This window comes from Pinus tabuliformis, chromosome 4_2 (genome assembly GCF_031772625.1).
Source record: "Pinus tabuliformis cultivar Carrire ecotype Pingquan chromosome 4_2, CPIR1, whole genome shotgun sequence".
Taxonomy (NCBI): Eukaryota; Viridiplantae; Streptophyta; class Pinopsida; order Pinales; family Pinaceae; genus Pinus; species Pinus tabuliformis.
Window position 1 is genome coordinate 1,041,534,590 of NC_142304.1, and position 288,358 is coordinate 1,041,822,947.

Sequence of the window (288,358 nt, forward strand, 5' to 3'; positions counted from 1 at the left end):
TTGATCCTCGAAAATGTGGAAGGTATTGGAAATTCTAGGTATGATGTGCTTGGGAGAATATGTGACAATGATTACATGAGCGTCTAGCTTGATTTGGGTGAGTAGGTATAGGAATATGGACCAATAAGAGAAAGGCAACTCTAATACTGATTAATTCCTAGCATTGATTGATCAGGTTGTCGGGTCTATCGCATACGACGTATGTGTGGATGGGTTTTAGCAATATTGCCCAAGGCCATTTTGCCATTCTTTTAGGAACTGACCGAGTGTGGGAGGTAGGATGGTGATGGGTGCATGGATGACCCAAACACAACACTTTTTCCTCAAACATAGAAAATATGGTTTTGGATCCATCATCCATCATTGGCGCAGGGGGAAGTGATGGATCCACTGTATTGGCTTGAGCGAGTGCAACCGATGCATCTCAATAATAAGGGAATTTGAGGCAGTGATGAGTGTAATTCTCACACTTTGCATATATAGAACATACATGGTTGGTGCACAATTCCTTTTGCATGTTGTTGTGTCCTTCTATACAACAAGTGGAGGTGGGGTCAATGACAATTTCGGGGCATGCATAAGAAATTTTACCTCCTCTAACTCAAGGAACATGTTGGTAGGGTGCTTGACTACTTCACACAAATAACAGGGTGGAGTTACCCTAGATGAGAAAGATTTTGAGGCCTCCACCTTCTTTCCTTTTTGCTCATCCCTCTCAGTAGAACCTACTGGTGTCGATGTGGGTGTAGCTCATTTTTGGGTGGTTTCCTGAGGAGGTATTATAGGAATGATAACCATTCATGTAATACCTAAGTTTGCTGACATGGACCGAGGATCTAGATACAAGACATGAATCATGAAATCCATATTTGGCAATGTGACTGTTGCCATGACTTGGTGTGCGACAAAACCAGGTGGGGGATATAGGAATTATGTTTGGGTGATGGCATAAGGTAGGAATGTAGAATCAATAGTTGCAGCACTAGGGGTGTCTGGAACTGGTTCCTGGTTTTGAGGGGTGTTTGATGAACTCATCATGCACACAAGGGATGTTGTGGCTACAAGGGAAGCCTCCAACAAAGGTGGGTCTCCAGGGTATGTACCAAGGAGTGTCGATGTCTTGAATATCCCTAGTCCTTGTTTAGTAAAGTTTGTGATCAACTTTGGGGAAGATCCTATGAAAGGTAGCACACCATCAGAGGTGTTGGATTTATTTTTCTTGTAGTACATGAGTTGTTCAATTGTAATTATTTTCCCATCACGAGGGAACATAATAATCCTAAACACTAAATATGCAATTACAGTCATTGCATACATGTAGCTGCAGCCAAGAAGGATATTGTAATCCAACTGGGAATTTAGGACTTCTATGTCTATGAGCATGGTTTTACCGGTGAGCTATACTGGAACATCCTAGAATAGGCCAACGAGAGTAGATGGGTGCTCACCGTATGATCTAAGAGTGACGTCTGAAGGTTTGAGCTAAGGAGATCATAGTATTTCCTAAACTGTTTTGGACATAATACATGTGGATGATCCCTCATAAACCATACAACAATGGATATTAATGTTCTTAATTGTGACCAAAATTTGAAAGGTGACTATCGATGGAAGACATGGGGCAATGTTATCCAAGTCAAAATCCATCAAATGAGAATTGGTAGGGTCGATTATGCCTAACATGGAAAGTAGGGCTTTCCATTGGGTTGGGAATGTTTATAAAACTTCTAATGCTGACATAGGGTATGGAGACTGAACTAAGTCATCGACTATGTTGTAACTTTGAATTATGCCCTGATTGATGTAAAACTCCTTTGACCATATGTGGGATGGTTTCTCTAAGGAGTCGAGAGATCATCAAAGGTGTTATAGGTGTTGTAGTGGTCATGGTGGATGGATTGGTTTGTGGTGGAGTTTTGTAATCTTAGTTTCACATTTGCAGGAGAACTTCTTCCCATGCCATGTAAATGTTGCGATTTAAGGTGTTTTTGGAACTTCCTCCAAGAGGATTCTAATATTCATGCTGGGAGGGTTCATGCTAGGTATTTACCACTACTTGATGGGGGAAAGGATTTTTCATTACTGCAGGTTGTTGGTTCCCCCCCCCCCCCCCCCCTATGCCCTGGTATCTTTCATCCTCTTCAACTCAGGTAGTTGAGGGAAATGGTGGGTATAATGGCCATATTCCATGCAAATAGCACAAGCATGGTTAGTCCATAGACTAGTGTTCTTGTTTTGTTGTTGTGGATTTTTATTAGTCTAACCCTAGTTTTGATTCTGGTTGGGGTTGTTCCTAGCCTGTGCTCCTGAAGGATGTTGCTGATTGTTTCCCCCTTGTCCAAGTTTCCCTTTTTATTTGTTCTTTCCTTTTTTATTAGTCGCATTAGGTGGGCTTTCCATGTTCAGATGTTCAAATGATTGTTGTTGTTAAGGGACATATGGTTGTACAAAATTCACCCTAGCGTTAGGCTGAGCTGGTGGGTTATGTTATTGGGGTGTTGGAAAGGGAAAATAGGGATTCCCTTGACCTTGGGTAACATATATGCTCTGGTTAGTGAAAACCACTTCCTCAGACCTAAGAGGGTACTAAAATCTTTGTGTGGGAGGGTACTGACCACCCTGCATTGAAGGTTATTGGCCACCCTGCATGGGAGGGTATTGGTTGATGTGCATAGTAATATTCTGGATAGGTGCAGGTTGAATAGGGTAATGTCCCGTGTTGGATGTTGGTTACATGATAGGTGTGGTAACATTTTGTTGGTAAGATGTTTGGCCAATGTACACATTTCTAGTTTGCTGGTAAGTGTTTCTTGGTTGATTTTGAGCTATGGTTCTGATTAACCCATTTTTAGCATTTGATGATCCTGGTACCTTTGGTCTAAAAGATGGGAGACGAGGAGCATCTGGGAGGACATGTTAAAGGTATCCTAACTGCATGTATATGAGCTCAAATTGTTGAGCTTTGCAGATAGCATCTTTGTCATTTTTAGGCCATGTGGAGGGTACATCTTTTGACATTTATGAGGTGAGAGATCTAAAAAATAAGTTGAGGAGGAGTCTTGCTTCTATATGAGCCTTTTATAAGCTATGACATTTCTGGCATTCATGGGTGTCGTCTGAAATATGCATGGTCGACATTTGCTTGAAATGGGTTAGATTATCCAATCCTAAATATTGGCAGATTGAGAGTTGGAAAAATGTAAGAAAAGTGATGGAAATACTGTTAAAGGTTGCATGGGAGCCCAAGGTCTTTCCTATGTACCATTTCATTGTTGGCCCTATGAGGGTGCATTGAAACAGTCATAGGTGAATAGAGTCATTAGTGATGTTGTTGGATAAGTACCAAAGGTGAAAAATCATAACATGGTTTCCTGGGTCTTCCCCTTATTTCCCTCTGAATTTTGGAATATCTGAAGGTAACTTTGTAGGCATGGGTATCCAATTATAACCATTTGAAATGGGGTCGTTGGTTAGATCGCTTATATTTGGAAGATTCAAGGAAGCTAGAAATGAGATTTGGTTCTTGTTTTCCATCACGAAACGACTTTGAACAAAAACAAGTAAAGGAGTTCCCTGTGGGAATGTGTGAGAGGGGTTGCTCTGATGGGGACTGCATGGACTCTTTGGAGGGGTGCTGCGTGGGCTCCCCAAAGGGGTAGTGTGTGGAGTCCCTTGAGGGGTGGTGAAAGGAGTAATTTGAGGGGGAGAGGTCCCAATCAAAGTTGCACCAGTAAAGGATGATCCTATAATGGTGGTGGCATGATATCGTTTATGCCTAGATGGTGAGAGACATGCACACCTCCCAATAATGGGGGGAGGTTTTGAAAGTGCCTAGAGAAACGAGGAACCATGGGGTCCCATAAGATGTCAAGTGTGTGTCACTTTTGGTTATTATGGAAGGGGATATGTATCAAAAAAAAATCACATGCATAAAACAAAGCAAAAAATAAGTGGTTACTTTTCCTTTATGCTATGGTATGTGATAAATCAAACAAGAAAAATGTTTTTTTGTTTGTTTTTTTGTATGATAAAAATCCTATGAAGACCTAGTCGTCCTTACCACTGTCAAAGTAACGGGGTATTGCGGTGATATCTTTTATGACGAGCAATGGGGCTACGCCCTGAAAGAATTGGAAACGCTTCTAATAACCAAAATAATCAACCAAGGTAATGAATGAGACTTTAGTGCTTCCCGCACCTCCACCTATAGGGAAAGGATGCCCTAATTTTTGCCACTATGATAAATTCATCCCACGTGAGCAATCAATTCTTTAGCTTCTTGCTAATCGATTACTAGTATCAAGCACTATACAGGTTAGTTAGCCCTGGATAGTACCACACACACTGGACCTAAGTTGAACCCCCTCTGAATCAGGTCTCTGATGTGCTCGGGTAGTCTTTTCCATGGGAGGATGAAGGATTTAAAGCACCCTAAAAGTCAACTTCTATGTTTCAAAAAATATAGAGTGGCCATGGAGGCTTATGGGATGCATACCCCCAATGGTCTTAACATGAAAAATAAGTTATTTTATGGCCACTGTGGGGAAATTTAGTTGGTTCAAGTTATGGTTGTTATTAGGAGTCTTGTTTCACTTATGGTGTGAGAATGTAAGCAAAAATAAACTAAGTACAACAACTCTAGAAACTGGACACCCTTTGTACAAAGCTTATAACAACTTAGTGTGTGATATGTGATGTGTGTGCAAGTGGAAAAGTGAACATACAAAGTGTGAGGAGGTGTGGATATTCGATGATATTTTACAATATCCTCTAATTAGACTAAGTTTTGGTTGTTCCTTGCATGAAAAGAAATAATATGTGGATAGTAGGCCACTTTCTCCTTTCCTACTATACTATGTGTGTCTAAAGGGAGATGGAAAACTCAAGTGATTTAAGAAAGCTTTCATATGCAAGCCCAAGTTCATCTAAAAGAAGCGAGGGAAGCATGGGCTACTTACTTTATTTAGTAACACTTGGTCCTAGTCCCAAAAACTAATGAAATAAAAATGATTTGGTTAATAAACAAGATATGTGGATAATCGAACACTTACTCCTTTAGTAATTAAGCTATGTGACTTGTGAAAAATAGAAAAATAAATTGAAAAATATGTGTGGAATGTGGCCACTTACTTTTCCCCTTAATTAATCTATGTGATAAATGCAAATTAAAAGAAAATATTATGTGATTACTCCTCTAATAATGATTGGTAAAGGAACTAAGAAATTTTAACTAATTGTAAAAAAATATGGAGAGGTGAAGGAAATTCACCAAGGTTGCCAATCACCCTGGAAAGAATAATTACAATGGTTTTTATGCTCTTTGTAAACTGCGCAGGTTTTCTTGTATACTAGCATGCAGACCACACATCTGTGTGTGATAAAATCTGTGCAACCAACGAAAAAAATTGAATAGTCAAGTTACTCAGCCGAAAACAGGTCCAAGAGGTCCTGCAAAAATACCAGAGAGGTGATATAAGCATAATGGAATGAAAATAAAAAGAGAAGGTCCTGCAAAAACAAACCTTAGATCAAAGAAAGGCAACTAATGGAGTCACCATCTTGTGGTAGTGTTTTTGTTTCTATAGAGTACCAAATACACCTTCCTTGGAGTTGGTTGTTCCCTACAATGAAAACACAAGCAATTTTTTATTGTTAGTGGACAAACATGGGTAAATAAAGTACTTCAAGTAGTGAAAACAATGCATACATCAACACAAACTAAAAATTAAGAAATAAACAGGCAGGTCTATCAAGATCAGGCTTGTAAAGTTTTGTAGATGTTCTATGCTAAGAGCAATTTCACTTTTCTCACAGCAATCATACAAGTAGTTAAGCAAAATGCAGATAGAACATATAAGCAGATCTAGAAGACAAATCAGAAACAGGAAAAATGTGTGTGTTCGTTTCGGCGGTCAACAGGATGCTTTAACCAGCAAAGTCTCCATTGGTCAGCCAGCCCAGATGTGTCACAAGATCCCTCCAACTAGTAGATGAGTCAACCCAAGTCAATTCTACAAAAGTCAACGCAGCAGCAAAACGGTCAACCCTTTGACCTCGATTTTTGTGCCAGATAGTACGGCCTTCAAAAATCGAACTTTCCACCAATTTTCAGCTTGATTGGACCAAGCGTTGACCAAAGTCAACGCTGGTCAAACTTTCTGCGAAACCCTAGCAGCAGAAACCCTAGCAGCAGAAAATCCGTACGGTCTGTCCTCTTCGTCCTTCCCACGTGTGGCTGAAATTCGTCCTCCAGGTAGCGTACTCTCTAAGATGAGAGAGGAAGATGTGAGTTGAGTTGTCTTGAAATTCTCTCCAACTTTTCCTGTATATATATCCATCAATGAGGGTGTGTGACACATCTGTTGGGCATGTGAGCCTACATTACAAAACTGGCTGACCTTGCACATATAATTTATTAAGAATAATAAATTCACAATATAAGTTCTGCTCATCGGATTAAGACTATTTTTATATGGATTTTACACCTCTCAGTAAGAGGAATCCAACAAAAATATTAGCCTCTTAATCTGAGCATCAGAACATGGAGTTTGGACCTAGTTGTCCAAATTTAACACTCCCTCTCAACTAGGGAGAACTCCATTTATTAGTGCAATCAACATCGTGAGTCATCCCGCCGAAACTTGCTTTGCTGGCTTCTTTATTTCAGAACAGAAGTGGGTCAGTCACAAAGACATCATTCCCCGACTGACATAGTCAGTCCAGAGGTCCCAGACCTCACAAATCTTGATCCCAGATCAAGTGGTTTGACCATGCCATCCTAGATAGAGAGTACGGCAATCTCTGATGCGTCCATCAGTCTTTGCTAGTAGTCTCTAACTTTTCCACACCTCATTGGCCAAATGAGAGGTACTTCCCATGAGCCTTGAACTCAATGGGTAGGATGCATACGGGGCACAGATAAATGAGTGGCGAACCAGCTCAATAATCACAAGGGTGGGGCAAAAGCATTATGAGTGCTTATAGCTCCGAGAAGCTATCCCCAAAGCCCCCCAGAGCTCCCAGAGCTCATCGTCCAACAGGACCCACATCATAGGGTCTTTCCACGACACCAAGACTCTCACGGAAGGTTAGGAACTTGACCTTCCCCAGGGGCTTAGTGAGAATATCCGCGACCTGCTCATCAGTTCCTATATGATCGAGCCTTACGGCGCCTCGCTGTACCATATCCCGGATAAAGTGGTACCTGATCTCAATATGCTTGGATCGGTCATGGAACACAGGATTCTCAGTCATACGAATCCCACTCTGATTATCACAGAGTATCACAGTGGTATCTTGCACATGTTGGAACAACTCACTAAAGAGCTTCCTCAACCAAACTGCTTCACAACAGGCCATACTAGCAGCAATGTATTCGGCCTCAGCGGTGCTCAAAGCCACCGACTTCTGCTTCCTGCTCATCCATGAGATCGAAGCAGAACCAAGATTGAAACAACATCCAGATGTGCTCTTACGATCCACCACACTGCCAGCCCAATCGGCATCAGTATATCCACGGAGTATCACACTCCCGGCAGTGTATCTCAGCCCATGGTTTATCGTGTCCCGAAGATATCTCAAAAGATTCTTGGCACCAACCCAGTGAAAATGATGAGGCTCAACCATTTGTTGACTCAAAGTATTCACTGCAAAACATATGTCCGGACGGGTGTTCACTAAGAACATCAAAACTCCTATGAGTTGACGATACTCAGTAGGATTGGCCAAGATAGGCCCAGCAGCGCTGCCACTCAACTTCTTAAAGTTGAGTTCCATTGGTGTCGACACGGACTTACAGTCCACCATCCCAAATCTTTCCAGAAGCTTCACAATATATTTTCCTTGAGAAAGGAAAATCTCTCCAGGTCTCTGCCAGACCTCCAGGCCTAGGAAATAGTGCATCAGTCCTAGGTCTTTCATCTCGAATTCAGCAGCAAGCTCCCTCTTACATTGATGAATGAGAGGGTCATCACCTGTCAGGAAAAGGTCGTCCACATACAGCACTAGAATGAGAGGCTTTCCTTCCACAACCTTAAAGTAAAGGTTTGGATCAACATTGCTTCGAGTGAAGCCCAGCTTCATCAAGTAACTATCCATCCTCTCATACCAAGCTCTGGGTGCTTGCTTTAACCCATAGAGGGCTTTCTTCAACTTGCAGACATAAGTGTCTCGATCTTGAACTTCAAATCCCAGAGGTTGTTCTACATACACCTCTTCATTTATTGCACCATGCAGAAAAGCGGTCTTGACATCCATCTGATGAAGTCTCCATCCTTGCGTAGCAACAAGGGCTATGATGGATCGGAGGGTGGTATATCGTGCCACAGGTGCAAATATATTGTCATAGTCAATTCCTTCCTTTTGAGAGAAGCCACGGGCAACAAATCTTGCCTTAAACTTTTCAGCACTCCCATCAGGTCCATGTTTAATCTTGTAGAGCCATTTAGAGGTGACAACAGATTTGTCCTTTGGTCTCGGGACCACATCCCAGACATCATTCTTCATAATAGCCTCATATTCTTCATGCATAGCATCCTTCCAGACTTGATGCTTGATGGCTTCCTCAAAAGATCTAGGTTCAGATTGTATAATAGAACTCATGGCAGCTAGATACCCTTGGTATCTACACGGCTTCTTGCTTTCTCGGAATGTCCCCCTTGGGGCAGCATAACCCTTAGCATCTTCGAGGGTGTCCCTGAGCCATGATGGCCTCTTTCCTAGAGAAGGGGAAGGATCAATAGGGTCCATAGGCCCTTCAACATCAGGCATAGTCTCATCCTGGGGTTCTTCCAGATTTCCAGGTCTTTCTTCATGATTTTCTTCAGATCTAGGAAGATCTACTACTTTCTTCAGGGAAGCATCTTCGTCAAAAGTGACATCATGGCTTATCTCTACTTCCCTTTGACCAGGTACATAGACTCTATATGCCTTGGAAGTCTCACTGTAGCCCACAAACATTCCTTTCTTTCCAGTAGCATCCAGCTTACTTCTCTTTTCTTTCGGCACATGAAAATAGACAGGACATCCAAAAATTCTAAAATGTGAGACATTAGGTTTCTTACCAGAGAAAACCTCTTCGGGAGTTTTGGAGTCTAAAGCGGAGTGAGGGCATCGGTTTTGAATGTACACAGCAGTATATGCAGCTTCTCCCCACAGAAACTTTGGTAGACCCTGGTCACATAGCATGGCACGGGCAGCTTCCACAATAGTCCTATTCTTGCGTTCAGCAACACCATTCTGCTCGGGAGTATATGCAGTGGTAGACTCCCTCTTAATGCCAGCTTCTCTGCAAAAGTCTTTGAACTCATTTGACTCATATTCAGTGCCATTGTCAGTCCTCAAAATTTTGATCTTCTTTCCGGTCATATTTTCCACCAAGGCTTTGAAGGTACGGAACCACATGAAAGCCTCATCCTTCTTCTTCAAGAAGTATATCCAGGTTTTGCGAGAGAAGTCATCAGTAAATGTCATATAGTAAGAATATCCCCCCAGGGATGTTACAGGCAACATACCGGAAAGATCAGAATGGACCAGTTGCAATATCTCAGATGTCTTTGTGACACTTGAGGGGAAAGGTCCCCTTGTATGTTTTCCTTCAGCACAGCCCTTACATACACCTTCATGATTATTTCCAAAATCAAGCATCCCTGTCACCACCTTCCTTGCTTCGGGGAGAGCCTTGTAATGAAGGTGTCCAAATCTTCGGTGCCATAGTTCGGTTTGACGGATAGTATCACAAGTCATAGCTCCCAACGGACTCCCTCCAACATGGTAGAGTGTACCAACTCTAAAACCAATTGAGATGGCTTCCTTGAAGCTCTTCTTCCACATGAGTACCTTTCCATCAGAGAAAGTTACATTGAATCCTTTGTCTTCCATGGCAGATACAGACACAAGGTTCTTCTTCAATTTGGGTACATAGAGTACATCTTGTAGACGGAGGACTTGTCCTTGAGACAAGTGGAGGGTCACAGTCCCGGTCCCTTTCACAGGATAAGAGGCATTATCCCCAAGGATAATTTCTAGATTAGTATCCCTTTCAACCATGTCAGAAAGTGCTTCCTTGAATCCGGTGATGTGTCTTGAGGCACCACTATCGATTAGCCAGACATCCATAGTGTCAGGCGGAGATGCAGCTGAGAGAGCAGATATTAGAATATACTCATTTCTTTTATCAACAACATTAGACTCCTCATACCTGGTATTTCTGGTCCTTTTAGAAGGTGGATTGTTTCCTTTGGATTTGTCATTTCTTCGATTCCCATTCCTTCGGTTGTTGTTGTTGTCGTCACTATCGGGAGAATTCTTCTTGAAGGGGCATTCTCTAGCATAGTGTCCAGTCCTATGGCAGGTGAAACATTTACCCTTCTTCTCTTGAGTCTTAGTCCTTCCTTTGTCCTTAGAACCACCAGAGTTCTTCTTTCGGGAATGAGCAACATAGGCAGCATTTCTTTCATTATCAAATTCCTTCATCCTTGTTTCTTCTTGCATACATCTAGACAGAAGCTCATCAAAGTTAGGGATGGTATTATTGTTGAGAATGGTAGTTGTGAATACTTGCCATTCATATGAAAGTCCTCCAAGTGCGGTGAGAACCATCTCACGATCAGCTATTGTCTCCCCAATAGCTAGCAGATTGTTCCTGGTTTCGGTCAACTTCATAAAGAAAGTTTGAATAGACTCGTCTCGGCCCTTCTTCATATTCTTCAACTTGTTCTTGAGGAATAGTACTTGGTTCACATTGTTTACTCGGAACATAAGTATCAGCTTGTCATACATCTCCTTGGATGTGCCTAGTTCAGATATGTAGGCAACCAGACTCTTATTTATGGATTCCCTGATCAGCAGCTTTGCTCTGATTTCTCCCTTCTTATACTTGGATCTAACAGCAGCAGAGGCATTTGATGGGGGTTCTTGAATCTTCCCTGTCACATGATCTAGGAGATCATGATCTTCCAATTTGAGATCTAATAACATCTTCCAGGCATGGAAGTCATCACTTCCAGTCAGCTTGTCATTCTCCCTGAATTCAAGCTTAGTGGAATCCATTTCCTTCGATGATGATTGCTATAGATAGAGTTTGTCTTCACCTCAGCTCTGATACCATGTAAAGTTTTGTAGATGTTCTATGCTAAGAGCAATTTCACTTTTCTCACAGCAATCATACAAGTAGTTAAGCAAAATGCAGATAGAACATATAAGCAGATCTTACAGAAGACAAATCAGAAACAAGAAAAATGTGTGTGTTCGTTTCAGCGGTCAACAGGTTGCTTCAACCAGCAAAGTCTCCTTTGGTCAGCCAGCCCAGATGTGTCACAAGATCCCTCCAACTAGTAGATGAGTCAACCCAAGTCAATTCTACAAAAGTCAACGCTGTCCTGAAAAGTCAACGCAGGGGCAGCAAGCTAAAAGTCAACGCAGCAGCAAAACGGTCAACCCTTTGACCTCGATTTTTGTGCCAGATAGTACGGCCTTCAAAAATCGAACTTTCCACCAATTTTCAGCTTGATTGGACCAAGCGTTGACCAAAGTCAACGCTGGTCAAACTTTCTGCGAAACCCTAGCAGCAGAAACCCTAGCAGCAGAAAATCCGTACGGTCTGTCCTCTTCGTCCTTCCCACGTGTGGCTGAAATTCGTCCTCCAGGTAGCGTACTCTCTAAGATGAGAGAGGAAGATGTGAGTTGAGTTGTCTTGAAATTCTCTCCAACTTTTCCTGTATATATATCCATCAATGAGGGTGTGTGACACATCTGTTGGGCATGTGAGCCTACATTACAAAACTGGCTGACCTTGCACATATAATTTATTAAGAATAATAAATTCACAATATAAGTTCTGCTCATCGGATTAAGACTATTTTTATATGGATTTTACACCTCTCAGTAAGAGGAATCCAACAAAAATATTAGCCTCTTAATCTGAGCATCAGAACATGGAGTTTGGACCTAGTTGTCCAAATTTAACAAGGCTCAAAGAGCATGATGCAGATATCTGAAATGAAAGAACTCATTCTTGGCTTTAGCTGAGCATGCATTCAAGACAAACCATCATATCTTCCTTGAAGACACAAAGGTCATTTCCAATGAAAAACATCATTTTAAACGTAAAGTGCGGGAGGCACTTGAAATCATCAAGCACCCACACAACCTCAATAGGGATGGAGGCTTGGAAGTTAGCAGAAATTGGATTTCCTTTCTCCCCCATAATGAATAAAATGCTCTCCCTTTCACATCACCCTTAACATTCTTCATCATTCCCGTGCTCCGATCCCTACCCCTCCCAATTCTCCTATATCACATTCCCCCTCTCCTCCTAAAATTTCCCTATCACCCTCTCATGCTCCTCCCCCTGTGAATTTTAACCCTCCCCCCTTTTGAACCCCTCCCTTATTTGACCCAATCCTTGGTTAACCCATCTCCACCCCTCTCCCACCCCTAAAAATAATATTAAGTATTATTAAGTAATACTGCGTATATAATCTAGTAACATGATTTGATATTAAGTATAGTTAAGATTCATATTAAAATATATTAACAATAAACTAATAACATAGGCTTAAAAAAATCAAAAATCAAAATATTAGTAAAGTAATATATTAATACTTTTCTCCAATAAATAAAAAGCAATAGAAATTATAATTTAATTAAAATGTAATTTATTAAAGAATCAAGAAAAAACTTATTACAAAAATTTGAAATCATAAATGTAGTAATGAAATTAATAATATCAAGATTTATATTAATTGAGTATAATATAACTCATATTAAAATATATTAGCAATAATTAAAGAATTAATCCATAAAAATCATTATTAAAATAAAATAGACTATCATAGAAAGATTTATAAATAAATAATTTATTAATTAAATAACAAGATAATAAAAATGAATTGAAATAAAAATTTGTTTAAATAATAAGTGATCATTCATCTGAGCTGGTCAGCTCCCCAACTTCACAACATACCTGATCATATTTATAGCTCCCATTTCTCTTCTTTATAGAATCAGTGCTGAGGATGAGTCTTGTTCTAGACTCTAAACGTAGGCAACATGAAAATGAAGACTGTGGAACACCCAAATCCAGAATCTCAAAAGCCACACCATAGAAATCTACAAACCATTACATGAATAATGCTCCATGGAGCAAACATATCAACAAAGTTATGGAAAAGGGGTTCCCTTCATTCATTGTTGAATGTAGAATAGATACAATATATGAATCAAAGACACTTGGAGAGAATTGTTTGAGAAATGGTGCTAAAAAATCCTTAACAAGGGATTTCCTTTCCTTAATTTATTTGCAAGATTCCTCTCTCTCTCTCAAAGAAGTATTAAGAATCTCTTAATAATGAAATCCTCTTCTCAATGAAATCCTTGATTGCTTAGGGAGCAATTTTGGTAGCATAACAATGATTTTCTTCTTCTTCTCATTGGCTCTCCTAGAACTTGTATTTATAGAGTTTCTTGGACACTCCTCCTCCCCTTGGCTCATCAATGTGGTGTTTCACCTCATAAATGAGATGAGAGCTACCAATTCCTTTCCTTTAAGGCTTCTTGGGGCTCAAGGCTTGAATTTGTCAACCCATCATGTCAAGATTTGGAGTGTTGCTCAAGCAAGTTCGTGGCCTGAGGTAGTGTTTGTATGTTTCCGCGATTGCGTGACTATTGAAGAAAAAATCATGCAACCTCTAATTTCTAGTAATGGTGCATCCACGTGGTCTAATTGTTTTAATTGAACCTTAAGAAAGATTTTGATTTTTGGTCCCCATGGTGTTAACAGCTGAAAATGTCACCTTTGTATGTAATGATCACTGAATTTGAGTGTCTCTTAATGCGTACAAACGAGTGTACAATTTCCATATGATAATAATATCTGACTAAATGTTTGAAAACCCTATAATGGTGAGAGCACAACCTGCATTCAAATCATTTGATCAAATAGATTTGGACCATTAAATCTCGAACAAATGTTTCACGCAATAAAAAATGAAAGTTAAACTCAACTTAGAGTTGTGTCCACTCATCAGACACATGAAAATAGAAAGTGAACACAACTCACATTGATTGTGACCACTAATCACACATATGCTTCGATTGATATTATTATAAATATCAAACTAAAGAAAAGCAAGAAGAAACCTAAAGTATCAAATGGAATAAGATAAAAATAACTAAATCAGTAATTAAAGGTGTTTCAAGAATGAAATAATTGTTCATAAGCGAGGAGACTGCTAAATAATTCTGTATGTATGTCAGATAATCATAAAATAAATGAATATTGAATATCACTTCGAACTTTAGCAAAAAGTAGTGATCTCTCTTCACAACCAAGAAGAGTTTTTTTTGCAGAGTCGTTAAAGCTAATAGCACTAATACTATATCACTTTTTCATTAAGCAAGAATTCAACATTGAGGATAGAACGAGATATCACAAATTCATTAGTATTTTATATCATAGTTCCAGGTTCATAAATACTACATAGAATATGATATCTATGCGTATTAGTAAAATACTAAATAGATTTTAGGTTCAACAATAGTATTTTATATCATAGTTCCAGGTTCATAAATACTACATAGAATATGATATCTATGCGTATTAGTAAAATACTAAATAGATTTTAGGTTCAACAAATTCTAATTTATAATTTGTTGTTACGTATATCAAATTGAAAAATGAACAAATGTCAAAATCAAAGAAAAAAAAGTTTTATGGCAATGTTCAAAGTACTTTTTTTTGTTGTACTTGTTCTCTTAGATCTGTATCTTTAATTGTTACATGTTTTCTTTAAATTTAAAAAGTATGGTTTTTAATTACATTATATAAAAATTTGCTAAAACGAGAGAATTGTATAATGTAATAATGAAATGACGAATAAGATACCAAAATAAAGAAATAATAAATAGAACACACCAAAACCTTTTAGCTATGTTATCATTGTCTTTAACTGTGTCTCTTCTAGTTTTTTCCATCTTCCCTATTTCAAATATATGAATTAGATCAATACATAGAAATACAAGAAATAAAAATAAAAGGAAAATATATATGGTGCTTAATTTTGGAATCATTCCCCCCCTTGAATGGAGAAAAGTACAAAATGCTTAAGGAAATGCACAAAGATAATACCTAAAACTAATGAGTTTGAAACCATTTGCTTTTCTATCAGCACCCTTTGTATGTTTTTTATTCAAATCCATCGTAAATAGAAAAATTATGATATAGCTTTATACATTGAATACATATGCATATAATATTTCCCGTATGAATTTGGAAAAGTACATAAAAACAAAATAAACAATTATATGGCACTCTCTCATCGATGCTCTCTTTAATCTAAGTTAAGTTAAAGCTTAAAAATTAATGATATTTAAAACGAGATACATAAGTTATGTGTATAGACTCGTTTTGAATGTACAATAATAAATTGGATCATCATCACCTCAATATGCATGCGAAATATGTGTTCAAAATCATATTGAATGTATTATTATGAACTATATCATCATCACTACAATATGCATATGAAATATTGATATTAAATTGTTTAAAACAAAGAAGGATTAACATTAATTTTTTTTGTCAATATCAAATTTGGCGCATACTTGTGAACAAACAAAAAAACATCAGATTATGAACCGGTATCAAATAAGAATATCGTCAACAATATGACAAAATACATAAGCAAACAAGTACACATCACAACAAGCACACTTATAGAGGTAGATATCACACCAAAGACAACGAACCAAATATAAAATACACAAGAAACAAAGGCATGGAATTTGTTTTGTCCAAGTTTAGCTAGCTAGATATCAAATTTATTTTATTTTCAAAAATTAATTTCAATCCAATTCTTTTGAATAGGAAAAAAAAAGGTTCAGTCTATACCAATATCAATTGAAGATAGTAGTGACAATACATGAAGTATTTTCCATGGCGATGTGTTACATTACACAGAGAAATTTTTGGGACAAAGCAAATAAGGCAATACCAATACTCTGTACAAATTTCATAGGTAATAACACTCAAATGACATTAACATTTCTTGTTCCTACAAAACTTATCAAACATCATGAGAAAAAAATTATTGCAGATGTTGCAATTTCTATTACAAAGCTCGAAATAGTTCTAAACCACAAGTATGAGAGTGGTGACTGTGAAAAAACAATCTCACCAACTAATTATAGCATTGTAGAAAATATTCTCCCTATTTACACAAAGCACCATTTTTCTTCAAATATGATGATTGCACAATCAACACTATTGTTATTGTTAGGCCAGGGTAACTCCAACAATTGAACGAGAGAAAACACTGATTAATTTATTCATTAGCTAGTACTTTATTTATACAAATACAAAACGGATCAGTTCATCTTCTAGATGACTGTCCGGCTTCACCTCATCCGTTTCGGATTAGGTGTCAACATTCCCCCCTTAATCTGAAGGGATGTTGGTGAGTCCAAGCATCATTCTGAATCTTTCAAGCTTTTCTCTTCCAAGCGCTTTGGTGAAGATGTCTGCAATTTGCTCGTTTGTGGAACAATGACGGAGATGGATTGTTTTGGCCTCAACATGATGTCGGATCAGATGATATTTAGTATTGATGTGCTTAGTACGATCATGGAACTTTGGGTTCTTGGCCAACTTTATTGCAGATGTGTTATCAATCATGAGTGGAGTTGATTGTATTTGTTTTACCTGCAAATCTTCAAGAATTTTCCTGAGCCACACAATTTCTTTCGTTGCTTCAGCTGCTGCCACGTATTCTGCTTCTGTTGTGGAATCTGCTGGTACTGATTGTTTGCGTGATCTCCAGGAGACAGCTCCTGATCCAAGACTCATAGCATATCCTGAAGTAGATACCCCAGTTTCTTTGTCTCCATCGAAGTCTGAATCAGAGTATCCAATCAAGTTGAAGTCGTCCACCTGTGTATACTTGATTCCAAGGTCTTGAGTTCCCTTCAAGTACCTTAGAACTCTTTTTGCAGCAGACCAATGTCCTTCACAAGGCTTTTGCATAAACCCTGAGAGAATTCCAACAGCAAATGAAATGTCTGGTCTGGTAGTAGTGAGGTAGATGAGACTTCCTACAAGCTGTCTATACTTTGTTGCATCCTCAAATTCTTTTCCTTCAATAGATGTGAGCTTCAAGTTTTGTTCCATTGGAGTAGAAAGGGGATTGCACTCTGTCATGCCAAATCTGTTTAACAAATCTCCAATGTATTTCTTTTGAGAAAGAAATATGGACTTTGGATGTTGGGTTACTTCAATGCCAAGATAGTAATGAACATAGCCCAAATCAGTCATTTCAATTTTTTTTCCTAATTCTTTCTTTATGGATGCAATATAGCTTTCATTGTTCCCTGTCATTAAAAGATCATCTACATATACCACAAGATATACAACTGTTTTGCCAACTTTCTTGACAAATAAAGTTGCATCATAAATGTTTGAAGTTGAGTTTCAGAAGATGCTCAGTTAGTTTTTCATACTAGGCTCGTGGTGCTTGTTTGAGGCCATAAAAGGACTTCACAAGTTTGCATACTTTGTGTTCATGTCCTTTCACAGCAAATCCTTCAGGCTGGGACATAAAAACATTCTCTTTTAGATCTCCATTCAAGAATGCAGTTTTTACATCCATTTGATGGACTTTACAACCGTTCTGAGCAGCTAGTGCAAAGAGTGTCCGGATGGTGGCCCATTTTGCTGTGGGAGCAAAAGTTTCCTCATAATCGACCCCTTCCTTCTGTGCAAAACCTTTTGCCACAAGCCTAGCTTTGTGCTTGTCAAGTGAGCCATCAGCTTTGTACTTGTTCTTGTAGACCCACTTGCAGCCAATTGGTTTGGTTCCAAATGGAGGATCAACCAGCTTCTAAGTGCCATTCTTTATGAGGGCATCATACTCCTTCTGCATCGCTTCTTTCCATTCATCATGAGAAGCAGCTTCTTTGAAGGAAGTTGGTTCAAAATCTGTAGACAAGTTCAATTCACAATCATAAGTAACATCCATATCAATAGGTGAATTAGAGTTATCTACATCACCTCCATCTTGTCGGTTTGAATTTCTGGTCCCTGTTTTTCCAATTTCATCGGGATGAACACTTTCAAGTGTCTTTGTCAGCCACTTTGGGGGACCTTTCTGAGATGGTCCAGGCTGTTCTGTTGATGGAGTTGGGTCTGAATCAAGATTGAGTCTCCCAATTCTATCAATTACATCACTTAAAGCATCATCCGTTGTTGGAGTGTCATGCAGGGGAGATTGTTCTTCAGAAGAAGATTCCACATGTTGATCTAGTATAGGAATCACCCCTTCAAGATGTGGAATCTGATTATCAAACTCTTGAAATGATTTTGGTTTTGTGAATCTATCCAAGCGATCAAGTTGCTGCTCAACAACACTGTCAGATTTGGATGATTCAAGAAAAATGACATCTCTAGATAAAACAAACTTTTTATTTACTTCATCATAAAGGCGGTATGCTTTAGATGTGTTTGAATACCCCAGGAAGATACACTTACGACTTCTAGCACCAAGTTTGTTTCTATGTACCTTTGGTATTAAAGCATAACAGGTGGAACCAAATATCCTGAGATGTTTTACCGAAGGAACATGTCCATACCACAATTCATAAGGAGTCTTGTTTCTTATAGCACTAGATGGACATCTATTCTTTATATATGCAGCACATAGAACAGCATCAGCCCAAAACATTGTCTTTACATTTTTGAAGAAAAGCATGGATCGTACCATATTCAAAATTGTTCTGTTCATTCTTTCAGCTACACCATTCTGTTGAGGATTATAAGGCACAGTTGTTTGATGTTTAATCCCATGTTGGCGAAGATAGTGTTCAAATTCATTTGATGTATATTCTTTTCCATTATCAGCGCGAATAGACCCAATATGAGATTGTGCATCATTTTCAATCCATTTATGAAAATTCTTGAATGTTTGAAAAGCATCAGATTTGTTCTTCAAAAAATAAACCCAACACATTCTGGTGTAATCATCAATAAATGTCATGATATATTTATTTCCATTTGCAGAAGGAACAGGCATTGGACCACATAAATCTGAATGAATAAGTTCAAGCTTCCTATGTGCTCTTGAATGTGAATCATGAAAAGACTGTTTGCTATGCTTTCCTAGAATGCAAGCATCACATTGTTTATGTTTTCTAGGAATTGTAGGCAAACCAACAACACCATTTTTCTTCAACAAGCAGAGACTATCATAGTTTAAATGTCCAAATCTAGCATGCCATAATAAACTTGATGGAAGTGCATCTTCTTCATGATGAGAAATATATGAGAAATGTTGTGCATGAGCAGAGGTTCCTTGCAGTTTAAGGAGTCTTTCTTCTTCTATACCCCTCATGACAAGTGAGTGGTCAGATGCCTTTCTTACCTCAAGCTTGCCATCAAACATGTGAATGGAGTGACCTTGCTGGCGGATGTGGACCAGGGACAGCAAGTTTCTCTTCAGCTGTGGGAGATATAGAACATGATCCAGAAGAAAGTCTGGAAGACCAGGCAGTTTAAGCCTGATTGTGCCAAGCCCTGATGGCTTGATTTTTGACTGATCTGCAAAGTATACTGCTCCATCAACATTGTCAGTGAAATCCTCAAAGAATTCTTTCCTATGAGTCATATGACAGGTTGCTCCTGAATCAAGCAACCAGTCATTTTTTGAAGAAGCAAGTGAAGCATTAAACAGATCTTCATTTACTCCAATGTTACATTGTGCCTCAATATAGTGAGCGGATTCAGATGCTTTACCTTTGTCTGTGTCATCAGTTTTACCTTTCTGCTGATTTCTTCTCTGCTCAACTTTGTCCCATGGTAGCTTGCATGTAGAAGCATCATGTGATCCATTTCGTTTGCAGCGAATGCAATGCAGATCTGCCTTTTCTGCTTGAGGATGTCTGCCCCCCTGCCTCTGAAGTATCTTCCTCTTCCTCTTCGTCCACCTCTTCCTCTTGTAGAATCTCAAGCAGGCTGCTTTTCTTTATGAGCAAGACAAACAGTCTCTTCAGAAGATTCAGGGACTGTTTTCTTTCCAAAGGCTTTCTCTCTTTCAACAAACTTTTTCACAAGAGTGTCAAAGGTTATATCTTTAAGATTTCCATTTGCTTGTAAAGACTCAAGATAGTTAGAGTAGGTAGGATAGAGTGCTTTGAGAAAGGCAATAAGAGAGATATCCAGCTCAACCTTAGTGGATTTAATATCATGCACTATAGACTTTATTTCAGAAGCAAGAGTAAGAGGATCATTATTTTTCAGTTCAAGGGTGAAGAGTTTAATCATGAGCTGAACAACTTCAAGTGCAGAATGTGTATCATAGAGTTCTTTCAGCTTTTGTAAAGCTTCAAAGGCAGTGGAATAGGATGAAATATGACGACTTACTTCCTCATTTACAGATGCTGCGATCAATGCAAAGGCTTTGCTGTTCTTGTTTTTCCAAATGGCGAGTTCTTTGTCTGATGTGGGCTGCACAGGGTCTCTGTCTTCTTCTCCGACACACACACCTTTCCACAGCTCATTGTAGATGAGGGTGTGTTTCACCATCCGAGACCATTCAGGATAGTTCTCCTTGCCAGTGAGAACTATTCCAACCATTGAAATGATTGAATGCATTCTGTAAAAAAAAATTTATCTCTGCCAAAAACACTTCTGTTGAGAGAAAAAAAAAATCCTTATATGATTGCCTTATGCAATTTTATTTTTCTTCTAACATTCCAACAATATATATATATATCACTGCTCACATATCATTGTTCAACAAAACAAGGGCGCTCAATACACTGTTCACTGCTCACATATATCACTGTTTAAAAATCAAAGGGCGCTCAAATAGTGTTCACTGCTCAAATACTGCTCACATATATCACTATATCACTGTTTAAAAAAAATTAGGGCGCTCACTGCTTTTCCATATATCAATATATATATCACTGTTTAATAAAAAATGAGGGCGCTCACTGCTTACATATATCAAACAAAAATGGCGCTCATATATATATATCACTGCTCAAAAGAAGAGGGCGCTCAGCATATACCAAAAAAGGGCGCACATATATATCACAGTTTTTGATGTTAAAAAACTATTCAACGCATAACTCCTCATTACTCTACGCAACAACTTCAATGGTTACAGCAATATATACGCACCAACATTCAATATATATGCCTTATTGATCTCACTTCTTAACAAAGAATGAGGGCGCTCACTGCCTTTTTTTTTTTTTTTATATATATATCAATATATATCACAGCCAGCATTCAACACGCAGCCAGCATTCAATATACCATGTATATACGCAGCCAACATTCAATATATACGCAGCCATGTATATACGCAGCCAACATTCAATATATACGCCTTATTGATCTCGTGTCTCTTCATAAGATCGCAGCCACCAATATATATTGAGTAAAAAGAAACACAGCCGCATTTACCATTACAGAAAACGCAGTTACAGAAAACGTGCCACCATTAATAATGTATATTCAGTAAAAATTGAACGCAGCCACTATTATATGAGACACAGTCTTCATACCATAATGAAATCAGTCTTCTTCAAGAAAAAAAAACGCAGTTACCATTACTTGCAGTAAGTATGGGCCGAGGGTGGACTGATACAGGCAGCGGAGCACCTAATATCAGAAATTCGTATGGAGCTCTATGTCACACAGACTTCGTCGACCTCCGCACAAACAGAATCTCGCTCAACGCAAATTCTCCAACGTCAATACAGAGTCCTCATGCAAGGAAACTGAAGCTCAGAGTGCTCAGGACAGAGGCAGCAGAGCCTGACATACAACAGCGCATTCCACGCTCAGGCCAGGGGCGCTCATGACAAAGGGCGCAGTTATGGACAGAGGCGCAGAGACAGGTATGTCAGAGGCAACGCAGAGAGCAGATGTGGCCAGCAGGAGTTACAGCTAATTTTGGGGACTGGGACCTGTGCTCTGATACCATGTCAGGCCAGGGTAACTCCAGCAATTGAACGAGAGAAAACACTGATTAATTTATTCATTAGCTAGTACTTTATTTATACAAATACAAAACGGATCAGTTCATCTTCTAGATGACTGTCCGGCTTCACCTCATCCGTTTCGGATTAGGTGTCAACAGTTATTTTAGAAACATAGGCCCAAATGCAACATGCACTAGAAATCAAAGATGACAATGTTGATAAGAACAGAGAAATGGTAACGTAGAAAACATATTTCCACTCACGTTGCTAAAAATATAGTTTTTTATAAGAACACCTAGAGTAGGGATAGGAGCTTCGGCAAGCATAGAACTAGTAGTAAAGCTAGGTGCAAGCATAACCTACACAAAGTTAAAAATTCTCTCGCATTGATTCATTCCAAGTGCTATAAAGGGTTTAAGGATTTAATGGTTACAAAAATTGGGTTTGAAAAGAGCTATGCTAGAATCACTTTTACGAACCAGGATGCATAATTATATGATTGAGAATCAATGGAGTGGAAATGCAATATACTTTTTCTTGACGAGTTTTAAAGTAAAAAATAAAGTAGGGGATAAAACTATATTTTGGAACCTGTTGAAGGCTCGGAATTCTCTACCTACAACATTATAAGGGAGACCACCTAGTCCGGACCTTAAAGCATCTCCTTTTCCATTTAGAATGATGGTTCAAACTGGTTAAATTAGGTCCAATTACTTTCTCTCTATCTCTAACGACTTAAAATATGAATTTTATCTACCAATAGAGAAGAGACATCAAATCAACCCTCTTGCCGATTAAGCAAGAAAGTGATCCTTAAGCTGATCTAGGGCTCAACCAAGCCACAACTAAAGTTTGCCTCTTTGGGAAGAGGACTTCTAGAAATATATAATTAAATCTAAATGAAAAATTATCCTAAAATGCAAGCAAAAGGAAAAGTATCCTAATCTTATCTCAATTAGGTAGATATAGATCTAACCCAACCGAGAGCAAAATATTTAAATGATTGAGATTTAAATATGTCTGGCTTATAATGAATATCAAGCTAACGAAGTAGTTCAATTAACTGACATTATGAATGTCAAAACACATTCTGTTCAGAGATTTATTAACATAAATAATTAATCAACAACATTTAGGAAGTAGTTCACAAAATGATGATGATTATTAAATCAATAACTTGAATGATTAAAAAATAATATAAGGAAATAATTCACAAAATATTATTATTTGTTAAATCAGATTAAAGACTGATTTATGAGTAAATAGTTACTCAGAAATCAGAGTTCAACCCATAAGAGTAGAGATAAATAATAACATATTATTGAGGCAAATTACTCACATTGACAATAGTGCACAAATATGAATAAAATGACACATTTCTACCATCATAAAATGAAACCAGTATTTAAAACAAAAGTATTATAAATACCAATTTATTGAATCTGTTTCTTTGGCTTTGGTCTCTAACAGTCCTTTACAATGCTTTGAACTTCTGTTGTTAAAACAAAAGTTGCAATAATGCAAGCACTGCCCTTCATACATAATTCAGAATGCAAAAGAAAATCCTCAACAATCCGCTAGATCTGATATTTTCTCTCCTCTCACCTGCAACTCTAAATCCTCATTACAATAGTGCTTTTAAGAATTCCAAAATTGCAGAGAAGAGAAACCCTTAATACATTCTACAATCTATTATTTATAATTTTACAAAAAGAATTCCGAATAGGAAAGTTGTTGAAGAGTAGTTCTTCTCAATCAATTTTCATTGGCCTAAATTTCTATTCTTCTATTACGGGAGAATTCTCATTGATTGAAATATTCTTCTCCTTGTCTCTTCAAACTATTTTGCTGCAACAAACCAGTAAAAATTTAATTAAAATGCAAATTAAAATCAAAATACCAAAATTGGAATATAAAACATATCTAATCAAAACTTAATTACATAAATAAATAAAAAGAAATCTGAGCTTTCTATAGATGCTTGTGAATATATAATTGGTCAAGGAGAACATACACAAATATATTTACATTCAGTAGAAGCCGTGAGCAAATGAAAATGCAGAAAATTAAACTCAGAAAATTATTTTTGTTTAGAAATTCAGAGCTTGATCTTCTCCTGAATTTTAGGCCCATTAAATGATTAAATCTAGTTATGAAACCACTTCAGAAATATTTTCCATGGTTTTATCTATCCAACGAGCCGTCTTGGACCTCATTTAGCAAACTAAAACTCAACGTATGAGCTTCTAAAGTTGAGGAGTCAAAACAACCAGAATTCTGAAACATCTATTGCGGTCTAAAAATCAGAGATATATATATATATATATTTTAATTAAAATTAAATCCTAAATTAAATTATAATTATTTTTTAATTAATGTTAATTTAATTGTAACTATGTTATTAAACTTAATTAATTACAAAATTAATTATAAACCTAATTTATTAGATATCATTTTTTTTTTTTTATCAAGTATGTGTGTTATCTCCTTTTATAATAAAAATATAATACAATATATTTTAATAAATCATAACCAAACCATATCAATGATTATTTGAAAATGGAGGAGGGAAGTGAGTGACATGAGATGGAGGAACAAGGAGGTGGAGTGGAGGGTGAGGTGGAGAGATAAGGAGATCGGGTGAGATAAGGGTGACATAGGCGTGGGAGTTATAAGGAGGCAGTTGACCTAAATTTTAGGTTAAGTCAAATAGGTGTCATATAGAACATCAAATCGGCCATCACAAATTCCAAATTTTAAAGTGAGCGCATTTGCGATATGTGATATTAGAGTTTTTATGTCGGAAGTTTAAAATTGGGGTTTTAAAATCGGGGATTTCAAATCGGGTTTTTAAAATCAGAGGTTTTATTTTGGAAGGGAGGAGGTGAAGTGAAGTGGGGCCCATGTGGAATTAAAAATTCTTACAACTACTTTGCAATTTTGAGATTTCAAGTTTGGCAATTTGTTTTAAAATAAAAAATTGGAATAAATTACCGAGATCCCGAAAACACGTTTTTACGTTGTTTTACAATTTGGCTCGGTCATTTTGTAGGACCGTTAGTGAAAATGAAAAAAATAATAAAAATTAACTAGGGATTAATATTTAAATGAATTACTATTTTAATTACAAAAAATAAAATATTATACATGTTGTACATTTTTCAACCCAAGTAATAAAATATCAAACTTCAAAGGAGTTCCATTTGCAAACCAGTTAACCAAATGAGGCGAAACAAGTATCGATAGAAAGATTGGTAAAAGGTCAATTGAATGAAACAATGAAAATAGAAATCCCGCGAAATGCAAAATTGGCAAAATTGTGGGACGATTAAGTAAATGAGAATCATAAAGGTGTTCTAGCCAAAAACTAATGGAATTGGTCCCCATTATTTGAAGTATATAAGTAAAAAGTGGGGGGTGTTGGGTTTTACCTACAACAAAACCATATCATTATATTTCTAGGACATTTTGACCTTTAGAATCAACTACTTCTTGCTCTCCTTGCACTCCTCGCTCTAGAAACTAGCATGTAGAAAACGTTCCCCAATACAACTCACTGACATGGCATCACATGTATAGTTTATTATCCACATTCTGAGCTTCAAACCTCACTACTATAGTGATGTAAGATATATTTTATGAACACTTTAATCACTCACATATTATCCACATTTTTAGCCTAAGATTTCATTGCTACAAAGCTATAACATACATTGTTTGAACACTTTAAGCACTTGCATATAGAAGCAAGGAGATAACACACATACTTGATAAAAATGTTACATTTTTTGTGCATGCATTCGAAAAGAGATTATCTGCCAACACCTTACTCTTGTACTTGACACACAACTCCTAGAGCCTTCTATAACATTCTTGCTTCGGGACACACCACGAAGGAATTGTTTAATACACCACCACATAGCGTCAAGAAGAAATCCCTCACATCATGCAACTAGCAAAACTACCATTGTACAACTTGGAGAAGAAGTCATTTCCGTGAAGCAAATAGTAGAACAATGCATTATGAACAAATATTTTTGTAATGAGCCCCCCAAAAAGTAATCAAACATGCATTGGAAACGTGGTTGCTAAAAGGTGCATGAAAAACACTTAAACAATGCACATGCTGATAGAAGAAATAGAACCAATAGTTACAATTGTCACATTACTTTTAACAATCACAATTATACTTTCTTTATTCCTTCCTTACATTATGTGTTGATTTAATCTCAATTTTCCTTGATTATTATTCAAATATTAGTAAGGTGGATAAGTTGTATTTCAAACAAAACATACAACATTGTCTATCGATTTAATTCAAAAACCATTGAAAAATACTTGCTCAAATTTTTAACCAATGTGCATACAAAAAAGAAATAAAACAACTAACATATATGAAACAAACACCATTAATCATAATTGGATAAAATAAAATTACACTATGATCATGAATAATATTCTCCTCGAACAAAAGCTTTATCCATGTCCCCACAAACAAATTTTCAAAACTCTCATTTAATTTAAAAACTACATTACATACTCTCAAAAATAGTAATTACTTGTGACATCTATTTTTATTCTTTGAGTATTGTCTAGCAACTTTGGTTATCAACACCAGAGCCTTCTCTAGCATGAATGTTTTTATTCTTAAGCCTTTGGAATATCGAAAATGCTTTATGTTAGTCTACCTCTACATCCTCTTTGATTAATGACTGCAAAGGTTGAACTGATTTGGTACCCAGTATCACTGTAGGAAGAATAAAGTATTGAGTAAAATACATATTAAGCTTAATAAATTTGTCCCATTCGGTTGGGATGACCACAATTATTTTTATTTTTATTTTTTAAATAAGTTACGCTAAGCTTAGAATGAAGTTGATAAGGACCAGTTGGAAATTGTTGAATAATTTTATCTAAAAGAGACAATACATTGAAATCCCTAAAAAGAGAACTTACCAGTAATTGCCTAGAAACTGCTTCTTGATTACTAGTTAAAGCATAATATTGACATTCTTGAGCCTCTTTGACCATAGACAGAAATTATTCATTTAGTACAAGCCAACCTGAATCAGTCCAAAATGATGGCATGTCAAACCTTTGAATATATCCCCATTCTAATTTGAATTATGTTATGATTCTATTGGCTTTAAGGATTTCAGCATTCATTTCGTCCATCACCTTCTTCCTTTCTTTAAATGATAAAACTAATAAAATCGAATAAACTCTACTAGGAAATTCAAACAATTTCATAGCTTCCTCATCAACTAAATTTAAAAACTAATAATTTGCTCAACCTCCTTTAGTCTCACATCCATTGCAAAAAATCATGTTCCTTGTGTCTATTTGAGCATTAACAATCACAATTGTTTCATGGTCAAGTAGAATATTCACATAAGCTCCAATCCTATTGATTCCTTCATTGCTGATTTCCAAAACTTTATTATTTGCATTAGTAGGATTCACTCTTCCTAATACAGTATTTTGTATATATGTTTGTAGTGACTAAAGTTCTTTTTCATGTTCTCGTAATAACAACTATGCTCCTTCAATGGTCTCATATTTATGTTTATTTTCATTCACACAACTCTCCACAACTTGTTCCTTTTCCTTTTCCTGTTCCTGATTTTTAATTTGTTTTTCCAACTCAACAAACTTTATTTGAAATAACTTAATTTTATCTACATCAATATTACTTTATGTTCCTTGTTGAAGAACAAGATCAACATTCACTTTATACTCATCTATTTTACTCAGATGCCTTTTTTCCTTTTGCTCATTTGTTTTAGCAACATACTTCTCTAAGTATTTAAGTTGTGCTTCTTTTATATTCAAGATTCTTTCCAATCCTTGCACTTTCTTTTCTTCATGTTCATTGCATTGATGTGTTCCAACTAAATATGACAACTCTTAGCCAAGAGGCTTCAAAGTTTCTTTCTTAATTATGATTTCCTTGTCCTTTGATTCCAATAATTGTTTCGTAACACTACCATCCTTAGAAAATCCTATTAAACTGACCATCTTATTTCCCAAATATTTAATATTATTTTACTTTATTTTCACAACCATCTTAGCATTATTCAACTATACCTCAATCCTGCTTAACAAAGTTTGCAGGGTTTTGTTACTTGCAGAAGTCTCTATTAGCCCTTTAGCAACCACTTCTCTTATTTTCTTATGCCATTCCACCATATTTGTATCAAGCACTTGACCTAAATCAACATCAATTGAAGTAGTTCTAGAGCCAATAAGCTTTATTCTAGATTTGATCTCTGGATGATTAATATTTAAATTAAAGGTGTTCTCATCAAATTAGTAGATGATAGGAACCTAAGATCTGCACTAGAAATGGTTGCTTCACTTGTCAATCCATCTATAACCTCTATTATCGTTCCATAAATATCACTTCTTTATCCATTTCCCTTGTAAAATTTTGAGTATTTACATTTGTCACAATGATCACAGTTTGACCTACAATCTCTTTAGGATATATTCTCTTCAACAAATCTTGTACCTACCCCAATAATTATTCAACAATCTATTGGAACATAATATCTTCATAATCTCCTTATTTTCTCTTGAATATGAGACCCTGTTCATCTAGCTTTGTATCACCAACCCTTATTTTTTAGTGGTAGTTTCTAATGATTGCAATCTACAAACAAAGCACCTTCTATAACATCTCACACCCATCTAATAGCTGAATTTGTTAATTCTATGTTTTTTTCGTAAAATTTTCTTTAACTAGATCAATTTCCATCTCTAACCTCCCATCTATAATGTCTTCGAATATAGGCCATGTATCAATATTCACCAACTTTTCAACTTCAAGCTCGGATATATGAATATAAATAGATAAACCTGCCTTTTTTGGTAAATTAGAAATAACATGTAGTGGATCATAATTCCAAGCACAAGCCTTTTCCAAACCATATGAAATCAACTCATTTTCAAGGATCTCCAAAGAAAACCTATTCCTAATCAGAAAAGATAAATTTCAAATAACATTGCAATCATTGACATTATGCTTTTATACACAAAGTGAATATCATCAACATATAACCTTTGTGTAGCTACTTCTAAAGCAAAAAGTTGTGAAGTAAAATTTTTTTGGTAAACAGTATGTTGGGCCTTCAAATCCATAAATTCATATGATAGTATACTTCTCAAAAACATTCCAGTCCCCTATACTAGTTTCTTTTGTTCACTATAAAATCTTTCTGAAATCATTTGTTATTCTTTTGAGGGCTTATGAAGAAATTTTGCTTGAATGTGAAATATGAAACAATCTACAAATTTGATTTAACCACAATGTATCCCTTCTAGGTATAATATGCCATTCTACTTGTCTAGCTCCTACACTCTTTCATGATCATCTTTAATGCCTCAGAATAGTCCTTTACTGACGAATTATTTTGAATAACAAAATAGGACTAGATGCATGAGATATGTGACGTGTCTGAATAACTGCAAATATGCCATAACACTCATGTGAAAATGCATACTATGAGCTAGATAACCTGGAAAAGTAATTCTAATTTAATTGTGGTTTGTCATTATTTCCGTTAAACACATAACTATAGCTTCATTCATATCCAAGTCATTGTCATATCCTAAAATAACACTCAACAAAGATACCATTACATTAAATTGTGGCTTTAATATCTTACAAGCTATTGGTAATTCATTTTTCACTTCACTAGGGCTTTGTTGTAGCGGCTACAACCACCCTCCAAAATTTTGCCTAAGCCTTGTTTTGGAGCCTCCCTTCCAACCTTCACAGCAGCTTGCCTTGCTTCGTCAAGTTCACAAGCTTCACTGTTTTTCTTGCACAAAGGTAACCTGTTGATCACAACTTGATGTATTCCTCTCACAGGCTGTTCAACTGGACTTGGTCCAACTGTAGGCTAAGCAACTTCCCCAAGAAAATTGCGCATTTTTGGAGGGAAACCAACCTTCCCTCCAAAAATTGCGCAATCCTGTCTAGTATCCTATTGGGCTCCAAGATTGCACATTTCTATGAGTCAACACTCACAGTAGGAATTGTGCAATTTTCCCCAGCAGGGCTGCTCATCCCATAATTTGTGAAAATTTGGGCAGTAGTCAGCTGCTCTATCTAGAAATTGTGCAAATCTCATGGGCAGTCAGCCTAGCTCCCAACCAGAAATGCACATTTCCTTCAAGCAGTCGAAAAACCTCTTGCATGTGCAACTGAGTTGACTGGTTCCCTCCAGGATTGAGCAAAACAGACTTGCATGCATGGGATGCTTCTCCCAAGGCAACATGAAAAGGCATCCCTTGTTTTAGGGATCTATGTTTAGTAGTTGGAGGTTACATGCAAAGATCATTTCAGAAACCTCCCACCAAGTGTTGCTTTCCCTAGATTTGTGGCATGTGCATCCCAACCTCGATGTTATCAAAACTCATAAACCGGACGCGGCAGAGCTCCTTCGTCACATCAACCTTGTAGCTCTGACATCCCACATCACATCTAGGTGCAGTCGGTACACTCAGTTCAGTTGTTTTGGGGTAAGCCCGCTTCCCATGCCTTGTGTTGCATTTCTGTCACTTTTTGTGTTTTCACTTGTATGAGTACTGTTTGCTTGATTTCATTGAACGATTGCTGTCATTTACATTTATATTAGCTTGTCCTACCACCATTTTAGTTTTGGTCAACATTTCACTGTTGTCGCATGCATGAAATTGTTTTTTGCGAACAGTCGCCGATTCAGAAACTCGCCTCACCCACATGCATGTTGTTCCATTTTCTTCATCTGTCATTCACCATTTGCATGCATGATCATTCACTTATGCTTACACTCAGTATCAACATGCATTCACACTCACATTCACTTTCAGTTGCCCATCGGCGAGTTTGGCCAACCTCGACCTGGACTCTGCCTCACCAAGAGCCTCACCAAAACAACATTGCGCAATCCTGAGAGGGAAGGCTTTCTCTTCATCTCCAGAAATGCGCATTTCTGCCCAGTAGCTATTCCCTATGCTTGCTTTGCGCAATCCCGAGGGAAAATGACTGCTGGCCAAGAAAATTGCACAATGTAATCACTGAGGCTGTAGCCATTTCCAGCTAAGATTCCGCACTGCATAATTCTAGTAGTCAGTAGCCAGACTCGATTGTGCATTGCATAATTCTAGTAGTCAGTCAGTCTCTTAGTAGCCTAGATTGTGCCTTGTGCAGTCTTGGTAGTTGGTCTCCCGAACTCCTGGCCGAAATTGCACAACCTTCATGATTAGTCACATAGGTATGTTGCAAGTCAGTTCTCAAGTTCATTTTTGTTTTCGACTAACATATTTCTTGCCATGAGTGTTTCCATGTCTCCAGGTATTGCAGGTGTTCATATGACTCTCAGAAATGTAGGTACAATGGTTTCTAAGGGAGCAGAGTCTAAGACACCGTTCAGAGCACACCTAGAGATGTAGTCGATAAAATGTCTATGAGCTTGCCTACTCATGAAGATATCAAGTTGTTCGTAGACAAGAACATCAAGATATCGCAGCAAGAAGTATCATGAACAACAATTGAAGGAAGCATACCAAATGTAACGAATACAATGAATTTAGTGAACACAACGAATGAAGCAGATGCAATGAATGCAAGAGGAAGGTTGTTGACAACACAGAGGCGGAACAAAGTTGCAAGATCAAGCAGATCCACTGATAATGAAAGCAACTTTGGAGACTCAGGCTCTGAGGTGACGACACAACATGAAGATCACATGAAGATAGAGAATGGAATGGAGAAGGAGTTGCATGTGTTGAAGCAGCGAATCAGGAAGAACATGAAGCTGCACAAATAGACGAATGAGTCACAGCAGGAACCAGAACAACAGTGGGTGCAACGTGCACTCACAGATGAAACTGAGCCCATACAAGTTAATGATCCATCCCAACGACTAACATGGAGTAGACATGGTGAGCAGTGTTGTTGATCGCATGCAAGGGATTCAACAACATGCGGGTCATTGTACGCATGCATATAATCCAAACCATTCAACACACTCACCAACGCGAAGAAAAGAAGCAAGTCCAACTGGAGCTGAACATGTACTTCGGAAAGTTCATGCGCATGACCACCAACAAACACTTGAAGATCAACATGGACACTATGCATCAGTGTGTTGCCAGTTTAGCTGCACCCAAGAAGACCATGCGCATGTTAACAGACGAGTTGGATGAAGGGGCCAAACCAATGAACCGGTTGCAATGGAGGCAAGAATTTGCTTCAACAAGATGTCACCATGAGCTGCATGCACACCATCACGGATGACCAAGCTTGGCATCACCTCACCACGTTCACCATCACAAGCATGTTAAAGAGTTGGTCTCATCATAACAGATCGAGTGTTAGTGATGTCTTGCAAGGCTTGCTCAAGCCATGTTGTCTCACATGAGTACATGTGCATTGTAATGTTGAGTCATGTCAAGTGTAAGTCAAGTGTCAATAGTTGGGTGTAACAGTCATAGAGTAGGTGAAAAGTCATGAGGGTAGTTGAACTATCACAAAGGGGAATGTCAAGGGTCACCCTACCCTTTGCTATAAATAGTCTCTCATAACTCATTGTAGAGGCTTTTGGTCAGCCAAGATTAATATAAGACTATTCTTGGAAAGAGCTTGGATAGTATTGTAACGCACCTTGGCTTCTCCACTGCACGGAGCTAGTACATCTCTTTGGAGGAGCAAGCGGATGTGGTTGTAACATTTCACTGTTGGGGCTAGCAGGTTTACATGGATGTATTGTATGATTGTAACTTACAATTCTTTATATAATAAGAGGCAACACGTTTTCAAATATGTATTGTATTTGTTGTAAGACTGATATTTAACACTTGTAATGCATGTTGCTTTAACTTGTTTCCTACATCTGAACTTATTCATTTTTTGTAATGCATAATCTATTTATGGGAATGTGTTGTATATGATGTTAATGTTGTCCCTTCCATGTCGATTTCTCTGCTGGACATTAGACAAACCTTTCACATGAACCTTGCTGTAACAATCGTTGACTCGTTCAGAGTGATCTGTGAGTGTTGTACGTGTTATCTTACCTTGTATGTTGTGACTACCGCATCTGAGTGGACTTTTCCACCGGAAGTTGTGTATGTCCTGTGTGTTGTGTGTTCCTAGCTGAGTTGGTACTAATCCCTTTAAACCTGGAACTCACTTTCACCCTCATCTCACCCCCATGTGTTAGAACCTCTCATACACCTCCCTTGACTCACTGCAGCAGTCACACCCTTGCTACTGACAGAGTTATCTTACTTTCCTCTATGCGACATCGCAGTTAAGGCATTGATTTATGACCCACTACTAGGACTCCTACACCAAACGGCCTAAGGTCTAGTTGGGACTTCTTACCGGGTAGATCTCATTACATGTTGGCGAGTCCAACATCGTCAACATTTTAGCGCTAGAAGGAGGGCCAAACGACAAGATGAGTCCTCACATCTGTTTGGAATCTCTTCACATCTATCATGAATAACTACTGAATTGCTCTTCTAGAATGCATGTCTTATGGAAATGATTTCATCATTCTAAAAAGGATCTCGGATAACTTGTCTCATAAAAAATTTGATGGTGGAGGCTACGTAGCCTTGGTAAGGCACACGGTCGACGTTGTAGGCTCATGTGAAAGACATGGATTCATTGAGGAATAAATGAGCTGTGCTCTATTCATTTCCATGCTTTGAGGGCACCCAATGCACTGGTTTGCCATGCTACCTGAAAAATATATTCATTCTCTTGCTCATCTGGTCACATAGATAAAATGTGATTTCAATCACTATGACCGTAAAGCAGTCAACAAAGAAATTCTAAAATTACAAAAAGCACCTGATGAATCCACTAAACACTTACACACACTTTTGTAATCTTGCATATCGATTCCTAAAAGATGATATTGATTGGGGATTTCTTGATGGAATATTTGAGTATCTTCTTCACATATCTGAACCTCGCTCAGCACACTTTGGTGATGGCGCTGCACAATCACAAGCAGGCATAGTTGTTGTCACAAGTGACTGTCCACCTTCACCTCATAAAATAGCTCCACCACTGTGGAATGATGTGGGAGATCATGCACATGCCTTTGTTGAATTGTCACACTCTCCCACCCCACTTGCTCTTGAGATTTGCATAGATTTGGCTAGCAAACCTGTTGGTTGTCACGTGGACTCTTTCCCTCGACCTCCGTCATTACGTTCTGTTGATCCTTCGGATTGTACTGTCTTGTGTTCTCCCATTCCGGACTCCTCACCTGTTGTGAATGAGGATTAAGTTGTCGACGGAGTTGGTGTTATGCAGCCAACTTGTGCCATCATTCATGATGAGTGTGTGTGGGAATATAAAGAAGAACCCTGGGTGAAGGATGACTCCCTTCTAGCTGCACTTCATCCGCTTCATCCAAACATCCCTAGTGATTCTGCCACTCCTGATTTCCCCTATGAAAACTCATTTCCGAATGCTTCTACTTTTGATCATTCACAGGACACGTTGGATGTCAGTTTGCCATTACAGTGTAGAGAGGAAACATCTTCCTCGAAAAATCCATTCAATCTGTCATTTATCTTTCTTGAAAATACAGAGGGTGAACATATTTTCTTCTCATATACCACTCTGCTCGATTCATCAAATCATGAGGATGACGATGAACATCTCAAACTTTCTGATCTTGGTTGTCGTGATCTATTCACTTCCTCATCCGATCACGATGTTGATTAAATCATTGTTAATCTATGCAAGACAGTGGTCTACAATGATCTATTTGTCAACAAAGTCAAAACCCCTAGACTATCAAGGCACTTCAGCCTGAGCTAATGGTTATGTTAGGCCCTCATTGTCCTGATTGGTTTCACTTCTAGTCAGGAAATTGGTGAAACACTCAAGGCTCCTCATCACTCTATGCTTTGCATAGAAGATCAACCAAACAACTAGATTTGTCTTCCTCCACTTGGACTACACGATCCCATCGCTCATGCATTGGAGGAATCTTACACAACAAGCACACATGCACAACACAAGTGGTCTACCTTTCTCATGTTTGCTTGCATGTCATAGTCAAGAGAATGCATACACTCAACATCTGCACACGGTGTAGCACAACATCATGGAAACACCACAGAATGCATGTCATGCACTTTCACTCATCTTTGTTATGTGGTCACTTATAAGCTTGGAGTGTGTTTTCCTTCACTATTATATCTTTCTTGTTTGATGGTTTGCACAATTGTCTTGTTTGGGAACCATGCCTTCACCAATATGGGTCTACCAATGCACCGATGGCTGCATTGGAAGTATCGCTTCACGTGATCAGGCCCATGCATTGTTAGCTTAGGAGTAGGAGTAGTGTTTTCGTGCAAGCTTGTTTGCTTACTTGCTTTGTTTTTTTGTTTGTCTGCTTGCTTGTTTGCTTACTTGCTTTGCTTTCACTTTTTCTCTGCTTTGCTATTTGTTTGTTCGCTTGTTTCGTTTCATAGGATAGTTCCACATGAAATCGTGTATGACTCTTGAAGCAAGATGGGTAAAGTACAAGAGGCCTTGTGCTGCTATCACTACTTGATTATCTGTCATCTTGCCTCTGTATGAAGAACTTGTTACTTTCAGTCCATGATACGTCGATGGAAATATGTACTTTTCAAAGTGAACCTTGGTGAAAACACAATGCTTGCATGCTAACTAGTGTCACCTACTCTAGTCGGTTGTTTTTCGGTTAACTCTTGTCAGCTCAGTCAAGTAGAGGAAGGTGAGGGGGAAAAACTTAACAAGCACGTCAAAGGTATAATAAACTACTTCTCTATAGGAACAACCTCTTTTGCTCTCAATAAGTTCGGATCCCTCTTCCTCCTATGAAAAGAATAAGTGCTATGCACAATTTTAAAAATTAAAAATGAAAGTGAAAAAATTCAAAATTTAAAATGAGTAAGATGAAAGGAGATAAAGGCTTCCTGCACAGGGAGGTGATGCAAGTAACTTCGCTGAGGTACTGACCAGGTTCACTGGCAGTGGAGCCATGCTTGTGTTCCTATGTGACTCCATCGGGGTACTGTCCAGGCCTACTGGCAGCGGAGCAACACCAGAGATGAAACCAAGACTCTGACAACTATACTGCTTGTGCATTAATATGCCCCTCAACCCCAATTGAAACAAATGTGTTGCCTCAGCTTGGAATGTGTTTCAATCAACCAAGAGCTTGGAAGATGCTACATTTTACAATCAAGCTAGTGTGAAACTAAGAGGACATGAGAACTAAACAATACTTCCGGAGATGTTAGGCTTGCTTTTCATGAAAAAGGTCCATTCAGAGAGCTGGAGTTATAACAGTGTGTCGCCAAGTGTTGTAGCGACTACAACCACCCTCCAAAATTTTGCCTAAGCCTCATTTTGGAGCCTCCCTTCCAACCTTCACAACAACTTGCGTTACTTCGTCAAGTTCACAAGCTTCAGTGTTTTGCTTGCACAAAGGCAGTTTGTTGATCACAACTTGATGTATTCCTCTCATAGGCTATTCACCCCGACTTGGTCTAGCTGCAAGCTAAGAAGCTTCCCCAAGAAAATTACGCATTTCTAGAGGGAAACCAACCTTCCCTCCAGAAATTGCACAATCTTCTCTGGCCCTCTATTGGGATCCAAGATTATGTAATTCTGCCAGTTAACACTCCCAACAGGAATTAAGAAATTTTCCCCAACAGGGCTGCTCAGCCCAAAATTTTCACAATTCTGGACAACAGTCAGCTGTTCTGCCGAGAAATTGTGCAAATCTCCTGGGTAGTCAGCCAAACTCCCAATGAGAAATGCGCATTTCCTTCAAGTAGTCGAACAACCTCTTGCATGTGCAACTGAGTTGATTGGTTCCCTCCGGGACCAAGCAAAATGGACTTGCATGCACAGGATGCTTCTCCCAAGGTAGCATGCAAAGGCATCCCTTGTTTCAAGGATCTATGTTTAGCAGTTGGAGGTTACATGCAAATATCATTTCATAAACCTCCCACAAATTGTCGCTTTCCCTAGATTTGTGGCATGCACATCACAACCTTGATGTTATCAACACTCATCAACCAGATGCTGCAAATCTCATTCCTCACATCAACCTTGTAGCTCTGACATCCCACATCACATCTAGGTGTAGTCGATACACTCAACTCAACTGTTTTGGGGTAAGTCTACTTCCCATGCCTCATGTTGCATTTTTGTCTCTTTTTGTGTTTTCGCTTGTATGAGTATTGTTTGATTGAATTCTTTGAACACTTGCTATCTTTAAATTTATATTAGCTTTTCCTAGCACCGTTTCAGTTTTCATTGATATCTCACTACTGTCGCATGCATGAAACTGTTTTTTGCGAACAGTGGTCGATTCCGTGACTCACCTCACCCACATGCATGTTTTTCCATTTTCTGAATCTATCATTCACCATTTTCATGCATGATCATTCACTTATGCTTACACTCAGTATCAACATGCATTCATACTCACATTCACTTTCAATTGCCTGTCGGCGAGTCTGGCCAACCTCGACCTGGACTCTGCCTCACCAAAACAACATTGTGCAATCCTGAGAGGGAAGGCTCTGCCTTCCTCTCCAGAAATGTGCATTTCTTCCTAGCAGTTGTTCCCCAGGCTTGATTTGCACAATCCTGAGTGACAATGACTGTTGGCCAAGAAAATTGCACAATGCAGTCACTGAGCCTGGGACCATTGCCAGTTGAGATTGTGCATTACACAATTCCAGCAGTCAACAACCACACTAGCCTATGCATTGCACAGTTCCAATAGTCAATCAGTCTCCCAGTAGCCTAGATTGTGCCTTGTGCAGTCTTGGCAGTTGGTCTCTCGACCTTCCGCCAAAATTGTGTAACCTTCATGATCAATCACACAGGTATGTTGCAAGTCAGTTCTCAAGTGCATTTTGGTTTTCGACTGACAGATTTCTTACCATGAGTGTTTCCATGTCTCCAGGTATTTTAGGTGTTCATCTGCCTCTCAGGAGTGTAGGTACAATGGTTTCTAACAGAGCGGAGTCGAAGACACCATTCAGAGCACACCTGGAGATGCAGTTGATCAAATGTCTATGAGCTTGCATACTCGCGAAGATATCAAGTTATTCGTAGACAAGAACATCAAGATATCACATCAAGAAGCATCATGAACAACAATTGAAGGCAACATACTGAATGCAATGAATACAGTGAATGCAGTGGATGCAATGAATGTAAGAGGAAGGTTGTTGACAACACAAAGGCAAAACAAAGTTGCAAGATCAAGAAGATCCACTGATAATGAAAGCAACTTTGAAGACTCAAGCTATGAGGTGATGATGCAAAATGAAGATCATGCGAAGACAAAGAATGGAACAGAGAAGGAATTTCATGTGCTGAAGTAGCAACTCAAGAAGAACATGAAGTTGCATAGGCAAATGAATGAGTTGTAGCAAGAATCAGAACAACAATGGGTGCAACATGCACTCACGGATGGAATTGTGCCCGTATAAGTTAATGATCCATCCTAGCAGTTGACAGAGAGTAGACATGGTGAGAAGTGTTGTTGATTGCATGCAAGGGATTCAACAACATGCAGGTCATTGTGCACACGCATACAATCCAAACCTTTCAACACACTCCCCAAGGCGAAGACTAGAAGCAAGTACAACTGGAGCTGAACATTTACTTCAACAAGTTGATGTGCATGACCACCAACACACACTTGAAGATCAATGCGGACACTATGCATCAATGTGTTAGCGATTTAGCCACACCCAAAAAGACCATGTGCATGTTAGCAGATAAGTTGGATGAAAGCGCCGAACCAAGGCACCAGTTGCAACGGAGGCAAGAGTTCGCTTTAGTAAGATGTCACCATGAGGTGCATGCACACCATCACAAACAATCAAGCTTGGCATCAGCTCACCACCTTCACCATCATAAGCATGTAAAAGAGTTGGTCTCATCACATCAGATCGAGTTTTAGTGATGTCTTGCAAGGCTTTCTCAAGCCATGTTGTATCACATCAGTACATGTGCATTGTAATGTTGAGTCATGTCAAGTGTCAACAGTTGGATGTAACAGTCATAGAATAGGTGAAGATTCATGAGGGTAGTTGAACTGTCACAAATGGGAATGTCAAGGGTCACCCCACCCTTTTCTATAAATAGTCCCTCGTAACTCATTGTAGAGGCTTTTGGTCAGCCAAGCTTCTGATAAGCCTATTCTTGGAAAGATCCTGGACAATATTGTAATGTGCCTTGGCTTCTCCACTACACGAAGCTAGTACATCTCTTTGGAGGAGCAGGCGGATGTGGCTATAACGTTTCACTGTTGGGGCTAGCAGGCTTACATGGATGTATTGTATGATTGGAACTTACAATTCTTTATATAATAAGAGCCAAACCATTTTCACACATGTATTGTATCTATTGTAAGACAGATCTTTGACACTTGTAATGCATGTTGCTTTAACCTGTGTTCTACATCTGAACTGATTCATTTGTTGTAATGCATAATCTATTTATGGGAATGTGTTGTAAATGATTTTAATGTTGTCCCATTCGTGTCGACTGCTGTAGGGCTGTAACAAGGGTCTCTTTCACCTCTAGTTATGCTACATTAATAAGTCAATCCGGGAACGCTTTGTTATTGCAAAGAGTAGCTCAATCCGAGGCTATTCGTCAGAGTAATGCTTCGTAGTATAGTGTCTAGCAAATACAAGAGTGAATGGATGCTAAGCTATAACTAATTTGCTTTTAAAAGAAAGGAATCACACCAGGCAATTTATCAGTCAAGGGTGCGGAAGCGATAACCCATCCCTTTAGAAACTGATGGAAGGAAAAATAGAGTATGGACCAAAGATCTGGGAGCTAAGCAGTGACTTGCTGACTCACTACAGCTTTCGACCTCCTCTCACGCCAAAACAGTAAATGCAGGAAAATGGAACAGCAAACGGAAAATGGAACAACAGTAAATGGAACGGCAATAAATGGAACAACAACTCAGTAAACTAGATCTCGCGAGTTAGAACCACACTCTCATTCCACAATCAAATAACAATCGTCAAAAGAAATTCCAATGAACCTTACTTTATGAGGAGATATTCACAAATGAATTATGGAACAACATTTATCATATATACACAACACACTTATTATAGCAATCTGATGTTTCAAAAGAACATGATTTCTGCTTCCAAATGGAATAATATTACTTTCGGGTTCCCACGAATAAGAGTTCAAATGAATCCAATAGCAATATTTAATATGAAAGCTCTGTAACAGAAACAATTGGCTTAAATAGTGAACATGCAATCAACTCTGAAGAGATTCATTTACACGATACAGAGTTACTTACATAAATCTCCTGAATGAAACCATTAATGAAGTAGTCAGAACAGAGCATGGAACAACATATGACAAACACGTCAGATTACCAAATTATACAGACAATCCACACAGAAACCAAATTATAATGATACAAAAGCAAGTGTCCTTCGGAGCCGGGCCCTTAGCTTCCAAGGATACACTGCCTTAGATTACTCCAGTCGCAGAGATGAAATAAAGCACCAAGTCTTTCGTATTAATGCATCAACAAAAGTACAACAAAACAAGTCTTAACGAGACTCGATGATCAAAGTTCAAACTGAGACTTAAATTTACATATATGAAAAAAGGTCCCCGAGCTTAACACTGCTGCCCCTTTTTATAAGAGAATTGGCGGAGGTATCTGTTGTGCTCTACAACAACCCCCCATTTCATATCATTTTTACTTATAAACATTAACGTATGAAATGGGTCCCTTTAAAATTTGATTTGGTATCAATGCTATTATAATCCAAACAAGTCCAAAAAAATGAATAAATGCACTTTATAAAACTTTCTGGGCAAACCCTTAAAAGAAATCATGTAATGATTTGTCATTGCGATAAAGCGATCGCAAGATCGCATATCGCAATGACACATGAATTATAAATTAAGCACCCCAAAGTTTTCCGCCGATGCGCATTCGGCGATCGGCGATATTCCATGTACATGTTATAATACCCCATGCCAATAGTCCCGACGCGATACACATTCGGCGAATTCGGCGATCGGCGACACGCTACAACAGTTGTGATGTTCCCAAAGACTTGTACCGATGCGATGCGCAATCGGGTATCGCGGCAATCTCATCCAAATCTTATTGCGCTCAAAGCTTTTCGCCGATGCGATATTGCATTCGGTGATCGGTGATATCCAATACACGCCATTAAAGCACACTAATTACATCCCCGATTGCGATCCGATAAAGCGCGAGTTTCAACGAAGAGCCGTTAAGTGATGTGATGGCGCAATTCATTTGTAATAAAAGCTTGATCTCTCACGCAATCCTTCATCTATGCTCAAACCGCCAAAACGTCCATTGCATGCTTAAGTGAATCGTTCACCCGAGTAACGATATAATGGGCATTTAAGGAATGACGGAGTGAAAACGGCTAATTAATAAGATCATGTCCTAAAATCTTTTCACGGATTGTATACGCGCCCATTTCAAAAGCTAAATCCTTCAGTTACGCATCTATTCATATATGCTGTATCACTTAAGAGTTTTTTCATCGCTATCTCTGTGTATTACGCCCAATTGCCTCCTTGTGCAGAATTCATTCACAGAAGCTAGACCTGAGAAGATGGGAAAGAAGTCCAAGAAGACTGCAGGTGCTTCCGCAACACCAACTGCAGGACAAGCGGCCGCAAATAAGAAGAAGGGACTAATATCCGATACCACATGCACGGGGCTCACCAGAGTGACTTGGCAGGGCACTTATAACCTAATTGAAGCTGAGCAACCAGAAAGGATAGTGACAGAAGCTAGTGTGGACTTACTCAAGAAGTCTGATGCAACTCTCAAAGATTTGGCCGACTCTTTCCTTCACAGGATAGCGGCCAGAGATCAAATTCTTCCTTATACAGACGTTGTGCGATGGGCGATTGAAGAAATCCCCATTTTGGACAGAACTTTTAATACCAGAGATGGGAGGATTTTCGGATCATTCAAGCCAGATGACCTAAGGCAAATGTATCATTTGCCCGAGCCAGAGAAAATATATAACAAGGCCTTCCTGGAGAAGTTTGCAAGCGAGAATGAGATCGAATCTGAACCTATCAAGGATTGGAGGCAAAATCCCAACAAACACAAGCACGAATCCTCCGGTAGGTACTTGGTCGATTCTTTAGCTTCTCCTTATTGTTATGCGGGGATTATGATGTGTAGGCTGTGGGGATTGCATGATTCTGCCAATTTTACCATTGAAATGGTTCCTTTAATGGAGGCAGCAGTAAATAGTTGGATTATGGATTGGGCTACTATTCTTTTCGATAAATTAGCAGTAGCTGTTCGTGATTTTAGGTCTCAGACTGTTGTTTCAGAAAGGAAAATGCCCCCGTTCTACTATAGTGCATATATCTTAGACACTCTTTGTTTCAATTCCGAATTTCCTGTTCTCGGGTGGAGGTGGACTGCACAGGACCCTTCACCCATTCATATATATCATCAAAAATTGTGGAAGTCTTCTTATAAAGACCACCTGTATCAAATCTGTAATGGTTTCATGGTGCCCATTTACTATTCCATTTTTGATAAACCCATTTCAAAAATTTCCTATCAAGCTTCCTTTGATTTACCAGCAGTAGCAAGTTGGTTTGGAGAAGAAAATTTCACCTATATCAGAGTTTTCGGCAGCAAAGCCGACCCACATGTTCTTCCTCTTTATGTTCCAGATAAGCTGCTAGCAAGGGAGATTGCATATCAGATCATGGCTGAGAGTACTACACAGACTCTCAAAATAGAAAAGAAGAAAGGATGGCCATCTTTTCCCTTCAGATGTGGCGTTTATACTCTGCATGATCTTAAACATGCAGAAAAGGAAGCCACGAAGCTTCAGTCTTTAACGCTGGCCACGATCCCAAACAGACCATACGACCCAAAAAAGACTGCTTACAATGCATTAGAACAGGCCAAATTAACGAGGTTTGAGCATCAGAAAGATATGTTTGATGACCTGTTCGTTGCCTCCGAAACAATAGGTCATGTTAAAGAACTCGCTAGGATGCGATATAATGATGAGGGATTAACTGAGTTCAATAAACTCAGAGAACAGAGGTTGCAAACTCTGCCTCTGCATTTACTGGCAACATCCCCAGCAACATCATCAAGCCGACCTGTTCAAGAACAGGAGGAGCAGCAGAAGAAGCAACAGGAGGAGCAGCAGAGAAAAGAACAGGCGGAAAGGCTAAAGAAAGAACAAGCCGAGAAACAACATAGAACACAAATGGAACAAGAAGAAAGAAGGAAGAAAGAACTGGCAAATAGGCAGAAAAGGGAGCAAGAAGAACAACAAAAGAAGGATCAGGAAGAAAAACAGAGGAGAGAAAAAGAGGAGCAGCAGAGGAAAGAGCAGGAGAAAGAGCAGCAGAAGCAAACCACCAATGTAGACACTACTATAGACCCCAATTTATTACAAGAATGGTAGCAATTTCACTCCATCATCAGTGGATTGGAATGTTCAAAAGATGGGGATAATTCTAAGACAAACGATACGCAGGATGTTACCTCTCCTCAGGTTCTAAGTGGAACCAACGGCCCACCAAGTTCTAAAGAAGTTGAAGTTATTCCAAAAGACCCCTCTGACCAAATTATTCTACAGATAAAAGATATTCCGCCATTGGATGTTTTCTATAGCCCAAGACACAGGGCAGTTGTAAAGCGGTCAAGGAAGAGACGAAGGATTGATCAACCTTCTATCTTCCCCGAACAAACGGTCACGGGTAATGTAGTATGGAAGGAGGAATTGGATCCCTCCGATGACTTAACAAAGCTATCACAGTATGCAGGCGCTTATTCGGCGGCAACAATTGACAAAGCATCGGAGGTGAGCCTTCTATTGAAGAATAAGGACCAAGAAATCTTTGCGTTACAGGCAGAATTGGTTGAAACAAGGCAAAAGGCAGCACAAGCCGAAGAACAGTTGCTGGCGCAACAGCAAGAGAACAATCAGTTGACTCAGCAATTGCAAGCAGAAAGGCAAAGGATCGATCAGGGTGCGATCCAGAAACAAAAAGAATTGTCGGAGGCGTTGGAAAATTTGAGAGTGGCGAATGAGCAAATGATAAAGACCAAAGATGAGAAGATTGCTCAAATGTCATCGTAGCTGGAAAAGATGAAGGGTGCATCGTAGGTAAAGGAGTTTAAATTAGAGGCATTATTGATAAACAGTGCATTGATATCTCATGTCAGAATCTTATGTCAACAGATCACTCAAGCTGAGTCCCTATGTGAGCTAACTACAATAGTAAATCAGCAGGTAGAAAAGGCCAGAACTGAACTAGATCAAGCGGACGAAGCCATTGCTGCATATCTTGACTGGCAAGATACTGATTTGGGAAAAGCAGCAAAATTGCCCAGGATTAATGAAACACAGAAAGATATTCTTTTCACAGAATGGCACACTCAAGTGATGAAAGCAGAAAGGGCGGCTTCAAGATGTAAAACAACCGCCAACAATCTAGTGGATCTAGTCAATAACACTCTTTACCTGGCCAATATGATTTTTCAATGTACACCGGGAAAGATAACAACTCCAAATGCATTAGAGCAAACATGCTACCCTGAATTAGAAGAAAAAGGAAGATTAATCGCTGGAGTTAAAAGCTTATCCTTAGATGCATATTGGCTCTTTTTAATCAAGCCACATACACAGAGATCTGCCCTAAAGTGCCTTATAGACGCAATCGGGTGTATAATTCCCGATATCCAAGATGCCACCTACGCTGCACAGCTCAGTTCGCGCCTCAACAAACCTCCGGAAGTTGAGCCAATGCTTGCAATTAATCAACTCAGATTCAAAGGAAAGCAGCCGACTTAATGAGTCACCCTCCCGCTTGCCAGATCGCCAGCCAAAACAGGATCAAGAGTTATTGATACCAGCTTAGTAGGATTTCTGTTTAAGTAGATATTTAAATTAGATTAGTATTTATAGACCCTTTCATTGTTTTGGAAAGGGTCGTAAAATTTTGTAATAGACTTAATAGGCTGAAGTTTGCACTACTGTGCTTCAGTCGCTATTCTTTTATGAAATTGGACCAGTTGTTCTGAATTCGACATTAATTTTTTTTTATGCAATTGCGCACTATTGCCTTTGTTGAGGACGATTTCTGTGTTGAAGGAAGAACTGCTAATAGCGATTGATATTTGGGAATGTGCTGCAGCTCATATGGTACTTTTATCTACGTCTGAAGTCATTCTTTTTATATGAATTGTTATGCTATATATTCTTGCTATTATTGAATACATGCATGCGCTATAACAACAAATCTCTATCTCAGCCCACTATTGGATGTTTTGTGATTTGCATTTCTTTTAATCATGTATGTAACAATGATATAAATGATAAAGTGTAGTAATTTCGCTGTTATCGCTTTGTGTAACTATTTATGCACAGCAATCTTGAACAATTTAATATCTATGTTTGAAGACAGAGCCATCTATATGCCTGTCTAAAAGCTCAGATCATCAAACGCTACACTTTAGAGATCGATAAAACCCCGGGGTAGATTATAGTTATTATATTCCTGCCGATAGTTGTAGTTATTCGCTTATCACTAGCATAATCTATAAGTCGCTCATCCATCCCATTTTATCCATTTTTTGGGAAACTGGTCCCATTATCCCCAGTCGGAGCCACTATTCCAAACGGAAAAGGAGCTGTACTAAGGTCCGGACCGGGTGGTTTCCCCTATGTTGTTGCAGTGATTTTCGAGGCATCAACATAATTGGCGCTAGAAGGAGGGCATCAACTGTGAATGGCACATAAGTCCAAACCTATAAGCCATTCAAAGAGAAATTCTCCCTCCGAATCCCCTCGACCTTCTCATTTGCACACTGGTTCGCCGGTATCCAAACAAGGAGAAGGGGAATCAACTACCACTGCTCAAACCCATCATACCACAGAACAATTAAGTCTTGAATCACCTGAAGTCCAGTCTCTAATCCATAAACTTCAGAGCTTCTCGATTTCACCACAGAAATCTGAGGTATCAGAAAGCAGTGCGACTTCGCAGTTCAATCTCACTCATCCTCTCACCAGACTTCAGAGCGAAAAACTCGGTATTGAACCCACTGAGTTTCCTTTACCCAAAAGGAAAAAGGCGAAGAAAATTACTGAAGGATCTGATAGTGAAGAGCTCTCATCCACGTCCTCCATTGCATTTTCCCCTCTGCGAGGTCAACCATCCACTCCCCCATTACAAATTGTCGTTCATCAGGGATTAGAAGCCTCAATATCCCAGCCTGTTCACTCCTCATCTTTGATCCCTTCCCATACATCTGGAATCCCAACAGTAGTGTCAACCACTGTCGCTATCACAATGGCAGACCCATGGACTAGGCCAGGTGCAGTCAACATGCCTGCACCATTGCATGATCTACCAGATGCTCCCGAAAAATGGCTGCCTAAATTTAATCCAAATGACGGGACCCAGGCTGAAGAACATATCAACAATTTATGTTAGCAGTTAACTTAAAAGGAGTGACAGAACAAGATGTCGCTGTTCCCCTACACCTTACAAGGATCAGCAGGATCCTGGTATTTTTCCTTACCCTCTGGTTCAATTACCAGTTGGAACACATGCCAAGAGCAGTTTCTTACCAAATATGGAGATGATAGGTCCTTAGCTACTTTAATAAACGACCTCTCCAATCTGAGAATAGAGCACAGGGAACCAATAAAGGAGTTTAATGTCAGATTTAATAAACTCTTGAATAAAATCCCTACCGCTTCTAAACCAAGTGAACAAATTCGAAGCGAATGGTATATTACTGCCCTACCTGCCAACATAGCTATTTTTGTAGACAGGGCTGGGAAACCTACCTTAGCTGAAAACATGAGAGAAGCACTTGCTGTTGAAAAGCGCATCAATGCTCTAGAAAAGAAAGCTGCTTTGGAAGATAGAAAAGCTAAAAAAGTCTCATTTAAAGAGGATTCCAAGAAGAAAACCCCAAAAGACCCGTACGACATGGAAGGTTTACAAAAGGTCCTTAAAACGTTGTCTAACGAAATTGTCGAAATAAAGAAGCAGGTGGCCGAAACCTCAAACAAAAGACCATTTAGGACTTTTAAGAAAACTGAAACAAAGCCGCCCAATGTTATATCTAACGCAGATTCAGAGCAAGAAGAAGAGGAAGAGGAAACAACCTCACAAACCGATGACGAAGAAGAAGTAGCTGAATGCCACGGAATGTGGGATTTTATACTCCCAAACTCTGATACCGAGAATGAAGAAGAAGCCTTTCTAGTTACTACAAGAAGTAAAAGTACTTCTGAACCTGCTCAGGCAACTTCAAAGAAGAGGAGCGCAGGTGCTACCATGACAAAAGACAAAGTTCCCGCAAAGAAGTCGCCTGTAGTTATTCCGCAAAACCAACCTTCAACTTCTTATTCTCCTTCTCCATCCAAAACATTAGTGGTATCCGATTCAATGGAATATAACATTGTTGATGACATGAAGAAAACTAAGGCAAATATAACTATGTTTGAGCTTAGTAAATTAAAGCATGAACAAAAATTACTTCTTAAAGAATTGAATGATGTTCCCTCTACTCCCCTTCCCAGTGCAAGAGCTGCCAACGATTCAGGCCAGCCTCCTGCAGGTATGGTTGAAGCTACCGATTCAGTTCTAATTGGAGATAGATCGAATTCTCACACTCCACCCTTCTTGCTGACCTATGAGATTTATAACAGAAACCTGCACAACTGTTTAATTGATTCAGGGGCATCATCTAATATAATGCCAGCTTCAGTTTGCTCTAAACTGAATATTGAACCCCAGAAGTCTGCTATTCATATTGTACAGTTGGACAGGACCAAAGTACAGGTTGTGGGAGAAATTAATTCTGTAACCATCAGGTTGTCTGCCGATCCCAAGATTGTACAGAGGATAGATATCCTAATTGCTGATATACCTGAGTTTTATGGTTTAATTTTGAGCAGAGATTGGTCCGAAAAACTGCACGGGTACATTTCCACAGATTGGTCACATATGTGGCTTCCCTACAAGGGAAAGCCAAATCAAATAAGGATCGATTGAGAGAAGCATATGACCCACACAGTTACTGAATTTGAGCAAGAAAACCAACCTGTCGCATTAACAACAACATTTTGGGGAACTATTCGTCAGAATCATTCTTTGGCAACTTTGTTGCCCAACCATCTCCTTTTTCAGTCAATCATTTTACATCTCAGATTGAAAATTTTTCACAAACTGATAAGTCCAGATGTTTTAATGATGCTGAGAAAAATGTAAATATTTTTGTTAATACTCCTTTATTTTGGTGTTTATATTTTGATGGCTCTAAGTCCAGCGAGGGCTCAGGAGCAGGTTGCATTTTGGTTAGTCCGCAAGGAGAAAAGACAATGCTGTCTTGTAGGTTAGAATTTGAATGCACTAACAACACAGCCGAATATGAAGCTTTAGTTCAGGGATTATATAAAGAAATCGGCCTTGAAGTGCAATATCTAAAAGTATTCGGCGATTCAGAAATAATTGTCAAACAGGTGAGGAATGCAATTCATTGTCTTTCAAGTCACCTCAAGCATTATCAATCGCTAGTACAGGATCTTACCTCACACTTTTCGGCATTTAACATTTCCTCCATTCCTAGGTCACAAAATTCGGCAGCCGACCTACTAGCCAATGTAGCTTCTAAGCTTCTACCTTCTGAAGACTACAGCCTTGATAGATTTTCTGTAGAATTACTTTTTAGGCCTTCAATTCCTGACAATGTCACTAATTGGAGAGTATTTAACCATGACGAAGATATCTTGCAGTTTCTAACTTCCGAAAAGTCCTATGACAATCAAGTTATTGAGGAAAATGATCATGATCTACAGATGAAAGAAACACCTCAAGAAAATTCAATTCCTAAACCAGTGGTAAAGCTCGAAGATCTTTATGATATAAAAGACAGGTTTAAACCTGTAATTAATGCAAAGCTTCAAAGTTCTACCCTTAGGTTTGAATTGATAAATCTAGGCACTGACGATGCTCCTCAAAACATCAACTTAGGATTAGGACTTTCCCAGGAAGAAAAGGAAGCATTTATTAAATTGTTAAGAAAAAACAAACAGGTCTTTGCTTGGAAGTATGATGATTTAAAGACGTATGATACATCTATTATCCAGCATACCATTCCCATGCTTCCTGATCAGAAACCGATTCAGCAAAAGTTAAGAAAAATACATCCAAATTTGGAGAGCCAGATAAAGTCGGAGCTTAACAAGCTCTTGAAAGCCAAGATTATTTTTCCGGTCCGACATTCAAACTGGGTCTCTAATATGGTGCCAGTCAGAAAGAAAAATGGCGACATTCGAATCTGTATTGATTTCAGGAACCTGAATAAAGCAAGCTTGAAAGATAATTTCCCATTACCTACTATGGAGCAAATCCTCCAATCAGTAGCAGGCTCTGAATTGATGTCCTTTCTTGATGGATTCTCAGGATATAACCAAGTTCTGGTTCATCCTGATGACCAACTTAAAACCACATTCAGAACAAAATGGGGAACATATGCATATCAGAAAATGCCTTTTGGACTCATAAATGCAGGAGCGACATTCCAGAGGGCCATGGATATAGCCTTTAAAGGGTTGATTAATCGATCAGTAGTCGTCTATCTAGACGATATTACTGTATATTCTAAGAAGAGATATAATCATTTGCATGACTTAAATCAAATCTTTCAGCGATGCAAAAGATATGGTATTTCTCTAAACCCAAAGAAGTCTTTCTTTGCTCTTGATCAAGGAAAACTCTTAGGCTTTATAGTATCCAAAGATGGCATTTATATTGATCTTGATCGGATCAAGGAAATTTCTGAAATCCCTTTCCCACACAATAAAAAGTCGATGCAGTCATTTTTGGGCCAGATTAATTTTGTTAAACGATTTGTTCCAGATTTTTCTCAAATTGTATTACCACTTCAAACAATGATCAAGAAGAATTCAGTCTTCAAGTGGGGATCAGAAGAAAAGCAAGCTTTTGATGTTATCAAGCAATCAATAATCAATGCCCCAGCCTTGAATACTCCAAATTTTTCTAATCATTTTACATTGTATACCATTACGTCCGATGTATCTTATGCTGCAGTTCTCACGCAGCCAAATGCTCACAATTTAGAAGCACCCATATCATTCTTCAGTTCAAATCTTTAGGGTGCCGAATTAAACTATTCCGATATAGAAAAACAAGCCTTTGCTATATTTAAAGCGGTCAAACATTATAGACCCTTTCTTTTAAAAACCCATACAAAAATAATAGTTCCTTTCCCGACAGTTAGGCAACTACTAATCCAAAAGGAGCTGGGTGAAAAAAGGGAAAATTGGGTCACAGCGCTTCAAGAGTATGACCTAGAAATTAAGCCAACAAAGATTGTTAGGGGCCAAGGTTTTTGCAGGATATTGGCAGGAGCATCCAACATTCTAGAATCAAGCGATACAGATCAAACTCAAGGAATTAATCAGATAAGTGTTACTGATTCTGGATCTCAATATGCAGATTTAATCTTTTATCTAAAGAATGGTTATGTACCTCCGAATTTGTCTTACAAAAACAAAAGGGCCATTAGATTAAAAGCGAAAAATTTTACAATCATTGATGACGTGATTTTTAGACAGAATTACGATTCTATCTTGTTAAGATGCCTTGAAAAACCTGAAGCCCAAAAGGTTTTGCAGGAGCTACATGACGGACCAGCAGGAGGACATTTCGGAGCTGACACAACAACTCACAAAATTATTCGTGCTGGTTACTATTGGCCTACTTTGTTTAAAGATGCTTACGAGTACGTAAGGAAATGTCTAAATTGTCAAACTGCTAGCGGAAGACAACGTAAATCAGTTTTCCCCTTGCAACCAATCAACATTGAACAACCATTTGAGTAATGGGGATTGGATATTATTGGGGAGATTACTCCAGCATCTTCCAAACAGCATAAGTATATCCTTACTGCTACCGATTACTTCACAAAGTGGGTTGAGGTAATCCCTTTAAAGACAGCAAACTCTGAAGCAATCATTGAATTCATAGATCAATTCATCATTACCAGGTTTGGTGTCCCAAATGCTCTTGTTTTTGATAATGCATCTTACTTTTCAGGCAACACTATGTTTGATTTCGCTATTAAAAGAGGATTTAAGTTAAAATATTCTGCTAATTATTATCCCCAAGGAAATGGTTTAGCAGAATCTACTAATAAGAATCTGATTAAAATCATTAAGCGAACTATCGAACAAAATCAGAGGAATTGGCACAAATCCTTAGTGTTCGCATTATGGGCTGATAGGATAACACATAAAGCTTCTATTGGAACTTCTCCATTTAATCTTGTCTATGGAAAAGAAGCAATCTTACCCACAAATCTTATTCTTCCTTCTTTAGCCCTAGTGCAGTTCATTGAGGAAACTCCTTCCTCTTCTATTCAGTTTAGACATGACCAGATCCTAAAATTTAAAGAGGAAAGAGAAAAAGCCAAGGTTACTCATGCCAAACATCAGCAAGCCATCAAAGCAGCTTTTGATTCAACTTCATCCGGTTCAAAACAGTTCCAAGTCGGTGATTTAGTTCTGAAATGGGACAAAGCCCATGAGGACAAGGGTAAACACTCCAAGTTCTAGAAGTTGTGGCTTGGACCATTTCAGATCTGTGAGAAGATAGGCCATTCAACCTTTATATTGCAAGATTTAGCAGGTTTGAGAGATTCTTTCCCTGTTAATGGCCTTGTCTTGAAGAAATTCTTTCACTGAGGAGGTAACCCCTTCTCCTTTCACTTCAGTAGGATTTTAATAGTTTGTAGGATTTTAGGAAATAAGGTTGTGAGATGTCTCCCATTGACCTTTTGCTGTATTTAAAAAGTTGTCCCATAGAATGAATATGAACATTTGCTTTTAAAAAGATAGAATTTTTAACCAAAAAGGATAATTTCTAGGAAATTAGATGTCTTTGTATTCTGAAATCACAATTCAAATTTTTTGTCAACTCCTCTCAAATCATAGAAATATTGTAAACCATTTTCTGTTTTTCAAATTGGTCTCTAAAGGTTATCCATACTAAGATAGGAATCAATCCAATCTCAGCATCTTCAACTCTTACTCTGTCATCCATTACTCTTAAGAAGAAAATTGTTCACCCCATTCACTAAAGTTTATGATTTTTCAGAGTGTAATTCTAAAATATAAGATATTTAAGATAAGAGGTCTTATTACAAGCCTGCTTACCACGTTCATAGAGAAACAGTTTATCTGACATTACCAATACTGCAAACCAAAACAGGGTAATGGCTTGAAATTTCAAGACAAGGGGTCTCATCACGAGCCAGCTTGTTCAGTTAAACTACTATCAGTGAGTGGCATTGTCAAACAGCTGGCCACCAAACCAGGACAATGGCTTTTTATCTTATTAATGACAAAGAAGAAAAAAGGAAATGAAATACAAAATATGTAAAAAATATTTTGAATTCATTCTGTTAATCACACTCTTAATTGGATGGGACAATGGACAATCACATGGTTAAAAGGTATCCCTGTCGAAACTATAGATGTTTGCTGGCAGCAGAGGCTCTACCTATGACAGATGAGTTTACTATAAAAGGCTGATTTGGAAAGGTATTCTATTTTATCATTACAAACCAATAAAGACCTATTTCAAAGCTTAGAATGTTTTTATTTTCATAGAAAAGAGGGAGTCAACAAAATAGTTTCATTTTTCTCAGAATATATTGAAATCTAGTTATATTAGAAATTTCCCCATTGATTGAAACTCTATTTTTTGAAAAAGCTTAAGTGTTTCTATTTTTGAAAGAGATAACTGGTTCTTCCAGCGAATCGCCAATTGTTGTGCTCTACAACAACCCCCCATTTCATATCATTTTTACTTATAAACATTAACGTATGAAATGGGTCCCTTTAAAATTTGATTTGGTATCAATGCTATTATAATCCAAACAAGTCCAAAAAAATGAATAAATGCACTTTATAAAACTTTCTGGGCAAACCCTTAAAAGAAATCATGTAATGATTTGTCATTGCAATAAAGCGTCGCAAGATCGCATATCGCAATGACACATGAATTATAAATTAAGCACCCCAAAGTTTTCCGCCAATGCGCATTCGGCGCATTCGGCGATCGGCGATATTCCATGTACATGTTATAATACCCCATGCCAATAGTCCCGATGCAATACACATTCGGAGAATTCGGCGATTGGTGACACGCTACAACAGTTGTGATGTTCCAAAAGACTTGTCCCGATGCGATGCGCAATCGGGAATCGGGTATCGCGGCAATCTCATCCAAATCTTATTGCGCTCAAAGCTTTTCGCCGATGCGATATCGCATTCGGTGATCGGTGATATCCAATACACGCCATTAAAGCGCACTAATTACATCCCCGATTGCGATTCGATAAAGCGCGAGTTTCAACGAAGAGTCGTTAAGTGATGTGATGGCGCAATTCATTTGTAATAAAAGCTTGATCTCTCACGCAATCCTTCATCTATGCTCAAACCGCCAAAACGTCCATTGCATGCTTAAGTGAATCGTTCACCCGAGTAACGATATAATGGGCATTTAAGGAATGACGGAGTAAAAACGGCTAATTAATAAGATCATGTCCTAAAATATTTTCACGGATTGTATACGCGCCCATTTCAAAAGCTAAATCCTTCAGTTACGCATCTATTCATATATGCTGTATCACTTAAGAGTTTTTTCATCGCTATCTCTGTGTATTACGCCCAATTGCCTCCTTGTGCAGAATTCATTCACAGAAGCTAGACCTGAGAAGATGGGAAAGAAGTCCAAGAAGACTGCAGGTGCTTCCGCAACACCAACTGCAGGACAAGCGGCCGCAAATAAGAAGAAGGGACTAATATCCGATACCACATGCACGGGGCTCACCAGAGTGAGTTGGCAGGGCACTCCTAACCTAATTGAAGCTGAGCAACCAGAAAAGATAGTGACAGAAGCTAGTGTGGACTTACTCAAGAAGTCTGATGCAACTCTCAAAGATTTGGCCGACTCTTTCCTTCACAGGATAGCGGCCAGAGATCAAATTCTTCCTTATACAGACGTTGTGCGATGGGCGATTGAAGAAATCCCCATTTTGGACAGAACTTTTAATACCAGAGATGGGAGGATTTTCGGATCATTCAAGCCAGATGACCTAAGGCAAATGTATCATTTGCCCGAGCCAGAGAAAATATATAACAAGGCCTTCCTGGAGAAGTTTGCAAGCGAGAATGAGATCGAATCTGAACCTATCAAGGATTGGAGGAAAAATCCCAACAAACACAAGCACGAATCCTCCGGTAGGTACTCGGTCGATTCTTTAGCTTCTCCTTATTGTTATGCGGGGATTATGATGTGTAGGCTGTGGGGATTGCATGATTCTGCCAATTTTACCATTGAAATGGTTCCTTTAATGGAGGCAGCAGTAAATAGTTGGATTATGGATTGGGCTACTATTCTTTCCGATAAATTAGCAGTAGCTGTTCGTGATTTTAGGTCTCAGACTGTTGTTTCAGAAAGGAAAATGCCCCCGTTCTACTATAATGCATATATCTTAGACACTCTTTGTTTCAATTCCGAATTTCCTGTTCTCGGGTGGAGGTGGACTGCACAGGACCCTTCACCCATTCATATATATCATCAAAAATTGTGGAAGTCTTCTTATAAAGACCACCTGTATCAAATCTGTAATGGTTTCATGGTGCCCATTTACTATTCCATTTTTGATAAACCCATTTCAAAAATTTCCTATCAAGCTTCCTTTGATTTACTAGCAGTAGCAAGTTGGTTTGGAGAAGAAAATTTCACCTATATCAGAGTTTTCGGCAGCAAAGCCGACCCACATGTTCTTCCTCTTTATGTTCTAGATAAGCTGCTAGCAAGGGAGATTGTATATCAGATCATGGCTGAGAGTACTACACAGACTCTCAAAATAGAAAAGAAGAAAGGATGGCCATCTTTTCCCTTCAGATGTGGCATTTATACTCTGCATGATCTTAAACATGCAGAAAAGGAAGCCACGAAGCTTCAGTCTTTAACGCTGGCCACGATCCCAAACAGACCATACGACCCAAAAAAGACTGCTTACAATGCATTAGAACAGGCCAAATTAACGAGGTTTGAGCATCAGAAAGATATGTTTGATGACCTGTTCGTTGCCTCCGAAACAATAGGTCATGTTAAAGAACTCGCTAGGATGCGATATAATGATGAGGGATTAACTGAGTTCAATAAACTCAGAGAACAGAGGTTGCAAACTCTGCCTCTGCATTTACTGGCAACATCCCCAGCAACATCATCAAGCCGACCTGTTCAAGAACAGGAGGAGCAGCAGAAGAAGCAACAGGAGGAGCAGCAGAAGAAGCAACAGGAGGAGCAGCAGAGAAAAGAACAGGCGGAAAGGCTAAAGAAAGAACAAGCCGAGAAACAACATAGAACACAAATGGAACAAGAAGAAAGAAGGAAGAAAGAACTGGCAGATAGGCAGAAAAGGGAGCAAGAAGAACAACAAAAGAAGGAACAGGAAGAAAAACAGAGGAGAGAAAAAGAGGAGCAGCAGAGGAAAGAGCAGGAGAAAGAGCAGCAGAAGCAAACCACCAATGTAGACACTACTATAGACCCCAATTTATTACAAGAATGGCAGCAATTTCACTCCATCATCAGTGGATTGGAATGTTCAAAAGATGGGGATAATTCTAAGACAAACGATACGCAGGATGTTACCTCTCCTCAGGTTCTAAGTGGAACCAGCGGCCCACCAAGTTCTAAAGAAGTTGAAGTTATTCCAAAAGACCCCTCTGACCAAATTATTCTACAGATAGAAGATATTCCGCCATTGGATGTTTTCTACAGCCCAAGACACAGGGCAGTTGTAAAGCGGTCAAGGAAGAGACGAAGGATTGATCAACCTTCTATCTTCCCTGAACAAACGGTCATGGGTAATGTAGTATGGAAGGAGGAATTGGATCCCTCCAATGACTTAACAAAGCTATCACAGTATGCAGGAGCTTATTCGGCGGCAACAATTGACAAAGCATCGGAGGTGAGCCTTCTATTGAAGAATAAGGACCAAGAAATCTTTGCGTTACAGGCAGAATTGGTTGAAACAAGGCAAAAGGCAGCACAAGCCGAAGAACAGTTGCTGGCGCAACAGCAAGAGAACAATCAGTTGACTCAGCAATTGCAAGCAGAAAGGCAAAGGATCGATCAGGGTGCGATCCAGAAACAAAAAGAATTGTCGGAGGCGTTGGAAAATTTGAGAGTGGCGAATGAGCAAATGATAAAGACCAAAGATGAGCAGATTGCTCAAATGTCATCGCAGCTGGAAAAGATGAAGGGTGCATCGCAGGTAAAGGAGTTTAAATCAGAGGCATTATTGATAAACAGTGCATTGATATCTCAGGTCAGACTCTTATGTCAACAGATCACTCAAGCTGAGTCCCTATGTGAGCTAACTACAGCAGTAAATCAGCAGGTAGAAAAGGCCAGAACTGAACTAGATCAAGCGGACGAAGCCATTACTGCATATCTTGACTGGCAAGATACTGATTTGGGAAAAGCAGCAAAATTGCCCAGGATTAATGAAACACAGAAAGATATTCTTTTCACAGAATGGCACACTCAAGTGATGAAAGCAGAAAGGGCGGCTTCAAGATGTAAAACAACCGCCAGCAATCTAGTGGATCTAGTCAATAACACTCTTTACCTGGCCAATATGATTTCTCAATGTACACCGGGAAAGATAACAACTCCAAATGCATTAGAGCAAACATGCTACCCTGAATTAGAAGAAAAAGGAAGATTAATCGCTGGAGTTAAAAGCTTATCCTTAGATGCATATTGGCTCTTTTTAATCAAGCCACATACACAGAGATCTGCCCTAAAGTGCCTTACAGACGCAATCAGGTGTATAATTCCCGATATCCAAGATGCCACCTACGCTGCACAGCTCAGTTCGCGCCTCAACAAACCTCCGGAAGTTGAGCCAATGCTTGCAATTAATCAACTCAGATTCAAAGGAAAGCAGCCGACTTAATGAGTCACCCTCCCGCTTGCCAGATCGCCAGCCAAAACAGGATCAAGAGTTATTGATACCAGCTTAGTAGGATTTCTGTTTAAGTAGATATTTAAATTAGATTAGTATTTATATACCCTTTCATTGTTTTGGAAAGGGTCGTAAAATTTTGTAACAGACTTAATAGGCTGAAGTTTGCACTACTGTGCTTCAGTCGCTATTCTTTTATGAAATTGGACCAGTTGTTCTGAATTCGACATTAATTTTTTTTTATGCAATTGCGCACTATTGCCTTTGTTGAGGACGATTTCTGTGTTGAAGGAAGAACTTCTAATAGTGATTGATATTTGGGAATGTGCTGCAGCTCATATGGTACTTTTATCTACGTCTGAAGTCATTCTTTTTATATGAATTGTTATGCTATATATTCTTGCTATTATTGAATACATGCATGCGCTATAACAACAAATCTCTATCTCAGCCCACTATTGGATGTTTTGTGATTTGCATTTCTTTTAATCATGTATGTAACAATGATATAAATGATAAAGTGCAGTAATTTCGCTGTTATTGCTTTGTGTAACTATTTATGCACAACAATCTTGAACAATTTAATATCTATGTTTGAAGACAGAGCCATCTATATGCCTGTCTAAAAGCTCAGATCATCAAACGCTACACTTTAGAGATCGATAAAACCCCGGGGTAGATTATAGTTATTATATTCCTGCCGATAGTTGTAGTTATTCGCTTATCACTAGCATAATCTATAAGTCGCTCATCCATCCCATTTTATCCATTTTTTGGGAAACTGGTCCCATTATCCCCAGTCGGAGCCACTATTCCAAATGGAAAAGGAGCTGTACTAAGGTCCGGACCGGGTGGTTTCCCCTATGTTGTTGCAGTGATTTTCGAGGCATCAATAGTATCTAGATAGAAAAAATAAGCAAGACAACGATCCCTCAGGATCAAAGATCCTGAGGGATTCGCCAAGCCGTTACTCGATTTTCCTTTCCCTGCTTCGCCGAATCGATGATTCTTCTTTCTTTTCCGGGTCGTTCTGCTTCGATCCGCTTGATCTTGTTCACATCTGGTTTCCTCCCAAAGGGACAGTAGTTACTCTTCCTTTGTCTTTTCCTCTTAAGCAGTAATCCTTCGTTTCCACCCTTTCCTGCATAGAAAAATAGCAATTATCAATGATTAAGCTTTTCATACTAATTCTCACATATTCTACTAAAAATGCTTTATCTCTTTAAATTCATTATGCCGAAAGGGTTACAATTGCTACCGAAAAGTCACTAAATTTTTGGTCAAAAACATACCTTTCCAGAGCTCCACACACCCCCCTGCTTACCCTGTTTCATGCCCTCATGAAAACATTATAGTTGATATGCAGAGCAGTAAGAGAGTAGGCCGGAGAGGGAATCTCGTGTGGAGACCTACAACCGTGATGAGCAACCAAATCATCAAAAAACTGATTTGTTTGACCTTCAGGCATTTCATACAAGGCCTGGTATCCGGGTGCAGGGTGCCAAATGATTGGACTACGAAATCGATACCCTAACCAGGATGGCCCTGCTTGCAAAATTCGCTCGCCATAAAGGTTCAAACGGCTGGCTGCCAGCTCAAAATTTTCATATCTGAATGGTTCCCTGAGCTGGATGTTTGGGTTCGAAATCTGATATCGGAATTTTGCAGCATCGGTAGCAAGGTCTTTAATAGTCAGAAAATATTCCAAATTTTGTCTGATTAAATCCTCATGCATGGGTCCTAATGTCTCCATAACACCCGGGGTTCTCATAAGGTTCCTATGTGCTCTCCATAACCACACTGGGTCTCTAGGCTCGGCTCTCACCCACAAGTCTAGGCTATTTTCCTGTCTCTGGAAAGAGGTATAAGCCCTGAGCCATTTTAGCTGATTAACCCCAAAGGAAACAAAGGCTTGCAATTGTATGTCCCCAACGAAAGGGCCAGGATTTAAATCAGTTTCCTGGTCTAGCACGAGGTTATGCAAGTAAAATTCACATAATAATCTTTGGACCTTACTTCCATAATGCTTGCAACAATCTATGAAATCATTAAGGGTATTGATTTGTATAGGGGCACCTGCCCTGACAACTTTTATCTTTAATCGTAAATATCGTTCAAGCAAAAATAAAGCATAGTTTTTAGCAGGGGCCCTACAGGCTAGAACGTCATTATACAAGGAACACACAGTGTCCATCTGTCTAACAACAATATCTAATCGACGAGTTACCTTTGCAACCTTTTCCTGCTCTTTTTGCCAGCCTTCGAAGGCTTGGCTCTCGGACTGACTAATATTCCGAAGTTGCTGCTGCAACTCTTCATATCTCTCCCGGGGGACTGTTTGTTCCTTCAATCTTTCAGTTTCCTGTTGAGCTTCCTTCATCATTTTATGCAAGGTCCTTGTTTTTGGATCCTTTTTCCATAAGGCCGTAGAGGCCGGGAGTTTTACCTGAACCTTTTTGTTATGCTGCTTAGAGTTCCGAACCCGGATCACCCCTGAGGGCGGTGCCTCTGTTTGGATTTCCTTATTCTCCTTTTCTTTCTTGACATGAAAAAAAGGCTGCTATGGTTCCTCTGCTAATGGAACGACAGTCTATTCTTTGGTAGCAATTGGAACAGCAGTTTGTTCCTCATTATCAATTGGAACAACAGTCTGTCCCTCAGTGGCCATTGGAACAACAATTTGTTCCTCAACATCATTTGGAACAGCTGCAGGTCTTCTAATCGGGTTTCGACCAACAGTGCGAGTGTAAGTCCCTCGGCTTCTTGTTCGACGGGATTCTGCTGTAGCGGTCCTCTTCCTCTTCTGTGTGGTCCTTTGTATCCTCAGACTCGCTTTCAGAATGCGAATTTTCTATCGGAGTCGGGCTATAGTGCTCAGTAGCCTCTGCTGTTTAGTCTTCAATTTCCTGATTTCCCTTGTCTCGGCAGAGGGTTTGGGCCTGGCCCTTAAATCTGCCCCTATGTCCAGCATTTCTTCTGGTGCTTCGGGAACAGATTGTTCCCGACTGGTATCCCTTATTTCTTCCTCATGAACGGGTGGATTTTCTTCTCCTTGGTTCTCTGCATGTGAATTCTCGGGTATCTCTTCCTCTGGCGGTCCATCGGGAGGACCTGCTGGGCTGGAGGGTTGGCCATATTCCCCCAAGCTGGCCAGGATTGCGGCCAATTCTTCTTCGCCCACAGGGTCTCGCAGCGGACTGCTTTCTGGCTGTCTTACTTCCTCCTCCCGATTGTCTTGTTCAGTGACTGCCTTGGGGTGTTCAGCTTCAGAGTGCATTTCTCCTTCCTTTCCTTCTTCTCCGGCTTGTTCAGCCTCGCCCCCAGATTGTCCAGCATTTTCATCAGAAGGTATTTCTTCTGGTTCTGGAGGTTCGTCTGTAATCTCAATTGGTTGGCTGGTGTTCCGAATCTTTTCCAGCCTCCGTCGTATTCGAGCTAGGCGAACTGATTTCCTTGGTTTTTATGGCTGTTCAGGTGTGCAGGCAACAAGTTTTTCTACTATCACTTCTCTACGTTTTTCTGGTCGCCCAGGTGTATTTGAAGAATGCTTCCATTTCGAAGCGACACGTTTTCCAGCTACCACTTCTCTACGTTTCTCTGATTGTTCTGGCGTGCTGGAGGAGGTTTCAGGTTTTGGAGGTGGTGCAACCAATCCCCCTTTAATCACTGCAATGAGCTCCTCCCAGCTGCTCTGCTGTTGAGTGAGACTATGGCTCACTATCAATCGAATCAATCCATGGTGGCTAACAACTGCGTCTTCGTGCTGGGCCATTTTCAGGCTTCGGGCCACATCATGCAATAGCGAATTTAAAAGTGCAGGCATATTTACAGAACATTTTTCTTTTAAAACAGCTAACAGTTTAAGATGGCGAGGTCTTACCACGTCCTTCCTTCCTTCGCAAGTAATGTAGCTCTGTACTATCTTTGCTAGTTCGGTCCAGGGTTCTCCCAACGTAGCTGGCAGAACTCCCTTCCCTTTCACTGTCAGGCTTTGGCCTTCGTCCTGAAAAATCTCTATAATCTTCTGCAGTCTTTCTTTCTTCAGCGTCCAAACAGGTCCGGTGGCTGGTAGGCCTGAAACTTCTGCAATTACATCGTCAGTGACCAGTATCCGTCTTTCTCTTACTGTGGAGTAGTCTTCCTGCAAGTTTTGCAGAAATTCCAACGCCACTGTCTCGTTTGGTTCTTGTAAGCGATTGAAATAATTCAGCCATCCAGCCTTTTCCAGGATCTCCCGAGCAGCAGCAGAGGCTGTCAATTCCTGGGGCTCGCTTCGGACTGCCTTACCTCCCATGGTTCTACTAAAAAAATTTAATGGAACAACAACTGTCTGAGCTGTTTTGGGATGCAGAGAAGATGATCGTCGCGAAAAAACAGAGCATGCAGCAAAAATGGATTGCGGATGGCAACTTTGCGTAAAATAGAACTATCATACCGTTAAACCATGCCATTCCTTCGTACACTATCTACCCCGAATGGTGTGGTGACACGTACCCCGTGGAGTAATGAGATTACCTTCCCCCCCACGATGTGATAGGCTGCCCCAGCCGTCAAATAGAGGAGCAGCAGCCATCGTGTTACCAGTCATTAAGAACAGCATATAAAATTACGCCATGTTTTGGATAGACAACTAAATACCGAAATCGAGGCAAAAAGGTGGATCGCGTTTTACATAAGAGCTTTCGTAATATGATGCGAGGTCGGGGGATGGGACGTCTGTCACTCGTACGAAGTCCCGAGGGGTCATTGTCAGTTCCTTTGCCATGATTGGTAGTAATGAGTATTCATGCGATATGTTAATCAGGGAATAAAATATGAATTATTCATAAGATAGAAGAAATAAAGAGGTATTAATATTATCCCTGTTGGTGTAACCATTTATGACTTCGATACCATTAACAGAGCTCTGCTGCCAACAGGTGTCCATAACCTTGGCAGAGTTGTTTATTTCGCCCCCGGAACCATGATCCTGTATGTGTATAAAAATATTTTGTCAAAATACAGGCCATTATGCTGGCTTGGTAACCAGGTAACCATAATGCCATTCACCAGGAAGGCGCGAAACGTGGGCAGGCCGGCTCGTGATGAGACCCCCTGTTCCAAGGTCTGCTTAGTTAATATACCTTTGGACCATATCCCTGGTATGGTGGCCATGCTGGGAATGCCACTTCGCTTCCAACCTGATGATCATGGTAGGCTGGCTCTTGCTGAGACCCCCTATCCTGCATTTGACAATAAATCACATTCATCATCATTTTTTCTTTTTTTTTTCTTTTGTTTTTCCAGTACTTTTTCTTATATATTTACACATAAGGGTGGTTCAACACTCCTTAAGAGTGGGAATGGCGGAAGAAGTCTTATCATCCCAACAGGAAAATATAAATCCTCTGTTCTTATTCTTATGTAATAATCAGAAAAAAATTTCTTTAAAGGAAATCGCCATGATAAAGATAACCAACCCGGGCAATGGAACTAGGTCAATGACAACGGGGATGAGAAGTAAATATGTCCCCCCTCTTGTCCTCTTATCAATACTAGGCTCTATAAAGATAGCGATTTTATGATATCCTGACTTCGGTGTGTTGTAATTGATGTTCATTGCATAAGTGTATAGCTGAATCTTAGAGACTGGAAAGATGATGGGTGAGAAAGCATCCTCAATATGAATCATCACTGAGACAAAGATATGACTATGGTGTTCCTTTTGAAAGAGAAGAATCCATGCAAGCAAATAGTTGGGATGCCGTTCTCCTAAGATCATGAGTGCTTGTCTAAAAAAAAAAAAATTGTCAACTGCTGTTCCTTTTCAACTTGCAAATGCTATCCCTTTTTGAAAAGGAACAACAAAAACCACACTGTTGTTCCTTTGAAAAGGAACAGCAAAACTCAAAACGCGCAAAAACCACACTGCTGTTCCTTTGAAAAGGAACAACAAAACTCAAAACGCTGTTCCTTTAAAAAGGAACAGCAAAAACTCAAAACAGCAAACCCAAAATGTTGTTCCTTTTGAAAAAGGAACAGCAAAAACATGAAGTGCTGTTCCTTTTGAAAAAAGGAACGGCAAAAACACGAAGTGCTGTTCCTTTTGAAAAAGGAACAGCAAAAACACAAAGTGTTGTTCCTTTTGAAAAAGGAACAGCAAAAACACGACAATGCTAAAAACACGAAAACAAGCAACTGTTGTTCCTTTTTGAAAAGGAACAGCAAAAATTCACACCTGCTGTTCTTTTTGGAAAAAAGGAACAGCAAAGACACAAAAACAAACCACTGCTGTTCCTTCCGGAAAAGGAACAGCAAAAACACACTAACTGTAAAAAGCAATCTTAAGAAAGAGAGATCAAAGAAATATTAAAAAACGTATATACAAGAACTTATGTACAAGTCAAAAGAATGAGTTCCTCACTGAATTGTAGGTGAGGAAGATTTTACTTCCTCTCCTAAAATTTTCATGTCAGTATCTTGACGTAGCTGATCACAGAAGGATTCCCGAGTGAGTGGCCTGCGATAGAGACGAACTCGATGGCCATTTACCTTGAATGCATATCCAGAACCATCGATTGTAATGAGAGTAAGGGTCCCATTATCATGTACTTTCTGAATTTCATATGGCCCCAGCCATCGAGTCTGCAGTTTCCCTGGGAAATCCTGAAACCGAGAGTCATATAACAAAGCCCAGTCCCCTTCGTGAAAGACTTTGTTCTTGATAAGTGCATCATGCCATTTAGCTCGCTGCTGTTGAATATGTGCTGTATTCTGTAATGCGGAGAGCCTTATTTCGTCCAATTCATTAATCTGCTGTAGTCGATTGATTTGTGCCTCACTTAAATCTAGGCCAACTTCCTGTGCAGTTCGTAGGGTTTGGATTTTGAATTTTATGGGGAAAATAGGTTGTTTCCAAAACACTAATTGATAGGGCGAATAACCAGTGGTACTTCTCCAGGTGGTTGTATAGGCCCAGAGTGCTTCAGGTAGTCGGGCGGCCCAATCACGCCTATGTGAAGCAATGGTTTTTGTTAAAATTGATTCTATTACCTTATTGCTGCTCTCTACTTGCCCATTCGTCTGCGGGTGATATGGGATAGTAATTTTGTGCTGGACGTGATAGTTGTTAAGTGTTGCAGCTAATCTGTTTCCGGCAAATTGAGGTCCTCCATCTGTAATTATTTCTCTCGGAAGGCCATATCGTACAAACAAATGGAATAGGAACTGAATTACCGAATCTTCTGTAGCTCTAGGTAACGCTTCTGCTTCAACCCATTTAGTAACATATTCTGTGGCTACCAAGATATATGTTCTCTGGTTTGATGATGGGTTGATGGGTCCAACGAAGTCAAGAGCCCAGCGTTCGAATGGTTCAATAACCAATTGTGGCCTCAGAGGCATCTCGTCGGCTTGACCAGGTCGACCTGCTCGCTGGCAACTGTCACAGGCTTGAACGAATTTCTTCGCATCCTTAAAAATTGTAGGCCAGTAGTATCCTGTCTGCAGTACTTTATGTGCTGTTCTTTTTTCTGCAAAGTGTCCTCTGCAAGGTCCGTCATGACAGGCTTTTAAGATGTCAAAAATTTCATCTTCTCGAATACATCTCCTGATTTGCATGTCTGCCCCTGTGTGGAACAGATAGCCCCCAATCCACGAAAATCGAGTGCTCTTCTGAACAATCTGCTTACGTTCATTAGGGGTTAAGTGCTTTGGTAGTTTACCTGCTGCAAGGTAATTGGCAACATCAGCATACCAGGGTGTTTGGGCAGCAACAGCAAACAGGTGTTCGTCCGGAAATTGGTCTTCTACTGCTGCTGCTTCAATTGGTTTTGGTATCCGTGAGAGAAAATCAGCTACAGGGTTCTCCTTGCCGGGTCTATCTTTGATTGTGATATCAAATTCCTGCAATAAGATCAACCATCTTGTTACTCTGGCATTTGTAACAGGCTTATTTGCTAAATATTTAATAGCAGAATGATCTGTATATAAAACAACGGGATAACCTGTGATATAATGTCTAAATTTATTGACAGCATGTATTACAACAAGGAATTCCTTTTCGGTGACAGTGTAATTTAATTCAGCAGGGGTTAAATTTTTTCTAATGTAATAAATAGCATAAGGTTTTTTATCCTCCTCCTGTCCAAGGACTGCACCGATTTCTGTGTCTGAGGCATCCGATGAAATTTGGAATGGTAAATTCCAGTTTGGTCCTCGAAAGACTGGAGATGTTGATACGAGTTTCTTTAAATCCTGGAAAGCGCGGTCACATTTTTCTATCCACATGAAATCAACATTACCTATTAGTGCATATAAAGGTGCAGCAATGTGTGAATAATGTTCTATAAATCGTCTGTAATACCCAGAAAATCCAAGAAAGCTGCGTACCTCTGTCTGAGTAGTGGGGGTGGGAATAAGCAAAAGAATATGAATTTTAGCCGGATCTACCTGAATGCCGGTTGCTGAGACGTAGTGCCCTAGAATAAGCCCTTCTGTCATCATCATATAACACTTTTCGTGGCTTAAGCAAAGCCTGGTAGCAATGCAGCGCTGTAGGACTTTTTCTAGAGTGTCTAGAGCTGGATCAAAATCATCTCCATACGGTGTAAAGTCATCCATATAGACTTCAAGCCCATCATTTATTAAGTCTGCAAAGATGCTAAGAATGGCCCTTTGGAATGTGGTAGGGGCATTACATAGGCCAAAGGGTAGAACTCTATAAGCATACGTTCCCCAAGGACAAGTAAAGGTAGTTTTATCCTGGTCTTCAGGGGTAACCTGAATCTGATTGTATCCACTGAAGCCATCTAGGAAATAAAAGAATTTCTTTCCTGCTAATGTGTCCAGTACTTGGTCTATGAATGGGAGGGGAAAATGGTCTTTTTGTGTGGCTTTGTTTAGCTCCCTATAATCCACACAAATCCTCCATTTCCCATTCTTCTTGGGCACAACCACAAGTGGAGAGACCCACTTACTATCAGAAATAGGATAAATAAAATTAACATCTAAAAGCTTCTGAAGTTCTGCTTTCACAACATCTTTTAGATGGGGGTTGAGTCTTCTTTGCGGTTGACGGATAGGTCTTGCATCTTTTTCTATGTAAATATGGTGGGTGCACAATTGGGGATCGATCCCTTTCATATCAGGATAGTCCCATGCAAATGCTTCTTGATATTTTCGTAACAAATGGATGAGTTTGATTTCTTGTTCTGGTGTAAGGTTGGCATTAATGTTTAGTGTTTTTCCCGGTTCAATTTCCACTACTTTACTATTAGCAACAGAAGTCACAGGTATCGTTTGGTCATGTGTATCTTTTAAGGGGTCTTCTTCCAGTTCATTCTCGAATGCAGCTTCTATCATAAAACACTGTGCATGAGGTCTAGATTCCGTTTGACTAACAAAGTTATTGATGGCATCATCTTCTGTTATATCTTTAAAGTCTAGAGCCTTCTGTATAGTCAATGGTGATCTGATATTGTCAGTAAGGTATGATACCGGGTGCTGGTTGGTTTTTATTGCTGTAAGACTTGGCTGTGCTGGAGGATATAGGACTAGATTTTTGATATTTGGTCCTCTGGTTATTGTCATATTCCCCTGCCGACAACCAATGTATGCATCGGCAGTGGCCAGCCAGGGTCTACCTAAAATTAGAGGGTGTCCATCCAGTCGGGTTTTTGGATTAATTACCAGGAAGTCAGTCGGGTATTCCCAAGAATCTACAGAGACCATGACATCGTATAGAGTTCCTTCTGGTCGTACTACAGATCGGTCAGCCAATTCTAACAAAGTAGAAGTGGGTTCTACCGATGTAATCCCAAGCTTTTGGCACGTAGAAGTCGTCAAAATATTAATTGCAGCTCCTAAATCAACTAAAGCATTAGTCAGAGTCTGTCCATAGATTTGAACAGTTACTATTGGGTTTCCCGGGTCTTCATATTTAATGGGTATTCCTGATAACAAGTCAGATAAAGTACCGACTACTTGGACTCTTGGGTTAGTGGTTGGATTCCTCCTTGATTTCTTTATGCACAATTCTTTTATAGTTTTTGCGTATATAGGGATGTCTTGAATGGCTTGGAGGAATGGAATTCTTATGTACAGATTTTGTAACTCCCCCAGAATGTCGAAGTCTGGTTGCTGTACAGGTCGTGGTAAGACTAATCGTTCTGGGAAGGGAGGAGCGGGTTCATTTATTTGATGAGGAGTCTGCTCCTTATTTACGCTCTCTTGTTGTAACGGTTGTTCTATTGGTAACTGATCTTCAATGTGCATTGTTTTATCTCCCTCTGTTTCTATTATTCGTCCAGATCTTAACTGAAGATCATTGCACTCCCTCAGTTCAGGTTCAATTTCTATTGATTCTATGATTTGGAGAGACTGGACCGGCCTATTATTGGGATTAGGATTAGGTTGGGCTGGGAGTTGCGGTCTCAGATTAGACTGGGGATTTTGTTGCAAAGCTGGCAGAGTCGGTTGAGGGAGTGGAATAGTTCCTGTTGGCTGATATGTCGATCTTGGCCAATTTGTCTGCCAGGGTGGACTTTGTGAAGTAGGGGGGGTCCATTGCGGAGGGTATGAGTTATTTTGCCAATATGGTGGAGTGTAAGGAAAATTTGGCCAACCAAATTGGCTTAGCTGATTCATCCATGGATTTGGAGAAGGAAATGGTTGTGATGACCAGTTCGGAAATGGGGGTTGAGATTGATTTTGCCACATACTATATTGTGGAGGCTGAAAAGAAGAAGTCGGGTCTGAAAACATACCTGATTGTCTTGGTTGCCATTGGCGACGCTGGTTAACGAAGTATGCTGGTTCTGGTTCTTCTTCTGCTTCCTTATATACTGCTTTCAACCCAGGAAGTGAGGGGCAACTTTCAGTAAGGTGATCTTTTGCACAGATGGCACATGTTTGAACTGTATCCAGCGGACATTCCTTGTGGCTATGCTTCTTTCTACATCGGGGGCAGAAGATCGCCAAATTCTGTTCTGCCTCAATCTGCTTCTGTTTAGCCTGCACAATATCAAGTTGTGTAGTTAATGTCCCCAGAATATCAGTTTTAAAGTTTTCTAATAAATTGCCAAGTTCTACACGTGTTACTCCTTCTGTTGGTGCTTTGTTGTCTCTGACAAACCGATCATATTCTGCTGGTTTTATCCTTGTGCTGCCTCTTGAACTTCTGATACATAGATCAATGATGTCAGCAAAATTTTCTTGATAAATATCCCCTTTTCCCATGATATTTAATGTTTCGATCCACTGCTCTTTCATGCCTCTGATTAATGCAGTTTTTAACACATTATCAGGTAGTGGTAATGATGCATAAGGCGACCTTTGTAAATTATACTGAAAACGTTCTACATATTCTTCTAATGTTTCGTTCGGTCTAGCTATCATTTGGAATATTTCATCTTTCAATTCTCTAGACCTACAGTAGTCTTGATATTTCTTTAGAAAAGATTCCTTCATCTGCTCCCAGTTATTTATAACCCCACCACCTAAACCCATAAACCATCTTAAGGCTGCTCCTTTCAAAGTAGAGGGGAACAACTTTAATTTCTGGGGGTCAGTGGTGTAATCATATCCCCTGCATAAGACATCAAATTCGAATAAGAATGCGTCCGGGTCTTCTGATGTCAGTCCATGAAATGTAGGAATGTGTTGAAGGGGAATTGCTTTCATAGGAGCATTTGCTGCGGAATCCACTATAGGATATTGTAATGTAGAAGTTTGAGTATTGGGCTGATTCTGCGCCATCGGATCGAATATGTGCCAATAACCTTCAGGGATTTCTAAAAGGGTATTCTTAGGCTGAGAAGGTACGGTTTTGGTTGTCTTAATAGCACTTCCTTTGTCCGGAATAATAGAAGCTCCTGCTACTTGAGGAGATTGAATCCCTTCAATGATTTTTACAACGCTCCCTTTATCTGGACTTTCTAATGGATGGATTATCCTAGGAGATCTTGGTTCTTCAACTTCTCCTGTTTCCCCTTCTCCTTCACAAAGATTGCTTAGATTCCCTTCCTGCAGTCGTTCTGGAATAGAATTTTCAATTTCTTGAAAGTCCTGTTCATCAGTCTGACTATGCACCTCAGCGAAGGCTACAGATGGTGACCCTGTGGCCTGAAGGGAACCAGTAGGCTGCTTGGAGTTGGTTTTTCTGAAACCTACTGATGGCTGAGATTCAGTTTTCTTATAGATTTCGTCTATGAAGGTCGTTCGGCCAAGGGTTACCGGCCCTTTGGCTTTTTCGGGTTTGAATGGAGGTTTGATAATTTTTTCTGGCTTTTTCTGCTTAGTCATTCATTCTATAAACTACCAAATTCTATTCAACCCACAATTCTGCCAGGAAAGCGGATGGTGGAGCAGGGCTTTTACATGCTCCGTACGCAGGTTCTTACCTTCCGTTTTTAAAATCCAACTCTCCCCTAGCAGATTCGTACACTACTCTGTAAAAGACAAATGGCTGTACTCTTTCCCCGGCAACGGTGCCAAAATGTAGGGCTGTAACAAGGGTCTCTTTCACCTCTAGTTATGCTACATTAATAAGTCAATCCGGGAACGCTTTGTTATTGCAAAGAGTAGCTCAATCCGAGGCTATTCGTCAGAGTAATGCTTCGTAGTACAGTGTCTAGCAAATACAAGAGTGAATGGATGCTAAGCTATAACTAATTTGCTTTTAAAAGAAAGGAATCACACCAGGCAATTTATCAGTCAAGGGTGCGGAAGAGATAACCCATCCCTTTAGAAACTGATGGAAGGAAAAATAGAGTATGGACCAAAGATCTGGGAGCTAAGCAGCGACTTGCTGACTCACTACAGCTTTCGACCTCCTCTCACGCCAAAACAGTAAAATGGAACAACAGAAAGTAAAATGGAACAGCAAACGGAAAATGGAACAACAATAAATGGAACAACAACTCAGTAAACTAGATCTCGCGAGTTAGAACCGCACTCTCATTCCACAATCAAATAATAATCGTCAAAAGCAATTCCAATGAACCTTACTTTATGAGGAGATATTCACAAATGAATTATGGAACAACATTTATCATATATACACAACACACTTATTATAGCAATCTAATGTTTCAAAAGAACATGATTTCTGCTTCCAAATGGAATAATATTACTTTCGGGTTCCCACGAATAAGAGTTCAAATGAATCCAATAACAATATTTAATATGAAAGCTCTGTAACAGAAACAATTGGCTTAAATAGTGAACATGCAATCACTCTGAAGAGATTCATTTACACGATACGGAGTTACTTACATAAATCTCCTGAATGAAACCATTAATGAAGTAGTCAGAACAGAGCATGGAACAACATATGACAAACTCGTCAGATTACCAAATTATACAGACAATCCAAACAGAAACCAAATTATAATGATACAAAAGCAAGTGTCCTTCGGAGCCGGGCCCTTAGCTTCCAAGGATACACTGCCTTAGATTACTCCAGTTGCAAAGATGAAATAAAGCACCAAGTCTTTCGTATTAATGCATCAACAAAAGTACAACAAAACAAGTCTTAACGAGACTCGATGATCAAAGTTCAAACTGAGACTTAAATTTACATATATGAAAAAAGGTCCCTGAGCTTAACACTGTTGCCCCTTTTTATAAGAGAATTGGCGGAGGTATCTAGATAGCAAAAATAAGCAAGATAGCGATCCCTCAGGATCAAAGATCCTGAGGGATTCGCCAAGCCGTTACTCCTTGATTTTCCTTTCCCTGCTTCGCCGAATCGATGATTCTTCTTTCTTTTCCAGGTCGTTCTGCTTCGATCCGCTTGATCTTGTTCGCATCTGGTTTCCTCCCAAAGGGACAACAATTACTCTTCCTTTGTCTTTTCCTCTTAAGCAGTAATCCTTCGTTTCCACCCTTTCCTGCATAGAAAAATAGCAATTATCAATGATTAAGCTTTTCATACTAATTCTCACATATTCTACTAAAAATGCTTTATCTCTTTAAATTCATTATGCCGAAAGGGTTACAATTGCTACCGGAAAGTCACTAAATTGTTGGTCAAAAACATACCTTTCCAGAGCTCCACAACTGCTTTGCTGGACATCAGACAGAACTTTCACATGAACCTTGCTATAACAACCATTGCACTCATTCATACTGATCTGTGAGTGTTGTACTGTTATCTTACCTTATATGTTGTGACTACCGCATCCGAGTGGACTGCTCTATCGGAAACTGTGTATGTCTTGTGTGTTATGTGTTCCTATCCAAGTTGGGACTGATCCCTTTCAATTTGGAACTCACCTTCACCCTCATCTCACCCCCATGTGTTAGAACCTCTCATACACCTCCCTTGACTCGCTCCAGCAGGCACACTCTTGCTACTGACAGAGTTATCTTACTTTCCTCTGTGCGACATCGCGGTCAAGGCATTGCTTTACGACCCACTTCTGGGAATCCTACACCAAATGGTTTGAGGTCTAGTTGGGACTTCGTATTGGGGAGATCCCCTTACATGTTGGTGGGTCTAGCACCGTTAATATTTTGGCACTAGAAGGTGGGCTAGATGACAAGCTGAGTTCTCACATTTGTTTTAAATCTCTTCACATCTATCATGACTAACTACCGAGTTGCTCTTCTAGAATGCATGTCTTATGGAAACAATTTCATCATTCCGAAAAGGCTCTCAAATAACTCGTCTCATAAAAAATCTGATGGTGGAGGTTACATAGCCTTGGTAAGGCACGCGGTCACCGTTGTAGGCTCATGTGAAAGACATGGATTCTTTGAGGAATACATGAGCTGCACACTATTCATCTCCACGCTTCGAGGGCACCCAATGCATTGGTGTGCAACGTTGCCTAAAAAATCTATTCATTCTCTTTCTCATCTAGTTATAGAGATAGACCATTCTTTCAATCACTATGACCATAAAGCACTCAACAAAGAAATTTTGAAATTACGAAAAGAACCCGATGAATGCATTGAATAGTTTCACACACGCTTTTGTATTCTTGCATACCGATTCCTGTAAGATGATATTTATTTGGAATTTCTTGTCGGAAGATTTGAGTATCTTCTTCACATATCTGAACCCCACTCAGCACACTTCGGTGATGGAGCTTCGCAATCACAAGTAGGTACAGTTGCTTTCACAAGTGACTGTCTGCCTTCACTTCATCAAACAGCTCCACCACCACAAAGTTATGTGGGAGATCATGCACATGCTTATGTTGAACTGTCACACTCTCCCACCCCACATGCTCTTGAGATTTGTGCAGATTTGGCTAGCAAGCCTGTTGGTTCTCATGTGGACTCTTTCCCTCGACCTCTATCATCGCATTCTGTTGATCCTCCGAATTGTACTATCTTGTGTTCTCCCATTTTGAACTCCTCACCTATTGTGAATGAAGACCAAGTTGTAGATGGAGTTGGTGTTATGCAACCAATCTGCGCCATCATTCATGATGAGTGTGTGTGGGAATCTAAAGAATAACCCTCGGTGAAGGATGAATCCCTTCAAGCCGCACCTCATCCAATTCATCCTGACATCCCTTATGATTCTGTCGCTCCTGATTTTCCCTGTGAAAACTCATTTCCAGATGCTTCTACTTCCAATCATTCACAAGACAAGTTGGATGTCAGTCTGTCATTACAGTGTAGATAGGACACTTCTTCCTCAGAAAATCCATTCAATCTCTCATTTATCTTTCTTGAAAACATAGAGGGTGAAAATATTTGCTTCTCATCTACCCCTCTACTCGATTCATCAAATCATGAGGATGCCGATGAACATCTCAAATTTTTTGATCTTGGTTATCATGATCTATTCACTTCCTCATCCGATCACGATGTTGATTCAACCATTGTTAATCTATCCAAGACACTAGTATACAATGATATATCTGTCAACGAAGTCGAAACCCCAAAGACTATCGAGGCTCTTCAACCCGAGTTGATGGTTATGTTAGGCCTTCGCTGTCCTGAGGTTGGTTTCACTTCTAGTCAGGAAATTGTTGAAACACTCAAGGCTCCTCATCACTCTTTTCTTTTCATAGAATATCAACCAAACACCCAAATTTTACTTCCTCCTCTTGGACTACACGATACCATCGCTCATGCATTAGAGGAATATTACATAGCAAGCACACATGTACAACACAAGTGGTCTACCTTTCTCACGTTTACTTGCATGTCACAGTCAAGAGAATGCATACACTCAACATCTGCACACGGTGTAGCACAACATCATGGCAACACCACAGAATGCATGTCATGCACTTTCACTCATCTTTTTTCTGTGGTCACTTATAAGCTCGGAGTGTGTCTGCCTTCACTGTTATATATTTCTTGTTTGCTGGTTCGCACAACTATCTTGTTCGCGAACCATGCATTCACCAACCTGGGTCTACCAATGTGCCGGTGGCTGCATTGGAAGTATCACTTGACATGATCAGGCCCATGCACTGTTAATGTTTTCTTTTGAATTGTTTGTTTGCATGCTTGTTTGCTTACTTTGTTTGTTTGTTTGTTTGTTTGTTTTCTTGTTTGTTTGCTTACTTGCTTTGCTTATGCTTTTTCTCTGCTTTGTTGTTTTTTAGTTCACTTGTTTCGTTTCATAGGATAGTTTTGCATGAAACCGTGTATGACACTTGAAGCAAGCTAGGTAAAGAACAAGAGGCCTTGTGCTACTATCACTACTTGATTATTCGTCATCCTGCCTTTGTATGAAGAACTTGTTACTTTCAGTCCATGATACGTCGATGGAAAATACTGTTCGAAGTGAACCTTGGTGAAAACACAATGCTTGCGCGCTAACTAGTGTCACCTACTCTAGTCGGTTGTTTTTTGATTAACTCTTGTCAACTTAGTCAAGTAGAGTAAAGCGAGGGGGGGAAACTTAACAAGCACGTCAAAGGTATAATAAACCACTTCTCTACAGGAACAACCTCTTTTTCTCTTAATAAGTCAAGATCCCTCTTCCACCTATGAAATGAATAAGTGTTATGCACAGTTTAAAAATGAAAAATGAAAGTGAAAAAATTCAAAATGAAAAATGAGTAAGGTGAAAGAATAGAAAGGCTTCCTACGCAGGGAGGTGATGCAAGTAACCCTGCCAGGGTACTAACTAAGCTTGCTAGTAGTAGTGCAATGCTTGTGTTCCTATGTGATTCTGTCGAGGTATTGTTTAGGCTTGCTGGCAGTGGAGCAACACCAAAGATGAAACCAAGACTCTGACGACTATACTGCTTGTGCATCAATATACTCCTCAGCCCCAATCGAAACAACTGTTTTTGCTTGGCTTGGAATGTGTGTCATTCGACCAAGATCTTGGAAGATTCTACATCTTACAGTCAAGCTAGTGTGAAACCAAGAGGAACTGAGAACTGAACAATACTTTCAGAGGTGTTAGACTTGCTTTTCACGAACAAGGTCGATTCAGAGAGCTGGATTTCTACTAGTGTGTCACCAAGTGTTGTAGCGGCTACAACCACGCTCCAAAATTTTTCCTAAGCCTCATTTTGGAGCCCCCCTTCCAACCTTCACATCAGCTTGCCTTGCTTCGTCAAGTTCACAAGATTCCGTGTTTTGCTTGCACAAAGGAAACCTGTTGATCACAACTTGATGTATTCCTCTCACAGGCTGTTCACCCGGACTTGTTCCAGTTGCAGGCTGAGCAACTTCCCCAAGAAAATTGCGCATTTCTAGAGGGAAACTAGCCTTCCCTCTAGAAATTGCGCAATCCTGTCTGGCAGTCTGCTGGGATCCAATATTGCACAATTTTGCTAGTCAACACTCTAAGCAGGAATTGCACAATTTTCCCCTGCAGGGCTGCTCAGCCCAAAACTTACAAAAATCTGGGCAGCAGTCAATTGCTTTGCCCAAAAATTACGCTAATCTCCTGGGCAGTCAACCCAGATCCCAACTAGAAATGTGAATTTCCTTCAGGCAGTCAAACAGCCTCTTGCATGTGCAGTTGAGTTGACCGATTCCCTCGGGGACCGAGAAAAACAGACTTGCATGGATGGGTTACTTCTCTCAAGGCAACATGCAAAGGCATCCCTTGTTTTAGGGATATATGTTTAGCAGTTGGAGGTTACATGCAAAGATCATTTCATAAACCTCCCACTAAGTGTCGCTTTCGCTAGAATTGTGGCATGCGTGTCACAACCTCGATGTTATAAAAACTCATCAACCAGACATCGTAAAGCTTATTCCTCACATCAACCTTGTAGCTCTGACATCCCACATCACATCAACCTTGCAGCTTTGACATCCCACATCACATCTAGGTGCAGTCGGTACACTTAGCTTAGCTGTTTTCGGGTAAGCCCACTTTCCATGCTTGTGTTGCATTTCTATTGCTTTTTGTGTTTTCACTTGTATGAGTACTATTTTCTTGCTTTTTTGAACACTTGCTATCATTTACATGTATGTTAGCTTTTTCTAGCACCGTTTCAGTTTTCGTCAACATCTCACTGCTGTCACATGCATGAAACTTTTTTTCATGAATAGTTGCCGATTTAGCGACTTGCCTCACCCACATGCATGTTGTTCCATTTTCTGAATCTATCATTCACCATTTGCATGCATGATCATTCACTTATGCTTACACTCAGTATTATCATGCATTCACACTAACATTCACTTTCAGTTGCCTGTCGGCGAGTCATGCCAACCTCGACTCGGACTCTGCCTCACCAAGACAACATTACACAATCTTGAGAGGGAAGGCTCTTCCTTCCTCTCTAAAAATGCGAATTTCCATCCAACAGTTGTTCCCTAGGCCTGCTTTATGCAATCCTGAGGGACAATAACTATTGGCCAAGAAAATTGCGTAATGCAGTCACTGAGCCTGCAGCCATTGCCAGTTGAGATTGCGCATTGCACAATTCGAGCAGTCTACAGCCAAACTAGACTATGCATTGCACAGTTCTAGCAGTCAGTCAATCTCCCAAAAACCCAGATTGTGCCTTGTGCAGTCTTGGAAATCAGTCTCCCGACCTCCCGGCCGAAATTGCGCAGCCTTCATGATCAGTCACACACGTATGTTGCAAGTCAATTCTCAAGTTCATTTTGGTTTTTGACTGACAGATTGCCTGCCATGAGTGTTTCCATGTCTCTAGGTATTGCAGGTACAATGGTTTCTAAGAGAGTGGAGTTGAAGACACTGTTCAGAGCACACATGGAGACGCAATTGATCAAATGTCTATGAGCTTGCCTACTCATGAAGATATCAAGTTGTTTGTAGACAAGAACATCAAGATATCACAGCAAGCAACATCATGAACAACAAATGAAGGCAACATACCCAACACAACGAATGCAATGAACACAGCGAATGTAGCGGATGCAATGAATGCAAGAGGAATGTTGTTAACAACACATAGGTGGAACAAAGTTGCAAGATAAAGCAGATCCAATGATAATGAAAGCAACTTTGGAGACTCAGGCTATGAGGTGACGATGCGACATGAAGATCGTGCGAAGAAAGAGAATGGAATAGAGAAGGAATTACATGTGATGAAGCAGCAACTTAAGAATAACATGAAGCTGCACAGATAGACGAATGAGTTGCAGCATTAACCAGAACAACAGTGGGCACAACATGCAATCACAAATGAAACTGCACCTGTACAAGTTAATGATCCATACCAGCAGCTGACATGGAGTAGACATCATGAGCACTGTTGTTTGATCACATGCAAGGGATTCAGTAGAATGCAGGTCATTGTGCGACTATGCTCACATACAATCCAACCCATTCAACACACTCACAAAGGCGAAGACAAGAAGCAAGTCCAACTAGAGCTGAAAACGTACTTTGACAAGTTGATGTGCATGACCCTCAACACACACTTGAAGATCAACACAGACACTATGCATCATTGTGTTGTCGGTTTAGTAGCACCCAAGAAGACCATGCGCATGTTAGCAGATGAGTTTGATAAAGGGGCCGAACCAATGCATTGGTTGCAACAGAGGCAAGAGTTCACTTCCAAAAGATGTCACCATGAGGTGCATGCACACCATCATGGACAACCAAGCTTGGCATCAACTCACCACCTTCACCATCACAAGCATGTCAAAGAGTTGGTCTCATCATGGCAGATCGAGTGTTAGTGATGTCTTGCAAGGATTTCTCAAGCCATCTTGTCTCACATGAGTACATGTGCATTGTAATGTTGAGTTGTGTCAAGTGTAAGTCAAGTGTCAATATTTGGATGTAATAGTCATAGAGTAGGTGAAGAGTCATGAGGGTAGTTGAACTATCACAAAGGGAAATGTCAGGCTTCACCCCACCCTTGGAACTCACCTTCACCCTCATCTCACCCCCATGTGTTAGAACCTCTCATACACTTCCCTTGACTCACTGCAGCAGTCACACCCTTGCTACTGACATATTTATCTTACTTGCCTCTTGCGACATCACAGTCAAGGCATTGCTTTACGACCCACTGTTGGGACTACTACATCAAACAGTCTGAGGTCTAGTTGGGACTTCTTACCGGGGAGATCCCCTTATATGTTGGCGGGTCCAGCACCTTCAACAAGTTTTCAATTAGACTTTGTAAAAATCTCATTTTTTCATCTTTAACCCAACTTATAAATTTCTCATTCAACTTTTTATCACTAACATTCCTTCCTTTCACAGGTAACCCCAAGATTTTTGAAATTCGACACTTCTAAGGAATTATGCCCATATGTAGATTGAACAATAGTTCAAGTTGACGGTTCATAATGACTATCTAAAAGAACATTCAAATCAATGTCATAATGAACACCCAACAATGCAACTCTAAGTAAACTAATCTTTAACAAATAACTTTCTGAGTTATCTCATTGGCCATTCATCTCTAATGATCTCTAAGGACATGCATGTTAATATTTCGTATGTTGGTGTCACAAATTTGTTCAGATATTCCGACACATAGAAAATAGTTACATATAACTTGGTATAGTGTAGAGTTAGGTAAAGTGTGTTTCTTTACTATGTACTTTTGTAACTTACAATCTGACGGCCATGGTATGTTCTAGACATGAAGTGATCCAACGGTTCATTCTCTCCTCGGTATTACCAACACTTGATCCGTGGCTTAACACCCGATTGGTCCATGATCTCTATTTAAAGAGCATGGAGGGTCATTTGTAGGGTGACCATTCATGAGAGAAGCTTATGTAAATTTTCATTCTTTTATTAATAAAATGCCTGAAGTTGCCACATTCACTGAGGCCGTGGACTGTTTCCCTCTTTGATGGTTTTAACCATGTCAAGAATATTGGTGTATTAATCTGTGATCTATTTGTGAGTGGTGTCCTCGGGCGTTCTATATGAGGAACTTACCCTGTAAATTCCTACAAGATTTTCCCTAGCGTATTAATGAAAAATGCATTCTCATTTTCAACAATCATTCCAAACCCATAATCTTTACATCCTACTATTAGTGTAGTGGGAAGTTTAACTATATCTTACATACTAGAATGGTAGTATTCTATGTTCACCCTGAGCTCAAACCAGGGATCAGAACCTCATTCTTTTAACATTATCACTCCAATAACTAGTGCATAGTGTAGGGAAACCAAAATTGATAAATTAATAACCTCATTTATGGTGAATTCTTGTTGTTTAATGTTCACATCATGCTACATTTACACTCCAATACACGTTTTGGTATTGAACTAATATCCTCGTGTCACTCACTATACCAATTTCCATATTTTATTACACTAACATCCCTTCAAATCTAATGGCCAAAACTTCTTTGATCCAATGGGCTCACGCTACCAAAGCCACTTGGCACTGGGATAATTTGATTCCGTGAACTAACATAGATTAGCCAAATCAATGAATAACAATACATTGAATCATGAACTAGAAAAAGTATTAATTCCTCAAGGCACCTGATCTATTATATGGCCCCCATGATATCGCTTATGTGGCCATGTCTAATTTTATATTATACTCTAAAGGAACCCCAAAATAACCACCAGGCAAGAATCCTGATACCATTTTCGAAAAAACAAAAAATGAAATTTGTATTTTCAACCATCATATAATAACCCTTTCCCAGTGTTATATTCTCACTCATACATGATTTTCTTGGCTCTAGAGAAAACTTGGTCACCAAAAAGATCATTGAAAGTTTCACACAAAGATGAAACCACAAATGCAAACACCTTCTCTCCCCCTATTCTTGTGTGACATCATAAGGAGAGAGGCCTCACACTAAATAAGAGTCGTTGATGACAATGGAAAGATCGGAACCATCGAACCCACCGACAATTGCTATATCTATTACATTGCATACATCACATATTATGTGATTTATTGTGTTTATAACATATGAACTATTTTAAACATAAATTGCGTTAATAACATGCCTCCCTAAAATTAAAACAATTTTTGTGAAATTAGAATATTTGAGTAAAATCAAAATGATTTCATCACATTAATAATATATTTGGAGGAAATTAAAACAATTTGATTTAATTTGACATATTAGGTGCATTAAACTTTTGTATAATGTTATTACCTTTAAAAAAATAATAAAATTGGTATAATGTTTTTATTGTTAGTCCTTTCGTGCAGGGACTATAACATTCACTTCACGGTCAAAGTGTGTTGACTTTGCATTATATTGTTGTGTTTTACAATGTTAACAAAAGTTTCAAGAAAATTCTTAATATTTATATTTTCTCATAACCAAAGTTTCATGAAAATGTTGAATATTTCTATTTTGAATAGATTCAAAAATAATTTTCTAATTTCCTGAAAATCTTATTTCTAATTTTCAATTGGCTTAGAGAGATCTGATGGGACATAATACCCTTGGTAGAGGGCATTTTATTTTTGGTATTTTTTAGTGCCTCACAATTCATTTAAAAAAAAAAAAACAAAAAAAACAAATTTTGTGAGTGGATCGATGAGTAATCTGACACTGACATGTTATGCCTGAAACTATTGATGTTGTGCCCAATGTTGCAAGTCCTTCACGTGGGCAAGGGGAAGGGGATATTGATAAATTGTATGCAAAAGATTATATTGGATTTTGAGAGAAAAGGCTAGTCGATTGCAATTATTTGTTTTTTTTTTATTATCTAAAATATATTCGGTATAAATCAAGATAACAAAGTAGTAAATAAAAAATAAATTGTGAGTTTTTAATGCATTCATGTTGCATACTTTTGCATTGCATCTATTGCCATGGTTGTGCAGAGAGCTATTTTTGTGAAGGAGTTGTTTGTATGGGATGTTGTGTGTAGAGAGCTCTCTATGCGGAGGAGCTCATTGTATGGAATGTTGTGTGTGGAAAGCTATTTATGCAAATGAGTTGTTTGTATGGGATGTTATATTGTCTCCTAATAAGCCATCATCCCACATAAATCTTGAATGCATTCAATAATTTTTTAATCCCTAATCTTATCCATGCTTTAATTCCTATTCTCACCAATACATCTGCACTTCAAACTTTTGCACAACCATAGCAAATTCCTAACCACCACCTCATAGCAAGAACAAAAATAGAAAAATAATTTTTTTAACAAAAATGTTCACTCTTTCACATAACGAAAACACACAAATTACTATTAAACAAAAGTGTTCACACTTTCGCATAATAAAAACACAAATATTACTATTAAACAAAAATGTTCACACTTCCCACAACAAAAACACAAATGTTATTATTAAACAAAAATGTTTACACTTCTGCACAAAATGCCCTATTCATATAAACCATAAGTTAAACAAATAAACTAGACAAATATATGAATTTATTTTAACTTACCTAACATAATGTGCATTGGATGCAATAATTTAGAGATTCACGTTGATTTTTGGTAGGTAGTATTACACAAAGCAACCTGGTAAAAGGGTAAAAGGATTAAAGCTTCAGGACAACAACCATTAAATAACCATATTAAGTAGAATTAGACGGGATGCAATTAACCTTTTTTTTAAATTTTATGTTTTACTAATATATCATGGTAACAACCATTAAATGCTATATCTTCTATTGTAAACAATTTCATGTTTATGTGCATTTGTTTTATAATTCAGCAAGGACCTTTGCACAACGAAAACACATATATTAGTATTAAACAAAAATGTTCACACTTTCGCACAACGAAAACATAAATATTATGATTAAACAAAAATGTTTACACTTCCGCACAACGAAAACACAAATATTACTATTAAACAAAAATGTTCACACTTCTGCATAACGAAAACATAAATATTACTATTAAACAAAAAATGTTCACATTTCCGCACAATGCAAACACAAATATTACCATTAAACAAAAGTGTTCACACTTCCACACAACAAAAACATAAATATTACTATTAAAAAAAAATTTCACACTTCAACACACCGAAAACACAAATATTAATATTAAACAAAAATGTTCACAATTTCGTACAACGAAAACACAAATATTACCATTAAACAAAAATGTTCACACTTCCACACAAAATGTCCTATTCATATAAACCATAAGTTAAACAAATAAAGTAGACAAATATATGAGTTTCTTTAACTTACCTAACATAACGTGCATTGGATGCAATAATTTACAGAATCACATGGATTTTTGGTAGGTTGTATTACACAAAACAATGTGTGTACAGCTGTAAGCAAGATGCAATTAACGCTATTTTTTATTTTATTTTATGTTTTAACAATGTACCATGGCAATAACAATTAAATGTTATATCTTCTATCATAAGAAATTTCATGCTTATGTGCATTTCTTTTATGATTCTACAAGGACCTTCGCACAATGAACTTCTGCACAATGAAAACACAAATACTATTATTCAACAGAAATGTTCACATTTCTACACAACGAAAACACAAATATTATTATTAAACAAAAATGTTCACACTCCCACACCAGGAAAACAGAAATATTATTATTAAACAAAAATGTTCACACTCCACCACAGAAACACAAATATTGCTATTGAACAAAAAGGTTCACACTTACACAAATATTACTATTAAACAAAAATGTTCACTCTTCTGCACAAAATGTCATATTCATATAAAACTAAGTTCAACAAATAAAGTAGACAAATATATTAATTTCTCTTAACTTACCCTACATAATGTGCATTGGATGCAATAATTTAGAGAACCACATGGATTTTTGGTAGGTAGTATTACATAAAACAATGTGCGTAAAAGGGTAAAAGTTTTAGGACAACAACCATTAAATATCTAGATTAACTAGATTAAACGAGACGCAATTAACCTTGTTTTTATTTTATTTTATGTTTCTCAAATATATCATGGCAACAACCATTAAATGCTATGTATTATATTGTAAACAATTTCATGTTTATTTTCATTTGTTTTATTATTTGCAGGGACCTTCGTACAATGAACTTCCACACAATGAAAACACAAATACTATTATTAAACAAAAATGTTCACACTTCCACACATTGAAAACAAAAATAGTACTAATAAACAAAAATGTTGACACTTCCGCATGACGCAAACACAAATATTACTATTAAACAAAATTGTTCGCACTTCAACACAATGAAACCAAAAATATAACTATTAAACAAAATTTTTCACACTTTTGCACAACAAAAACACAAATATTACTATTAAACAAAAATATTCACACTTTCGCACAACAAAAGCACAAATATTACTATAAAACACTTGGATGTTCAAGAACTTGGATGAAGCAATAACTATATGAATTAACAAGGTAGTGCACAACATTGATCGCAAAAGATGGATTGACATAGTAGTTCTTCGCCATGGCTATGGTACTTCTAACTAACCGCTAATATGAAAGTACATAACTCACACATTGAACAAGTCATTGGAAACATGGTTGTGAGGAGGAAGCATGTGCGATGGTGGTTGTGCAGAGGAAATGTGAACGAAGGTGGTTGTGCAGAGGAAGTGCGTGCGAAGGAAGTTGTGTGGAAGGAACATGCATGGAGGAAGCATGTTGGAAGACAGAAATATAGAATTTTGATTTCATTAATTAGTGATAGCAAAAGGTAGAGACTATGTTGCACTGCAACTATTATTCCTGTATTTAAAATAATAAAACCTCTATATAATTCTATGTTCTCTATTTTAAACATAATAGACATGTAATCCTAAAGACGACCAAGCACTTTTGGGAGAAATTGGCCTTCGAAATCTACGACCTCGATCAATATTTGAAATCAACGGTGGATGTTGAATTGTTAGAATAGATAAATGAATAGCACAAGCGGGGGGGGGGGGGGGGGGGGTTGTCCCTTGTGACGTCAGCTAGACGAGGAGGGGGGAACTGCACTATGTTGCTCTAGACTACTAGTTATATTTATCTTATTTGTAAAGCTAGAAATGTGAAATTGGGTTTTATTGATGATTTCTAAATGTTGAGCACAATCACCCATGACACTATGGAAAAGACATGGCACTGGCGCATAGAAGCGCAAGGGAAAGAAAAAATCTCACTGTTAAAGTAATTGAAATCAAAATTGACCTCTTCAAATGAAATTGCACTATTATTCTTAACATTTTGTCCTACCAACAAAAGAAGAATCAGGTATGATGAAAGCAGATACATTCTAAGATGGGGATATTAGCTGAAGGGAGCCTTCACCACAATCGAGGCCTACAAAATCATTTGCAATAATTCCGATCCCCAAGATCCAATCTGGAGCAAAATATGGAGTTTTGGCTCCTGGCCCAAAATCTCCCATTTTCTCTGGTTGGTAGGACATCAGAGAATTATAACGTGGGACAAGCTCAGGAGCAGAAACTTTCACGACCCCTCCATTTGTTTCAATTGCAACGCCCACGAGGAAACTCTCCAACATCTACTGGACTCATGTCCCTTGGCCAATCAGATATGGGAAAAGGCAAGCTTCAGATGTCAAAGAAGATGCAGACTCGAGAATGAAATCACTAACTCAATACGTCAGTGGCAACGGGACCCTTACAAGAGTGAAATCCTCAATCATCTATGGAAACTAGTTCCCGGGCTAGTCCTATGGAGCATATGGAAGGAACGAAATAAGCGCATATTCAAAAATCAGCGCTCTTCGATAGACAATATTTGGAACCTGCTCTGTAGAAATCTTCAAGAGACTCTTATGCTAAGATCTTGGAAGGAGGAGGACTGGCCTACTCTAGATAATGAGAAAGCCATTCTGGAAAACTGGCAAATACATCTTACTCAAGGATCTCACAAGCAAGACCATTCTGAAAGCAACACTAAAAAAAAAGTCACATGGACTCCCCCACCAAAGCATACGTTCAAACTCAACTTTGATGGCGCCTCCAAAGGGAATCCCGGACTTGCAGGCTTTGGAGGAATAATAAGGAATCATGAAGGTGAACCCCTGATGCTGTATTACGGAAACATTGGATGGGACACCAATAACTCAGCTGAGTTAGAGGGACTATGGCAGGGACTCCTTCTTGCTTGGGGTCATAACTTTTATCCTCTGGAGGTGGAAGGAGACTCTCAGATCCTCATAAATATGGCTAAAAATCTCCTAAATGGATCTCACACCAGGAAAATAGCCACCAGCTAGAGGCTCGAAGCAAGACTGGAGGCCATAGAACTTGAGCTCCATAGAAATAGAGCTATCACCTTCACTCACATAAAAAGGGAAGGTAACATGGTTGTCGACTTCATGGCCAATGTGGGGGTGGAGAATGACAACTCTCTAATCACAGGGCAATTGAATACTATTTTAACCCATGACAAAGCTCAAGAATGCTTACATCTGGTCCAAAAAGATGCAGCTCCCCCGGATGCGGGTGTTAGTTAGGATGGGACGGGAGTGTGCGGCAGGCCACATGCCGGCCATATGCCATCACGTGGCAGACGTCGGAGGCAAGGCTGGCACAGGCGTTGCAAGCGGCTGGTATAAGGCTATGCAGCAGAGCATAGTAAATGCCCTGCACGGCTATTCGGCTCAAGTGGAGGTTGCAGTTATGGCGGGCGCGCTCCAAGGTAAGGTAGCTGAGGCTATAAACCATGTCGCGGCGTCTGGTCAGGGAATGTTGGTGGTTCTTCCTTCTGGCAGGTCTCTGCAATTCCGGTTGCCCTGCCTCTCCGTCTCCGCCGGGATCTCCTCGCTGTCTATTTGGGTTATTCCGCAATCGGTTCCTCGAGCTGGCTGTTTGGATTATTCCGTGGTCTGTTTGAATTTCCTCTCCTCGACCCCTGTAAGGATGGTGAGACCTCGACAACGTCTGCTTAGCCGTCGAGGCACTTCCAGAGGAGGAACCTCTCGCAGTCACGATGCAGATAATTCTGTCCACTGCTGTCATTGCCATAACATACGCTCCACTGGAGCTAATCCCCTTCATTCCAGTCAATTCATGGACGCTGGTGCATCGAGCTCGGCTTCCTTGCCTGCCTTCGGCTCTGCTATTTTCAATTTTAGCAGTTCCATGAACAGCCCCCAGATTAGTGCGCATGTTTCGGTCCTGTTCATTGAAAATTCCCAGGAAGACAATGACTCCCTGGATGAACATGGGCAGGGGAAAGCTGACAGCAAGATGCAAGAAGCAAAGGTTCCTGAAACTGGCCCGGAGAAGGAAGTAAAGGATCCTGCCTCAGACCTGGAAAATGTCTCGAAAAGCAGGCTAGATCAGAGGGAGAGGACCAGCGAAGCAGAAGACACTGCCCCCACTGCTGCTGAAAGGGAGGCTTACGGTTGGTGCCGGGTAGAGGAGGTGCAAATGGACGAATAGCGATGCCCGAGCTCAAGGTTCACATGGCTCTTCTGTCTGGTCTTCTGGTCTCTAATGCTGTCTGTTTTAGCTTAGTTTTGGCATCAATGCTTTGTGTTTGTGTCCTAGAAACTTCGTTAATGGGCTGGTTACTGTTAGTCTCCCCTGCGTGGGATAATTCAGTTTTCTGGTTGGCGCCCCTGCGTGGGCTAGCTCTTTTGGATGGTTTAGCTTCTCTGTTTGGCGCCCCTGCATGGGCTAGCTTTTTGATTGGCCTCAACTGCTCCTGGATGATATTCCCAGAGCCTGGTTCTCTCTGTTTTGTCATGATGTAAATTTTGCCTACTGTACATAATATATTAGCATAGTTTTTACCGAGAAAAAAAAAAAAAAACATTTTGTCCTACCAAAAAACTAATAAAATGACAATCTACTCTAATTTCTTTGAACACAATGAACTCTGCAATTAAGTTTTTTTTTTAACACAATAAAATATTCTGATTCCTAATTTGTCTTGTCCAACAACCAAATTATTGCTAATTACTTTACAATCATTACGTAAAATGATAACAATTACCACCACCATCAAGTGGAAGTAGATGAAATCGAAAGCAAAAATATTTACCAAAAATAAGAAAATAAAAGTAATAAAAAGTAAAAATAATGTAACCATTTTGTTTAGGATCTTATATATAGGCGCTAATAAATATCGAAATTAAATTGCCCTCCACCAAGGGAATTATGTCACATCAAGACTCACTCAACCAATGGAAAAATATAAATGAGATTTTCAAAAATTAGAAAAACATTTTTTGATTTATTAAAAAATCAAAATATTCAACATTTTCTAAAAGAATTAGTTAAAGTTACAAACATCAACAAACTAATACACTGTCAATGGAATTTGATCACAGGGTTATTGGTATAGTCCCTAGTTGAGGTAGGGACTAATAAATGATCACAGAGTGATTGGTATAGTCCCTAGTTGAGGTAGGGACTAATAAATGTGTCTCTAGAAAAAATTACATTTGAAAAATTATTATTAATTCTGAAATACTAATAACACAATTACATTTTATTAATTAATTCAAAATACCACATTTGAAAAGTGTAACCACATATAATATTAAAAATTATTAATTCTAAAATATTATTTTTTAACAACACAATTACATTTTATTAACTCAGTTAACATAATTTTATCAGAATAAATATTGTTATAAATTTTGCAAAATAGACCACACCTTATCCATGAATCCATAAATTTAGTAACTCTAAAGTATTATGTTTTAACATCACAATTATATTTTATTAACTCAGATAACAAAATTTTGTTATCATTTTTGGGATTCAACTGCGTTAAGTAAGTCATTCAAACGTATGACCATTTCCATGAGAGGTAGTCATAACTGACTAATTTCTCATGATTTTTGAATAGTTCACTTAGCACTCATTGCATCGGGTGATGCTCACAGGGGTGAAGAAGTGGGATTGAAACTAGTGAAATGTGGAGAACGAATCACATAGCATCAATCATCACTTCCGGGGCTTTTGTTAGATTAAATATTGATATAAATTTTGTGAAATAGATCATGCCTTATCCATGATTCCATAAATTATTAATTCTAAACTATTCATTTTTGACAACACAACTATATTTTCTTAACTCAGTTTTGTTAGATTAAATATTGATATAACTTTTGCGAAATAGACCATGCCTTATCCATGAATCCATAAATCTCCTCGAACGATAATCCTGCCTCGGTCAATTCTCTACACTAGGATTCACAATAAGTCTGGAAGAAGAAATAGTATAGTCAACCCCACTAGATGCTAGGTTTGCCCTACCATCAATAAGAAATTTCCCATTGTCCGACATCGAAAACACACCATGCACATTGCAAACGGAGAAGCGCGACCACCAAGTAGGCGAATAAGAAATTCCCATATTTTGATTCTCCATTAGTCCACTGCTTAGTTAGTTTTTTCCCTCAATTTTCTCTGTATACCCATTTTTTTGTAAGTAATCCTAGAAAATATATGGACTAACAAATCACATGAAGAATTTCTTTCTTCTCTATGGGTAGTGCTATTGAGTATATGAAATATAAGAGAATTTATCTCTCGATTGAGAGCATTGATGCCTCCATTTAGGTCCACTGGATAATGAAATGTTTGAATGTAAAATTTTCAACATTTTACATTTATAGGTATAGATGGACTAGTGAGGTTTGACCTGATATATGGAAATGGAGCTAGAGGAGTTGTAGTTCCTCATCATGTTGCGGATTCTATCGAGGGCCTTCAAAATCCCTATTTCATGAAATAGCTCGGGGCTATCGTGATAACCCTAATGCTCAAGATCAAATATATAAAAGCATTAAAATTATTGGGATAAAATAAGGAAAATTTTAGTTAGAGCCTTTTCTCTTTTAAATAGGATATATTTCACATGTGTTGAGAAGCATAGCAAGAAAGGTTTAATTTGACTTAGTCTTGGTAAAATTGAGTAAATTCAAAATTTCCACATCAACATAAAACTTGGAGGCAGTTAATTGAGGTGACATGGCTCTTGTCACTCAGTTAGCTCAGTAAATTCGAGTTAGTGGTCCTAGAATTTAGTTTGCAAGAGTTAATTACTAATTTGTAGCAATCCAGTTCAATTATTTCTAGTTGTACTCAATTAAACTAGTTCTAATAGTTAATAGAACTAGTTGGAGGTCATTTGTGCAGTGGGAAAATAGTATAACTTAGAGATCATCTACTTAATTGATCAATAAACCAAAAATATCTCATGCATTCAAGGAATTCAAATTTCTTAGTTGCGGTGGAGATTCCAAGGTAGTGTAACATCAATTGTAGACTAGTATTGAGTGTACAGGTGTTGCATGCAATCAATGATCAATCCTTAGGAATTTCACAATCAATTTGGTGGAAATTCCTAAATAATAGGGGCCAGTTTCCTCAGGATTTGTGGAAGGAAATAGGAGCTCAGGTGGAGGCAAAAAATTGACTAAGTTTGGGCTAGAGCTTTTCATTGAGTAGAGAGAACAATTACCCACTTGTATTTTGAGCTTAGAGCGAGCAAATAATTGTAATACATTCTCTATTCATCTGATTAATGCATGCAAACTTAAGGGGTTTTTACCAATTAGTTTCCCCTAGATAAATATTTGTACTTGTATATGTGATTGATGCATGTTTGCAAATGTTGTTCTAAATTGCGAATTAATTTCGACTTAGCAGTAGAGTAGCATTGTGTCTCTTGATTTAGATCAAATTTCTTGAGCAATTGAAATTTGATCATTATATTTCTACATGGTATCAGAGTAGGATTCACATTAGAACAAGAATTTCAAAGTTTTTTCTCAGGAGGTTAGAATTTGAAGCTTCAATGTAGTGAGATTTCTTTAGAGTTGGGAGAATGGCCTTCAATGGACTGATATTAGAGTATGTCATTGAAGGCAACTGGAATTTCATTGTCTGGAAGGATTGCATGGAGGTAGTGCTTGATGACAATGGATTGTTGGAATATGTCAAGGCAGAAATTCAAAAACCAGCATCAACTTCTACCCAGAACCTAGCCCAATGGAAGAAAGATGTATCTAAGGCGAGGAGAATAGTCCTAGAGTGTTAGGTCCCTATACTACTAGTGTAACCCCTTATTGTTATTATTGCAAACCCCTTATTGTATTATTGTTCCCATATAGTCCCCATTTTGTTATTATTATGCCCCATAGAAGCCCACTATTGTTATTGTTGTGCCCCTACAATATTATTGTTTTGTAGGCTCTAAATGCATTGGGAACCCTTAGACTCCTATATATAGAAAGGAGGTCTTCTCATTTGTATCTTCCAAGAATTGTTCATTTGTATAATTTAAAGGAGGTTTCCCCCTCGAAGAGGCTTATTCTGAAGTCGTTGATATATCTTTTCTTCTATTTTGTGAGTTGGTTGCATAACATTTGGTATCATAGCTTTGGATTCTAGGGTTTCGCTGCTCCCCAAAGATAATCGAGGTAGTTTCAATATAAATTTTTCTCTACAAAGTTTCAAATGCTAAAAAAACCGCATTTGAGACAAAATTGTTATGAACTTTGGGTCCAAATTTCAGATCTTGTGTCTCTATATTTTCGGAGATATGCTCTGAGGAATTTAGGGTTTTTGCAAAGCTGCAGAATTCCATCACAAACAGGTCATCGTCGAATTTACGCTATATGTTTTTTTCTACGAAGGTTCCGAATCTAAAATTAAAACCCACTTGAGCCGAAATCTTGATGAAGCTCTGACCCAAATTTTAGATCTTGTTTCACTATATTTTCAGAGATATTGTCTAAGACAGTTAGGGTTTTTGCAGGATCCTGAATTACATCCTAAATAAGTGACCTAGGGAAAATAGTCATAACTTTCTCTATGAGTATTACATTGAAATTTAATAAAAAGTTACAGAAAGAAAACAACTTGTAGTTTTATGTGTATCGGATTCAGGTCCTAAGGTCGAAACAACGACACGTGGTACTTCGTACAAGTTCACTCTACTGAACAAGTCTATAATCAGGTCATTGTGGGTGATTTAGCATAAATCTTCCTTAGAGAATCCAAGTTTTGTCAGACTTGCGGGGTTGGAAAGTGGACTCAGAGGGCTACCGTAGGACGCAATTTCAGACCTTATACATATGAAATGAAAGAGATACAATAGATTCAATATTGAGCTCATAGAAAGTGAAAAAAGAAATGTAGTTTTTTAAAAGTTTTGCATAAGTTTGGTTGAAAAATTAGTTTGAAGGAATTCAAAGGGCGTGGAAGCTAAGATGGATGGTATAGAAGAAAAACTGAAAGGCAACATGGAAGATTTGAAATCAGATTTGACAAAGTTGCTACAAGAAATGCTTAGTAATGGCGAAAGGGTAGTAAAGGAAACCATGATGAGAACAAAAGAAATCTTAATCATGATTTCATAGACTCTAACATTGGATTGAAGACCTTACATGTTCCAAAGATCGATATGAGGAAGTTTTATGGCAAGGATCCCATAACATGGATACTATAAATAGAGCAATATTTCGATCTCCATAATGTGAAAAACACACTGAAGGTACACATTGCAACTTTATATTTGGAACCAAATGAGTTTGTATGGTATTGATGGCTTGTCTCTCGTAAACAATTTGTCACTTGGGAAATTTTTATAGAAGAAATGATAGCACATTATGAGGATACAAAAAGAAACACCTTTTTTAGCCAATTGATAAATCTCAAACAAAAGGGTTCAATGATGGAGCTGTTGGCTTAGTGGGGCCTGACCCAGGTTCAGAGTTAAGTTAGCCAAACAAATCCTGGTACTACTGACCCTTTCGGCAACAGTGCGTGGAGTGTGGACTGAGGTCTCACCCAAAGTAGTATGGGAGGGTGCTAGAGCTAGATTTCCGCACCCTGGAGATGTCTAATGAGTTCAAGTGTTCCACAGTTTGACCCTGCATGCAGGTTGCTTCGCGCATTTTCGCGTACCTTGCAGTTTGATATACTGCCTTTGCACAATCCTACCCAAGGGTTGAATGCCGCACTTCTGCGTTATTACCCAAGACCTTACTAGTATTCTAATGTTAGTTGATTATCTTAGTCTACTTGTGTGATTTAAGTTATACTTAACAATATAAATCATTCATACAGGTGCACGCAGTAAATAAACAATATATTTGTGAATCATAACAAACATGCATTAATCCCAAGAATAGATACACATAATTATGACGAAACTTCTCTTTATTAATTCCTTCCTTGGTTACAGACTCGACTCGCCCTGCGCACTCAGCTACAGGGGTCTGCGCACTCAGCTGCAGACTACTAGGCCTCTGCGCACCCAACTACAGAGCCTTCTCCTACCCTACGACCCAAAGACACTCTTTACACTTCGACTCAATCACTTATACTTTCCTTTCTTCCTATTATCTATCTCCTTTTACACTTAGAGCCTCGATGGGTAGGTCTATCCAACTGACATTACATTACAAAACTAGGGCAGACAACCCTGTGACTCTATTATACTTTCGCACCCAACGCCCACAATTCATGGAGCTTTATAACAAGATTAGGTCAAAACTTGGGCTTTGAGCCCCAAAACATGCCTTGGGGGGATTCCATGCCCAACAAGTCCCCAACACAAACATCGTGACTCACCCTCGAGTCACTTTATCAGCGCAACGATCTTTGCGCGGAGTCCCTCTAACTGTTCTCCAACTACACGGAGGTCAGAAACGCACTGAGCTGCTGCTTGCTGGATCTGTTGCATACGTTATTCTGAGACCTCTCTGTCAGGAGAGCTTCTCTGCATCAATCTGTGCATCCCCTGTATGTGTGCGAGCTTGCCTTCGATGTCTGGCATGATGGTGAAGGCCTCATTGATCCAAGGTTGGATGCATGCTTTTATGACGGCTTTTGTTGGCTTGTTGGGGCCTGACCCAGGTTCACAAGTGATTTAGCCAAACAAATCCCAAAACTACCAGCCCTTTCGACAACAGTCTGCGGTGCGCAGAATGAGGTCTCACTCGAGGTAGTATGGGAGGGTGTTGGAACTAGGTTTCCGCACCCTAGGGATTTCTTGATGAAGTTTAGGAAATTCACGAACCAAACATGCGCACTTGGGCTGCTCCATGTAGCTGTATGCCCTTCGTAACTTGTGCAACTACTTCCATGCAGCTCTGTAAAGAGAACAAAGCGGTGCTATCTAGATCCTTTATCCTTACTGTGCTATTATTATAGATCTTACTTAATTGTGTGGGCCCAATATTCTCATTAATCATTAAACATTCATAACAAGTGTGTTCAATCATAGAACTGTAAAGAGAGGCATAAATATAACAGAAGCAGAGACACATAGATCTACAAGCAGATGCATAATATTTCAGAAGCAACTTATCTCTTATTAATTCTCTATCCAATTACAACCCCAACACTGCCCTGCGCACTCAGCTGCAGAGCCTCTCCCTACTACTACAACCGAAGACTCGTACTTATAGAGTCAGAGCTAAATCATCATCCAAGAGAACATGTTATTTCTCCCAGACTAAGACTGACTTTACACTTAGAGCCTCGCTCTATTTATACAATCCCATGGTCTGCGGACCATGGGTAGGTTGACATACCATACATTAAATTACATTATTTTAGGGTAGACAACCCTAGACTCTCATGCTCTGCGGCCGCATTTCGCAGGGTCTTTACATTGCACTTGACTAAAATTCAAGCTTCAAGCCCTAAAAACCCACTATGGGGGGATCCACTACCCAACAGGCCCCCAACACAATCATCGTGACTCGTCCTCGAGTCACTCGGCTGGTGTGGTGATCTTTGTACAAAGTCCATCCAACTGTGCCTGTGCTGCGTGAAGGTTCACAATGCATCATGCTATCATCATCTGGATCTGCTCCATTTCTGCTTCTGAATCATCTATGTCTGACTTAATTCTCTACTTTGATGCCGGCTTCTAGTACCTGTGTTTATAGTCCTGCACCTTCGTCTAGCTTGTCGGGTCACGAAGACTGTGCTTTGGTCGGTTAGTCAGATAGTCAGCCCACCTGTGTAGGGCTTCAGACGACTGCCATTTACTCTTCTTGGGAAGGGTTCTCCATTAAGTTTGACAAGTTGGACCGCGCCTCCATCTATAACGTCTTTTACCACATATGGTCCTAACCAATGCATTCTGAATTTCCCCGAGCATTTTTTGAACTTGCTATCATATAGCAACACTAAATCATTTACCTTGAATGTGCACATCTTGATATGGCGATCGTGCCTATCTTTCTCGCGCTGTTTCTATACTTGCTGATGGAATCTCGCTAGAAACCATTCTTCCTCGAGTTCTTCTAATTGCGCAAGTCTCTCTTCCAAGGCTTCGCGGTCTGACATGCCTGTAATTGTTTCTATCCACAAACTGGGTACAATGTATTCCATTAGCATGACTGCTTCCGTGCCATAGACTAACCTGAAAGGTGTCTGACCCATCAATTTCTTGCACGTGGTTTTGTATGCCCATAATATGGCAGGTATGCACAGGTCCCAGTTGTTTCACTACGTGTTACATACTTTGGTCAGCGCAGTCTCTAGAATTTTGTTGAATGCTTCCACTGTCCCATTAGCTTGCGGATGGTATAGTGTACTTTGTTGATGATACACCTAGAATTCCTCGGTGAGTGTGCTGATGGTTTCATTCAGGAAGTGCATCCCGCGGTCACTCATTAAAATTTTTGGGCAACCAAATCGTGTCAACATGTTGTCGAACAAAAATTTTGTAGCTGTAGTAGCCATGCAGTCCTTAACCAGCTGTGCTTCCACCCATCGAGTCAGGTATTCTATCGCGGTGATGATGTAGCGCACACCCGTCTTCCCTTGAGGTTTGATTGGTCCCACAAAGTTGATTGCCCATTTTTCGAATGGATGTAGCGCCATCTATGGATTGAGTGGTATCTCATCCCTTTGTGATGGTTTCCTGGTCCTTTGACATATGTCACAGGCCCAGTAGTGTGCTTTCGAATCTTGATGTAGGGTTGGCCACCATAGCCCAGCGTAAAGAATCTTCTGTGTCATTGCGTGTCCTACATAGTGTCCTCCTGCAACCCCTCCATGTGCTTCCGCGAGGATCTATCCTCGTTCAAATTCAGGTACATATCTTTACAATATCTCATCGTTTCCCATTTTGTAGAGGTGTCCCGTGATGACAGAAAATTCCACTGCGCACACCACTAATTCCTTCTTCTACTGAACTGAATATTCCTTTGGCATAGTCCCTGTGGTTAAAAAATGGATTATATCTTCGAAGTGGCCATCCGCGATGCGCACTGCAAAGAGCTGTGCATCAGGTAGTCCTTCTTCCAAATTTGTTGGCTCCTCGCCTGTCTCAATTCGTGATAAGTGATCTGGTCCTGCATTTAGGCGTCCTGACTTTACGATGACCTCAAAGTCATATTCTTGAAACAGTAACAACCATCTTCATATCCCCCTATTGATGCCCCGAAAATCGTTGTATCAACATTGGGGGATGACCACTCGGCCCGGACCTTAATACAGCTCCTTTTCCGTTTGGGATGGTGGCTCTGACTGGATATAATGGGACCAATTTCCCAATAATGAATAAAAGGGGATGGATGAGTGATTGGTTTCTAATAAATGATAATGAATAGATGACTTAATCTATCAGCAAAAATATAAATGACTATTCTACCCCAGGAGGCTTCTATTCTCTTAAGTGCAACTCTTGATGATCTCTGTTCATTGATAGGCATATAGATGACTCTACACAATAAACATAGACAATCATTTACTTAATGATTACTTTGTTCAAGTAGTTGAACAAAGTGATTAACACAACATTGTTACACTTATCCTTTTATATTACTGATACATGTATGACAAAAGAAAAGCATGCTGTAAACATCCAATAGTGGAAATTGTAAAGAATGCTGTTAAAAACACACGCATATATCCAATAATAGCAAGAGCGATCAAACAACAATTCACATAAACAGAATGAACTCAGACATAGATAATAGTACCATATGAGCTGCAAATAACTCCCAATATCAATTGCTATTTGAATTCCTTCTTCCGACGCAGAAATACTTTTAAACAAAGGCAGTAGTGCACATTCACATAAAAGCTTCATTATCAAAATTGGAATAATTGGCCCAGTCTTTATAAAAGAATATGTCTGAAGTACAATAGTGCAACTTCAGGTTTAAGTCATATACAAAAACTTACGACCCTTTCCAATGTATTGAAAGGGTCTATAAATACTTGACTAAAACTAACTATGAAATTAAAATCCTACTTAATTGGTACAACTTGATTCGGAATATCTTCCTCACGACAATCTGGCAGTCGGCAACATGATTCATCACTTAGGCTGTTTGCCTTTAGACCTGAGCTGGCATATTGTAAGCATTGGTTCCACTTCTGGTGGTCGGTTGAGACGAGAATTGAGTTGGGCAACATAGGTGTTATAGAAATTTTTGTGCCTTATAATTCTAAGCATGAAATGTCCATAAACCAAGGGATCCTAAGTCCCTAAAAGTGTTGTTCCTGCCCCTAAAGGAACAAGGTCAACCAATTACAGCTTCTCCCAGAAGTTCTCCACCAGAAACTACTCAGAATCAGTCAAATCAGGATCATTTCAGCTGCTCCACTAGCTACCTGCGTTGCATAGCACCCCAGTACACTAGCTAGGTGCGTTGCAACGCACCTAAATGCACTACCAGGGTGCGCTGAGCGGGAAATGACAAATGGCAGTGTCATTCCGCGAGGTGGACAGGCAATGGAAGCTTCCAAAATCTTCCCCAACGACACTTGCCTCACTGAGTTCGACCAAGGATGAGTAAGAGGCTCTCAGTCTCCAAGTGGAAGCAAGAACTGACAGAGAGAAGCCACAAGTCAAATCATAAGCTGACTCATCCTCTTTGCATACATCTATATATGGATCCCTCATCCCAGAGATCCAGAGGCTGGAATTTTGTACTTTGCAGAGAATTGCTGTTGGTTTTGAGATTGAGATTAGTGCATTGGATGATTTATGCTTTGTTGGAGGTGAAGAAGGGATTCCTTTGCTGGGAGGTAGATGCTGGATCGGGACTCACTTGGTTGTATCTCCTCCTGGATCTTCTTGTTATATCAATAAAACTATTTGAGTTTCTCCTACATGCTTGTGTATCAATGATGTTTTGTTATATTTGCATGTTTAGCTTAAATATGATCCTAAGCTATTTATGAATGTAATTCTATGTCTTTGTGTAGTTTTCCTTTTCTGTGATCTTGCAGGAACTTGGTGAAGCTGGGCAAGTAAGGGAGCAGGTAGCTGGAAGCTGTCAAAGAGAAGAGAGATTGGATCAAAGGACTAGCGAAAGACACAGGTCGGTTCATCCTATTCCTCTTCGTTTACAATTCATAAAGAAGAATACGAAAGCAGTTTTCCTTGTTTGTTGCTAAGGCACTATCACACCTTAGTGGGATAGGGGCGTTTTGAGTAGACACTTTTCCCAACAAAAAAATGGCAACTCCGCTGGGGATCGTGTCTAGTTAGTTTATTTGTGTTTCTCTTGTTGTTTGTTTCATAAACACAGAAGTAGCAATCGAACTGCATTTGCCATTATCAAATGCAAAGTAGACACCTGCTACTTCAATCCACTCACTGGATTTTTTTATGATTTGAACAGCTGATTCACAAATGATCTGATGACCCTTTGTGATAGCTCTTAGTCCTCATTTAAATCATCCCTCTGATTGTACCTTACTGATTGCTTTTACTCGGCCAAAATCCATAGATTAAACTGCAAACCGTGACCCAAAACCCGGATAGAAGTCTCGTTTCTGCCCCAGCGCAGGCTCTGTGAAGAGGTTCTGCATTTCAACACAGGTCCCGAGAGGGCTACCTACGCTGCAATTCAGTTTCTCTGTGCAACAGGTGCGCTGATCAGCCTTTGCCCTGTGCAGCTGAGGTTCTTTGCTTCATTTTGTCCAGTTTTATCTCTGATTTTTGCAGCCTGTTATCAGTGTGTGTACCTGTCTGAAAACCCCTTTTCTTTGCCTTAATTCCGCCTCCTTTGTACAAAAAGACTATAGATGTTCTTTGTGTGTTTGTTACATCATTTACAGTTTTCCATTGAAAAGTAGAATAGTCATACTGTCGTCCTTGGATTTAGATCTGTCGCAAGTGTCGATTTTGATCTTAGGAGAAAGGTTGTTTGCTGTTGACAGTTGATTATACCTTTTACTTTTACCTTTGGTTTGAATTTGTCACTTTCTAGTGTCGAAACAAGTGTTTATTTCAAAATCATAGAGTGTCGTAATCTTCTCTACCTTTTTGATTTCGAAAAGAAGCTTGTTTATGTTTTTCACTTGAAAGCAAATTCAAGTTTGTACATCAACTTTCTTTTTAGGCATCAATATTAAGAAAGTGAAAACAAATACATGCATATGTGCATTTGCATATTGATAGTTTGTATGGCTTGATTTAGGAAAAGTGCATTTATAGTGTGCTCTTTGCTCTTTGAGAAAAGATTGTGTCTTTCTTTTCCCCTTGTAGCTAGGATTTTCATTGTTGAAAAGAGATAAAAGATTGCTTATCATCTTTAGATTGCATTTAGGAATTACATCTACATCTCATGGTGATCCAAAAAGGAAAACTTCTAAGAAAGATCAACTTAAAATAAATTGAATGAATCTAACAACGCTTTGGAACTTAACGCACAACATAGAGGTCTAGGCTAGAGACGTGTTCCGGCGTCGTAAAACCTGGTAACTGTTGTCCTAACTGATGGTTGGGTGATTCCTCCACTGTGAGACGATAAGTGCCAGTACGGATTGTGCTCCCACGTACCATCGAGTATATATTGGGAGACCCCTATAGGCTTAAAACCTTTTATCCATAGGAAGCCGTGTCGGCCGCCCTACTGATCGCAATGCACCGAACACAGCATTCAGGAAGATTGACTGCCGTACCGTAAAACGTATTCTGCAGTTTTGTGATTGGTTTGGCACACCCTCTACCTAGATCTCCAGAGCAGTCCCTTTCGTTCCTTTTCAGACTCCTTAACGGAAAAGGTCCATCTGAGCACTTGTCACTTCAGGCTCATTAAAAATCAAAGGAGACTAGAGTCATCTTTTGTTTTTTCTCGACTCTTTAAAATTGAAAAAAAAAGTTGTGTCCAAGCGTCGTAAAATTTATTTTAAACGGAATATTTATACCCTTTTCCTACGTTGATCTTAGGTTGAGAAAATGGAGTCTACCAATCAAGGAATTCCCCTTGGTGGAAATCCTAGTCCCTTCTCCTCTTGGGGAGATGTTGGTGCACCCCATATGGCCACATTGTCGCTTCCAGGACTGACAATTGGCTTGCCAGTCTGGCTCTTCTCAACCAATGTCGTTCAGAACACCACTATTCCTGAACAATCGAATCAACAGTTAGACCAGTCCAGAGTTACCCACCAACCTTCTACTTCCTCTAATTCTTCCTCTCCTCCTTCCTCTTCGCTTGATGGGGCTGGCAAAGCCAAAAGTCAAGTTCCTAAGGAGAAGAAGGAAAAGAAGAAGAAATAGAAAAAGAAGAAGGAGCCAAAAGCGAATGGGGGCAAACGAGTGTCATCTAACGAAAATCCACACATTGCACTGACCAGGCCTAAATCGCCATGTGTCATTTGCAAGGGAGACCACTTTCACAGAGATTGTCCTTGCATCCCTCGGATACTAAGGGACTGGTCTCCCCGTTTGCACAATCCGGTGTCATCAACCTCTGATGGCCATGTTGAAAGCACACCGTCAACTAGCGAAAGTGAAGCCCCAGGACAAAAAGGGAGAGCTAGATCTCCCTGTAAACTGTGCGAAGGCGATCACGCCATCCACCGTTGTCCCTTCTTAGACGAAGCTAAAAGAGTTTTGGATGATCGTCCGGTTTCACCGTTACGACTTCCTCCTGGATATAAAAAACTCTTGCCGAGTCCTTCGTTAGTTGAGAATCCAGCTGGCCCGCTCAAGTGGTCAGCTGAAGCGCCTGTCATTGAAGATGGACCAGCTGAATCCATACCCGACAAAAGTCAAAAGGTCGAGGCGACAGTCGACCCGGTCTTGCCTTCAGAGGTTTTATCTTCGAATGACACAGTCACTGGAGAGAACAAGGATGACACCGTCCAAATTCTCTTCATCAACACAGACTCCGACGAACACGGGGGCAACCTACCCATTCCTTTACCGCAGGAAGGAAGTTCGTCAGAGCCGTACCCGGCCGTCTACTCGGTCCCACCTCCAAGAAACCTAGTTGTCTCCTTCGACTGGAATCAACTAGGCAGACCCCGTTTACTAACAAGCATACCATTCAGAATTATCGTCCAAATATATAGAATGGTCATGGCTGGTACCATCATAGATGAGGGGGCTTCTGTGAGTATCCTTTCCTCTACTGCTTGGAAAGCGCTTGGTTCGCCATCGCTTTTGCCTGAGATGAGAAATATGACAGGCTTTGATAAAGGAACCAGTCGACCTTTAGGGATCCTCCCCAATGTGCCCATAACATTGAAAGGGAAGACAGTTCAAATGAACGTAATGGTCGTTCAAGGACCCTTGGATTATAACCTACTCCTTGGACGAGACTATATTTATTGCATGGGAGCCATCATCTCCTCACTCTTTAGGGTAATGTGTTTTCCGCACGAAGGAAGAGTGGTCAAGCTCGTGGACCAGCTTTCATTTCCCGGATCACGCATCGCAAATAGTCATATACCATCCCTAAATGGTCTCTTCACGCAAGAAATGTCTCAACCCACGGTCCGTCCTCCCGATGAGCGCGAGTAATTCAGAGGGATATGACTGGAACCCAGGGGGCATGCGTCCTGGTCTGCTTCGGCAGGAAAACTTCGGGTATAGGGTAGGTTTCCGCGGGAGAAAATGACTAGTCTGTACCCCGTCCGTAAGTGGAAGAGGGGTTATTCTAGAATAAGATTCTCTTGTCAAAGTTATGTGTGTGGCGCTCGTTGTCACTCACCTTTGTTTATCTCGGTAGACATCGCCGAGGAAGTGTTTCGTTTGTAACGCGAATGAGACAATCTTTGGTAACCTGAAAGAGGTAGGCCTTTCCTGATAGAACAAATGTTTTGTCTGCAAATTGAGGGGTAACCTTGAAATCGTATTTTATACCTGGGGGCATGCAAACCTTTTGGAGTGCAAGCAAGGGGCGGCTATTTATTTTTTAAATTTTTAGGTCCTCCCTTTAAACCCGTAGGCTAACCCTTTAAACTCATAGGATTAGTCGTTTCCTAACTTGCATAAAGAAAGGACGTGGGGCAAAAATCTAAATGTTGCCGTTTTATATGAGACATTCTTATCATATGACTGGATTATCGAGCAGTTTTAGCACATAGTTCATGCTCGTTAAAAAATAAACATAAGACCGAGCAAGTGTTTCAATCCGCGTTTAAGCTCGTTAAAAAATGAACTATCAACTGGTAAATAACCACCGTGAATGTAACATTATCAGCCATTAAAACCTTGGTCGTGTTTGCACCGTCACCTCCACTTTTCCATTGGCCGATCATTCACCTCCATTTGATTGTTTACCCATTTTGAGGAACAGCTGCGAAGAGTGATTTCACTAGCCATCCTTGTGACACTGCCGTGATTGGAAAATTCCAACCCTTACCTGGAATTAGCTGCTATCCATTTTATCACTCGTTCCTCAAAAGACGAGTCTTCTTTAAGCTGTTTTCATCTGACTTGTAAAATATGAAAAGATTGTCGAGTTTTGGCCTTCCAGCTCGTTAAAGCGACCAGAAGTGCTATCCCTCCTCTAGATTTTAATCTTTTTGGACCTGAAGGATTATTGCACAAAAAGATCGAGCGCTTGTTTTGTTCGGCTCGTTAAAACTATCGAAAATTCATCCCTTCTGTATTGTTTTATACTTTTTCGGACTTAAGGGATTAGATGACGAAAAAGGAATTCCGGAGTTAACTTTACGTACCTTTTCAGACTCTCTAAAAATGAAAAGGACCGAGTTATCTTTGTCGTTAAACTCGTTAAAAACATTAATAGCGACAAACTTGTCTTTAGACGAGAATGAGTTTCACTATCGCTAGGCTCGTTAAAACATAGCGATGGGTTTGCCCAAAGGGAAAATTATAGAACAAGCATATGTTATCCTCCTCAAGCTTGAAAAAAATAAAGAGGTACTGGTCAGCAATGACTGGGGAAAAATTGGGAAGAAACTCAAAGAATCTTTATTGGTAGCAAGTCGCTCTTGAACATGAAACTTCCACTCCGTGCCTGAGTCGGGTTGGGTTGTTTCATTCACCGGTCACATCACCATGGTCACGCCATACCATCCACATTTGGGGTAAATGCTACCAATCCATCACATATGTGTCGCCGACATGTTCAAGAGAAGTCATCCAGAGAAGTCACCCTGTGTTCCATCCACTACCATACATTATACTTCATTCCTTCATGACCGCCATCCTGAACCATATATCATCAGATTGTTTTCACCTCCATCAAAATCATTTGCTTCGTTCCGTGCCATTGATGTGGGATTCATCAAGGCCCTCCTTTGACGGATCGCTTCTTGTCGACATCAGCTCATTATCCGAAAAGTTGATCTAGGAACACCCCATTCAGTACTTTGAAGCTTGCATGCCTCAATGGCAAGTTTCTCACTTCCGGCGACAGGTATACATCAATGACCTTCGACCGAAAGATTTTGCGTGGTGTTCGACGCCAAGTCCTTTATTAACACCACGTGAATTGTACTGAAGTACCTTGAGGGTCATCATCCTTATCGGTGATTCCTCTCGCGCTTGTTAACAGTTTACATCATTGACTGGTAATCAAGCGATGTCTTTCCATGTTCGACTTCAAAGCATTTCTCACATGGATCGACTTGTACTTCGAGTGAAGATCGGACGAGATTGAAGACCCCGGATCTAGTTTCATCCATCCGGGCTGCGATATATATTCAGGAAAAATAAAAACATTGACATGTAAAGCATTGCAGCACAGATAATCATCCTACCAAAAGGATGATGACTTCATCAGAATCATCAGTCTACCATCAGACGATTGTCTGTCCTATGTACATAAAAATGAATTTATAAAGCTGAGCATGGGAATGCCCGACTCAGCTAGATCATGAAAGCAGTATGAAAATAATGTATTGTATTGTATCTTATTACAGGTCTCTTCCCAGCATTGAAAGAACTTCGGATCCTCCTAATAAAGCATTTCACCCGATAAACGGCCTCATACTTTAGGGGGCAACTGTTATAAACATTTTTGTGCCTTACAGTTCTAAGCATGAAATGTCCATAAACCAAGGGATCCTAAGTCCCTAAAAGTGTTGTTCCTTCCCCTAAAGGAACAAGGTCAACCAATTACAGCTTCTCCCAGAAGTTCTCCACCAGAAACTACTCAGAATCAGTCAAATCAAGATCATTTCAGCTGCTCCACTAGCTACCTGCGTTGCATAGCACCCCAGTACACTAGCTAGGGGCGTTGCAACACACCTAAATGCAATACCAGGGTGCGCTGAGCGGGAAATGACAAATGGCAGTGTCATTCCGCGAGGTGGACAGACAATGGAAGCTTCCAGAATCTTCCCCAATGACACTTGCCTCACTGAGTTCGACCAAGGATGAGTAAGAGGCTCTCAGTCTCCAATTGGAAGCAAGAACTGACAGAGAGAAGCCACAAGTCAAATCATAAGCTGACTCATCCTCTTTGCATACATCTATATATGGATCCCTCATCCCAGAGATCCAGAGGCTGGAATTTTGTACTTTGCAGAGAATTGCTGTTGGTTTTGAGATTGAGATTAGTGCATTGGGTGATTTATGCTTTGTTGGAGGTGAAGAAGGGATTCCTTTGCTGGGAGGTAGATGCTGGATCGGGACTCACTTGGTTGTATCTCCTCCTAGATCTTCTTGTTATGTCAATAAAACTATTTGAGTTTCTCCTACATGCTTGTGTATCAATGATGTTTTGTTATATTTGCATGTTTAGCTTAAATATAATCCTAAGCTATTTATGAATGTAATTCTATGTCTTTGTGTAGTTTTCCTATTCTGTGATCTTGCAGGAACTTGGTGAAGCTGGGAAAGTAAGGGAGCAGGTAGCTAGAAGCTGTCAAAGAGAAGAGAGATTGGATCAAAGGACTAGCGAAAGACACAGGTCGGTTCATCCTATTCCTCTTCGTTTACAATTCATAAAGAAGAATACGAAAGCAGTTTTCCTTGTTTGTTGCTAAGGCACTATCACACCTTAGTGGGATAGGGGCATTCTGAGTAGACACTTTTCCCAACAACAATAGGTGGCATTTTGTATATCGGGAATGATACACCCGATTGCATCTGTGAGGCACTTGAGGGCGGTTCTTTGGCTGTATGGTTTGACTAGGAACAACCAATAGGTGTCCCATGTCAAACTGTTAATTCCTGCGATTAATCTCCCATTTTTCTTCAGCTCTTGATAACATGACTGCTCCAATGTTTTAGCCGATAGCAATTTACCTGGGGTACATTGAGAGATCATGTTAGATAAGTAGAGAGTATCATTAATCAATCAACCAAATTACTTGTGGTTAACTTGCATCTGGAAACTGCTCTCTCTACTTTCATTAACTGGGACTGCCATTCCATAAATAGGATCTCTTTATGTGATTCTAGGATTTTTGGCAAATTAGCTGCCTGTCCCTCATCGGTGTCTTGCCACTCAAGAAAATTGGTCAGGGTCTCATCGGCCTGCTCCAAGTATATTCTAGTATCAACCGATTGATCACTTATTGATGTTGTTAAGTCACATAAAGGTTCTGCTTGGGCGATTTGTTGACATAACAGCCTTATTTGTGTCACCAATGCTTTGTTAATCTGTAATGCTTCGGCTCTGAATTCAGCTGGCTGTGGAAGATTCTTGGTCTTCTCTATTTGGGTTGATAATTGAGCAAGTTGCTCATCTTTAGATTTCCCCATATGTTCATGCATCGCTTTCAATTTTCCAACGCTTCTGACAGCTCCTTCTGCTTTTGAACGGCGCTTGAATCAATTCTTTGTTTTTCCTCCTGCAATTGTTTATTCAGTTGATTGTTTATTTGTAGCTGTGTGTACAATTGCTGCTCCAGTTGTTCTGCCTTTTGCTGTGCCTCCGATAACTGTACTTGTAGTGAGGCGATTGATTGGTATTTTTCTCTTAACATATTAGTCACTTCTGATGCCTTGTCCATGGTGGCTACCGAATAGGCTCCAACATATTGGGACAATTTAGTAAGGTCATCAGAAGGATCAAATTCCTCTTTCCAGACCACATTAGCTGTCACTGTTTGTTCCGGGAATAGGGAAGGTTGATCAGTCCTTCTCCTTTTCCACAGTTGTTTTATTACAGCCCTGTGTTTTGGGCTGTAAAAGAAATCCAATGGAGGTATCTCCTCCACTTGCAAAACAATCTGATCGGAAGGATCCTTAGGAATTATCTCTATTTCTGTAGAACTGGGTAGGCCGCTGGTTCCACTTGGAACCTGTTTAGATGTTGTCTCCTGTGTGTTAGCCGCTTTTGATGTTTTGGCTTCCTTTGAGCTCTCAAGATTTCTTATAATTGAGTCGAATTGCTGCCATTCCTGGAGCAATTTCGGGTCAATCTGGGCATCTACATTCACCTCTGTGCTGCTCTGCTCCTGCTCTTTTCTCTGGGTTTCCTCTTGCTCTCTTCTCTGCACTTCTTCCTGCTCTTTTCCCTGCACTTCCTCCTGCTCTTTTGTTTGGATTTCTCCAACAATTTTTGATGTAGTAGGAGGTTCCTTAGTGAGTCGCTGCTCAGGCTCGCTTGATTCTGTCATTGGGGTCGTTGCTAACAGATCTAGAGGCAGAGTTTGCAACCTCTGTTCTCTAAGTCTATTAAATTCAACTAACCCGTCATCCTGATATTTCATTCTGGCTAGTGATTTAACCTGAAATAGTGACTCGGCTGAGGAGAACAGGTCATCAAACATATCATCTTTATGGTCAAATTTAGTCAGCTTTGCCTGTTCAAGTGCATTATAGGCAACTTTGTTTGGATCAAATCGCCTATTAGGAAGAGTAGCAAGATTTGGTGCCTTAATCTTATCTGCTTCTTTCTCTGCATGTTTGAAGTCATGCAGAGCGTAGACACCGCACCTCAGAGGAAAAGGAGGCCAAACCTGCTTCTTTTTGTTCCTTAGAGTCTATGTAACTCCTTCGGATGTAATCTGATAGGCTACCTCTTGGGCTAACAGTTTATCGGGTATGTACAAAGGGAGGACATGAGGCTTGGCCTGGCTGCCGAAAACTCTTACATAGGTGAATTTTTCTTCTCTGAACCATCTCCTTACGGATGTCAAGTCAACCTTCGCTTGGTAGGAAATCTTAGGAGCAGGTTTATCAAAAATGGAATAGTGAATGGGTAACATAAAACCATTGCAAACTAGATATAAATGGTGCTTATAGTGGGATTTCCATAACTTCTGGTGGTATATATGAATGGGCATGGGGTCTTGTGGAGTCCATCTCCATCCAAGCATAGGAAATTCAGAATTAAAACACAGGGTGTCCAAGATATAGACAGTATAGTAGAATGGGGGAATGAACCTTTCAGTAATGCGGGATTTGTTTCTAAATTCAAGGACTGCGGTTGCTAGCTTATCAGACAGTATAGTTCCCCAATCCATTATTTCACTATTACATGCTGCCTCCATCAAAGGAACCATCTCTATAGTGAAGTTTGCGGAATTATGTAACCCCCACAATCTACACATCATTATCCTGGCATAACAATAAGGAGAACACAAAGAATCGACAGAGTACTTACCCGAAGACTCATGCTTGTGTTTTGCTGGGTTTTGCCTCCAATCCCGAATGGGTTCTGATTCAATATCGTTCTCATTTCTGAATTTCTCCAAGAATGCCTTGTTGTACTTCTTCTCCGGTACAGGCAAATGGTACATTTGCCTCAAATCATCAGGTTGAAATGAACCGAAGACTCTCCCGTCCATGGTGCAAAATGTCCTGTTTGTGATTGGGATTTCTTCAATTGCCCACTTCACCACATCTGTATATGGGAGAATTTGCTCTCGGGCTGCTATCTAATGAAGGAAAGAGTCGGCTAAATCCTTTAGAGTAGCATCAGACTTCCGAGTTGTGTCTGCTGTGGCTTGCATTGTTGTTACCTCAGGCTCTTTGGCCTCAATCAGATTGTAGGTGCTTAGCCAAGTAGTTTTTCCGAGTCCTATACATGTAGTGTCGGATATCAGTCCCTTTCTGTTTGATCCTCGATCGGTAGTGGGTTGCCCTGTAGCTGCCGAAGCGGAAGCTGTTGCAGTTTTCTTAGATTTCTTCCCCATTTGGCTTGAACTTGCTGCTTCGGAAGAGCTCTGCACAGGAGTGAAAATGAATGTAATGCGAAGAATTGATAGCGCAAACCAAAAAAGAATGAGATATATTAATCAATGAATAATGGAGGATTTAAACTAAGGTGGCGACGAATGCAATCTCTGAAGATATTTTAGACTTACTGTTTCATTAAATGGCCGTTTAAACCTGTCAATCCTTTAAATGCTCATTATGTCGTTTATTGGCTGAATGATTCATTTAAACGTGGCTTTGATGTTTTGGCGGTTGGGCACAAGTTAATTTCTATCGGGAAAAGAAAGGCCTTTAATACCAAATAGCCATAAAATATCCCGGCTTTACCAATCTTTTTTGAAACCTGCACTTTTAGCTTTATCGCAATCAGCGATCGGGGAAAAGCTTAAGTTGTTATATTGGTTCCTTTCGGAATCCCTGATTGCCGATAGCGATATCGCCAATTCGCATAGGGAGTTTTGGGCGAGGGCTTTAGATGCATGCATGGTATATCCCCGATCGCCGATAGCGATATCACATTGGAGTGAAGAGGGGCCCTTTGCTATGATTGCTTACCTTCCTGATATCCGATAGCCTTTTGTGCATTGTCGCATTGGGGAAAATCAATGGGTCTTTTTAAGTCATGCCTCGTCATTGCGATATGTGATCTTGCGATCGCTTTATCGCAATGATTACAAAGATTATTCATTTTTATTATAAGACTGATTAATTGGTTTATCAAAAAGGTTTTATAATGTTTTATTTCGTTTCGGACCTTTTTGAATAACGATAAGTTGATACCAATTTAAATGAAAAAGGGACCCATTTCATATTATAGTTTTGAAAATCAAATTTGTATGAAATGGGGGGTTGTTGTAGAGCACAACAATTGGCAATTCACTGGGAGAAACAGTTATCTCTGAAAAGTACTGAAATACTTAAACTTTCTTTTAAATAGGAATCCCATCAAAGAGGAAAATTCTAATATAACTAGGTATATATGCATTCCAAAATAAAGTAAAAACTATCTTTGCTAATTTCTTCTCTTGTTAAAATTAGATACATTCTAAGTTTTAAATTGGCCTCTATTGGTTGATAATGATAAAACAGAAAACCTTTCCAAATCAGCTTTTAGAATTGACTCCTTTGTCATAGGTAGAGCCTCTGCTACCAGCAAACGTTCATAGTTTCAATAGGGATACCTTTTAACCACATTATTGTCCATTATCCCATCCACTTCAGAGTATGATTAACAGAATTAATTCAAAACATGCTTTCATATTTTGTATCTCTTTTTACTTTTTTGTTATCTTGTAAGATAAAATGCCATTGTCCTGGTTTGATGGCCAGCTGAGTGACAATGCCATTCATTGGTAGTAATTTAATCGAACAAGCTGGCTCGTGATGAGACCCCTTGTCTTATGATTCTAAGCCATTACCCTGTTTTGGTATGCAGTGTTGGTAATGTTGGTTAAACTATTTCCCGATGATCATGGTAAGCAGGCTTGTAATAAGACCCCTTATCTTTTATATCAAATATTTTAGAATTACACTCTGAGTAATTACAAACTTCGATGAATGGGATGGACAATTTTCTCCTTAAGAGAGAATGGATGACAAGGTAAGAGTTGAAGATGCTGAAATTGGATTAGTTTTTGTTTTGATATTGATAACCTTTCTTTGTGACCAATTTGAAAACATAAAATGATTTACAATACTTCTAAACCTTGAGAAGAGTTCACAAAAATTGAAATGTGATTTCAGAATGCAATTATACCTAGTTTCCTAGAAATTGTCCCTTTTGTCTAAGGCTTCTATTATTTTAAAAGTAAATATCAACACTACTTCTTTGAGCAACTTTTAAATACAACAAAGGTCAATGGAAGATACCTTACAACTTTATTTCCTAATGGTCCTACAAACTACAAATTCAACTAAACTAAAAAAGGAGAAGGGGTTACCTCCTCAATTGAAGAATTTCTTTAAGATGAGGCCATTAACAGGGAGATAATCTCTCAAACCTAATAAATGTTGTAATATGAAGGTCGAATGGCCTATCTTCTCGCAGATCTGAAATGGCCCAAGCCACATTTTCTGGAACTTGGTGTGTTTTCCTTTATCCTCATGGGCTTTGTCTCATTTCAGAACTAAATCACCAACTTGCAACTGTTTTGAACTGGATGAAGTTGAATCAAAGGATGACTTGATAATTTTCTGATGTTTTGCATGAGTAAATTTGGTTTTTTCTCTTTCCTCTTCTAATTTTAAGATTTGATCATGTCTAAGTTGAATAGAAGAAGAAGGGCTTTCTTCAATAAACTGAACTAGGGCTAGAGAAGGAAGGACAAGATTTGTTGGTAGCACTGCTTCTTTCCCATATACAAGATTGAATGGAGAAGAACCTATGGAAGCCTTCTGTGTTATCCTATCAGCCCATATTGCAAATATTAAAGATTTATGCCAGTTTTTATGATTCTGTTCGATAGTTCGCTAAATAATTTTAATTAGATTTTTATTGGTAGATTCTGCTAAACCATTACCCTGGGGATAGTAATTAGCAAAATATTTCAATTTAAATCCTCTTTTAATAGCGAAATAAAACATAGCATTGCCAGAGAAGTAAGATGCATTATAAAAAACAAGAGCATTTGGGACACCAAACCTGGTAATGATGAATTGATCTATGAATTCTATAATTTCCTCAGAATTTGTTGTCTTTAAAGGAACTGCTTCAACCCACTTAGTAAAATAATCAGTGGCAGTAAGGATATACTTATGCTGTTTGGAAGAATGTGGAGTGATTTCTCCATTGATGTCCAATCCCCATTGCTCAAATGGTTGTTCAATGTTGACTGGTTGCAAAGGGAAAGCTAGATTTCTTTGTCTTCCACTAGAAGTTTGACAACTTCGGCATTTCCTTACATATTCATGATCATCTCTAAACAGGGTGGGCCAATAGTATCCAGCATGAATTATTTTGTGGGCTGTTGTGTCAGCTCCAAAATGTCCTCTTGCTGGTCCATCATGTAATTCCTGCAAAACCTTTTGTGCTTCAAGTTTTTCTAGGCATTTTAATAAGATTGAATCATAATTTTGCCTAAAAAGTACATCATCAATAATTGTGAAATTTCTTGCTTTCAATCTAATGGCCCTTTTTCTTTTATAAGAAATTGTTAGGAGGTGCATATCCATTTTTCAAATAAAAGATCAAGTCTGCATATTATGATTCAGAATTAGCAATACTTATCTGGTTGATTTCTTCGATATGTTCTGTATCACCTGGTTGTTGAATGTTGGATGCTCCCGCCAATAACCTGCAAAAACCTTGGCCTCTAACAATCGTTGTTGGCTTGATTTCCAAGTCATATTCTTGAAGTGCTGTAACCCAGTTTGCCCTTTTTTTACCTAATTCCTTTTGGATTAATAATTGCCTTACTGCAGGAAAATGAACTATGACTTTTGTATGGGCTTTTAAAAGGAAGGGTCTGTAATGTTGACAGCTTTATATACAGCAAAGGCTTGTTTTTCTACTTCGGAGTAATTCAGTTCAACACCCTGCAAGTTTGAACTATAAAATGAAATGGGTGCTTCCAAGTTGTGATCATTAATCTGAGTGAGTACTGCTGCATAAGACAAATCAGATGCGATAGTATACAATGTAAAATGATTAGAAAAATTAGGAGTATTTAAAGCGGGGGCATTGATTATTGATTGTTTGATTAAATCAAACGCTTCCTTTTCTGCTGATCCCCATCTAAACACTGAATTTTTCTTAATCATAGTTTGTAGTGGCAAAATGATGTGAGAAAAGTCTGGAACAAATCTTTTGACAAAATTGATTTGGCCTAGAAATCACTGCATGGATTTTTTATTATGAGGAAAAGGGATTTCAGAGATCTCTTTAATCCTATCTGGATCAATATAAATGCCATCTTTGGAAACAATAAAGCCTAAGAGCTTTCCTTGATTAAGAGCGAAGAAGGATTTTTTTGGATTGAGTGAAATACCGTACCTTTTGCAGCGTTCAAAGATTTGGTTTAAATCATGCAAATGATTGGATCTCTTTTTAGAAAATACAGTAATATCGTCTAAGTAGACAACTACTGTTTTATTGATCAATCCTTTGAAAGCTATATCCATCACTCTTTGGAATGTGGCTCCTGCATTAATCAGTCCAAAAGGCATTTTCTGATAAGCATAAGTTCCCCACTTTGTTCTGAATGTGGTTTTAAGTCTGTCATCAGGATGGACCAAAACTTGGTTGTATCCTGAAAAACCATCTAAAAAGGACATCAATTCAGAGCCTGCTACTGAATGGAGTATCTGCTCCATAGTAGGTAATGGGAAATTATCTTTTAGGCTTGCCTTATTCAGATTTCTGAAATCTATACAAATCCTGATATCGCCATTTTTCTTCCTAATAGGCACCATATTGGAGACCCAGTTTGAGTGCCGAACAGGAAAAATAATCTTAGCCTTTAAGAGTTTATTGAGTTCTAATTTTATTTGACTCTCTAGGTTCGGATGTATTTTCCTGAGCTTTTGTTGAACTGGTTTTTGTTCTGCAAGCATTGGAATGGTATGCTGGATGATAGATGTATCATATGTCTTTAAATCATCATACTTCCAAGTGAAGACATGTTTATTTTTTCTTAACAGTCTAATGAATGTCGTTTTTTCTTCCAGAGAAAGTCCTAATCCTAGATTAATGTTTTGAGGATTTTGTTCAGTGCCAAGATTAATCAACTCAAACCTCAAGGTGGAACTTTGGAGCTTTGTATTGGTCACAGGTTTAAACCTGTCTTTAATATCATAAAGATCCTCCAGCTTCACCACAGGCTTCGGTATTGAGTTTTCCTCATGCTTTTCTCTCATCTGAAGATCATGATCGCTTTCCTCTATGATCTGATCATCATAGGACTTTTCGGAAGTCAAAAATTGTAAAATGTCTTCATTGTGATTGAATACTCTCCAATTAGTGACATTGTCAGGAATTGACGACCTAAAAAGCAATTCTACTGAAAATCTATCCGAGTTATAATCTTGGGAAGGTAGGAGTTTGGAAGCAACATTGGCTAGCAAGTCAGCTGCTGAATTTTGAGACCTAGGGATGGAAGAAATATTGAATGCTGAAAAGTGCGAGGTGAGTTCTTGCACCAGCGATTGATAATGCTTGAGGTGATTTGAAAGACAATGAATCGTATTTCTCACCTGTTTGATAATAATTTCAGAATCGCCGAACACTTTCAAATATTGAACCTTAAGGCCAATCGCTTTGTACAGTCCTTGGACTAAGGCTTCATACTCGACTGTGTTGTTTGTGCATTCAAACTCCAACCTACAGGATAACATTGTTTTTTCTCCTTGCGGGCTAACCAAGATACATCCTGCTCCCGAGCCTTCGTTAGATTTAGAGCCATCAAAATATAAATACCAAAATAAAGAATTATCAACAATTTTATTTACAGTTTTCTCAGTATCATTAAAACATCTTGACCTATCTGTTTGTGAATAATTTTCAATCTGAGATGTAAAATTGTTTACGGAGAAAGGATATGGTTGGGCTGTGAAGCTGCCAAAGAATGATTCCGACGAATAATTCCCTAAGATATTGTTATTAAATGCTATGGGTTGATTTTCCTGTTCGAACTCTGTGACAGTGTGGGTCATGTGCTTTTCCCGATTGATTTTTATTTGATTTGGCTTTCCCTTGTAGGGTAGCCACATGTGGGACTAATCGGTAGAAATATACCCATGGAGCTTCTCGGACCAATCCCTACTTAAGATTAAACCATAAAATTCAGGTATATCGGCGATTAGGATATCAATTCTTTGAACTACTCGTGGATCGGTCGATAACCTAATAGTTACAGAGTTAATTTCCCCTACAACCTGTACCTTGGTTCTATCTAACTGTACAATGTGAATTGTAGATTTCTGGGGCTCAATGTTCAGTTTGGAACAAACCGAAGCTGGCATTATATTTGAGGATGCCCCTGAGTCAATCAAACAATTGTGCAGATTACGATTATAAATCTCATAGGTTAATAGGAAAGGAGGAGTATGGGAATTGGATCCATCTCCAATCAGAATCGTATCAGTAGCTTCAATCCTGCTAGAAGATGGTTGTCCTGAATCATTTGCAGCTTTAGCACTAGGAAGAGGTGAAGAAGGAACAACATTCAATTCTTTGAGAAGCAATTTCTGCTAATGTTTTAGTTTACTAAGTTCAAACATAGTAATGTTTGCCTTAGTTTTCTTCATATCATAAACGATATTGTAATCCATTGAATCGGATACTACCAACGTTTTAGATGTTGAAGGTATATTTGAGGTTGAAGGTTGATTTTGAGGAACCGATGCAACTGGTTTCCTTGTGGATACCTTTTCCTTTGTTGTTGTAGCACCTGTACTTCTTTTCTTTGAAGTTTCCTGGACGGGTTCAGGGGCACCTTTACTCCTAGTGGTGACAGGAAAGGATTCTTGTTCATTTTCTGTATCGGAGTTAGGCAATATAAAATCCCACATTCCATGGCATTCAACAAATTCCTCTTCTTCATTAGTTGGTGAGATTGTTTCCTCTTCTTCTTCTTCCTCAGGATCTGAATCTGCATTAGATATAACATTTGGTGGTTTTGATTCAGTTTTCTTAAAATTTCTAAAGGGCCTTTTAGTTGAGGTTTCTGCTACTTGTTGTTTGATTTCAACCATTTCATTTGACAAAGTCTTAAGGACCTTTTGCAGACCTTCCATATCATAGGGATCTTTAGGGGTTTTCTTCTTTGAATCATCTTTAAAATAAACTTTTTTGGCTTTTCTATATTCAAGAGAAGCTTTCTTCTCTAGAGCATTAATAAATTTCTCCACAACAAGTGCTTCTTTCATGTTTTTAGCTAAAGTTGGTTTTCCGGCCCTATCTACAAAAATAGCTATATTGGCAGGTAAGGCAGTTATATACCACTCGCTTCTGATTTGCTCACTTGGTTTGGAGGCCGTTGGGATTATATTCAAGAGTTTATTGAATCACGCATTGAATTCTTTAATCGGTTCCCTATGCTGTATTCTAAGATTGGAAAGATCATTTATTAATGTGGCCAAAGATCTATCATCACCATACTTAGTGAGAAATTGCTCTTGGCAAATGGCCCAATTGGTAATGGATCCAGAGGGCAAGGAAAAATACCAGGATCCTACTAATCCTTGTAAAGTGTAAGGGAAAAGTCTAATGATAACATCTTCCTTTGTCACTCCTTTCAAGTTAACTGATAGCATGAAGTTATTAATATGTTCCTCAGCCTGTATCCCATCATCTGGGTTAAACTTGGGTAACCATTTTTCAGGAGCATCAGGTAATGCATGTAATGGTGTAGGCATATTGACCGCACCAGGTCTATTCCATGGATTTGCCATTAAAACACCAGTAGGGGACGAGAAGGCTGATGAAACTATAGATGTTTGGGAAGGACTTGATATCGAAAACTAAGCAAGTTGGGATGTTGAAGTTCCTAATCCCTGATGACAACAATATGTAACGAGGGGGTGGATGGTTGACTTCGCACAGGGGAAGATGAGATGGAGGATGTGGATGAAAGCACCTCACTGTCAGATCCTTCAATGTTCTTCTTTGCCCTTTTCCTTTTAGGTAAGGGGAGCTCAGTAGGTTCAATACCGAGCTTTTCGCTCTGAAGTTTAGTGAGGGGATGAGGTAGATTGAATTGCGAAGTCTCATTGCTTTGAGATACTTCAGATTTCTGTGGTGTTATCGAGAAGCCTTGAAGTTTATGGAGGAGTAACTAAATTTCAGGGGATTCAGGACTTAATTGTTCTGGAGTGTTATGGATTTGAGCAATGGTAGTTTATCCCTCTCCTTCTTGCTTGGATACTGGAGAACCATCATGCAATTGGGAAGTACGAGGTGAGGTGGAGGGAGATTTACTCTCAGAATGGTCTGTAGATTTGGATTTGCTCGCCATTCATAGTTAGGCCCTCCTTCTAGCGCCAAAAATGTTGATGCCCCGAAAATCGTTGTATCAACATTGGGGGATGACCACCCGGTCCGGACCTTAATACAGCTCCTTTTCCATTTGGGATGGTGGCTCTGACTGGATATAATGGGACCAGTTTCCCAATAATGAATAAAAGGGGATGGATGAGTGATTGGTTTCTAATAAATGATAATGAATAGATGAATTAATCTATTGGCAAAAATATAAATGACAATTCTACCCCGGGAGGCTTCTATTCTCTTAAGTGCAACTCTTGATGATCTCTGTTCATTGATAGGCATATAGATGACTCTACACAATAAACATAGACATTCATTTACTTAATGATTACTTTGTTCAAGTAGTTGAACAAAGTGATTAACACAACATTGTTACACTTATCCTTTTATATTACCGATACATGTATGACAAAAGAAAAGCATGCTGTAAACATCCAATAGTGGAAATTGTAAAGAATGTTGTTAAAAACACACGCATATATCCGATAATAGCAAGAGCGATCAAACAAAAATTCACATAAACAGAATGAACTCAGACATAGATAATAGTACCATATGAGCTGCAAATCACTCCCAATATCAATCGCTATTTGAATTCCTTCTTTCGACGCAGAAATACTTTTAAACAAAGACAATAGTGCACATTCACATAAAAGCTTCGTTATCAAAATTGGAATAATTGGCTCAGTCTTTATAAAAGAATATGCTTGAAGTACAGTAGTGCAACTTCAGGTTTAAGTCATATACAAAAACTTACGACCCTTTCCAATGCATTGAAAGGGTCTATAAATACTTGACTAAAACTAACTATGAAATTAAAATCCTACTTAATTGGCACAACTTGATTCAGAATATCTTCCTCACGGAAATCTGGCAGTCGGCAGCATGATTCATCACTTAGGCTATTTGCCTTTAGACCTGAGCTGGCATATTGCAAGCATTGGTTCCACTTCTGGTGGTCGGTTGAGATGAGAATTGAGTTGGGCAGCATAGGTGGCATCTTGTATATCGGGAATGATACACCCAGTTGCATCTGTGAGGCACTTGAGGGCGGCTCTCTGGCTGTATGGTTTGACTAGGAACAACTAATAGGTGTCCCATGTCAAACTGTTAATTCCTGTGATTAATCTCCCATTTTTCTCCAGCTCTTGATAACATGACTGCTCCAATGTTTTAGCCGATAGCAATTTACCTAGGGTACATTGAGAGATCATGTTAGATAAGTAGAGAGTATCATTAATCAATTCAACCAAATTACTTGTGGTTAACTTCTATCTGAAAACTGCTCTATCTGCTTTCATTAATTGGGACTACCATTCCATAAATAGGATCTCTTTATGTGATTCTAGGATTTTTGGCAAATTAGCTGCTTGTCCCTCATCGATGTCTTGCCACTCAAGAAAATTGGTCAAGGTCTCATCGGCCTGCTCTAATTCTGTTCTAGCATCAGCCGATTTATCACTTATTGATGCTGTTAAGTCACATAAAGGTTCTTCTTGGGCGATTTGTTGACATAACAACCTTATTTGTGTCACCAATGCTTTGTTAATCTGTAATGCTTCGGCTCTAAATTCAGCTAGCTGTGGAAGGTACTTGGTCTTCTCTATTTGGGCTGATAATTGAGCAATTTGCTCATCTTTAGATTTCCCCATCTGTTCATGCATCGCTTTCAATTTTGCTAACGCTTCTGACAACTCCTTCTGCTTTTGAACGGCGCTTGAATGAATTCTTTGTTTTTCTTCCTGCAATTGTTTATTAAGTTGATTGTTTATTTGTTGTTTTGTGTACAATTGCTGCTCCAGCTGTTCTGCCTTCTGCTGTGCCTCCGATAACTGTACTTGTAGCGAGGTGATTGATTGGTCTTTTTCTCTTAACAGATTAGTCACTTTTGATGCCTTGTCCATGGTGGCTGCCGAATAGGCTCCAGCATATTGGGACAATTTAGTAAGGTCATCAGAAGGATCAAATTCCTCTTTCCAGACCACATTGGCTGTCACTGTTTGTTCTGGGAATAGGGAAGGTTGATCAGTCCTTCTCCTTTTCCGCTGTCGTTTTGTTACAACCCTGTGTTTTGGGATGTAAAAGACATCCAATGGAGGTATCTCCTCCACTTGCAAAACAATCTGATCGGAAGGATCCTTAGGAATTATCTCTATTCCTGTAGAACTGGGTAGGCCGCTGGTTCCACTTGGAACCTGTTTAGATGTTGTCTCCTGTGTGTCAGCCGCTTTTGATGTTTTGGCTTCCTTTGAGCTCTCAAGATTGCTTATAATTGAGTCGAATTGCTGCCATTCCTGGAGCAATTTTGGGTCAATCTGGGCATCTACATTCACCTCTGTGCTGCTCTGCTCCTGCTATTTTCTCTGGGTTTCCTCTTGCTCTCTTCTCTGCACTTCTTCCTGCTCTTTTCCCTGCACTTCCTCCTGCTCTTTTGTTTGGATTTCTCCAACAAATTTTGATGTAGCAGGAGGTTCCTTAGTGAGTCACTACTCAGGCTCGCTTGATTCTGTCATTGGGGTCGTTGCTAACAGATCTAGAGGCAAAGTTTGCAACCTCTATTCTCTAAGTCTGTTAAATTAAACTAACCCGTTATCCTGATATGTCATTCTGGCTAGTGATTTAACCTGAAATAGTGACTCAGTTGAGGAGAACAGGTCATCAAACATATCATCTTTATGGTCAAATTTAGTCAGCTTTGCTTGTTCAAGTGCATTATAGGCAACTTTGTTTGGATCAAATCTCCTATTAGGAAGAGTAGCGAGATTTAGTGCCTTAATCTTATCTGCTTCTTTCTCTGCATGTTTGAAGTCATGCAGAGCGTAGACACTGCATCTCAGAGGAAAAGGAGGCCAAACCTGCTTCTTTTTGTTCCTTAGAGTATGTGTAACTCCTTCGGATGTAATCTGATAGGCTACCTCCCGGGCTAACAGTTTATCGGGTATGTACAAAGGGAGGACATGAGGCTTGGCCTGGCTGCCGAAAACTCTTACATAGGTGAATTTTTCTTCTCCGAACCATCTCCCTACGGATGTCAAGTCAACCTCCGCTTGGTAGGAAATCTTAGGAGCAGGTTTATCAAAAATGGAATAGTGAATGGGTAACATAAAACCATTGCAAACTTGATATAAATGGTGCTTATAGTGGGCTTTCCATAACTTCTGGTGGTATATATGAATGGGCATGGGGTCTTGTGGAGTCCATCTCCATCCAAGCACAGGAAATTCAGAATTAAAACACAGGGTGTCCAAGATATAGGCACTATAGTAGAATGGGGGAATGACCCTTTCAGTAATGTGGGATTTGTTTCTAAATTCAAGGACTGCGGTTGCTAGCTTATCAGACAATATAGTTCCCCAATCCATTATTTCACTATTACATGCTGCCTCCATCAAAGGAACCATCTCTATAGTGAAGTTTTGTGGAACTATGTAACCCCCACAATCTACACATCATTATCCCGGCATAACAATAAGGAGCACACAAAGAATCGACAGAGTACTTACCCGAAGACTCATGCTCGTGTTTTGCTGGGTTTTGCCTCCAATCCCGAATGGGTTCTGATTCAATATCGTTCTCATTTCTGAATTTCTCCAAGAAAGCCTTGTTGTACTTCTTCTCCTGTACAGGCAAATGGTACATTTGCCTCAAATCATTAGGTTGAAATGAACTGAAGACTCTCTTGTCCATGGTGCAAAATGTCCTGTTTGTGATTGGGATTTCTTCAATTGCCCACTTCACCACATCTGTATATGGGAGAATTTTCTCTCGGGCTGCTATCCGATGAAGGAAAGAGTCGGCTAAATCCTTTAGAGTAGCATCAGACTTCCGAGTTGTGTCTACTATGGCTTGCACTGTTGTTACCTCAGGCTCTTTGGCCTCAATCAGATTGTAGGTGCTTAGCCAAGTAGTTTTGCTGAGTCCTAGACATGTAGTGTCGGATATCAGTCCCTTTCTGTTTATTCCTGGATCGGCAGTGGGTTGCCCTGTAGCTGCCAAAGCGGAAGATGTTGCAGTTTTCTTAGATTTCTTCCCCATTTGGCTTGAATTTGCTGCTTCAGAAGAGCTTTGCACAGGAGTGCAAATGAATGTAATGCAGAAAATTGATAGCGCAAACCAAAAAAGAACGAGATATATTAATCAATGAATAATGGAGGATTTAAACTAAGGTGGCCACGAATGTAATCTCTGAAGATATTTTAGACTTACTATTTCATTAAATGGTCGTTTAAACCTGTCAATCCTTTAAATGCTCATTATGTCGTTTATTGGCCGAATGATTCATGTAAGCGTGGCTTTGATGTTTTGGCGGTTGGGCGCAAGTGAATCGCTATCGGGAAAAGAAAGGCCTTTAATACCAAATAACCATAAAATATCCCGGCTTTACCAATCTTTTTTGAAATCCGCACTTTTAGCTTTATCACAATCGGTGATCGGGGAAAAGCTTAAGTTGTTATATTGGTTCCTTTTGGAATCCCGATTTCCAATAGCGATATCGCCAATTCGCATTGGGAGTTTTGGGCAAGGGCTTTAGATGCATGCATGGTATATCCCCGATCGCCGATAGCGATATCGCATCGGAGCGAAGAGGGGCCCTTTTCTATGATTGCTTACCTTCCCGATATCCGATAGCCTTTTGTGGATTGTCACGTCGGGGAAAATCAATGGGTCTTTTTAAGTCATGCCTCCCTTGTCATTGTGATATGCGATCTTGCGGTCGCTTTATCGAAATGATTAAAAAGATTATTCATTTTTATTATAAGACCAATTAATTGGTTTATCAAAATGGTTTTATAATGTTTTATTTCGTTTCGGACCTTTTTGAATAATGATAAGTTGATACCAATTTAAATGAAAAAGGGACCCATTTCATATTATAGTTTTGAAAATCAAATTTGTATGAAATGGGGGGTTGTTGTAGAGCACAACACCCCCCAACACAGGTTTGTTCACCAGGTATCTCAATGCAGAATGATCGGTATACATATTGAACTGCTCGCCAAGTAAATAGTGTCGGTATTTCTGGAGTACATATACCAATTCCAAACCCTCGCGCTCAGTAGTAGAGTGGTTCTTTTCAACTTTGGATAGCCGCCGACTCACGAACGTGATCAGGTGATCCACACCTTCCATGCCTTCCTACGTAAGTACAGCTCCTAGCGAAATACACGACGCATCAACATGTACATGAAATTCTATGTCCCACTTTGGGAAGACCAGGATGGGAGCAGATGCCATCTTCTCCTTGAGAACATCCAAACTTTTCCTACACTCATCATTCCAACAATATGTAGTGTCCTTTTTCAAAAGTTTTTCCATTGCCACTGTTATTTGTGCATAGCTCTTGATAACCTTTCTATAGTAACCACTGTGCCCCAACGTAGAGCGTAGTTGTTTGACACTTCGTGGTGCTTCCAGATTGAGAATAACATCAATCTTTGCAGGATTCACCATCAGGCCTTGTTTGTAGACCACATGGCTGAGCAAGTTTCCAAAGGGGACAAGGAAGGTGCACTTTTTAAGATTCAACGCAATCTGGTGTCGTTGGAAAGTATCCAACATCAACCGTAAGCTTGCTATATGGTGTTTAACTAACCCAAATACAGTCCAATCATCTAGATAGACCTCCAAGAACTTGTGGATGTATTCTTTGAATGCGGCCACCACTACGTGAGAAAATATCGCTGGTGCGTTCTTCAGTCCAAAGGGCATAATGGTGTATTGAAAACAACCCCATTCAGTTGTATTTCTCCTATCTTCTGGAGCGATCTTGATCTGATGGTACCCTGAGAAGTCATTTGTGAATGAGTAAGCTTCCCGACTGCCAAAATTCTCCAATACTTCATCTGTAAATGGTGTCGGGAATGGATCATTAACGTAGGCGTCGTTAAGATTCCTGAGGTCCACATATATTCTAATTTTACCCTTCTGTTTTTTCTCCTGTAATGCCATGGGACTCACCCAATCGGATTCTTCCACTGGTTCAATAATTCCGGCTACAAGCATTTTTTCTAATTCGTCGTGGACATTTTCTTTATACTTTGGATTCAAACGGTAAGGTCGCTATTTAACTGGCTTCACATCCGGTTTTAAAGTGATCTCCATCATCCCTAAGTCGCCAATGATCCCCTTTAGGTCTATGATTTTGGTTGGGAACAAATCTTGATATTTGCGGAGTAACTCGGAAACCTTATCTACCGTATCATCGTCCCAATAGTCCCCCATTGTCACGTTCTTCGGCTCCACATCTGTGCTAATGTTTACCTACTTTCTTTTTAGTGATGCAGTGATGTCAAGATCCTCAATTGATGGTCCTCGAACTTCACGACTCCCTTCAGTTTCTGGAATATTAATATTTCGAGGGTCGTCATCATCCTCCTCTACTTGCACATTATAACATTCTAGGGCATTGCTTAACTAGGTTGCCCATTCTGGTTGAACTACTCGCCTTGGTTATTGTGGTATTTTGAAGATGGCGGCTTTTACGGCTTGTAGTGCATCATCAACAGTATCCGACCATTGGTCTTCCAATGTGAATGTTAACAAAAATCCCTCTCGCAAGGCATCCCATTCGCCCGTACCATGTCGGAGTTCCGTCTCAGTATACCAATTCATGGTTATGACATCCAAGGTATGGTAAAATAAGTGTACCCATTCAGGATGAGGTTCTTCCCCATAGGCCTTGGTCCATTTCGCGAGGTGTGTGCATGGGTCATCCCGTCGATCATATTTATCTTCTATCCGTAGTTGCGACTTCCCAAATCGTAGGCGCATCATCCTTCTACATCCGCGTCAGTTTTCAAAATCTCCTTGGTGTGTTCCCCACCAGCACGCAGGTGTCAAACGCAGCGCCCACTTCAACGCATCGAACCGCTGTTGTTTCAGTACTGCGCTTTCAAACTTGCTCAAGAATTCGTCCACTGTTGTCAATCCATCATATGTTGGAAGATCTCAAGCCTGGGTTGTTACGCAACGCAGTGATCTAATCATCATGTTGCAATTCAGTGTTGTCACTTCATTCAACCGATTGTGCCAGTGTTCATATTCTTCATCTGAATCCGAGGTGTAGGAACTTTCTCGCTCCCACAAGATCCTTCCATCTACAGCCATATTCACCCAATCCTGATCTCGCACAGTTATCTTGTAGATACAATCCAGCTCATCGCCGCGCAAAGGTTCAGTGTAGCACGCTCCTTTGGCTGGATCTAGTGGAACTAATAGGCGTAGGGACTTTTTCTTGAATATCATCTTCTGCTTCTTCAAGTTGATGTCTCCATTCATATCGGTGGCCCAGTCTATTCCTAGCAACACATGATAGGGATTGCTGTCATCGACAATCTCTATTACTTCAAAGTATGTTTGTGTGCTCAAGCCTTTGATATCAATTGTTACTCCTTTCAACCTCCCCATGGGAAAAATCTTCTGTTGGTTCACCATTCTTAATTGAATAGGGGACCACTACAATGCGGGTCGGCCCATACATTCCCATGTCTATTTCGGTAATACATTCTTGTCTAAACCCAGGTCTAGGATTATCTGATCCATTTCGTACTTGCCAATCTGCTCTGTCAATCTCATTTCCCTCCCAGTGCGAAATGCATGCTTTCCCAGTTTCATGACTACGCGCGGTTCCCTTGACCCTGTGCACCTAGTAATCAACTCTTGTAATCCCTTGACTACCTTATTATCGTACAACAGTTTCATGCACGTCTCCAAAAAGGTAGTAAGCATAGAAGGATCCATCCCTGGCTCTGGTTGATCCTTACTACCTGAAGTGGAGGCCTCTACGAAGCTCTTCTTAGCTTCCATGAACGTCTCCTTTGCGCATCCCAAGTCAGACTTAGGTTCCTTTGTAGGAGCCCTACGAACCCATGTATCTTCCTGGGGCTGCTTTCCCTTATCCGCCCCTGTGGTCGCACTGTTTTTGAGCACTATGTTCACATTTGGGTCTTCTTCACGCGGTTCAAATCTCATCATTTGGATATTTTGAGTCGGAGGAGGTTGGAGTACCCCTTTCTCATGCATCTGTGCGATCAACGTAGGACAATCTACCATTTCATGATCAAACTGAGCATAGTATGAACAGGATACTCTTGTCGGGTTGGTACAATCATGGGCGTAGTGCCTTGGTCCTTCGCAATTGTAACAAATTAACTGTCCACGACCCCTTCCTGGCCCCATTACTCTTCGTCCTCGGCCTCGCCCCTGAAATCCAGCACGTGCCATCCCTGCAACTGTGTCGAGGCCTCATGTTTTTATTTGCATTCTATCGGGTCTAATCCATCATTAAATCATAGCTGCGACAAGTATGCTCGTCATGGCCCACAGACCTGCAGAAATTACAAAACAACTACTAGGCAATCTGTGTATACTTTTGCAACAAATGAAAATTATCTGTCGTGTGTTTTCCTCCTATCTGACAGATCGTACACCATAGTGTGGGTGTCACACTCAACCCTGCCTATGCCTCCGGTCTCAATGGAATTGGCCCCCCTCATGCCAAGTAGTTCACTAATACTGAACAGTGGTCCTTGTCATGGCCCTGTCCCTTGCATTTTATGCACCACACTTCCTTGTGTGCCTCTAGCCATGGTGCCCTATCCTGCTTCAAGCTCTAAATTTCCAAGCAGAGATTATGTAGTTGCGTGTGGATTTGTTGAATTCCTAGCCCCAGATCCTGTATTGGTGTCTCATGCAACCTCATCGCCATTTCCAACGCTTCAGCTTGGGTTGAAAGCTTCTGTTGTGACAGCGCCGTCCTCAGGTGTGGTGTCAAAGATGCCACAAACCATGCGTGGTGCTGTGCATCCATGAGCGTCATATTAGCCTCATGGATCGTACTCTTCAGCCACTGATCCAAATCCCAGGGGGTCTCGCCTGGAAGCATCACGATCTTTTTAAACCCGATGATTGACTATGTCTTTGATTTCAGCCAGCTAAATTCTCTGTTCAGCGCATTCTGGATCTCTGCTATCCCTGCATTTGGGTGGTCATTAGATTGCTTGATATACCATGTCAACGCGCGATCTTGCATCGTGCTCACCAATGTAGCCTTATTAATGTTGTCTTCTATGACCCCTTGTGCTTCCCACACTTCTCTTACCATGAACTAGAACTAGTCTGGATCCTCATTCCCTACTCCTATGAATACAGGTAGCTTGATTGCGCTCACCATGCTGAATTGCGGGGCTGGTGGAGGTGGAGTGGGTGGAGATGGAGGTGAAGGAGGTGAAGCTGGTTGTGGCGTGGGTGGAGGTGGTAACTACAAAATGCGTTGCCTTATCAAACTGACCACACTTCTTAGAGAGACTCGAATGAGCTCTTCCTTGCTCTCTTGCGAAGGTGAAATTAAGGGACTGTTTCCTACTTCCCCGCTACCTTTGTAGATCTTTCCACTCCGCATTGTTCTAAACATTAATGTTTTCGCATAACCCGCTTTTCACATAATAGCATCTTAATCCAGGTATTCAAAGATTTAATGTACTTACCTCGCCAACCCTTGAGAAAATGTTATTTTTCTTTGCTATACCTCACGGTCATGTCTATCACAAACTCAATGATAAATCCCCCTATTATCCGATCGAGCCAATGGTCCATAGCTCGTGTGATCTTATTGTCTGATGCCTCTAGTCTGTGCACTAATTCCGGAGTCCACACTATCAGTTGGTCGAGCTTATACCTTCCTTGGCTATCTGCTAACCTCATAATCCACTCATACACTTCAGAAGGAAAGGATGCGAAGAAGATCTTGTGGATTTCCGTATACATGTAGCGATCCAACCACCTTTTCTCGGACACCTGCGGAGTTCTGTTTTCCTGTGTCACGAACTCGTGAATCTTCTTGTCTAACCACTCTTCAATTTCCTTCTTTGTTGGGTTCCAATGGCACGACATCAGACATCCCTTAGGGAGATCCTAGTCCCAGCAACAGAACCATTTGTTGGGTTGTTGGGGCCTGCCCTAGGCTCATAAGTGATTTAGCCAAACAAATCCCAAAAGTACCAACCCTTTCAACAATAGTCCGCGGTGCGCAAAATGAGGTCTCACCCGAGGTAGTATGAGAGGGTGCTGGAACCAGGTTTCTGCACCCTACGGATGTCTTGATGAAGTCTAGGAAATTCGTGAACCAAACCTGTGCACTTGCATTGCTTCGTGCAACCGTCTGCCCTTCGCAACTTGTGCAACTGCTTCCGCGCAGCTCTGTAAAGAGCATGAAGTGGTGCTGTCTATATCCTTTATCCTTACTGTGCTATTATTATAGATCTTACTTAATTGTGTGGGCCCAATATTCTCATTAATCATTTAACATTCATAACAAGTGTGCGCAATCATAGAACTGTAAAGAGATTCATAAATATAACAGAAACATAAACACACAATATGTCAGAATCAACTTATCTTTTATTAATCCTTTGTTCAAGTACAATCCCAACTCCGCCCTGTGCACTCAGCTACAAGGGTCCGCGCACATAGTTGCAAACTCTATCAGGCCTCTGTGCACATAACTACAGAACCTGTTCCTACTACTACAAACAAAGACTCAGACTCCTGCTCCTTCAGTGCTTTAGCTTGCTGCATCTGTATAACCCTCTAGGTGAGGACCACCGTTTGTGCAGTTCCTCGGACATTGTCATACTGCTGTTGGAGTTCTCGCGCCTCTATCTCTAAGCGCTGGATGTTGGGGTCCTCCTGTAGAGTTGTGAGGACCTCAAGTGATTCTTCCAACATGCTGGTGCAGTCTCGCACTGCACCTCCAATTTCCTCCAATCCCATTGTGATAGCGCTAGCGTGCTATTCTCTAACTTCTGTGGGAGTGGATAGTTGCACCTTTAACCACAGCTCAACGATCTGAAGATTCAGCTCCAGCTAAACCTTTGTCATTTCCTCCCTAGCCTCACGAACCCCTACTACTAACCTATGGATCCGTGCTTCCACTGGTATATCTACTAGGATGGCCAGCTCCAGGACGCTTCGGCAAGCGTCGTCTATCACCTGCACTAGTTGTTGATTTTGCAACACCAATTCGTCACACTGCAAGCTTAGTTGTTCCATATTTATCTTCTGCTCACTGAGGACTTGGAGCGCGCAGCTCTCCCTAGCTCACAACTCTATAGTTATCCCATCCTGCAACACATATAATGTCTCGCACAGAAGGGCAGCTAGATTAACACTGAGACCTTTCAGTGTGCTAACTGAAGGCTTGTCGGCCTCATTTGATGTCACTAGTGCCCCTTTCGGTAACACTATTGTGTTCGTCATCTGCACACGCAACATCTTCTCTTCTGTCGTGGATCCGACTATGAGGTTGGTCGTAAGGGTACCAACCTGAGGGGGGTGCCTGTAATTCCTGCAACTGCACTTTGAGGCCCCCCAACACAATCTAGTTCTCCTGCATGAAATCTTGGAGAGCCTCATTGGTGACATCGTGCACCGTCTTGCCGATGTCATGTAGATCAAACTCGGTTAGGATGATCGGGTTAATGGACAATTTCAAGGCCTTGAACTTCTTCTGCGACCTTGCCCACTATGCTGGGTGTTGGCGCTTCATCTCTGTTGACGCGGTTCATGGTTCCTCTCCTCCTTCTTCTGTTCCTGTTGCCTCTGCTGCTTGCCCCTGTGAAGGCGTTGTTTGGCCCTCGCTCGCCTTCGTGGCTGTTTCCAGTGTTGTTGCTGCTGCTGCAGCTTTTTCCTGCTCAGCTGCTTTCTGTGCTGCGTCCTGCATGGCACGCACTTCTACTGTTTTTGTTTCCTTCCTTTGTTTTTTGGCCAACTGAGCGATGCACAGCTTGGCCTCATCTTTCTTCTTTTGTGCTGCTAAATTCTCGATTTCTGCAATGTTTGGGGCGTGCCATTCTGGAAAACATGCCTCCAAGACATTGAAAATGGCATCGTCGCTGGCTATAAAGGGTAGCTTTGTCCACTTCTTCATCGGGTCCTTGCGCGACCTGATATGTATGTTATGCATGTTTGCCTTAAATTCTGCAAAACTCCACAGACTGTTGTAAACCATGGGTGACAACTGCAGCTTATGGTTGATCCACATTCAGGTGTTCATCCTCATGAGCACCTGGAAGATCTTGTTGTCGCATATCCTTTTAGCATCCTTCGTGGCCCAGAATGTTCGCCCTTTGGCGAAATTAAGGGGTTTTAAATTTTTAGTGGGCAAATATTTTGTATCATAGTACATTTTTACAAATCACCTCAAATAGCCCACCTTATTTTAAGGGAGAGGGTAAAAAAGGTAAATTTAGCCCTTGAAATTAGGAGTTACAACCTTCCATTCGCCCATTTTCAAGAATAGGTTTTATTTAAGTGAATCCATTCGCCCAGTTTCAAGAATAGGTTTTATTTAAGTGATTCCTATGGGCCAAAGGCCCAAATACCATATTTATAAAAGAGGTATGGTAAATTAATAAAAATATAAATAAATGAGAGGTATGGTAAATAAATAAAACATTTTTTATATTTACTCCATAAGTCACCTTATATACATGCAAGGGTGTAAATAAATAAAAATATAAGTAAAGTGGAGGTATGGTAAATAAATAAAACTTCTTTTTATACTTACTCAAAAGGTATGGTAAATAAATAAAAATATAAATAAACTAGAGGCATGGTAAATAAATAAAATCTCTTTTTTATATTTAGTCCATAACCCTCGTTCTATTTATGAAGGCTCAAGAAAGAGGTTTTATTTAAGTGAATCCTATGGGCCAAATACCATATTTGTAAAAGAGGTATGGTAAATTAATAAAAATATAAATAAACGAGAGGTATGGTAAACAAATAAAACATTTTTTTATATTTACTCCATAAGTCACCTTATATTTACGAAAACTCAAAAAATGCATTATATTTAGGTGAAAACTATGGGAAAAATACCATGGGACAAATACCATGGACTAGATTGTTATTAATACCATGCAAAAAAACATTACTAACCCTAATATTAGTATTAATAAAAATAAAAATGGCACATGGTATTGACCCATGGTATTCACCAAAATGGCACATGGTATTGACCCATGGTATTCACCTGGAATGTAGCCTATTTAAATGGGGGAATTAAACCAGCATAGATCCATCTTTACTCTAGATCTACTAACCCCCGAGAGGTATCAAATATCGTGATATGAAAACTAGCATAGAGTGAAAAAATATTTGATCCGATCAAGAGTAAAAATGGATGTTGTAATTTAATGTATGTTAAACATTTTAGCTTGGTCAAAATAAAAAATAAAATAAAAATCAACTATTAATTTTATTAATTTTTATAAATTAAAAATAGTAATTTTTAAGCTCCAGGTTTATGATAACCCATGGTATTGACCCATGGTAATACCATGGTATTCATGTGAGCATAAACTATTTAAAGGGGAAATTCTATCATCTTAGATCCATCCATCTTAAGGTGAATGGTTAAAGCATAGACATTGAACAAGTATATTTCTATATTTCTGTTTTAAACTGAAACAACTCCAGGGCTAAAAGGAATGGATTGATTGCACTAGTCATCCTTCTATAACTTTCCAACATATGTGAGTAAACAGATTGTAATTTGGGTAATTTTTCTAATTGCAAACAGGAACATACTTGTGTATTGGCAAGGTGGTTGCGAGGTCCCTAGATGTGATGAATTTGAATTTTTCTTGGTTTTATATATAGTATTAGGTTTTCTGTCATGCTTTCTGTGAATGGCACGGGTGAATTTTATCCTACACCCACTAGGTTATCGATATGTAATTTCGGTAATTTTGATTTCAAAAGATATTTTAAAGAAATGAAATGATTTCATTTGTGTATTCAATAAACACAAGATTTTATAATTGAGTAAAATATTTGCCATGCCTGGTGAGAGATTCGCCAAAAAATTATATATACATATCATATTTTTTTTTTAACACGGTCGGATACTTTTCTATTATAAAAACTGCTAGGAGCGAGTCCTGTTACAAAGAGTGAAAGAGGAAGAAGAAGAGAAGTCAAAAATGGGTGTGCAAACCCTGACTTCTTGGGAGTAAACTTGAAGAGGATAGATTGAAATAAAAAGCGTCTGTATTGCCTTACAAAGAGACCTGCGAGTAAGCAAAATTTACTAGACATTTTACTGATTACATAAATTGATTGACAGAGTCTTCGATCTGAGGTTCCTTCTTGATGCTTGCTCTGGTTGAAGCCTCAGCTTGCATGCTCTGAGTGATATTTTTGATGTGGGATATGGCCTCTTCCATGTGATTACATTTTTCTTTTAGGCTCTAGATCTCGGCTCTTTGTTTTTCCAGTTTCTTTCTCTTGGATCTACTATTTGCCTGAAAATCTTCTTTGAGTTCATTGAAATTTTTAATGAACCTGGCTATCATGAAGCAATGCTGTTTGCAGAGCGTGTAGGTGTTGTTGCCAAGTACTCTATCCAGCGGGTTCTCATGTTGGTCTCTGCCTTCCTGATTCATGTTCTGCATTCTGATGTCTGGAATCTCTGCCATGGCTAGGGAGCTAAAAGAGAAGAGGATACTGGCCGGAAGGGCAAGGGAGAAGGGATAAGAAGGGACAAAAGGTGGGGAAGGGAAGTGGTTAACGCCGAGGGAGGTGACCGCGAGATCTAAGCAAGTAGAATGAACAGGGATGATTGGGCAGCCGTGGAGGAGAAGAGCAACAGCGACAAATAAACCTGAAGATAACAAAATTTATACCTGAATACTTTATAGGGGAAGCGCGCTTCTATGATGCTCAGGGAACTGCCTCGCTTGTTGCAGAGCTTCTGGAACCGATTGAATGAAGAAAGGTCTCTGATCTCCAGGAGGAAGACAAGCAAAATACTGAGGCGCACAAGATTGAGAGGGTTGGGGGGGTATATATCAGAGCGGAGGTGGGAGGGAGCGATGGGAGTGATGTGAAGATGTGGATTTGCACTGGATGAAGATCAGGGGAAGGATTTTTGTCGCAGTTTATAAATATCTTGAATTGACTGATGTCAGGAGGCCGCTTAGTTAAATCACAGGAATAGTGAGAGATACGGGTCCTGTTTGCATACCAGTGCCTTCGGGTGAGGCTCGATGCAAGAGGAGGAGCTTGGTTCGAGGCGGGATGGATTACTTGTAGCATAATTGAGTGTGGCCTGGGATCACGAGAAGGATTGCAGAGAATGATTGCGTCAGGATTCAAAGAGGAGCTGATTAGACTTGTCTGAGGAGTTGACTGACCTCTGGATTGATTACGGGATTGCTTTGCCATAGATGAGCTCGTTCTCCTTGACTTGACCGATCTGCCTGGATGTTGCCATGGAGGCGAAATGATCTGCTTCCTTATTATTGTCTCTCAGAACATGTTTGAATAATGTATCCCCCAGTTCCTGGAGATTGTCTAAAATTCTGATTTTTACGTTGTTAAGAACCTCTTTTTTGAACTGTGTCCCCGACACCATGGCTGCGATAACAATGGCCGAATCTCCAACTATTATAGGATTCCTGAGTTTTAACCTGTTCAAAATGGAGGTGCCTAAATAGAGACTGTATGCTTCTGCCAAATTGTTGGACATTTGGCCCAATCCCCATTCATAGCTCACTAAGGTTTTCCCTTGGCTATCCTTTATGATACCCCCGGCTCCTGCTTTCCCTGGGTTGTTCTTGGAGGCACCATCGAAGAACAAAGTGTGGCGTTTTTGGTCAAGGATCCACTGACTTACTTCTTCCTTTGTGCCCCTGATCTTCCATTGAGTTCTTCTCATGCTGCCTTTGGGATAATCCGAGCATACTTTGCTGAATTTGATATGGAATTTGCTGAGCCATTCCTCCTCTTATTTGTGCCAGTTGGTTCGCTCTGGGGGAGCTTCTAAATTTGCGCTTACTGTTTCAGAGATGAGGGCAATTGTTTTGGCCAAAATTGGGGCAGGATTGGGCTTTTTGTCGTTGAAGATACAGTTATTCCTGGCAAGCCATATTTGCCAGTAGAGAGTGGCTGGGATGCATTTCCAGACTCGGGTTATGATGCCTTTGCCTTTCTTGGAGAAGGGGTAAAGTCTTGCCCATTTTTTTTGCAGGGATGGAAGCTGATTATTTGTTTCTTTGATTTCCAAAGGGTTGGCCATCTGTTTCCAGCAGCTTTGAGCAAGAGGGCATTGGAAGAACAAGTGGTGACTACTTTCCTCCTCAGTTCGACAGAAACAACAAATTGAAGGCCCTACGATGCCTCTTTTCCTTAAGTTTTCAGCTGTGAGCACTTTACCTTTGAGGAGAGTCCAGTTGAAATGTTTGACCTTGGGAATGCATTCTGTTTTCCAAACCGTTGTGGAAAGATTCCAGTTCTCTATTGGGTTGAGAGTCTGAAGGAATTTGTATCCATCTCTGACCGTGAATTTACCTCCACTTGGTTCCCATATATACCTGTCTACAACCCCTAAATTGGTAGGAGCGGCACCTGAGAGAGAGGCCTTGAGGTTGAGCCACAAATCTTCAATATCTATGGGAGGCTTTATGTCCTTCCAGCCCTGCCAAACATTGTGCTCCCAGGTAGAGATATCGTACAAGGTGTGTAAGTTTTTTGTTTCCATCCAAATCTGCAAGGGCCTGAGATTTTGGTTGAGGTTTCTCAGTTTTGTGCCCATGATTTTATCCTTCCATATATTAATTTCCTTGCCACTGCCAGGAACTTTGGATATGTTGTCCCTAAACTGAGGGAGGACCTTTTTAATGAGCTTCCAGACTGAGGTGCAAGGCCGCTTAGCAATTGTTTCTGAGAGAAGATTTGAGTTTGTTCCATTGAGGTATTTCTTTGAAAGAACATCCACCCACCAGGCGCCTTTGTCAGTGAGTAATCTCCAGATCAGTTTGAGTCCCATGGCGCGGTTGGAGAGGCTTGGAATTTTTATGGCTAGGCCTTCCTTTTCATAAGGAAGAATGACTTGCTCCCATTTGACTAAACTGAATTTTTTTGAGTCTTGCCTCCCCCCTTGCCACAGGAAACTTCTCATGAGCAATTCCATATGCTTGTGAATGCTGGCTAGAGCCAAGGTGACCGCATATTGATAGATGGGGAGGGCCGAAAGGATTGCCTTTATTAAGGTTGATCTACCCGCTAGGTTGAGCCAAGAAACTCCCCAGCTCAGAAGTAAGCCTCTCATTTTTTCAATATGACTGGTCCAGATCTCTGCCTTGATTGTTGCTTTGGCTAAAGGAAAGCCAAGGTATGAAAAATAGCTCCAATTCCCTTGAATTGGAATGTCCAGGATATTGGATATTCTTTTCTTGATTTGGTCAGGGACATTCCAAGTGTAAATCTTGCATTTTTTGTTGTTCAATAATCCTCCTGAGGCATCTAGGAAGGCGTTCAAGACTTTCTTAAATCTTTTGGCCATTATGCTTGAGGCACCCCTGATGAGGAGGGTGTCATCCACAAAGAGAGAGTGATTGATCTCTTTAGTCCCTCTTTCTATGCCAATTCCAGTGATCAGTTTTTGTTTGCGGAGTTTTTCCAGTTGAGCGCTCAAAGTTTCTGCCATGATGATGTACAAGAACAGGGAGAGAGGGCAGCCTTGCCTCAGCCCCTGGGTGCTTCTGAAAGATCTGCTCGGGTGGCCATTAATCAGTGGGGCAGTCCATGGGTTGGAAATGCAACCAAAAATGATATTTATGAAATTGTTTGAGATCCCAAATTTTTTGAGGACAGCTGATAGGAAATGATGGTCGACTCTATCGAAGGCATTTGCCATGTCTAGTTTAATTATCATGCCTCTTTCCTCTCTGCTCATACTGCTGTGAATTTCCTCTTGGATGAGGATGACATTATCAGTGATCTGCCTGTGAGGGACAAAACCTCCTTGATTCTCAGAGATAAGATGGGGGAGAAGCTTTTTAAGTCTGTTGGCTAGGATTTTGGTTACAATCTTGTAAGAGACATTGCAAAGGGAAATTGGTCTAAAGCGATCAAAGGAACAGGGATTAGGGTCCTTGGGGATAAGAGCAAGGTGGGAGGATTTAGTGTTGTCTCCTTACAAAATCTTTCTTAATGGTATTCCAATGATTTCAAAAAAAGGCCACCGTGAAGCCATCTGGCCCCGGGGCTTTATCCTGTTGCATGCTGAATGCTGCGAGTCTGATTTCTTCCTCTGTGATCTCCTGATCCAGCTCTTGGTTTTGAAGGTCGGAGATTTTGTTCTCTACCGCACTGAGAAAGTCTGAGCTGTCCGACTGCTGAGGGGCTGCTGTTAGAAGGGAGTTGAAGTGGTTGAAAGCTGCCTCTTTGATTTCTTCTTGCTCATTGATCTCTCTCCCATCGACCACTATTTTGTCTATCTGATTTCTTGCACGCCTGAGCTTTATACTATTATGGAAGAAGGATGTATTTTTGTCTCCAGCATTTAGCCATAAGCATCTTGATTTCTGCCTGTGGTCTTCTTCCTCAAGTCTGTTTTTCCTGTATAATTCTCTGTACATTGCGTTTTCATGGTTTATGTCTTCAGCTGTAGGCTGACTGTTTTCTTTTTCTTTGTTCCATTGTTCCATCTGCTCTTGGAGATCCGCCTTTTTCTTCTTCTCCATTGCAGCATTTTCCTTGGCCCACTTTTTAATGACGGTTCTCAGGTTTTTTAGTTTGGTTTCCCGGACATAGCTTGGGGATCCCACTACTTCCTTTGCCCATTGAGCTTGAATGAGAGAACTGATTTTTTCATTCTGGTCCCACGATTTGTTGTATTTGAATGGGAGAGGTCCCGGATTTCTCCCTTTTTCCATATACAACACCACAGGTTTGTGGTCAGAGGCCGAAGCCTGAAGTATTTTGCTTTTGATGAGAGCGTGGCTTGCTGCTATTCCTTCCTGTATTAGAAATCTGTCGAGCCTTTCTTTTATGTTGTGACTGCCTGTTCTTTTATTACTCCATGTATATTTCCCGTTGCAGAGAGGGATGTCGATGAGGTTGTGAGTCTGGATTATGACTTCCAGTGCTTCTCTTGAAGGGTCCGAATGAAAATTTCCTCCAAACTTTTCATCCGTGTTTCTTATGAGGTTTAAATCTCCTCCCAGGATTATGTTCCTATCCGGAGAGGCTAGTAGTTCAGAGGATAAAGAGTCCCAACAAGATGCTTTGTCCCGGTAGTGATTAGGTGCATAGATGTTGTAAATGCTGAAGACTTCTTGTGAGACTTTGTTTCTAAGATCGGATTTGATCCACCAGTTACAAGACTGAAAGTTGGTGGGAGTCCATTTATTTTTGTTCCAGAGTGTTCCTATGTCTCCTAAGGCACCTTCTGAGCCTGAAGAGAAACCTTCAAAATTTTTGATTCTTTTTATTTGGTTTTGGAATTCTTGGTCTGATAACTTGGTCTCTTGGATGAGGAAAATTTCTGGCTGCTCCTGGCTTATTAGATCGTGGACTGCGTTTATATTTGGGGAGGAGCCCATCCCCCTACAATTCCAAGAGACCAGATTCATCATTTCCCAGACTTTGGATGAGTCCCAATCCGCTCCTTTGATTTTTCTCCACTTCCTTTTTGCTTATCTAGGTAGGAATCCATTGGTTGCTGTGCTCCAGTTGCCATATCTTTCACTGCTGCCTCATCTCTGAGCTCTTTATTTGATTTTCTGCCTACTTTTCTTGGCGGGTCTGATGGAATATTGGCTTCTTTCAGTTTGTTTCTGGTGAGAATTCTCTCTATAGTTGGGGGGGGGGAGGGAGGAGGGATTGAGGGCGAGGAGATTACAGCGAGAGTGGTTCGGGGGGATGGAGGGGGGGAGGGGAGGTTTTCGACATCCAGAGATTCGAAAGGATTGGAAGAGGATGGGAAGGATGGAGTGGAGCTGGGAGGAGGGGGAGGAGGAGGAGGGAGGGTTCCTGAGGGGGGCTTTGAGGATGTCCCTTGGTTGACTGAGGGTTTTTTCCTCTTGACTTGTTCCCAGTGGCCTTCTGATTGCTATTCATTTTCAGTGGATTCATTTATTTTTAGCTTGCTACATCTATTTGCAAAATGTCCATATTCGTGACATACCTTGCATTTGAAGGGGAGTTGTTCGCAGTCAAGTTGTTGGATGTGCGTCCATTGATCGACTTTAATCTTGATGGCTTCCGGCAGGCCTTTCCCGAGGTCTACTTCAACGCAAATCCTAGCGCATGCATGCATGTTCTCCCTTGGCTCAGATCTGTCAATGAATTTACCTACTGCATTCCCTATTGCCTTGACTGATTCGTCCCCCCAGCAGTGGAGCGGAAGATGTGGGAGGCGGACCCAGACCGGGACTGCGTTTGGGATGTCCATTTCCGGATCAAAGTCTGGGGTCCATCTGTTTAAGTAGAGGCCTCTTGAGTCCATGAAGTAAGGCCAATTTCTGAATATGAGGTTCCTATCTTCCTTGGATTCGAATATGAAGGTGTAATAGCCCCTTCCGCAGAATCTGATAGCTATTTTTCCTTGGATCATGGCGTTCCAGTTGCGCTCCACCCATTTCTGCACTGTTCTTGGAGATGGCCATAAACCTGTGAACTGTCCAACCAGGCCTCTTTTAGCGAGTGTTATTGCCGATTTTCGTGGAAGGAATGGAGGGAGAGAGACCTCAGGTATTTCATTGAGATGCTTGATGAACTTCGATTCAGAGGGTTGCGGTCTTGAGGCAGCTCTCTCAGGAAGCAAAGAGGCGAAAAGAACTTCATAGTTTTCAGGGTCCGGAGGGGTGGGGGTGGCATTCCCAGCCATTTAGAACTGCGAAGCCAGGATGGAAGAAACAAAGGCGCAGGGGCCCCAGAGCAGCACCAGCAGGAGGCCCGTGTCAGGAGCAAGCAGATGGGAGGGCAGGGGCTGTTGGCAGCCCTGCAAGCCAGGCCTGGGGGGCAGAACCAGGCGAGGGCGGGAGGAAGTTTTAATCGCGCGCGCATGGTCTCTTCAGCCGAGTAAAACTGATATATACATATCATATTATTGATAAAATCGCCTTCCATTTTTCCTATATACCATGGAGATTCTCCCATTTATTATACATGTAAATTTAGGTGGGGTTCTTAAAATTTTCCCTGTGGCCCAGAGCAAAGCATACTTTGTGGCCTTTGGTAAATCTTTGTCAATTATGGGGCATTGACTATCCTCCGGTAATTCCCCAGCTACGAGCACTATGGACAACAACAGCCATGCATAGTGGAACATTTTGCCCTGTTCCTCGACTTCATGGCAATTCTCTAAAAATTCCGCGTAGAGGAATTCAGACTAGTTAAACTGGACCCACTCCACGCATTGCTCAGCCGATGTGACCACCGACGCAGGTACCTCATTGGCACAACACTTGCACATAACTTTGCCTGTGAGAATTTGGGTTGCCATGCACACTGCTTTATCCTTGATGCTAGAGATGGCGTAGCCCCTCTTCTTCTTTTCCAGCTTGTACTTATTCTTCATGGCCTTCGTGATGGCCAAATCACTACCTTTCCCTTTCGATATGGCCGCGGGGTCCTCTCCTTTGTATGGAACTTGGGAGACGTGATGAATTAAGTCTGTTGTGATGGGGATGGGCTCCTCCAGCCATAAACACCCATCATGCACTAGGCAGAGCAACTGCCTGATGACGAAAATGGTTATTGGGGCACCGTGGAAATGTGGTACCCAAAGTAGGTTTAGCAGCCCGACCTTTTCCACTATGCGCAACCACTTCCATGGTTCTAATCCTGTCACCACCCCTGTGGTGTTCTTCTTCATGAGGTTTCTGATCTCCAGGTGAGAGAAATTATCGTGGTCAACGAGGTCCCAATCTTCGAATTTCATGCTCGGCACGCGGCCCAGGTGCATGCCTTCAAACATGATGCCATCTAGGAGAAGCGGGGTCTAGAGTGAGCTCTTGGTTTCGTCTAGGTCCTTGGGCACTTTCGCCTTCCCTTTGCATGGGGGGACATAGGTGGGTAATTTTGTCACATAGTGCGTAGGTTGAGTATCCACCTTGATGGCTTCATCTTCTTCTTTTGCGATGATAAGCTCCTGCAAATCTTCTTCTTCTTCTTCTGTTTCTATAGTGAGAGCTTTCCCCTTCTCCTCCATTGACAGTTTTCTGTGCAGCGGGTTCCATAGGGACACACGTACGAGAGCCATTGCTTGTTCGTCCTTCTTGGGTCTTGGCATGCACGATGATTTCAGGATTTCTGCCACAGTCGCAACACCTTCTGGAACATCCCCCACAGTTAGGGCCCGCGCGACCTCCTCGATGGTCACTTCTGTTGTCTCCGTGTCATCCTTAGTTGTTGCCATTGTATCTATGCTGCAATCTATCACTCGCGAATTCAGGGGCTCAATCAATGCTCGGATCACAACGTTCAAGGCTCTGCTCAATTGCTCAATTCGAAAATGAAAAAGTGTTGTTTGTTGGGTATCCCTTTGTATTTTATAGCATTTTTTGAATTTGAATTCGACCGTTCCCCCCATTTCGGTTCATTAATTCTTTCTTGGCGATAGATTTTCCCAAATCTTGCCCATAAGTCGCATCTTAAATGCCTGTCGCCTGCTCCATTTGGCCTCAAATCGAGCATCCCATCATGAATAGTGACTTCAACGGTCACTTTCTGGCCAACCCACGTGGAAACACAGCCCGACGGACCTTATGACTTTTTGTTTCTGTGCGCAGCTCCAACCTCGCACAGCTTCTGGGCAGAGTAGTTTATAGTCTTGCGCTTCCTTTCAACTACTTGGAGCGCTAAGGCTGTCCTTCCCTCGACTAGTTAAGTGGTTGCACCACCCGTGTGGAGTTCCATCCTGTCCTCCGTCATGGTTCCTGGAGAATCCCCACCTTTTATTGTTACAATCGGCATCGCGCACTTCACCATTTGCAACGTGCTACCCTGGTCACTATGCTTAGCAATATGCGGTCCAAGCCAAGGCATCAGACTAATCAATTCACGGTGATAGTTCTCAAACTTGTCAGCATGATCGTATGCACCTTGCCTTACCATCCTAGTTTTTTTGGTGAGAAAATCTTCCTTTATCTTGTCCTCTAGCTTCTTGACTTCCACATCCACCAGAGCACTTTTCTTTCTTAACTGTACCCTTTCTTCTTCAAGTTCTTGGAGTCTAAGGTTTCCCTGTTGGATTTCGGCTTCCAAGGTTCCGCGAACCATCATCTCTACTAGTGTTGGATTAGGCTTTTCAAGTACGAGAGGGCTTACAATGGTCGTCTCATATTCTAGCCTTGGCAGTGCCTGCGTGGTCATGTTCTTGCACATGGTCCTATACACCCATAGAACCATTGGTACGCATAGGTCCCAGTCAGTTCATTTCGCATTGTGAACTCTATTCAGTACTTCACACACTTTGTCAAAGCTTTCCACGTAGATAACCTTCTTTGCACTTGGTCATATCATACCCCCTGGTCCCAAATGGAGGGGTTTTTCATGCCATTTTCTCACTCGCTCCTACTTGCCGATTGTATCTCCTATCGTGTGGATGGTGTGCCTTTGTGCAGGTTGTGCACCATAGGCATGTATCCATTTGGAAAGGTGGGCACGTGGGATGTTTTTTCCAGCATACTTGGCTTTTATCCACATCTGAGGCTTCCCAAATAATAGGCGCATCATCCTTCTACATTCATGCTAGTCCTCAAAATTCTGCTGGTGCGTACCCCACCACCTTGTGGGCGTAACGCACAGTGCCCATTTCAAAGCACCGAACCATTGTTGTTTTGGCACTTCTCTTTCAATTTTTTTCAGTAAATCATCCACCTTTGTCAACCTATCATACATAGGCATATCTCTTACCTCTGTTGCCACGTAGCACAGTGACCTTACCATCATGTTGCAGTTGAGCGTGGTTACCTCGTGTAACTGGTTCTGCCATCGTTCTATTTCCTCATCCGAATCTGAGGTGCAAGAGCTTTTGCGCTCCCACGAGAGTCTACCATCCATTGTTAGATTTACCCAGTCTTGCTCCTGCGCAGTTATCTTGTAGATATAGTCTAGATCATCATCGTTATTGTAGTCACGCACTAGCTCTATCTAGCATGATCCTTCTGCAGGGTCTAAAGGTACCACTACATGCAGTGAATTTTTCTCAAAAATCATCTTGCACTTATTTAGATTTATCACTCCATTCATGTTAGTGGCCCAATCTATTCGCAGTAGCGTGGGATAGGGATTTATGTCATTAACAATCTCTATTACTTTGAAATCTGCAAGCACGCTCACACCTTCGATATCTACCGTTATTCCCTACAATCTTCCCATAGGTAGGATATTTTGCTAGTTCGCCATTCGCAATTGAATAGGAGACCATTGTAGTGTAGGCTTGCCCATGCGCTCCCATGTTTGTTTTGGCAAGACGTTCGCACCCGATCCTAGATCCAAAATTACTTGATCCATTTCATATTCCCCAAGCTGCGCGGTCAATCTCATCTCTCTTCCTGTTGGCGTTGTGTGCTTCCCGAGCTTCCAGACTACACGCAGTTCCCCTGGTGTGGTTCTAGCACATCTAGTGATGAGTTCTTACAGTCCCTTCATAGCTTTTCTGTCGCGCAACAACTTTATGCATGTCTCCAAAAATGTAGTGAGCATTGATGGGTCCATTTTCGGTACTAGTTTGTCTTTACTTCCCAAAGTGGAGGCCTCCGCAAAGCTCTTCTTAGCTTCCATGAATGTCTCCTTAGCGTGTTCTAAATCAAATTCTGGTTCCTTTGTTGGAGCCTTACAAACCTAGGCACTCTCTTCAGGTTGCTTTCCTTTGTCATCTCCTGTTGTTATACCACTTCGGAGCATGATATATACATTCGGGTCTTCCTCGCGCAGATCAGATCTCATCATTTGCAGGTTCTGATTCGGGGGAGGTTGGAGTGCTCCTTTACCGCACAACCTTGCTATCAACATGGGATAGTCCTCCATCTCATGATAAAACTGGGTATAATATAAGCATGATGGTTTCATCGGATTTGTACAATCGCAGGCATATTAGTTGTCTCCGACCTCTTCTTGGTCCCATTCCACCTCGACCTCATCCACGCCCCTGAAATCCAGTGCGCACCATCCTTGCATTTGGATCGAGGGCCCGTGTTTCAGTTTGAACTCTGTAGGTAGGAGTCTGATCCATCATCAGTCCATAAATTCTATAGGTGCACTCATCGTGGCAACTGTAGAAATTACAAAACAATTGCTAGGAATTCTACGTATACTTCTGTAATATATGGAGGTTATCTGTAGCATGCTTCCCTCCTATCTGACAAATCACACACCATAATGTAGGCGCTGCGCTCGGTTTTTCTTGTGCCTTTGGTCTCAATGGCATTAGTCCTCCTCCCTCCTGGTAGTTCGCGAAGACTGGACAATGGTCCTTGTCATGTCCTTGGCCTTTGCACTTTATTCACCATACCTCCTCACATGATTTTGGGTGAGTTGTCCTATCCTGTTTCAAAATATGCATCTCAAGGCACAATTTTTTCAACTGCGCATGGATCTATTGAATTCCCAGGTTAGGATCTTATATCGGGGTCTTGTGCGGTCTCATTGCGATTTCTAAGGCCTCGGCCTGAGTGGTTAGCTTCTGTTGTGACAACGCATTCCTTAGATGCGGCGTTAGCAATGCAACAAACCATGCATGGTGTTTCCCATCTGTCAAGTTCATATTGGCTTCACGAATTGTACACTTCAGTCTCTGATCCAGCTCCTAGGGGGTCTCGCCTGGAAGCATTGTGATTTCCTTAAATCCAATGATCGACTGTGTCTCTGATTTTGGCCTGCTAAATTCCTTGTTTAGCGTAGCTTGGATATCCGCGATTCCTATGTTCGGATTGTCATTGGAATGCTTAATGTACCAAGTCAGTGTGTGATCCTACAGAGCACTAAACAGAGTTGCCTTCTTTATATTTTCATCCATGACTCCCTACGCTTCCCATACAACCCTTACCACGAACCAAAACTGGTCTGGATCTTCATTCCCTACTCCTTTGAACACTGACAATTTTATCGTGCTTGCCATATTGAACTGTGGTGGTGGTGGAGGTGGTGTGGGCAAAGACGGGGGTGAATATGGTGAAATTGGTAGTGGTGTAGGTGGAAGTGGTATGCACAGAATTCGTTGCTTTATCAAACTGATCGCACTTCTTGGTGAAACCTTCGTGAGCTCTTCCTCGCTTTCTCGTGGAGGTGAAATCAAGGGGCTAGTTTCTAGTTCTACGCTACCTTCGTTTTTGTAGATCCTCCCACTTTGCGTAGCCCCAAACATCAATTTATTTGCATAGCCCACTTTTCACACAGTAGAATTTTAATCAAAGTTTTCAAAGATTTAAAGTACTTACCTCGCAGTCCTTTGAGGAAACGTCGTTCCACCTTGCTATAGCTGACTGAAGTATCTACCGTGAACTCAGTGATAAATCCTCCTATAATTTGATCGAGCCAGTGATCCACAGTGCGCGCAAGCTTATCTTCCGATGCTTCCAGTCTATGCACCAACTCTAGAGTCCACACAATAGGTTTGTCGAGCCTACACCTTCCTTGACTGTCTGCTAGCTTCGTGATCCACTCGTACAATTCAGAGGGGAAGGATGCAAAAAAAAATTCATGGATTTTCGTATATACGTAGCAATCTAACCACTCTTCTTTTGATAATCGCGGATTGTTGTTTTCCTGCGTCGTGAACTCGTGAATCTTTCTGTGCAACCACTCTTCAATTCCTTTCTTTGTTGGATTCCAATGATACGACATTAGACACCTCTATGCAGATCCCAGTCCCGGCAATGGAACCATTTGTTGGCTTAGTGGGGCCTGACCCAGGTTTAGAGTTAAGTTAGCCAAACAAATCCTGGTACTACTGGCCCTTTCGGCAATAGTCTACGGAGCACAGACTGAGGTCTCACTCGAAGTAGTATGGGAGGGTGCTAGAACTAGGTTTCCGCACCCTAGAGATGTCTGATGAGTTCAAGTGCTCCGTGGTTTGACCCTATGCGTAGTTTGCTTCGTGCACTTTTTCGTACCTCGCAGTCTGATATACTGCTTTCATGCAGCCCTACCCAAGGGCTGAATGCCGCGCTTCTGCGTTATTACCCAAGACCTTACTAGTATTCCAATGTTAGTTGATTATCTTAGCCTACTTGCGTGCTTTAAGTTATACTTAACAATATAAATCATTCATATAGGTGCACACAGTAAATAAACAATATATTTCCAAATCATAACAAACATGCATTAATCCCAAGAACAGATACACAGAATTATGATGAAACTTCTCTTTATTAATTCCTTCCTTGGTTACATATTCAACTCGCCCTGCGTACTCAGCTACAAGGGTCCCCGCACTCAACTAAAAAGCCTTCTCCTACTCTACAACCCAAAGACACTCTTTACACTTCGACTCAATCACTTAAACTTTGCTTGCTTCCTATTATCTATCCCCTTTTACACTTAGAGCCTCGCTCTATTTATACAATCTCATGGTCCACGGACCATGGATAGGTCTATCCAGCCGACATTACATTACAAAAATAGGGCGAACAACCCTGTGACTCTATTATACTTTCATGCCCTGTGCCCACAATTCACAAAGCTTTACAACAAGATTAGGTCAAAACTTGGGCTTTGAGCCTTAAAACATGCCTTGGGGGGATTCCATTCCCAACAGGAACACATTGAGGACTTCCAAAAATTGAATATAAGGCTAAAAGATATTCCAGAGGAGCATAGGATTGATGTGTTCATAGGGACTTTAAAGGATAACATCCAACATGAGGTTTTCCTTTGGGAACCTGATTCATTTGAGAAGGCATTCAGGTTGGAAAGAAAAATGGAAAGAAAAATTATGGCAACAAGGAAGCCTACCACTCACAACTATAAAGATGGAAGTGTTGTACTCCTAGCCTTTCACCACCTACAACGTTGACACCTCAACAATTGGAAGAAGAAAGAGCAAAAGGGATTTGTTACAATTGTCATAGAAAATACACTAAAGGTCATCAGTTTGTTGAGAAGAAATTAATTTACATAGATGGGAAAGAAGAAAAGGAACAAGAAACGTCAAAAGAAGAGGATATACACCAGGAAACAATCCCAGAGAAAGAAGAAATGAATTTGACCATATCTTTCAATGAATTGACATGAATTACCACTCCTCAAACTCTCAAGATAGAAGAGCATATCAAGAAGAAAAATGTAATAGTGTTGATTGATTCGGGTATTACCCATAATGTTATTCATAATAAGATAGCCAAGGAATTCAATTGCTTCCTATATCCAGCACTAGGGTGTCAAGTAATGGCTGCAAATGGAGGAAACATAAATTGCTATGGAAAGTGCCATAATATCAAGCTATCCATGGGAGAATATGCCTTGAATAGTCCAATGCTTTCCATTCCAATGGGTGGTGTAGATGTTGTACTAGGAGTCCAATGGCTACAATCTTTGTGTATGATAGCTTTTAATTTTCAAGAACTTTTCTTGATTTTTTTTTGGGAAGGAAAGGAAGTTGAATTAAGGGGTATCAAATGGAAATTGGGAAAGATAATCATCTCTAATAGCACGACAAAACTTCTAAAGAAAGAACAACTAGGCGTAATTGTAAAATTATGTTCACTAGAGGTTCCCACATCAAAATCATCTATTTATCCATATCTCCAAAACATTTTGGACAATCATTCAAAGGTATTTGAGACTTCCAAAGGCCTCCCACCTATTCATGATCATGATCATGCTATTCATTTGATTCTAGGAAGTGTTCCCCCAAACATCAGGCCTTACAGATATCCATATGCCCAAAAGAGTGAAATTAAATGTATGGTTGCAAAAATTCTAGAGGTTGGTATAACTCAACCTAGTCAAAGTTCTTTCTCTGCTCCAGTGGTATTGGTACACAAGAAGGATATCTCATGGAGCATGTGTCCAAATTATAGGGAGATCAACAAGCTTAGTATTAAATATAAATTTCCCATTCATGTCACTGATTAAGTATTTGATGAGTTACATGGAGCAATTTACTTCACCAAGTTGGATCTTCATTAAGGATATAATCAAATCAGAAAGAAGACTAAAGACATTCCAAAAAAAACATTTAGAACCCATGAGGGTCATTATGAATTTTTGGTCATGCCTTTTGGCCTTACCAATTCACCTTCTACATTTCAAGGTTTGATGAATTCCATTTTCAAACCCTTAGAAAATTTGTGTTAGTATTTTTTAATGATATACTAATCTATAACAAGTCTTGGAAGGATCATGTTCAACATGTTGAAAGGGTGCTCAAACTATTGGAGGAGAAACAATTATATGTAAAAAGATCCAAATGTTCCTTTGGGGTACAAGAGGTGGAATATTTGGGTACTCAGTGAGCTCATAGCTCATCTTATCATCCTTAATCTGATGGGAAAACTTATATATTGAACAAATGTTTGGAAGGATATCTTCGTTTCTCTGGATCTGACAAACAGACACAATGGGTCAAGTGGTTGCTTCCGGATGAATGGTATAACACTTCCTTCCATACTGTAGAAAAAATGACTCCATTTATGGTACTTTATGGATATCATCCATCATCCATAACACCATATTTAAACGAAAATTATAAGGTTCAAGTAGTGGAAGATCACATCGAGCATCAATAACAAGTTCTCAAACTCTTAAAGGATAACCTCACTTTGGCACATAATAGAATGAAACAATAGGCAGATCCACATCGCAGCCAAAGAAGTTTGGATGTAGGTGACTAGGTATTTCTACAACTACAATCATACAAACAAATGTCCCTCAATTAAGCTAAGAAGGATAATAAATAATCACCAAAGTATTATGGTCCATACAAGGTGTTACAAAAGATTATTACTGTGGCATACAAATTGGAGCTTCCCGCATCTTCCTGAGTGCACCCAGTTTTCCATGTTTCATGCTTAAAGAAGGTTATAGGTGAGAAGATCCTAGTTCAAACAATATTGCCAGAACTTGACGAGGAAGGAAAAATCATATTGAAACCAAAAGCAGTAAAAAACACAAGAAATCAATAGCTACTGAATCTATTAACTTCAGAGTATCTCATAAAGTGGAAGAACTTACCCGTTGAAGATTCCACATTGGAGGATGAGAATTTTATATAGAAGCATCCAGAACTACTCAAGCGTTCAGGACAACACTTTTTTAAGGAGAGAAGCATGTTATGTCCCTATACTACTAGTGTCATTATTGTTATTAGTGCAACCCCCATATTGTATTATTGTGCCCATATAGTCCCCATGTTGTTATTATTATGCCCCATAGAAGCCCACTATTGTTATTGTTGTACCCCTACAATATTATTGTTATGTAGGCTCTAATTGTATTGGGACCCCTTAGACTCCTATATATAGAAAGGAGGTATTCTCATTTGTATCATCCAAGAATTGTTCATTTGTGTAATGTAAAGGAGGTCCCCCCCTCGAAGAGGCTTATTTTGAAGTCGTTGATCTATATTTTAATTTATTTTGTGAGATGGTTGCATAACATAGAGGGAGTGACCAAATTGTTATCTAAAATCTTCATGGCAAAGAAACTACTTTCGCAATGTGGAAGACACTGACTAAGTTATTTGAGAATAGTAGTGACCATAGAAAAATGACCGTCAAAGACAAACTTCCAAACATTAAGATGTAAGAGAATGATACCATTATGCATTAACTCACTAGATTTACACAAGTTCGAGATGAGCTTGGAGGGGTTGGCATGACTTTTGTAGAAGATGACATGGTGAGCTTAGGCCTTCCAAAATGTTGGCATAGCTACCAAGACTTAGTGAACGAGAGGGACAATTTATCGAATTTCAAATGCTTATGTTCTAATTTGGTACAACAAGAAATCAGGAAAAATACTAGAGATGGAAGTTCATCTAAGGGACAAGATGCATAAAATTTTGGATTGGATCGAAAGGGAAAGAATGGAAAAGGGAAGAAATATCAAACCAAACCAGAATCTAGCCAAGGGGGAAAGTATAAAGACTTGTCCAAAATAAAATGCTTCAATTTCCATGAATTCGGGCACTATGATATAAAGTATCCACACAACAAATCTATAAAGAATAACTCAAGAGGAGCAATGGGTGAAGCATTAGCTTCATATTTCGAGTTAGACTTCACCCTGATCACATGCATGCCTAACACTTTGATGGTGAGTGTGTGGTACTTGGATTCAGGTGCCTTGTTCCACATGACAAGGTGTAGTGATTTTTTCAGTGATTTGGAGGAGAAAGATGTCTAGATGCATATTTAGCTTGCAGACGACAGAAGGTACAAAGCTACCAATATTGGTACAGTAACCTTTAAGAGGGAGTCAATATCCCCTCCTTACCTCAAATATTTCATGTTTGTACCAGGCTTGAAAAAGAACCTCATCTCTATAGAAATTTTGGAAGACCATGGCTATGTTGTGATATTCAGTAAAGGGAAATCATTTTTGAGACACATACTTATTAAGAAAGTGAAGAAGATTGGGGTTTGTGTGAAGAAACAATATAAACTTGATGTGGAAGATTGTGTTGCATTAAGATGTTAGGGAGAGAAAGTGCAGAGTCACAATGTCGGTGAACTCTGGCACAAGAGATTGGGCCATTTTCACCATGGTGCTCTTCAAAATTATGCAATAAATAACCACTGGCCTCCCTAAAGGATCACTTGAGCAACAAGATGTCTGCAAGGGTTGTAACTGGGGGAAGCATGTAAAATCCACATTCCATGGTAGAGACAACAAAGAAAATGCAGCCTTGGAGAGATTCCACTATGATTTTTGTGGACCCTTCTCGACGACATCCACTAGTAGACATAAGTACTATGTATTTTTATTGATGATTTCTCAAGAAAGTGTTGGATCTTCTTCATGCAGAAGATGAATGAGACATTCTCAAAAATTTTAGAATTCAAGACATTAGTTGAGAAAGAGACTGGAAATAAGTTAAAGGCTCTCAGGATCGACACTAGAGGTGAGTATGTTTCGAATGAATTCAAGGAATCTTGTGCAAATGAAGGAATTCAAAGAGAACTGAGCTGAGAGGAAGAACCAGAGCATTATGGGAGCTGCAAGGGCTATGCTACATAACCAAGGCCTACAACTACATTTGTGGGTAGTGGAATGTAACACAACAATTTACTTGTAGAACCGAAGTCCTCATCAGATTATTGGTATGATTAAACCAAAGGAAGCTTTGTCGAGGAGAAAGTCAGATGTGTCTCATTTCAGAATTTTTGGAGCCTCTGTTTACTGCCATGTCTTTAAATATTTGAGGAAGAAACTTGAGCTGACAATAGAGTTGGGATTTTTTATGCGTTACACCAAAACTCCACACAACTACCAGGTGTACAAACCTCCCCTCAGAATGAAATTTGTGTGAAGGGATGTAAATTTTGATGAAGAGAAAGCAATGATATGGTCTCTTGAGAGGGAGCTTCAAATCCTAGCAAAAGAGGATATTTTAGCTCAAAAGGAGGAGCCTCAGGAAGTTGTGGAGCAACCACAAATGTAGGACGAGAGAGGAGGCAGAGTGGAGACATCCACTCAAGAATAAACATTTAGTAAAGGTAGAAAAATAACAAAGGAAGTTTATAAATTGGTGCAATATGTGAGGGAGAATGTGGGAACTCCTTAAAATTTGCGTAGGAAAAGGAAGTCACCTAGGAGGTACACTGGCTACATGGCTCTAATGACTGAGCCTGTAGAGACTAAGCCATCCTCTTTTGAGGAAGCAGTTGAGAAATCAGTCTGAGTTGATGTAATGGTGGAATAATATGAATCCATCATGAAGAACAATGTTTGGGAAGTGGTCCCAAGACCAGTAGATAAATAAGTTGTGGGTTCTAGAAGGATCTTCAATGTTAAGCATGTTACATATGGAAGCATAGAGAAGTATAAGGATAGATTTGTGGCCAAAGGATTCTCTCAAGTTGAGGGAATTGACTATGAGGAAACCTTTTCTCCCATAGCAAGCTATTCATTCATTATATCTATTATTGTACTGGCTGCAGAAATGGTGTGGAAGATCTACTAGATGGATGTAAAAACAATATTTCTCAATGATGTTATTGAGGAGGAAGTGTACATAGAGAAACCATAAGATTTTGAGACATTTGATTGGGAGTCTCATGTGTGCAGACTCAAGCGAGCATTGTACGCTCTCAAACAAGCACCCTGAGCTTAGTATACTTGGATTAATAGTTATCTCACTCGATTAGGCTTCACCAAAAGTGAATCATATGCGAACCTCTATTTTGGTAGAAGGTAAATTTCTTGTCATTGTTTTATATGTTTATGATTTGATATTGATAGGTGATGAGCAGTTGATTCGACTGAAAGAGTACATTAGGTGGAATTTTCAGTGTTGGGTCCGCAACGATTTCCCGCTACAATAGGAAGTAGAGGTCTGTGGCACTCAAATAAAAAAAAGATGAATACATGACTACAAGTCAAGCAACATGTGAGGCAATCTGGATGAGAAATATAATTGTGAGACTGTTTGGTTAGGAGATGGATCAAAATGTTATCTATTGTGATAATAAGAGTTGCATTAATCTCTCTAAGAATCTAGTATTTCATTATTGATCCAACCATATAGATATCTGGTAACATCATTTACGGGACTGTGTGTAGAGGAGGATAATGTTGGTACAATACATTCCAACAGAGGAAGAAGATGTTGGCATCTTAACAAAGGCTTTTTCAAGAGGGAATTTCAAATTACACAGATGCATGATAGGGGTGGTTGAAAATCCCTTTCTTGCTAAGAGGGAGTGTTGAGAAGTGTAGCAAGAAAGACTCATTTTGACTTAGCCTTGTCAAATTCAGTAAATTTGAAATTTACACTTCAACAGACAACTTGGAGCTAGTTAACTAAGGTGACATGGATCTTGTCACTCAGTTACCCCAGTAAATTCAAGTTAGTGGGCTTGGATTTTAGTTTGCATGTTCTGATTGCTAATTTGTAGCAATATAGTTCAGTTATTTCTAGTTGTACTGAGTTAAACTAGTTCTAATAGTTAATAGAACTAGTTAGAGGTTAGTTGTGTAGTGGGATAGTAGTCTAATTCAAAGCACATCCAATTAACTGATCAATCAACCAAAAAAAGTTTATGCATGCAAGGAATTCAAATTTCTCAACTATGGTGGAGATTCCAAGGAAGTGTAACATCAGTTGTAAACTAGTCTTGAGTGTACAAGTGTTGCATGCAATCAGTGATCAATCCTTGGGAATTGTGTAATAAATTTGGAGGAAATTCCTAAAGAATAGGGACCAATTTCCTCAATATTTTCATAAGTAAATATGAGCTCAGGTGGAGGTAGAATTTGATTAAGTCTGGGTCTGATCTTTTCATTGAGCGAGAGAATAATTATCCACTTGTAGGTTGAGCTTAGAGCGAGAAAGAAATTATAATACATTCCCTATTCACCTGATTAATGAAAGAAAGTTTAAGGGGTTTTTACCATTTGGTATCCCCTAGATAGATATGTGTACTTTTGTATGTGATTGATAAATGTTTGTGAATGTTGTTTTAAATTGTGAATTAATTTCCATAGAGAAATATAGTAGAATTGTGTCTCTTGATTTAAATTAAATGTCTTAAGCAGTTGAAATCCGATCACCATATTTCTAAAACATGAATACCATGGGTTGTCAAAACCTGGAGTCCTAAAACCGCTTTTAATTTGTTCGAGTCAAAATGTTTATAGAACATGACATGACATTACAAAATCTCTTTCATACCAAGCTGGAGAGTGCCTCTAGGTACAATAAGAATTGCAAATAATCAAATATTGTTATTCGAATAGTGTAAATTTGAGCCTTGTTGTTAAAGCATCTTTTCTATTGAGAGGCCACAGGTTCAATTCTATAGATACTCTCGAGGTCAAGCTCCATGGTTGAGCTGACAGGAATTAATCCCTTGAGGTGTATATGCCTATTGCAAATAGTTCGTGAACATTTGTGAACCACATTAGAAAAAGAAAGAAAGAAACAAAATCATATAAAATTGAATATATCTAAACGACAATATGACCCTTATGGTTAGAGTTCACCATCAGCATGACAATATTTACACCAGTAGACGTACCTATTTAAACTTATGGATGTGGGCTTAAGAAATTTTGATATTTTTTTAAAAATGAATTGAAAAAAAATTGATTTCAATAGAATATTCTTCATCTTTAACACTATCAAACGGATGATATGAAAAGTAATTGAAAAAGTTTTCCATTTCAAACTGAAAAAAAACATATTAAACTAAAAAAATAATTCACTTAGCCAGTTGTTAAGGTGACTGGAGGGACATTTCGTTTCGTTTCAATCAATTTAGTGCTTTTATTGTTGAATCTATGAGACGATTCTTTGCAATCCCTTAATTGTCTTTCCTTTGCTAAATGAAAGAGTAACTTCATTGGTTCGAGTCGGTGTGATTCGAATCACGTGGAAAATATTGAATTTTACAGATCACTATTGCTGGACTTTTATAAATGAATTATTACACCTTATCTATGTTTCAATAATATGTCCAAGCTTGAAATGGATCTACCATCATATTTAAATATCTAATAAATTAAAGTTAACATGGATTCCCATTTAAATTAATTGTTATACTTGATCATCGTTTTAGTAGCGATTCAAAGATTAAGATTAATTTATCGTAGAACATCTCTTAACTCATGAGTTAATAGTGATAATAATCAAGATAATGTGTAAGATTTGGAATTCCAAGCCATTATTTTTGTAGAAAGGCTACAAAGTTTACATATCAAATTCACTTTCATTGCGAGCATTTTTAGTTCAAATTTCACTATCCAAGGTTTGAAGTTTGGAAGTAGGATACAATTATAATTATTTTAGTTCAATTTAATATTCACTTTTTTGAGTTTGTTTTTTTTTGTAAATTTCGATGATTGATTTCTATTGATAACAAAAAAGGGTACATTGCTAAATTTCATGCCCACTACACACCTGAAGGATCATGGTTAGTGCCCAGGATAACCAAAACACAACTGTTCAAAATACTACTGAGAGTAGACATAGGCAAAGGATTACATATGTAAATACCCTAGATTGGCTGAAGTAAACAAAGTACTATAATTGACATAATAAAAAGAACAGTCAAGAACTATTGACATTACTAACAATATAAAAGTAAAGTGGTTACGAATGAAACGAGTAGCTTCCAACATCAGGTAGTGTTCAGAGGTGGAATATTGATGACTATAGCTCCATCCTGATGGTCATTGTAGTCTGTCTTCGAGTCCAAGACCATGAATTGTTCCACTTGATTTAATCTGACCATTATATCATCCAAATCATACGTGATGTCTCTCAGTGTTCACTTGATGTCCTCCTATCCCGCAAAGAGCTTATAGTTGTCAACTTGTTTGTAATGAATTACTATGCTAAGTAGCGTTTCCATCTAACGGTGTAATGCTATAGAGTGGAGGAAATGCATTCTTCTCTTCTTGAAATTCCCTGGATCAGGAACCCATTTGAGGCTCCTACCATTAATTTCTGAGTCAGAATAATGTTTTCGATCTCCAAATTAATTTTATTCCAAATGCAAAATGTCCTTTCTAACCTCCAGGGGAATTGAGTCAAATTATTTTTTCACTGAGTCTCAACTAAATAGTCGTCGATGTCTGGAAGAGGATACCTGTGGAGCACCACCCTTGCAGATAGTGAGCCATTGTCGAGGAGGCATTTCCACATAAAACATCAAACAAAACACAATACAACGACTCGAGATAACCTACAACCAAGTTTTGACTAACCACGGGATAGGAAGACCCTTGGATAATAGAAACTAACAAGTTAAGAGAGACAACCAGTTTAAGTGACGACCCCAACAAAACATAAAGAATCCACTTCCAAATACTGATATGATGAATAACTGGTTGCAATGGAAAATTACTTGATAACCGCTACCAACTAGGACCACATTCTATTAATGTTGTATAGAAACCCATAATTCTTGAGGACCAGAAAGTATTGAGGTTTGAGATGTTTGAAAAAACAAAGAACAAGTGGAGGCTTAGTTGCTTTCAAAAATAGATGTAAAAAGTGTCTCAGTACCAAACTCAGCGTACAAACACTAGGTGGTACCAAACTCCACATACCAAATTCTTGTCGGGTCGAGGGTCTGTGATGTCACCAAAGGAAGTATAACAATCAGTTCAAAGGAGGGACCCAACCCTAAGTTATGTAAAAATAATACTAAGAACATTGAAACCCCATGTAAAACAAAAGACAACCTAGAACAAAACATAAAGCTCAACGCCAAAAGGCTATGGGACACAGAACTACCGAAGTCTTTAACAAGCCAAAACACCACCCTACTAGTTTGACCTAGGGAGTTAACATTGTAAACAAACCTCTCATGACTGTGACACAGTCAATTGGTGACCACCAACAAGAGAAAAACTGTTGGAACTGAAGAGAGTCAACCACATAATTACAACCTTTCTACCACCTTGAAACAATGGTGGAGCTTACATAGATAGCTTTACAACGTGATGTATATGATACTAGGAATGGACCACACCCTCTGAAATTCCCATGGCGAAAGCCAAGTATATTGCATACACCATGTCTCAGCCATGTCAAGGCACTGCCTGAGAGTGAGGTCATTAATGATCTTTCTCTTGTTGTAACAACAATTCCTTCCCACATTCAATCCACCATAAGGGGGATGATCCATTCTTGAGGAGAAAAAGTGAAATGAGCTAACAAGACCATTGGCATAAACAAAACCTTGTTCATCACCAAACAATCTCTTTTCATGGCAATAATTACTCCTGTTGGAAACCTCCCTTCGAAAGGACCTAGTATACCTCTTTCTGGAGCCAATATTTCGTTGCCATGACATCACTCCCATCGGGGACCCTAGGTTTAGCTAGGTATTTATCCTATTCCACCCAATTCTTTACTTCCTGTGGACCTTCCCTACATGTCAATTTCAACCAAGCCATGTCTAAGGCAATGTGTCTGTATGAGCTTCCCGAGTTAGCCAAATAATCTGCCACCTTATTACCTTCTCGCTGCTTGTGCATGGAGATCACATAATTGAAATTAGTCAACAGGTCTTTGATATTACTCACCACATCCTGTAGATGCCAACTATGAATTAGTTTTTCTCACAGATGACCTAGTAGCTAATGTAATGAATCACTACCTGAGAGTCCCCATGGATCTAAATCAACCTAAACCCTTCCCTTAAAACTATTTGAAGCCATTTCTCCAAATCACTAAATTATGCAAGGTTGTTTATGGTCATCTAGTAGGAAAAAGCACAGGCATGGATGGGATCCGAATTCTCATCCTTGAAAAGCCCTCCAAATCATCTCCTGAGTTGCCCTTTGAGGCACCATCAAAACTAAATTCGATGAAAGATTTTGGAGTATGGGAGAAGGAAATTTTAGAAGAGATTCCTCTACTATGTATCATGGAAGGCTTAGAGATGACTGTGTTAGAATGTATATTGAATCCCTTAAGGATAAGGGCCTCGTAATCATCAACTTACTCTTCTCTAGAGTTAGGAGGGAACACCAACATTGTTTCTCTGATATTTTTAAATGTGATTTCCTATAAAATTGACATGGACCTATGTTTTCCTTCAAATATTATTAAATTTCTATCCTTCCAAAAATTCCATAGAGAAAAACCTAGAGCTCAATGCCATAGTCTTATTATCAATGGATGTTTAAATTTTTTCCTGAACCAGTCATCTATCCATGTCTCGATATTTGGTGAACTAGGAAAAGAACATCTGAATTAGTAGATGATCTACTGATTACACATCTTGTGAACATAACATGCACATCGATGGGCCCTCAAAACTATATCAGCCTCAGTTAAGAATCAATGTAAAAAAATATAATACCAAGGTCATGGGACACATATTACAAGCTGAATGGTGGGAAAAAACATCCTAGTGGGTGCCATTTTAGTTATTATGGCAAAGGCTTTGGAAAGGCATGAGGCATTAATTGGTATTTTATTTATGAAAATAAAGGAAATTAAGAGAAAAGGAAGGTGGAAGGTCATAGTTTGCATGTGAGGAGGAAAATGAAGGAAAATAGTGGAAAATAAAAGAAAATAGAGGCCTCAATAATAAAAAGGCTTCTGAGAATTAGTTAAGGGACCTTTTCTCAGTTCAGTTCTTAGAGCACTTCAACATTGGATCAAGGAAAGTGCTATGAAACTAGCTCAAGAAAAGATAGAAAAGATAGATCAACGCCTTAGAATTCAGCCTCTTCGAGGGGGAAACCTCCTTTACATTACATAAATGAACAATTCTTGGATGATTCAAATGAAAAAACCTCCTTTCTATATATAGGAGTCTAAGGAGTCACAATATAATCCAGCCGACCTAATGTTAATAATATAAAGCCACAAAAATAACAATAGAGGGATTCTATGGGGCACAATAATAACAATATGGGGGCAATAGGGGCACAACAATATTAATAAGGGGTATAACTACAATAGTAATGGGGTAATCACTAGTATTATAGGGACCCAACATGCCCCTTTCCTTCAAAAGAGTGTTGTCCTCAACGCTTGAGTAGTTCTGGATACTTCTGCATAAAATTCTCATCCTCCCATGTGGAATCTTCAGCGGATAAGTTCTTCCACTTGATAAGATACTCTGAAATTGATCGATTTCGTAGCTGTCGAGTTCTTGTTTCTGTGACTGCTTCCAGTTCCAATATAATTTTTCCTTCCTCGTCAAGTTTTGGCAATATTGTTTGAACTGGGAGCTTGTCACCTCTAACCTTATTTAAACATGAAACATGGAAAACTGGGTGCAATCGAGAAGCTGCAGGAAGCTCCAATTTGTATGCCATAGTACCAATCTTTTGCACCACCTTGTATGGACCATAATACTTTGGTGATAATTTATTATCCTTCTTAGCTTGCTTGAGGGACATTTGCTTATATGGTTGTAGCCGTAGGAATACCCATTCACCTACATCAAAAATTCTTTCACTGCGATGTTGATTTGCCTGTTGTTTCATTATATTCTGTTCCAACACGAGGTTATCCTTTAAGAGTTGGAGGACTTGTTGATGTTCGATGTGATGTTCCACTGCCTGAACCTTAGAATTTTCTCTTAAATATGATGTGAGGGATGGTGGTTCATACCCATAAAGTGCCATAAATGGGGTCATTTTTGTTTTTGTATGGAAGGAAGTGTTATACCACCATTCAGCCAGAGGCAACTATTTGACCCATTGTGTCTGTTTATCAGATACAAAGCAATGAAGATATCCTTCCAAACATTTGTTTACTATCTCAGTTTTCCTATCAGATTGAGGATGATAAGATGAGCTATGAGCTAACTGAGTACCAAGACAAGAAAATAATTCTGTCCAAAAATTTCCAGTGAAAATGGGATCTCTGTCACTTACAATAATCTTTGGGTTTCCATGTAGCTTTTGAATTGTTTCCATAAATGCAGTAGAAACTGTACTGGCTTTAAATGGATGTGATAATGCACAAAAGTGTGCATACTTGGTAAGTCTGTCAACTACCACCATGATGACACTCTTTCCCTCAGACTTGGGTAAACCTGTGATAAAATCCATTGAAACCTCCTCCCAACGTTGGCTTGGAATGGATAAAGGGTGTAATAGATCCGGTGTCTTAATTGTTTCAACTTTATTTTGTTGGCAAACCAAACATTCCGCCACAAACTTTTGAATATCTGATTTAAGGCCATCCCAAAAAAATTCCTTCTTAACCCTGTGGTAAGTTTTTAAAAATCCTGAGTCCCCTCCTAAGGGAGAAGTGTGCAATTCCATATGAATATTTTGTTTTAGCTGGGAATTCTTCAGAGGTATAAGCGATCTTTGTACCATAACGAATCATTTTTCCAGCTAAATGTATCAGACGTACTGGAATCTTGTTGTAACTTTCGAATAAGTGCTCACACTTCTTCATCATTCTTCCATTCCTCCCTTGCTTCGTTTATCCAATCTGGTTGGATAATAGAAATGGCGCACAAAAATGCTTCCACATCCTCATCATTTCTTGAGAGTGCATCTGCCACCACATTTTGCTTCCCTTTTTTGTAGATGATTTCAAAGTCATAACCCAACATCTTTGTGACCCACTTTTGTTGCTCTTCAGAGGATAATCTTTGTTCTAAAAAGTATTTAATGCTATCATGATCCGTTTTTACCTTGAAGTGTCTTCCCATTAGGTAGGGTCACCATTTCTTAAGTGCATGGAGTATTGCCAACATTTCCTTCTCATAAATAACTTTTCTTAAAAACTTTCCCTTGATTGGACGAATTTCAAAAGCAATGGGTCTTTCATCTTGCATTAGGAAAGCACCAATTCCAGTTCCCGAAGCATCACATTCCACAAAAAATCTTTTTGTGAAGTCCGGTGTAGCTAAGACCGTGCTTGGCACATTGCCTCTTTAACATGTTCAAAGGCCTTTGTTGCTTCCAGAGTCCAAGAAAATGCATCTTTCTTCAATAATGTTGTTAGAGGTGCTACTATTCTCCCATAATTCTTAAAAAACTTGCGATAATACCTTGTCAACCCAAGAAATCCTCGCAGATGCTTTATGGATGTGGGGATTTTTGTTGGAAATAATACTGAGAGGGGGGTGAATCAGTATTATCAAGCAATTTACCAAATCTTCCTTATTTGATCTTTTGAATTATTCTTGCATATCAGTACCATAAATAATGAGCATGAATAAAGAAAATAGACAGTCACACCAAAGAACACAAGATGTAAGGTGGAAACCCAATGCGGGAGAAAACCACCTGCTGCAATATGTCTCTATCTTCTTTCAAGAAATTCTTTTTACAATGATTTTGTACTGGTGCAGTCCTTTACCAGCATGCAGGCTGCAACCTGCAGAGAGCTACAACTCTCTCTCGTTTTCCAGTCTCTCCTGGAAGGGAGCTACAACCCCCTACTTCTTTTCATGAAGAATCAAATGATCAACAAGTATACAACAGATACAGTCCACTACAGATATCAGATCAGTAATTACAGAAATAACCCAGAACACCTTATGAACAGAAATATACAGTCAACAGATCATCTTAAGACAGGGACGCATATTTTCTTTCTGTGACCTGCGACTGGACGCAGTCTACCTTCCACTGTTCTGCGTGCCGACGCACTGTTCCTCTATGCTTTGCTGCGACCGGTGCACCCAGAAACACTATTGCGCCGCGTCTTTTTCTTCAGAGACGCACCCAATAACACAGTCGCGCCGCGTCCTTTGCCTCAGAGACGCACCCAATATCACAGTCGCGCCGCGTCCTTTGCCTCAGAGACGCACCTGAGCCTTTACTGTACTGCGTCCTGGCGCACTTTCCCTTCACTGAAACTGCGTCCCTTCAGATATAAAAGATATGAGGACTTCAGAACCAACCCAAACACTCAGATCCACAGATCTGATCATGCGCCATAGAGATCACAGTCCATTAGAAGATTCGCCTTCATAGATCTGGACTAGATCTCACCAAAAGATATTCAACCAAGATGATGCCTAATCCAAATGAATTCCTTTGCTTTATATAGGCAAGCTTCTCCCCAAAACATGGAACAATACCACGAGCCGACACCATAGAAACACAAAACCGTCGGCTAGATACCACACAAGAAACCCCCACGTGCTTTTCTCTGCCTTGAAATGTGTGCACTGGGCGGACGCACCTCCTGAACGGCTGGCCTGCGTCCCTGGACGCGGGTTCTGTATGGTATACCTGCGGGGACGCACTTGCTGAACATATTTCCTGCGTCCTTCTTGATTTATCACCTGAATGGGTTTGCCATCAAGGACAACACCTGAATCATAATGCCAACAATCTCCCCCTTTGGACTTGATGGCAACCACATAATCTTCAGCTTCATTCTCCCCCTTTGACATCAAGGGCAAAGGGTATGCTCCCCCTATGCTCATGCATCTCCAGATCTGTAACCAGAAATCCATCATGAAGGAGATAGAGACATATTGCAGCTATTTCCAAGATCTCCTTCTCCATAATGCCAACAATGCATTATGTGCTCCCCCTGAGCCTATACCACCAATAGGAAGATGATCAACAGTAAGATGATGCATCAACAACCCCCAGCTTTTGCCTGAGGTATTCAAAAGTGTCCCTGGGCAACGGTTTGGTGAAAATATCAGCAACTTGTTCCTTAGAAGGAACATACTCCAACTTGACCTTCTGTTCAAGTACTTGTTCCCGGAGAAAATGGTACTTGATTGGTATGTGCTTGGTTTTTGAATGCATAACCGGATTCTTTGAGATGCTGATTGCACTTGTGTTGTCACATAAGATAGGAATAGGAGGTGTACAAGTGATTTGATAATCCTGCAAAGTCTGCATCATCCAAAGAAGTTGGGTGCAACAAGATGCAGCAGCAACATATTCCGCTTCAGCTGTAGACAAGGCAATTGAACTCTGTTTCTTGCTGAACCAAGATACCAGTCTGGAGCCCATAAAGAATGCACCGCCACTTGTGCTTTTCCTGTCATCCACGCTTCCGGCCCAATCTGCATCTGTATAAGCATGAAGAGTGAGATCTGTATCTCTAGGATACCATAAGCCATAATTTTGAGTCCCTTGAAGATATTTGAAAATTCTCTTCACTGCTTGAAGATGAGTCTCCTTTGGATTTGCCTGAAATCTTCCAACTATTCCAACTGCATGCATGATGTCTGGTCGGGTACCTGTCAAATATAGTAAACTTCCAATCATAGATCTGTAGGTTGGTTGATGTACTGCTGCAGATTCATCATTTGCACTGAGACTACATCCTGTGACCATGGGTGTACATACTGGTTTTGCATCTTCCATGCCATATTTCTTCAAAATCTGCTTGAGATACTTGGTTTGAGATAAAAAAATTCCTCCTTCCTTCTGTTGGATTTGCAAACCAAGGAAATATGTCAGTTCTCCTAGCAAGGACATTTCAAATTCTTTCTGCATGACTGAGGCAAAGCTTTGACTCATAGCTTCTTCATTGCTGCCAAAAATAATGTCATCTACATACACAACAAGTATTAGCAATTTGTCATTTTCAACTTTTATATACAGATTGCTATCTGCTGAACCTTTTAAGAAACCTTGTTGATGAAGATATTTGTCCAACCGGTAGTACCAAGCCCTTGGAGCTTGTTTGAGACCATAGAGAGCCTTTTTCAATCGGCATACAAGATTTGGATCATTTCCAAGAATGAACCCATCTGGCTGTTCAATGTACACTTCTTCTTCCAAGTCTCCATTCAAAAAGGCTGATTTCACATCCATTTGAAATACTTTGAAGTTTTGAAAACTTGAGAGAGCAAGGAACATTCGGATGGCCTCAAGTCTTGCAACAGGAGCAAAAGTTTCTTCAAAGTCTATTCCTTCTTGCTGCGCATACCCTTTACAAACGAGTCTGGCTTTGTTTCTAATTACTTCTCCATTTTCATTCAATTTATTTTTGAAGACCCATTTTGTTCCAATAACATTCTTATCTTTTGGTCTAGGAACCAGCTCCCAAGTGTTGTTCTTTTCGATTTGCTCAAGTTCTTCATCCATTGCTTTCACCCAACATTCATCTTTGCATGCCTCTTTCACATTTTGTGGTTCGGTGGAGGAAAGTAATGCCAAATAGCTTGAAGCTTCTGCAACTGTTCTTCTAGTTTGTATACCTGCTTCTTTTTGTCCCATGATCTGAGATTCTGGATGGTTCTTCTGAACATATCTGGATGGAGTCTTTTCTTCTATTCTTGTCCGTTCTTCTGCTTCTTCGTGAGGTTCTTCTTGAGATTCTTCTTGAGGTTCTTCTTCTTCATCATTCTGTCTTTGAGGGTAGCTCTCATCTTCTTCGATGTCTTCACGATGTATTTGCCTAGGAATATATCCCTTTTCATCAACCACTACATCAATGCTGTCAACAATTCTGCCAAGTCTTTTATTGTAGCATTTGTATGCTTTGCTATGTGGAGAATAGCCAAGAAGAATGCCTTCATCTGCTCTAGGATCAAGTTTGCCAAGCTGCTCCTCAGTATTCTTGATATAGCATTTGCTCCCAAAGATTTTGAAGTGCTTTACCGAAGGAGTTTTACCACTCCAGAGCTCATGAGGGGTTTGAGTGCTGTTCACCCGGACATTTGTCTTGTTGAGAATAATAACCGCAGTATGTGCAGCCTCACCCCAGAAGGTTGCGGGGGTTCCTGATTCATCAAGCATAGCACGAGCCATTTGTTGGATTGTTCTGTTCATTCTTTCAACAACTCCATTTTGCTGAGGTGTTCTAGCTGTAGAGAATTCTCTCCTTATCCCATGTTCATCACAGAAATCGAAAAATTCATTTGAAGTAAATTCCCCACCTCTGTCAGATCTGAGGCACTTAATTTTGTGACCTGATTCATTTTCAGCCAAGGCTTTGAAGGTTTTGAATTTTTCGAATGCTTCATCTTTGTGCTTCATAAGTCCTAACCAAACAAACCTGGAGAAATCGTCAATAAATAATATCAAGTATTCCTCTCCTCTAGGTGTTCTTTTTCTGAATGGTCCACATACATCTGTATGTACTAGCTCAAGAGGCATGCTGGCTGATCCTTCTTTCTCTGGAAAGTTAGTTCTGGTTTGTTTTCCAAACTGACATGATCTGCATATGGTGTTGTCAGGAATTTTGATATCTGGAAGATCGCGAACTGCCTGATATTTGCAAGCTTTCCTTATTTGTGAGAAGCTTAGATGTCCCAACCTTCGATGCCATAACCAGTGCTCTTCATTCTTGCTTAGATAGCATTGTTGTTGTCCTTCATCAAATATGTATAGATTATTTGGAGTTCTCTTTCCTTTGAGAACTGTTTTACCTGTATCAAGATCACGAACAAGGCATCCATTTGATCTGAATATAACCTCGGTTCTTTGATCACACATCTGGCTGACACTTAGTAGATTATGCTTCAATCCATCAACAAACAAAACATTTCCAGCCTTAACATCTTCTTTTAAAGGAGCAATACCTTTTCCTTTTATAGTTGCAGGAGTATCATTTCCAAAAGAGACTTTCTTTCCCTTTTCTAAATTAGAATAAGACTCAAGTTTTTCTTTATCACCTGTCATATGCTTCGAACATCCACTGTCAATGTACCATAGATTTTCTTGTCCTTCTGCATAAAATGCTATCCCACATCTTTCTGTTTGAGGTTCCTTTATTCTCCATGTTTTGGCGCCTGAGGCTTGTTCCTTTTTCTGCTCTTGTACCTTTCTTTCCGGAAACCTGCTTCTGCATTCAAAGTCTTTATGTCCAAAATTATTGCAAATAGAACATTCAACTTCATTTTCAAGAGCTGAAAAGTTGTTATAGGTCCTTTTTGTAATCCCTGTCATACTTCTTTGTTTTTGAGCTTCCCTAGTCATGATTGTTTTATACGCAACACATTGAGCTGCTTTGTGACCAAAGTTATGGCAAGAAAAGCATTGTCCATTGAAGAAGCTTCTGCGATTATTGGATCTACCAGCCAACTGATTGTAATTTCTATTTTCATCTATTCTTGAACCAAATTGAGAAGATTTTACCTGTGGCTGGTTGTGGCTTTTGTTCACCCTTAAGCTGGATTGCCCCTGATAGTTTCTGTTTGACATTTGTCCCTGCTTTACCTGATGATCTTCCTTGTGTTCTTGCTCATTTCTTCTTGCTGCATCAAGATAACTTTTTGAAGTGGATGCTTGAGAAGTTTCTCCATTATAGCCCAAACCTGTCTTATTTAGTGGAGACCGCTGCACACTGATAATCTCATCCAAAGTTTCAGATCCTTTGACAAACTTGAGATTAATAGTTTTTGTTTTCTCAATTTCTTTTCTAAGACCAACAATTTCACCTTCTAATTTTTCAAGATGTTTTTCCTTTTCATCAATTTGGAATTGTAGAGTATCAATAATCATGTTCTTTTCTTCTATGCATCTCTTGAGTCTAGTAATTTCATCATAAAGGTTATCCACATCTACAGCATCCTCATAATCATCATCTTCAAATGCCATTAACAACCTATATTTATTACCTTGTTCATCTTCATCACTGTTTGATAAGCCATCACTATCTTCATGGGTGTAGTAGCTTTTCTTATTTGTGCTTTGTTTCTTGTTCCATCTAACTGGTTCCTTTCCTTTATCCTTATAAGAGCATTTTGCAGCATAATGACCTACTCTTCCACAAGCAAAGCATTTGAAAGGTAGCTTACCTCTGAACCTTCCAGAACCCCTTTGAAGATTTCTGACAAAATTTGATTCTTCTTCCTCTTCTTCTGGATCATGGCTTGCTTCATAGTAATCTTCTTTGCCTGATGCTTTAAAAGCAGCCTCCCTTCTGTCTGATGGTCCTCCCTTTCTCATTTCATAAGCAGTTAGAATTCCATGTAGCTGAGACATAGTGAGAACTTTGAGATTTTCCTTTTCTTCTATTGCAGATACTTTAGATTCAAACTTGGGGGATAATGATCTTAGAATCTTTTGAACTACTATAGTCTCTTTTATTTCTTCACCCAAATTTTTCATACAATTAACAATCTCATCTACCCGAAGAAAATAATTAGCCACACTTTCATCATTATACATCTTGAGAGTCTCATATTGAATCCTGAGAGTTTGAAGTTTAGCTTGTTTTACCTGTTCATCTCCTTCATAGCTAGTGATCATTTTGTCCCATATCTCTTTTGCTGATTTGAAGTGCATGACCTTCATGAATTCTGTTTGGGATATACTTCCTAATAGAGTACTGACTGCTTTTGCATTTGTTTCATATTCTTTTTCTCAGCTGGATCTGTAGGAGTAGCTGAAGGAAAAGCATAGCCTGTTTCTACAATGTTCCAAACTTCAGTACCAAGAGATTGAAGATATGCAGTAACTCTTACCTTCCAATAATTGAAGTTTGTCCCATCAAAAACTGGTGGCCTGATTGATGCTTCTCTCTCGTAGTTGCTCATGATGAACGATCTACCTTCAAGCGATCAAGCTTTTCTGAAGGACCTGCTCTGATACCAATTGTTGGAAATAATACTGAGAGGGGGGTGAATCAGTATTATCAAGCAATTTACCAAATCTTCCTTATTTGATCTTTTGAATTATTCTTGCATATCAGTACCATAAATAATGAGCATGAATAAAGAAAATAGACAGTCACACCAAAGAACACAAGATGTAAGGTGGAAACCCAATGCGGGAGAAAACCACCTGCTGCAATATGTCTCTATCTTCTTTCAAGAAATTCTTTTTACAATGATTTTGTACTGGTGCAGTCCTTTACCAGCACGCAGGCTGCAACCTGCAGAGAGCTACAACTCTCTCTCGTTTTCCAGTCTCTCCTGGAAGGGAGCTACAACCCCCTACTTCTTTTCATGAAGAATCAAATGATCAACAAGTATACAACAGATACAGTCCACTACAGATATCAGATCAGTAATTACAGAAATAACCCAGAACACCTTATGAACAGAAATATACAGTCAACAGATCATCTTAAGACAGGGACGCATATTTTCTTTCTGTGACCTGCGACTGGACGCAGTCTACCTTCCACTGTTCTGCGTGCCGACGCACTGTTCCTCTATGCTTTGCTGCGACCGGTGCACCCAGAAACACTATTGCGCCGCGTCTTTTTCTTCAGAGACGCACCCAATAACACAGTCGCGCCGCGTCCTTTGCCTCAGAGACGCACCCAATATCACAGTCGCGCCGCGTCCTTTGCCTCAGAGACGCACCTGAGCCTTTACTGTACTGCGTCCCGGCGCACTTTCCCTTCACTGAAACTGCGTCCCTTCAGATATAAAAGATATGAGGACTTCAGAACCAACCCAAACACTCAGATCCACAGATCTGATCATGCGCCATAGAGATCACAGTCCATTAGAAGATTCGCCTTCATAGATCTGGACTAGATCTCACCAAAAGATCTTCAACCAAGATGATACCTAATCCAAATGAATTCCTCTGCTTTATATAGGCAAGCTTCTCCCCAAAACATGGAACAATACCACGAGCCGACATCATAGAAACACAAAACCGTCGGCTAGATACCACACAAGAAACCCCCATGTGCTTTTCTCTGCCTTGAAATGTGTGCACTGGGCGGACGCACCTCCTGAACGGCTGGCCTGCGTCCCTGGACGCGGGTTCTGTATGGTATACCTGCGGGGACGCACTTGCTGAACATATTTCCTGCATCCTTCTTGATTTATCACCTGAATGGGTTTGCCATCAAGGACAGCCCCTGAATCATAATGCCAACAATTTTCCATTCCTTAATGGCTTTAATTTTGCTAGGGTCTACCTTAACTCCTTCATGAGATACAATATGACCCAAATATTCCACCTCCTGAACTCCAAAGAAACATTTGGATCTTTTTGCATATAATTGTTTCTCCTCCAATAGTTGTAGCACCCTGTCAACATGTTCAACATGATCCTTCCAAGACTTGCTGTAGATTAGTATATCATCAAAAAATACTAACACAAATTTTCTAAGGAATGGTTTGAAAATGGAATTCATCAAACCTTGAAATGTAGAAGGTGCATTGGTAAGGCCAAAAGGCATGACCAAAAATTCATAATGACCCTCATGAGTTCTAAATGTTGTTTTCGGAATGTCTTCAGTCTTCATTCTGATTTGATGATATCCTGAACGAAGATCCAACTTGGTGAAGTAAATTGATCCATGCAATTCATCCAGTAATTCATCAATGACAGGAATGGGAAACTTATCTTTAATAGTGAGCTTGTTGAGCTCCCTATAATCCGGACACATGCGCCATGATCCATCCTTCTTGTGCACCAATACTACTGGAGTAGAGAAAGAACTTTGACTAGGTTGAATTATACCAGCCTCTAGCATTTCTGCAACCATACGTTCAATTTCACTCTTTTGGGCATATGGATATCTGTACGGCCTGATGTTTGGAGGAACACTTCCTGGAATCAGATGAATAGCATGATCATGATCACAATAGGTGGGAGACCTTTGGGAGTCTCAAATACCTTGGAATGATTGTCCAAGACTTTTTGGAGATCTGGAGAAATAGATGATTTCGATGTGGAAACATCTAGCGAACATAATTGTGCAATTACACCTCTTTGTTCCTTTTTAAGAAGCTTTGTCATACCATTAGAGCTGATTATCTTTCCTGGTTTCCCTGCAATACCCCTTAATTCAACTTCCTTTCCTTCCGCAGAAAATTTCATGAAAAGTTCTTGAAAATTAAAAGCTATTGTACCCAAGGATTGTAGCCATTGGACTCCTAGTACAACATCAGCACCTCCCATTGGAATGGAAAGCATTGGGCTAGTCAATACATATTCTCCCATGGATAGCTTGATATTATGGCACTTTCCAGAGCAATTTATTGTTCCTCCATTTGCAACCATCACTTGACACTCTGGTGCTGGATATAGGAAGCAATTCAATTCTTTTGCTACCTTACAATGAATAAAATTGTGGGTGCTTCCTGAATCAATCAACACTATTACCTTTTTCTTCTTGATTTGTCCTTCTATCTTGATGGTTTGAGGAGTGGTAATTCCAGCCAATGCATTACAAGATATGGTCGGATTTATTTGTTCTTCATCTAGGCTTTGTTCCTGGAGTATATCCTCTTCTTTTGACCTTTCTTGCTCCTTTTCTTCTTCCTCTTCACAATCTATGTAGAATAATTTCTTCTCAGCACACTTATGACCTTTAGTGTATTTGCTATCACAACTGTAACAAAGCCCTTTTGCTCTTTTTTCTTCCAATTGTTGTGGTGTCAACCTTATAGGTTGTGGAAGACTAGGGCAACAACACTTCCGTCTTTATAGTTGTGAGTGGTATGCTTCCTGGTTGCCATAATTTTGCTTTCCATTTTTCTTGCTAACCTGAATGCCTTCTCTAATGAATCAGGTTCCCAAAGGCGAACATCATGTTGGATATTATCCTTTAAAGACCCTATGAACACATCAATCCTATGCTCCTCTGGAATATTTTTTACCCTTATGTTCAATTTTTGGAACTCCTCAATGTGCTCCATTATTGAACCCTTTTGTTTGAGACTTATCAATTGGCTAAAAAAAGTGTTGCTTTTTGTATCCTCATAATGTGCTATCAATTCTTCCGTAAAAATTGCCCAAGTGATAAATTGTTTACGAGAGCAAAGCCATTGATACCATACAAACTGATTTGGTTCCAAATATAAAGTTGCCATACGTACCTTTTGTGTGTTTTGCACATTATTGAGATCGAAGAATTGCTCCATCTGTAATATCCATGTGGCGGGATCCTTGCCATCAAACTTCCTCATATCGATTTTTGGAATATGGTGAGTCTTCGATCCAACATTAGTGTCTATGGAATCATGATTAACATTTCTTTTGTTCTCATCATGAGTTTCCTTTACTACCTTTTCACCATTAGTAAGTATTTCTTGTAGAAAATTTGTCAAATATGTCTTCAAATCTGCCATGCCTGTATTCAAATTTGTGTTCAAATCTATCTTCAAATTGTCCATATTAGCTTCCATGCCATTCATCTTAGCTTCCACGCCATTTATCTTAGCTTCTGTTAACTTTTGTGAGCGTGACATTTGTTGCACTTGTTCTTGTAATTTTGATATATCATGTAGCATTTCTTCCTCTTCTTCATGAGTCATGCTAGAGCTTTCAGGTTCCTTACTAGGTGTTTGCATTTTCTTTCCTCGGGGCATCAGTTACCGATAATAATGCTCTACTATGCCCTTTGAATTCCTTCAAAATAAATTTTCAAACAAATCTTAAGCAATAATTAAAAAAAATCTACACACCTTTTTTCACTTTGTAGGAGTTTGATATTGCCTCTGATGTATCTCTGTACTTTCCAATCATCTAGTTCTGAATTTGTGATTGTAGTAGCTCTCTGTGTCCTCTTTCCAATGCCACAAGTTTGACCCAAATTGGATTCTCCAAGGAAGAGTTATGTGAAATCTCCCACAGTGACTTGATTATAGACTAGTTCAGTAGAGCGAACTTGTACGATGTGCCACGAGTCACTGTTTTGACCTTTGGATCTGAAAAATGCATACAAGAAACTACAGTTCGTCCTCTTTCTGTAACTTCTTACGAAATTTCAATCCGATCCCCAGAGAGAAAGTTATGATGATTTTCCCCAGGTCACCTGTTTGGAATGTAATTCAGGAGTCTGCAAAAAGACCAACTTCCTCAGATCATATCTCCGCAAATATAGCGCGAAAAGCTCTGAAATTTGGACCCGAGGTTCAGAGTGATTTCTTCTCAAATGGGTTTTTTTGCAACTTCTGAAACGTTGCAGAAAAAAAGTTATAGCGAAAATGCCACGATGACCTGTTTGGAGCAGCGAAACCCTAGAATCCAAAGCTCTGATACCAAATGTTATGAAACCAGCTCAAGAAAAGATAGAAAAGATAGATCAACACCTTAGAATTCAGCCTCTTCGAGGGGGAAACCTCCTTTACATTACATAAATGAACAATTCTTGGATGATTCAAATGACAAAACCTCCTTTCTATATATAGGAGTCTAAGGAGTCACAATATAATCCAGCCGACCTAACAATAATAATATAAAGCCACAAAAATAACAATAGAGGGATTCTATGGGGCACAATAATAACAATAGAGGGATTCTATGGGGCACAATAATAACAATATGGGGGCAATAGGGGCACAACAATATTAATAAGGGGTATAACTGCAATAGTAATGGGGTAATCACTAGTATTATAGGGACCCAACAGAAAGCAAAGAAGGCAAGAGGAAGAAAAGATCAAGCAAGGAAGAGCAGGATAAAGTAGCTACACCATGATTATTTGTAGGTATCGATTTGCATGTGTGATTTCCTTGCTAGATTTGGCATGCATGGTTATGCATGTGCGTTCTTTCTTCTCTTGTTTTCATGGGCATGGGTTTTTCTAGGTGTGGCAATGTTTTTTAGCCTAGCCTTAACATTTCTGGATAGCCATGGTGTGGTGGGTTCTTTTGTATGTGGTTGAGTTGGATTACCGGATGGACTCGAATCTGAGTGGGGTGGTCCCAGGGTTATTCACAAGGCCTAGGAATCTCGTGATGGGATACATGGTAAAGCTTAAATGGTAACACCTCTATTGAGCCTAGGAATCCCTTGACCAGTGAATGGAGGGATGCATGGTAAAGCTCAGTGGTGAGTACCCTCGATTGGGCCTACGAATCATGGGATGGAATACATGGTAAAGCCTATAGGGTGGAGACCTTGTAGGCCTAGGAATCCTTTGGCTAATTATGGCGGGATACATGGTAAAGCCGAGAGGTTGGGATATTAGACAAATTCGTCACGATGTAGCTGGAGAGATCCAGTGGCATCCATGTTTTTTTGGCCTAGTGATCTGGTGAGCATTGCAGTGAAGCCTAGTATTGTATGTTTATTATTTATGGCTTGGTGATCCAATTCAGATTGTGGTAAATATTGGTTCTATTGTTTAGGGTGAGGTGGTGTAGCCTCGGGAATCCCTGGTTGATTTTGGTTATAACTCCCACATTCATGTTTGGAATATGGCACAAGGGTGATTGGCTGAACGAAACATTTTGTTCGATCAATCTATGGTCACGTGGTACTTGGAAGTCCTAAAAATGGTTGGCCTAATCATTCATTAATAATAACTATTTATCCTTCTATTTTATGAGAAAATTTACTGGTTCATATGAGGCATTTATGGTTGATGTATCCTTGTTATTTATCTTGATTATATGCTGGTTATGAGCATGTTTTATGACAATGATGATGTATGGCTCTCATCATGTTTTGATTTGTAAATGAATGTACAATGAATATATGATCTAATAGATGATAATGTAACTAATGTGATAAGGCGTCAATGCTTTCTTATGAATCTCAGATAAGTATGAGACCCCTATGCTTAAATTTGTTATTATGACCTGTAGATTACATGTTCATGATGTTTTCGATGAAATTTCTGTCATGGTTAAGTTTTTTAGGTCAATTCCTTGATCAATTTTTGTGCTAGAGGTGTTGTATTGGTGTCATTTATTTTCCTGGAAAATCTCATCAAGTTCTGTGCAGTGGTTTGGAGACTAACCCTGAAAAAGTGGCTTAAATTTCACAATCTCTGACACAAATATGGTTGAAAAAGATTGTAGTCTCTCCCTTGTAGGCGTTATAGTAGTGACTAGAGGGTCCTGTTCGCATGCATAAACATGTCATGGGAGCTACTAGGGGTTTAATTCATTCAAAGGCTATGCTAACTCAGGGGTTGGGAACCTGGTGTGGTAGATTAGCTCCTAGGGGTCTTGTAGCACCTAAGGGAGGTCTGGAAGGTGTTGTTTTGTCAGTTCCACTTCTTTAACTACAATTTGGGAGTTGAATCATCTCATAGTAACTCTTCGTCACATGTTTACCCCGATGGACTAGTTAGCTTGGGTAAATGTGGGAGGATGGTGTTACAGAGTGGTATCAGAGCATGGTTCAACGCTTGGACTGGATGGGACGAATGTATTTGTCATGCATACATGTCAATTGCATATGTGTTCTTTATGTTGTGTACTATGTGCTTGTTGTGTATGCATGGTGGTAGTCATTGTTGTTGTTGTGTCGCCATATGAAAGTTGATGATATTGTTGTTGGGATGTTTTTTTCATGAATGCATGTCAACTGTATATGCATTTTTTATGCATGTCACTGTCTATATGTTGTTATGCAAGCATTATCATGGTTATAGTTATGCATGTATAGTAGGTCAAACATGCATTGTGAGGTAATTATAGGTATTTTAGGTCATCATAATTCTCTTGGTATGTTATGATGGTAATGTGTTGGCTGAGATAGAGCACGAGATGCAGATCATCAAAGTGAAGTTGTGACACTATAATTCATGGTAAGAGAAGATTGTCATATAGATTTTCATGTTGGGCATGCAGGTATGTGGTTAATGGTTGTTATAAGAATTAGGGTTACTTATATACTTGTCATTCTATTGTTTTTGTAGTTACATGCATGGTAGATGCTAGTTGATTAGTGTAGTCATATGCACATGTGTTGGATAATCATTGTTATGAAACCAACTCACAAAAAGTTAGAAAAGATAGATCAACACCTTAGAATTCAGCCTCTTCGAGGGGGAAACCTCCTTTACATTACACAAATGAATGATTCCTTGATGATTCAAATGAAAAAACCTCCTCTCTATATATAGGAGTCTAAGGAGTCACAATATAACCCAACCGACCTAACAATAATAATATAAAGGCACAAAAATAACAATAGAGGGATTCTATGGGGCACAGTAATAACAATATGGGGACAATAGGGGCACAACAATATTAATAAGGGATACAACTACAATAGTAATGGGGTAATCACTAGTATTATAGGGACCTAACATGCCCCTCTCCTTCAAAAAAGTGTTGTCCTCAATGCTTGAGTAGTTTTGGATGCTTTTGTATAAAATTCTCATCCTCCCATGTGGAATCTTCAGTGGATAAGTTCTTCCACTTGATGAGATACTCTGAAATTGATCGATTTCGTAGCTGTCGAGTTCTTGTTTCTGTGACTGCTTCTAGTTCCAATATAATTTTTCCTTCCTCGTCAAGTTCTGGCAATATTGTTTGAACTGGGAGCTTGTCGCCTATAACCTTCTTTAAACATGAAACATGGAAAACTGGGTGCAATCGAGAAGCTGCAGGAAGCTCCAATTTGTATGCCATAGTACCAATCTTTTGCAACACCTTGTACGGACCATAATACTTTGGTGATAATTTATTATCCTTCTTAGCTTGCTTGAGGGACATTTCTTTATATGGTTGTAGCCGTAGGAATACCCAATCACCTACATCAAAACTTCTTTCACTGCGATGTTGATCTGCCTGTTGTTTCATTCTATTTTGTGCCAACACGAGGTTATCCTTTAAGAGTTGGAGGACTTGTTGTTGATGTTCGATGTGATGTTCCACTGCTTGAACCTTAGAATTTTCTCTTAAATATGATGTGATGGATGGTGGCTGATATCCATAAAGTGCCATAAATGGGGTCATTTTTGTTGTTGTATGGAAGGAAGTGTTATACCACCATTCAGCCAGAGGCAACCATTTGACCCATTGTGTCTGTTTATCAGATACAAAGCAACGAAGATATCCTTCCAAACATTTGTTTACTATCTCAGTTTGCCCATCAGATTGAGGATGATAAGATGAGCTATGAGCTAACTGAGTACCAAGACAAGAAAATAATTTTGTCCAAAAATTTCCAGTGAAAATGGGATCTCTGTCACTTACAATAATCTTTGGGTTTCCATGTAGCTTTTGAATTGTTTCCATAAATGCAGTAGAAACTGTACTGGCTTTAAATGGATGTGATAATGCACAAAAGTGTGCATACTTGGTAAGTCTGTCAACTACCACCATGATGACACTCTTTCCCTCAGACTTGGGTAAACCTGTGATAAAATCCATTGAAACCTCCTCCCAACGTTGGCTTGGAATGGATAAAGGTTGTAATAGACCCGGGGTCTTAATTGTTTCAACTTTATTTTGTTGGCAAACCAAACATTCCGCCACAAACTTTTGAATATCTGATTTAAGGCCATCCCAAAAAATTCCTTCTTAACCCTGTGGTAAGTTTTTAAAAATCCTGAGTGCCCTCCTAAGGGAGAAGTGTGCAATTCCATAAGAATCTTTTGTTTTAGTTGGGAATTCTTACAGAGGTATAAGCGATCTTTGTACCATAACGAATCATTTTTCCAGCTAAATGTATCAAATGTACTGGAATCTTGTTGTAACTTTTGAATAAGTGCCCACACTTCTTCGTCATTCTTCCATTCCTCCCTTGCTTCATTTATCCAATCTGGTTGGATAATAGAAATGGCGCACAACAATGCTTCCACATCCTCATCCTTTCTTGAGAGTGCATCTGCCACCACATTTTGCTTCCCTTTTTTGTAGATGATTTCAAAGTCATAACCCAACATCTTTGTGACCCACTTTTGTTGCTCTTCAGAGGATAATCTTTGTTCTAAAAAGTATTTAAGGCTATCATGATCCGTTTTTACCTTGAAGTGTCTTCCCATTAGGTAGGGTCGCCATTTCTTAAGTGCATGGAGTATTGCCAACATTTCCTTCTCATAAATAGCTTTGTGTAAAAACTTTCCCTTGATTGGACGACTTTCAAAAGCAATGGGTCTTTCATCTTGCATTAAAACAACACCAATTCCATTTCCTGAAGCATCACATTCCACAATAAAGGTTTTTGTGAAGTCCGGTGTAGCTAAGACCGGTGCTTGGCACATTGCCTCTTTAAGATGTTCGAAGGCCTTTGTTGCTTCTGGAGTCCATGAAAATGCATCTTTCTTCAATAATGTTGTTAGAGGTGCTGCTATTCTCCCATAATTCTTAACAAACTTGCGATAATACCCTGTCAACCCGAGAAATCCTCGCAGATGCTTTATGGATGTGGGGATTTTCCATTCCTTAATGGCTTTAATTTTGCTAGGGTCTACCTTAACTCCTTCATGAGATACAATATGACCCAGATATTCCACCTCTTGTACTCCAAAGAAACATTTGGATCTTTTTGCATATAATTGTTTCTCCTCCAATAGTTGTAGCACCCTGTCAACATGTTCAACATGATCCTTCCAAGACTTGCTGTAGATTAGTATATCATCAAAAAATACTAACACAAATTTTCTAAGGAATGGTTTGAAAATGGAATTCATCAAACCTTGAAATGTTGAAGGTGCATTGGTAAGGCCAAAAGGCATGACCAAAAATTCATAATGACCCTCATGAGTTCTAAATGTTGTTTTCGGAATGTCTTCAGTCTTCATTCTGATTTGATGATATCCTGAACGAAGATCCAACTTGGTGAAGTAAATTGATCCATGCAATTCATCCAGTAATTCATCAATGACAGGAATGGGAAACTTATCTTTAATAGTGAGCTTGTTGAGCTCCCTATAATCCGGACACATGCGCCATGATCCATCCTTCTTGTGCACCAATACTACTGGAGCAGAGAAAGAACTTTGACTAGGTTGAATTATACCAGCCTCTAGCATTTCTGCAACCATACGTTCAATTTCACTCTTTTGGGCATAGGGATATCTGTACGGCCTGATGTTTGGAGGAACACTTCCTGGAATCAGATGAATAGCATGATCATGATCACGAATAGGTGGGAGACCTTTGGGAGTCTCAAATACCTTGGAATGATTGTCCAAGACTTTTTGGAGATCTGGAGAAATAGATGATTTCGATGTGGAAACATCTAGCGAACATAATTGTGCAATTACACCTCTTTGTTCCTTTTTTAGAAGCTTTGTCATACCATTAGAGCTGATTATCTTTCCCGGTTTCCCTGCAATACCCCTTAATTCAACTTCCTTTCCTTCCGCAGAAAATTTCATGAAAAGTTCTTGAAAATTAAAAGCTATTGTACCCAAGGATTGTAGCCATTGGACTCCTAGTACAACATCAGCACCTCCCATTGGAATGGAAAGCATTGGGCTAGTCAATACATATTCTCCCATGGATAGCTTGATATTATGGCACTTTCCAGAGCAATTTATTGTTCCTCCATTTGCAACCATCACTTGACACTCTGGTGCTGGATATAGGAAGCAATTCAATTCTTTTGCTACCTTACAATGAATAAAATTGTGGGTACTTCCTGAATCAATCAACACTATTACCTTTTTCTTCTTGATTTGTCCTTCTATCTTGATGGTTTGAGGAGTGGTAATTCCAGCCAATGCATTACAAGATATGGTCGGATTCATTTCTTCTTTATCTAGGCTTTGTTCCTGGAGTATATCCTCTTCTTTCTCCTTTTCTTCTTCTTCTTCACAATCTATGTAGAATAATTTCTTCTCAGCACACTTATGACCTTTAGTGTATTTGCTATCACAATTGTAACAAAGCCCTTTTGCTCTTTTTTCTTCCAATTGTTGTGGTGTCAACCTTATAGGTTGTGGAAGACTAGGGGAAACAACACTTCCATCTTTATAGTTGTGAGTGGTATGCTTCCTGGTTGCCATAATTTTGCTTTCCATTTTTCTTGCTAACCTGAATGCCTTCTCTAATGAATCAGGTTCCCAAAGGCGAACATCATGTTGGATATTATCCTTTAAAGTCCCTATGAACACATCAATCCTATGCTCCTCTGGAATATTTTTTACCCTTATGTTCAATTTTTGGAACTCCTCAATGTGCTCCATTATTGAACCCTTTTGTTTGAGACTTATCAATTGGCTAAAAAAAGTGTTGCTTTTTGTATCCTCATAATGTGCTGTCAATTCTTCCGTAAAAATTGCCCAAGTGATAATTTGTTTACGAGAGAAAAGCCATTGATACCATACAAACTGATTTGGTTCCAAATATAAAGTTGCAATACGTACCTTTTGTGTGTTTTGCACATTATTGAGATCGAAAAATTGCTCCATCTGTAATATCCATGTTGCAGGATCCTTGCCATCAAAATTCCTCATATCGATTTTTGGAATATGGTGGGTCTTCAATCCAACATTAGAGTCTATGAAATCATGATTAACATTTCTTTTGTTCGCATCATGAGTTTCCTTTACTACCCTTTCACCATTAGTAAGTATTTCTTGTAGAAAATTTGTCAAATCTGCCATGCCTGTCTTCAAATTTGTGTTCAAATCTATCTTCAAGTTATCCATCTTAGCTTCCATGTCATTCATCTTAGCTTCCACGCCATTTATCTTAGCTTCTGTTAGCTTTTGTGAGAGTGACATTTGTTGCACTTGGTCATGTAATTTTGATATATCATGTAGCATTTCTTCCTCTTCTTCATGAGTCATGCTAGAGCTTTCAGGTTGCTTACTAGGTGTTTGCATTTTCTTTACTTGGGGCATCAGTTACCGATAATAATGCTCTACTATGCCCTTTGAATTCCTTCAAAATAAATTTTCAAACCAAGCTTAAGCAAGAATTTAAAAAAATCTACACACCTTTTTTCACTTTGTAGGAGCTCAATATTGCCTCTGATATATCTCTGTAATTTCGGATCATCCAGTTTTGAAATTGCGACCTGCAGTAGCCCTCTGTGTCCTCTTTCCAATGCCACTAGTTTGATCCAAATTGGATTCTCCAAGGAAGAGTTATGCCAAATCTCCCACAGTGACCTGATTATAGACTAGTTCAGTAGAGCAAACTTGTACGACATGCCACGTGTCCTTGTTTCGACCTTTGGCTCTAAAAAATATATACAAGAAACTACAGTCTATCCTCTTTCTGTACCTTCTTATGAAATTTCAATCCGATGCTTAAAGAGAAAGTTATGACGATTTTCCCCAGGTCACCTGTTTGGAATGTAATTCAGGAGTCTGCAAAAAGACCAACTTCCTCAGATCATATCTTCGCAAATATAGTGAAAAAAGCTCTGAAATCTGGAATCAAGGTTCAGTGCGATTTCATCTCAAATGGGTTTTTTTTTCTTCACTTTTGAAACATCGCAGAAAAAATTTATAGTGAAAATGCCACGATGGCCTATTTGGAGCAGTGAAACCCTAGAATCCAAAAGCTTTGATACCAAATGTTATGAAACCAGCTCACAAAAAGTTAGAAAAGATAGATCAATGCCTTAGAATTCAACCTCTTCGAGGGGGCAACCTCCTTTACATTACACAATGAATGATTCCTTGATGATTCAAATGAAAAAACCTCTTTTCTATATATAGGAGTCTAAGGAGTCACAATATAACCGAGTCGACCTAACAATAATAATATAAAGGCACAAAAATAACAATAAAGGGATTCTATGGGGCACAGTAATAACAATATGGGGACAATAGGGGCACAACAATATTAATAAGGGATACAAATACAATAGTAATGGGGTAATCACTAGTATTATAGGGACCTTACAATCAGGCATGGTAGTAACTTATTGTTGTTTTATGTTAGTTAACTTGATGATTATGTTATATGTTGTCGATGAGTATGCTATATGTTAAATTGTTATTATATGTTAGTTAACTTGATGATTATGGTTATTTCATTTAAGATCTTTATGTTATATATATCATGATAATTTGGATTGGCCTATGTAGATGGTTAGAGCTATGACATTCAAGTATGAGTCAACCTATTTGTGATATTTTGTTGTACTAATCTAGACTGACTGTGAATATTTGATTGTTATGCATGAATGAAAATTGATTATGAGTTTATGATGTGAACATGTTATCTAGTTACTATTGTGGATATCATGAACTTATTCATGTTTGAGTTGATATGTTGTGAATTTATATTGTGCTAATGTATATTGATTGTGTAAACAAGATAACATCTCCTGAGATACATTAAGGTATGAGTTTCTTATTTTTCTACTTGGTGCTTTAATGTTTGATTATGTTGTTTATCTATTGTTTGAATGTTTCATTAATTGCATGATATGAGTATGTGTCTATAAGATTGCATGAAGAGATGATCTTATTTTAGATAGTTGTACTAACACATATGTGTTGAGACAACTGATATGTACTTGAGTGTACATAGGTGATAGTTGTAGCATTATGTATTATGACTGATGAATGTGAGTTGATTATTGATTATGACATGGTTGTTAAACTTGGTAAATGTTGATTTTATATTAATAGATATGTTATCTTGATATTTGGAACATGTGATTGACATGTGTGAGTAGTTGTAGGGCAACATGCTTGGCATAGAATGACAAGGTAACAATTGATTTTTTTATATAACCAACAACTGGGTGATGTGATAGAACATACTAAGACTTGATTGCAACGAGGTAAAAAGGTAAAATAAGGGAATTTGGTGAGGATTCCTTTGGCTATGTTTGGAAACCACAATTCAAAATGAATGAATGCTTTGAATACAGGAAGCATTCTTAACCTAGATTTTGTTTGACATTATGTGGATATATGATAAATTCCTAAACATGTGTTTAAAATATATATTAGCTAGTTTATAGTTATAGTTGGATTCGTCGAGAGAATTGTAATCCCTTGAGGAATGATATGTGTAGGTGTACAATATGGCAATGTTCTTGGCACTACGAGGTAAGATAACTACTATATTATTATGTTCACTTATGCACTGACAATTATGTGTTTATGGCAATATGATGCAGGGGATTGCATGGCAAAAACACTGCCATGAAATCCTGAAAAAAGGCTCAAGTTGAGATTTCCCTTGGAAGCATTGGGAGCAAGGATAATTTTAGGGGCGAATGTTCGCCCTTTGGCGAAATTAAGGAGTTTTAAATTTTTAGTGGGCGAATACTTTGTATCATAGTACATTTTTACAAATCACCTCAAATAGCCCACCTTATTTTAAGGGAGAGGGTAAAAAAAATAAATTTAGCCCTTGAAATTAGGACTTACAACCTTCCATTCACCCATTTTCAAGAATAGGTTTTATTTAAGTGAATCCATTCGCCCATTTTCAATAATAGGTTTTATTTAAGTGAATCCTATGGGCCAAATACCATATTTATAAAAGAGGTATGGTAAATTAATAAAAATAAATGAGAGGTATGGTAAATAAATAAAACATTTTTTATATTTACTCCATAAGTCACCTTATATACATGTAAGGGTGTAAACAAATAAAAATATAAGTAAAGTGGAGGTATGGTAAATAAATAAAACGTCTTTTTATACTTACTCAAAAGGTATGGTAAATAAATAAAAATATAAATAAACTAGATGTATCGTAAATAAATAAAACCTCTTTTTATATTTAGTCCATAACCCTCGTTCTATTTATGAAGGCTCAAGAAAGAGGTTTTATTTAAGAGAATCCTATGGGCCAAATACCATATTTGTAAAAGAGGTATGGTAAATTAATAAAAAATATAAATAAATGAGAGGTATGGTAAACAAATAAAACATTTTTTTATATTTACTCCATAAGTCACCTTATATTTACGAACACTCAAAATGAAACCTATGGCCAAAATACTATGGGACAAATACCATGGACTAGATTGTTATTAATACCATGCAAAAAACCATTATTAACCCTAATATTAGAATTAATAAAAATAAAAATGGCACATGGTATTGACCCATGGTATTCACCTGGAATGTAGCCTATTTAAATGGGGGAATTAAACCAGCATGTAGCCTATGCTAAGATTCACTAGGACTTTACAAAGTTTTATTATTTAGTGAAAGACTCGCCAAGATCTTACAAGATTTTATAATTGAGTAAAATATTCGCCATGCCTAGTGAGAGATTCGCCAAAAAATGATATATACATATTATATTATTGATAAAATCGCCTTCCATTTTTCCTATATACCATGGAGATTCGCCCATTTATTATATTTATAAATTTAGGGGGGGTTCTTAAAATTTTCCCTGATTGGGAGCCATGGGGATTGAGTCATGGTGTTTTTTTCTAGTCTTGTGTTGTGGTATTTTGTGATTTATTTCACTTGATTGCAAATTTGTTTATGTCTGGTGTATAGCCATAGCACTTTGTTTGTGATGTCATATTGCTATCAGTTTTCAAGGTTTTCTCTTGTTTTCTTCTTGGTCTTGCATTTTATGCTTTGAGAGTCTTAGAAATTGGCTGGAAAAGAGGAAAGTTAATGGAGCTCAAGAAGAGTTGAATGAAACCCAACAGGTAATCAAAGACTCAGATTAAGCTCGACGCATGAGTAAAGGGTAGCCAAAGGCAAGAATATGATAGCCGGTTGAGTTGGTTATAGTATGTGTGGAATATGGTCACTTACTTTCCCCCTTAATTAAGCTATGTGAGAAATACAAACTAAAATCAAAGATTATGTAATTAATCTACTAATAATGATTAGTAAAGAAACTAAGGAATTTGAATTAACTGGAAAAAAATATGGAGAGGTGAAGGAAATTCACAGAAGGTTGCCAATCACCCTGAAAAGAAGAATTACAATGGTTTTTGTGCTCTTTGAAAACCACGGGGGTTTTCCTATATACAGGTGCACAGACAATGCTTCTGTGTGCGGAACAAGCCACGTGACCGATAGAAAAAATTGAACAGTCAAGTTTCTCAGTTGAAAGCAGGTCCAAGAGGTCCTACATAAATTACTGAGAGGTGATAGAAGCACCATGGAATGAAAATGTAGAGAGAAGGTCCTACAAAAACAACCCTTAGATCAAATAAAGGAAACTAGTGGAGTCACCATCTTGTGGTAGTGTTTTTGTTGCTATAGAGTACCAAATACACCTTCCTTGGAGTTGGTCATTTCCTACAAGGAAATCACAAGCACCTCATCATTTTTAGTGGACAAACATGGGTAAATAAGGCATTGTAAGTAGTAAAAACAATGTATACATCAACACAAAATAAAATAAGAAATAAACACATGAATAATGCTTAATGGAGCAAACATATCAACAAATTTATGGAAAGAGGTTCCCTTTATTGACTGCTGAATGTAGAAGAAATAAAATGGATTAATCAAAGACACTTGGAGAAAATTGTTTGAGCAATGGTGCTAAAAAATACTTAACAACAAAGTTCCTTTCCTCAATCTCTTTGCAAGCTTTCTCTCTCTCTCTCTCTCTGAAAGAAGTATGAAGACTCTTTCAATGAGGAAATCCTCTTCCCAATGAAATGATTGATTTCTAAGGGAGCAATTTTGGTAGCATAACAATTCTTTTCTTCTTCTTCTTCTTCTTATCTCTCCTAGAAATTGTATTTATAGAGTTTCTTGGACACACCTCCCCTTGGCTCATTAATGTGGTTGTTCACCTCATAAATGATATGAGAGCTACCAATTCCTTGCCTTTAAGGTTTCTTGGGGTTTTAGGCTTGAATTTGTCATCCCATCATGTCAAGGTTTGAAGTGTTGCTCAAACAAGTTTGCGGTCCGAGGTAGTGTCTGGATGTTTCCACGACAGTGCGACTATCGAAGAAACAATTGTGCAACCACTAATTTCTGGTAATAGTGCACCCCCATGGTCCAAATTTTTAACCCGAACCTTAAGAAAGGTTTTTATTTTTGGTCTCCAAGGTGTTTCCAGCTGAAAATTTCACCCTTGTATGTGTTGATCACTTACTTTGAGTGTCTATTAATGCATACAAATGAGTGTATAATTTCCATATGATAACAGTATCTGACTAAATGTTTTAAACCCCTGTAATGGTGAGAGCACGATGTGGATTTAGATCATCTGATCAAATATATTTGGACCATTAAATCTCGAACAAATGTCATGTAATAAAAAATGAAAATTAAACTTGACTCAGAGTTGTGTCCACTCCTCAAACACATGAAAATAGAAAGTGAACACAACTCACAATTTTTCCCACTAATCGCACATATGCTTCAATCAATATTATTATAACTATCAAACTAATGCAAAGCAAGAAGAAACCTAAAGGATAAAATGGAATAATATAAATATGACTAAATCACTAATTAAAAGTTTTCAAGAATGAAAGAATTGTCCATAAGCGAGAAGACTGGTCAATAATTTCATATTTATGTTGGAGAATATTAAAATAAATGAATATTGAATATCACTTCGAATTTGAGCAAAAAGCAGTGATCTTTCTTCACATCCAAGAAGAGTTTTTTGCAGAGTCATTAAAGCTAATAACATTAAGACCATATCAAATTTTAATTAAGAAAGAATTCAATATTGAGGACAGAATGAGATATTGCAAATTCATTAGTATTCTATATCGTAGTTTCAAGTTCATAAATACTACATAGAATTTGATTTCTATGAATATTAGTAAAATACCAAATAGATTTTAGGTTCGGAAAATTCTAATTTATAGTTTGTTGTTACATATATCAAATTGAAAAATGAACAAATGTCAAAATCAAAGAAAAAAATGTTTTATGGAAATGTTCAAAGTACCTTTTTTCTTGTAGTTGTTGTCCCGGATCTATATCTAGTTGTTACACGTTTTTTGAAATTTAAAAAGCCTGGTTTTTAATTGCAGTATATAAAAAATATAGCAAAAAAGAGAGAATTGTATAATGTAATAATGAAATGACGAATAAGATACTAGAACAAAGAAATAATGAAATAATAAATAGAACAGAACCAAACCTTTTAGCTAAGTTATCATTGTCTTTAACTGTGTCTCTTCTAGTTTGTCCATTTTCCCTATTCCAAAGATATGAATTATATCAAATACATAGATTTTTTTTTTTTTTTTTAATTAGGAAATATATAGAAATCATATATATGTCACTTAATTTTGGAATCATTCCCCGCCCCTCGAATGAAAAATAAGTAAAAAATACTTACAAAAATGCTTTCTAAAACTAATGAGTTTGAAACCATTTGCTTTTCTATTAGCACCTTTTGTATGTTTTTTATTCAAATCCATCTTAAATAGAAAAATGATGATATAGCTTTATACATTGAATACATATGCATATTAGATTTCCCGTATGCTTTTGGAAAAATACATAAAAACAAAATAAACAATTGTATGACACTCTCTCATCGATTCTCTCTTTAATCCAAGTTAAAGCTTTAAAAATAATGATATTTAAAACGAGATACATAAGTTATGTGTATAGACTCATATTGAATGTAAAATAATAAACTGGATCATCATCACCTCAATATGTATACGAAATATGTGCACAAAATATTATGAACTATATCATCATCACCGCAATATGCATATGAAATATTGATATGACATTGTTTAAAACAAAGAAGGGATCAATGTTAATTTTTTTGTCCATTAAAAATTTGTCACATAATTTCAATGAAATACTCATGAACAAACAAAAAAAATGTCAGATTATGGACTGGTATCAAATAAGCATATCATCAATGATACACCAAAATACATAAGCAAACAAGTACACATGACAACAAACACATTTACTGATCCAGGTGGATGTTGGTGGCCACCCACCAACCCATTTGGACCCCCACAACTGTCTCTTTCAGTCTTTTCAGTTTCCTAAATTGTAGCACAACTTACTATTTTTAGCAGTTTTTCGGGTCCTGAACTTCCGGAGCCGTTTTGAGGCCCTAAACGACGTTTTTTTGGGAATCTGGGGGCAACATGGGTCTATAGACTGATGTTGCCCTTCCCAAAGTGGTAGTTCTCGGATAGATCTTTCTAACGAGCTATCGTACGCGTCAAACAGAGATCGTATGCCAAAGTTACGACCCCGGGAAATTGATGTACCAATTTACCCAAACGGGGCCCACAATTTGGCGTTTCATTTTCTAGGGTTAGGTTTCGGGATGTGAAGGGTTTTCCATTGTTTCTCAACAATAAATAGGCCTTCGAGCCTCATTGTAACACAGTTCGGAACAGTTCAGAGGCATGTAGCCACACATCTCTTCTCAGAGATAGCTACCATCGCCCTAGCTGGTTTATTTCCATTTCTGGTTGTATTCAGTATTTTCCATTAATGAAATGAATCATTATTTCCGCTGCATCTATGTGTTTATGGCTATTGCATCTCTGTATTTATGGTTATCTCTATAATCTATTGCGTTCCTGTTTAAATCCGGATCAGTGGTATCAGAGCGGTCTGCTTTTTCTCTGTTTTTCTTTGCATGTCCCCAACGAGGTCGGGATATAAGGAGTTAGGGCTTGAACTGGTCGAACCTTTGCAAGACCAGCCTCGCAAATCCCGACGGCCTCCCATGGCGGATGAGAAGAAAGACGAGGGAGCAGGAGATCCTATCAAAATCTTGCTCGAAGAAGCACTCGAGCGGCAAAGGAACGCGATGATGGATAGCTTTGCACAGATCCTTCAGCGCCTACCCAGAAGCGACGCATCGGCTTCCAGCAGCAACTCTGGAAACGCCACGCCCTTCAAGGTACAAGTCAATTTTGAAATCCCCATCTTCGAGGGTCAAATAGACGCAGATGCCGTAGATAAATGGTTAAATCTGCTAGATGGGTATTTTTCTGTTCATGAATTTTCAAGTCGGGAAAAGATTGTTTTCGCTCTTCTCAAAGCAGCCCCCCACGTCAAGGACTGGTGGGAAACCTACTGCGAGCAAAAGGATGAAAGTACAGGCTCACTATTTTCAGCCGCACCCACTTGGAATGACTTCCGTGATGCCATCAAAGAGCAGTACTACCCTGTCGGAAGCTATGAGGACAAATACATCAAATGGACCACACTGCGGCAGGGACGAGACCAAGATGTGCCGGAGTTCACTAACATTTTTCATACCCTTCGCACACAGTTGGGTATCAAAGATTCTGAGCTGCATCTGGTACTCAAATACCGTGGCTGCCTGCACAGATACATCCAGGAAGAGATGGTGTTCTTGAACATCTCCTCACTCGGCACAGCATACCGATACGCTGTCAAAATTGAGCAGAAGTTCAAACAGAAGAAGCGAGACTTTGGATCTGCAAATTCGAAGCCCAAAGGACAAAGCCAAGGCGGGGTGACCCAAGACAACCCGTCGAAGCCGCAAGAAAAGAACAACACCATGAAGCCGAAGAAGGACACAGGAAAGTGGTGTGAGTTCCACAAGAGTCCCACTCATAACACAAGTGAGTGTCGGACCAAGCAGTCGCTGGTGGCTGAGTTGAAGGCTTCCGAATCAGATGCATGTTCCAACCCTGAGCCAGAACTCGACAAGGGGACTGGCAAAGGGAAGCAGATCATTGATGCGGATCCCAGCGCCACTGTTGCCACCGCCAAGATCCAGAAAGATGAGCCCGAAAATCCAGAGGAAGGGGAGCGTCTTTTCCACTCACAGATGTGGGTGAAGGGTTCGCCGCTGCAATTCATTGTCGACAGCGGCAGCCAAAAGAACCTCATTTCAGCAGAGGTCGTGAAGCGGTTGGGCCTACCGACTACACCTCACCCACAGCCGTACAGTATCGGGTGGCTTCACGAAGGACGAGATCTGAAAGTTCGCCAGCAGTGCCGCCTTCCCTACAGCATCAAACCCTTCACAGACGAGGTACTGTGTGATGTTACACCTCTGGATGTTTGTGATGTATTATTAGGCCAGCCATACTTGTGGAGGCGACATGCTGTGTATGAGTCAAGGCCTCGCGCTGTCATTATTTCTTTGGGTGATTCATTATACAGGATACCAGAGGTAGCTCCACCTACTGCCACATCTTTGATCACTGCTAAGAAAGGCAGCAAGCTCATATCACAGACCAGGAAATTCATCTGTCTAGTTCACTCCCAAAATAAGGGGAAGATCGTTGCTACATCCATGACCCCTGCAAAGGGTTCCTACACGCAGCAGCAGCAGCAAAGGGATACGGTCATGACAAAACACAGGAACAACTTCTCCTCACCCACATGGGTACCACACAAGTTTCAGGTGGGCAACAAAGTCTGGTTGCATCGACAGAAAGAACGCCTTACCAGAACCCATCAGAAGCTCAGATCACTCCAACATGGTCCTTACAGCAGTACCAAGGCGATGGGGAACAATGCTTTGGAGCACAGCATTCCTCCATTCCTTCGCTTGCACCGACTATTCAATGTGGACCATCATCGACCATGCTTCCCACCATCACTGGACACATCAGAGATTGCAGGACAAGTTCAGCAGATGGAGGAACTCAACGCAATGGGGACCATTGCTTCCTAAGGGGGGAGGAATGATCCAGGTGGATGTTGGTGGCCACCCAGCAACCCATTTGGACCCCCACAACTGTCTCTTTCAGTCTTTTCAGTTTCCTAAATTGTAGCACAACTTACTATTTTTAGCAGTTTTTCGGGTCCTGAACTTCCGGAGCCGTTTTGAGGCCATAAACGACGTTTTTTTGGGAATCTGGGGGCAACATGGGTCTATAAACCGATGTTGCCCTTCCCAAAGTGGTAGTTCTCGGATAGATCTTTCTAACGAGCTATCGTACGCATCAAACGGAGATCGTATGCCAAAGTTACGACCCCGGGAAATTGATGTACCAATTTACCCAAACGGGGCCCACAATTTGGCGTTTCATTTTCTAGGGTTAGGTTTCGGGATGTGAAGGGTTTTCCATTGTTTCTCAACAATAAATAGGCCTTCGAGCCTCATTGTAACACAGTTCGGAACAGTTCAGAGGCATGTAGCCACACATCTCTTCTCAGAGATAGCTACCATCGCCCTAGCTGGTTTATTTCCATTTCTGGTTGTATTCAGTATTTTCCATTAATGAAATGAATCATTATTTCCGCTGCATCTATGTGTTTATGGCTATTGCATCTCTGTATTTATGGTTATCTCTATAATCTATTGCGTTCCTGTTTAAATCCGGATCATTTACAAAGGTAGATATCGCACTAGAGATAATAAACCAAATAGAAAACACACAAGAAACAGAGGCATGGAACTAGTTCTGTCCAAGTTTAGCTAGATAGATATCAAATTTCTTTTCTTTTAAAAAATCAATTTCAATCCAATGCTTCTAAATAAGAAAAAAATGGTCCAGTCTATACCAATATCAATTGAAGATAACAATAACAATATAACAAGAATAATTTTCCATGGTGATGTGTTAGGTTACACATATAACTTTTTAGGATAAAGAAAATAATGCAATGCCAATGCTCTGTGTAGATTTCATAGATAATAACACTCAAATGACATTACATTACTTGTGCCTACGAAACTTATCAAACAACATGAGAAAAAATTGATTGCAGATGTTGCAATTTTTATTACAAAGCTCGAAATAGTTCCAATCCAAAAGTATGAGAGTGGTGATTGTGAAAAAACAATCTCACCAACTAATTATAGCATTGTAGAAAATATTCTTCATATTTACACAAAGCACCAATTTTATGCAAATACGATGATTGCAAATATATCACTTAATCCAAATCGGTTTTCAGTTGGATCAATTAGCACTATTGTTATTTCAGAAACATAGGCCCGAATGCAACATGCACTAGAAATCAAAGATGACAATGTTGATAAGAACAGGGAAATGGTAACGTGTAAAACATATTTCCACTTACATTGCTAAAAATATAGTTTAAAAACAAGAACACCTAGAGCAAGTATAGGAGCTCGGGAAAGCACAGAACCAGTAGCAAAGCTAGGTGCAAGCATAACCTACACAAATTTACAAATTATCTCTCAGATATTCATTCCATGTGCTATAAAGGGTTTAATGATTTATTGGTTACATAAATCTAGTTTGAAAAGAGCTATGCTAGAATCACCTTTACCAACCAAGGTGCATAACTATATGAAATTTACAATGAAACCTTGACTATGATGGGAATCAATGGAGTGGAAATGAAAGATACGTTTTCTCGATGAGTTTTAAAATAAAAAATAATATAGGGGATAAAACTATATTTTGGAACCATATCATTAAATTTCTAGGTCATTTTGACCTTTAGACTCAACTACTTCTTGCTCTCCTTGCACTCCTCTCTAGAAACTAGCATGTAGAAAAAGTTCTCCAATACAACTCACTGACATGGCATCACATGTATAGTTTATTATCCACATTCTAAGCTTCAAACCTCACTGCTATAGGGATGTAACATATATTTTATGAACTTTTTAATCACTCACATATTATCCACATTTTTAGCCTAAGACTTCACTGCTACAAAGCTATAACATATATTGTGCACGAACACTTTAAGAACTGACATATAGAAGCAAGGAGACAACACACATACTTGATAAAAATGTTACATTTTTTGCGCATGCGTTCGAAAAGAGCTTATCTGCCAACACATTACTCTTGCACTTGGTACATAACTACTAGAACCTTCTACACCATTCTTGCTCTGGGACACACCGCGAAGGAATTTTGTAATACACCACCACATAGCTTCAAGAAGAAATCCATCGCGTCATGCAACTAGAAAAACTACCACCATACAACCTGGAGAAGAAATCATTAATTTGAAGAAAATAGTAGAATGAGGCATTATGAACAAAATATTTTTGTAACAAGCCCCCTAAAAAGTAATCAAACATGCGTTGGCAACGTGGTTGCTAAAAGGTTTATGAAAAACACTTGGCCAATGCACATGTTGATAGAACAAATAGAACCAATAGTTACAATTGTCACATTACTTTTTAACAATCACAATTATACTTTCTTTATTCCATCCTTTCATTATGTGTTGATTTATTCTCAATCTTTCTTTATTCTTATTCAAATATTAGTAATGTGGATAAGTCGCATTTCAAACAAAACATACAAAAAAATCATACAACATTGTCTATCGATTTAATTCATAAACCATTGAAAAATCCTTGCTCAAATTTTCAACCAATGTGCATACGAAAAGGAAATAAAACAAATAACATATATGAAACACACATCATTAATCATAATTGCATAAATTAAAATTACATAGTGATCATGAACACGATTCTCCTCAAACAAAATCTTTATCCACGTCCCCATAAACAAATTTCCAAAAACTCTCATTTAATTTAAAAACTACATTACATACTCTCAAAAATACTAATTACTTGTGACATATATTTTTATTCTTTGAGTATTGTTTAACAAGTTTAGTTTTTCCTCTTACTAAAGTATCAACACCAAAGCCTTCTCTATCATGAATGATTTTTTTCTTAAGCCTTTGGAATAACACAAATGCTTTATGTTAGTCTACCTCTACATCCTCTTTGATTACTGACTGCAAAGGTTGAACTAATTTGGTACCCTATATCACTGGAGGAAGAATAACACGTTGAGTAAAATATATATTGAGCTTCATAAATTTGTCCCATTTAGTTGGGGGTGACCACTGTTGTTTCTTGTTTTTCAAATAAGTGACGCTAAGATTATATTGAAGTTGATAAGGAGTATTTGGAAACTGTTGAATAATTTGATCTAAAAGAGATAATACATTGAAATCCGTAAAAAGAGAATTTATCAGTAATTTCCTAGAAACTGCTTCTTGACTACTAGTTAGAATATTGACTTTCTTGAGCCTCTTTGACCATAGACTGCAATTATTCAATTAGTATAAGCCAACCTAAATCAGTCCAACATGATGGCATGTCGAAACTTTGAATATATCCCCATTCTACTTTGGATTATGTTATGATTCTATTAGCTTTAAGGATTTCAACATTCATTTCATCCATCTCCTTCTTCCTTTCTTTAACTGATAAAACTAATAGAATAGAATCAACTCTACTAGGAAATTCAAACAATCTAATAGCTTCCTCATCAACTAAATTTAAACAACTACTAATCTTCTCAACCTCCTTTAGGCTCACATCCATTGCACGAATCATGTTCCTCATGTCTATTTGAGCATTAGTAATCACAATTGTTTCATAGTCAAGTAGAATATTCACATAAGGTCTAATCCTTTTGATTCTTTCATTGATCATTTCCCAGATTTTATTCTTTGCATTAGTAGGATTCACTCTTCCTAATATAGTATTTTGTATATGTGTTTGCAGTGTCTACAATTTTTTTCAAGTTCTTGTAACATTGACTATGCTCCTTCAATGGTATCATATTTATGTTTAATTTCATTCACGCAACTCTCCACAACTTGTTCCTTTTCTCGTTCCCAATTTTTAATTTGTTCTTCCAACTCAACAACCTTTATTTGAAATAAATTAATTTTATCTACATCAATATTACTTTATATCCCTTATGGAGGAACACGATCAACATTTTCTTTATACTCATCTATTTTACTCTGATGTTTTTTTTTTCCCTTTTTCTCAAATTATTTATTCTTTTTAGCAACTTACTTCTCTAAATATTTAAGTTGTGCTTCTTTTATATTCAAGATTATTTCCAATCCTTGCACTTTCTTTTCTTCATCTTCGTTGCATTTATGTGTTCCAACTAAACACGACAACTCTTAGTCAGGAGGCTTCAAAGTTTCTTTCTTGTTTCTTATTTCCTTGTCCTTTGATTCCAATAATTGTTTCATAATGCTACCATCCTTAGGAAAGCCTAATAAACTGATTATCTTATTTCCCAAATCTTTAATCTTATTTTAATTTCTTTTCACATCCACCTTAACACTATTCAACTGTACTTCAATCCCGCTTAACAAAGTTTGTAGGCTTTTGTTACTAGCATAAGTCTCTATTAGCCTTTTAGCAACCACTTCTCTTATTTTCTTATGCCATTCCACCATATTTGTATCAAGCACTTGACCTAAATCAACATCAATTGAAGTAGCTATAGAACCAATAAGCTTTATTCTAGACTTGATCTCTCGATGATTAATAGTTAAATTAAAGGTGTTTTGATCAAAATTAGTAGACGATAGGAACCTAGGACCTGCACTAGAAATGGATGCTTCACTTGTTGATCCTTCTATAACCTCTATTATCATTCCAAAAATCATCACTTATTTATCCATTTCCCTTGTAAACGTTTCACTATTTACATTCGTCACAATGAGCATAGTTGGATCTACAATCTCTTTAGGCTATATTCTCTTCAACAAATCTTGTACCTGTCCTGATAATTCTTCACGAGTCTATTGGAAAATAGTATCTTCATCATCTCCTCGTTTTCTCTTAACTATGTCACCCTGTTCATCAAGATTTGTATCATTGACCCTTATTTTTTAGTGGTAATTGTTAATAATTGCAATCTACAAACAAAGCATCTTCTACAACATCTGGCACCTGTCCAATAGCTAAATTTGTTAATTCTATGCTTTTTCATAAAATTTTCTTTAACTGGATCAATTTACATCTCTAACCTCCCATCTATAATGTGTTAGAATATAGGCCATGTATCAATATTCACCAACTTTTCAACTTCAGGGTCGAGTATATGGATATAGGTAGATAAACTTGCCTTTTTTGGTAAATTAGAGATAACATGCAGTGGATCATAATTCCAAGCACAAGCCTTTTCCAAACAATACGAAATGAAATCATTTTCAAGGATCTCCAAAGAAAACCTATCCCTAATCAGAAAAGATAAATTTCAAACAACATTGCAATCATTGACATTTTTCTTTTATACACAAAGTGAATATCATCAACATATAACCTTTGTGTAGCTACTTCTAAAGAAAAAATTTGTGAAGTAACAAATTTTGGTAAACAATATGTTGGGCCTTCAAATCCATAAATTAATATGATAGGATACTTCTAAAAAATATGCCAGTCCCCTATACTAGTTTCTTTTGTTCACTATAAAATCTTTCTGAAATCATTTGTCATTCTTTTGAGGGATTATCAAGCAATTTTGCTTGATGTGAAATATGAATCAATCTACAAATTTGACTTAACCACAATGTATCCCTTCTAGTTACAATACACCAGTATACTTGTCTACCTCCTACACTCTTCCATGAGCATCTTTAATGCTTGATAATAGTCCTTTACTAACAAAATATTTTGAATAACAAAATAGGACTAGATGCATGAGATATGTGACGTGTCTACCGAACTACAAATATGCCATAACGTTTATGTGAAAATGTATACTATGAGCTAGATAACCTAGAAAATTAATTCTAATTTCATTGGGGTTTGTCATTATTTCCCTTAAGCACATAAGGATAGCTTCATCCATAACCAAGTCATTGTGATATCCTAAAATAACACTCAACAAAGAGACCATTACTTAAATTGTGGCTTTAATACCTTACTAGCCATTGGTAATTCAATTTTCACTTCACTAGGGTTTTCAACTAGACTTTGTCAAAAGATCATTGTTTCATCTTTAACCCAAGTTATAAATTCCTCATTCAATTTTTTATCACTAATATTCTTTCCTTTCATAGGTAATCTCAACATTTTCGAAGGTCATATGTAGAATGAACAATAGTTCATTGTTGATAGTTGATAATGACTGGTTAAAAGAACAGTCAAATCAAAGTCACAATGAACACCCAACAATGCAACTCTAAGTAAATCAATATTTAGCAAATAACTTTCTGAGTTATATAATTGGCCATTCATCTCTAATTAATCTCTAAGGACATGCATGTCAATGTGTTGTATATTGGTGTCACAAATTTTCCCTACTGTATTAATGAAAATGCATTCTCATCTTCAACAACCATTCCAAATCCATAATCTTTACGTCCTACTATTAATATAATGTGGTAAAGATTTGGAAAGTTTATCTATGTAGGATTTGGAAAGTTTACCTATATCCTGCATACTAGAATGGTAAGATTCTATGCTCACTCTAAATTCTAAATTCAAACCAAGGATCATAACCTAATTCCTCTGACAATATCACTCCAATAACTATTGCATAGTGTAGGGAAACCAAAATTGATAAATTAATAACCTCATTTATGGTGAATAATTATGGTTTAAAGTTCACATCACGCTACATTTACATTGCACTACACGTTTTGGTATTGAATTAATGTCCTTGTGCACCTTATCTACTATATGACCCCCATGGTATCGCTTATGTGGCTATGTCTAATTGTATATTGGACTCTAAAGGAACCCCACAATAACCACCATGCAAGAAGCCCGATGCCATTTTCGAAAAACAAAAAATGAAATTTATATTTATGACCATCGTATAATAGCCCTTTCCCAATATTTTATTCTCACTCAAACACATGGTTCGCTCATCTTTGATTTTCTTGGCTCTAGAGAAAACTTGGTCACCAAAAGCATAGAAAGTTTCACTAAAAGAAAAAACCACAATAACACACACCCTCTCTCCCTCTGTGCTTATGTGACGTCACAAGGAGAGGGGCCTCACACTCAATAAGAGTCGTTGATTACAATGGAAAGATCGAAACCATCGAACCCATCGACAATTGCTATCTCTATTACATTGCATACACACATATTATGTGATTTATTGTGTTTATAACATGCGAACTAATTTAAACATATATTGCGTTAACTTCCCTAAAATTAAAACAATTTTAGTGAAATTGGAATATTTGAGTAAAATCAAAATGGTTTCATCACATTAATAATATATTTCGGAAATTAAAACAATTTGGTTTAATTTGACATATTAGGTGAATTAAACTTTGGTATAAGGTTATTATTTAAAAAATAATAATAAAATTGGTATAATGTTTTTATTGTTAGTCTGTTCATGTAGCGACTATAACATTATTTTTGCACTCAAAGTGTGTTGACTTTGCATTATATTGTTTTGTTTTACAATTTTAACAAGAGTTTCATGAAAATGCTTAACATTTATATTTTATCGTACCAAAGTTTCATGAAAATGTTGAATATTTCTATTTTCAGTAAATTCAAAATTAATTTTATAATTTCTTGAAAATTTTATTTTTAATTTTCAATTGGCTTAGAGATCTCTGGTGGGACATAATACCCCTGGTAGAGGGCATTTTATTTTTGGTATTTGTCGGTGCTTGATAATTCATTTAAAAAAAAAAAAAAACTAATTTTGTGAGTTGACATTTTGTTGGTGAGTGCTCTAACACTAACATTGTTGATGCTCTGCCCAATGTTGCAAGTCCTTTACATGGTCGGGTGGGGGAATTAATAAATTATGTGCAAAAGTTATATTGCATTTGTAGAGAAAAGGCTAACCGATTGCAATTTATTTGAATTTTTTTAATCTGAAATGTGTTCACTATAAATCAAGATAAGGGAGCAGTAAATAAAAAAGCAATTGTGGAGTTTTAATGCATTCATGTTGTGTAATTTTGCACTACATCTATTCCCATGGTTGTGCAGAGAGCTATTTGTGCGAAGGTGTTGTTTTTATGGGATGTAGGTGTTTTTATGGGATGTTTTGTGTGGAGAGCTCTTTGTGCGGAGGAGATCATTGTATGGGATGTTGTGTGCGGAGAGCTATTTGTGTGGAGGAGTTGTTTGTATGGGATGTTGTATTGTCTCGTGACAGTTAGAGAGTATATACAATAAGAATAGCTTGGTTGCCGAAATATGTAAAGATTATGTAATTGTCCTGAAATAGAATCAAATTTGAGACAACGTTAGATCATAAGATCATATAAAGTAAGATTCAACTATCTAGTTAATATGACGCAATTAATGTAGCCAACAAAGAATTATTAAGAGCACATGTTTCCTCCTAAGAGGTCACAGGTTCAAAACTAGAGGGGGGTAGAGTATGTATGCATTCGTAGACTTAGCAGTCAAATCCTTGCACGGAGGTGGGTCCCTTATCCCACAAACAAGGGGGTCTCATACACCAATTTGGTGTCTAGGTTCGTTGTGACCTTAAAAATGGATATTATTATTATTATTTTTAAAATAATTAAATTATTGAAAATGGTTTTTTTTTAAATCATTTTTCCTAATAAGCCATTGTCCCACATAAATCTTAACAACATTCAATAAATTTTTAATGCCTATTCTTACCCATGCTTTAATGCTTATTCTAACTCGTGCTTATGCACTTCACACTTCTGCACAACCATAGTAAATTCTCAACCACCACTTCATAGCAAGAACAAAAACATAAATATCACTGTTAAACAAAAATGTTCACACTTTCGCATAACGAAAACACAATATTACTATTAAGCAAAAATGTTCACTTCCCACAACAAAAGCAAAAATATTATTATTAAACAAAAATATTCACACTTTTGCACAAAATTCCCTATTCATATAAACATTAAGTTAAACAAATAAACTAGAAAAATATATGAATGTCTTTTACTTACCTAACATATTGTGCATTGGATGCAATAATTTAGAGAATAACATGGACTTTTTGGTAGGTAGTATTACACAAAGCAAGCTGCATAAAAGGATTACGGTTTCAGGAAAACAACCATTAAATAGCCATATATTAATTAGAATAAAATTGGATGCAATTAACGTTGTTTTTATTTTTATTTTATGTTTTACCAATATATCATGATAATAACCATTAAAAGCTATATCTTCTATCGTAAACAATTTCATGCTTATGTGCATTTGTTTTATAATTCTACAAAGATCTTTGCATAACAAAAAAACAAATATTAGTATTAAACAAAAATGTTGATGCTTCCACACAATGAAGACTTAGATATTATTATTAACCAAAAATGTTTACACTTCCGCATATCGAAAAAGAAAATATTATTATTAAACAAAATATTCACATTTCCACACAACGAAAACACAAATATTACCATCAAACAAAAATGTTCACTCTCCCACACAACAAAATTGTTAAATAAAAATGTTCACTCTTCTGCACAACGAAAACATAAATATTTTTATTAAACAAAAAAGTTCATACTTTCATACAATGAAAACACAAATATTAATATTAAACAAAAATTTTCACACTTCTACACAAATGTCTTATTCAATAAAACCATAAGTTCAACAAATAAAGTAGACAAATATATGAGTTTATTTTAACTTACCTAACATAATGTTCATTAGATGCAATGATTTATAGAATCACATGGATTTTTGGTAGGTAGTATTACACAAAACAATATGTGTAAAAGGGTAAACAAGATGCAATTAACCTTATTTTTTTTAATTTTATGTTTTACCAATGTATTATGGAAACAACCATTAAATGTTATATCTTATATCATAAGTAATTTCATGCTTATGTGCATTTGTTTTATGATTCTACAAGGACCTCTGCACAATGAACTTCCACACAATGAAAACACAAATATTATTATTAAACAAAAATGTTCACACTTCTACACAACGAAAACACAAATATTATTATTAAAAAAAAGTTCACACTCCAGCACCAGAAAACACAAATATTGCTATTAAACAAAAATGTTCACACTTACACAAATATTGCTATTAAACAAAAATGTTCACACTTCTGCACAAAATGTCCTATTCATATAAACCATATGTTCAAAAAATAAAGTAGACAAATATATGAATTTGTTTTAACTTACCTTACATAATGTGCATTGGATGCAATAATTTAGAGAATCACATGGATTTTTGGTAGGTAGTATTACACAAAACAATGTGCGTAAAAGGGTAAAAGTTATAGTACAACAACCATTAAATATCTAGATTAACTAGAATCAAACGAGATGCAATTAAACTTGTTTTTTTTTTTTGAATTTTATTTTATGTTTTACCAATGTATCATAGAAACAACATTTAAATGCTATATCTTCTATTTTAAACAATTTCATGCTTATGTGCATTTGTTTTATGATTCTGCAAGGACCTCCACACAACGAAAATGAATTATTAAACAAAGAAGTTCATACTTTCACATAATGAAAACAAAAATATTACTATTAAACAAAACAACCATTAAATATCTAGATTAACTAGAATCAAACGAGAAGCAATTAAACTTGTTTTTTATTTTATTTTATTTTATGTTTTACCAATGTATCATAGAAATAATATTTAAATGCTATATCTTCTATTTTAAACAATTTCATGCTTATGTGCTTTTGTTTTATGATTCTGCAAGGACCTTCACACAACGAAAAAAAATTATTAAACAAAAAAGTTCATACTTCCACATAATGAAAACACAAATATTACTATTAAACAAAAATGTTCACACTTTCGCACAAAGAAAACAAAAATATTACTATTAAACAAAAATCTTCACACTTCCGCACAACGAAAACAGAGATATTATTATAAAACACTTGGATGTTCAAGAACTTGGATGAAGCAATAACTGCAGGAATTAACACAGCAGTGCACAACATTGCTCACAAAATATGGATTTGCATAGTAGTTCTTCGCCATGGCTATGACACTTCAAAATTACTACTAATATGAAAGTACATAACTCACAGATTGAACAAGTCATTGGTGGAAACATGGCTATGAGGAGGAATCATGTATGGAGGTGGTTGTGCAAAGGAAGTGTGTGCGAAGGAAGTTGTGCGGAAGGAACATGTGTGAAGACATAAATGTAGAATTTTGATTTCATTAATTAGTGATAACAGTAGGCAGAGACTATGTTTCGTGCAACTATTATTCTTGTATTTAGAATAATAAAACCTCTATGTACATTTATGTTCTCCATTTTAAACATAATAGACATGTAATCCTAGAGACAACCAAGTGCTTTCGGGAGAAATTGGCCCTTGAAATCTACAACCTCCATCAATATTTGAAATCAATAGTGGATGTTGAATCATTAGAATAGATAAATGAATGGCGCGAGGCGGGGTGTCTATTGTGATGTAAACTAGACGGGGGGTATCTGCACTATGCTGCTTTGGACTACTAGTTATATTTATCTTATTTGCAAATCTTGAAATGTGAAATTGGATTTTATTGATGATTTCTAAATGTTGAGCACATTGAGCCATGACACTATGGAAAAATACATGGAACTGGTGGAAAAAAACATGAGGGAAACAAAAAATTGCACCGTTAAAGTAATTGAAGTCAAAATCGACCTCTTCAAATGAAATTGCACTATTATGCTTAACATTTTTCCTTACCAAAAAAATTGATAAAAAAACAATCCACTCTAATTTATTTGAACACAATGAACTCCGCAATGAAGTTTTTCTTGAACACAATAAAAAATTGTGATTGTGTGTTCTTAATTTGTCTTGTCCAACAAACAAATTGTTACTAATTACTTCACAATCATTACATAGAATGATAACAATTACCACCATCAAAAAGTGGAAGTAGATGAAACCTAAAGCAAAAATATTTACCAAAAATAAGAAAATAAGTTTAATAAAAGTAAAAGTAATGTAACCATTTTGTTTAGGATCTGATATTCAGGCGCTGACAAATACCAAAATTAAATCTCCCTCCACCAGGGGAACTATGTCACATTGAGGCTTACTCAACCAACGGAAAAAATATAAATGAGATTTTCAAAAATTAGAAAAACATTTTTTGACTTATTAAAAAATCGAAATATTCAACATTTTCTAAAAAATTTGGTTAAAGTTACAAAAACTCGGCAAACTAATACACTATCAATGGACTTTGATCACAAGGTGATTGGTATAGTCCCTGGTTGAGGTAGGCACTAATAAATGTGTATCTAAAAAAATGACATTTGAAAAATTATTATTAATTTTGAAATACTGAGAACACAATTACATTTTATTAACTCAGTTAACAGAATTTTGTGAGATTAAATATTGATAACTTTTGCAAAATAAACCACACCTTATCCATGAATCCATAAGTTTACTAATTCTAAAGTATTATGTTTTAAAAACATAATTATATTGTATTAACTCAGTTAACACAATTTTTTCAGATTAAATATTGATATAACTTTTGTGAAATATACCACGCCCTATCCATGAATCCATAAGTTTATTAATTCTAAACTATTAATTTTTGACAACACAATTACATTTTATTAACTCAGTTTTGTTAGATTAAATATTGATATAACTTTTGTGAAATAGACCATGCCTTATCCATGAATCCATAAATATCATTGAACAATAATCTCGCCTCGGTCAATTCTTTGCACTAGGATTCACAATAAGTTTGGAAGAAGAAATAATAAAGTCAACCCCACCAGATGTTAGGTTTGTCCTGCAACTGATAAGAAACTTCCCATTGTCTGACATTGAAAACACACCATGCACATTGCAGAAGGAGAAGCGTGACCACTAGTAGGCGAATAAGAAATTCACTCATTTTGATTCTCCATTAGACCACTGCCTAGTTAGTTTTTTCCCTCATTTTTCTCTGTATACCCAATTTTTTGTAAGTAATCCTAGGAAATATATGGACTAACAAATCACATGAAGACTTACTATTTCCTTCCATATGGGTAATGCTATTGACTATATTAAATCTAAGATAATTTATCTCTCGATTGAGAACATTGATGCCTCCTTTTAGGTCCACTAGACAGTGAAATGGTTGAACATAAAATTTTCAACATTTTACATTTATAGGTATAGATGTACTGGTGAGGTTCGACCTAATATCTAGACATGGAGCTAGAGGAGCTATAATTCCTGGTCATGTTGCAGTTCTATCAAGGGCCTTCAAAATCCTTCACTATTGCATGAAACAACTCAGGTCTATCACACTAATCCTAATGCTTAGGATCAAATATATAAAAACATTTTAAATAGACTATATTTCACATGTGTTGAGAAGTGTAGCAAGAAAGGCTCAATTTGACTTAGCCTTGGTCAAATTGAGTAAATTCAAAATTTCCACAACAGTAAACAACTTGAATACAGTTAAATAAGGTGACAAGGTTCTTATCACTAAGTTAGCTCATAAATTTGAGTTAGTGGGCTTGGAGTTCAATTTGCAAGTGTTAAGAGCTAATTTGTAGAAATCCAGTTCAATTATTTCTAGTTGTACTCAGTTAAACTAGTTCTAATAGTTAATAGAACTGGTTGTAGGTCAGTTGTGCAGTGGGATAGTAGTCTAACTCATCGATCATCCAATTAACTGATAAATCAACAAAAAATAGTTCATGCATGAAAGGAATTCGAATTTCTCAGCTGTGGTGGATATTCCAAGGTCGTATAATATCAGTTGTAGACTAGTCTTGAGTGTACAAGCGTTGCATGCAATTAGTGATCAATCCTTAGGAATTGCACAATCAATTTGGAGGAAATTCCTAAAGAATAGGGACCAATTTCCTCAAGATTTGTGCAAGGAAATAGGAGCTCAGGTGTAGGAAGAAATTGACTAAGTCTGGGTTAGAGCTTTTCATTAAGCAGAGAGAACAATTACTCACTTGTAGGTTGATCTCAAAGCGAGCAATAATTGTAATACATTCTCTATTCATAATATTAATGTAAGCAGCTTTAAGGGGTTTTTATAGTTAGTTAGTTTCCCCTAAATAAATTTGTGTACTTGTATATGTGATTGATGCATGTTTGCGAATGTTGTTCTAAATTATGAATTAATTTGCACAGAGCAATAGAGTAGAATTGTGTCCCTTGATTTAGATTAATTCTCTTGAAAAATTGCAATTCGATCACCATATTTCTACATGGTATCAGAGCAGGATTCACATTAGAAAAAGAATTATGAAGTTTTTTCTCAGGAGGTTCAAATTTGCAACTTCAGTGTAGCAGGATTTCTTCAGAGTTCGGAGAATGGCCTTCAGTGGAATGAGATTAAAGTATGTCATGGAAGGCAACTCGAATTTCATTACCTAGAAGGATCACATGGAGCCAATGCTTGATGACAATGGATTGCTGGAATATTTCAAGACACACATTCCAAAACCAGGATCAACTAATGCCTAGAACCTAGCCCAATGGAAGAAAAATGTAGCCAAGGCGAGGAGAGTAATCCTGGAGGGAGTGAGAGAATAAATTATCTCTAATCTCTGTGGAAAATAAAATCCTTTCGCAATGTGGAAGGTACTAACTAATCTATTTGAGAATAATAGTGACCATAGAAAATTGGCCCTCATAGAAAAAATTCAAAACATTAATATGTAAAAGAATGATACTATTCTGCAATATCTCACCATATTTACACAAGTTTGAGATGAGCTTGGAGGGGTTGGTGTGAATGTTGTAGAAGATGACATGGTGAGCTTCGCTCTTCTAGGCCTTCCAAAATGTTGGCATAGCTACCAAGACTTGGTGAACGAGATGGATAAATTATCGAATTGGGAACACTTATGTTCTGATTTGGTACAACAATAAATCAGGCAAAATACTAGAGCTGGAAGTTCATCCAAGGGAGAGGATGAATAAAAGTTTGCATTGGTTGGAAAGGGAAAGAAGGGAAAAGACAAGAAATATCAAACCAAATGAGAATCATGCCAAGGGGTCAAGTAGAAATACTTGTCAAAAATAAAATGCTTCAATTTCCATGAATTAGAGTACTATGCTATAAAGAGTCCACACAAAAATTCTAGCAAGAAGAACTCATGAAGAGAAACATGTTAGGCATTGGCTTCATAGTTTGAATTAGACTTGACCCTGATCACATGCATGGATAACACTCCGATGGGGAGTGTTTGGTACTTGGATACAGGTGCCTTGTTCTACCTGATAGGGTGTAGAGATTTTTTCAGTGACCTAGAGGAGAAATATGTCCATATGCATATTGAGCTTGGGGACAATGGAAGGTACAGTGTTACTAGGATTGGTACAGTAACCTTTAAGAGGGAGTTTGGATCCCCTCTTCACCTAAAAGATGTCATTTTTGTACCAGGACTGAAGAAGAACCTCATCTTTGTAGCAATTTTGGAAGACCATGGCTATGATGTGATATTCAGTAAAGGGAAAGTCTTTTTGAGACACATAGCTTCTAGGAAGGTGAAGCAGATTGGGGTTCATGTGAAGAACCTATATAAACTTGATGTGGAGGATTGTGTTGCATTAAGAATTTAGGGAGAGAAAGTGCAGAGTCGCGATGTTGGTGAACTCCGGCACACGAGATTGGGCCATTTGAACCATGGCACTCTTAAAATTATGCAACAAATAACCACTAGCCTCCATAAAGGATCACTTGAGTCTCAAGATGTCTGTAAGGGTTGTACCTTGAGGAAGAATGTAAAATCCAAATTCCATGATGATCCGGATTTAAACAGGAACGCAACAAATTACAGAGATAACCATATACACAAAGATGCAGCGGAAATAATACTTCATTTCATTAATGGAAAATACTGAAATATGCTTACAGACAGAAATGGAAATAAACTAGCTAGGGCGATGGTAGCTTATCTCTGAGAAGAGATGTGATGGCTACATGCCTCTGAACTGTGTTACAATGAGGCTCGAAGGCCTATTTATTGTTGAGAAACAATGGAAAAACCCTTAACATTCCAAAACCTAACCCTAGGAGATGAAACGCCAAACTGTGGGCCCCGTTTGGGGGTAAGTTGGTACATCAACTTCCCGGGGTCGTAACTTTGGCATATGATCTCTGTTTGACGCGTACAATAGCTCATTAGAAAGATCTATCCGAGCACTATCATTGTTGGAACGGGCAACACCAGTCCATTCCATGGACTGGTGTTGCCCCCGGATTCCCCAAAAAACGTCGTTTAGGGCCTCAAAACGGCTCCGGAAGTTCAGGACCCGAAAAACTGCTAAAAATAGTAAGTTGTGCTACAATTAAGGAAACTGAAAATGCTGAGAAAGACAATGGTGGGGGTCCAGGTGGACTTGGCAGGTGGCCACCAATATCCACCTGGATCATTCCTCCCCCCTTAGGAAGCAATGGTCCCCATTGCGTTGAGCTCCTCCATGAGATGAGGAAACTTCTGCTGAACTTGTTCCCTGGTGAGCCACTTGCCCTGCTGAAGGAGTTGGCCCGCTTTGACAACTCGATACAGTTGGATATTCTGTTGGCGAGTGTTCTTGATCTGTGTGTCCATGATCCGATCAGTTGCAGCTTGTTCCATGCAATCTGGATTTAATTCTGTGGGTTTGAGCTGTTCTGCAATGTCGGATGTGTCTAGCAATGGTGGAAAGTATGGCCGAAGGCGGTCCACATTGAATACTGGGTGCAGGCCAAGGAATGGGGGAATGCTGAGCTCAAATGCATTGTCTCCCATAGCCTTAGTAATGGTGTAAGGACCATATCGGAGTGGTCTCAATTTCCGATAGGCTCCAGTAAGGCGTTCCTTTTGCAAATGCAACCAGACTTTGTCGCCCACCTGAAACTTGTGTGGCACCCGATGTTGATCATGTCGCTGCTTGTACTTGGCATTTGATTTCTCAAGAATGTCATGGACCTGCTGGCGAATATGTTGGATGCGCTCAATGAAGCTGGTGGCCTTATCTGTTTCGGACTGGACATGAGCTGAATTCATGTGAGTAGCTGCAAGTGGCATGGCCACATCAATGGGGCATAGTGGCTGGAATCCCAAACCCACCTGAAAAGGGCTATGGCCAGTGGAGCTGTGAAGAGCTCGGTTGTAGCTGTGCTGAACGTAGGGGAGGCTCTCGTCCCATGTGCGTGGATGCTTTGAGTTATACATGCGCAGAATGTGCACAATCATCCTATTGACAACCTCTGTCTGGCCATCAGTTTGAGGATGGAAGGCTGTGGACTTCGTGAGTTTGGTGTCCAGCATTGACCAGAGACTGGACCAAAAGGTGCTGAGAAACCGACTGTCCCGATCTGAGATGATAGACTGTGGGATCCCAAAGTGCACCCACACTCGTTCAAAGAAGAGTTTAGCAGTGGCTTCTGCTGTGATATTCTTCTTGCAGGCCATCATAATGGCCATCTTTGAGAACCTGTCGACGACCACAAAAACACAGTCATTTCCATGCTTAGTGGAAGGAAGGCCTGACATGTAATCCATGGAGATGGATTCCCAAGGTCGACTAGGGGTAGGCAACGGGGTATAGAGGCCTTGCTTCTTAATGGTCGGTTTGGCAATGGCACAGGCAGTACATGATCGGATGTACTTCCCAACATCCTGTCGAAGATTCGGCCAATAGAAATAGTTTTGCAGTACTGCCACTGTTTTCTCGACCCCGAAATGCCCAGCAGCCCGACTGTAGTGTGCTTCCCAAATCATCTTGGCACGCTCGCTTGAAGGAACACAAAGGTGACCGAGGTGGCATAATAGGGCATCCTGGAGGTGAAAATCTGCAACCTGCCGACCCTCCAAGAGTGTCTGGTATGTGTGGCCGAATTCTGGGTCGCTTTTGTAGAGAAGTGGCCAATCAGAAGTCTCGTGCCCGCAAGAGTTGAGCACGGTGGTTAGCGCCATGATCGGTGGTCGACTGAGGCAATCTGCAACATTATTGGTGCTGCCCTTTTTATACTTGATATTCAAGTGAAACTGTTGCAGGTATGTAGACCACTTCTGATGGCGATCATTCTGCAATTTCCCTTGGGTCTGTATGAACTGCAGAGGTCGGTGGTCTGTGTGGATGACCGTTTCCTTCCCCAAAATGTAATGCTTCCATTGTCGGCAGGCCTGTACAATGGAATACATCTCTTTATCATAAGTGGGGTACTTCCGGACTGTGTCTGAAAGTGTTTCACTGTGATATGCCACTGGATGTCCATGTTGAGTAAGGACTGCCCCAATAGCATAGTCAGAGGCATCTGTCTCGACCTCAAATGGTTGTTGTAAATCTGGTAACGCGAGCACTGGTGCCGTGCAGAGGCGATCCTTCAACTCCCTGAATGCCTTCTGTTGAGATTCAGACCAAAAGAATTTTGCTTTCGCCCCGCCCTTGGTGACTTGACTCAAGGGCCAAGAAATATGAGAAAATCCCAACACAAACCTGCGGTAGAAGTTGGCAAGACCTAGAAAGCTGCGGAGCTCTGTTAGAGTGGTTGGAGAGGGCCAATCCCGAATGACTTGGACCTTGGCTGGATCGACATGCACCCCCTGTTCATCAATGATGTATCCCAGATACTGAACCTCGGTCATGCCAAAAGTGCATTTCTCCAAATTGGCACATAGCTTGTGTTGCCGCAGTGTTTGGAGAACCTGTCGGATGTGGTGGAGGTGCTCTTCCCAACTCTGGCTGAAGATCAGAATGTCATCCAAGTATACTACTACAAAGGAGTTGGTGAATGGCCGCAAGATGTCATCCATTAGCCTCATAAAGGTTGCAGGAGCATTCGTCAATCCGAAAGGCATGACCAACCATTCGAAGAGGCCCTCCTTGGATTTGAAGGCAGTCTTCCACACATCTGAGGGTTCAATTGGTACCTGGTGATATCCTGACTTCAGATCGATCTTGCTGAAATATTTCGCCCCCTTTAGTTGGTCTAGGAGGTCATCAATCCGCGGGATCGGGTACCTATTACGGACAGTGATCTTGTTCAGCGCCCGATAGTCAATACAGAGTCTCCACGTCCCATCCTTCTTCTGTACCAACACTATCGGGCTCCCACAGGGCGAAGAACTCGGACGGATGTGACCTTTCTGCAGGAGCTCCTGAATCTGCCTCTTGATTTCATTGTTCTCCAGAACGGAGCGCCGATAAATTGGTCCATTGGGTAGCGGCGCACCTGGGGTCAGATCGATGGAGTGCTTGACTTGACAGTGCAGAGGAACCCCTGCCGGGGAGGTGAAGATGTCTTCGTACTCCTCCACAATCTTGTCCATCTGTAGCTGCCGTGCAGAGGGACCCCGTTTGGAGGCCGCGGCCACTGTCTTCTTCTTCCCTTGAGGGCGTATCATCAGGAAAACAAATTTCCTGGTTTTGGAAATGATCTTACTGCATTGTTTTGCAGTAATCAAAGAGATGGCGGCAGGTGGTGCTACCTCTGGTATCCTGAACAACTTATTTCCCAATGTAATAATAACAGCACGGGGCCTTGATTCATACACAGCATGTCGCTTCCACAAGTATGGTTGTCCTAGTAATACATCACAAACTTCAAGGGGAGCAATGTCACACAATACCTCATCCGTGAAGGGCTTGATGTTGTATGGAAGGCGACACTGCTGGCTCACGCGAAGATCTCGCCCTTGGTGAAGCCACCCAATGGTGTATGGTTGTGGATGTGCTGTGGTCGGTAAGCCCAACCGCTTCACGACCTCTGCCGAAATGAGGTTCTTTTGACTCCCGCTATCAACAATGAACTGTATCGGGGAGCCCTTTACCCACATCTGGGAGTGGAAGAGACGCTCCTCCTCCTCTGGATCTTCGGGTTCATTTTTCTGGATCTTTGCGGTAGCAACAGTGGCGCTGGGATCCGCATCAATGATCTGCTTCCCTTTTTCATACCCCTTATCGGGTTCTGACTCAGAGTCGGAACATGCATCTGATTCTGAAACCTTTAGCTCAGCCACCAGTGACTGCTTGGCCCGACACTCACTTGTGTTGTGAGTGGAGCTCTTATGGAACTCGCACCATTTTCCAGTGTCCTTTCTCGGCTTCGCGGCGTTGCTCTTTGCTTGCAGCTTCGGCTGGTTGTCTTGGGCTGTCCCGCCTTGGCTTTGTCCTTTGTTCTGTGGTTTAGGGGCACCTTTCCCCTGCTTTGGATTCGCAGATCCAAAGTCTCGCTTCTTTTGTTTAAACTTCTGCTCGACCTTGACGGCATACCGGTATGCTGCGCCGAGCGAGGGGATGTTTAGGAACTGTATTTCTTCCTGGATGTACTTGTGCAGGCAGCCACGGTATTTGAGTATCAAATGTTGCTCCGAATCCTTGATACCCAACTTTGTGCGAAGGGTATGGAAAAGATTGGTGAACTCCGGCACGTCTTGGTCCCTTCCCTGCCGCAGCGTGGTCCACTTTATGTATTCATCCTCATAGCTTCCGACAGGGTAGTACTGCTCCTTGATGGCATCCCGGAACGAATCCCAGGTGGGTGCGGCTGAAAATAGTGAGCCAGTACTTTCATCCTTCTGCTCGCAGTAGGTTTCCCACCAGTCCTTGACGTGGGGGGCTGCTTTGAGAAGAGCAAAAACAATCTTTTCCCGACTCGAAAATTCATGAACAGAAAAATAACCCTCTAGCAGATTTAACCATTTATCTACGGCATCGGCGTCTATCTGACCCTCGAATATGGGGATTTCAAAATTAACTTGTACCTTAAAGGGTGTGGCGTTTCCAGAGGAGCTGCTGGAAGCCGATGCGCCGCTTCTGGGTAGCCGCTGAAGGATCTGTGCAAAGTTGTCCATCATCGCGTTCCGTTGTCGCTCGAGCGCTTCTTCGAGCAAGATTTTGATGGGATCTCCTGCCCCCTCGTCTTTCTTCTCGTCCGCCATGGGAGGCCGTCGGGATTTGCGAGGCTGGTCTTGCAAAGGTTCAACCAGTTCAAGCCCTAACTCCTTATATCCCGACCTTGTTGGGGACATGCAAAGAAAAACAGAGAAAAAGCAGACCGCTCTGATACCACTGATCCGGATTTAAACAGGAACGCAACAAATTACAGAGATAACCATATACACAAAGATGCAGCGGAAATAATACTTCATTTCATTAATGGAAAATACTGAAATATGCTTACAGACAGAAATGGAAATAAACTAGCTAGGGCGATGGTAGCTTATCTCTGAGAAGAGATGTGATGGCTACATGCCTCTGAACTGTGTTACAATGAGGCTCGAAGGCCTATTTATTGTTGAGAAACAATGGAAAAACCCTTAACATTCCAAAACCTAACCCTAGGAGATGAAACGCCAAACTGTGGGCCCCGTTTGGGGGTAAGTTGGTACATCAACTTCCCGGGGTCGTAACTTTGGCATATGATCTCCGTTTGACGCGTACAATAGCTCATTAGAAAGATCTATCCGAGCACTATCATTGTTGGAACGGGCAACACCAGTCCATACCATGGACTCGTGTTGCCCTCGGATTCCCCAAAAAACGTCGTTTAGGGCCTCAAAACGGCTCCGGAAGTTCAGGACCCGAAAAACTGCTAAAAATAGTAAGTTGTGCTACAATTAAGGAAACTGAAAATGCTGAGAAAGACAATGGTGGGGGTCCAGGTGGACTTGGCAGGCGGCCACCAATATCCACCTGGATCACATGATAGATACAACCAAGCAAATACAGTCTTGGAGAGATTCCACTCTGATATTTGTGGACCCTTCTCAACAAGCTCCATTGCCAAACATAAGTACTATGTTATTTTTATTGATTATTTCTGAAGAATGTGTTGGATTTTTTTCATGCGGAAGAAGGATGAGACATTCTCAAAATTTGTAGAATTCAAGGCATTAGTTGAGAAAGAGACCGAAAAGAAGGTGAAGGCTCTCAGGAGCGACATTGGAGGTGAGTATGTTTCGAATGACTTCAAGGAATTTTGTGCCAAAGAAGGAATTCAAAGAGAAGTGGCAATTCCCCAGAAGCCACAATCGAATGGAGTAGCTGAGAGGAAGAACCATAAAGTTGTGGGAGTTGCGAGAGCTATGATACATGACCAAGTCTTGCCACTGCATTTGTGGGTAGAGGCACGTAACACAACAATTTGATTTCATAACCAAATTTCTCATTGGATTCTTGGTATGATTACATCAGGGGAAGCTTTGTTGAGGAGAAAGTTGAATGTGTCTCATTTTAGAATTTTTAGAGCCTTTGTTTACTTCCATGTATCCAGAGACTCGAGGAAGAAAATTGAGGCAACAACAGAGTTGGGAGTTTTTGTGGGTTGCATTAAAACTCCACATAACTATCGGGTGTACTTACCTTCCCTCAAAATAACAGTTGTGTGAAGGGATGCAAAGTTTGATGAAGAGAAAGAAATGAGATGATCTCTTGAGAGGGAACTTCAAATCCCACTAGAAGAGGAGCTTTTAGCTCCAAAAGAGGAGCTTCAAGAAGTTGTGGAGTAGCCACAAATGGAGGAGCAAAGAGGAGGTAGAGTGGAGACATCCACTCAAGAAGAACCATCTAGTGAATGTAGAAAAAGAACCAAGGAAGTGGATAGATTGGTGCAGTATGTGAGGGATAATGTGGGAGCTCCTTCAAATTTTCACAGTAAAAGGAGGTCACCTAAGAGGTACATTGGCTACATGGCTCTAATGATTGAGCCTGTAGAGATTAAGCCATCCTCTTTTGAGGAAGGAGTTGAGAAACTAGTTTGGGTTGATGTAATGGTGGAAGAATACGAATCCATTATGAAGAATAATGTTGGGGAAGTGGTCCCAAGACCAACAGATAAATCAAGTGTCAGTTCGAGAAGGATCTTCAAGGTTAAGCATGCAACATATGGAAGCATAGAGAAGTATAACTCTAGATTTATGGCCAAAGGATTCTCTCAAGTTGAGGGAATTAAATATGAGGAAACCTTTGCTCTCGTAGCAAGGTATTCATCCATTAGATCAATTCTTGCACTGGTTGCTCAAATGGGGTGGAAGATCCACTAGATGGATGTAAAAATAGCATTTCTCAATGGTTTTATTGAGGAGGAAGTGTAAATTGAGAAACCATAAGTTTTTGAGACATTTTATCGAGAGTCTCATGTGTGCAAACTCAAGCAAGCATTGTATGGTCTCAAATAGGTAGCATGAGCTTGGTACACTTAGATTGATAGTTATCTCGCTGGATTGGGCTTCATCAAAAGTGAATCGAATGTGAACCTTTATCATATTTTGGTATAAGGTAAATTGCTTATCATTGTTTATATGCTGATGATCTAATATTAACAAATGATGAGCAGTTGATAAACTCTTGAAAGGAGGACCTTGCAAGGGAATTTGATATGAAAGACATGGGTCTCATGCACTACGTCCTTGGGCTGGAAGTATGGCAAGATGATGGGGAATTTTTTGTGTCTTAAGACAAGTATGCCACTGATATACTACAAATATTTCACATGGAGATTTGTAAGCCCATCGAGACACATTTAGTGACCAACTGGTGGAAGGAGATTGCCACTTCAAGTGAAGAGGTTGATGCTACCATTTCACTGCATCTAGTGGGTCACTGATGTATCTTGTGAACACATGACCAAATATGTTATATGCAGTCAACCAACTGAGGTAGTGTAACATCAATTGTAAACTAGTATTCAGTGTATAAGTGTTGCATGCAATCAATGATCAATCCTTGGGAATTATGCGATCAATTTGGAGGAAATTCTAAAGAATAGGGGCCAATTTCCTCAAGATTTGCACAAGGAAATATGAGCTAAAGTGGAGGTTAGATCTTTTTATTAAGTAGAGAGAAAAATTATTCACTTGCAGGTTGAGCTTAGAGCGAGAAAGCAATTATAATACATTATCTATTCATTTGATTATTGCAAGCAAGCTTAAGGGGTTTTTAACATTTGGTTTCCCTTAGATAAATATTTGTACTTGTGTATGTGATTGATGCATGTTTGTGAATGTGTTTTAAATTTTGAATTAATTTCCAAGGAGCAGTAGAGTAGAATTTTGTCTCTTGATTTAGATTAAATTTCTCAAGCAGTTGCAATTCGATCACCATATTTCTACAACATGAATTCCATGGTTTTTTAAAACCCGAAGTCCTAAAATTGCTTTTAATTTGACCGAGTCAATTTTTTTTACAAAACATGACATGCCATTACAAAATCTCTTCCATACCGAGCTAGAGAGCACCTCTCGGCACAATAACAAATGCAATTAATTAAATATTGTTAATAGAATGGTGTAAATTTGAGCCTTGTTGTTAAAGCACCTTTTATATTCAGAGGCCGTGGGTTCAATTCTATCGATACTCTTGAGGTCAGCCTCCATCGTTGAGCTTACGGGAATTGATCCCTTGAGTTGTATCTACCTATTATAATTATTTTGTGAACGCTTGTAAACTACTATAGAAAAAAGAAAGAAAGAAAGAAAGAAAATGATCGAGATTTAAACAAGAACGCAACAAATTACAGAGATAACCATAAATATAGAGATACAATAGAAATAATACTTCATTTCATTAATGTAAAATATTGAATTATGCTTACAAACAGAAATGGAAATAAACTAGCTCGGGCGATGGTAGCTTATCTTTGAGGAGAGATGTGGTGGCTACATGCCTCTGAACTGTCTTACAATGAGGCTCGAAGGTTTATTTATTATTGAGAAACAATGAAAAACCCTAAACTTCCAAAGCCCTAACCCTAGGAGATGAACCGCCAAACTATGGGCCTCGTTTTGGATAAATTGGTACATCAACTTCCCAGGGTCGTAACTTTGGCATACGATCTTTGTTTGACGTGCACAATACCTTGTTAGAAAGATCTACCCAAGGAATACAACTTTGGGAAGAGAAACATCAGTTCATGGACCCATGTTGTTCCCACGTTTCCAAAAAAACGTCGTTTAGGGCCTCAAAATGACATCGGAAGTTCAGGACCCAAAAAATTGCCAAAAATAGTAAATTGTGCTACAAATAAGGAAACTGAAAAAATGAAAGAAACAATGGCGGGGTTCCAAGTGGAATTGTTGGGTGGCCATCAATATCCTCCTAGATCATTCCTTCCCCCTTAGGAAGCAATGGTCCCCATTGCATTGAGTCCCTCCATGAGATGAGGAAACTTTTGCTGAACTTGGTCCCTGGTGAGCCACTTGCCCTAGTGAAGGAGTTGGCCTGCTTTGACAACTTGATATTGTTGGATCTTCTACTGGCGATTGTTCTTGATCTGCAAGTCCATGATCTGATCAGTTGTAGCTTGTTCCATGCAATCTGGATTTAACTCTATTGGTGTGATTTGTTCTGCAATTTTGGATGTGTCTAGTAACGGTAGAAAGTATCGCTGAAGGCAGTTTACATTGAACACTAGGTGTAGGCCAAGGAATGGGGGAATGATGAGCTCAAATGCATTGTCTCCCACAACCTTGGTAATGGCGTAAGGACCATATCTGAGTGGTTTTAATTTCTGATAGGCTCCGGTAAGGTGTTCCTTTTGCAACGTAAGGACCATATCTGAGTGGTTTTAATTTCTGATAGGCTCCGGTAAGGTGTTCCTTTTGCAAATGCAACCAGACTTTGTCCCCACCTAAAACTTGTGTGGCACCTGATGTTGATCATGTCGCTACTTGTACTTGGCATTTGATTTCTCCAGAATGTCATGGACCTTCTCGTGGATATGTTGGATGTGCTCAATGAAGTTGTTTGCCTTATTTGTTTCAGACTGGACATGAGTCGAATCTGCCTGAGTAGTTGCAAATGGCATGGCCACATCAATGGGACATGGTCGTTAGAATCCCAAGCCCACCTGAAAAGGGTTGTGGCTAGTCGAGCTGTGGAGAGCCCGATTATAGCTATGATGAACATAGGGGAGGCTCTCATCCCATGTGCATGGATGCTTTGAGTTGTACATGCGCAGAATGTGTACAATCATCCTGTTGACAACCTATGTCTGGCCATCAGTTTGGGGATGGAAGGTTGTGGACTTAGTGAGTTTGGTGTCCAACATCGACCAAAGACTGGACCAAAATGTACTGAGGAACCTGTTGTCATGATCTGAGATGATAGACTGTGGGATCCCAAAGTGTACCCACACTCGTTCAAAGAAGAGTTTAGGAATGGCTTCTGCTGTGATATTCTTCTTGTAGGCCACCATAATGGCCATCTTTGAGAACTTGTCAACGAACACAAAAACACAGTCATTTCCATGCTTAGCAGAGGGAAGGCCCGACATGTAATCCATGGAGCTGGATTCCCAAGGTCAACTAGGGGTAGGAAGTGGAGTATAGAGGCCTTGCTTCTTGATGGTTGATTTGGAAATGGCGTAGGTAGTGTAGGATTTGATGTACTTTCCGACATCCTATCGAAGATTCGGCCAATAGAAATACTTCTACAGTACTTCCACCATTTTCTCGACCCCGAAATTCCCAACAGCCTGACTATAGTGTGCTTCCCAAATCATCTTGGCACGCTCGCTTGAAGGAACACAAAGGTGACCCAGGTGGCATAATAGGGCATCCTGGAGGTGAAAATTGGTAACATGCTGACCCTCCAAGAGTGTTTGGTATGGGTGGCTGAATTTTGGGTCGCTTTTGTAGAAAAGTAGCCAATTCGAAGTCCCGTGCCCACAAGAGTTGAGCACGGTGGTTAACACCATGATCGGTGGTTGATTGAGGCAATCTGCAACATTATTGGTGTTGCCCTTCTTATACTTGATATTCAAATGGAATTGTTGCAGGTATGTGGACCAATTTTGATGGCGATCATCCTGTAGCTTCCCTTGCGTCTGTATGAACTGCAGGGGTTGGTGGTATGTGTGGACGACCGTTTCCTTCCCCAAAATGTAATTCTTCCATTGTCGGCAAGCCTACACAATGGAATGCATCTCTTTGTCATAGGTGGGATACTTCTAAACTGTGTTTGAAAGTGTCTCACTGTGATATGCCACTAGATGCCTGTGTTGAGTAAGGACTACCCAATAACATAGTCAGAGGCATCTGTCTTGATCTCAAATGGTTGTTGCAAGTCTGGTAATGCGAGCATTGGTGCCGAGCAGAGGTGATGTTTTAATGCTGTGAATGCCTTCTATTGAGATTCAAATCAAAATAATTTTGCTTTCTCTCCTCCCTTGGTGACTTGACTCAAGGGCCAAGTGATATGAGAAAATCCCAACACGAACCTGCGGTAGAAGTTGGCAAGACCCAGAAAGTTGTGAAGCTCTGTCAGAGTGGTTGGAGATGGCCAATCCTAAATGATCCGGATTTAAATAGGAATGCAATGAATTACAGAGTTAACCATAAACACAGAGATGCAACAGAAATAATACTTCATTTCATTAATGTAAAATGCTGAAATATGCTTACAAATAGAAATGGAAATAAACCAGCTAAGGTGATGGTAGCTTATCTCCGAGAAGAGATGTGGTAGCTACACGCCTCTGAACTGTGTTACAATGAGGCTCGAAGGCCTATTTATCGTTGAGAAACAATGGAAAACCCTTAACATCCCAAAACCTAAACCTAGAAGATGAAACGCCAAATTGTGGGCCCTGTTATGGGTATGTTGGTACATCAACTTCCCAAGGTCATATCTTTGGCACCTGATCTTTGTTTGATGCGTACAATAACTCGTTAGAAAGATCTATCCGAGCACTACAACTTTGGGAAGAGCAACATCGGTCCATGGACCCATTTTGCTCCCAAATTTCCCAAGAAACGTCGTTTAGGGCCTCAAAACGGCACTGGAAGTTTCAGACTCGAAAAACTGCTGAAAATAGTAAATTGTGCTACAATTAAGGAAACTGAAAAACTGAAAGAGACAGTTGTGGGGGTCCAAGTGGGATAGGTGGGTGGCCACCAACATCCACCTGGATCACCAAATGACTTGGATCTTGGCTGGATCCACATGCACCCCCTGTTCATCAATAATGTATCCTAGATACTGAGCTTGGGTCATGCCAAAAGTGCATTTCTCCAAATTGGCACATAACTTGTGTTGTCGTAGTGTTTAGAGAACCTATCAGATGTGGTGGAGGTGCTCTTCCCAACTCTAGTTGAAGATTAGGATGTCATCCAAGTATACCACTACAAATGAGTTGGTGAATGACTGCAAGAAGTCATCCATTAGCCTCATGAAGGTTGCAGGAGCATTCGTCAACCTGAAAGGCATAACCAACCATTCGAAAAGGCCCTCCTTAGCTTTGAAGGCAGTATTCCACTGGTACCTGGTGATATCCTGACTTCAAATAAATCTTGCTGAAATAGTTTTCCCCCTTCAGTTGGTCTAAAAGGTCATCAATCCGTGGGATCAGGTACCTATTCCAGACAATGATATTGTTCAGCACTTGATAGTAAATATAGAGTCTCCAAGTCCCATCCTTCTTCTATACCAACACGATCGGGCTCCCACAGGGTGATGAACTCGGTCGGATGTGACCTTTTTGCAACAGCTCCTAAATCTACCTCTTGATTTCATCGTTCTCCAGAATGGAGCACCAATAAATTGGTCCATTGGGCATTGGTGCACCTGGGGTCAGATCGATGGAGTGCTTGACTTGACAGTGCAAAGGAACCCCTCCAAGGGAGGTGAAGATGTCCTCATACTCCTCCACGACCTTGTCCATCTGTAGTTGTCGTGTGGAGGGGCCCTGTCTGGAGGTCGTGGCCACTGTCTTCTTCTTTCATTGAGGGCATATCATGAGGAAATTTTTTTTCCCGATTTTGGAAATGAGCTTACTACATTGTTTTGCAGTAACCAAAGAGATGGCGGTAGGTGATGGTACCTCCGATATCCTGTACAACTTATTTCCCAAAGTATCAAGAACAACACGAGGCCTTGACTCATATATAGCATGTCACTTCCACAAGTATGGTTGGCCTAATAATACATCACAAACATCAAGGGGAGAAACATAACACAATACCTCATCCGTTAAGGGCTTGATGTTGTATGGAAGGCGACACTATTGGCTGATGTGAAGATCCCGTCCTTGGTGAAGCCACCAATGGTGTATGGTTGTGGACGTGTTGTGGTCAGTAAGCCTAGCCACTTCATGACCTCTGCCGAAATAAGGTTCTTTTGCCTCCTGCTGTCAATAATGAACTATAGCAGGGAGCCCTTTACCCAGATCTGGGAGTGGAAAAGGCGCTCCTCCTCCTTCGAATCTTCGAGTTCCTTTCTCTGGATCTTCATGGTGGTAATGGTGGCGTTAGGCTCGGAATCTATAATCTGCTTCCCTTTGTCATTCCCCTTATCGGGTTCTATCTTAGAGTCTGAATATGCATCTGATTCTGAATACTTTAGCTCGGCCACTAGTGACAGCTTGGCCTGGCACTCACTTGTGTTGTGAGTGGAGCTCTTATGGAACTCACACCACTTTCCCATGTCCTTCTTCGGCTTCGCGGTGTTGTTCTCTGCTTGCGGCTTTTGCGGGTTATCCTGGGACACCCCACCTTGTCTTTGTCCTTTGTTCAGAAGTTTGGGGGCGCCTTTCCCTTGCTTTGGATTTGCAGATCCAAAGTCTCGCTTCTTCTATTTAGACTTCTGCTTGATCTTGATAGTGTATCAGTACACCGTGTCGAGCGAGGAGATGTCTAGTAACTCCATCCCGTCCTGGATGTACCTGTGTAGGTAGCCAAAATATTTGATTACCAAATGCAGCTCAAAATCCTTGATACCCAAATTTGTGCGAAGGGTATGAAAAATATTGGTAAAATTTGGCACGTCCTTGCCCCTTCCCTTTTGCGGCGTGGTCCACTTTATGTATTTATCCTCATAGCTTTAAGAGGGTAGTATTGCTCCTTTATGGCATTCTGAAATGTTCCAAGTGGGTGCGGCTGAAAAAAGTGAGGCCGTACTTTCATCCTTCTACCCACAGTAGGTTTCCCACCAGTCCTTAACATGGGGGGCGGCTTTGAGAAGAGTGAAAGTAATCTTTTCTCGGCCGAAAAATCATAAACAGAAAAATACCCTTCTATCATATTTAACCATTTATCTACAACATTTGCATCTATATTACCCTAAAATATGGGAATGTGAAAGTTAACTTGTACCTTAAAGGGTGTGGTGCTTCGAGAGTAGTTGCTCGAAGTAGATGTGTCGCCCCTGGGTAGCTGCTGAAGTATTTGGGCATAGTTGTCCATCATCACATTCCTTTGTCGCTCATGTTAGATCCTATAGTGATAGGATTCATAATTTTGAATTAACTATGGTTAACCCTTGTAATATTGTACATACCTTTTCTTTCTGCAAATTTTTTTCATATTAAAATTAAAAAATGTAAAGAGGGTATGTCCTAAAAGAAATATCAAAGGACAAAAAGAATAAGAAAAGATCAAAAAAGTGAAAAAATATGAACCCCAAACAAAAACATATCATGAAAGTGTGCAATTCCAAGTGCCACTACTCTTTACTTTACTGTTGAAAATAAAGGTTGTGTGTAGCTTGTCATACATGCCACAACCTATGATAGTCAAACTATTCAATCCTGACTACTTCATGCTTTGAATTTTATGTTTATAGATAGAGAATAAAGATCTAGCCAAACAGTTTAATCTTGGCAGATCAGTAGATAGGTAGAGAAATAAAAGGAGATCATCAATTTAATCTAAGCCCTTAGAAGATATAAGGTTAGAAGTAGATAGTTTACTTTTCAAAAGAAAAAGGAAAGAAAGGGTCTGCTAGCTTAAATGCACCCAAAAAAGTGAGGAAAAATGTTAGGGTAAGTAAAAGGGTAAGTAGAAGAAAGGTTGCAGAAATACAAGATATTTGAGGCATAAGTACATTTTTCATGCTTAATCATGTGTTTCAGTGTGTAGGAGCAGTTATGAAAGAAAAAGGATGCTCATAAGTTCATTTGGTTAAATTCCCCCCATTCCATTTTACCCATCACTACATACTTACTAATTTCCCCCTTTACCCCTTCATTTCTTATGCAAGCTCCTTTTCCTTCATTTTGACTCCTACACCTTGGTTCCACACAATTCCCTAGCAAAATACCCTCAAAACTCATTCCCCTACCCAAGAACCCTTTTTCCCTAGTGTGAATTCCTTTTCCATGCCAAAAAAAATCACTTTCCCTTGATTAATTTTCCTAAAAACCCACTGAAACCTCTTATCCTAACTATTATGCCCCTCCCCCACATTACTTTGTTAACTCTGCTACAATATCACGTTCTCGATAAAACCTTGGCCACACTTCATAAACTCGCATTACATTTTAACCCCACAATTATCCATCAATTAATTATACTTGAGTGAAATTAACCCTTGGGCCCCGCTAATATGTGCCGCACAAATCCACCATGCAATGGCCATTGGATCTTGCACCCCCAAATCCTATGGGCCTTGCCCATATTGCTCCCTTTTATCTCCTAACCTTTACTGGCCCGAGAGCATGCGATATGGGTGGTATTACTCAGGCCCCCTTAGATTACGTGGCGACATTGTGTTAAGTCGCGTGCTCTCAGGAAAATACCACCCATCACTCAAAATCGGTGCGATGGCTCCCTAAACCACCTCCTCGCCAAAAGAAAAAATCATTAGTTTTCACTAAACTGTTGGTTTTAACCCTGTACATAAATTACCTGCATACGAATTCTAAAACACAGAAAATAAACAATGTGAGAGCATAACACATAAAACACATATACACAGAGATTTTCCCCTGGATCCAAAAACCAGGAGTACTAGCTTGATTTTTCATTATGTTACTTTCAATGTTACAATATATATTTATACATGCTGAAGCATCCAATACCATGGACTGAAAACAATCGCGTCCAAAAAACATGTGTGAAAATCATGCAAAAAACCATAGGTGGGTCTGCCCAGCCTAACATAGGTTCCAAAACCAAAATTTTCCGAGGCATTTCCCCGGACCCCATAAAGTGGGGTTACGGGTATGCCTCAAACCCCATGCGACCCCCCCTCTAACCCCTTGATTAACTACGTGGGCTAGTCATGGAAAGAATATAACACAACCCAACATTCTCCCACTCGTTGTTTTCTTTCCACAGGGGGCCACAAGAGAGCTTAGTCATTTGTTCAGCCCTAAAATGCCCATTGTCTCTCTACACCAATAGAACTTCTCAGAGCTCACAGATTTTGTCAATGCATCTGCAGTATTCTTCAAAGTGTCCAACAACACCTTTTTGTCTTCTATCATATCCCTCACAAAGTGATACAGAACATCAATGTGCTTTGTCTTTGAATGATATGCGGGGTTCTTTGCCAAGAAATTTGCACTTTGGTTGTCACAATATATCCTTATAGCTTCTTATACTAACCCCATACTTGAACACAATCTCTGCAACTAAACTGCTTCCTTGCTTGCTTGAGTGGCTGCCATGTATTCTGCCTCTGTAGTTGATAGTGCCACTACAGATTGTTTCTTACTCATTCAACTGACTGCACCTCCAAATAGGTTAAACACATACCCACTTATAGATCTTCTCTAATCCAGATCTCCAGCCCAGTCTGCATCAACAAATCCATGAATATACAACACTCTGTCTAATCCTGGTCTTCCTTAGTAGCACAAACCATAATCACTAGTGCCATGCAAATACCTAAAAACCTGCTTCATTGCTGTCCAATGCTCCTTCCTTGGTTTTGACATAAACCTGCTCAATACTCCCATTGCATGTGCAATGTCTGGTCAAGTAGAGACCATTTCATACGTCAGGCTACCGACTACACTTGCATATGGAACACGGGACATGTCCTCTTCCTCTTCTTGTGTCTTGGGACACTATTCAACAGATAACCTCACACCTACAGGAATAGGAACCTTCACTGATTTACTATCCTGCATATTAAACCTCTGCAGTATTGTCTCGACATACTTCCTCTGGTTTAACCAGAGCTTCCTATTTTCTCGATCGCTTTTAATTTCCATGCCCAAAATATAGTTTGTAGCACCAATATCTTTCATGTCAAATTTGGAGGATAATTGGGTCTTCAAATCTTGGATAATTTCTTTGTCATTTCCAACCAGCAACATATCATCCACATAAAAGACCAGATATATAACACGGTCACCAATTAATTTAAAATACACACAGTGATCTGCTTTGCTTCTGGTGAAGCCAAGTCCCCGTATAAATGTATCAAATTTATGATACCACATCCTTGGTGACTGTTTTAACCCATACAGAGACTTATTTAACTTGCATACCAATTCTTTCTTACCCTTCATCGCAAAGCCTTCAGGTTGCTTCATGTAGATCTCCTCTCCCAGATCCCCGTGAAGAAATGATGCCTTCACATCCATTTGTTCTACCTCAAAATCAAAAGCAGCAACAATTGATAAAAGTAACCTAATAGAAGTTACCTTGGCAACAGGAGAAAAAATGTCACCAAAATCAATTCCCAACACCTGGGAATAACCTTTTGCTACCAACCGAGCTTTATATTTCTCCACCTTTCCTTCTGCATTTGTCTTCTTCTTGAACACCCATTTGCTGCCAATGGGTTTCCTTCCAGCCAGCAACTCCACCAGATCCCAAGCGTCATTTTTGTGCAAAGATGCCATTTCATCAACCATGGCCTCTTTCCAGAGTTTACCATCCTTTGAATCTACTACTTCCTTCACAGTTCTGGGATCATCGTCAGTAATAGATAAAGAAAAATTTGAACAGAAAGCAAATGGACTATACCTTTCTGGCTACCTTCTTTCTCGCACTGATCTTCTCACACTCGAAGTTTGAGGCTCTTCATCTTCTGATTCCTCCTCTGCTGTAGAGTCTGATTCTTCCTCCTTTAGCTCAAACTCTATCTTCTCAGGTTCCTTTGGTTGGACTTCATGTTTAATAACATCTTTCACCTCTTTGAACACCACATCTCGGTTGTACACAACCTTCTATGTGACTGGGTTCCAAATCTTATAACCCTTTAAACCATCCTTATACCCAATAAAGATGCACTTTTCAGATTTACTATCCAACTTGGTTCATTTCTCCTTTGGAACATGTACATATGCATCACATCCAAATACCCTCAGATGTGAAAGAGAGCGTTTCTTTCCAGTCCATACCTCTTGTGGAGTCTTATCCTCCAACGCTGATGAAGGTGACCTGTTGACCAAGTAACATGCAGTATCCACCGCCTCTGACCAAAATTCTTGTCCTAACCCGACACCACTGAGCATGCTTCTTGCCCTTTCCATCAATGTCTTGTTCATTCTTTCTACAACTCCATTTTGCTAAGGTATATATGGAGTAGTCTTCTGTCGTGCGATACCACACTTCTTACAAAATTCTTCAAATTCCTTGCTGTAAAACTCTCCACCATTATCTATCCTCAGCACCTTTATCTTCTTCTCTGTCTGATTTTCCACGAGAGCCTTAATTTTTTTAAACCTGTCAAAGACTTCATATTTCTTCTTAAGGAAATATATCCATGTATTCCTTGAGAAGTCATCTATAAATGATACATAGTACATAGACTTACCCAGTGATGGAACCTTCACAGGTCCACACACATCACTATGTACAAGCTCTAATATTTGTTTCGCCCTCTTATCACCAGAGGGGAAACTCACCTGATTCTGCTTCCCATATACACAATTTTCACAAAAATCAAAATCCAGAGAGCTATTACTCATACCTTATACCATACCTTTACCATGAAGTATTCGGAGGCATTTCTCTCCAATATGTCAAAGCCTTTGATGCCATAGCATGGTCTTCTCTCCGGAGACCACTAGATTTTCTGCTCCACTTTTGGGAACCACAAAACTATTGCACCCATCAACAACCGTGCTACCTTGCATCTTGTACAGAGTTCCAATCTGAACTCCCCGCATCAATACCAATGCTTCCCGAACCATCTTGTAGGTATCCTTCTCGAACACTGTTTTTACACCCGCATCATCTAGCTTGCTTACAGAAATTAGATTTTTGGCCAATGCAGGAATAGGTAGAACACCCGGAAGTGTTCTAATTCTTCCACTTTGCAACTTCAACTTTACCTTTCCGCGACCAATGATTTTATCCTTCTTGTCATCCCAAAGAAGACATCACCACCATTATATTTCTAATACTCGCAGAACCACTCTCTATGGGGAGTGAAGTGAAAGGATGCACCTGAGTTAATCAACCATGCCTCATGATCTACATGTGTACTTGAAGAAGACAAGTACAAATCCCCACCTTCATCTGAGGTGGTTTTCGACTCTACAGAAGGAGCCTCATCTGATACCTTTCCTTTTTCAGGAGCTTTAGATTTACAGTCCTTTTTGAAGTGGCCTTCCTTTCCGCATTTCTAGCACACCACCTTTACAGGTTTTCCTGTAGATTTAGATCTCCCACTCGATGACTTATTTTTGTTTTTGTTCTGGGATCGTCCTCGTATAGACAAGGCATCACCATTCTGGCTCTCCATATTTTTCCATCTCATCTCCTACGTTAGCAAGGCTGAGAATATTTCATCAAACTACAAGGCAGTTGCATTGCTACTTATTGCAATAACCATACTATCCCACGAATCTGGTAGAGAAAAAAACAAAATGATGCACTTATCTTCATCTAAAATTTTAATATCAACAGATGCTAACTGACTTACCACAGTATTAAATGCATTCATATGCTTTGTCACCGAGTCTCCATCTTTCATCCTCAGGTTATACATCTTTTTCCACAGGAACAATTTATTCACCAGAGACTTAGATTGGTACAAAGTCTCTAACTTGTCCCACAAAGCTTTCACCGTAGCTTCCCCTGATACATTCAACAATATTGAATCTGAGATAGACAATCGTATTGTGCTCTTTGCCTTTTGATCCAACATCTTCCATTCTTCATCGGACACTCATGTTGGTTTAGTACCCGGATCTACCGTGATCCATTGATCTTTATCCACCAATAGATCCTCCATCTTGAGTTTCCACAACTCAAAACTCTGACCATTAAATTTCTCGATCTCTATCTTTCCACTGCTCGCCATCTTCTTTCAACACCAAAATCAATCTCGTAAATCTTCCACTAAATAGGGTCTACCACAGGCCCGAGCGAAACCCCTCAGCAACAAAGGCGTCTCCTTGAAGCCAAAAACAACTTCGATACCAAATGTTGGTTTTAACCCTATACAGAAATTACCTGCATACGAATTCTAAAACACAAAAAATAAACAATGCGAGAGAATAACACATAAAACACATATACACAGAGATTTTCCCCTGGATCCCAAAACCAGGACTACCGGCATGATTTTTCATTATGTTCCTTTCAATGTTACAATACATATTTATACATGTTGAAGCATCAAATACCATGGACTGAAAACCATGACATCCAATACCATGGACCGAAAACCATCGCGTCCAAAAAACATGTGTGAAAATCATGCACAAAACCATAGGTGGGTCTGCCCAACTTAACATAGGTTCCAAAACCAAAATTTTTTGGGGCGCTGCCCCGGACCCCATAAAGTGGGGTTACGGGAACGCCTCAAACCCCATGTGACCTCCCCTTTAACCCCCCTGTTAACTATGTGGGCTAGTCGTGGAAAGAATATAACATAGCCCAACATAAACGAATTTCCGTGCCAAGTTTTAACTGATGCCCGTTAAAAGGCCGCAGAGCCCCATTTTCACCCTTTTCGCTCGTTTAGTATGCGAAAACATCTTAAGATTTCCTACGCCCCCTGAGCTTTTGCAACTAGTTTTGACCATCAATTTCCTCCTGAACATGCTTTTGAAGCCCAATTCATCCCTCCAGTGTGCGACTGAAGCCACAAAACCCTTTGTAGTGCCATCAAAACCAATTTGCAGTATGAACCTCAAACTCTAGGTGTTTGACAACAAACTACAGACAACCCTCTCAAATTCAAAAGTATACAGTAAATTAAAACATTAAAGAAATTAAATTTAATAAATTTCTCTTGAATTGAGAATATTTCCCCTCAAATACCGAAACCCCTATCCTGCAAAATTCCCATTACCCTGTCCCTATACCATAGTTGTCAAGACTTCATTTCTAAAGATGTATAAGCCCAATTTCCACATTTTATCACAAATATGGATGCCTATACCTCTCTGGATGTCAGACCTATATCAACCCCTCACCTGGACATTAACCATTTAGCCCTGGCAGACAGGGATTTCCAAATTAAAGACACTGCTACTCCAGGCCACCTTCTGAGAATCCACTGTTGGAGTAAGGATGGGTTCCTAAACCATGCTGATGACATCAACCTTTGGGAATCCAATTTGCCCAAGTATACATTCCCAAAAGTTCACCCATTCCCAGAAATTGTACATTTTTGTCATGCCTATTATATTCCAAGCCAAAGAGCTATTATGGCACCAAACCATGAGCTATTATTCACCATTACTACTGAATCTATCAACCAGATGCTGCAAATCCAACCTAGTCCTAATCTGACCCCTTTGTCCATTGGAAACCTGTTGGACCTGTACATCACACTGGACCCAGTCAAAATCAAACTGATTTTCTAGAATTTCATTATTGAGGAACTCCATACTCCTACAGACATTCCACCCTATGCTGCCACTACTTTTTCAGAGACTGGCAGGTGTATAATCACCATGCTCTCATGTATCCTAGGATACACATCAGATGAGCATGTGGATGAGGTCATTATCGCCTTCCTGTCCATTTTCACTCCAGGCAAGCCTCCAGCTATCATGTATGATTATGCTCAGTTCATTGCAGACAGAATGCATGAACAATTCACTAGACTGCCCACTAAAAGAGTTTTCAAATACTCTTTAGTGTTGTTTCATATGTTCTTGTATTACCAGACAGATAAGTTCCCTTTGAGCATCCAAAAGCTAGACACCAAGGGAAAGGAGAGATCAGTCATCTACTGGACACCCTTGGTCCACAAGTTTTCCAAAACATTCACCTACAAAGACTTCATAGACTCCTTTGTGTACCCAGTCATGAACATGCTGAATTCTAAGGCTTAGCCTAGAATCAGCCCAGAGATCAAGAGAGTACTGCAATTGGCCAAGAACAACAAGGTGGGAGATTGGTACTTGTACCAAAATCACACTGAGATCAGAATTTATGGTTGTGAGCTAGCCCCCTATAAATTTCCCAAATACCTCCCCATGAGGATATTTTCTCTAGAATACTTCAGACAAATCATTAGCTCCGATGAGGTCCATTTCCTAGCTTATAGGAAGAAAACGCAATTCAAAGTAAAAACCCAAATGGGCCCATTTATTTTCACAATAGAGAGACTGGACTAGAGGCTGACAAGTTACTTCAATTAATGAAATTGAGAAACAATTTCATCTGGCACAATGACCCTCATGGGGTCATAAACAAGCTCAGACTCAAGGTCAAGTTGGGAGAATACATCCACCACCCAAGGCCTGACATTGAACAGTTTTCCAACTAGGATGAATGGGTGGAGAACACAACAATTGATATGGACAACACTGTTGTGGATGTAGAGAACACACTCATTGATTTGGAAAGACAATTTGATCACAACTCTTTCCTGCAGGTTTGAGAACAAGAGGAGCCAATTAACATTCCTCTTGTCATACATACCCCAACCAATGAAGAGAAGAATCCTAAGAGGAACAGGGAGGAGGCATCTATCTCTGCCATGGAGACTACTGAAGAGCTGTTTGAGCTAAGCAAGAGGCCCAAGTTGAATCTTGTGTTTGAACAGGAGGAAAACATTGCATCAGAGGAAATAATTGACACTGAGGCAATGGGGCAAATAAGTAAGGAGCAGTTGCATCAGAGGAAACACAATAGCCATCAAAATCCAACACAAAAATGATAGATAGACAATCGAGTATGGACATCTCTTCCTATTCCAGGCCAACTGACAATGAAAAGGATAACAAAGACAAATTTAAAGAGATAAAGACGAGGAATGAAAAATTGAAGGCATAAACATATGCAAGTACCTCAAGCTTACACCACCAAACCTGACTAGACTGATGTCAACCTTTGACATCAAAGAAGGAAAAATGCAGGTCTCATTTTTGCAACCCACTATACAGCAACCAAAGACCTCAACAGATTACATGAAAACTAATTTTGAGGTCTTGGCCAGGGGTGTTCATCCCATTGATCAGATATAGTTTCACAAGAAAGCTGGAGAAATGATCTACTCCACCCTCACAGCGAAGGCCATGGTTGCTTACAAGCTGTAGGATTCCTTGGACAATGTGACAGCTCAATACAAATTGGAGAGGGCCTCTTCATAGGCTAAAGACACTTGGATAAAGTCCTTGGAGGACTTGGTTATTGAACTGGGCCATGACCCAAGTGATATTAAGGCCATAGAGAAACCAATAAAAAAGAATAATGAGGACATAGTAGCCCTCAAGAAACAACTCAAGTTGCCTCATTTGTAGCACCCATAGACAAAAGAAGTGCTGGAAAGACAAACCAATCATGAGGAAATGATGGACTTAGTGTTGCAATTGAATGACCAGTTAAAGGAGATTGAGAAGGAGTTGGATAGATTGATTCAACTCAAGCAAGGCAGTATTGATAATGCTCCTGCAACTTTGATTCCAACAGTGACGATAGTTGTACCTTCTACTTTGGCAGCATCATTAGCTCCCACTGCTCCAATGGCCACTGCACTACCAACATCTGCACTGACTACATCAGCAACAAGATCAAAAACAACAACAACAACAACAACCTCCACCAGTGATGAAGCAAACAGGTTAGTTAAAGAAATGGAAGAAATGTCCATTCAAACCACTGAGATGAACATTCTGAAGGAGAAAGTCACCAGCCTGGAGACAGATTATAGACTTGCCCAGATCATGCATAAAGAAGAACAATAAAAGGCTACAAGGATGAATGAAAGAATAAAAATCCTAGAGAAAGAACTGACACTCAATGAACCTATAGGTAAGTCTAAGGAGAAATTGTGGGCCAATATCATTGAATCTTTCAATCATATTTGTCCATCCATTTAGGTCATTTTTGAATAGATTGATTTAATAAAGCAGGCTACATAAGCCATTGAAAGGGTTAAAACAAAACTTGGAGATATGCTAGAGGAAGCAACAAGAATCATTCACTTCCTCAACTCCAAGAATAAGTATGAGTTGCAAGAACTCGAGATGCCTGATAGGACAAGTAAAATTTTGGAAGTCAGAAAAGTCCTCACTAAGAGAAATTTGATGTTGAATTTAGAAGATAAGTGTCAAAACATGCAACTAGTCGTTGATATGTTCATGGCTAAGTTCGAACTTTTGAAGGAAAAGGGATCCTTAGTAATAAATGATAAGTTAATGACACATGAGGATTATAATAAGAATATCAAGGAAGTGGCCAGAGAACAGGTAATCACTTCATCCATGAAGGGCTTGCCAACAGGAAAAGTGTTGTATCAAACTTTTGAAAACTTGTTTTACCTCCAGCATGAGGTAAAATACTTGTTTATTAATAAGCCTACTTTTGTCAAATATACAAAGGCAGATGAAATATACAGAAAAATGCTCAATATCCAATTACCAGATGAGGAAAGATGGGAAAAACTGAATGATTTACTATAGTAAATACCCAATAAAATATAAATGTATAGTAAAAAGTAAAACAACATAGTAAAAAGATATTGACAGGCCAACAAGGTTAAAGTGTATCAGATGAAAGAGTATCAAATGAAAGATTAAAGTAAAACAAAACATTTAGCGTGTAGAGCAAACAACCAAGCAACATAAAGGGCAAAAGATCAAAGAACAAAGCCAACATAACCTAAATAACAAGGACAACAAGCAGCAGTTCAATAGCTGTCTCTATCTTCTTGCATGAAGATATTTCTTTTTCCTAGATTAGCTCTCAATGTAGTTTGAGATATTTTGTAATTCCTTTTGTATAAATACTTCATAATTCGAAGTATTAGGGTGGATTATTTTACATTTGTAGAGTTATTTTGATCTGAAAACCTAAGGGTGATTGTACCATTTTCAAGTCAACGGACTGGAGCAATTAATAAAAACATTTCACTACAGGATTCATGAGATGAGCTATTTGTAGTGAAGTATCTTCTTTGTTTGATCTTGTTGCCTCGTTATGTGTTCCATAATCTTAAATGTGTTATAAATTTGGATGAAGTAACTAGAGATATCACTTAGAAATTGTTTAAGTACACTTTGTTTTTCACACTTAGTCATTTACATTTTTTCCTATGATAGCTAGATTTGAGAACCCTTAATTGCTCTCCCATCTCGGTTGACTTCATTCATTCCTTCTAGAGTCTGTCCTAGGGAACCCTTAATTTCTCTCTAGATCTGATTTGAAACCATTTCACTATTTAGCCTTTGAGATCTGCAGTAGCTCATCTATCTTGCCCTATAGAAATTGTTTTTAGAACTAAATCCAGTCTTTTTTGTCTGACATTCAACCCAACAGCCCAATGGTTAAAGTAAACCTCTGTTCATATAAGTAAAGTGATCCCACCACAAAAAATTTCACACCAAAACCCAAGTGCAAACAATAACTAACCTAAAATCATCTTAACTAAAACAAAGTTAAATTATAAAGAGAGAGCCCTCTTTGAGCATCAGGAAGGCTAGGTCCTGATCTCCAAAAGTGGTTTGTCATTACCTTTGACTTTTCTTTCTTCATTAACTTCAAAAGAAATATCAGAGTGATAATAGATCGAGGGCCTCTTTGAGAAAGATTTTGATAGGATCTCATGCCCCCTTGTCTTTCTTTTTATCCACCATGGGAGGTCGTCAAGATTTGTGAGGCTCGTCTTGCAAAGGTTTGACCAGTTCAACCCCTAACTCCTTATATCCCGACCTCGTTTTGGACATGCAAAGAAAAACAAAGAAAGAGAAAATCACTCTGATACCACTGATCCAGATTTAAACAGGAATGCAACAAATTATAGAGATAACCATAAATACAAAGATACAACATAAATAATACTTCATTTCATTAATGTAAAATACTGAACTATGCTTACAAACAGAAATGGAAATAAACTAGCTCGAGTGATGGTAGCTTATCTTTGAGGAGAGATATGGTGGCTACATGCCTTTGAATTGTCCTACAATGAGGCTCGAAGGCCTGTTTATTTTTGAGAAACAATGGAAAACCCTAAACATCCAAAACCCTAACCCTAGGAGATGAAGCGCCAAACTATGGGCCCCGTTTTGGATAAATTGGTACATCAACTTCCTGGGGTCATAACTTTGGCATACGATCTCCATTTGACATGCACAATACCTCGTTAGAAAGATCTATCCAAGGATTACAACTTTGGGAATAGAAATGTCAATCCATAGACCCATGTTGCTCCTAGTTTTCCCAAAAGATGTCGTTTAGGGCCTCAAAAAGGCTCTGGAAGTTCATGACCCAAAAAATTGCAAAAAATAGTAAATTGTGCTACAAATAAGGAAACTAAAAAGCTAAAAGAAACAATGGTGGGGGTCCAAGCGGAATTGGCGGGTGGCAACCAATATCCCCCTGGATCAGAAAATAGTATTAAATTGAATATATATAAACACCTTATAAGAACCATATGACAACATGACCTTATGGTGAGAGTTCACCCACAACATGACAATATTTATGTTGATAGATGAATTTGTTTCAACTTATAGATGTGGGCTTAAGGAATTTTGATTTTAAAAAAATATTAATGGACAAGATTTGATTTCAATATAATATTCTTCATCTTATACAATATTAAATGGATGATATGAAAAGTAATTGAACACGTTTTCTGTTTGAAATTAAAAAAAACATAGTAAATTTAAAAATAATTTACTTAGCCATCTGTTAAGTTGATTGGAGGGATGTTTTGTTCTGTTTCAATCAATTTAGTGCTTTTGTTGTAGAATCTATGAGAAGATACCCCACAATCCCTCTGTCGTCTTCCCTTTGCTAAATGCAAGGGTACCCTTACTGGTTCAGTTTGATGTGGGTTTGAATCACATGGAAGATATTGAATTTCCCAGATTCCCCACAATCCCTCTGTCATCTTCCCTTTTCTAAATGCAAGGGTAACCTTACTGGTTTGGTTCGATGTGGGTTTGAATCATGTGGAAGATATTGAATTTCCCAGATCCTTGTGGTTGGACTTGTATAAATGACTCATGACACTTTATCTATGTTTCAATAGTAAGTCCAAGTTTGAAATGGATCTGTCATCATCTTTAAATATCTTATAAATTAAAGTTAACATGGATTCCCGTTTAAATGAATTGTTATACCTGATCATCGTTTCAGTAGTGATTCAAAGATTAAAATTAATTTATCATAGAGAATCTCTTAACTCATGAGTTAATAGTGATTGTCAGGCCAGACAGTAACTCCATGGGGTAGAAAATAATTGACTGTATTATTCCATCAGGTAAGTCCTCATTATATACATGAGGGAGAGACTGTTCAGTTCGTCTCCTGATGACTGTTCATATTCCTATCTATCTATTTACAATAATTCACCCAATCACAAGGATTATGTGTCAACATTCACCCCCTTAATCTAAAGGGATGTTGGTGAGTCCAAGCATCATTCTGAATCGTTCAAGCTTTTCCCTTCCAAGCTCTTTAGTGAAGATGCCTGCAATTTTCTCATTTGTGGAACAATGACAAAGATGGATTGTTTTGGCCTCAACATGATGTCAAATCAGATGATATTTAGTATTGATGTGCTTCATTCGATCATGGAACTTTGGGTTCTTGGCCAACTATATTGCAGAGGTATTGTTAATCATGAGTGGAGTTGATTGTACTTGTTTTACCTGCAAATATTCAAGAATTTTCCTGAGCCACAAAATTTCTTTTGTTGCTTCAGTTGCTGCCACGTATTCTGCTTCTGTTGTGGAATCTGCTAGAACTGATTGTTTGCGTGATCTCCAGGAGACAGCTCCTGATCCAAGAATCATAGAATATCCTGAAGTAGATGCTCCAGTTTCTTTGTCTCCATCGAAGTCTGAATCAGAGTATCCAATCAAGCTGAAGTCATCCACCTGTGTATACTTGATTCCAAAGTCTTGAGTTCCCTTCAAGTACCTTAGAACTTTTTTTGCAGAAGACCAATGTCCCTCACAAGGCTTTTGCATAAACCTGGAGAGGATTCCAACAACAAATGAAATGTCTGGTCTGGTAGTAGTTAGGTAGTTGAGACTTCCTACAAGTTGTCTATACTTTGTTGCATCCTCAAATTCCTTTCCTTCAATAGATGTGAGCTTTAAGTTTTGTTCCATTGGAGTGGTAAGAGGATTGCACTCTGTCATGCCAAACCTGTTCAACAAATCTCCAATGTATTTCTTTTGAGAAAGAAATATGGACTTTGGACGTTGGGTTACTTCAATGCCAAGATAGTAATGAACATAGCCCAAATAAGTCATTTCAAAACTTTTACCCAATTCCTTCTTTATGGATGCAATGTAGCTTTCATTTTTCCCTGTCATTAAAAGATCATCTACATTTATCACAAGATATACAAATGTTTTTCCAACTTTCTTCACAATTAAAGTTGCATCATTAAGATCAAAATAATTGAAATTGAGTTTCAGAAGATGCTTAGTTAGTTTTTCATACCAGGCTCGCGGTGCTTGTTTGAGGCCATACAAGGACTTAACAAGTTTTCATATTTTATGTTCATGTCATTTCACAGCAAATCCTTTAGGCTGGGACATAAAAACATTCTCTTTTAGATCTCCATTCAAGAAGGCAGTTTTTACATCCATTTGATGGACTTTCCAATCATTCTGAGCTGCTAGTGCAAAGAGTGTCTGGATGGTAGCCCATTTTGTTGTGGGGGAAAAATTCTCCTCATAATCGACCCCTTCCTTCTGTGCAAAACCTTTTTCCACAAGCCTAACTTTGTGCTTGTCAAGTGAGCCATCAGCTTTATACTTGTTCTTGTAGACCCACTTGCAACCAATTGGTTTGGTTCCAAATGGAGGATCAACCAGCTTCCAAGTGCCGTTCTTTATGAGGGAATCATACTCCTTTTGCGTTGCTTCTTTCCATTCATCATGAGAAGCAACTTCTTTGAAGGAATTTGGTTCAAAATCTGTAGACAAGTTCAATTCACAATCATAAGAAACATCCATATCAACAGGTGAATTAGAGTCATCTACATCACCTCCATTTTTCCGGTTTGAATTTCTGGTTCCTGTCTTTCCAACTTCATCAGGATGAACACTTTCAAGTGTCTTTGTCAGCCACTTTGGGGGACCTTTCTCAGATGGTCCAGGCTGCTCCGTTGATTGAGTTGGGACTGGGTCAAGATTGAGTCTCCCAATTCTATCAATTACATCACTTAAAGCATCATCCGTTGTTGGAGTTTCATGCGGGAGAGAGTGTTCTTCAGAAGAAGATTCCACATGTTGATCTAGTATAGGAATCCCCCCTTCAAGATGCAGAATCTAATTATCAAATTCTTGAAATTATTTTGTTTTTGCGAATCTATCCAAGTGATCAAGTTGCCGCTCAACAACATTGTCAATTTTGGATGTTTCAAGGAAAATTACATCTCTAGATACAACAAATTTCTTATTTACTTCATAATAGAGGCGATATGCTTTAGAGGTGTTTGAATACCCCAGGAAGATACACTTACAACTTCTAGCACCAGGTTTATTTCTATGTACCTTTGGTATCAAATCATAATAGGTGGAACCAAAGACCCTGAGATGTTTTACCAAAGGAACATGTCCATACCACATTTCATATGGAGTCTTGTTTCTTATAGCATTAGATGGACATCTATTCTTTATATATGCAGCACATAGAACAACATCAGCCCAAAACATTATCTTCACATTTTTGAAGAAGAGCATGGATCATACCATATTTAAGATTGTCCTATTCATTCTTTCAGCTACACCATTATGTTGGGGATTATAAGGCACAATTGTTTGATGTTTGATCCCATGTTGGCGAAGACAATTTTCAAATTCATTTGATGTGTATTCTTTTCCATTATCAATGCGAATAGACCCAATATGAGATTTTGCATCATTTTCAATCCATTTATGAAAATTCTTGAATGTTTGAAAAGCATCAGATTTGTTCTTCAATAAATAAACCCAACACATTCTGGTGTAGTAATCAATAAATGTCATGATATATTTATTTCCATTTGCAAAAGGAACATGCATTAGACCACATAAATATGAATGAATGAGTTCAAGTTTTCTATGTGCTCTTGAATGTGAATCATGAAAAGACTGTTTGCTATGCTTTCCTAGAATGCAAGCATCACATTGCTTAAGTTTCCTAGGAATTGTAGGCAAACCAACACCATTTTTCTTCAACAAGCGGAGATTGTCATAGTTCAAATGTCCAAATCTAGCATGCCATAATAAACTTGATGGAAGTATACCTTCTTCATGATGACAATTGTAGGAGAAATGTTGTGCATGAGCAGAGGTTCCTTGCAGCTTGAGAAGCCTTTCTTCTTCTATTCCCTCATGACAAGTGAGTGGTCAGATGCTTTTCTTACCTCAAGCTTGCCATCAAACATATCAATGGAGTGACCTTGCTGGCGAATGTGGACTAGGCACAACAAGTTTCTCTTCAGCTGTGGGAGATATAGAATATGATTCAGAAGAAATTCTGGAAGACCAGGCAGTTTAAACCTGATTGTGCCAAGCCCCGATGGCTTGATTTTTTATTGATCTACAAAGTATACTGCTCCATCAACATTGTCAGTGAAATCTTCAAAAAAATCTTTTCTATGAGTCATGTGATAGGTTGCTCCTGAATCAAGCAACCAATCATTTTCCAAGAAGTAAGTGAAGCATTTAAAAAATATTCATTTACTCCAATGTTACATTGTGCCTCAACATAATGAGCGGATTCAGGTGCTTTACCTTTGTCTGTATCATCAGTTTTACCTTTCTATTGGTTTATTTTCTACTCAATTTTGTCCCATGGTAGCTTGCATGTAGAGGCATCATGTGATCCATTTCTTTTGCAGTGAATACAGTGTAAATCTTCCTTTTCTCCTTGAGAGTGTATGCCCCCCTGCCTCTGAAATATCTTCCTCTTCGTCTTCGACCACCTCTTCCTCTTGTAGAATCTTGAGCAGGATGATTTTCTTTATGAGCAAGGCACACAGTCTCTTCAGAAGATACCATGTCTTCTTTCCAAAAGCTTTCTCTCTTTTAACAAACTTTTTCACAAGAGAGTCAAAGGTTATATCTTTGAGATTTCCATTTGCTTGCAATGACTCAAGATAATTGGAGTAAGAAGGATAAATTGCCTTGAGAAAAGCGATAAGAGGAATATCCAATTCAACCTTAGTGGATTTGATATCATACATTATAGATTTTACTTCAGATGCAAGAGCAAGAGGATCACTATTTTGCAGTTCAAGAGTGAAGAGCTTAATCATGAGTTGGACAACTTCAAGTGCAGAATGTGAGTCATAGAGTTCTTTCAGCTTTTTTAAGGCTTTAAAGGCAATTGAATATGACGAAATATGGCGACTCACCTCTTCATTTACAGATGCTGCGATTAATGCATAAGCTTTGCTGTTATTGTTTTCCCAAATGATGAGCTCTTTGTCTGAGGTAGGTTGTACTGGGTCATTGTCTCCTTCTCCGACACACACTCCTTTCCACAACTCATTGAAAATGAGGGCGTGTTTTATCATCCAGGACCATTCAGGATAGTTCTCCTTGCCAGTGAGAACTATTCCCACCATGGATATGATCGAATGCATTCTGTAAAAAAATACTTCTGCTGATAGAAAAATACTTCTGCCAATATACAGTAAAATTGTACTCAAAAGAGCATTCTCAAAATATTTCAAATCTCTTCCTCATATACCAATATGTACGTCAATACCTCATGCTACAACTTTATGCAATATATTTTCTCCAAACTTATTTTCTTCAAATCCCTCCAATGTTTGATATAAAAGCATCCAGCATTTCATTCAAATATTACGTATTACATATCACTTCAACGTTTTAAATGTAATATACGCCCATTACATTTACATATTACATATCACTTCAACGCTTTAAATGTAATATACGCCCATTACATTTACATATTACATATCACTTCAACACTTTAAATGTAATATACGCCCATTACAAAATATTACATATTTCACTTCAACGTTTTATATGCTCTAATGGTAATATTACATATTACATTACCATACAATGAAACACGCATGCGTGATGATTTCCCACGGGTGAGGAGCAGCGGTGCGTGGTCTCTTAAGATTGTGTAGTGGCAGGGCTTCTTCCGTCGGGAGCTCGGCCTCTTTGGATGCGCCTTATCTTGATTAGCCACACAACAATGGCGTTCGAACGCAAGTCTCCAGGCAGAAGGATTATGGAAAGGGAACAGCGATGGTCGCAGGAATCGAAAAATACAACGGTTCTTTACATAGGTAAAAACAGAATAGTAGTTCTTCAAATGAGGAGACCCTCGAAATCTTTATTAACATCTCTCAGGCGACGCCAGAAGGATTATGCAATTGCAGCGTTTCTAGAGCCAACGTATACGCTTTCAAAACAACGTGATAGCGTTTCAAAACAGCCATAGTACAAGCTTTGGTTAAAACGCAAGACCTCTGCACAGTTTTGAACAGTCAAGGAGACACACAACACATGGAAGTCTGTTGCAGCAGGGTCAAGGTGGACATAGTAGCATATGAGCGTATGGGAGAAAAACACAGCAGATTAACGTAGCAGCAGTCAATGGTGTAGGTAGGCTCGACAGAAAGTGTCAGGGAACTGACACCAAAGAATATATGGGCAGCGTATTGTATGGAGCAGGGCACAGGTAATGGAGAAGAGCGTAGGTAATGGAATATGGAGTAGAGCGCAGGCAGTATAGGCACTCAGTCGGAAAAGGGAGTTACAAGGCACAAGAGCTAAAAAAGGAGCTGGCTCTGATACCATGTCAGGCCAGGCAGTAACTCCATGGGGCAGAAAATAATTGACTGTATTATTCAATCAGGTAAGTCCTCATTATATACATGAGGGAGAGACTGTTCAGTTCGTGTCCCGATGACTGTTCATATTCCTTTCTATATATTTACAATAATTCACCCAATCACAAGGATTAGGTGTCAACAGTGATAATAATCAGGGTACTGTGTAAGATTTGAAATTTCAAGCCATTATTTTTGTAGAAAGGCTACAAAGTTTAGTTATCAAATTCACTTTCCTTGTGAGCATTTTCAGTTCCAATTTCCATATAACAACTGCAAACAAAACACAATACAACCACTCGAGCTAACTGAACAACCAAGTTTTGACTGACCATGGGATAGGAAGACCCCAGAATAACAGACTCTAACAAGTTAAGTGATCCGAAAATGGATATTAAATTAAGAAGAAAAGGTATTACAGACTCGTGCAGGAATGCCTATATTATTTAGTGCAACGGATCGAAAAGATTGTGAATACTATAGACAATGTACAGTTATAAAACATAATAAACACACATCAACACAGTCAAAATAATGAAGGAGTTCACCAGACCCCCTAGCTACATCTCCTGGTCCAAGCTTTTAGTGTCGAACTCTATATTATGTCTTTAAGAGTAGAATATTACAAGTGTGAGCTCAAATCGAGTATTAACACACAGAGACAAAAACAACAGGGATTTACTCGAAATCCTCAAGTCTACAAGAGTACACAACCGCTTCCTCTTGCTCTTTGTCTTCTGATTTCTCTTGTTCGTTCTCTGTCGTTGCCCCCTCTATCCTCTCTATTCTGCCATAGAGTGCTTTTTAAGCCTCTCGGCCCTGTCTGTTCGCCTTCCCTCTTTGGGCTCTCTAGCTCTTGGCTGTCGTCCCTTTATCTCCTTCTTGAGAGTTTAAACAATCATTGTAAACACTTGAATTAGAAAGGCCACCTGTTTGTAATGGAAAGGACCACTAGTGCGGGTGAAATCCCCGAGAATAAGTTTCTTTGTTTACACAAAGGAATACACCAAAACAGTGAGAATTTCCACCAAGCCGGACTTCAAATGATATTGAATCCGACCTATAATCCTATTAGGTTCGTAAAACAACTCGTTCATCGTCCACCGTCCAATCAGTGATCGATAATCCATGACTGATGATCATTTCGGGCGGCCCACTTGCACGGAGATTACCCACCCGAAAAATAGATTTTCTCTCTCCTGCGGTGTGTTATGTGTCGGCCAATGTATGGAATCAGGCAGAGCCTCTCCAATACTGCTTACTGCTTGAAGCCTGCCCGAAATACCACTTACCATGGAACTCAAATCCTTCGTTGTTTTATTTCATAACTCCTTCGGGTCCGCTGAAAGCCTTCCGCCTGTGTTAAGTCCTCCCTTTAGTTTATTGCGATGTGATATTGATCATTTATCCCCACCATTGATCTGTGTGCTCGATCCACTGTCCATGTTATATCGCTAACCGCAATTGCAATTCCCTTATGGCTAAGGTCTGAACAAAATGCTTGCTTTCTCCCAATGCGATATCGCCGATTCAATCTTGTCCGTTGATCTTGCTGATCCGACGACTCTAGTGCAACGAGACTTCATTCTTTGTTTAACTCTATTTTCATCCATTCTTCAATGTTTTTATGCGATACTCTGTTTCCTATTATTGAAGACTTAGATGTTTCAAGATCCATTTTGGATCATGCCTTCCCACTAAAAATCTTTTGGACCACCAAAAGTTGGTTTTAGGCATCAATCTAGTGAGGATATAGTTTCCTCACTTGTCCAATTTCTATCCATCATGCCTTGCTTGGATTTGAACCTTTGAGTCCCACTCTCAGGTACTCAACATCCCCTTGACGCGTAGTTCTTACCTTCCTGTCTAGAATTGTGTCCTCCTGTAACTCATTGAGATATTCAGGCAACAAATCCCCAATAGAAGGCAACTGAATTTGCTCTTCAGGATCTTCAATCAATGAAGGTTAATACAATTTCAAGTTTTCTGCATTAACGACTGAATAGATCTGCATATAAGCTGGTAAATCAAGGCAAAAAGTATTTTCACCAATTTTATCAAGTATCTTGAAAGGCCCATACCTTATTGGTTTTAGCTTCTTACCTTCACCTTGCATTCTGTCTTTACTGATGTACATCCAAAATTGATCACCAACTTGAAAACTATGCTCAACTCGATGCTTATCATGTCTTGCCTTGTACTTGGCTTGACTTCTTTCCAGTTGTTCCTGTACTGTCTGGTGAATTTCCTGGATTTTTTCAATGAACTTGGTTGCTCTGTCCACATCACTGTGTCCATCAACTGCTATGTCTTTACCAAAGACAAAATCCAAGGGAGACTTTGGTATAAAACCAAAACAAGTCTCAAAATGAGATCTCTGAGTAGAAGAGTGCTTGGCATGGTTGTAAGCATGCTGCACATAACACAAATGCTCATCCCAAAGCTTGGGATGCTTGCTACAATAGCCTCTGAGAAACTGGATCACTGTCATATTGACCAATTTTGTTTGACCATCTGTTTGTGGATGAAATGTTGTGCTATTATTCAACCTGGTGTCCATCAACTCCCATAGATTTGACCAAAACTTCCCAACAAATCGAGAATCTCGATCAGATACAATAGAAGTGGGTAACCCAAAATGAACCCATACATTCTGAAAGAACAAATTTGTTGTTTGTTCAGTTGTAACCTGCTTGTTACATGGTATCAAAATACACATTTTACTGAACCTATCCACAACAACATACAAATGATCATGACCTTTCCTAGATTTTGGAAATCCCCCAACAAAATCCATGGAAACACTTTCCCAAGGACGAGAAGGAATTGGAAGTGTAGTGTACAAGCATAATTTCCTATTATTGGGCTTGCTTGTAGCACACATAGTACACCCTTTGATATATATAGAAACTGTCTCATGCATTCTTGGCCAATAATAGAACCTTTGCAATTGTGCTATTGTTTTACTTACACCAAAGTGACCTGATATGAGAGAAGTATCTGCTTCTCGGATTATGTTAACTCTTTCAGTTTGTGGAATGCATAACTTTCCCAAATGATATAAGAGTTGGTCCTTTACATAATAATCCAATTGTACTACTTGCTTGCCATGAATTAAAGTTGCATATACATCTTTAAAATCTACATCTTGAGCATATTGTTCAATGTAACGTTCATGCATTACTGAGTTATGCTTAAGTATAGTAGATGCATTTATGATTGGTCTTGATAACATGTCTGCAACCTTATTGTGTATGCCTTTCTTATATTTGATGATAAGATGAAATTGCTGTAGAAAACCCATCCACCTATAATGTCTTGATTACTGCAATTTAGTTTGTGAGTGCAAATATTGAAGTGGTTGATGATCTGTATGTATGATTGTTTCCTTACCCATTAGGTAATGTTTCCACTTTTTCACACTTTGTACTAATGCATACAATTCTTTATCATATGTGGGATAATTAACTACTGTAGAAGTAAATGTCTTAGAATGATAGCATATGGGTTTTCTGTGTTGCATCAACACTGCTCCCATGGCATAGTCATTGGCATCTGTCTCAATCTCAAATGGATGTTGAAGATCTGGCAGTGCTAGTACTGGTGTTGTACTGATTTTCTATTTTAAGGTGTCGAAGGCTTTCTGCTGTTTGCCTCCCCACTTAAACACCTGTTTCAATCCTGTTAAAGCATGTAATGGAGCTGCAATCAAAGAAAGGTTAGAAGTAAATTTTCTCCAGTATTGTACTGCCCCTAGGAAAATCCTAACCTCTATAGCAGATTTGGATTTAGGGCAGTTCAGAATGACTTCAACCTTAGAGGGATCTATCTTCAATTCACCACCCACTACAATATGACCCAAATAATTTAAAGATGTTCTTCCAAATTGACATTTTGACAGTTTTACATAGATATTTTCTATTTTTAAAACACCTAAAGCCTACTTTACATGCTTTACATGGTCTTCCCATGTCTTACTAAAAACAAGAATGTCATCTAAATAAACAATTACAAAATCATCAATAAATGGTTAGAGTACATCATTCATAACTCTCATAAATGTAGCAGGAGCATTAGTTAAGCCAAAAGACCTAACCAACCATTCATACAGTCCTTGCTTTGTCTTGAAAGCAGTCTTCCATGCATCTTGTTTTGCAACTCTGACCTGATGATGACCACTTTGCATGTCTAACTTAGAAAAGTAAACTGCTTCTTTCAATTGATCTATTAAATCATCAATACGAGGAAGAGGATAACGATTCTTGATCGTTATTTTATCTAGTGCTCTATAATCAATGCACATTCTCCACGAACCATCTTTCTTTTTCACTAGCACAATTGGAGATCCACATGGTGATGTGCTTGGTCGTATAAACCCTTTATCAAGCAACTTCTGTACCTGCTTATTTATCTCTGCATTCTCTAAAGCTAGCAACTTGTACATTCCAATGTTAGGTAATGGAGCATCTTGCTGCAAATAAATATCATGTACTATTTCCCACTTGGGTGGCAGACCTTTTGGTTCTTGAAATAGAACATCATACTTTGAAACAAATTTAACTAAATCAGCTTTCTGTTTAGAATCACAGCCTTCAAATGCATTGAATTTTTCAGGATCCTTTGCATTTACAACCATTAGTAAAAATTGCTTACTTGAATTCAAAATTCTTTTCATTTGTCCTGAATTTATGAGAGAATAGTTACCTTTGAGTTTATAAGCTCTTACAATATATTCTATTCCATCTTTAGTGAGTTGATACTTATTCTCAGCTCTATAGAAAATAGATTTCCTATCATACAAGTAGGACTTCCCAAAACAATACCACATATATCCAATGGAACTATATCTAACTCAACCTCATCTACAAATGTTGATCCAATAGCAAACCTAAGTTTACATTGTCTAGTTACTTGTAGCTTTGTTTTATCACACACCCAACCTAATGGATATGGCTTCTCACGAGGTTTTGTTTGTAATCCCAACTTCTTTATAGTTGTTTCAAAAATAAAATTTACTTGTGATCCACTATCAAATAAAGTATCAATCTTATTATGCTTGGAAGTCACTCTAATACGAAAAATCTCATTTCTTTCCCTCTCATTATTTTCATTATCAATAGATTGTGCAGAATTACTCGTGGATGCCTCAGAATCTTTACCTTTAATACCTGTGGTTGTAATTATTGCTTCATCGCCTAAATTTGATCCCAAGTCCTACTGAATAGTAGCAACATTCTTTTTCTCCTTTCCACCAAACTTCTTAGGTTTCCATTCTGGATGCAAAAACCAACAATGTGCCTCATCGTGTCCTTCTTTCTTGCAATGAGTGCATGAAGGTTTATCCTTCTTTACAGTGTTTGTTGTCCTCTCCTTCCATTTCAGTTTCTTCTTTTCCTTGCTCTTGCTTACAGAATATTTAGATGATCCCCCAACCTCTGGGTTTACATTCTCACCTCTAGCTTCTAGATGTGTGGCTTGAAATAATACATCATCTAAGCTAGTGGGGTTAAACATGAGAATAGTATGTTTTAAATAGCTATGAAGACCACCTATATACTTTAATAAAGTCTCGGGTGAATCTAATGATATACCTAGAGTTACAGCTCTCTTTCTGAATTCTTGAGTATAACTTTGTGCGCTTTGACCCTTCAACTGACAAAAAGTTTTCCAACTCATCATTGCCTACTACATGTAAGCTAAAGGATAGAATTACTTTTTGATAGCAGAAACAAATTCATTCCAGGTAGAAATGATTTTACCATGTTTTTGCAGATCAGCTTGTGTCTTACCTTCCCACCATACTAGTGCAGTTCCTCCAAGTCGAAGGCTAGCCAGCTGAATCTTCTTCCTTTCTGAATCAACGTTATGTACCTTGAAATATACTTCAATTTGTCTTATCCAATTATCTAGCTTTTCTGCATAGAGTTCTCCATCATAAATTGGCAAATCAAACTTCACATCTAATTTGATTAAGGAATTTTTCTTCTTCTTCTTAGAACAACTAGAAGATGATGAGGATGACGAAGGTGATGATGGAGGAGATGGTGGAGGAGGCATTTCCCCTTTCCCTTTGCCTTCTGGAGGGGAAACTAGAAAAGGTTCCTCTGCTCCTTTGTCTAGTTTAGGTATTGAAGTGCTTTGACCTCGACCCTTCTTAAATTCCAGATACATCTCTTCCACCATGGCTTGGAGTGTCTTAAAACTTTCTATAAATTGAGATTTTGATCCCAACTGAGCTTCTTCTGCCATTCTCCTCTGAGAATAGACTCTTCCAATCTCTGGATTAGCCTCAACAAATTCTCCTTCTTGACGTCTGAGCTTCAATCTAGTTAGCATTCAAATTCCAACACAAGCTTGTCTAACCTTAACAAAACCTTAACCAAATTCTCTGATACCACTTGATCCGAAAATGAATATTAAATTAAGAAGAAAAGGTATTATAGACTCATGTGTAGGAATGCCTATATTATTTAGTGTAACGGATCGAAAAGATTGTGAATAATATAGACAATTAATAGCTATAAAACATAATAAACACACATCAACACAGTCAAAATAATGGAGTTCACCAGACCCCTTGGCTACGTCTCCTGGTCCAAGATTTTAGTGTTGACCTCTATATTAAGTCTTTAAGAGTAGAATATTACAAGTGTGAGCTCAAACCGAGTCTCAACACACAGAGACAAAATCAACAGGGATTTACTCGAAATCCTCAAGTATACAAGAGTACACAACTGCTTCCTCTTGCTCTCTATCTTCTGATTTCTCTTGCTCTTTCTCTGTCGTTGCCCTCTCTATCCTCTTTGTTCTGCCATAGAGTGCTTTTTAAGCCTCTCGACCATGTCTGTTCACCTTCCCTCTTTGGGCTCTCTAGCTCCCAGCCACTATCCCTTCATCTCCTTCTTGAGCATTTAAACAATCATTGTAAATGCTTGAATCAGCAAGGCCACCTGTTTGTAATGGAAAGGACCACTAGCGCGGGTGAAATCCCTGAGAATACATTTCTCTATTTACACAGAGGAATACACCAAAACAATGAGAATTTCTGCCAAGCCGGACTTTAAATGATATTAAATCTGACCTATAATCCCATCGGGTCCATAAAACAACTTGTTCATCGTCCACCGTCCGATCAGTGATCGATAATCCACAACTGATGATCATTTTTGGCGGCCCACTTGCACAGATATTACCCGCCCGAAAAAATGATTTTTTCTCTCCTGCGGTGTGCTACATGTCATCCGGTGTATGGAATTGGCCGGAACCTCTCCAATACTGCTTACTGCCTGAAGCCCGCTCGAAATACTGCTTACCACAGAACTCAAATCCTTCGCTATTTTATTTCATAACTCCTTCAGGTCTGCTGAAAGCCTTCTGCCTGTGTTAAGTCCTCCCTTTAGTTTATTGCGATGTGATATTGATCATTTATCCCCACCGTTGGTATGCACGCTCAATCCACCGTCCATGTTATATCGCTAACAGCAATCGCAATTCCCTTACAGCTAAGGTATGAATACAATGCTTGCTTTCTCCTGATGCGATATCGCCGATTCAATCCCGTCCATTTGTCTGGCCAATCTGACGGCTCCAGTGCAATGAGACTTCATTCTTTTTTTAACTCTGTTTTCCACCATTGCTTCAATGTTTCTCTACGATACTATGTTTCCGATATTTGAAGACTTAGAGGTTTCAAGATCCATTTTGGATCATTAAGAGTGACAACCAGTTTGAGGGATGACCCCAATAAAACACAAAGCATCCACTGTCGAAATACTTCTCAGATGATAAACTGGTTGCAACGGAAAATTATTTGACACCCCATACCAACCAGGACCACAATCCATTGTCTCTATCTAGAAACCCATAATTCTTGAGGACCAGAAAGTATTAAGGTTTGAGACATTTGAAAAGACAAAGAACAAGTGGAGGCGTAGTCGCTTTCAGAACCAGATGGAAAAATTGTTGCGGTACCAAACTTTGGATACCAACACTAGGCGGTACCAAACTCCACATGCCAAATTCCTGTCAGGTCAAGGGTTTGTGACAACGCCAAGCGAAGTACAATGACTAGTTCAAGGGAGGGACCCAACCTTGAGTTATGTAAAAATAACACTAAGAACATTGACACCCTATGTAAAAAAATAGATAGCCTAGAACAAAACTTAAGACCCAATGACAAAAGGCTATGGGACGTAATGTTGTGTGTGGAGCATGATTGTTCAGAGGTCTTTGTTTCAGCCAGATGTATACCCCAGGAAGTTTGTACACCCCTCCACGTGGGGGGGACTTGTCCCCCCGTGGGGGCCCATCCCCCCCGGCTGGGGGGTCCGGGGGCAGCGCCCCCGAAGCTAAAAAAACCTGTAAAATTGCCTTGTAAAAGTATAGTAATTTCTAGTCAATCTGGGCCGTTCATTAGGCGGATGATCTGACGGTAGAACTTATGTTTAGTTTAGGGTTTTTTGCCCTAGAAGGCAACCCATCTCTTTGTATGAGGGTATTGTATTGTATTTGAGGCTGTGTGATAGATGTGTATTCTGTGAGCGAGAAACAGAGAGCTGAGACTGTGAGAGAAAACAGAGGATATTACAACGGATTTGTTGTAGGTTGTATCTCTTTATTTTGCTGGATAATAGAAAGGAAGGACTGGCTGTTCGGGGTGGACGTAGCCCAAACTGGGTGAACCATGTATATCTGTGTCTCTCTTGTTTTGTGCATTTTCTGTGTTTATATTTCTGCAATATTTTATGTGTTCCATTGCTCCGTAATATATAATTTTCTAACACGTAAAACTATCCAAGTCTTTTAACAAGCCAAAATGCCACCCTACTAGTCTGACATGGGGATTTAACAGTGTACACAAACCTCTCATGACTGTGACACAGTCAATTGGTGACCACCAACAAGAGTAAAATCGTTGTAACTAAAGAACATAAACCATATAATTACCACCTTTCCGACTCCTGAAACAATCGTGGAGCTTACATAAATAACTATGAATGTGATGTATCTGATACCAGGAATGAACCACGCCCTCTAAAATTCCCATGACGGAAGCCAAGTATATTGCATACACCATGTCTTAGCCATCCCAAGGCACTGCCTGAGAGTGAGGTCATTAATGATCTTTCTCTTGTTGTAAGAGAAGTTACTTCCCTCATCCAATCCACCATGGGAGGGATGAGCCATTCTTGAGGAGACAAAATGAAATGAGCTAACAAAACCATTGACACAAACAAAACCCCAAATCCCCATCTCATGGAACTTAATAAGAAAAGACTTGGGTTGGTAGCTCCCATTGTGTGAACCCAGGACATGCCACACGCGACCCATGCAAAGCCAAGTGTAGAGCCCAACTCTACCTCCAAGGGACTCCACATCCATCACCAAACAATCTCTTTGCATGCCAATAATTACTCCCATTAGAAACCTCCCTTCGAAAGGACTTGGCATACCTCTTTCCAGAGAAAATATTCCATTGTTGTGAGATCACTCCCATCGGGGACCCTTGGTTCAACTAGGTATTTATCCTATTCCACCCAATGCTTTACTTCCTAGAGACCTTCCCTACATGTCAAATTCAACTAGGCCACATCCAATGCAATGTGTCTATTTAAGCTTCCTTAATTAGCCAAATAATCTGCCACCTTATTACCTTACCACCAATTGTGCATGGGGATCACATAATTGAAATTATTCAACATGTCTTCGATATTAATCACCACCTCCTATAGATTCCAACTATGAATTAGTTTTTTCTAGCAGATGACCTAGTAGGAGCTTGTTGATGCAATGAATTAGTTCCTGAGAATCCCCATGGATCCGAATCAACCTAAATCCTTCCCTTACAACTATTTGAAGTCATTTCTCCAAAGCACTAAATTCCGCAAGGTTGTTTGTGGTCATCCCATAGGAAAAAGCATAGGCATGGATGGGATTCGAATTCTCATCCCTGAAAAGCCCTCCAAATCCTACATCTCTTGGGTTTCCCTTTGAGGCACCATCAAAACTCAATTCGATTAAAGATTTTGTAGTAGGGGAGAAGGAACTGTTAGTAGAGATTCATCTATTGTGTACTATGGAAGGCTTAGAGACGACTATGTTAGATTGTATATTGAGTCCCTTAAGGATAAGAGCCTTGTAATCATTAACTTGCTATTCTCTAGGGTAGGGAGGGAACACCAACAATGTTTCTCTGATATTTTTAAGTTTGATTTCCTCTAAAATTGACATAGACCTATGTTTTCCTTCAAATATTCTTAATTTTCTCTCCTTCCATAAATTCCATAGAGAAAAACCTAGAGCTAAGTTCCAGGCTCTTATTATCAATGGATGTTTAAATTTTTTTCTGATCTAGTCATGTATCCATGTATTGATATTTGGTGGACTAGTTAAAGCACATTTGAATATATGTTTAATAGACTCCCATATTTTCCTGGTGTAAGAACAAGTGATTAGTGGATGACTTACTGATTACACATCTTGTGAACATAACGTGCACATTGATGGACCCTGAAAATTGTAACAACTCCGGTTAAAAATCCATGTAAAAAATATAATACCAAGGTAATGGGACACATATTCCAAGATGAATGGTGGGAAAAAACATCCTAGTTGGTGTCATTTCAGTTATTATGGCTAAATGAAAATGGCAAAGACAATGACAAAGGATTTGGAAAGGAATGAGGCATTAATTGTCATTTTATTTATGAAAATGAAGGAAATTAGGAGAAATGGAAGGTGAAAGGTTACAGGTTGCATGTGAGGAGAAAAATTAAGGAAAATAGTGGAAAATTGAAGAAAATAGAGGCCTCATTGATAAAAAGGCTTATGAGGATTATTTCAGGGACCTTTTTTCAGTTCAGTTTTGGAGATCTCTCTCTATTCTCTCTCTCTCTCTCACTCTTGGACACTTAGAGTTTTCTTGGAGCACTTCAACATTGGATCAAGGAAAGCAAAGAAGGAGAGAGGAAGCAAAGATCAAGAAAGGAAGAGCATGATCAAGCAACTACAACATGATTATTTGAAGGTATCAATTTGCATGTGTGATTTCCTTGGTAGATTTGGCATGCATGGTTATGCATGTGTGTTCTTGGTTCTATTGCTGCCACGAGCATTGGTTTTTCTAGGTGTGAAAATGTTTTCATCCTATATTTTCCATTTCTAGACAACCATGGTGTGGTGGGTTCTTTTGTATGTGTTTGAGTTGGATTTTCGGATGGATTCGAAGCTGAGTGGGGTGGTCCTAGAATTATTCACAAGGCCTAGGAATCTCGGTATGGGATACACAGTAAAGCCTGAACGAGAACACCTTGACTGAGCCTAGGAATCCCTTAACCGGTGAATGACGAGATACATGGTAAATCTCAGTGGTGAGTACCCTTGATATGGCCTAGGAATCCCGAGATGGGATACACAGTAAATCCTAGAGGGTGGAGACCTCGTAAGTATAGGAATCCCTTTACTGGTAATGGAAGGATACACAGTAAATCCGAGAGGTCGGGACAAACGAATTCCTCATGCTCTAGGTGGAGAGATTTGGCGGCATCCATGCTCTTTTTTGGCCTAGTGGTCCGGTGAGGATTGTGGTAAACCATGGTATTGTCTGTTTGTTGTTTATGGCCTAGTGACCCGATGGGGATTGTGGTAAAGCCTAGTTCTATTATTGAGGGTGAGGTGGTGTAGCCTCGGGAATCCCTGGTTGATTTTGATTATAAGTACCACATCCATGCTTGGAATATGGCACGGGGGTGATTAGCTGAAAGAGAGATTTGGTTCAACCAATCTATGGTTGGGTGGTACGTGGAAGTCTCGAAACTGGTTGGCCTAATCATTCATTAATATAAATATTTCTCCTTGGTATTTTATGAGAAAGTATACTTTTTCATATGATGCATTTATGGCCGATGTATCCTTGTTATTTTTGTTAGTTATATGTTGGCTACGAGCATGTTTTATGACAGTGATGATGTATGGCTCTGATCATGTTTTGATTTGTAAATGAATGTACAATGAATATATGACCTAATAGATGATAATGCAACTAATGTGATAAGGCATCAATGCTTCCTTACAAATCTCAGATAAGTATGAGACCCCTATGCTCAGATATGTTATTATGACTTGTAGATTACATGTTCATGATGTGTTTGACAAAATGTCTGTCATGGTTAGGCTTTGTTAGGTCAAGTACTTGATCAATTTTTGTCTTAGAGGCTTTGTCTTGGTGTCATTTATTACCTTGTAAAGTCTCATCAAGTTTCGTGTAGTGGTTTGGAGAGTATCCCTGAAAAAGTGGCTTAAATCTCACAATTTATGTCACAAAACTAGTTGAAAAACACTGCAGTCTCTCCCTTGCAGGCATTGTGAGAGCAAATGGAGGGTCCTATTCGCATGCATGCCCATGTAATGGGAGTGATTAGGAGTTTAATTCATTGAAATTATAGGTTAAATCAGGGGTTGGGCACTTGGAGTGGTAGATTAGCTTCTAGGGGTCTTGTAGCACTTGAGGGAGGTCTGTAATTTGTTGGTTCGTCAGTTCCACTTCCTTAACTACATTTAGGGAGTTGAATCATATCACAATAACTCTTCGTCACATGTTTACCTCCATGGATTGGTTAGCTTGGGTAAATGTGGGAGGAGGGCATTACAAAAACCTTTTCGTCACAGATTGTCCCAAGTTAGCATGTGCCCCAAGCTACCAACCATAAAAAAGTTGAAATTTTTGGCCATCCACAATCTTTCCAAATTCTATTCCACAAGGTGGTGTTGTGTTGTGAGTGAGTATCTGCTAATACATAGTACACTTCTTTTAAAGTAAACAATCTAACTAGTTGCCTCCCCTACCACAACATGTCATGTTTAGGAGAAAATCATATCATTCTACTAAGGAGGATTTGATGGAATTCCTCCCATGGGAGAGAATCCCTAGAGTGTTTCCAATCTCCTACTATTTTCCACTGTCTCCAACCATGCTCCTTATCAGAAATTTTCTAGAAGTCCGCCACTTTAAAGGCTCCTTGGGCTTGTGTTAATACTTTAATAGGTTGTAGCTTCTCATTTTCCTCTAATAGTGGATACTACTTCCATGAATCCTCCTAGAATAATGTCATCCTTCTTCTTCTGATCTCCCAGAGAAAAATTGTTTCACCACATCCTTAGTTTCATGAGCCCAATTCTAGACCCCTGAACCTTTGATTCTTCCATCGAATTGTAATATGTCGACCTGTGAATGCAGAGATAAGTACTTATGAGACCATATTTTTTTCAAACTTGGGGACCTCCCTGAACCCATAGCCACCACAACTTCATAGCATAAGCTTTACTGATGAGGAGGGGGTCTCGAAGACCCAATTCTCCATTCTTTTTACGTGCAACCAATTTATTCCAGCCAACCAGTGTCATGGGGGCTTCACTAGGGAAGCAATATCATACCACGTGGGTTCAAATTGGGGGATATATATTGAGGAAAAAATGACAATATATTGGGGGATATATAGGGGGTAAAGGATTTTTATATTGTCAATTATAAAAAATGAAGCTTAAAGTTAATGAAAAAATATAAAGGGGTATAAAAAATGTTAATGAAAAATGGATACCTACAATATCTAGTGAAAGTAGAGGTTTTTTAAATTGGGAAGTTGTATTGGGTTCATATTGGTAGGGGGTTAAATAATGTGATTTTTAAAAGGATTTTTCAATATGTAGTCAAATTAAGGGTTTGTTTAATATGCCATGAATGCATGTGATATGTCCAAGGTTCACTAAGTGAATCCCCCATGACTAGTGTCCACTTATGTGTTTTAGTTGAGCCTCTCCATAAAAATTTACTCCAAAGCGATCTTAATTGCTGACACACATTATTTGGAATGGGCATTACTGATAACTGGTAATTTGGTAATGCTTGTAAAACTTCTTTCGTCAATACTAGGCAACTTGGGAAGTTGAGTGCCCTGAAAGTCCAATTATTCACTTTATGACGAGTTCTTTCTATAAGTTCTTCCTAGGTAGATGCCCTGTTATAGAACAATACAAGAGGTATTCCTAAGTACTTTGAAGGCATATGACCTCTATTAAAACCCAGGGTTTGACTTACCCTGTTCTAAACTATCTCTGGACAATTGAAGAAAAACATTTTCAATCTGTCAGTTTTCACTATAGTTCTTGAGGCTTCCATAAAAATTTGTAAAATCCTACCCATTCTTTTCACCTCTATCAAGGTTGGTAAACCAAATAATATAACGTCGTCAAAAAATTGTTGATGAGAGATAGGAAGATATGCCCCATACAGGTGGAGACCATAGATGTGTCCTCCTTCATCAACTTTTTGAAACATTCGACCAAGTCCTTCCATAGCTAAAATAAATAGGAATGGTGATAGAGGGTCACCCTGCCTGAGCCCTCTAGAAGGATGAATAGTCTAAGAGGGTGAGCCATTAATCAAAATAGAGAAAAATATAGATGAGATAAGGGATGCCACCCACTTTATCCATTGTTCAAAGAAACCATAAGCTCAAAGAACCTGAAATAAAAATTTCTAGCTAATTTTATCATAGGCATTCGATAAATCCAGTTTAATGATTATACTTGGTTGTTTTGACGTCCTCAAAGAATGAATAATTTCTTGCACCACAATAACGCCATCCACAATTTGATGCCCTTCTACAAAACTAGTTTGAGACGGGGATACTAATAATGGAAGAAGCAGTTTCAATAAATTACCTATTACCTTAGAAATAATTTTATAAAGCAAGTTGCATAGAGCCACTGTTTTGAGTTTGTTATTATCAGGTTGTTTAGGTTAATCGTTTTGAAACTACACCAACTTACAAAAATTAAGCTATGGATTTAAGATAAAAACATGGTAAAGATTTTTTTTTAATTTATTTGAGTATGTTTTCAATAAATAATTTTGGATTACTTTGAATTATTTATATCTTAAAAGTATCATCATTATATAAATCGAATAAAAAAATTATAAATATCAAATTATTTAACTTACATCTAGCACAAACCTATTAAATCTGGCTGATATCTATAGAATTTTAGGATTTATAATATTTTATAATTATAAAATTAATAATTTAAGGTTTATAATCAACATTTAATGATATTATTAGATTTGTATTGTTAATCAAATGGAGATATTGATATATGATAACACAATGATATTGTAATAACTAATATGATTAGACATTATATTGTTGAGAGATCTTTCCGTAAAAATCACATAAAGAAACTTTAAGTAGACGGCTTCGAGCTATCTAGTGTGGTTCATTTTCAGAGCAAGATGAAAAACAGATCATGGCATTAGATTAAATAGATGAAAAGAGATGTTTTCTAGCCGTTAGAATATAACAACTAGCATTGACTAAAGAATTATCATTAATTAATAGACAATTTTTTTAATTAAAATGAAGTAATAGATGAAAATTAGTTGTAAATATAGAAATAAATAAATAATTATTATTATTATTATTTTAATCAAAACGAAGATTAGCAATAATAAGATCAAACTTAATTATTCTAAACAATAAAATTGAAAAATAATAATAAATAAATGAAAAACAATAATAAGTAAATAAACAAACAAAACAAATTTATTAGGTCAAATTTAACTATTCTAAACAATAAAACTAAAAATAGTAATAAGAAAATGAAAAAACAAAATAATAAAATATAAATCAAAATAATGAATTAACTCAATTTTGTTATTTAAATCCAAAAATATAATAATATGGTAAGAAAAATGAAAAGTAAATAAATAAGAAATAAAGGAATACCATAAATTCAATTAAAATTAATTAAATATTATTCGAATTCAAGCTTCTGTGATCCATATCATAATGTATAAGATTTTTTCGAAAGAAATCACATTGAAGATTTTGGTCGACGTGTTTCAAACCAACGAGTGTGGTTCATCTTCAGGACACGATGAAGAAATAGATCTAGGAAGAGTGTTAAATAGATAAACAGGTCAACCTAACAGCCAGAAGATAACAACTATATTTGATTGGGGGAGATAACAACTACATTTGACTGGTGCAGGGAAAGAGGGGGAATGTTAATTAATTAATTTTATTTATTTATTTTTAATAAAAATATATTTATATTGTTATTAATTTATTAATAGTTTATTTAATAAAAATGAATAAATTAAAATTAAAATTTTTAATTAAAATAAACTATTAATAAATTAATAACAATAGAAATATATTTTTATTAAAAAAATTAATTAATTAACATTCCCCCTCTTTCCCTCCCCCAGTGAAATATAGCTATTATCTCCCCCAATCAAATATAGTTGTTATCTTCTCGCTGTTAGGTTGACATGTTTATCTATTTAACCCTCTTCCTAGATCTATTTATTCATCATGTCCTAAAGATGAACCACACTCGTTGGTTCGAAACGCGTCGACCAAAATCTTCAATGTGATTTCTTCTGAAAAATTCTTATACATTAATTAAATATTATAAAAAATTAGGAATACAAGGTAGGGATCCAACAACTGCTAATACTCTAACCATCATCTCTATTCAGATTGATAGGCCTCCCTAAACTTACGGTGATGAAAATGATCAATCCTTGCAATGATTCGCATGTTCTGCCAAAGCGGAAGAGTGGATTGATAGGCCTCATTTCAATTTCCAAGGCCTTACTAAACTTATGGTGATGAAAATGATCAATCCTTGCAATGATCTGCATGTTCTGACAAAGCGGAAGAGTGGAACCTTCCATGTTTGATTTCAGCTGCGTGTAAAGCGGAGGAGTGAAACCTTTCATGTTTGATGTCAGCTACGTGTTCAAGAATCCTCCGATTAATTAAGCAGCCAATTTCACCATGTACGAAGTCCCACATGAACAAAAGATGACATAAACACCTTTCAAATGAATTTATATTGTTAATCAAATGAATATATTTATATATTAATAAGAAAATGATATCGTAATAAAATATCATTTTATTATCCACATATTAGTTGGTTCAAAATGTAGACCAAATCCTAATGATGTGATTAATCCAAAAGACATTTATCTACATTATGGATCACAAAAGTTTTAGATCTAACAATATCTAATATGAATCTAATCATATCATTATTAAATTTCAATTATAACCCTTAAAATTATGGATTTCATAATTATAAACTTTATAAACTCTAAAATTTTATAGGGCTATTCACCTATATTTGCCACATTTACTAATATAGTTGTGCTAATTACATCGATTACATATAAATTCCACACAAAACAGTGCACCTTGTTTATTACATCTAAGTTTCACACATCTAAATTCCACACAAATCAATCAGGGTACACCTCATGGGTTTGATATCATTTCTATTGGACAATGGAGTATATGCGTGCTGGCTATGATGGTTGGTGACCAATATTTCAAAGTCTGTTGAGCCATAAATACCTGTCGCAGTATATGCCCATGATTGGATGGAAACAGGTACATTTTCCAATGGTAAGCATAGTCGGATAAATTAGGCTACCAATCAGGCTTGGAATTTAACGTCTTGTAGGACGTATTTTGCATTTTGGGACGTATTTGATAGTGATTGAAAAATTTTCCATGTCAAGTTTGACGTGTCCTATACACCTGCAACCTGTCGTTTTGATGTCTAATTTCAAAGTTAAACCATCAAAAACTATGATACCTATATTTCATGGGAGTCGGGCTTGGTACTAGTACACAAGACAATTCGAATTTAATGCTATTTAAATGCTCCATGCTCCAGCCTCTGACTGCCTACTAGCCTAGTACGTAATAGTAGTAACTCTCTCATCTACCATATGCTAGTACCTAATAGGAGTAACTCTCTCAGCTACCATCTGTAGCTCTACCCAAATGAATGATATGTGTAAATTTAATCTAGAGCTACCATTACCATTTGCTACTAGTTTGTACTCAGTGAAGAGTCGGAGATGAATGCAGGTTTAAATTTTGTTTTGACGCCACGCTAAACCTAATCTGATGAGATGAGAAAATTTCAATCTTATCTATTCGTCACCCAGGTGCCAAGGACTACGTGCCAGCAAGCTCACTGTCATTTTCACCAAAATGTTCACTGTCCAGGACATTGATAGCTAGATTAGTGTCAACCATCTATGAACAACCTGCATGAATTTGAAGCTATCTTCATGATTGCACAAGAAAATGGAATGGTGGCTTTGTTCCATTAGAATGGAGGAAGTACAATTACATGCAAAGAAGAAATATACAATGGGCATGTTCATGTGTCATCACTGAGGTAATACACTTTCATCCTTGCCGTGGCCATTACCCAAAGGCTTATTCTTGCAAGTTGTTGTCGTAATCTCACATAAGCGAAATCCTTGTAGTCTAATTGGCTTGGATGTTTCTTTCTGGACATGCGGCTCTGGTGCTCCCTGGCAGATTGAAGATCTCAGGTTGTAATTTGAGAGCAGGCCTGGATGCTCAATAGGGTTAATTTATTCGCTAGTAACCTGTTGGGCATGTAATCCCCCCAATGCATGTTTTGGGGCTTAAAGCCCAAGTTTTGACCGAATATTGTTGTAAAGCTACACAGATTGCGGGCGCAGGGCGCGAAAGTGTGAGAGAGTCATAGGGTTGCCCGCCCTAGTTTTGTAATGTAATGTCAGCTAGATAGACCTATCCATGGTCCGCAGACCATGGGATTTTACAAATAGAGCAAGGCTCTAAGTGTAAAAGAAGGCTAACGAATAATGAAGGAAGAATGAGAAGTCTAAGTAGTGGAGTCAAAGTGTAAAGTGTGTCTGTGGGTTGTAAAGTAGGCGAAGGCTTTGTAGCTGAGTGCGCAGAGGCTTAGTAGTTCACAGCTGAGTGCACGAGCCCCTGCAGCTGAGTGCGCAGGGCGAGTCAAGTCTGTAACAGGGAAAAGAATCAATAAAGAGAAGATTTTCTATAATTTTGTGTATCTGTTCTTGGGTTAATGCATGATTGATATAATTTGCAAATATATTGTTTATTTAATGCGCACACTTGTATGAAGGTCTTATGTTGTTAAGTATAACTTAAAGCACTCAAGTAGGCAAAGATAATTAACTAATATTGGAATATAAGCAAGGTTTTGGGTAATAACACAGAGCATAGTGCACAACCCCTAGGTAGGGCTGCACGAAGGCAGTATATCGGGCCACGAGGAATGGGAAACAACGCGAAGTAACCTATGCACAGGGACAAACCACAGACTAGACGAACTCATCAGACATCTCCAGGGCATGGAAGCCTGGTTCTAGCACCCTCCCATACTACTTTGGGTGAGACCTGAGTCCGCGCTCCACGGGCTGTTGCCGAAAGTGCCAGTAGTACTGTGTTTTGTTTGGCTAATTAACTCTGAACCTGGGTCAGGCCCCAACAAGCCAACAAATGGTTCTGTTGCCAGGACCAGGATCTGCATAGAGATGTCTGATGTTGTATCACTAGAATCTGACAAAGAAAGGAATTGAAGAGTGGTTGGACAGAAAGATTCACGAGTTCGCGGTGCAAGAAAACAGGAATCTGCGATTATCGAAGGAAGAGTGGTTAGATTGCTACTTATATATGGAAATCCATGAAATTTTCTTTGCATCCTTCCCTACTGAGTTGTACGAGTGGATCGTGAAGCTAGCAGATAACCAAGGAAGGTGTAAACTCGACAAACCTATTGTGTGGACTCCAGAATTGGTGCGCAAACTGGAAGCATCAGAAGATAAGATCGCGCGCGTTGTCGATCACTGGCTGGATCAAATCATAGGAGGATTCATCAATGAATTCGCAGTAGATACTTTAGTCAGCTATAGCGAAGCAGAACAACGCTTCCTCAAGGGACTGTGAGGTAAGTACGTTAAATCTTTGAACACTTGGATTAAAATGCTACTGTGTGAAAAGTGGGTTATGCGAATAAGTTGATGTTTGGGGATACGCGGAGTGGGAAAATCTACGGAAACGAAGGTAACATAAAACTAGAAACTAGCCCCTTGATATCACCTTCTCAAGGAGGCAAAGAAGAGCTCGCGAAGGTTTCGCCAAGAAGTGCAATCAACTTGATAAGGCAGAGAATTCCGCGCATACCACCCCCACCCACACCACCACCAGTTCCACCATCTTCACCCCCGACTTCGCCCATACCACCTCCACCACCACCACGAAGCAGTATGGCCAGTGCGATAAAGCTACCAGTGTTTAAGGGAGTAGGGAATGAAGATCCAGACCAGTTTTGGTTCATGATAAAAGCTGTATGGGAAGCATAGGGTGTCACGGATGACAATATAAGGAAGGCAACATTGTTCAACGCTCTTCAGGATTGCGCGCTAACTTTGTACATTAAGCATTCCAATGACAATCTGAATGCGGGGATAGCAGATATCCAGACTGCTCTAAACAAAGAATTTAACAGGCCAAATTCAGAGGCATAGTCGATCATTGGATTCAAGGAAATCTCAATGCTACCAGGTGAAACCTCGTGGGAATTGGATCAAATACTGAAGTGCACAATTCGCGAAGCGAACATGACCTTAACAGATGGGGCAACACCGCGAATGGTTTGTAGCCTCATTAACACCACATCTATGGAACACACTATCGCAACAAAGGTTAACCACTTAGGCTGAGGCTTTGGAGGTCGCGATGAGATTGCATGAGACTCTGATACAAGATCCTATCCTGGGAGTCTAGCAAATTCATGCATAGTTGAAAAAATTGTGCCTTGAGATGTAGAGTTTGAAACAAGACAAGATGGCTCATCCAGAAGTGCATGACGAGGTATGGTGTGTAAAGTGCAAGGGTCAGGGGCACAACAAGGACCACTGCCCGGTGTTTGCAAATTACCTCACGGGAGGAGGACTAATGCCATTGAGACCGGAGGCACAAGTAAGACCAAGCGCGACACCTGCATTATGGTGCGTGATTTTTTCGATAGGAGGAAAGCATGCTACAAATAACTGCCATCTATTATAGAAGTATATGCAAAATTCACATCTGTTATTCTGTAATTTTTGTAGATCAGTATGCCATGATGAGTACACCTATAGAAGTTATGAGCTGATGATGGATCAAAATCCTACCTACAGAGTTTAGGCTAAAACACGACCCCTTGACCAGAACGCAGGGATGGTGTGAACCAGATTTCAGGGGCACGGACGAGGTCGAGGTGGAGTGGGACTAGGAAGAGGTCGTGGACAGCTGATATGTTACAATTGTGGAGGGTCGGGGTATTATTCCCTCGATTGTACAAATCCAACAAGACCATCATGCTTATATTACACACAGTTTGATCATGAGATGGAGGGCTATCCCACACTGATAGCGAGGTTGCGCATTAAAGGAGCACTCCAACCTCCCCCAACTCAGAACCTGCAAATGATGAGGTCTGAGCCACATGAGGAAGACCCCAATGTAAATATCGTGCTCTGAAGTGGTATTACGATAGGGGAGGACAAAGGCAAGTAGCCCGAAGAAAGTACCTGGGTTTGCAAGGCTCCAACAAAGGAACCAAAATTTGACTTGGAGCACGCTAAGGAGACATTCATGGAAGCTAAGAGGAGCTTCACGAATGCCTCCACTTCAAGAAGTAAAGACAGACTGGAGCTGGAAATGGACCCATTGATGCTCACTACATTCTTGGAGACATGCATGAATCTACTGCGTGACAGCAAGGTTGTAAAGGAGCTGCAAGAACTCATAACTAGATGTACTGGGACAGCGCCAGGAGAACTGTGCATAGTCTGGAAGCTTGGGAAGCACATGGCGCGAACAAGAAGGGAGATGAGATTGACCACGCAGATCAAGGAATATGAGATGGATCAAATGATTCTGGATCTAGGATGAGACGTGAACGTCTTGCCAAAGTAGGCATGGGAGCGCATGGGCAGGCCTATGCTGCAATGGTCTCCTATCCAACTACGAATGGTGAACCAACAAAAGATCCTAACTCTGGGGAGATTGTAGGGAATCACAGTAGACATCGAAGGAGCAAGCGTGCTAGTAGATTTCGAAGTGATAGAAATTGTGGATGACAACAATCCCTATCATGCATTATTGGGAATAGATTGGGACATTGACATGAATGGAGTAATAAATCTAAAGAAGCGCAAGATGATCTTTGAGAAAAAGTCATTGCACGTAGTGGTACCTTTAGACCCTACAAAAGGATCGCGCTACATAAAACCAATGCGCGACAACGACGATGATTTGGACTACATCTATAAGATAACTGCATGGGAGCAAGATTGGGTAAATCCAACCATAGATGGCCAAATCTCTTGGGAACGTGAAAGCTCTTGCACCTTAGATTCTGACAAGGAGATAGAACGATGGCAGAACCGGTTACACGAGGTAACCACGCTCAACTGTAACATGATGACAAGGCCGCTGCGCTGCGTAGAAACAAAGGTAAGATACCTACCTACGTATGACGAGTTGGGTGAGGTGGATGATTTCCTAAACAAATTTGAAAAATAAGTGTCGAAACAATAATGTTTAGGCACTCTGAAATGGGTACTGCGCGCTACGCCCGCAAGGTGGTGGGGTACGCGCCAAAGAAGTTTTGAGGATTGGTGTGAATGCAGGAGGGTGATGTGCCTACAATTTAGGAAGCCTCAGATGGCGTTAAAAGACAAGTATGATGGACGAAACAACCCGCGCGCCTACCTTTCCTGGTGGGTACAAGCATATGGTATGAAACTTGCAGGGATACACATAGTACTCATGGTAGGAGACATGATTGAGATGTAGGTGTGGGAAAGACAATGGCGTGAATGACCCCTCCATTTGGGACCAGGAAGTATGGTAAGACCAAGCACACATAAGCATATACACGCAGAAGCTTTTGACAAAGCACGTGAAGCACTGAACACGATCCACCATGTGAAGTGGGTTGACTGGGACCTACACGTACCAGTGATTCTCTGTGCATATAGGACTGTGTGCAAAACCCCCACGCAGGCACCGCTAAGGCTGGAGTATGAAGCAATTGAAGTAAGCCCTATAGTACTTGGAGAACTTAGACCACGCATGATCGTACCAATAGCTACGACAGTTCGCAGAACCCTGAAAGCAAAAATCCAATAGGGAAATTTTAGGCTTTAAGAAATTGAAAAAGAAAGGGTGCGACTAAGGAAGAAAAGCACTTTGGTAGAAGCAGAAGTCAAGAATCTGGAAGATGAGATAAGGGATGCTTTTTTTGATAAGAAGACCGCGGTGATAAAACACGGTGTGCATGATCGACATGAATTGATCAGTCTGATGCCTTGGCTTGGACCGCATATTACTAAGAGAATTAACCAGGGTGATGCGCTACAGATGATAAGGTGTGTGACGCCACCAGTAATGGTAAAAGGTATGTATTTCCCAGGAAGAATGTTGGATTGTTACAGATCCATTTGGGCACATCAAATACCAACATCCAAATCAGTGTTTTGGGGCTCATCAAACCCTAATTTTAGTTGCTTCATGCCCTAAACAAGTCACCCGTTTGAATGCCTCCTTCCTAGACAGTTTCATGACTTGAAGACATCCAAAAATAACCTCTAGAGGGACCAGCGTAGGTAAGCCCTTATGAAGGTGCGCTGTAGAGCAGTTGAGTCCACTGCCAAGGTGCTTTGCAGAGCACTTAGGCTTCCTTTCACCTGCATTGGGCGAGAATGAGCGAAATTCACATAGGGTTTGGGGAATATTCTTATCTTTTGGAGTCATCTAGAAGGTTCCCTCACTTATCAACTCCTATGAGCTCGAAAATGGATGAGGAATGCGTTAAGGTGCATCCTATCCTCTCATCCCTTCCTCCATGGAACTAATTCTAAGTATGGAAGGTCATTCAGTGCCACAATTTATGACGAAACCTCCTTCATCTTCCAATAAATTGACCAATCATCTAAGTGATTAGGGGCTGGATTATGTTGAATTGTAAGGAGATAATGTTGCTATGAGATTTTGCTTTGAAGCAAGTATTGTAATGCTACAAGTTTGTCATGCTTTTGATATGATGTGGATGGGATCCAAGCTAGAGGAATGGCTTTGAATCAGACACCAATGGTTGTAATTCCTTCTTCTATCTAATAAAGTGTTTGAACCTTTTTCCCATATGTTTGTATTGTTTCATAATGCTTATATGTGTGAATTGTATCTGATTCCTTTCACTTATATTCAATAGATCATATACTTTGATTGGTTCTTTGTTTTTTGTTGTGTTTATAGGGTACTTCTCAAGCAGATTAAGTATGGGAAGGAGCGACAGGATCGATACAAGGGAGACGATAGTAAATTGGAACTACAAGTAGGTCTTCTATCTTCTCATCTTATCTATTTCTTAGAGGAAAAGTCTAAAACACTTTAAACTATTGTTCTAGCTACAGCTACTTATCTAGGGAATTAGTATTTATCCGTAGATACCAACTGAAACAAATTGGCGACTCCGCTGGGGAAATATCACCTTCCCTAGTAGCTTATTCACCTCCTAAGACATTCTTGTAGACCCTACTTGTGTTCATTGACTGTATTTTAGCTCTTTTACATTGAATTTTGGTCAAAAATTGAGGTTAGATGACTCTTGATTGGCCTCTCAGAAATCAGCGCAGGCTTGGTCAGGGGACAGTGCTCTACAAAGCACCCTTGAGTGAGAGACAGTGCTCTGCAGCGTAGTTAGGCCCTCTTTGACCTGTGTTGATCCACCTTAGGTCAAATTCCCACCTTTGGATTGAGTTTTTTACCAAATTTCTTCTGTTTGTTTGTTTGCTGATTGATCAATGAATGTAATGTCTTAAAGAACAAGTTTTTATCTCCTTTTCCAGCCCTACTTTGACTTGATTGATTAATGTTTCTTAAATGTTTTCTTTGCCATTATCAGTCCATAGACAAATTTAGAATATAGTTGATTAATCTTCGTTCGAAAGAAAGTGTCGTAAAGTCTTCTTTTCCTTCGAAACAGAACTGTCGAAAAAGTCTTCGTTCTTATGAAAGGTTGATTGATTGTATGTGCATATTTCCTCTTAGTTCATTATAACATTAATGGATTCAAAAAGAAAAACTTGCATCGTTCATATTTTAGTTTGTGAATGCTTGAAAGGAATAGCTAGGGAAATTGCATTAGTTGTGCTCTTTTCTCTTTGTCAAAGAAATCTGGTTGCTCTATCCCTAAGTAGCTAGTATTTTCATCTTTTAATTGAATGGAAAGAATGTTTATCATGATTGTTGCATTTTAGGAATTAAAAACGTACATCACATGGTGAACCTTGAAAGGCAATTTCTAAAGAAGATCAACTTAAAATTTATCTGAATTTACCTAATGGAGCATTGTCACCTAATGAAAAACATTTAGTGGTTCTAGGCTAGAGATTTGTTCCAGCGTCGTAAAACAAAGTAGTTGTCGCTAACTTGTCTGCAATACATTCCGAGTTTTATACCTCATTCCACGTACATGAGTATATCATAGCTCGTCCACATACCTTCAGGTATATAGGGCAGTGTTACAGTACGTAAAGTATGTGGGAATGCTCTCACTGTGTGGTTTTGCATTAGAAAACACTTATACGGATTGGGCCTCCATGTGCTTTCGGGTATATATGGGAGGACAACACTAGGTTGCTATCCATCCTTAGGTAACCAAGTCGGTTGCCTTGTACACTGTAATACACCAAACACACCATTCGGGGAGATTTCCTACCCATACTTCTTGGTTCACCAGGAGGTATTCTGCAATTCACAGTTGCTTGGTAAACCTTTTGCGTAGATTGTCCCTCTTTGTTTTGTTATGTTATTTTGATTAAATTAAAATTAATTGACCACGAATAACATCCTCCACGCTCACTCCTTAGTTGATCTTAGGTTGAGAAATATGGCAACAAATCCGGAGTCCACTAATCAAGGAATTCCTTTTGATGGGAATCCTTGTCCTTTTCCTCCTTTCAGAAATATTGGTGCTCCTTATATGGGTACATTGTCCCTTCCAAGACTTACCATTGGCTTGCCAGTATGGTTGTTTTCAATCTCCTTAGTTCAAAATGTCGTGATTTCTCCGCAATCCAGTACACCTCCAATTGGACAAAATCAACCTCCAGTTGATCCTAAAGTTGACCCTTTGCCTTCTTCCTCGGTTGTTTCTTCCTCCCCTTCTTCCTTTTCGCCTGGTGAAAGTATTGGTACTAGTAACCAGGTGGCTAAGAAGAAGAAGAAAGGGAAGAAGAAGAAGAAGAAGCAAATTCAGCAGAGGGGCAACCAAGCAACCATTGCTTTGAATGCAACATCTGATGAGAAACCGTCCATCAAGCCTCACAAAGTTCGATATCCATGCAAACTTTGTGCGGGAGACCATCTTATTCGAAATTGTCCTGATATTTCTCAGATCTTAGAAGAATGGTATTCTCGTTCACATCATCCTGTGTCATCAACTTCTAGAGATCATGCTGGTGACACACCATCAACTAGTGGTAGTAAAGTTCATGGAAAGAAGGGTAAAGTTAAGTTTCCCTATAGGTTGTGTGAAGGGAATCACCCCATTCACCTTTGTCCCTATCTGGATGAAGCCAAAAAAGTGTTGGATAACCGTCCTACTTCTCTGCAGCGACTTCCATCTGGTTATAGGAGACTCTCCCTTAATCCTTCACTAGTTGATAAATTGACTGACCAAAATCAACCGTCGGTCAAACCCACTCTCTCTGAAAGTGAATCCTATGAGTCTATACCTGACCCAAATCAACAGGTCAAGGAAACAGTTGACCCGATTTCACCTTCAGTTAATCGTACCTTTCCTGAAGAGAGTGAATATGATACCACTTAGGTTCTTTTCATTTCTTCAGATTCAAATGAGCTTGGGGGCAATCCTCTTGTTCCATCAAGACAGGAGGAAAATCCTCCCATTCTCGTAACTCAAGGGGTTAATTCTCCCATTTCTATGGTACCCCCTCCAAGTAGTCTAGTCACTTCCTTTGATTGGAATCGACTGGCAGGATTCCATCTTCCTTCTTATGTGCCTTTCCAGATCATAGTACAAGTTTGTAATATGATTGTATCTGGCACTATTATAGATGAAGGTGCATCTATGAGTATCCTTTCCTCAATTTCTTGGCAAGCACTTGGTTCGCCACCACTTGTGCCTGTTACCCAAAATCTGTTGGCTTTTAACAGAGGAACCAGTCAACCATTAGGGATCCTTCCTCAATTTCCTATTACTTTGGGAGGAAAAATCATTTATTTGAATGTGATGGTAGTCCCAGGCCCTTTAGATTATAATTTACTTCTTGGGCACGACTATGTTTATGACATGGGAGCTATAGTTTCAACACTCTTTCGAGTGATTTGTTTCTCGCTTAAGGCAGAAGTGTCACTGTTGACAAACTTTCGTTTCCTAGTCCAAATATGGCTTCCAGTCAACCATCTTCCCTAAATGGTCATTTTGTACCAATGGTATCATCCCCGCCATGGGTTAATTATGTGGCAACCAGTTCCATGCCTACGTCAACGGACGATCAATTCCATGATGTTGTACATTATGTACTGGGGGCATTGGAACTAGATCTCTCCTTCAAAAGCCTTGTTCTCCCATCAGATGAGAGCCTATTGGAAGTCATGGCCTTCTATCATGGGTTGTGAAAAAAAAGGCTCATGAGGAGAGTTCCTTGTCTTGTGTCAACCTCGTTAAAAAATGAAACAAGGATCATGAGGACGGTGCCTTGTCTTGCATCAACCTCGTTAAAAATTGAAACAAGGAATATGAGGATAGTTCTTTTACTGTGTTAACCTCATTAACAAAATGAAACGGGTTTATGAGGATAGTTCCTGGTCTTATGTCAACCTCGTTAAAAAATGAAACAAAGGGTATGAGCATAGTTCCTTGTCTTGTGTCAAGCTCGTTAAAAAATGAAACAGTGAATCTGAGTAGAGTTCCTTGTCTTGTGTTAATCTCATTAAAAAATGAAACAAGGTCCCTTGGAGAAAAGTTCCAATTCGAGTCTTTGATTAGATCTCGTAAAATCCCAGTCGAGTCTTTCGCTTGGTCTTGTAAATGAACCTTCATTCCATCCTCCTAATAGCCACGAGTAGTCTACTTAGGTGAATGTAATGAAGCTTGGGGGGCATGCACCTAATGGTAAAAGTTAAGTTTCCCTGTAGGTTATGTGAAGGGAATCATCCCATTCACCTTTGTCCCTATCTGGACGAAGCCAAAAAGGTGTTGGATAATCGTCTTGCTTCACCGTAACAACTTCCATCTGGTTACAGGAGTATCTCCCTTTCATCATGTTGGGGCCATGTAAACCAATTTCAAGCATAATTCTTCATTTCAAGCTTGTGTAAAAATGAAATCGAATTCAAGCATAGTTTTTCGTTTCAAGCTTGTGTAAACATGAAACTGAATCCAAGCATAGTTCCCTATCGTTCAAGCTTGTGTAAAAATGAACCCATCTCCATTTTAACCCTCTTGATTTCCATTCTATCAGCCTCTTTCTTCAGATGATCCTTGGTTGTTTTCATCCCATTGCCACCATCCATTTGGTCGATCATACGCTTTCACTTGATTGTTTTACCCTTTTTTGAGGAACATTTGCAATGAGTGGTCTTATTAGCTAGCCTCTTCACATAAATCAACATGTTTTGAGAAGTTCCAACATCACCGGAACCAGTTGCTATCCTTGACACCACTCGTTCCTCAAAGTGGAGTCCTCTTTAAGCTCTTTTCAGACTCTCAAAATATGAAAAGATTGTCGAGCGCTTGTCCTTTTCAACTCGTTAACGGATTGGAAACGACAACTCCCTTGTATTATTTTACACTTTTTCGGGCTTCAGATATTAATTTATGAAAAAGAACTTTTGGAATTTTCTTTTTGTCCCCTTTCAAACTCTCTAAACATGAAAAGGATCAAGTTATCTTTGTCGTTAAACTCGTTAAAACATCAAATAGCGCCAAACTTGTCCATCTATACAAGACCGATTTTCACCTTCACTAGACTCGTTAAAACATCAAATAGCAATGGATTCACCCGAAGGGTGAAATATTACAACAAGCATATGTTTTCCTCCCCAAGCTTGATAAAAATAAAGAGGTATTGGTGAGCAATGACTGGGGAAAATGGGAAAAGGGGAAAACTACTTTATGGTAGAAGGTCGCTCTTGAACATGACACTTTCACTCCATCACCGTGACTATTTGGGTTGGGTTATTAGCTTGATGTTTATCACACCGTTGGTCTATCATACCATCCATCATTTTGTTTTGGGTCAATGCTACCAATTCACTTTAGTGTCACCAACATGTTCAAGAGAAGTCATTCAGTCAAAATTCATCCTTTACAATATCATAAACCTTCATTTTCATGACTGTCATTCCTAAACCTTGTGTCGTCAGTCAAATTCCATCTCCAAAATCACTACACTCATTTCGTGTCATTTATGTGGGATACATCAAGGCCCTCTTGCGACGAGTCACTTCTTTTCAACAATAGCTCATTATCCAAGAAGTTGACTTAGAAACACCCATTTAGTACCTTGAAGCTTACATGTATCAATGGTAGGTTTCTCACTTCCGGCGATAGGCATACATCAATGGCCTTTGACCAAAAGACTTTGTATGGTGTTCGACATCAAATCATCCATTCACACCATGTAGAATGTATTGCAGTACCTTGAGGATCATTATCATTATCGGTGATTTCTCTTGCATCTGTTAACAACTTACATCATTGGTTGGTAATCAGATGGTGTCTTCCCATGTTCAACTTCAAATCACATATTCACATGGTTAGACTCGTACTTGAGCAAACGGTTGATCGAGATAGAAGACCCCAGTTCTAGTTTCATACATCCAGGCTACAATTTCAGTACTAAATCATATGTGCAATGGCTTTACATTGATGGTCATTCCGATCATGGGTCTATATCTGTAGACGACTGTTTATGTACATGTAATGAAATTTTATAAGATGAGCATGGGTATGCCTTCCCTCAACAATTCATGTAAAATCAAATATCATGATATATGTATTGTAATTGATGCAGGTCACCTTCCACTTTGATACCTCCTCATCACATCGTAAAGCATTTCATTCAACATTGGAATTTTTCCAACTTCATGCTTTAGGGGGCAGCTATTATAGATCCATTTGGACACATCAAATCCCAACATCCAGATCAGTGTTTTAGGGCTCATCAAAGCCTAATTTCAGTTGCTTCATGCCCTAAACAAGTCACCCCTTTGAATGCCTCCTTCCCAAACAATTTCATGACTTGAAGATATCCAGAAATAGCCTCTAGAGGGACCAGTGCAGGTAAGCCCTTATGAAGGTGTGCTTCAGAGTAGTTGAGTCCACTTCCAGGGTGCTCTACAGAGCATTTAGGCTTCCTTTCACCTGCGCTAGGTGAGAATGAGCGAAATTCACATAGGGTTTGGGAAATATTCTTATCTGTCACTTATCAACTCCTATGAGCTCGAGAATGGATGAGGAATGAGTTAAGGTGCATCCTATCCTCTCATCCCTTCCTCCATGGAACTAATTCTAAGTATGGAAGGCCATTCAATGCCACCATTTATGACAAAACGTCCTTCATCTTCCTATAAATTGACCACTCACCTAAGTGATCAAGGGATGGATTATGTTGAATTTTGTCAGGCCAGGCAGTAACTCTCCAAAGGCAGAAAAAATTGATTCGTGTATATTCCATAGGTAAGCCATTGTTATATACAATAGGGAGTGATTGTTCAGTTCATCTCCCGATGACTGTTCACATTCCCAATTTATTTATTTACATAAAATTCCCAATCATGAAGATTAGGTGTCAACATTCCCCCCCTTAATCTGAAGGTATGTTGGTGAGTCCAAGCATCATTCTGAATCGTTCAAGCTTTTCCCTTCCAAGTGCTTTGGTGAAGATGTCTACAATTTTCTCATTTGTGGAACAATGACGGAGATGGATTGTTTTGGCCTCAACATGATGTCGAATCAGATGATATTTAGTATTGATATGCTTTGTTCGATCATGGAACTTTGGGTTCTTGGCCAACTTTATTGCAGAGGTGTTATCAATCATGAGTGGAGTTGATTGTACTTGTTTTACCTGCAAATCTTCAAGAATTTTCCTGAGCCACACAATTTCTTTTGTTGCTTCAGTTGATGCCACATATTCTGCTTCTGTTGTGGAATCTGTTGGAACTGATTGTTTGCGTGATCTCCAGGAGACAGCTCCTGATCCAAGACTCATAGCATATCCTGAAGTAGATACCCCAGTTTCTTTGTCTCCATCGAAGTCTGAATCAGAGTATCCAATCAAGCTGAAATTGTCCAACTATGTATACTTGATTCCAAGGTCTTGAGTTCCCTTCAAGTACCTTAGAACTCTTTTTGCAGCAGACCAATGTCCCTCACAAGGCTTTTGCATGAACCTAGAGAGGATTCCAACAGTAAAAGAAATGTTTGGTCGGGTAGTAGTGAGGTAGATGAGACTTCCTACAAGCTGTCTATACTTTGTTGCATCCTCAAATTCCTTTCCTTCAATAGATGTGAGCTTTAAGTTTTGTTCCATTGGAGTAGAAAGAGGATTGCATTTTGTCATTCCAAATCTGTTTAACAAATCTCCAATGTATTTCTTTTGAGAAAGAAATATGGCTTTTGGATGTTGGGTTACTTCAATGCCAAGATAGTAATGAACATAGCCCAAATCAGTCATTTCAAAACTTTTCCCCAATTCCTTCTTTATGGATGCAATGTAGCTTTCATTGTTCCCTGTCATTAAAAGATCATCTACATATACCACAAGATACACAACTGTTTTGCCAACTTTCTTGACAAACAAAGTTGCATCATCAAGGTCAAAATGATTGAAGTTGAGTTTCAAAAGATGCTCAGTTAGTTTTTCATACCAGGCTCGCGGTGCTTGTTTGAGGCCATACAAGGACTTCACAAGTTTGCATACTTTATGTTCATGTCCTTTCACAGCAAATCCTTCAGGCTGGGACATAAAAACATTTTCTTTTATATCTCCATTCAAGAATGCAGTTTTTACATCCATTTGATGGACTTTCCAACCGTTCTGAGCTGCTAGTGCAAAGAGTGTCCAAATGGTGGCCCATTTTGCTGTGGGGGCAAAATTTTCCTCATAATCGACCCCTTCCTTCTGTGCAAAACCTTTTGCCACAAGCCTAGCTTTGTGCTTGTCAAGTGAGCCATCAGCTTTGTACTTGTTCTTGTAGACCCACTTGCTGCCAATTGGTTTGGTTCCAAATGGAGGATCAATCAGCTTCCAAGTGCCATTCTTTATGAGAGCATCATACTCCTTTTACATCGCTTCTTTCCATTCATCATGAGAAGAAGCTTCTTTGAAGGAAGTTGGTTCAAAATCTGTAGACAAGTTCAATTCACAATCATAAGTAACATCCATATCAACATGTGAATTAGAGTCATCTACATCACCTCCATTTTGTCGGTTTGAATTTCTGGTTCCTGTTTTTCCAATTTCATCAGGATGAACACTTTCAAGTGTCTTTGTCATCCATTTTGGGGGACTTTTCTGAGATGGTCTAGGCTGCTCTGTTGATTGAGTTGGGATTGAATCAATATTGAGTCTCCCAATTCTATCAATTATATCACTTAAAGCATCATCCGTTGTTGGAGTTTCATGCAGGGGAGATTGTTCTTCAGAAGAAGATTCCACATGTTGATCTAGTATAGGAATCCCCCCTTCAAGATGTGGAATTTGATTATCAAATTCTTGAAATGATTTCGTTTTTTGCGAATCTATCCAAGCGATCAAGTTGCCGCTCAACAACATTGTCAGATTTGGATGATTCAAGAAAAATGACATCTCTAGATACAACAAACTTTTTATTTACTTCATCATAGAGGCGGTATGCTTTAGAGGTGTTTGAATACCCCAGGAAGATACACTTATGACTTCTAGCACCAAGTTTGTTTCTATGTACCTTTCGTATCAAAGCATAACAGGTGGAACCAAAGATCCTGAGATGTTTTAACGAAGGAACATGTCCGTACTACAATTCATAAGGAGTCTTGTTTCTTATAGCATTAGATGGACATCTATTCTTTATATATGCAGCACATAGAACATCATCAGCCCAAAACATTATCTTTACATTTTTGAAGAAAAGCATGGATCGTACCATATTCAAGATTGTTCTATTCATTCTTTCAGCTACACCATTCTGTTGGGGATTATAAGGCACAGTTGTTTGATGTTTGATCCCATGTTGGTGAAGATAGTTTTCAAATTCATTTGGTGTATATTCTTTTCCATTATCAGTGCGAATAGACCCAATATGAGATTGTGCATCATTTTCAATCCATTTATGAAAATTCTTGAATGTTTGAAAAGCATCAGATTTGTTCTTCAATAAATAAACCCAACACATTCTGGTGTAATCATCAATAAATGTCATGATATATTTATTTCCATTTGCAGAAGGAACAGGCATTAGACCACATAAATCTGAATGAATGAGTTCAAGCTTCCTATGTGCTCTTGAATGTGAATCATGAAAAGACTGTTTGCTATGCTTTCCTAGAATGCAAGCATCACATTGCTTATGTTTCCTAGGAATTGTAGGCAAACCAGCAACACCATTTTTCTTCAATAAGCGGAGACTGTCATATTTTAAATGTGCAAATCTAGCATGCCATAATAAACTTGATGGAAGTGTACCTTCTTCATGATGAGAAATATATGAGAAATGTTGTGCATGAGCAGAGGTTCCTTGCAGTTTGAGAAGCCTTTCTTCTTCTATTCCCCTCATGACAAGTGAGTGGTCAGATGCTTTTCTTACCTCAAGCTTGCCATCAAACATATGAATGGAGTGACCTTGCTGGCGGATGTGGACCAAGGACAACAAGTTTCTCTTGAGCTGTGGGAGATATAGAACATGATCCAGAAGAAAGTCTGGAAGACCAGGCAGTTTAAGCCTAATTGCGCCAAGCCCTGATGGCTTGATTTTTGACTGATCTGCAAAGTATACTGCTCCATCAACATTGTCAGTGAAATCTTCAAAAAGATCTTTTCTATGAGTCATATGACAGGTTGCTCCTGAATCAAGCAACCTATCATTTTTCGAAGAAGCAAGTGAAGCATTAAACAAATCTTCATTTACTCCAATGTTACATTGTGCCTCAATATAGTGAGCGGATTCAGGTGCTTTACCTTTTTCTGTATCATTAGTTTTACCTTTCTGCTGGTTTCTTTTCTACTCAATTTTATCCCATGGTAGCTTGCATGTAGAAGCATCATGTGATCCATTTCGTTTGCAGCGAATGCAATGCAGATCTGCCTTTTCTCCTTGAGAATGTCTGCCCCCCCTGCCTTTGAAGTATCTTCCTCTTCCTCTTCGTCCACCTCTTCCTCTTGTAGAATCTTGAGCAGGATGCTTTTCTTTATGAGCAAGGCACACAGTCTCTTCAGAAGATTCAAGAGCTGTCTTATTTCCAAAGGCTTTCTCTCTTTTAGCAAACTTTTTCACAAGAGATTCAAAGGTTATATCTTTAAGATTTCCATTTGCTTGTAAAGACTCAAGATAATTGGAGTAGGTAGGATAGAGTGCCTTGAGAAAAGCAATAAGAGGGATATCCAGCTCAACCTTAGTGGATTTAATATCATGCATTATAAACTTTACTTCAGATGCAAGAGCAAGAGGATCATTATTTTTCAGTTCAAGAGTGAAGAGTTTAATCATGAGCTGAACAACTTCAAGTGCAGAATGTGAGTCATGGAGTTCTTTCAGCTTTTGTAAAGCTTCAAAGGTAGTTGAATATGATGAAATATGGCGACTTACTTCTTCATTTACAGATGCTGCGATTAATGCATAGGCTTTGTTTTTCTTGTTTTCCCAAATGACGAGCTCTTTGTCTGATGTAGGCTACACTGGGTCATTGTCTCCTTCTCCGACACACACTCCTTTCCACAACTCATTGAAGATGAGGGTGTGTTTTATCATTCGGGACCATTCAGGATAGTTCTCCTTGCCAGTGAGAACTATTCCTACCATAGAGATGATTGAATGCATTCTGTAAAAAAAATACTTCTGCTGATAAAAAAACTTTTGCTGATAAAAATAACTTCTGCTGATAAAAAACTTTCGCTGATAAAAAGCTTTTGCTAATAAAAAAAAACTTTCTACTGATACACAATGAAGTTGTACTCAAAAGGGCAACTCAAAAGATTTCAAATCCACAATGTGACCCCTATAAATCCATCATTGTATAAATTCAACTTACATAAACCTCATATAAGTTTCATATAAGTCCATCATATAACCCTCATAAAACTTCACCTTATAAATCTTATATAAATCTCATAAAACTTCTCCTATAAATATCATGGTCATGCGCATTCTTTGAACTGTAATTTACAGCGGTCAACTTCAGCAAAGAATTAAACCAAGTTATGGAGGCTAGCGCCCAAAACTTATTTTAAATTCGAACTTATTTGAATCAGGCAGCAAACGTATTTATTTGAAAACTTCAAAATATATGTCAGCAACATTTATTTGAAACAGGCATTCGATACCATGAGAACATTATGATGAAATCAAAACTTGCCAATTTTAACATGGGAATTGAGACTTGCTTTGCCAATGCTTCATGTTAATATGGACGCGGAGACTATGACCATAAATGCCTTATTATGACGGCAATGAAGCACTCAAAGAACCAGTGGTCCAGTCAGTCGGTCAATCCAGCAGAAATCATTTGCCAGTTGCTTCGATATCTGTCTTCTTCTTGAAGGCAGCAGCTTCGGCTTCTTGAATTTTTGCTGCCTCCTCGGCGTCAACGAGGTGTTTCAGCTTCTGCTGGAGTGCCCTGACATGCAATGGCATATGTATATAAAAAGTTGTGCACCTTTTTTTTTAGTGGACAAAAATCTTGCATATAAACACCGGAGAGTGAGCGGTGAGAATTTAATGAGAGTCAGACGCGAAGGTTTGATTCACAGTGCCTTCAACCAAATAAAGCCTTCTACAGGGCATCCCGTCGGGGTCCCTCTTCATGTATCGCGACAACAATAGCAGATACCGGCGAATTGGGAGACTCAACGAGCAAATTGCAGACTCAAAGAAGTCTCTGCGCATTTCAAAATTCAAAACTTCTGCTCTTATCAATATCAATAACAAATACGAAAAGCAAATCCTATACCAATACCAACCAACCTGCGTGAATATATGAATACCAGACCGTCCGAGTTCTTTCCCGTTTCATTCAGTCATCCATGGCTTCTTTTCTATCAATCGCATTCAGCGAAGAAGAGCAGAATCATATGTACGTTCTGCTCACATGAGAGAAATTTTGAGCCTCATGGGCTTCCTCCCATCATACCACGATAATACCACTTTTCCGCTGCGCATGGAATCCCTGAGAACGACGATGAGCTCGAGATCAGTTACCAATACTGTTAACGGGTCACACAATTTCGCAATACAGGGTTATTCCTTGGCCAAGGGCATGGGCGTTGGGTGAGAGCGAAATGATGCTTGGACAGTCCTGCGTGGAGGCACCAACGCATCTCTGGGCATGTCAGTCCATCGACAGAGGCAGAGCAGCGCTCAGCACTGAGGCAGTGGCAGACTATTTCAGGATAGAGGCAGTGGCAGAGATGAAGGGAGTTACGACTATTTTTAGAGCTGGCTCTGATACCATGTCAGGCCAGGCAGTAACTCTCCAAAGGCAGAAAAAACTAATTCATGTATATTCCATAGGTAACCCATTGTTATATACAATAGGGAGTGATTGTTCAGTTCATCTCCCGATGACTGTTCACCTTCCCAATTTATTTATTTACATAAAATTCCCAATCATGAAGATTAGGTGTCAACAAATTGTAAGGAGATAATGCTTCTATGAGATTTGGATTTGAAGCAAGTATTGTAATGCTACAAGTTTGTCATGCTTTTGATGTGATGTGGATGGGATCCAAGCTGGAGGAATGGCTTTGAATCAGACACCAATGGTTGTAATTCCTTCTTCTATCTAATAAAGTGTTTGAACCTTTTTCCCATATGTTTGTATTGTTTCATAATGCTTATATGTGTGAATTGTATCTGATTCCTTTCACTTATATTCAATAGATCGTATGCTTTGATCGGTTCTTTGTTTTTTGTTGTGTTTACAGGGTACTTCTCAAGCGGATTAAGTACAGGAAGGAGCAACATGATCGATACAAGGGAGACGAGAGGAAAGCAGAACTACAAGTAGGTCTTCTATCTTCTCATCTTATCTATTGCTTATAGGAAAAGTCTAAAACACTTTAAACTGTTGTTCTAGATACAACTACTTATCTAGGGAATTAGTATTTATTCGTAGATACCAAATTCTCCAAAACATGGATGACTAGAGGAAACCGCATACGAGTGGCACGGCCATCTGACTAGTCGAGGGAGGAACAATCTTAGTGCTCCAGGCAGTTGAAAGGGAGCACGGGACTATAAACTATTTTGCCTGGGCGCCGCACAATGTTGGAGTTGTGCACAAAAGTAGAGAGTCACAAGGTTCACGACTGCGCATGGGGGGATGCGCTGCCGCACGGGTTGACCAAAAAGTGACTGTTGAAGTCACTACTCATGATGGGATGCTCGATTTGAGGCCAAATGGAGTGGGCGGTAGGCATTTAAGATGTGATTTATGGGCAAGATTTGGGAAAATCTGCCACCAAGGGAGAATTAATGAACTAGATTTGGGGGGAACGGTCGAATTCAAATTCAAAAAGCGCTATAAATTACAAAGGGCTGCCCAGCAAACAACACTTGGTCATTTGCAAATTTAGCTATTGAGCAGAGCCCTGATTGTTGAGTGCCAAGCGTTGATTGAGCCCCTGAGATTGCGAGTGATAGATTTCTACACAGATGCAATGGCAATAGTTAAGGATGTTATGGCGATAACAGAAATAACCACCGAGGAGGCTGCACAGGCCCTGACTGTGGGGGATGTTTCGGAAGGTGTCGGGATTGTGGCAGAAATCCCGAAATCACCACACACGCCAAGACCTAAGAAGGACAAACAAGCAATGGTCCTCGTACGTGTGTCCCTGCGGAACCCACTATGCACCAAGATGTCAATGGAGGAGAAGGGGAAAGTCGTCACCATAGAGACTGATGAAGAAGAAGAAGATCTGGAGGATCTTATCATTGCAGAGGAGGAGGATGAAGGCATGGAAGAGGACACTCAACCTGTGCACCCTACGAAAAAATTGCCCGCCTATGTCCCCCCACGAAAAGGGAAGGCTAAAGTGCCCAAGGACCTGGACGAGACCAAGAGCTCGCTCCAGACCTCGCTCCTCCCAGACAACATTATGTTTGAAGGAACGCACCTGGGATGTGTGTCGAGCTTGAAATTCAAAGATTGGGACCTCGCTGACCACGAGAAGTTCCCTCACCTTGAGACCAAGAACCTCATGAAGCCCAAGAAGAACACCGCGGCGAGGGTCACAGAGCTAGAGCCACGAAAGTGGTTGTGCAGAGTGGAAAAGGCTGGGCTACTGAATCTGCTCTGGGTGCCGCACTTCCACCGCGCACCAATAACCATTTTCGTCATCAGGCAGCTGCTCTACCTGGTGCATGATGGGTGTTTGGGGCTGGAGGAGCCCATCCTCATCACCGTAGACCTGATTCACCGCATCTCCCGGCTTCCATCTAAAGCAGAGGACCCCACGGACATATCAGAAGGGAAGGGTAGTGACTTTGCCATTGTAGAGGCCATGAAGAAAAAGTACAAGCTAGAAAAGAAGAAGAGGGGCTACGCCATCTCCAACATCAAGGAGAAAGCAATGCGCGTGGCGACCCAAATCTTGGTAGGAAAGGTCATGCGCAAGTGCCACACGGACGAAGTACCCGCGCCAGTGGTAGCACTGGCTGAGCAGTGCGTGGAGGGGGTCCAGTTTAACTGGTCCGAGTTCCTCTGCAAGGAGTTTTTAGAAAATTGCCACGAAGCTCAAGAACAGGGCAAAACGTTCCACTATGCATGGCTTTTGCTGTCCATAGTGCTCATGGTAGGGGAATTACCAGAGGATAGTCAATTCCCCATAATTGACAGGGACCTGCCAGAGGCCGCAAAGTACGCTTCGCTCTGGGCCACAAAGGATGCTAAGAGGATCTGTGACAGTAAAATCTTCTAGGTGTTCATGGAAATGAACCTCAGAATGGGGATCAACCGCAAGCCACGGTTGTCGCCCACTGTCTACAACAGTCTGCAGAGTTTTGTAGAATTCAAAGTGGACATGCATAACATTTATATCAGGGCGCGCAAGGACCCGACCAAGCAGTGGGTAAAGCTACCCTTTGTAGCCACCGATGATGTCATTTTTAATGTACTGGAGGCATGGCCGTCGGAGTGGCATGCCCTAAACATCTCAGAGATTGAGAAGTCAACGGCGCAAAGAAAGAAAGACGAGGCCAAGCTATGCATCGCATAGTTGGCTGAAAAACGAAGGAAGGAAGCAATGGCAGTAGAAGTGTGGGCAGCGTGGAACATGGAAAAGAAAGTAGTTGAACAGGAAAAGGCCGCAACAGCAGTAGAAACACAGGAAGCAGCCACGAAGGCGGGCGAGGGCCAAAAAATGCCTTCGCAGGGGCAGGAAGTAGAGGAAGAAAAGACAGAAGAGGGACGCGCAAACCCACAAACGTGTCGATACAACTAAAGCACCAAAAACCAACAGAGTGGGAAGGGTCGCGTAAGAAGGTCAAGGCATCCAAGTTGTCTATTGACCCAATCACCCTAATTGAGGGTGATCTGCATGACATCGGCGAGACGGTGCGTGATGTCACCAATGAGGCTCTCCAAGATTTCATGCAGGAGAACCAGATTGTGTTGGGGGCCCTCAGAGCGTAGTTGCAGGAATTACAGGCGTGCCCTCCTCAGGTTGGTACCATTTCGACCAACCTCGCAGTCAGCTCCATGGCAGTAGAGCAGATGTTGCATGCACGGATGACGAACACCATAGTGCTACTGGAAGGGGCACTAGTCACAACAAATGAGGCCGACAGGCCTTCGGTCAGCACGCTGAAAGGTCTCGGTATCAATATAGCTGCACTCCCACGCGAGACCTTATATGTGTTGCAGGATGGGATAACTGCAGAGTTGCGAGCTAGGGAGAGCTGCATGCTCCAAGTCCTCAATGAGCAGAAAATAAATATGGAAAAACTAAGCTTGCAGTGCGACGAAGTGGTATCACAGAATCAATAGCTGGTACAGGTGATAAATAATGCTTGCCAAAGCATCCCAGAGCTGGCCATCCTAGTAGATATTCCAGCAGAGGCGCAGATCCACATGTTAGCAGCAGGGGTCCGCAAGGCAAGGGAAGAAATGACAAAGGTTTAGCTGGAGCTGAAACTTCAGATCATTGTGCTATGGTTGAAGGCGCAGTCGTCCATCCCCCTCGGAAGTCAGAGAATAGCACGCTAGCGCTATCACAGCGAGATTGGAGGAGATTGGTGGTGCAGTGCAAGACTGCACCAGTATGTTGGAAGTATCACTTGATGTCCTCACAAATCTGTAGGAGGACCCAAACATCCAGTGCTTAGAGACAGAGGCGCGAGAACTCCAACAGCAGTATGACACTGTCCAAGGAACTGCGCAGACGGTGGTCCTCACTTAGAGGCTTACATGGATGCAGTAGGCTAAAGTGCTAAAGGAGTAGGTGGATGCTGCACAACATAAGGAAGTAGTCCTGAAGGCACGCGTTTAGCCTTGGATCGACGAGGCCTTCACCATCACGGCAGAAATTGAAGGCAAGTTGTTTTCGAGAAAAGTGTCTATTCAGAATGACCCTATCCCACTGGGTTGTGACAGAGACCTCAGAAACAAACAGGGAAAACTATTCTTGTATTCTCCTTTATGAACTATAAACGAAGATGAATAGGATGAACCAACCTGTGTCTTGCGCTGGTCCTTTGATCCAATCTCTCTTCTCTTTGACAGCTCCTAGCTACCCGCTCCCTCACTTGCCCAGCATCACCAAGTTCCTGCAAGTTCACAGAAAAAAGAAACTACACAAAGACATGGATTTATGTTCATAAAAAGCTTAGGATCAGATTTAAGCTAAACATACAAATATAACACACATCAATGATATACAAGCATGTAGGAGAAACTCAAATAGTTTTATTGATAAAACAAGAAGATCCAGGAGGAGTTACAACCGATGATTCCTGATCCAGCATCAACCTCCCAGCATAGAATCCCTTCTTCACCTCTAACAAAGCATGAATCACCCAATACTCTGATATCTATCAGAAAACCAACAGCAATTCTCTGCAATGTACAAAATTCCAGCCTCTGGATCTCTTGGTGAGGGATCCATATATAGATGTATGCAAAGAGGATGAGTCAGCTCATGAATTGATTAGTGGTTTCTCTCTGTCAGTTCTTACTTCCACTTGGAGACTGAGAGCCTCTTACTCATCACTGGTCGAATTTAGTGAGGCAAGTGTCATTGGAGAAGATTCTGGAAGCTTCCATTGTCTCTCCACCTCGTGGAATGACTCTGCCACTTGTCATTTCCCGCTCAACGCACCCTGGTAGTGCATTCAAGTGCGTTGCAACGCACCTAGCCAGTGGAGCATCTGAAATGATCCTGATTTGACTAGTTCTGAGCAGTTTCTGGTGGAGAACTTCTGGGAGAAGCTGTAATTTGTTGACCTTATTTCTTTAGGAGCTGGAACAACACTTTTAGGGACTTAGGATCCCTTGGTTTATGGACATTTCATGCTTATAGCTGTAAGGCACGAAAATTTCTATAACAGTTGCCCCCTAAAGTATGAGGCCGTTTATCGGGTGAAATGCTTTATTAGGAGGATCCGAAGTTCTTCTAATGCTGGGGAGGAGACCTGTAATAAGATACAATACAATACATTATCTTCATACTGTTTTCATGATCTAGTTGAGGCAGGCATTCCCATGCTCAACTTTATAAATTCATTTTCATGTACATAGGACAGACAATCGTTTGATGGTAGACTGATGATTCTGATGAAGTCATCATCCTTTTGGTAGGATGATTATCTGTGCTGCAATGCTATACATTTCAATGTCTTTATTTTTCCTGAATATATATCGCAGCCTGGATGGATGAAACTAGATCTGGGGTCTTCAATCTCGTCCGATCTTCACTCTAAGTACAAGTCGATCCATGTGAGAAATGTTTTGAAGTCGAACATGGAAAGACATCGCTTGATTACCAATCAATGATGTAAACTGTTAACAAGCGCGAGAGGAATCACCGATAATGATAATGACCCTCAAGGTACTGCAGTACAATTCACGTGGTGTGAATAAAGGACTTGGCGTCGAACACCACGCGAAATCTTTCGATCGAAGGTCATTGATGTATACCTGTCGCCGGAAGTGAGAAACTTGCCATTGAGGCATGCAAGCTTCAAAGTACTGAAGGGGTGTTCCTATATCAACTTCTTGGATAATGAGCTAATGTCGACAAGAAGCGATCTGTCAAAGGAGGGCCTTAATGAATCCCACATCAATGACACGAAACAGAGCAAATGATTTTGATGGAGGTGAAAACGATCTGGTGATATATGGTTCAGGGTGGCGGTCATGACAGAATGAAGTATAATGTATGGTAGTGGATGGAACATGGGTGACTTCTCAGGATGACTTCTCTTGAACATGTCGGCGACACTTATGTGATGGATCGGTAGCATTTAACCCAAATGTGGATGGAATGGCGTGACCATGGTGATGTGACCGGTGAATGAAACAACCCAACCCGACTCAGGCACGGAGTGGAAGTGTCATGTTCAAGAGCGACTTGCTACCAATAAAGTTTCTTTGAGTTTTCTTCCCAATTTTTCCCCAGTCATTGCTTACCAATACCTCTTTATTTTTGTCAAGCTTGAGGAGGATAACATATGCTTGTTCTATAATTTGCCCTTCGGGCAAACCCATCGCTATGTTTTAACGAGCCTAGCGATAGTGAAACTCGTTCTCGTCTAAAGACAAGTTTGTCGCTATTAAATCTTTTTAACGAGTCTAACGACAAAGAAAACTCGGTCCTTTTCATTTTTAGAGAGTCTAAAAAGGTACGTAAAGGTAACTATGGAATTCCTTTTTCATCATCTAATCCCTTAAGCCCGAAAAAGTATAAAACAATACAAAAGGGATGAGTTTTCGATAGTTTTAACGAACCGAACAAAACAAGCGCTCGATCTTTTTGTGCAATAATCCCTCAGGTCCAAAAAGATTAAAATCTAGAGGAGGGATAGCACTTCCTGTCGCTTTAACGAGCTGGAAGGCCAAAACTCGGCAATCTTTTCATATTTTACGAGTTAGATGAAAAGAGCTTAAAGGAGACTCGTCTTTTGAGGAACGAGTGATAAAATGGGTAGCAGCTGATTCCAGGTAAGGTTTGGAATTTTCCAATCACGGCAGTGTCACAAGGATGGCTAGTGAAATCACTCTTCGCAGCTGTTCCTCAAAATGGGTAAACAATCAGACGAAGGTGAATGATCGACCAATGGAAAAGTGGAGGTGATGGTGCAAACACGACTAAGGCTTTAATGGCTGAAAATGCTTCATTCACGGTGGTTATTTACCGGAGGATAGTTCATTTTTTAACGAGCTTAAACGCAGGTGGAAACATTTGCTCGATCTTATGTTTATTTTTTAACGAGCTTGAACTATGCGCTAAAAATGCTCGATTAATCCAGTCATATGATAAGAATGTCTCATATAAAAACGGCAACTTTTAGATTTTTGCCCCACATCCTTTCTTTATGCAAGTTTGGTGACGACTAATCCTACGAGTTTAAAGGGTTAGAGGTCCTAAAAATTTAAAAAAATAAATAGCCGCCCCTTTCTTGCATGCCAAAAGGTTTGCATGCCCCCAGGTATAAAACAAAGTTTCAAAGTTACCCCTCAATTTGCAGACAAAACATTTGTTCTATCAGGAGAGGCCTACCTCTTACAGGCTACCCAAAGATTGCTCTATTTGCGGTGCAAACAAAACACTTCTTTGGCGATGTCTATCGAGATAAACAAAGGTGAGTGACTCCGTCTGTCAACTCACATAACTTTGACAAAAGAATCTTATTCTAGAATAACCCCTCTTCCACCGACGGATGGGATACAGACTAGTCATATTCTCCCGCGGAAACCTACCCTATACCCGAAGTTTTCCTGCCGAAGCAGACCAGGACGCATGCCCCCTGGGTTTCAGTCATATCCCTCCGAATTACTCGCACTCATCGGGAGGACGGACTGGGAATTGAGACATTTCTTGCGTGAAGAGACCATTTAGGGACGGTATATGACTATTTGCTATGCGTGATCCGGGAAATGAAAGCTGGTCCACGAGCTTGACCACTCTTCCTTCGTGAGGAAAACACATTACTCTAAAGAGTGAGGAGACGATGGCTCCCATGCAATAAATATAGTCTCGTCCAAGGAGTAGGTTATATAATCCAAGGGTCCTTGAACGACCATGACGTTCATGCGAACTGTCTTCCCTCTCAATGTTATGGGCACATTGGGAAGGATCCCTAAAGGTCGACTGGTTCCTTTATCAAAGCCTGTCAGATTTCTCATTTCAGGCAACAGCGATGGCGAACCAAGCGCTTTCCAAGCAATAGAGGAATGGATACTCACAGAAGCCCCCTCATCTATGATGGTGCCAGCCATGACCATTCTATATATTTGAACGATAATTCGGAATAGTATGCTTGCTGGCAAACGGGGTCTGCCTAGTTGATTCCAGTCGAAGGATACAACTAGGTTGCTTGGAGGTGGGACCGAGTAGACGGCCGGGTATGGCTCTGACGAACTTCCTTCCTGCGGTAAAGGAATGGGTGGATTGCCCCCATGTTCGTCGGAGTCTGTGTTGATGAAGAGAATTTGGACGGTGTCATCCTTGTTCTCTTTAGTGACTATATCATCTGAAGATAAAACCTCTAAAGGCAAGACTGGGTCAACTGCCGCCTCGACCTCTTGACTTCCGTCTGGTATGGATTTAGTTGGTTTATCTTCAATGATAGACGCTTCAGCCGACCACTTGAGCGGGCCAGCTGGGTTCTCAACTAGTGACGGACTCGGCAAGAGTTTTTTTTATCCAGGAGGAAGTCGTAACGGTGAAACCGGACGATCTTCCAAAACTCTTTTAGCCTCATCTAAGAAGGGACAACGGTGGAGGGCATGGTCGCCTTCGCACAGTTTACAAGGAAATCTAGCTATCCTTCTTTGTCCCGGGGCTTCACTTTCACTAGTTGACGATGTGCTTTCAACATGATCTCCAGAGGTTGATGACACCGGTTTTTGCAAACGAGGAGACCAGTCCCTTAGTATCCGGGGGATGCAAGGACAATCTCTGTGAAAGTGGTCTCCTCTGCAAATGACACATGGCGATTTAGGCCTGGTCAGTGCTGTGTGTGGATTTTCGTTAGACGACACTCGTTTTCCCCCATTCGCCTTTGGCTCCTTCTTCTTTTTCTCTTTCTTCTTCTTTTCCTTCTTCTCCTTAGGAACTTGGCTTTTGGCTTTACCAGTCCCGTCAAGCGAAGAGGAAGGAGGAGAGGAAGAATTAGAGGAAGTAGAAGGCTGGTGGGTAACTCTGGACTCGTCTAAATGCTGATTCGATTGTTCAGGAATAGTGGTGTTCTGAACGACATTGGTTGAGAAGAGCCATAATGGCAAGCCAATTGTCAGTCCTGGAAGCAACAATGTGGCCATATGGGGCGCACCAACATCTCCCCAAGAGGAGAAGGGACTAGGATTTCCACCAAGGGGAATTCCTTGGTTGGTAGGCTCCATTTTCTCAACCTAAAGATCAACGCAGGAAAAGGGTATGAATATTCCGTTTAAAATAAATTTTAACACGCTTTGACACAACTTGTTTTTTCAGTTTTAAAGAGTCGAGAAAAAAACAAAAGATGACTCTAGTCTCCTTCGATTTTTAATGAGCCTGAAGTGACAAGTGCTCAGATGGACCTTTTATGTTAAGGAGTCTGAAAAGGAACGAAAGGGACTGCTCTGGAGGTCTAGGTAGAGGGAGTACCAAACCAATTGCAAAACTGCAGAATACTTTTTAGGGTATGGCAGTCAATCTTCCCGAATGCTGTGTTCGGTGCATTGCGATCAGTAGGGCGGCCGACACGGCTTCCTATGGATAAAGGTTTTATGCCTATAGGGGTCTCCCAATATATACTCGACGATACGTGGGAGCACAAGTCCGTATTGGCACTTATCGTCTCAAAGTGGAGGAATCACCCAACCATCAGTGAGGACAACAGTTACCAGGCTTTACGACGCCAGAATACGTCTCTAGCCTAGACCTCTAGATGTTGTGCGTTAAGTTACAAAGCGTTGTTAAGTTCATTGAATTTATTTTAGGTTGATCTTTCTTATGAAGTTTGCCTTTTGGGTTCACCACGAGATGTAGATGTAATTCTTAAAATGCAATCTAAAGATGATAAGCAAGCTTTTATCTCTTTTCAGTAACGAAAATCCTAGCTACAAGGGGAAAAGAAAGACACAATCTTTTCTCAAAGAGCAAAGAGCACACTGTAAATGCACTTTTCCTAAATCAAGCCAAACAGACTATCAATATGCAAATGCACATGTGCATGTATTTGTTTTTCACTTTCTTAATATTGATGCCTAAAAAGAAAGTTTTTGTACAAATTTGAATTCGCTTTCAAGTGAAAAACACAAACAAGTTTCTTTTCAAAATCAAAAGGTAGAGACGATTACGACACTTTATGATTTTGAAGTAAACACTTGTTTCGGCACTAGAAATTCACAAATTCAAGCCAAAGGCAAAAGTAAAAGCGTAATCGACTGTCAACAACAAATAAACTTTCTCCTAAGATCAAAATTGGTGCTTACGACAGATCTAAATCCAAGGACGACAGTATGACTAGTTTACTTTTGCAATGGGAAACTGTAAATGACGTAACAAACACACAAAAACAAATATAGTTTCTTTTATACAATTGAGGTAGAATTAAGGCAAAGAAAAGGGGCTTTTAAACAGACACACACACTGATCACAGGCTGCAAAAATCAGAGGCAAAACTGGAAAAAGTGAGCAAAGAACCTCAGCTAGACAGGGCTAAGCTGATCAACGCACCTGCTACACAGAGAAACTGAATTGCAACGCAGGTAGCCCTCTCGGGAACTGCGCTGAAATGCAGAGTCTCTTCACAAAGTCTGCGCTGGAGCAGAAACGAGAATTCTCTCCGGGTTCTGGGTCACGGTTTGCAGTTTAATCTATGGTTTTTGGCCGGGTAAAAGCAATCATCAATGCACAATCAGAGGGTTGATTTAAAAGAGGTTTAAGAGCTATCACAAAGGGTAATCAGATCATTTGTGAATCAGCTGTTCAGATCATAAACAGATCCAGTGAATGGACTAGAGTAGCAGATGTCTACTTTGCATTTGTAAATGGCAAATGCAGTTCGATTCGCTACTTCTGAGTTTATGAGATGAACAACAATAGAAACACAAACAAACTAACTAGACATGATCCCCAGCGGAGTCGCCATTTTGTTTTCGGGAAAAGTGTCTATTCAGAACGACCCTATCCCACTGGGTTGTGACAAAGACCTCAGAAACAAACAGGGAAAACTATTCTTGTATTCTCCTTTATGAACTATAAACGAAGATGAATAGGATGAACCAACCTGTGTCTTGCGCTGGTCCTTTGATCCAATCTCTCTTCTCTTTGACAACTCCCAGCTACCCGCTCCCTCACTTGCCCAGCGTCACCAAGTTCCTGCAAGTTCACAGAAGAAAGAAACTACACAAAGACATGGATTTGTGTTCATAAAAATCTTAGGATCAGATTTAAGCTAAACATACAAATATAACACACATCAATGATATACAAGCATGTAGGAGAAACTCAAATAGTTTTATTGATAAAACAAGAAGATCCAGGAGGAGTTACAACCGATGATTCCTGATCCAACATCAACCTCCCAGCATAGAATCCCTTCTTCACCTCTAACAAAGCATAAATCACCCAATACTCTGATATCTATCAGAAAACCAACAGCAATTCTCTGCAATGTACAAAATTCCAGCCTCTGGATCTCTTGGTGAGGGATCCATATATAGATGTATGCAAAGAGGATGAGTCAACTCATGAATTGATTAGTGGCTTCTCTCTGTCAGTTCTTGCTTCCACTTGGAGACTGAGAGCCTCTTACTCATCACTGGTCGAATTCAGTGAGGCAAGTGTCATTGGAGAAGATTCTGGAAGCTTCCATTGTCTCTCCACCTCGTGGAATGACTCTGCCACTTGTCATTTCCCGCTCAACGCACCCTGGTAGTGCATTCAAGTGCGTTGCAACGCACCTAGCCAGTGGAGCATCTGAAATGATCCTGATTTGACTAGTTCTGAGTGGTTTCTGGTGGAGAACTTCTGGGAGAAACTATAATTTGTTGACCTTGTTTCTTTAGGAGCTGGAACAACACTTTTAGGGGCTTAGGATCCCTTGGTTTATGGACATTTCATGCTTATAGCTGTAAGGCACAAACATGTCTATAACACAAGCTCGCACACATGAAGGGGATACCTGCAGAGAAGCACTCCCGACACAGAGGTTTCGGAATAGCGTATGCAACAGATCCAGCAAGCAGCAGCTCAATGTGCTATTGACCTTGCTGCAATTCGAGAACAGTTGGAGGGACTCTGCGCAAAGATCATGACACTGATAGAGTGACTCGAGGGCAAGTAACGATGTTTGTGTTGGGGGCCTGTTGGGCATGGAATCCCCGAAAGGCATGTTTCAGGGCTTAAAGCCAAAGTTTTGACTGAATATTGTTGTAAAGCTTCGTGAATTGCGGGCACGAGGCGCGAAAGTATGATATAGTCACAGGGTTGTCCACCCTAGTTTTGTAATGTAATGTCAGCTGGATAGACCTACCCATGGTCCGCGGACCATGGGATTGTATAAATAGAGCAAGGCTCTAAGTGTAAAAGAAGACTAACGAATAATGAAGGAAGAATGAGAAGTCTAAGTGGTGGGGTCAAAGTGTAGAGTGTGCCCATGGATCGTAGAGTAGGAGAAGGCTCTGCAGCTGAGTGTGCATAGGCCTAGTAGTCCGCAGCTGAGTGCACAGGACAAGTTGAGTCTGTAACCGGGGAAAGAATCAATAAAGAGAAGCTTTGCTATAATTCTGTGTATCTGTTCTTGGGTTAATGCATGATTGATATAATTTGCAAATATACTGTTTATTTACTACGCGCACCTGTATGAAGGTCCTATGTTGTTAAGTATAACTTAAAGCACTCAAGTAGGCAAAGATAATTAACTAATATTGGAATATAAGCAAGGTTTTGGGTAATAACACAGAGAACGGTGCACAACCCTTGGGTAGGGCTACGCGAAGGCAGTATATCAGGCCGCGAGGAACGAGAAAGTGCACGAAGCAACCTGCGCGTAGGGACAAACCGCGAACCAGGAAAACTCATCAAACATCTCCAGGGTTCAGAAACTTGGTTCTAGAACCCTTCCATACTACTTCGGGTGAGACCTCAATCTGCGCTCCGCGGACTGTTGCCGAAAGAGCCAGTAGTACCAGGATTTGTTTGGTTAATTAACTTGAACCTAGGTTAGGCCCCAACAAGCCAACATAACCCAACTCGCCATTTCAACTAGCTCTGTCAAAAACAATTCGATAAGTTTCTCAGGTCAGATGATAACATTAATTTTTTTTCTGAGTAGAGTTTAATTCGAGTGTTTGATTATTGCATGAAGAACTTTATAATGATGTATAAATTTTATTACCTCACCAGAATCCCGCCTGATCAAAAATATATAACATAGACTTGCAATCACATCTCTACAATAACCAAGAACCTCAGAACATGCTTCGGTACCGTAAGACAATGTAACACTTTGAGGTAGTACTAAGTGAAAGATTTATGTCTTGGTCCTTAACCCTAGGGAGATCTTCAATGAAATCACACCCATTTTCTATGAATAGCAGGGATGTACAGAAACACCACTTAAAAACATTTGGGTGGTTTTTAGAGAATAGGTTTCTCTCATCCAATGCTTCGCAGGCCTTGTCTATAAAACCATGGGTGATTTTTTGAAGTCTAGAGTTTGTTAAAAGGTCCACTTGGTTTATTATTTTATTCTCAACTCATTGAAAGGATCCCTACAATATTGCTACATGCCACAAAGTGATCCACAACTCTTTAGGTTGCAGTAATTGTATTTAGCATGGTTTTATCTTTCACTGTAATGTAATGTTCTGAGCATGAAATCAATACATAAATTAGGGAAACTTGTGTTGAGCAAATGAATGTAAACCGTGTAAATTAATAACCTTTTTCTATTACAATCACATGAGTGGATTCTACCTGGTTTTCTTGATATTGTACAGAGTAAAATGAATAATAGTTTGTGTTTATATTTGGATTTGTTGTAGCCTTTTTGAGAGAGTATCTTAAGCGTAAGAACAACCTGCAACGTGAACTCTTTTGACTGAATTGCAATTATTATTGGGCTTTGCTAATTGACGAATGAAGAGTTTCACCAAACCAGTTGTTTCTTTTAATCTACATATTTCAAAAATGGAAAATGTATGTACAATTTTTCATTATAAATGACTAGGGAGAAAATTATCATCACCTCTCCAAGCTACGAAAACTCTGCCAACTCTTTCATAGGAAGGGATTATAATTGGTTTTCTTGATAAAGTTGTAGATTTTCTCACATAACAACAATGATTAAATACAGAGGTTAGCTACTTGAGCAAGGACCCAGTTTCAACAAACCAGTTTTTGTTTTCCATTCAACTACATATTTTTTTCAAAACCTTTGTACAATCGTTGAATATAAACTTTGACTCGGAAGGAAGTTGTCATCAGTTTTCTAGCTGAAGAAAATTCTGCCAACCTTTCCAAATCATTATTATACTCCAGTAAATGTATAACAAGGAATGGAATGGATGGCAATGAAAATATCGTCAATGGTCTGCCTCGTAGACTATCATGGTTGACTTTGTCAGAATCTCAATGAACATAATGATTCCAATACTAACTTTCTAACATAATGGATGCTTGTTTTATTAGAGAAACAGTAGGTTTAGAATCCTTAAATATGGGAAAACTTTGAAATGAATAGAGTCTAAGAATATTATATATTCATAGTTTAAATATTAGATTGTAGTGATAATAACATATTTTAATGGAAAAAAAATGTGATATTGCTTAATCACAGTTTGGAAAATAAATAAATAAAAAGTTGATTCATTTTAAAATTATTAATCACTTAAATTTTATTAAAAATTTATAATAAATATAAAAGAAATTTCAAATATTTATTTTGTTTGTTTAATTTAGTGAGATTGATTTTATCTTTTTTAATTAATAATATAACTTTTCATAAAAATACAATGTTTTATTAAGATGGGAGTAGGTGAGGAATTTCAAATTAGGGTTAGGGCTCCGCCATACAACAGTCTATTGGGAGCCCCATAAAATAGGGTTATTTCCACATTCAGTCCTAGCAATGAACTATGGTGATTGTAGCATTGGATACAAATCCTACCCTTTTGGATACAATACAAAAATTGTGTTGTAAAAAAGGGTTATTTTCACATTCAACTCTTCATCCGTCCGAGGAATGAAATATGGTGATTGTAGGTGTGGATAGAAATCCTGCCCTTTTGGATACAATAAAAAATTATATTGATAGAATATGAGAAAGTGTACATAAAAATATTATAAAGACATAAGTTATAATCGCCATTAGGGTGTGAATGTTTTCATGTATTATGAGATAGATGAGTGTTTTATTCCTAAGTTGTTATATTTCTTTTTGTAAAAGAGGAGTTGTTATTATGAGTATCTCAATTTTATGGAGTGGTGGTCGTTGACCTTTAATTCATTCCACTTTAAATTTTGCACCCATCCCTTAGATTTTTTCCTCAATTGTGAACAATCAAAATACACATTTGCAATTTTGAACAATCAAAATACACATTTTCCTAGTAATTGCTATCTAGCATGTAGAATTTGGCAAGGCCTTTGTTAAAATGGGAGTCTTCTTGTGTCACACAGATGGAATTTTAAGATGGAGTCTGACCAGTGTCATTTTCCAAAAGAGCTACAAAAGTGTACTAAGGTATACATGGTGGATAGGGATTAACTTCCTCTTCTTCATTGAATTATTAAGCATCAACAGAATATAATCTTTTACTTTTGAGTAAAATATAAATCCAATATTAAAATATGAATAATATCTTGAAACCAAATAAAACATCAATTTTCGAAAAGAGATTAATGAAAATCGAGATGTAAAAGTAGAGTAGAAAAAAAGTTTGTAAATAAGAAAAGGTTGACATTCACATTAAAACTAAAATAAAAAACATAAAAAATTAAAATGTAAAAACGTCCTGACATTTTCATTTGACGGATTTGAAATTCCAAGACTGATACCAATATTTCAAAATCTATTGAACCATAAATACAGGAGCCCACTGTAATGTCTCAAAATCTATTGAACCACAAATACGGGAGCCTACTGTAGATCGAAACAGGTACATTTTCCAGTATACACTGCACGGCGTATTAATGGCTCGATACCTGCTAAATACGCCTCGCCATGCGTGTTGACCAATAGCGAGGAGCGATGGTGCTTTCCTTTCCTTTGAAGTGGATGGCCTTGGCTCACGTTATGCATTAACCCGGTAGGAAAGCCGATAGCTCCGCCGCAATCTGTATATGAATGAAAGGTCTCCATTGAGGCGATGGAGGAAGTTCGATCTCAGAAATAGTGTCTTCTGCATTTACAATGCTATACGATGAAGCGTTTTCTTTTTCTCCAATACAGTATAAAATGCCATTCGCATTATATTCCTGCCCACCTCTTCGATCACACGCAAAATTCTCTTGCCATCAACAACTACGTTTCATCCTGTAATCGAAATTTCGAGTACATCGAGAAGAAGGATTCTGAAAAAGAAGATAATTTGGGAGAGAAACCGAACATTAGGTATCCAATAATAAACAGCCACTTCATGTGTGTTGACTCCAAAGCTTATTCATCACTATTGCAGCGATGCGCCAAGACAGGGGCATTACCAGAAGGAAAAACTATCCACGCCCGCATTGTAAAAATTGGATTGAAGCAAGAGCTTTTCTTACAAAACCACCTTATTAACATGTATGGTAAATGCGGTAGTTTGGAGAATGCACGCCAAGTGTTTGACAAAATGGCTAAACGAAATGTGGTTTCTTTTACTGCCTTGATTTCGGGATATGCCCAAGATGGGCGAGGTGCAGACGCTTTGAATCTTTTTCTCCAAATGCAAAGTGAAGCTATTAGGGGAAATTGCGTCACTTTTGTCAGTGTCCTCAAGGCGTGTGGGATTGTCGGTGATTTACAGGTTGGAAGACAGGTGCATAGACATTTCTTTGAAGCAGGTTTTGAATCCAATATAATTGTAGGCAGTTCTCTTGTAGATATGTATGCCAAATGTGGTGGAATTGAGGACGCGCGCAATGTGTTTGATAAAATGCCTGAACATAATACTGTGTCTTTAACTGCAATGGTTGCAGGATATGCACAATGGGGTAATTTGGATGAAGCACTTGAACTATTTGATCAAATATCTGTAAGAGACACAGTTTCGTGGAATGCAATGATTGTTGGATTAACCAAGAACGAGCATAGCGACAAGGCCACGAAAGTATTTTTTAGAATGCAGAGTTCTGGGATGAAGGCAGATAGAATTACTTTTGCTAGTGTTCTCAGAGCTTGTGCCAATCTTGCGGTTTTACAGCATGGTAAGCAGATCCATTCACACATTGTCAAGACTGGATTTGAGATGGATTTGATAGTTGGGAGTGCTCTGGTCGATATGTATGCTAAATGTGGAAGTATAGAAAATGCTATGGAAGTGTTTGACAAAATGTCCGAAAGGAATGTTGTTTCATGGACTGCAATGATTGCAGCATGCGCTCAGCATGGCCGAGGAAAGGATGCCCTTCAATTGTTTGAAAAAATGCAAGAGGCAGACGTGAAAGCTAATGAAATCACTTATGTTAGTTTGCTTTCTGCTTGCAGCCATGCCGGACTAGTAGATGAAGGTCGTCATTTTTTCAATTCAATGGGAGAAGTGCATGGGATCACTCCAAAAGTAGAGCACTATAGCTGCATGGTTGATCTTCTTGGCCGCGCTGGATTCCTGGACGAGGCAGAGGAATTCATACGCGGAATGCCAGTCGAACCAAATCTTGCTGTATGGGGGGCCTTGTTAGGTGCCTGTAGAATCCACGGAAACATACAGCTAGCAGGACGTGTAGCAGAACAGATTCTGCAGTTGAAAGTGCAAGACAACGCCACTTATGTACTGTTGTCAAACACTTATGCTGCCTTAGGTAGGTGGGATGGTGTAGCTAAGGTGAGGAAATTAATGAAAAACAACGGACTAAAAAAACAGCCCGGATGCAGCTGGATTGAGGTCAAGAGTGGTCTGCATGTATTTATTTCAGGAGACAAATCTCACCCACACAAAGAGGAGATTTACGCCATGCTGGATAAGCTGGCTAAGGAAATTAAACAAGCAGGATATGTACCCGGCACAAATGCTGTGCTGCTTGATGTAGAGGAAGAGCAAAGAGAACTTCTCCTTTGGTGTCACAGTGAAAAGCTGGCAATTGCTTTTGGGATTATTTCAACACCTCCTCGGACAACCATCCGAGTGATGAAAAACCTTCGTGTATGTGTTGATTGCCACACTGCCATCAAGTTTATCTCTAACACAGTTCAGCGAGAAATCGTTGTGAGAGATGCCAGCCGTTTTCATCATTTCAAGGATGGGCAGTGTTCTTGTGGAAATTATTGGTGAGGGCTAAGTGGGGTACGCAACGTATATACGTTTTCTGATGAGGTGTTTCCCAGACTATGGCCTATGTATGAGTCTATGCCAATTTTAAAAGGCAAGATGCAAAGTTTAATGGGGTGATAAAGGAAAAACCCCTTCAACAGTGTTGCATAATAACCAAATTATACTAAAATGAATCTGTAGTAAGAGGACATCTTCTGAAGAGGGAAGTTGAGAAACAAAAATCTAGATTAGTAGGTGTTCAGATAACAAAACAACAGACAAACGAAGGGGTAAACCCTAGACAAATGAAGAAGAAACCTAGCCCATAAAAGAGGACAAGAATACCAAACAAGCACACCTGTAGCAGAGAAGGTTGATTGGATCACAAGCAGAGGCCAAGAAAAGAATTAGACCCTCATCTGCTTTGAAATCACAGGAGAAGCCTATATCCAGATCATCTACCATGAAAACACCAATGCTGAGCTTGATGCATTTATCTGGAGGAAACTATCGGTGCGGGCTAATTGGGGCACACAACGGATATAAATCTTCTGATGAAGTGTTTCCAGACCATGACCTATGTATGAGCCTATGACGTTTGTGAAAAATAGGATGCAAAAGGTGTAATCAAGGAAAAACACTTTCAACAGTCTTGCATGAAGATCGAAT

The 288,358-nt window shown here is 39.4% G+C and overlaps 1 pseudogene; it reads left to right on the forward strand.

The window, feature by feature from the left end:
- Positions 1 to 285,383: 285,383 nt before the first annotated feature.
- LOC149173179 (pentatricopeptide repeat-containing protein At4g14050, mitochondrial pseudogene) lies at positions 285,384 to 287,936 on the forward strand (annotated as a pseudogene).
- Positions 287,937 to 288,358: the final 422 nt, after the last annotated feature.